This window comes from Leiobunum rupestre, chromosome 11, assembly GCF_980474605.1.
Source record: "Leiobunum rupestre chromosome 11, qqLeiRupe1.1.hap1, whole genome shotgun sequence".
In the NCBI taxonomy this organism is placed as follows: Eukaryota; Metazoa; Arthropoda; class Arachnida; order Opiliones; family Sclerosomatidae; genus Leiobunum; species Leiobunum rupestre.
This window is the reverse complement of record NC_143394.1, coordinates 31,213,920-31,456,390: the sequence shown is the minus strand read 5'-3', so window position 1 is coordinate 31,456,390 and position 242,471 is coordinate 31,213,920. Positions and strand designations below refer to the sequence as shown.

General features: G+C 38.4%; 2 protein-coding genes across 4 annotated transcripts; one reads left to right on the top strand and one right to left on the bottom strand.

Moving 5' to 3' along the window:
• Window positions 1–24,323: 24,323 nt before the first annotated feature.
• On the bottom strand, window positions 24,324–146,016 carry fra (neogenin protein frazzled). 3 transcript variants are annotated; one of them, XM_090164240.1, is made up of 23 exons: window positions 145,455–146,015; window positions 37,209–37,422; window positions 34,579–34,724; window positions 34,228–34,512; window positions 32,771–32,924; window positions 32,290–32,708; window positions 31,680–31,887; window positions 31,458–31,612; window positions 30,508–30,795; window positions 28,934–29,239; window positions 27,998–28,192; window positions 27,826–27,921; window positions 27,428–27,760; window positions 27,254–27,358; window positions 26,990–27,184; window positions 26,536–26,568; window positions 26,298–26,436; window positions 26,024–26,235; window positions 25,669–25,806; window positions 25,380–25,532; window positions 25,054–25,323; window positions 24,744–24,943; window positions 24,324–24,677 (listed from the first exon to the last, which is right to left on the bottom strand). In XM_090164240.1, exons 1-23 carry the CDS (start codon window positions 145,540–145,542, stop codon window positions 24,579–24,581), a joined length of 4,431 nt encoding a protein of 1,476 aa, XP_090020366.1. In that variant the 5' UTR covers window positions 145,543–146,015; the 3' UTR covers window positions 24,324–24,578. The 3 variants fall into 3 exon arrangements, with proteins under 3 accessions (XP_090020366.1, XP_090020367.1, XP_090020368.1); XM_090164241.1 differs by having other exon boundaries at window positions 27,428–27,748; window positions 145,455–146,014; XM_090164242.1 differs by lacking the exon at window positions 25,669–25,806 and having other exon boundaries at window positions 145,455–146,016.
• Window positions 146,017–198,331: 52,315 nt separating this feature from the next.
• Window positions 198,332–198,993, top strand: LOC149922259 (uncharacterized). The gene is made up of 2 exons (XM_090164216.1): window positions 198,332–198,660; window positions 198,724–198,993. The coding sequence occupies exons 1-2, from the start codon at window positions 198,405–198,407 to the stop codon at window positions 198,912–198,914; spliced, it is 447 nt and encodes a 148-aa protein (XP_090020342.1). The 5' UTR covers window positions 198,332–198,404; the 3' UTR covers window positions 198,915–198,993.
• The last annotated feature ends 43,478 nt before the right edge of the window (window positions 198,994–242,471 follow it).

The window sequence follows — 242,471 nt, the reverse complement described above, 5'->3', positions numbered from 1 at the left end:
TAGTTCAATTTAATATAATAGCAAGAGTAACTTACATGATTGAAATCTAATTAATTAGTGACACACTGATACGCAGTGTAAAGGGTTTTTATATTGAGACCCGAGAGGAATAAACTTAAAAAACAAATATAAAAATCTAAAATTAAAAAACACCTCTTCGTAGTTTTTCTTTCCCGCTGTGTTAAAGAACAATCTTCGTCAGTTATCTTCAACAAAACTAAAACTATATAATATTACTTTAAAATCAGTCATCCAACTGATTATAGACTTAATAAGCTTCGAGAGTAGTATAAATTTTGGTCCCAAGTATCGCCGCCTACCGACCGAGTTTTAAATTGAATATATGAAAGCTGTCTGCTCGTTCAAAATTATCTCTGCGCAACAACTAAAAGTTTCAACTGAAAAACATAAAAAATATGAAGTCGTTTGCTATTTTTTCAGATATTTAGTTCATGGTTATTAAGGCAGATGGCGCTATATATCCTAAGCTATAGCCTATAGTAATAATTGAGAAACACAGCGGTCACAAAGTTTTAAAATGTCGAGATTGATATATGGTGAGGAATTTAAAATTTTGTTAACAACTAATAAACTACATCTCTCCTGCCGCAACTCATAAAAATGACGTTTACGCCAACGTCTATCGAAACTGTCTATTGTATTTTCCCGGTAATTAAAAAATATATCAGTTATAAAATTAATTAACATAATACAGGGTTGCCACACGTCAGGGAAATCAGGGAATTTAAAAATGGGCCTAAAAAGTCGGAATTTTAAGAATTGGTAAAAATTCAGGGAAAAGTCAGGGAATTCAATTTTATCTTGGCACTTTTTGAAGGTAATTTAACTCTAGATCTATGACAAATTCCACGATTATCATTTATTTCCTTGAATGTTTGGCCAATTTTTTCAACATTGCAATAACCTTTTTACTGAAATAGAAGTTCATCTAAATTTATTAACTTCTGATAAAAGTAAAATATAAAAGAAAAATTTTGGCCTTAATAAGTCAGGGAAAATCTGTTAAAATGGTCAGGGAAAACAGGGAATCTTAATCTGAAATTTTTGTGACAACCCTGTAATAACAAGAATTGATTCAGGTACCCCACTTTCGCATTCTTTTTAGCGAAGGTTCGTTTACTTTCAATTTTTCGCGGCAAATTTGAACACAGACGATCTAAGGTTAGTTTTGGTGTTTAAAAAGCGGACGAGCTTACGTTATGAAGTATGCGAGGGCGGTACAGAAAACCATGGCCAAGAACCGAAGGAGACTCACTGTTCAGGGCTTAGAGAGCACGCGTCAATACTGGGAAAGCAAAATCACGGATAATGTTAGTTCAAAGTGGACAAACTTGGCGTCGCTGAAGTCGATTTCCGGCGTAGTTTCGTAGAGAACATAGATATAGGAAACGTATATAAAGGTCTAGATAAAATATTTCAAAGGGAGTGAATACGGAGGTGACAGCTAGCAGAAACGCGTAATTTCTGCGGGCTATCTTTATAAGGCGCTATCTATCGGTAAGAAAGCTCGTGCTATCGTCGCGAGAGCCATTGTTTACTGCTTAAAAATTATACTAAAAGTCACCAACAGATGGTGTCTAAAGATTACGGCCTGCGGAAAGGTCAAGTACTTAGTACTAAAATGCTAAGAGAGCTCGCGCTCTTGGTCACGTGCCTTCCTCGGTGTCTGCTAGGTGTCAATTCCGTATTTTATGTTAGGCTTAGACGCCCCGAAATTTATCTAGACCTTTATATATATTTCTTATATCACGGCCAACTTTGATTTCTCGCGCATCTCTCGCGCTACAGCGGCCATCTCATTCGTTGACGTTCCTGTGTTAACCTATGAGCAAAAGATGTGTATGACGTCAGCGCCCCTAGCGGATTATTATTTTTAGTATAGTTTTTACATTGGGGACAATATAACCACCGAGCGTGGCGCTGAACTCCTACACATTATAGTACAGTTTATAGGGGGAAAATCCTTGCTCGCGGAATTTCGACGAATGTGTTGGCCGTAGTAGCGCGAAAAGCGCGTGATCAAAGTTGGCCGTGCTTATATCTATGGTAGAGAAGCTGGAGCGTTCACGTTCAATTTTGACAAAATAGCGCCGTTGCTGTCGGTTTAATGATGAGGCTTAGTAAGTTTTAGACCTTTTAGTTTTGAAATTGGTTCTTTAAAAGTTTAAGTAATGGTAATTAACCATTGTTATAAGCTGAGGTTTAAACAAATTAACTGGAATCCATTTCATTTCTTAACTTTAAAAAATTAATGAACTAACAAGGAGACTACCCGAGGTGTAACACACCGATTTTGTTCAAACTCGGGGGTTAAAGGGAATATAACCTGCATGTTTTTTTTCGGTAAGGAATTTTCCATTTTGTGTTGCCAAAAACATTTTTAGTTGCCATGGCAAAACTAATGCCCGTTGAAACTTTCCCTTTTGGGAATTTTCATGATTCATTAAGGCCTACTTAACCCCCGAGTTTGAACAAAATCGGTGTGTTACACCTTGGGTAGTCTCCTTGTAAGTAACCTAACTTCCATGCACGTACTGTCACCTAAGCCCCGACTTAGCCCATAATTATTATATTGTATTTTTCATAACTGACCTTGGACTAATAGGGTTTCCATTTGCTTGCTCGAGATTCGCTCCGAATCTGTTTCCGATGTCATAGATTACGCCCCAATCGACTAGAGTAAAACCGCAAATTGAACATACCATTAACATATTCTCGCGCTTTGTGGTTTTGTGTCTGCTAGTAATTTGAATTTTCGCGTCTTGGTCTAAAAGAAACGCGCAAAAATTTGCTCCGATCTCGCAGATCCGAGCACGCAAATGGAACACAAAATGTTTATCAGAGCGATCTAGAGCGCTTGAGAGCATTCAAATGGAAAACGCTATAAGCCTTCCGAGCTCCTTCCTTGGGTCTTGGCGAGCTTTGTTAGTATTATGCTCGTTTTCGAATTATTTGCGCTGCTTAATATTTCCATATAGAAGGGCTAGCTCAATTTCACCAGCGCCTAATGAGATAAAAAAAATGCGCGCGCAATCAACTTCAGCCTTTCAAATAAATCCAGGAGTTTTACACCTGATAAAATGAACATAAACAAGTTACTATTTTAATGAGTGACTCGCACATGCGCGTAGGAGAGCAAAGAAAAAGAGAGCGGAATTTAAACTTGATTAAAGTCCGGGTCAGAACCGATTTTTAAATAACCGTTATTAAATACCATTCACAGGGTTTAACCTTAACTTCTTACATTCGCTACCGGTTAGAATCTTCTGAGAATATATAGTACTAGCCGAGAAGCCCGCCCTACGGCCGGGCCCTCAGCATGTTGTGTGTTTCGCGGCACATTAATTAATCATATAAAGCCCCCCTCTCCCTTTTTACCATGCGAGAATGCCCGTGGTACCCTTTACCCCATAGTCGAACCACCCCAGTAAGCCCCCTCCCCAGTTTTCCCATGCGAGAATTTCCGTGGTACCCTTTTCCCCGTAGTCTAACCACAACAGTAAGCCCCTACCCCTTTTTCCCATGCGAGAATTTCCGTGGTACCCGTTTCCCCGTAGTCTAACCACAACAGTAAGCCCCTACCCCTTTTTCCCATGCGAGAATTTCCGTGGTACCCTTTTCCCCGTAGTCTAACCACAACAGTAAGCCCTTACCCCTTTTTCCCATTCGAGAATTTCCGTGGTACCTTTTCCCCACAGTTGAACCACCCCAGTAAGCCCCCTCCCTGTTTTAACCATGCGAGAATGTCCGTGGTACCTTTTACCCCTAGTCAAACCACCCCAGTAAGTCTGGCAATGTGCGTCCATTGCAGCAACCATAGTCTCAACTTAGCAATCCGAGATAGTGTAAGAGCGATTCCTTTAGTTCGAGACTGTATGCAATGGGCTAATGATAATGGGGTAATGGTCAGAAGCTCCCCGAAGTTTCGGGGCCGTTTCGAAAATATTGTTTCGGAATCTCATTTCGGTGGGCGACAGGTGAAGTCTTCGTACGCAATCGATTAATGGGATCATAATCAACTATGAACCGATAGAAGAAAGACTTGAAACTGCGAGTAAAGCTAAAGGACTGACCGTTCAACTTAGCAAGGCTGAAGTATACTTTGTTTTTTTATTGTGCCAAAGAGTTTTAGTACCTTGTGAAGACTTAAGTATTGTAATGCAAAAGTCGACTATGACTGTTGCCGGTGCGTTTGAAGCTATGCAAACCCTTTTGAAATACCTGGAAGACCTAAGATCGAAAGCGTGTTTCGTAGAATTACGGGATTAAATTACCGAAGCTGTTGAGAAGTACAGTTTAGATCCGCCAAAAACAGACCACGTTAGGAAAGTTCCAAATAAATTACAACTCAAAAGAAAACTAGCGTGAATCACCACTTTGATACTCCTAAAGCAAAACACAGAGCTATCTATTTTGAAATGATTGACCAGATCGTTGGTGAACTAAACAGTAGATTTGATCAACCGGGTATCAGAAAGTACAAATATTTAGAAGAAGCGCTCTTTCCGAGCACATTTAATTGGACTAACTACATTGAAGAAACCATAATTGATCGAGTTTCTTAATTCTTTAGGCATACACACGAAAAAAAGCAAAAATTATTGCAATTTGTTTTAAAAGCCTTCTTCTATAGACACTAGGCCGTATGATAAAAGGCAAATTATTATGTAATCAACGTATAATTGGTTAAAATTGTCATTAACCAGTTGGTTATATTGAGTATGGTGCCATGCGTGGAGACAGTTATTTCAGAGTTCTATTTTCTTGTTGAATATGTCGGAGTTAATCGAATTTCCAATTAGTTTTTGCAACGCTTCAAAGACTCTCGAAGAACTCCTGAAAATTGTATTCCATAAGTTGCTACGCGAAAGGGCAGTTCTAGCTCCCAGAAATGACAGCGTTAGCAAAATTAATAATTAATTTTTTTATCTACTACATCCTACAAATCAATTGGCACTGTTACAGAAGAAGACCAGGCAGTTCTTTACCCAAAAGAGTTCCTCAATTCACTAGAACCATTAGGTTTTCCTCACCACAACTTACTCTTAAAAAAGGGAGCGTTAATAATATTGCTGCGAAACATAGACCCATCAAGACTTTGCAATGGAACCAGGCGGTGTGTCAAGAATTTGTATACGCACATCATAGAAGCAACTATTCTAACTGACTCAAGAATGTCATTGATTACCTTAGATTTGGCAATAAACTACAAACGTCTACAATTCCCCATTCGTCTCGCCTTTGCTATGTCTATCAACAAAGCTCAAGGACAGTCATTGGCAGCAGCTGCTATTAATTTAGAAGAACCCTATTTTTATCACGGCCAACTCTACGTAGCCTGCTCGAGAGTTGGCAGTCCGAAAAATCTCTACATTTTCACACCAAATGGGGAAAGCAAAAACATTGTTTACCCCAGTTCTATAAACTAATTTAGTTTGTGTACAATTGTTTCAAGAAATATGTACAAAAAATGTTAAATTGTTATTTAAGTATATAAAAAAACAAATCGTTTAAAAATCATCGCAAAATTTGTTAAAATTTTCATAAGAGATACTACACCTCATATTACAAATAGGCATATTTCCCCGCGAAATACCGGATACCACAACTAGTATATACAGGGTGTTTCAAAAGGTTATGGAAATGTTTTAAGGAGTTGTAGGGGGTGAGTTGACAAGTATGCCTGTTTTTTTTTCCCATTTTCCTACAATGAGTTAAAAGAGCACCAGAGAGCTTCAAAGTGTGGCCTACTAGCTCCTGGAAGTAGGCTGCAACAAGTGCAAAACCAAGCAGCAGGGACTTTAAATACTGTTTAAGTTTACTTTTTTTACACTGGCTACCTCGATTTGTTTACAAAGTTCTTTTCGTAAAAATGCTTGCCGTACTATATGCCTCGTTATTCTACTAGACACGCCCCCTTTTTCGTTATTTAACGATAATGTTTCGTCTTGGTAACGGGCCTTTTAAGTGGTGAATTTAAGCAGGGACCAGAAATGCACTCGAGACACAAGTCACAAAGTGTAGCTTGCTCCATAACTTTACAGTAATCCCTTTCACAAAAGTTTTAACTGCATACAAATGATACAACGCTCGATTCTGATCTGTCCTTTATTTGAAAATTATCCTTTAATTTATTATATAAACAATTGGGAGTAATATGCTTATAGATATATCTGTTTTGTAGAATTTCGCGGTAGCATCGGCATTGGCATTACTAGTTCTATTATTTCGGTCGGGTCGGGTCGGTGCGGGTAAAATTGTTTTCAATTTTTTTCGTGTCTGGTCGGATCTTGCAAAATTTATTTTATTTCTTTTCAAATAAAAAATGCAGAATATAATATTCTGAATTTTTTATTCCAAAACGAAACTGAAACCTAACCTTCACTTTTTGTCGTCTGCTACGTCGTCTTACGAAGTAATGGGGGTTAGATATAAGCAATTGGGATCTTAAAATTCATTTGGCGCGTGAAAATACCCCGCCATGTTAGGGTATAAAAGCGGTAAATAAGCCTGATATACCTCACAATTTAAAGGTACTGCAAAAACGTAATTATTAACTTTTTCAAAATACAGGGTGTTTTAATTTGTTAACCCCAAGCATTTTGCTCATAAACTATATTACCTAGAAATGGGAAATTTTCGGGATGTACACTATCGGAGAAGGTCGTTGTTATTTGTAAATTTCAGCAAAATCGCTACATTTTTCACGGTTTTTGATTTTTCTTTAACGCTAGGTGGTAGACGAAAACTGTCAATGAACAAGTTGTAGAGCATACTAGAAAATCTTTAATGAAATTGGTTTGGTTGGAATAGGTTAATTTGTCACTGATATATTAGATCATGAAAAATAACAAGTTAGTAGTAGGTGGCCTCTTGGATTAACAATAGCAGTGCCTACCTGGATATATCACTTGGAAGAACCTGACAACCAATGACTTTTGCGACAGCAGCGCCGCTTCGGCGAAGTTAACGGAGAATTTCCGAAACTCATGTAACATGTAGCCTTCTACAATGCAGAACCCGTAACAAACACTTAGGAAATGCACGCGGAACGCTAGAGTGATATATCCAAGGTGGCCTTATCCATTTCACAACTAATTTAAAAAGAAACCTATCTAAATTGTAATGTTTGTAATGACTGCTAAAAATGAACATTTTTTAACCCAATGTTTTTATTGGTAATTAATTTTGAAAAAAAAAACATTTCCGAAAGTGTTTCAAAATTTACAAATGTACCATTCTTATACTAAATGAGGTTCAATAATTCCACCATCCGCTGCTATACCCGTTCGTGCGCGATACAGCATATTTTGAAATGAACCACGGATGATAGCTGGAGTTACGAGTCGAAAAGCTGCAATAATTATATCCTTTGCTAGTGTCTGGCATCTTATAAACGTCCTCCTTCCCGAATCCCCACAGGAAAAAGTCCGGCGGTGTCAAATCTGGGGGCCTAGGAGGCCATCGCACTGGACCATTCCTTCCAATCCAACGCCCAGGGAACTCGGTGTTAAGGAATTGTACCACACGCAGTGGCGTAGCTAGCATGGGTGACACCCGGGGCGGATATCATGGTGGGCTACTTACTAGTCTCTATAGTGTGTGTTTTCACGATCGGGTGTCACCCCCTAATAACGCCAAACCGGGTGGCACCCCGGGTGGACCCCCCCCCCCCTAGCGACGCCACTGACCAAACGTCGTTGTTGGCGAGGAAGCGCACCGTCATGCTGGAACCAAAGAAGGGATGTCGATCAAAGGTACATGTTCCATAGCTTCAGCTACTTCATTCTGTAGGAAGGCCAAGAAGTTATCCCCATTAGGCCGATTCGGTAGAAAAAATTGTCCAATAACGTGATCTCCTAGTAGACCAGCCCAAACATTGAAGCGAAATTGGACCTGATTGTGGTGAGGAAATTCCCAGTGCGTATTTTCATCTCTCCACTGTTAAACAGGCAGTTTCTCGAGAATGATCACTCATATATCAAATTAATAAAAAGACTACTATGAGGCTATGAACAACATATATATTGCCAAAAACTGCGAGCGTATGTTTTTCATTAAATGAATTTGGTCAAATGCCATGAAACGTTTTTATCCTCTGTCTAGTGGATGAACAGTTTCGTGGGTCAGTGCACCGTTGTTAAATTTTTTATAAGCGTAGGAATAATTGATACAATTGTTCGCCATCTAAATTTGCCACGAAGATATAAGTTGGTGCTCAGTCCTTGAAAGATGAAACATAGTATTTGTGTCGCTAATTTGTGTTCATTACAACCACTGGCACAAATTGATTTGATCAAAAAATTTATCAAGTTAAGTCCATGCTGGAATTTTTTCGGATGAATCGAGCGGGAAAACTAAAATTTCAAATGCACCAGTCAAGCTCGCAGCGCTCGCGGTGAGATAATTCGGCAAGTTAAATTTCCAAACTGAATAACGGAATATAACATGTCGGCCCAGGCCGTAATATTAGTTCCACATCGGTGTATTCGGGTGGGCAAACCCATACACCCTTAGTAGACACAGGTATGCTAACTAATACAAAAGCTGTTGAGGCTACGTGATTTCTTATCGTTTGATATATAAATTGCCACCCTAAGTTAAAGAGTGGATGCCGCCCACCATCAGGAGACCCGGGTGGGAAAACTGATATAAAAGCTGTTGAGCCCATGTGATTTCCTATTGTTTGATATATAATTTACCAATCTATGTTAAAGAGTGCGCACCGTCCACCCTCAGGATACCCGGGTGGGCAAACCAAATTAACCAATACAAAAGCTGTTGAGGCTATGTGATTTCCTATCGTTAGATAGACGGAAAGTATCAAAGGTGAAATAGGTAAGAAAACACGACGAACATAATTCTTTTAAATTATTGAAATTAGTGGAAATATGATATAAAGAAATTCTTAAACTGGGATTAAAATGGGTTTATTTTAGGAAATTTATATCAAACATTTGGGTAGTTTAGGCACCAAAAGTCATGTAAATTCGCAAATTCATAAAAAAATACCCATGAATTTATTAACTTTTCGATCACTCTCCCTTTAAGGGAGTTGGTCGGAGGGGGCGAAAATTAACGGCACTGCGTGCGCGTCAAAGAGTTCTATCGAATGAAACCAAATCTCTGGACCAACTATACAAACTATACAAGTTCGCCAAGAAGGCGATAATATTATTTTGTGCCACACATAAACAACTTCGATAAGAAAGTGCCACACTTATTACTTCTGACCACACACGGTTTCGATAAGAAAGTGCCACCCTTATTTATTACTTCTGACCATACACGGTTTCGATAAGAAAGTGCCACCCTTATTTATTACTTCTTACCATACACGGTTTCTATAAGAAAGTGCCACCCTTATTTATTACTTCTGACCACACACGGTTTCGATAAGACAAATTGCCAAAATCCAGGCGGCGCCACTGTCGCGATGCGACGCGCTAGAACTAAATTCAACTTTCACCTAAGAAGAATCTATTTCCGTTTGATTAATCCATGATAGATCCTTCTTAGGTGAAAGTTGAACATGGATCTATCACCTGCAGCTTTAGCTAGTGCAAGTTTTTATCATATAACTATTCTTGTTTTTTCTTTGAGTAAACAGAAAACACGTTAAAGAAAATCTTTGCGCCGAGGAACTAGCATTTTGTAAAAATATTTTCGTTTAAAGAAGGCTAGTTGCGGGGCCATTGTTCAATGGTAAAAGTTCAAGCAAAATCTCGTCGAGGACAGCGTGGCTCGGTTGGTATAGGCGTCGGTTTTTAGAGTATACGCGGCCAGCAGCTATTCTGTGTTCGAGGCTCGGCGTCGCCGATAATATAAATTATATAAACATTATTTTTCGCAGCTCCATCTACCGTGTCGTCGCTTTCCACGTCAAACAAACAACAAACACTTAACGACATTCCGTCCATAGCAATAGTGTCACTTCGAATATATATTCGATGTGAAACTAACAAGTTGGCAAGCCAAAATATACCTCTCCTCGGAAGAATTGTCCCTAGTGGTATTAATTTCTCGAGATAACCCTTAAAAATATCTACGCAATTCAGAGTTATTTACTAAAAACGTAATCCCAGTTCAATCCCGCACGGTATATAATTTAATTATAATAAAATAATTGAGACGAAACAACCCAGTTTAATTTATTCAGAATTATAAATTAAGTAGTTACGAACTAGAGCAACGCACAATTGAATTTAACCCTATTTACAGAACAAGTTTATCAGTTAAATGTAATACGAAGCAAATTTTAATGAAAGAAATATCTACAGAGGGTATTTGTATTTTTAAACCACTTCACACGAAAAAATGATAATTAAAAGCTAACAATACCGCCCAAAAGCTCAACACAATCAAAAAATTAAAATACAAAAACCCAATCGACCAAACTTTGGAGCCAAAACGACCAATAGAAAAATATATAATAACAACCCAATCAATCAGACCAGAGCAGATCAAAAATAATTAATAGAAAAATATATAATAACAACCCAATCGATAAGGCTTCAGAGCCAGAATAACAAATGGAAAAATATATAATAACAACCCAATCGATCAGGCTTCAGAGCCAGAATAACAAATAGAAAAATAAATAATAACAACCCAATCGATCAGGCTTCAGAGCCAGAATAACAAATAGAAAAATAAATAATAACAACCCAATCGATCAGGCTTCAGAGCCAGAATAACAAATAGAAAAATAAATAATAACAACCCAATCGATCAGGCTTCAGAGCCAGAATAACAAATAGAAAAGTAAATAATAACAACCCAATCGATCAGGCTTCAGAGCCAGAATAACAAATAGAAAAATAAATAATAACAACCCAATCGATCAGGCTTAGGAGCCAGAATAACAAATAGAAAAATAAATAATAACAACCCAATCGATCAGGCTTCAGAGCCAGAATAACAAATAGAAAAATAAATAATAACAACCCAATCGATCAGGCTTCAGAGCCAGAATAACAAATAGAAAAGTAAATAATAACAACCCAATCGATCAGGCTTCAGAGCCAGAATAACAAATAGAAAAATAAATAATAACAACCCAATCGATCAGGCTTCAGAGCCAGAATAACAAATAGAAAAATTAATAATAACAACCCAATAGATCGGGCTTCAGAGAATCAATCCAAACACCAACACCAATAAAAAAAATTAATAGCAAAAAACTAAACACACACAAATTGGGTAAACTCGGCCAAAATTGGGTAAAACTGTTTAAGTAGGGTAAAATAAACGAAAAGGAAAACTACTGAAATTGGAAATGTTTTGTTCGTTAGAGATTTTGCGTTTCTTGCGAAATATTTCAACAATTTTTATGAATTGGCTTTGTGATGTTGGCTATTTCTGAAAAATAATTTTTGATTAAATCTTTCAAATTTATTCGAAATCACCAAATTGTTTTTTTATAAAATGACTCGAATTCAATTTTGGGGTTTACGCAAAATATTTCAACCATTTTCATGTTTTGGGTATGTGATGTGGCTGTTTTTGAAAATTAATTTTTGATTAAATATTTTAATTTATTCAAAATCACCAAATGGTTTTTTTTCAGTTGTACTTGAGATATACTTGAGATTGAAATTTAATTAGCGAAAGATTATATAATAATTTAAATTAAATTATTTAATTATTAATTTTTATATTTAAATAAAACCGATTCAACGACTATATATAATTATTTATACATAAGATTAAAGTTTATTAATGTTTCGATGAAGTTCAAATTAAATTCTATATGAATTATTATATTATATTTTTTAATAATTTTTTCTTCATTATTGGTTAAATACGTAATTTAAAATGTATTCATAATTCGTTAAAAGCATAATAAAATTTAAGATAAAGTAAATTTTAGTCATATTACACTTTTTAAGCCATTTTAAAGAATAACTAATTTAATACCCTTTTTGAATCATGACCTGATGAAAATTTGATTATCGTGAGCTCCACGTTACCCTAATCTTTACGCAATCGTTTTGATTTTGGATTTTGTTGCCTCGCGAATCACGATGGATGTTAATCCTGTCAATATTGCCCAATGTTTTGAAGAATTAGTAGAATTAGAATTCAAATCATACAGTGCAAGAGCCTCGACTTGTTCTGAAAATGAAAAGCTTTTTGCAAAAGAGCTTTTCAATAAAATGTGTGTTATGCTAACAGAATACGTCTTGCAAGAGGAGGATGAACTTTTAAGTAAGAATTATTGTAAAATTTAGGTAATAAGAAAAATTTCATAGTTATGCCATATTTGTAAGATAATATATTTTTAAGATTGTAATTTTTATATGTTCATTGTTTTGTATTTTCACTACTATGGAGATCAGTGGCGGCATAGATGTAGGGGGCGGCCTGGCAAATTGAAACCAACGCGGCCGGCCGATATTCTGGGTCAGAAAAGTGACATTGGCGGCAGCCGCTGGCAGGCGACTATTGCAGTGTTGTCACAGGCCCTTAAGGGGTCTGAGTGTTCAATAACAGGTGGCTTTACTGAGGAGTCGGGGTCCGGCTCTTGTAACCCATAAGGGCGGTGGCACACCGGGAGATGTTTGCTGAGATCAAATGGTCGGATCTCCGACCTCCGACTTCGGTCAGGTAAGGGCTGGAAACTAAGCTTCAGCTCAAGCTAATGGAGAGGGGCCAGGCATCCTGTCGCCTAGGCGGATTTGGTGGCCTGCTGTGGGGCGGCGGGTCTCCGTATGAGGCGCTGTGACCCGGTTTCCCGGCTTTGTGGAGCCCATTGGGATCTACGGTGCCGATCGTGCCGGGTTACGCTGGACCGCAGTGTGCCCGTTGTCCCCCTTTAGTCCACCTTTTCATAAGGGCTTTGGAACCTCACCTATGTAGTTAAGGTGCTGGATTCCGATGCTAGAGCACCCGCTCATGTAACCCACTGCTGTGTGCGAAGGGGCGAATTGGTCAACCCATTGTTGAACTTTCTGCTGGGAGAGCGGCTTGCGACCTTCAGTAGTAGGGTACTACTACCCATGTTGGTTTTGTCACCTGTTCGGGCTGTGGACGCTGGCGTAGGGCATTATGATGATAGGCCTCCGGTGGTGTGGTTCTCTTGTTACCGGTACACTGGGCTATAATTTCTGATAATAATAATAATAATCAGCTAGGCTAATACCCAAGGCACCACCTTAGGCCTAAGTCATCAAGCGACTTTTGAAGCCATTAATTCAGGTGTCCGGGTTACAATGCGTAGGAGGGTGGTGGCAAGCCCTGCATGCCACGCGTTCGAGCCAACAGCTCCCTACACTAACTATTACCGTTAATCTCGATGCAGGGATGTCACACCGTGCGCTGTGTTTATGAGATTTCTATGCCGTCAACAGAACAGTCTACGAGTCTAGCCGGGCAGCGCGCGGTGTGGCAACACTGCAACAACCGCCAACAGAAAACAGTCGACGAGTCTAACCGGCTCGAACGAAACGTCAGTTATTGTTATTGAGAAGCGCGGTGCAGTTACTATTTAAAATCTACAATGTCGTTCAGATTAACAAATCTGGGTATCGTGGCAATCGAACAAGAGGTACAAATTAATATTGACCATTGCATAAAAGAGTTCGCGTTGCAAAAAACACGCAGAATAAAATTTTAATTTTTTAACGACTTGAATCATTTTGCAATCAACAGAATATCACAGAATTTTTGCCTACTTTTGGGGGGGGGGGGCGGCAAATTTAGGGTTGGCCCCGGGTGGAAGAAATGCACGCTACGCCACTGATGGAGATATTGGTTAAAAAAATAAATTTTGAACTTAAATCAACAAAGTAACCATAAGTCTTGTTTGAGATACAGTAGGACTCATAGAAATCAGTTGTGCTATTTGTTTAGAACATAGTTTTAAATAATAAATCATATTTTGAAAAATGGATTTATTTTTTTAATTTAAAAAAAGCCTTTATTTCCAGAAGACCATTTTTACAGATTTTTATGTATATTATCTATTATATTATATTAGAGTAGATTAGATTTCTATTGTGATCAAAATTTATAATGCTATTAATAATAATATATTTTTTAAATTAAAAATGATTTCATTACAATTTCTTTAAAATAAATTATTTGCAAAAGATATCTTCTTGTCGATTTTAGTATATAGTTCACTTTTTTTAATATAAATACTTTTAAATTAGATTTACAAAATAAATGTAATACAATATAGTTGTTTCTTTAACGTTAAAGTGAATCAGTCACCTAGCTCAGCTACTTGTTCTCAAGTATCAAGCAGTAGCCATGGCTCTTGGTACAGCCAACCTATACTAGTCAGTGACGATGGCGCCGAACTACCAATGGAAATTTCAGATGGTTGTTCCCTAGAAAGAAAACAAGAACACCCAAACTGGAACATTACAACGCTTCAGAAAAAAGGTTGTAAAGAATTGAAATACAATAATTGCAAGAAGAGATGGGAGGATCAAGTCGCTTCCGGTGGGACGAAGTATGAAAAGTATAACTTTATTGATAAAGTTACGTCTGAACGGTTCCAGGAAGCTCGAAAAGAATTCAAACGCGTACGCGATGTACATTTACAGAAATGGGCTATTCAAGCCTCGCGTACATTCAAAGACCCAAATTTCACTTTCCGGGCAAGTCATCATTGGATTTCTAATTTCAAAATTAGTCACGGTATTTCAAGTCGAAAAGTAACGAAACTCGTAAGCAAACGCGAACAAAGAGATATTGTCGCAATTTCTGATTCCGCCAAAGAATTTCAAATGTTGATTAAGAAAATAGCACCAAAATACATTCCCAAGAACGTTATCAATACAGATCAAGCGCAGTTTTTTTACGAACTCACAGCCGGGCGAACACTTTCTCACAAGGGCGAGAAACTTACTTTTGGATTTGCGAAGTCTCCAACAAATCTGGTGACACATTCATACACGGTTGAATATCTCATAAACAATGGCCAGTGATATTGTCGGAGATGTTTATGTTACCTTAACTTGCAGTGTTTCTGGAAAATTAACATCATCCCACGTAGAATATTTTCTAAGCAACGTTCTGTTAAAAAGTGTGAAAGAAGATTTTTTGCTGCTGCTGGATTCTTGGTCCGGACACACAAACAAATCGCTATACGATAAATATTTTGGTGTCAATGGACAACCGAAATGCGAACTAAAAATTATTCCTGAAAAATCAACTTCTATCTGCCAACCACTGGACACAACCTTCAACAGACAGCTTAAATATTATGCTAAAGAAATTTATTCAACCGCGAATTTGGAGTTATCTGACGAAAATCCTTCAGACGAAATCACATCGAGGAATAATATCATTCGAATGCATTCTTTACTTCATAATCAATTTTCGTCGCCTATATTTAAGCCGATGATTAAATATTCTTGATTTTCGTCTGGTCTATGTGAGGAAAAGCCCCTTTTCTACTCGGTCAAGGAAGCCTGTTTTACCTTTTCCGTTACTGACTCGCTTTCTTGTAATAAATCAAATTGTACCAAAAATAGGTTTGTAAAATGTGCACACTGCAGAGAAATTTTGTGTTTTGTATGCTTTTACTACGATTATCATATGCATTTTTAGTTATTTTTTTATTTCATCTTCCTATATTATTTCTTTTAAAATTATACTTTCAATTCATTATCGGTTCGGATTCTGTAAAAATTGTATTTAAATTTGATATTATATAGAGTCACATCGTCAATTTAAATAAAATTATGAAAAGGGTTCCATCTTTGCACGTACACTTCTCATGAAAAAACACCATCCTCAACGAAATCGCGAAATTCATAAATATAACGCGTAGTTTTCCACGGAAAAGCAAAATCTCTAAAGAAAATGCGACAAATAAAAAAATCTTTAAAAAAAACGAAGACGCTAAATATCTTAAGGGGGAAGAATGCAGTAAAAACCTCTTTTACGTTCAAGCTGAACGTTTTTGTTTTAAGAATTACACGATCGAATTTAAACACTTTTTCGCAATTTTGGCCGAGTTTACCCAATTTAAACAGTTTTCACCAATTTTGGCCGAGTTTACCCAATTTAATCAGTTTTACCCAATTTTGGCCGAGTTTACCCAATTTAAACAGTTTTACCCAATTTTGGCTGAGATAACCAAGAGAAACTGTTTTACCCAATTTTGGCCGATTTTACCAAATTCCTACAGTTTTTTTTCGTTTTCACCTTTTTTCGTCATTTTTTAAAATTTTGATCGTTTTACCCAATTTTGATCTTTTACTGAAATTTCAAACATTGCTTTATCCAATTTTTGTTATTTTTTCCAGAATTACCACTTTTATCAAAATACGATTTTTTCCTTAATTAACCCCAACAATTGGTACAATTCAATTTTTTTAAACGTTTCATGAGAAATGAAATTTCCCAAAAGGAGACGTTGCACTACCCATTCGATTTGCCATGGCAACCGAAAATGTTTTTGACCACTTACAACCAAAATAAGATTTTTTCCTTATTTTACCAAAATTTGTTACAAATTTACCCCAAAAATGTTTCAATTTACCCAAACTTGATGAAGCTTACCTAAATGTGATCCAAATTACCCATTTCGTGATTTAAAAAAAATTCAAAATTTTAATTTTTTTTTAATTATCCCTGAGAAACCGAAAAAATCCCATGCTAATTTCCATAGAGATTTTAGATTTTTAAGTTGTCAAAAACATTTTTGGTTGCCATGGAAAAACGGCTGGGTAGTGCAACGTCTTCTTTTGGGAAATCTCATATCTTATATAGGTCTACATATCACCCGACTTTGAACAAAATCGGGAAAAAACACCTCGGGTACTCTCCATGTTAGAAGGTTCCATCAAAAATGATTCTTTCCGAAAACGTAAATGTTCTCAAAACATTAATAGACAAAAAATAAGTGACAAAAAGGTTCCTCCAAAAAAATTAACCATTTCGCGGAAGAAGTAAATAATTTTAAAAGAATAAAAGATAAAAAATATACAACAGCAAAAATAAAACGTCAAATAATAGAAGAAAAAAATCTTTAACTCCATTCATTAAAAAAACACTAAACAAAAGTACCAAATTGAAATTAAGCAACTTATTATATTAAACAAAAAAATTCAAGACTTTATTAACTATTATGCTTACGATGAGTGTCTTATTTGAAGTTTGGAGTTATCGTTGGTTCTGTGGTAGAGCGCTCAACTGCCTCACTGAACGGCCCGGTTTCAAAACCAGGGCGGCGCTTTTGTTTTTAATCAACAGAGAAGACGCTACATTAAAATATCTTCGATGCAAAAATTTAAATCGAACACGAAATTTCGTTCTATATAAATAAATACCGAAATTTAATTCTCTATTAATTAGTAATATACACTTCCGATAAATCTGAAAGTCTAATTTCCGAAGAAGCGTAATAAGTATCGGTGGTTCTGTGGTAGAACGTCCGCCTGGCATATAGGAGGTTTTGGGTTCAAATCCCGCTCGATACGATCGCAAATTGACACTAAGACGAATATCGTGAACAGTTGGTGGAAACCCTGCCATTGGACGTTGAGAGGTTGCCATAACACTCAGCACTCGATCCGTCCCAAATGTCAAGAAGAAGTTGGAGAAAATACACAAACACAACAAACACAACACAAACTCAATATTCCCACTCAACACATAACAAAAAATATCCAATCAAACTGAATTAAAACTCCCGCGACAGTGAACGTTAACGAAAAGCAACAACCAAACCCAACCCAACCGCAAATTTATCCGTTAACGCTCACCGTCACACGGTGGTTTTGCCAATCTTTCGACTTCGTTCCCTAATTCCAAGCAATTGCGAACGCGGCTTTCGAGAAACTGCGTACGCAATGATTAACCTTTGCCCCGAAAATGCGAACGCGTTCGCAGGCCTGACAGACAGACAGACAGACAAACACGGTGGTAAAAATCGGCCTTGATTAACGGAGGAGTGGTTTATGCTATCATTTTTCATGCAAAAATTGTCGTAATTAATTGCTTCTGTGTTGACTTTGGTCTTAAAAAGAAACTTCATGGCAAGGTTATCCAAATCTATTGGCTTGTAGATGTTTGTATCTCCTCTCAGAGCTAAGCAACAACAATAAGGTTCCGCTTTATTTGGGGTGCTATGAGAAGACTGGTGTTTTGGCCAAGAGGGTGGGGGGTTGGCTTAGGCTAGGTTCTCAAGTCCTGGACCTGCCGTTCCTGTCCCCTCTGGCATAGTGCACGGCCTTATCTCAAATTCTATGACTGACCGTCAACTCAAGGTTTGGCTTAATAATAATAACAGGGTTCGTACAAAATTTCCGGAATTAATTTTCCTAACATTTCCAGGTTTTCCCTGACCAAATTGTCAAATTTTCCCTAACCATTTTTGTAGAATAAATGAATGGTTTGAGATAAAAATCTTGAAAAATTTTTTATTTCAAAAATTTATTTGCCTGATTTTTTTGGGGTCATTTTAAAATTCCCTTACTTTTTGGGACCATTTTCAAATTCCTTGACTTTTCCCTGACATTGTGGAATAACTTTCAGATTCTCTGACTTTTCCCTGACCTTTTGGAATAACTTTCAAATTCTCTGACTTTTCCCTGACCTTTTGGTATAACTTTCAAATTCTCTGACTTTTCACTGACCTTTTGGAATAACTTTCAAATTCTCTGACTTTTCCCTGACCTTTTGGAATAACTTTCAAATTCTCTGACTTTTCACTGACCTTTTGGAATAACTTCCAAATTCTCTGACTTTTCCCTGACCTTTTGGAATAACTTTCAAATTCTCTGACTTTTCCCTGACCTTTTGGTATAACTTTCAAATTCTCTGACTTTTCCCTGACCTTTTGAAAACATTTTCAAATTCTCTGACTTTTCCCTGACCTTTTGAAATCATTTTCAAATTCTCTGACGTTTCCCTGACCTTTTGAAAACATTTTCAAATTACGTTACCTTTTGGAAATTTTCTCAAATTCCCTGACTTTTCCAGGTCGTGTACAAACCCTGAATAATAATGGTAAATTTATACGGCTGTTAAAAACCTTATTACATTGAATTCCGGTTGGCCAAATCGGAAAGTCAACTTTTATTTTAGCCAACTTAGATCTCCGCAGTGACATATTCTTAGGTAGGCCTTAATTTTGCCCTATTAGCAGGGCCGGCGCTAGGATTTTGCGGGTCCCAGGTAAGCGTTCTCAGCCCCCCCCCCCTCCAAATTTTTTAACTTCAAAATTAGATTTTTAGAAATTGTCTTTTGCCCCGCTTACCCCCTGCCTCCCCCCCCCTAACGCCGGCCCTCCGATTCTGTGAAGCGAATAGCTATTTTAATAGATAAATTCTGGTTAAGTAGATGATTTCATCAGTTTACTCTCTTTACTCTTGCTTTCGAGGAGCAGTAAAAATTGTAGTTCCAATACTCTGACCATGATGAATAGTTGACGTTATAGGGTAATTATTTCCTCCCGAACAAAAGAATAGTTTAAAGGGGAACGGCGAAGCTTTTCCAAATATGGCCTTATTTCCGTATCAAAAGATTAACAAGACGTGCAATATACTAACACGTACCTTTTTTGAAAAAACAGCTTTTGGCCCAAAAGGTTGAAACGAAATATAACGCCAAGTGTTGAATTTTAGCCGCCATCTTAGGGGCTGCCGCCAGCGCCCCTAACCCCGTATGAGCGATTTGCGAACTATCCTAACTTATAAAATCGTGCAATTTAGGCTTAGGTCTCTTATAACTGGAACGCGCCGCGCGTGCAAAACATATTTTTCGCGTATGCCGTCTTCAGCAGCGCTTTTACGTTGTTTTTCTGTCTCACCGAATTCTCACCAGGTGTCGCGGCGGACGCGCCCTTTTCGATTTCCCGAAATTTCTTTATTTTATTAAAAATTAACCACTCAATATTTTTTGATGCGGTTTTCGCCATATATTTTAGTTTTTTTATGGGCTATATGGCTATCTAACTGGTTAAAGCTTGACCGTTCCCCTTTAATAATTCTTTTTTCATAAATTAACGTGGCCTTCTTGTTTAAATGTAAAAATCCTGGAAATAACTGTGAGAGAAAACCTAGAAAAAATAGTGAAACATCTGTGAGGGAAAGCTTAGAAAATCAATGAAATATCAGTGGGGAAAGCCCTGACAAATCCTGGAAATAACTGTGGGAGAAAACCTAAGAAAATTTGTGAAATATCTGTGGTGGGGAAGCCTATACAAAACATGGAAATATCTGTGGTAGGGAAGCCTATACAAAACATGGAAATATCTGTGGTAGGGAAGCCTATACAAAACATGGAAATATCAGTGGAGGAAAACCATGGAAAAATCATTTTGCCAATAGTTGTCTGAACTCTGGTAGCAAAGTAGTCAAAATCTTGTTCCGACTGGAATAGTTCTTTTTTATAAAGTAACGTGGTTTTCTTGTTTAAATGTGGCTCTTACGTCACAGTCTCTTACTTTGACAAGCCTACGAGCGCGCTCTACACTCGCCAGAGGAATATACGTTTTTCTAGAGCTGGTGAAAAGCACTCGTGCGAAGAATATACTAATAAAGCCGTGTCTTGTGACGTAGGAGCAACATTTTAACAAGTTGGCCAAGACCACTTTTTATTTTATAAAATCAACTATTGTTCCCTTTTTTACGAACCTTGGGCCAAGACCACTATTTGTTCCAGAACAAACCACCTCATGGTGCCACCTAGGAGCAACAAACACAAGGAGAACGCAGCTAGCCTTTAAACACATCAATGCAGTGTTGTGTGCAAATTTCATTGGACGAGCCTTTACGATGAACGTCAGGGGCGGATTAACCCTTTCGGCGCCTTTAGGCACATAATTATTTTCCGCCCCTGGGCATTGTCTAACGGGTTGGTCAGCTAAGTAGGGGCAACCCACGTACTTCTACCGTGGGGCTTTATCACAGTTTTGACGCCCCTAGAAAAATGGCGCCGTAGGCACGTGCCTACTCGGCCTAATGGTTAATACGCCCCTGATGAACGTTTTACGGGCGGGGGAGAAGACAATTTCGGAATTTTCCCCTTCCGACGGCAGCAGGCGTTAAAGCGTCTAACCATGGTCTAACCAATGAAAAATGGACAAAAGAAAATGCACGACTTTTGACTTGCTGCGTTCTCCTTATTTGGGGTGCTGTGTTTGTTGCTCCTAGATGCCTAAATACACCCCCCTCCCTCATTATTACCTCCTTACAAAATATTCTGTCTTCATTCTTTATACACTTATTGGCAAGAGTAAAATAACATTTTTTGGATTATAAGTTTCTTAATCAAAAAATGATATTCTACGGTTAGATGTTTTTCCAAACTCGTCGACCACTAACATAGGGTTTTCCTTGATGCAGTTAGATAAGTCGAGATTAATCGATAGAATGGCCAGATTTGAAAGTCTGTCCTCACCCATTGTTGTCCGTAGACGCGTTTCAATTCTGTTGAGAGTACTAAAACTTCTTTCTGAAATGGTATTTGCCACGGGAATACACAGGACAGTTTTATAGTACTTAACTAAATCTGGAAAGTCATCTTCCAACGTTATTAAATACAGAAAGCCGTCGGTAACGGTGCTCAGGTTTTTTGATTTAATCAAATTTCTGGCTACTCCGATCTGCCCTTTTAAAGCATGTATATCAAAATTGAACCGCTTGTATGTTTTACAATGAGATATAACGTCATTTTCGTCAAGGAAGGATTATTCCTTTGAAAAGGCCAGTGTTTTCAAAAATCTAGATTTCATTTCTGATATAAATTTATCAATTAACTCGTAGTAGGTAGATCTCATCTTATCGATTAATGACACTATGATTTAGCCTCTTGTTAGGAATTATCTTCCGCTTTCGTAAACTTTAAGGTTCGCTGTTGCGATCAGGCATGGCGATAAGGGCGGACTTTGCCATCTTTGAAGCTTCTTCCCAAATGTTTTCAAATCGATCAGTGTTTCTTACATTTTCTAACCCAGCTACTGTAGCTTCACAAATAGCAACCGCTTCAGTGAAAATGACTTTTGAATTTTGCAAATATTCCGAAATAGAGTTGGTAGCACCTAATACTTCCTCTAGAGCCACAATCAAAATCAAGTTGCTAAAGTTTTATAATTGAGAAATATACCCACGACTTGCAGCTGCCTCCTCAGTCCTCAGATTTCCAGTTTTCAACCAAATTCTCTAATGTCAAAACTACCGAATTCAACCTATTTCTAAAATAATGGAGGCCTTTTTTTTCCGCTCCACCACCTTGTGTTGCAGCTTTGTTGCATTTTAAGAACGACGTCATAATCCAGATCTTACTGGGAGTTCTCAAAATACTCACATCTAATAACAGAATTGCTTTGAAAGTTGCTTGAACTAAACCTAGCAATTCCCGAACTGGCAAAAGTCAACCAAAACTAAATTTAAACGGTGAGCGCGACACAATTTTAAATTTTCCAACCGCTTTCCCTTAGAAGACTAATTATGGCCAAACTATTGGTTTCAGAATCAAACTTGCGCAAATCTGTATATCCTAAAAATCTTTCTACGACGCCTTTTTCTTTTCTAGTATACCTTATACCATAAGCCTATCTTCTTGGAATATAATATTGAGAAATATTTTATACAATGGTTATTTTCCAAAAACATTTAAGACCCAGGCTTTAAATAGGCACATTATTAACACATTTTGAGGGCCCTATTGGAAAGTTTTTTTGAAATTTTGGGGCCCCCAAGTAGGCCCAAAATATTTCAACGTAGGCGCGTGTCTACCTGTGCCTATTGTTGGTGACGCTACTGGAAAAGACCCATAATGAATTATGGTTTAAAGCAAGTGAAATTATATCCAAAAGTCGTCTGCTATTTCTTAACACATTTAGTTGACAGGTATTAAAGTAGATGGCGCTATCTTTTCTAAGCTCGAAGGGGGGGGGTCGGAATAATGTAGAAGGGAAGCCTATCAAAGGTAAAAAAAAATCAAAAGGCTTCTAGGTGGCAGCACTTTCCGGGACTTAAAACAAGTTAATGGTGGCTCTATAAAAGAAAAGTAAAAAGGTTTACAAAAATGCTTCTAGGTGGCAGCATCTTCTGGAACTTAAAGCGAAGGGCGAGTTGTCGGCCATCTATTGGCCTCCCGAAACCACATGTTTAATAAGTTAATAATAATAACGCTTTTCCGAAAAGCCAATCAACGCGAGAAGCTCCCAATTTGCCACACCTTTTAAGCTAGATTTTGATGCTTACTCAACTTGTTTTGATTTTTACGCTAACGACATCTAGTGCGAGCGAATGCAACTAGTCAGGAGCCGCCACTTGCTTTAAAGGGGAACGGTCAAGCTTTAACCAGTTAGATAGCCCTATAGCCCATGAAAAACTAAAATTTATGGCGAAAACCGCATCAAAAAATATTGAATGGTTAATTTTTAATAAAATAAATAAATTTCGGAAAATCGAAAAGCGCGTCCGCCGCGACACCTGGTTAGAGGTCGGTGAGACAGAAAAAACAACGTAAAAGCGCGTTATAAGAGACCTAAGCCTAAATTGCGCGATTTTAAAAGTTAGGATAGTTCGCAAATCGCTCATACGGGGTTAGGGGCGCTGGCGGCAGCCCCTAAGATGTCGGCGAAAATTCAAACGCAAACACCTGGCGTTATTTTTCATTTAAACTTTTTAGGCCAAAAGCTATTTTTTCAAGACAAAAAAAGGTACATGTTAGTATATTGAACGTCTTGTTAATCTTTTGATAGGGAAATAAGGCCATATTTGGAAAAACTTGGCCGTTCCCCTTTAAAGGGAATATAACCTCAGGTATTTGGTGTGGAACACCAACGTTTGCAGCTCTGGCCGCTCTTGCCTTTGGCTGTAGAAATGTTTGGCGCCACCTGTACGGGAAATTTGAAAAATTGAAGGGGTCTTCCATAAAGATTGCTTTGCGGGTTATATTCCCTTTAAATAGATTTATATTGGCGTAAGCCTATGTCAAAAAATGATGTAGGTTATGAAAAGACATTTTTCCACATTTTCGATTTTGTTCGTTTCATTTGGCAACTTTATAAGCTGAATGATTTGTACACTTACTCAGCAAAATCAAAATGAATTCACTTTGGCAAACTCAAGAGACACAGTAAAATCAAATACCAGTACTAAAAATAGTTAAAAAACGTGTATTTACAAAATGGCACGATGGAATAAAGTTACTCCTTTCTTATACATGATAAAGTTAAATTAACAAATGACTTAAAAACACATTTTTGAATTTTTAAAAAATTCGATTAGCCTCCCCGCCTCAAAGGATGGTTTCATTAGAAAAATTTCCTAGTTAAGTTAATGAACTCTTTTGAGATTCAATCTGCGTTTAAGTTTTGCAATGTCCTTTTTCTTTCATAAATCAATTGAGTATATTTGAGGTATATTCACAAATGTTTATCATATGCACAAACACTCACGCACATACTGTGGTATCGTAAAAAATAATACTCGAGTCTCTGACCAGAGAACCACGAACAAATTTTCTCATATTGGAAGTTTAAATTATCGTTACGATGATGTCCACGAGTTTTAACCGGCGACATTTGGATTAAAAAATTAGGTATTTACACGGGGGTAGATTGTTCCATTTTTGATAAATCAGCATTCGAACTCTGAAGCAGTTATGGCGTTAAGATCTTTCATTAGTCCTTCTAAATTCGCCATTTCTTGATTTAGTTCTTCTGTGCTATAAGATTGCTGATATTGAAAAATATTATATTAGATACGGTTTCGAATTGCCTTAATAATTCAACAAGAGCATACCGTAAGCTCTTCTTTTCCCAGTAATCTGGATGATTGTGTTTCAGGCAGTGGTCTCGCTGTAATAGCGCCAGTAGCAGCTGGCCTAGACTTGAGCAAGGAACCTGTTGGTTGCGGTTGGGTGACTGATGAAGTTGACCCTGGTAAGGTACTAGATGAGAGTGTTTTTTTCAAGGGACTCATAACAACTTGCGGTCGCACCCCTAAAAACAAAATTTTTACTCAAATATTAAAATACTTCACGTTATCTGAACCAAAACGACACTTTTTCGAAAATAAATAAAGCAGTTTCTAAACATGGTAGAGCCTATACCTATTGGGTGTTTGGGTTGAGGCGTGGTAGCACCACTTTGAGGTGGCGGCGCTGGTACACTGAAACTTTTCAAAGGATGACCAATTTGTCTTTTAGTCATCGTTCCTCCTCCCCCAGTATCTTGACCAGACCCCGGAGTTCCAGCTAAAGCGCTGCTATAAGAAGGAGGAGCTTGCTCAAGCCCACCAGACTGAGCGAGAGCCGTCACTTGCTCGTAAGTTAATGGTCCAATTTGACTATGAGTGCCAGGAGATGGTAGCTCTGTTGAAACTAAGAGGGAACCAGCTTTAATTATAGTTCCATTTGAGGTAAGCCGTGGTAAGTACCTTGATGTGAGGCATCTATGGTGACGTGTGCCCTAGGTATATTATATTGAGTCCGAGGGTAAAGAGGTCTGCCTAGAGTCCCACCGCCATTATCAGCGTGCGGTTGTGGTTGATTTAAAGTTCCGTTGGGGACCGGCGCGACTGAAGACACGGCTGGAAATAATTACAAATAATTGTATCCGCTTAAGATAATTCCCAAATTAAATACGAACACCACCAAATTAATTCAGAAAAAAATTATAAATAACGCATGCTTCCTTTTGTAAAAGTTCTCGGCCGCTAAACTTACACTGTTCATTTCTGTGCACACTGTTTAGAGGTTGAGACTCAATGGGTATCATAATAGGTTTGGCTCTAATGGATCGTCTGACCAAAAGGCCAGCTTCCTCGCCTTTATCTTCAGAGGCTTCGTAAGTGCTGCCTCCTCCTAACCAACAACATTTTCCAAGATAGGGATTGTGTAGAACGAAGAACACGCAGCCAATTAAGCAATTGCGTTTTACGCCAAGAACGTTTATAAAAAATAATTGAAACAAAAGAAAACTAATAAGAAAATAATAATACGCTAGCGAAGCAACGAGCAAAATAAAAATTCATTCAGTGCAATTTTTATCAATGATATTAAATAAAAGCCTTCAATGTACCCATATACGTCGGCTTCTTCTTTTCCATCGTGCTAATGATGGGTTCGTCGCCCAAATCCTGAGAATTTCTAGGTATTGGTGTAACAGTCATGGCAGGATCGCCGCCATTGTGACTCTTGTCCAAAGCTTTCAGCTCCATGTGGTCATGGTGAATCCAGAGATCCGGTGGCTTTAATTCCTTACCGCCAGCTTTACCTTTGTTAGCTCCATAACTGACAACGGAACATTATCAATGAGATACGTTCAAAGAGAACCACCTTCAAGTACCACCTACCCTTTGTTTCTGCTGGGACCCATGTAACCTTGACGTCTTCTGCACACGATGGCGCTAACGGCGATTATAATAATCAACGTTACACCAGACACGCAAGCTATTATGATGTACAACATGTTGTTCGTGATTCCGGCACCATCTGATCAAATATTAATACATTCGTTAATGGCAAAAACAACAAACTAGTCAGAGATATTTTATTTATGGATGATTTTTGTGCAAGTTCACTATATCTTACCCTGAAGTGACGCTCCAGGAGCGACGCCATTGTCTGGATAAGATACGACGATTCATGGCAACAATACAGACAACATAAACCAAAGACAGAAGAGAGAAGAGCAAAAAATACGAGAGAGAGAGAGAAAGAGAAAAAAAAATACATGCATCAAATAAAAAGTAAAATGGGTGAAAAGTCAATGAAACGTAATTGTGCTCGATACCAGAATATGGTACTTTTAAATTAAATGTGTAGTGTGCATAGTTTAAAATATCACTAATGACTGATTTTGGCTTAATCGTCAACCCCTTGGTTGCGCAGCCAACTTAGCATCACAGTAATATTTTGAACTAACGTTTCAGTAATAAGTGATTGGCCATTTTCTTGATTGGAGCAGTAGGTATCGGTGATTTATTGATAAATAAGTGTACGTCAAGCATCGCGTCATAAAATGCAAATGGATTCTTTGACTCACCCGGCCCAGTTTGAAAAGAGATCTCAGATGAGAAGGGTCCGTAGCCTTTATTGTTCCTGGCTTGTATTTTGAAGTAATAAACCGTATCAGCCGTTAAGCCTTTGATCATGGTGGTCATCTTGTCACCGACAACTCCTTCGACGACCCAATCTCGATCCTGACGCGTATTGTCAGTCGTGTAGAATATGACGTACCCTAAATTCGCAAAACCAAATTAAAATAAAAAAAATTACAAACCAAGTCTACCGTTTTACTGGTAAATACCTGTTATTTGACCATTCGGCTGCTTAGGCGGTTGCCAATGCAAGCTTACGATAGTTGGATTATCGTTCATGACTGCAGTTAAGTCACGCGGAGGTGAAGAAGGAGCTGTTGGTACCAAAACGGACTTAATATATCGCTCAGTTCCAAGTTGCAAAAAGGTCAAGTACAACTTACCAGCTTCTTGGGTGGAGTTGAAGGCCGTCATACTGTACGTACTTTCACGGCGTCCTTTGACGACTTTAACGGCAAATTCGTACTGAGTGTTAGGTTTCAGGTCGTCGATCATGCAGTTAAGCTCCGTTGAGTTGAAGTACTTGTACTTCGGGTTGTTCTGGTAATTGAAGCTGGTGTAGCGAACAGTGTAGTAACGGTTGTCGGTCACAATTTGATTTTTGGAAAGAGTCGAATCGGTCCAATACAGCACGACGGTTGATGATGACAAGACGATGGCTTTCAGGCCGACAGGCGGTATCATAGGAGTCAAAGGCTCGGGTGCTGTGGTGATACCCAAAAGTTTATTAAAGGTTATTGATGATTTCTTTTCAAACGCAACCTTTTGTTATTTCGCTTACTAGTTTCCAGTAAAGTCTTAACGGTATTGTATCCAGGTGGTCCGTCTCCCATTTGGTTAAACGCTCTTAGACTAATAACGTACTCCGAAGACGGTTCTATTTGACATTCGATAAGTTTAATAAATGAGCGTAATGTTGAAATAAATCTCAATGATCAGCGAAGAACACTTACGCAGGTTTTCTATCGTGTAGTATCGCTGTTTTCCGTCCAATATTTTGGAATAGACGTCCGGAATACCGATGCCCCAGCCAATGGTATATCCTCGAACCATAATGTTCTGATTCTCAGGCGGCGTCCACGTGACGTAGATCGAATTCGACGTTGGTTTGCCGCGAATATTGTTCGGTTGTTCCGGAACTCTTTTCTCTATTATCATTTTCGATTCAATCATTATTATCATAAGTAACATAATAACAATAAGTATTACAATTAGTATGGCTTTAATCCTAATTTTCTAACCGAACCCTTTTTTCGACACTGATACTCTCTTCAAGCTGTGACTTGGACTCGCTACCGTTTTGGATGACTACTTTTTTGATAAAAATTTAAGCCTAATATCAGAGAGCACGTTCTGGAGTCGCGAGGGGCTTTGGCTTTGTTTTGAAGCCCGCGTGCGAATAAAAAAAACATGAGCTCGTGGCGCCGAGAAAAACCTTTTTAATTTTTATCATTTTAGCCTAATATTGTTATTATGTTACCAAAAGTGACATAATTACCAAAAGTGTGTCAATCGGACCTATTTCTTAATGAATGTTACGAGCGAAATACAAGCGGGGAGGGGAGAAGGGAAAGTATGCCCTGGGGAGGGAAGGAAGTTAAAACCAACAAATAACGCCTCGTAGTGAGGAACGGAGGAATTAAGTAGCACTGGTCAAAGTTGGTTTTATTTTTTTATTTTTCGTCGTTCTGTGGAGATGCTATCGCCATCTACCTACGATATAATACCATAGGCGACAACAAATAGTCCTTTAGGTGGTCGATCTCGAGTCGAGCATTCATTAATCCCTTTAGCATACGAAAGTACAGGGATTGTCACACTTTTGGTAATTATGTCACTTTTGATATTACTTATGTTATTTTTTTATAAAAAAAATGACGTCAACATACCGTTGAGATCGTTTTGGTACGTTTCAACAACGAGCCATTCCGTCGCGGGTCCGGAGCCGTTGACGGTTTGAGCCGAGATCTTAATGCTGTACTGAGCTCCCCGCTCTAAATTTGGCAAAACGAATAACCTTCGATTACCGTCGGTAGTGACGGTATCGCCCCTGCGACTGCCTTTCAACTTGAAACGAATTTTATAACCCGTTATGACGCCATTTTGGGTGTCCTTCGGTGGCGGTTCCCAACGTAGTATGATGGAATGCGAACTCGCCGCTTCCGCCGTGACGTTTTGGGGAGTGTCACTAGGAACTACAACGAAAGTTTTAAAATACGACCGCGAACAATGAGGTAGAATAAATAGAGATCCAAATCCGCCTTCCAGGACTTACCGTTTCGCGGGACCGTATCATTGAGTTGGGAATATTAATCTAGAGGTCCAATCAAAACGTCGGATTTCAGTATTTCCCGAAACAAGTTTTTAAAAAATAAGAATACTGCCGTCTGCTCCCAAATGACGAGAAAACTTTATCATTCTACCCGTGGTGCCGTCTATCTCTCAATGGTTCGTTCAAATAAGACGCGTTTTCCGGCAAAAATATTTTTTTTTCAAAAATAATGGATGGCGCCACGGGTCATATGCAGTGTTGCAAATAAGCTTTTTAAAGGTACTGGTCAATGTGACCACAATACCCCCCTACTTAAAAAACATAATTTACTGGTCATGACCACTCTTTTCTACCACCACTTACATTACTTAAGGAATCTCAAAAATATTTCATCATCTTCTTGCCCTTCGAATAAAAACAGTTTTACTCCTTTTTGACCTTCTTTTTGTTTCTAAAAGCCATAAAAAAATTGCAGGATAGGCATCCATGTCTTCTACGCCTATGTTTCTTAAACATATTCTTAAGAAGAACGTCGAATTGCATTACTGCCAGATGCCAGGAAATACGTTCGGTTTAGGAGTAGAAATAAGTAAAAATCCGCAATTTCATTGGCTGTGATAAGCTGAGAGCGCAACGCTTTTATCATTTTCTCTTTTCGGTATAGAATTATACTTTTAATTAAAAATAAACTGGTCATTATGACCAGTGAAACCCCTAGATTCCATTTAATTTACTGGTCATAGCCCAAAATAAACTGGTCTTTGACCGACGCCACCGCCTTATTTCCAACACTGGTCATATGATAACGTTTTCTCGTCATTTTAGAGGAGACGGCACATTCGTAATTTTCAAAAACTTGTTTCGCGGGGAGCAGATTTGATTGAATCTCTAGATTAATATTCCCAACTCAATGTACCGTATTTGTTGAGTTGGAGAGTTAGGCCTAGTAAATGAACTTAATCAAATCGTGCTGGTGCCATCTATCGTGTTATTGGAAAACTAAACCTTAATATATGTTGCAAAAGTGTCTGCTTATAGAAACAGATGGCGCCAACACGATTGGATAAAGTTGAAACTTAAGCCTAATTCTCCTACTCAAATTAAACGAGTCCCGCGAATCACAGATTTGTTTGGATCTCTATTTATTCTACCTCATTGACCGCGAATAAACGAAACTCGCGCTAGACATACCATCGGAAAACGTTCGAACCACAACTTCTTCGGTACTCAAGCCCGGCCCGTTCTTATTATAAGCCACGACCCAAATGCTGTAGTCGCAAAACTTCTTCAGCCCGCGAAGTAAATAGTTGACTTCGGAAGTGGTGACTTCGTGCTCTTCCGAAGTTCCCATTTCCATGTAATACAATTTGTAATGCAAAATGGGATCCGTCCGTTGATCCGGCGGCTCCCATTGAACTAAGATCGTCGAAGGCGATTGGGGAGCCGCTTTCAAGTTCTTGGGCGATCCAGGAACGTGTACTTTTGAGAGATTTAAAAACGAATAAAGATTTATACGATGGTCAGTCGAATCTGTTCCATTGCGCCGAATCCCATTCGACCGAAAAAGGCGCACTTTGGCGGATTTAGGATTCGGTCTAATGGGATTGTCCCATTCGACCGAAAAAGCCGCACTTTGGCGGATTTAGGATTCGGTTTTATCCGTTGCAGCATCTGTCAGAACAGCATGCAGTGTTACCTAACCTAACCTAACCTTCAAATTTTATAGTATTAATAAAAAACATTTAATTAAAAGAAGACCAAAAAATCGTTTCCAACAGACTTAAAAATATATTAAAACGCTTCCACAAAAAATCAAAAGGAGTAGAAAAAAAACTTTTTTTGCGGTCGCTCAATTGTGAATATTGCGTCGGTCGATTAGAAAAATACAAAACCCGCCTTTGGGCTAATTTCATCTAAAACATTGGCGGAATTCGGTCTAATGGGAATTCGGTCGAATGGGATTCGGCGCAATGGGAAGATACCGGACAGTCGAGGAGCTAACCACTTTCTTAAACTCTGTACATCGATTACAACCAGTACAGCCTTTGGCGATTAAGTCAAAGCTACTGACTCGTACACCGATTACGAATAGTGGTCAGCCCATCATGGACAGTCGGCCGGTTAAAACGCGATCAACTCACCTTCGGGGTGAGTAACGACGGTCACTTCTCGGGAAGTGTCGCCAGGACCGTGTTGGTTGTAGGCGACCACGCGGAAGAAGTACTTGGTGGCCGGTCGAAGGCCTTGTACGCTGACTTCTTCCAAACGAGGTCGAGTGGTATTGATGACTCTTTCCCTGTAGTTTGAAGGTCGTCATTAGGTAACGGTTTCGAGGGGTGGTAAACACCACGAAAATAGCTTACCTGGTAGAGCCTTCCTCTTTGTAATAGACGGAATAGGCAAAAATATTTCCGTTAGTGCGGACGGGAGCTTGCCAGGACAGAGTGGCGAAGCGGGTGGAGACGATGACCGCCGTGACCTCGCGAGGGGCCGACGGCACGTCTTTGCCGCGCGGCTGGTCACCTGAAGACGGGGTGGTGATAGAAACCAAGGTGGTCGGGAGGGGAGAATCTAGTTTGTAGGATTTTCGTATACGCAAACACCAACGGGGTCGGTACGCAATCACAATCGTGCAACAATAGATCGTGCCACATTGATTTTCGTTTACGGAACCCAAATCAGTACGAAAAAGGGAGAAGGTCAAATAAAAACGGAAAAAGAAAAAAATAATAATAATAATAAAAATGGTGTAAACAATAAATTTAAATAAACCGTGTTATCATGCGTGTCATTCCATACTTCCGGGTTCAGAAACTACGAAACCGGCGTTTTGAAATATAAATAACGTAAATCATCGATTAAACCAAGTTAGCGCGTAATAGATCATGCGTTAGGCTTTCACGTAATATACGGTACGGTATAAATATATATGGATACAACGATATTTACGAATGAGGGGATGGTTGGGCGTACCTGGATCCAAAATGAGCAACTGAGCCGAAGACTGGACGTTTCCGGCGGAGTTGGAAGCGACGCACTGATAGACCCCTTCGTCGTCCTTGACTAAACCGAGAATTTTCAGGTTGAAGTTGTTGACGATTTGAAAATATTCGTTTTCGATGACTTTTTCTCCGTTTTTGAACCATTGGACAATGGGTTCCCGTTTGCCGTACACTTCGCATTCGAACTCCAAATCTTCCTTTTCGTACGCGTAACGGTTCTGGGGCTTCTTGATGAAACGAGGGGGCACTTCGACTTCGATATTGGCACTGGAATCGACGGAGTCCTCGTGGTTCTCCGCCCGACACATGTAAGAGCCCTCGTCAATCTCGCGGACATTCTCAATCTGCAGACTACCCACTCCCACTATGCTAAAGCGACTATCCAAATGACTGGAAGAAAGACGAAATGAGTCCAAGAACGTATTCATAACGAAATCAAAGGATGAGCTCACCTCATGTCGATGGTCACTCCGTCCTTCAACCATTGAATTTTCGGCCTAGGATTGCCATTGGCGGCGCAATCAAGGGTGACGTTGGACCCTTCAATCACCAGAGAGTTCCTGGGCGTCGCCAGAAAGGCTGGCGCCGAGATCTTGTTCGCCTCATCTAACGGAACCAAGAACATCAACATTAACTTGGATAACAGGACAAACATCTTTTTGAAGGCCGACTACATAAATATTCGGTTTACTCTGTCTTTCACTGGAAGTAGGCTGACTGCATGGCACAGGTGTATTGCAGTAAGCCTACTTCCAGTAAAAGACAGTAAACCGAAGATTTATGTAGTCGGCCTTTAAGGAGAGGTTAGCGCACGGACCAACTAATTGCAACCCGTTCGTCACAAGCGTAGTCTGCTCCTGAGTGGGAAAAGGGTGCGAATAGAGGGCAAAAATCAGTCTCGTCATGCCATTAGGGCTGTGCGAGTAGTGGTTTTAGACAATCGAGTCGGTTATCGAGTATTCGAGTCGAGTCGAGTAATCGAGTACTTGATTAAGGGGAAACTTTCTCTTATTCGAGTCGAGTAACTAAAAAAACATCGATTAATATTTTTAACGAGTCGGGTTATCGAGTATTTGATTAGGAGCTGGTTTTATTCAAGTAATTATGAAATTAAATGGAGTATGAAGTAACTTTCAACGCTGAAAAATATTCCTTTAATTTAAATCAACCACAGTTTCGACAACTTTGTGGGTACCGTTTATTGTCCCCCAAAAAGTTGTAAAACCCCTCTTTGAACTTTGAAGCAACGAGGATATAGAAAAAACTAATACTCGACGAGTTTAGAGAGCAGCTAATTCGGTATAATCGACGAGTATTCTCCAATTACTTATTCGAGGTTGAGTTCGAGTACTCGACCTCCAAAAAGGCCGAATACTCGATGATGTTCGAGTATTCGCACAGCCCTACATGCCATCTATAATAATAATAATAAGCAGCTAGGCTAATACCCAAGGCACCACCTTAGGCCTAAGTCATCGAGCGACTTTTAAAGCCTTTTAATTCAGGTGGCCGGGTTACAATGCGTAAGAGGGTGGTGGCAAACCATCAAGCCAACAGCTCCCTACACTAACTATTACCGTTAACGAGCGCTAGCTGAATTAATATGATTTTTACCATGAAAAGTATAGTATACTGAATAAAGGCTGTCGACTACGATACCACATCTATTGAATCTTAAGTTTTAATTATGCATAATTTAAGTTTAAAAATCAGAATATTGTTAGAAATAATTAAGAATTCTAAATTATATTGGTACAAAAAAAACAATTCGTTTTATTTAATTTATTATATGAAGTTTCGGTGTTTGGGTACCAGTATAGATGGCGCAAAATAGCACAGTGATATTTTTTCGCCAGACTACTTCTGACGAACGAGTTGCTCAACAAATACGCAAGTACTCTGAACGTACCGGAGTTGAGGCTGACTGAGAGCGTTCCAGACGCGCTGATTCGATGTTTTTCGATGTTGGAGGCGTTACAAACGTAACTGCCCTTGTCCGTCAAAAGGACGTGGTCAATTTCCAAAGCTCCACTCGGCAAGAGCGTCATCCGGGAATTGTCAATTTGCAAGGGTCGTTCGTCCTTCACCCACTGTATCGTGGCCGGCGGGACACCCGAAATGAGGCATGGGAAGAAGGCGGTTTGACCCGGGAAGGTCATCTGATTAGACGGCTGGTCGTCGAACCTCGGCAAAACTACGGATAACGGGACGATCAATTAGAACGCCCTAATTCGCCCCTTTTTTTAAATGAAACGCTTACGGGCAACTTGTAGTTTGGCGGAGCGACTAATGATTGTTCCCAGTCCGGGCACTGTGGCGACGCACTGGTAGATGCCTTCGTCGGGCCGTTCCGTCCTCGTGTGGAAAATACTGCTGAAATACAGCGATCCATTGGGCTTGACAGACCTTTTAACGAGAAATCAATTGGAACTCATTAAATTCGGGGACTACGCTCTCCTTGCTAATTCCATTTCGCCATTGTTCGCGGTTGACACTTGAAATATTATCCCAAACGAAATCGGAATAAATACAGACTTTCACGACCAAAACAAGAACCACATTTTTGGAAATAAGAACCAATAGGGACGAATTTAAATAAAAATGAAATATAACAAAATTGTGTCAAAATCTTATCGGATTCTAACAACTGATTTCTTTTTATTTATCCCAAAAGCAGGGAGCCACGTCCAAAATTTAAATTTCTTATGGGAAAATAGGATTATATATTTTCCACGGACCAAAATGGGATTATATATTTTGCATGGAAAAAATAGGATTATGCCTATATATCTATTTCGCACGGAGAAAAATAGGATTATATATTTTCCATGGACCAAAATAGGATTATATATATTTTCATAGTCAAAACTAGGATATATATTTTCCATGGACCAAAATAGGATTATATATTTTCCATGGACCAAAATAGGATTATATATTTTCCATATACCAAAATAGGATTATATATTTTACATATACCAAAATAGGATTATATATTTTACATATACCAAAATAGCATTATATATTTTCCATATACCAAAATAGCATTATATATTTTCCATGGACCAAAATAGGATATATTTTCCATGGACCAAAATAGGATTATATATTTTCCATGGACCAAAATAGGATTATATATTTTCCATGGACCAAAATAGGATTATATATTTTCCATGGACCAAAATAGGATTATATATTTTCCATGGACAAAAATAGGATTATATATATTCCATGGACAAAAATAGGATTATATATTTTCCATATACCAAAATAGGATTATATATTTTCCATGGACCAAAATAGGATTATATATTTTCCATGGACAAAAATAGGATTATATATTTTCCTTGGACAAAAATAGGATTATATATTTTCCTTGGACAAAAATAGGATTATATATTTTCCTTGGACAAAAATAGGATTATATATTTTCCTTGGACAAAAATAGGATTATATAGGACACTTTTGTTATATAGGATAATATAGGGCTAAAATTTATCATATATTGGATGTTAAAAAAGTCTTCAATTTATTTATTTATTATATTATATTATTATTATATATTATTAATTATTAATAAATAGGCCAGTGTCGTTTTGATTTTCTGTAATTCTTGAAAGCACCTCAAAGATTTTTCAGCCGCGGAGGGATACACGAAGGAAAGGTCTACGCACAGCGCGACTGATAGCGAGTGAAATGAAATCTTGACTCTCAAGAGGAAAAATAAATCTTAAGCAACAAGTTGGACAAATTTAAATAAAGGTACTTTTTACACTATCCCACTGTTACAACTGTTGCCAGATATTCTGACGTGTTTCTGTTAGTTGCGCAGTGACGGTGGCAATTTTGTATAATAGCGGATTTTACGTTACTTTAAACTAATGTTGTAAGTCGGAAAATTTTCCGGAAAATGACCGAGACCTTATTTCCGGATAATATTCGGTATTTTTCCGAAAAAAATAAAAACAGTTTTCATTCTATGATTAGCCTAATATATTGTTTGCAAATTTAAATAAAGCGGCTTTTTCGCCTAATTTTTTCGAATCTGAAAGTAAAACTAAACCTCTGGACTAGTTTAAACTAATTAACAATGTAACATAGGCTAAGTAATGTTTTTTAGTATGTTTACTGATATTAGATTAGACATTTAACATCGATAAAAAGTTAAAAAAATTAAAAACCCTTAAAAGTAATTTGTTTAATTTTTTTATTTTTCCGATTTGCGGAGAATTTTCCGCAATTCGGAAAATTTTCCGGAAATTTTTCCGCATTTTATTTTTCCGGAAAATTAACAACACTACTTTAAACCCGTCTACTATAGAAGTGCTTAATTATCTTACTAGAGCAAAATTTAAAATAATAAAATCGGCGCCGTGTACAACGACTACTACAACGCTAACTATATGACGTGTCAGCTGCATGCGAAACCTAAAAATATTTGAGGGATAAGGATACTAGAGCCTTTCCCGCGAGGAAGACCCGAGCCGGATATCCCAGAGTCTTCTTTGTCGACTCTAGTCGACGAAGGAGATTTTCCAGCAAGTACTTGGATGACACCCGCAAGACGGATGACAATGAGTGAGGGTTGAAGAAGAGGGAGAGACCAGGCTTAGGAAAGACCACCACCCGCTACCAGGTCTCTTTTCTGCCTCTCTCTTCAACTCTGTTTGGGTTTAGAATGTTTTACATCCCTTCCGTTGGAGAGAGAAAAAATCCTAACAACCGTTAAGTCAAAAAGCAAACGGAGGCTTAAGCCTAAATGTCGGCTTCACCCATAGCACCCGCGTATTGCTACTCTAATACTTCTACAGGCGTTAGTAGGTCATAAATAGGCCAAAATAAAAATGTTTTTTTTCGAATTTTTCGGGATTAATATTGGAAGAATATTACCTTCTAGCATCGAGGACAAAATTGAGCACAGCTCCTTCCTTCTTCCACGTTATTTTGGGTTTCGGCAGAGAGGGGTCCGAAGCCACCGAACAGTTTAAAAAAGCGGGCTGGTCCTTCAAAGCCACCGTATCACTGGGTTCCAAACTGAAATAAAAATCCCGAAACGCCCTCGACGCCGACGGAGGAGTTGACGTAGATTTGGAAGTTTCGTCACCTATTAGACGAAAGAAAATAATTCACACATTAAAAACCTGCCAAGTTTTTTACCACATCATTTTAAAGCTAAATTTACCTGAACCGTCAATAAACATTAATTAAATTTCAATCTATAAATGTATATTTATTTTGTTTAATATTTATACCCAACGGCAGTGTCGAGCCCATAAAAACAAGTGGTTTAGCTATGAAGATTGTTTCGAGCCAACTAGTGGCAAACAATTTTCAAATATCATACGTGTTATTTTCTAGATACTCAAGGATGACTTGAAAAAGTACTATTATCATAAATATATAATATCTTAGGGATAAGTATCCATTTGGCTATATAGCAAATGATATTCTCTTGAAACACGCACCTTCGCAAATTCCAACTGTTTTTCCAAAATGCGTTTATTATGGAAAATGCTCTGGGAAACTACGATCAGACGGATTTTCTAAAACTCGACCGGGTTGCCACAGTTTTTTCCCAATCAAATTCCCTGACTTTGCCAGGTTTTCCCTGTCCATCTCCGGAGATTTTACCGGACTTAAGATTTTGTATTTTTTAACCTATAAAAGTTTCCTATTTGCAACCGAAATTAAATTCCCTGACATTTCCCTAATTTTTATACCCATATTCAAAATCCCTGACTTTTCCAAGAATTCCACGTTTTCCAGGTCGATAAAACGTGATTTAAAAATAAGTAAAAATCGGATCCCCAAATTAAATTTTACATTAAAATAAGAGAAGCAATAGACTCGGTAAATTTTGTCGCGGTTAGGCGGCAAATTCTCGCTCCAAATGAAATCCGCGTTGAGCCTGTGAAAGTGCTGGTTTCATTTTTATACCAGATATATTTTACGCTTAATATAATAATAATCAGCTAGGCTAATACCCAAGGCACCACCTTAGACCTAAGTCATCATGCGACTTTTAAATCCATTAATTAAGGTGGCCGGGTTACAATGCGTAGGAGGGTGGCGGCAAGCCCTTCATGCTACGCGAGCCAACAGCTCATTACACTAACTATTACCGTTAACCTCAACAAGTTTTTATGGAAGGGGAAACCGAAGAGCTCGGGGAAAATCCCCTTAAACCATAAGGAGTTCTTCCGAGTTTTCACCCAGTGCCAAAAGCTGGGATCAAACCCGGCTCCTCTTGAGGCGAGGTGAAAGTATTAACCACTAAAATTATTAGGGCTAAAATAAATAGTAACGCCGGCAGTAAAAATATCGTTAACCTAGAAAACTAATAATTAGGCTACCGAGAAAAGTGGCAAAAAGGCCCAATTTGGCCACTCCGAAAAGGAGTCCGCCCCATAAACGAAAGTTGACACGTCTCGTCGCCAATTAACGATGATATTAGCACTTTGAGCAGGGGCGAGAAGAAAGGATTCTCTTCCAGCGTCAAACTACGCCTCGAATCTTCCCTCTCTCTCTTCTCGGCTAACGCGCTTTTAGCGGAAATAAGATTTTCCTATTTTGTGGTTAGAAACAATCTCGCGACGCTGAGAAAAGAATGAGGGGGGATTAAGAAAGGGGGGATCGAGGGTGGCCCACGCGATGTATCCCTCCGCCGAGGGACAATACGGCCTCTTCTCTGCCAGAAAAGGTTTTTGGGGGATCGTATCTCGATAAATCACTTCTTGGTGGAAAAGGAGAAGAGACTAATACGAGACCCCAAAGGGCGAAAGGGTGAAAAACAACGCCATCTAGAGGGAGTTGAAAAACAGTCTTCTCAATGAAAATCATTCGCAACGGACAACAAAGAAAAGACGCGAAAGAGAAATAAGATTGCCGTGTTTCGGATATAATGCTTTGTTTCTCCGGTTGTTCGCTCGCTCTAAATATAAAGACAGTCTTCGTAATTAATAGCGCATTAAGCGACAAAAAGGCTCTAGTTTTTCACGCTTCCTCGCACTCTTCCTTCCTTCGAGAGTAGGGAAAAAAGATTGGAGTGTATTCTTTTTACAAGCCTACTTCTCCGCGGCTCTCACATCCGACCGAAACAAAAGAAAAGATGTATATTTTTTTGTCAAGGATTCTTTCTTGGTTCGGAGCTCTGATTGCATTGTTGACGCCATTCCCACTCTAAATATAACTCGACAAGAGAGAGAGAGCGAGCTGGGATCTTTCAAGGTGCCGTAAAAAGGAATTTCCGCTCCCGAATAGTGTTTAGACAAAACCCCGCGGACGACATTGAGACCAAGTTTAGTCTGCATCTTCCCCTTCGTACAATTAAAGATGCTATAAACTACCAGTGTTGGTATCTAACGTATACTATCCGACGTAAATGGTTCAATGTCTTCCTTCGACCGGGGACTCGCTGTTAGTTCTGTCGTCTGCCTAAGTACCATTGTGTCATACGGAGAGGGTACAGCCAGTTCCAGGACAGGGGGGCCACTTGAATGAAAGGCTTTAAAAAGTCGCTCGATGACTTAGGCCTACGGTGGTGCCTTGGGTATTAGCCTAGCTGATTATTATTATTATTATTATTATTATTATTAAAAATTTGATAATCAAATTCCCCGTTTCCCTGACCATTTTAAGAGATTTTCCCCACTTTTTACAAATTCTTAAAATTCCCAGACCTTTCCCTGACTTTTTAGGCCCATTTTTAAATTGCCTGACTATTCCCTGTTTCCCTGGCCGTTTTAAGTGATTTTCTAAAAATTCCCCGACTTTTATCTGCCTTTTTAGGTCCGTTTTTAAATTCCCTGACTTTTCCCTGACGTATGGCAACCCTGCAGGAAATGTTTAGTTTCTTCTAAGTAAATTTCTATTATTTTTAGTATAAGCTTTTAGGTCGAGTTACAGTTTTGAAGGTCGATTCGCTGAAGTCACCCATTTGAAGGTAGTAGAGCTCTGCGTAACAGATAAATTAACCGACAAAATTTCGATTAATCGTAAATATTTTGGTTAACTGTTTATTTGTGGATATTATCCATGGATAAACAACGATTTAACATGCAAAAAATAATTCATATTTTCGGATAATTGTAAGTTATGGATAAAAATAAAATAAGTGGTTAATTTTTATCCAAACGCCGAGCTCTAGAAGGTAGGATGGTTAGCACTTTCGCCTCGCAGAAAGAGGAGCCGAGTTCGATCCCAGCTTGTGGCGCTGGGTGAATACTCGCAAGTTGTCTCCCTACTGGATTAAGGGGGACTTCACCCGAGATCTTTAGTATAGTGTAGGCAGTTAAATCCGGCTATAGCCACTTGAAAAAATCCAGAATTTTTTGGCTTTTTAAAAAAAAATAACAATATGAATATTTTAGTAAATTAATAGTTTTTATTTAGAAATTTAGTTTATTTTTTGTTTCATATTTAGAAAACGGTTTACTTTTACCAGTTTCTCGGTAGTTTTAAAGTTCCAAAGTCCGCTGCCTCGCTTCTGTCGGTGCGTCATACACAAAAACTAGGGGGAATTTCCCGATGAAATCAAAAGAATTCAGTTATTTTATATAGTTATTTCGCTTTATTTGTTTAGCTCCTTATTTACGACAATAACGGCAGACAATTTCTACTTACATATGTAAAAGGCACTGTTTATATTTTAGCCGGTTATAACCGAAAAAACCGGTTATAGCCAATTAAAACAACTGGTCTGGATTTTTTCAAAAAAAAAAGCCGGCTTTTTTTCAACCCAGAGTGTAGGGAGCTGTTGGTGGTTCGCGTGGCTTGCCACCACCCTCCTACGCATTGTAACCCGGCCGCCCGAATTAATGGCATTAAAAGTCGCTAGATGACTGGGGTTGGTTTCACTTGTACTACGATCCGTCTAACGTTGTAATAACGCCAGACGATAATTTCATCAAATGATCAATTTTCAACCGCCTTGGCCGAATTTCCACCTTCAAAAGGACAGTATAGTGAAAACTATAATTACGGTTTACATCTAAAATTTATCTTAAACGTACATTTCCATTAGACCAAATGGGCCGAGGATTGGGGACTGGTAACTACTGGTAAATCTGGCGCGGTACGCGGTTGAAGTTAATACCATTAAGGTCACGATCGCGTCAAGGAAGGTTACTAGGGGAGAAGAGGGGCCGACGACGGAGTGGGCTTAATCGGGTCCAACTGCGTAGGGTCTCGCGGAGGAATGCTAAGTAGGTTCTCCGTAATTGAGAACATTGGTCGTGGACTGCCAGGCTATTTGGAGGGCGCGCAGCGGGACACTTAGGCCAACGAGAGACCATTACGAACGAGGAGATACGGGACAGAGAACCACGAGGTCCAGCGAGTACGGTTCTCGATTTCTAGACCCGTTGCGAGTCGTGCGTCCAAATGGTTGGATAGCACGCGAAATCGACTCTAAAAAAGGGAATAACAGAACTGCCGCGAAAAAACCCCAAGGCTCGAAATAGAATAACACACCGACCGAGAAACGGGCTCTTACGGGAAGAAATTGATTGCAATATACGCGCTATCCCGAGTATTTGCAGGTCCCGGGACAATAAGCTCGATACTTATTGAATTGCTGTTTTCCAATATCGGATCGCTGCTAAACAGTTCGCGATCAATTGATTCTACACTTCTTCGAGAGTAACGCTTCGTTTAAGGTTTGGTTAAAGGTAATAGTTAGTATAGGGAGCTGTTGGCTCGCTTGGCGTGAAGGGCTGGCCACCACCTTCCTTTCAAAGTCGCTCGATGACTTAGGCCGAAGGTGGTGTCTTGGGTATTAGCCTAGCTGATTATTATTATTAGTGTTGTAAGTCGGAAAATTTCCCGCTCGGAAAATTTTCCGGAAAATGACCGAGGCCTTTTTTCCGGAAACTTTTCCGTATTTTTCCGAAAAAAAAATAAAAAAAGTTTTAATTCCATGATTAGTCTAATATATTGTTTGCAAATTGAAATAAAGCGGTATTTTCGCCTCATTTTTTCGAATCTGAAAGTAAAACTAAACCTCTAGACTAGTTTAAACTGAATAACAATGTAACGCTATTAATGTTTTGTAGTATGTTTACTGATATTAGACATTTTATATCAATAAAAAGTTAAACACATTAAAAACCCTTCAAAGGTAATTTATGTTTCAAATTTTTATTTTTCCGATTTTCGGAAAATTTTCTGGAAAATTTTCCGCATTTTATTTTTCCGGAAAATTAACATCCCTAATTATTATTATTATTATTATTATTATTATTATTATGGCTACCGCTTCGCTCGTCTAAAGTGAAGTCATACGAAAGAGCTTTACAACTAGTGCTCGGCATTCGATTAATTTTTTTCCATGAATAAAATAAGCTCGGCGATATTTAAATAAAATTTATTTAAATAACCAATAGTTGAATAAAAATTTTAAAATGTTTAAATAATCGAAAGTGTATAAGCCTATTATTTAAATAAAACAAACAACGATTTAAATAAATACCACTTTTATTCAAATAAATGCTTGGTTGCGTAAAAACATAATTAAATAAGTTAAAATGATATTATTTTTACCAACGTTTTTTAAATAAATCGGAAAATTTGTGGATAATGAATAAACAATTCCGAGCACTATTTACAACAATGCACTTTGGTAAAAAATAAAAAATAAGCAATGATGTCGGTATGTTTTCTGTAAACGTTTGAATTTAGTATGCCTGATGAAGACTGCTTGGACAGTCGAAAGCTTGCTGTGGCTTTTTAGTAATAAAAAGGATTATTAAATTCCATGAGTTCCTTCTTTTAAATATTTTATTATAAATTCATCTACCAGGGTATTAATAGGTTTTAAAGTTTTACTTTACAACAAGATGTCTCTTAGTCAAAGTATTATTCTATCATCGATCGGTTTTATCAAAATGTTCAAATTTTAATTTATTATTTTCAATTTTAATACATCTGGGTGATTGTGTGTGCTTGAATGTCCGTGACGTCTTGTTTCTTATTATAATTAACGGCCCTATTAGCATTGTTTTACTTTGGTGCGACCAAAGGAAATTTTCTCATTTAAACTCAATTAGCCCAAAAAGCTGACTGATTTTTTAATAATCGGATTACAAATATTTATTTAATTGTTAATTATTATTAAGTGGTTACTACCGTCATAGGTAACATAATAACAATAAGTATGACACTTCCTATTGCTTTAATGCTAATTTTCTAACCGAACCTTTTTTCGGCACTGATACTCTCTTCAAGCTGTGACTTGGACTCGCGACTTACCGTTTTGGATGACTACTTTTTGATACAAATTTAAGCCTAATATCGGAGAGCACGTTCTGGAGTCGCGAGGGGCTTTGGCTTTGTTTAGAAGCCCGCGCGCGAATCACGCGTGATAAAAAACATGAGCTCGTGGCGCCGAGAAAAACTTTGATAATTGACGAATTTTGAAATGACGTTTTAGCGCGCGACACTACAGGTACATGTCTTAGGCACACAGCCTTCTTTGCATGCTTTTTTGACCAAAACATGTAGAGGTATTTTCACGGGCAAAATGAATTTTAATAGCCGTCAATGGTTTTCATTGTAGCCTAATATTCCGCCTTTCTATCGGAAACCAGATATTTCGGCTTAGCGGAAGTCTCGCATATTTTAGACGTTAGAGGGCTCTGTGCCGAGAAAACATCTTGATTACGCAATAACTATGAAAATCAGTTTGGTTGTAAATCTCGTTAATTGTCATACTTATTGTTGTTATGTTACTTATGCTACCGTGTATTGACCATTTAGTAACCTGACCTTGAAAACAGCAGTAGTGGGGCTTTTTATTGAAAATAGGGTATTTTATACACCAAATTTGGATTTTTTGATGGTTTAACTTGTAAGTATAAGGTGAGGTCCAAAATAACGTTAATCAAGTTCACCTTCATATAAGGGTGCTGTTGATCTACGGCCATCGGCGATATTAACGACCCCTTTAAATGAAATGGTTCCTCACAAAGAGTGCGCCAACTGTCATATTCAGAATTTACGCAATTAGCGGGAATCCGCGGACGACACGGGCCCTCGAGCCAAGTCATTATTTCCCAGACTATCGTGTTTCTAAAGACACTTATTATAAGGCTAACAGAATGTTATCGTTGCCTATATATTCACACACACAAACCGGGCATTCTTCCTTTTTTGATATAAAAGGGAACGATTCTAAAACGCTTAATCACTCCGCTCGTCGCTAGAGGCGTTGCTATCGCCGTCTCTTCACCCTCGCCGCCCGCGTGCGCCACCAACTCGGGTCGACGAAAAGTACCTTCTACTCGCCCCCTTTCCATCTTGAAGTTCCGTTTTCAGTGCCTTTCCAAAGAGAAAGTCAACCTTAAAGCAGCCATCAACTACACACTCCGAGCCAAGGATATAGAGCCTAAAAAAGCCTAATACGGAGCTAGCACTCGCATTGGCAGAGTGGGAAAACACGCTGAGAAGTATTGATGATGGGGGAGCGGGAGAAGCTGAGGAACGTCATTCAATTTGGACCTCTCTCTCTCAACGTGAGTCACCAAATCGCCCCCCTCTCTTCTCGACACAATATAAAAGACTAAGAGCCCCTCCCCCCGGTTGCCATGACTACCGGCCACCCCAAAGACAACGGGGGCGCCCTAATCGCCGATTCATAGGCCTCAAATCAGCCCATTTTGCCAAATACGACGTCACTCCACTTTCCGCTCGAGCTTCATCGTCGCAAAATTGGGGAAATACCAGTCGTGACTATTTTAAGAAATCCAAATACTCTATTTTATAATTATTCCTATATTTCGATTATTTTCCTATAATTTGACCATTTTCCTATATATTCCTATTTTTCGATTTTGCGTGCTTAGCGTTTTGATTTCAATACAGTTTTAAAGTTCGATAGAAGGCTTTCAAAAACAGCCAGCCATTTACTAAAACACTACTACGACTGACTGCTGTTTTAAAATGAAAATGTAATATTACTTTAATACATTTATCTAGTCACGAGGTCTGTGATGTTTTCATATTAAATGTAATATTTCTGTTCAACTATAGTTCCTTTAAAAGCATTTGTTTTATCTTTATTAAAATTATTCCTATAATTTCCTATAAATTCAACTGAACCTCACTATAATTTCCAATAAATTCAACTGAACCTCACTATAATTTCCAATAAATTCAACTGAACCTCACTATAATTTCCAATAAATTCAACTGAACCTCACTATAATTTCAAATAATTTCAACTGAACCTCACTATAATTTCAAATAATTTCAACTGAACCTCACTATAATTTCCAATAAATTCAACTGAACCTCACTATAATTTCCTATATATTCAATTACTCCTATTATTTCCTGTAAAATGACTTAATATTTCCTATTTTTTGTATAACAGGGATGCCACAGATTTTTCACAATCAAATTCCCTGACTTGTTTTGTAAATATTAAAAGATTTTGTGCTTTTTACCTATATTTTAGTAAAATTTTCCTAATTTGCAACCGAAATTAAATTCCCTGATTTTTGTACTAATTTTTAAAATTCCCCGACTTTTATACTCCTATTTAAATTCCCCGACTTTTCCAGGAATTCCAGGTTTTCCAGGTACCGTGGCAACTTTGTATAAAAAATTGAGGGTTTCCTGTGGCCCCCCTGCGAGTAACTAGAGTTATTAGCTTTTCGTTTTTATCGACGGATTTGTGGTTCACGGAATGAGATGGAAAGGCTTAAAATAAGCCTTTCCAAGAAACGTTGCTGGAATAATTCACAGCCACTTTAAATAATCCTTAACGAGAGGGTTATAGTTAGTTGGTCTTTGTCTTTAAGTAGGAAGAACATTTCCACCAATAGGATTCTCCACTCAGCCATTAAGAACCATCAAGATTATTATCGTTGATCCTTTCAAAGAAATGAAACTGATGAGAAATCACGAGACGAAAACTAAGCAATTTATATACGTAAGAACGTTATGGCGTAAGGATTGTTTTAACAGTTAATTCGTCACTCTAATTCGACAGAAGCGGACGAAAAAATATCCAACTCGACTCCTTTTCAAAGTTTGAAATAAGGTTGGCTTCCCGACTAATTAAATAATAATTGGCAGTCTAGACTTAGCGAGATTCATTCTCAGTCTGGCTCGGCTCTATTGATTGGCATCTCTTTGGAACCCTTTCAGGAGGAAATAAGAGCACCTCGTGAAATAAATTTCATTTAAAAACAACCTAGGGTGGAGGGGAAGTGGAGGACCCAATTAATTAGGACCGGAACCGGCGCTTTTAAAGCGACTACACATCCTCGTCAACAAACAGTCCACGAGCCAGAGGCCCGAAATGGGATGTTCGAGTACCAACTTGGCGGATAAATTGCCACTTATATTATCGGTAACTAGATGGAAACCGCGTGGTTCATCTCGCTAGTAATTCAATATGACGCCCATTTCAAAATGGAGGCGCAGACAGATTGGTACATATCACTGAACGCTTTACCTACTTATGATAAATTATACGGAATTAAATGTAATTTCCCTTTCCGGGCGGAAAATTCCCTAATTTGCCGAAAAAACTACACGAAGAAACCCGGGGAAAAGCATTTTTCATTGTTTTCAAAATAATTATTCCTTTAGGCCCTAGTATAGAAAATCTATATTCTCAAGAACAAACTCTATACCCCTAATATTGTTTGATTTTTAACGAAGGCTTTAATAAAATACTAGATCTTGTAAATTTTTAATAGCCTCATTTTAAAATCATCCCACACGCCACGAATTTCCCTCGATCTGGTATCACTAGTGTTCAGAATTGTTTATTCATTATCCACAAATTTTCCGATTTATTTAAAAAACGTTGGTAAAAAGAATATCATTTTAACTTATTTAAATATGTTTTTTACGCAACGACGCATTTATTTGAATAAAAGTGGCATTTATTTAAATAATTGTTTGTTTTATTTAAATAATAGGCTTATTAACTTTCGATTATTTAAACATTTTACAATTTTTATTCAACTATTGGTTATTTAAATAAATATTATTTAAATATCGCCGAGCTTATTTTATTCCTGGATAAAAATTAATCGAAATCCGAGCACTAGGTATCACTGACAATTGTGAGTGTGCGACCGAATAATTTAGGAATAACAAAGTCACCTAGCGGCCAGCTCTACAAGTGAATTATATGTTAAGCAGATGATTTGACAAAGTTAACATTGATTTACTGTATTAGCTGATAATATTAATACGAATTATATGAAAATTATTAAATATATAAAAGTAGATAACAGATTTAATACGCAAATACGCAACTAGGCGAGAAATATGGTGCAAAAATATTTTTTTGATAAAAATTGCAGTATTAATTAAATTTTTTAATGACGAATAGAAAATATTTTCCTTAATATATCACAAAATATTTTAACTCTTAATTAAATAATTTAATTTAATTTATAAATATAAATAATAATGGACACTAACTCAATGAGGAAGATTTTTACTCCGACTAAACTGAAGATGGCGCGACACAACAATATGGAGCTGTTATTAACTAGAAGACGGGAAAGCCCCCTAGCGTTGTGTAGCCGCTCTTTACTCTAGAAGGTTGGGTAGAGTGTCTTCGAAGGCCTTAGAACGAACTGCGCAATAATTATCCTAGAGACTATAGTCAGTTGCAGGCTAAGAAAGACAAAATATATAGTACAGTCGGCGCAAGGATACCTCAGACCATTTCCGGCCAGTCGACCGCGCGTAATTTAAATTTGACCACTTTACGGTCAATTTCAAATTTTGTGAGTTTCATCGTTTTTTCGCGCCATCTAGGAACCGAAATAGGAATCTATTTTTTAATTTCATGTTGTCATGAGTTTCATTACTGAATGCAGCTAAAGAAGGTTCGATAATTGAAGCTCCAAATATTTTAAATAGCCCAAGAGGTTTCTATAAAAAGCATGATAAAGGTTTATTGTTAACAGGTAAAGATAAAAATATAATTTTAAACGTCTATAGCTCATTAAGACAACGTTACCCCCAAGAAAGCGTGGTAACTATTTTAAAATTTAAGAATGATAGGAATGCCTTATCTTTTAAATTTGCTCGCCACCACAATTATGAAATTAAAAAATAAAAATTCCAATTTCGGTCTCTAGATGGCGCTAAAAGACGACAAAAAGAGCAAAATTCGAATTTGACCGTAAAATGGCCAAATTCAAATTTCGCGCGGTGGAATGACCGGAAACGATCTGAGGCATCCTTGCGCCGATTGTACTATATATTTTGTCTTTCTTAGCCTGCAACTCACTATAATAACTGTTAGTCATTTCCAGCAAGGGAAGGGAATGCAGCTAGGAGCAACAAACGACGCTAGTATTGGCATCGAAACGGCCGTAGCAGTTTTTAATAAACTTTTATTGTACAATAGTCGTTTTTGTTATTTCTAATGAATTTTAATATGTACAAGATTGTCCTTCGACATGTTTAGTAAAACTGATTTAAAACAAAAAAAAACGGTTTTGGGGTTTTTTATCCAACCCCGACTCCCAAGAGCCGTTTGATTTACTTTTGGCGAAACTGTAACGAGGCGATTGTTCCCAGTAAGCTTTCGCAGCGCCTTGAAAGTATCGGGGAAAGGTCAGGGTGAAAGCGGGCACCCACAATCCGCAGCTGGGTTACGTCGCCGCAAACACATCAATAACACGCAATATTAACTTGGCCAAAATCAGAGAAGCGAAATAATTCGTCGTATACCGCAGCCAGAGGGCGCTCTCCTCGCGAAGGTTTCAACGTGCCTCGAAAGGAAAGAACATCTGGTTTCTCGCCAATGTGTTCTCCGAAAGCGAAAGGGGCCCCTGCGCGCTTGTGCCCGTTACGATGGCAGGAGGGCTCCAGGACATGCGCTGATAAAAGACGTCTCATCCCAGATGCGACAACGCCGCCCACCGCGACCGACGACAATTCACCCACTTTCAAACCGAACTAAATTATCCCGCGAAATTACGGTTTTCCGCCGTCATATTTAGGAAATTAACTAATTAACTATCAGGAACGTATTTAGGTTACTGAGAATGTACGAATGCACATTCCAGACCCGGTAAGAGATACTCTACCTAAAATTTTCCTCCATTTTCCCAATAGAGCGTTCTATAAAATCAGCCCAAAACCGGCCAAACTTTTCATACAGACTATAGAGCTAGTTCAGCAGGACTAACAACTTTTGTTATTCTTTGGTTTAAGAGAATTCGGCTTATGTCCTGTCTTTATCTGAATATTTTAGAGACGTACCTTTTAGGAGTTGTAAGAGGGACCCTAGGTGTTGAAGTATGTTTGGGGATAAGAATATTTTCATGATCTAAGTTTATTTTTAAACCCGTGGATTTGGGACTAGTATTTTCCTTATTTTCCATCATGCATTTATTACAAAAACCATTTAAAATAAGAAAAACGGCGCGGAAAGCCGGAAATTAGTGAAGCCTAGGCTAGCAACCACGCTACTCCTAAAAATCAACTGCTCTCAATTTCTTACGGGTTTGCCAGATAAATATTTTTATCTGACTCGAAAAACCGGCCAAACCTTCACCTCCTCCGAACTCAAAAGGGGGAAAGCACACAACACCGATTTTATAGAACGCTCTACTGAACGTTTACTTTCATTTTTTCGAGAACATGTAAAATTCATTATTCAAACGTTTGATTTACCTCCTCCTATAGGGTTCGTACAAAATTTCCGGAATTAAATTCCCTGAAATTTCAAGGTTTTCCCTGATCATTTTTGTAGAATAAATGAATGGTTTGAGGTAAAATCTTACAATCTATTTAATATGTATTTTTAATACATCTTGACTTTTTGGAATTACGAACTATAGTCTAAATGTTATTAGGGTTAATTTGCCTGATTTTTTGGGGTGGTCAGGGAATTTGAAAATGTTTCCAAAGGGTCAGGGAATTTGAAATTTTTTCCAAAAGACTGATCTTTGGGAAACATTTTGAAATTCCCTGATCTTTTGGAAACATTTTGAAATTCCCTAACCTTTTGGAAAACATTTAAATTCCCTGACCTTTTGGAAAACATTTAAATTCCCTGACCTTTTGGAAAACATTTTGAAATTCCCTGATTTTTTCAGATTTTCCAGGTCTTGTACGAACCCTGTAATACGCTTTTCTATAAGATAAGCTACGCTTGCCGGACTGGTTTATAAAATAGCTCATTCGTCACGAAATACGCAGAAGTTCAGTTTATGTTAAAAACAGGGTGCATCGTTGAATTTACCCTTATGTTCAGGGCTTTTCGTAGTGTAACCTCATCGATATGTGACGCAGAAGCAACATCAAAACCAAAAGGCCAATTTTACTTTATAGAAAGACCTATTTAGTAAACCTGGATTTACCGATTTAATAAGCAAAATTCAATGATAGCAATCGGCTTCAAAATAATTATTAAGATGCTACTTTTCATGATAAAGGGAAGCCTAAACGGACGTTAAAGGTCACTGAGGTTACCCTATTGCATGACGTCAAAATACCATCGTCGTCTGCTTCAGATATGATTGAAAGTCGCTTATTAATTCAATTAATCGTTAAAATAGTTATAACTATTTTAACGATTAATTGAATTATAACTATTTTAACGATTAATTGAATTATAACTATTTTAACGATTATTTGAATTATAATTCAATTAATCGTAAAAAATAGTTATAATATAATTAATCGCAAAAATAGTTATAATATAATTAATCGCAAAAATAGTTATAATATAATTAATCGTAAAAAATAGTTATAATATAATTAATCGTAAAAAATAGTTATAATATAATTAATCGTAAAAATAGTTATAATATAATTAATCGTAAAAATAGTTATATAATTAATCGTAAAAATAGTTCTAATTTATATAATCGTAAAAATAGTTCTAATTTATATAATCGTAAAAATAGTTCTAATTTATATAATCGTAAAAATAGTTCTAATTTAAATAATCGTAAAAATAGTTCTAATTTAAATAATCGTAAAAATAGTTATAATTTAAATAATCGTAAAAAATAGTTACAATTTAAATAATCGTAAAAAATAGTTACAATTTAAATAATCGTAAAAAATAGTTACAATTTAAATAATCGTAAAAAATAGTTACAATTTAAATAATCGTAAAAAATAGTTATAATTGAATTAATCGTAAACAGAAAAAAATTGTTATAATTGAATTAATCGTAATCAGAAAAAATAGTTGTTTGATTCGCGATAATTGGTCAAGAAAAAGACAGATGGCCTTACTAGTTCAGTATCGCTACCATGAACATGCAGGTACGTTCTCAGTACTCTAAACAATTAGGTCTTGTTTTGTACAATATAAATACCGTCAAATATAACTTTTATTTTAGTTTTCACGCGAGAATGTTGCGATAAATCTAAGGATATAATGGAGTCATGTTTGGTAGGAAGATTTTCTCCGCTTACAACCGCGACTTTATTCGGAAGGGCTCTGTCATATTTGAATACTAGATGGAGACCATCAAAGTCCCTGTTTATAGTTTCTGCGATTATGAATAGCAAAGGGAGAGGGCCAAGTCGGGAATAACTCGCTATAATAATCCACGGTTATCCAATTACGTATTTTTAGGGGATTTTTCGCATCCTTGGCGAAAAGGAAGAGGCCCCCGCGAAGCAACGGGGAAAATATTTTGATGCCGAAAGAATTTTTTGCGCCTTTTCTAAAAATGTAAAAAGAAATAAGCTTTTTCGTTCTATTTCTGCCCAACGTAAGCGCTTATATATTTTTCACGTTGCCACGCTTATGTCACAGCTGCGCCAAAATACAGAAATGGCGCGCTTCGGTATTTAAAGGTTGTTCGAAGCGACTTCTAGAGGAGAAAAGGGGCGAAAATTACCTATGATAAATCACTTGATTTAAATTTAGTTAAATCACAATGTATTTCAAAGAAGGAATTAAAAATAATGGGAAAAATAGGCCCTAAAACAACTCGAATACAAAACAAATCTGATTAACTAAAATATTAAATAGTTATTAAATTTCATTTCATTTTAGATTACGTAACGGATAGATGCAAAGGGTCAATCAATTAGACTGGAAAATAACCATTAATTGTTTAAAAATAAAAATAGAATAAAATAAAATGAACTATTTTGATAAATTTGATTTTAATTTAGTTTTTATTAAAACAATTAAGAAGTGCCAACCCTGGATTTTTATTAAAATAATCAAAAAGTGCCAACCCTGAATTTTTATTAAAAATCAAAAAGTGCCAACGTGAAGTTGTTAAGTAAAGACAATTAAGAAGTGCCAACCCTGAATTTTTATTAAAACAATCAAAAAGTGCCAACCCTGAATTTTTATTAAAACAATCAAAAAGTGCCAACCCTGAATTTTTATTAAAACAATCAAAAAGTGCCAACCCTGAATTTTTATTAAAACAATCAAAAAGTGCCAACCCTGAATTTTTATTAAAAATCAAAAAGTGCCAACGTGAAGTTTTTAAGTAAAGACAATCAAAAAGTGCCAACCCTGAATTTTTATTAAAAAAATCAAAAATTGCCAAACCTGAAGTTTTATTAAAACAATCAAAAAGTGCCAACCCTGAATTTTTATTAAAAATCAAAAAGTGCCAACGTGAAGTTTTTAAGTAAAGACAATCAAAAAGTGCCAACCCTGAATTTTTATTAAAACAATCAAAAAGTGCCAACCCTGAATTTTTATTAAAAATCAAAAAGTGCCAACGTGAAGTTGTTAAGTAAAGACAATTAAGAAGTGCCAACCCTGAATTTTTATTAAAACAATCAAAAAGTGCCAACCCTGAATTTTTATTAAAACAATCAAAAAGTGCCAACCCTGAATTTTTATTAAAACAATCAAAAAGTGCCAACCCTGAATTTTTATTAAAAATCAAAAAGTGCCAACGTGAAGTTTTTAAGTAAAGACAATCAAAAAGTGCCAACCCTGAATTTTTATTAAAAAAATCAAAAATTGCCAAACCTGAAGTTTTATTAAAACAATCAAAAAGTGCCAACCCTGAATTTTTATTAAAAATCAAAAAGTGCCAACGTGAAGTTGTTAAGTAAAGACAATTAAGAAGTGCCAACCCTGAATTTTTATTAAAACAATCAAAAAGTGCCAACCCTGAATTTTTATTAAAACAATCAAAAAGTGCCAACCCTGAATTTTTATTAAAAATCAAAAAGTGCCAACGTGAAGTTGTTAAGTAAAGACAATTAAGAAGTGCCAACCCTGAATTTTTATTAAAACAATCAAAAAGTGCCAACCCTGAATTTTTATTAAAACAATCAAAAAGTGCCAACCCTGAATTTTTATTAAAACAATCAAAAAGTGCCAACCCTGAATTTTTATTAAAACAATCAAAAAGTGCCAACCCTGAATTTTTATTAAAACAATCAAAAAGTGCCAACCCTGAATTTTTATTAAAAATCAAAAAGTGCCAACGTGAAGTTTTTAAGTAAAGACAATCAAAAAGTGCCAACCCTGAATTTTTATTAAAAAAATCAAAAATTGCCAAACCTGAAGTTTTATTAAAACAATCAAAAAGTGCCAACCCTGAATTTTTATTAAAAATCAAAAAGTGCCAAAGTGAAGTTTTTAAGTAAAGACAATTAAGAAGTTTCAACCCTGAATTTTTATTAAAAATCAAAAAGTGCCAACGTGAAGTTGTTAAGTAAAGACAATTAAGAAGTGCCAACCCTGAATTTATATTAAAACAATCAAAAAGTGCCAACCCTCAATTTTTATTAAAACAATCAAAAAGTGCCAACCCTGAATTTTTATTAAAACAATCAAAAAGTGCCAACCCTGAATTTTTATTAAAACAATCAAAAAGTGCCAACCCTGAATTTTTATTAAAAATCAAAAAGTGCCAAAGTGAAGTTTTTAAGTAAAGACAATTAAGAAGTTTCAACCCTGAATTTTTATTAAAAATCAAAAAGTGCCAACGTGAAGTTGTTAAGTAAAGACAATTAAGAAGTGCCAACCCTGAATTTATATTAAAACAATCAAAAAGTGCCAACCCTCAATTTTTATTAAAACAATCAAAAAGTGCCAACCCTGAATTTTTATTAAAACAATCAAAAAGTGCCAACCCTGAATTTTTATTAAAACAATCAAAAAGTGCCAACCCTGAATTTTTATTAAAACAATCAAAAAGTGCCAACCCTGAATTTTTATTAAAAATCAAAAAGTGCCAACGTGAAGTTTTTAAGTAAAGACAATCAAAAAGTGCCAACCCTGAATTTTTATTAAAAAAATCAAAAATTGCCAAACCTGAAGTTTTATTAAAACAATCAAAAAGTGCCAACCCTGAATTTTTATTAAAAATCAAAAAGTGCCAAAGTGAAGTTTTTAAGTAAAGACAATTAAGAAGTTTCAACCCTGAATTTTTATTAAAAATCAAAAAGTGCCAACGTGAAGTTGTTAAGTAAAGACAATTAAGAAGTGCCAACCCTGAATTTTTATTAAAACAATCAAAAAGTGCCAACCCTGAATTTTTATTAAAACAATCAAAAAGTGCCAACCCTGAATTTTTATTAAAACAATCAAAAAGTGCCAACCCTGAATTTTTATTAAAACAATCAAAAAGTGCCAACCCTGAATTTTTATTAAAAATCAAAAAGTGCCAACGTGAAGTTTTTAAGTAAAGACAATCAAAAAGTGCCAACCCTGAATTTTTATTAAAAAAATCAAAAATTGCCAAACCTGAAGTTTTATTAAAACAATCAAAAAGTGCCAACCCTGAATTTTTATTAAAAATCAAAAAGTGCCAACGTGAAGTTTTTAAGTAAAGACAATCAAAAAGTGCCAACCCTGAATTTTTATTAAAACAATCAAAAAGTGCCAACCCTGAATTTTTATTAAAAATCAAAAAGTGCCAACGTGAAGTTGTTAAGTAAAGACAATTAAGAAGTGCCAACCCTGAATTTTTATTAAAACAATCAAAAAGTGCCAACCCTGAATTTTTATTAAAACAATCAAAAAGTGCCAACCCTGAATTTTTATTAAAACAATCAAAAAGTGCCAACCCTGAATTTTTATTAAAACAATCAAAAAGTGCCAACCCTGAATTTTTATTAAAAATCAAAAAGTGCCAACGTGAAGTTTTTAAGTAAAGACAATCAAAAAGTGCCAACCCTGAATTTTTATTAAAAAAATCAAAAATTGCCAAACCTGAAGTTTTATTAAAACAATCAAAAAGTGCCAACCCTGAATTTTTATTAAAAATCAAAAAGTGCCAACGTGAAGTTGTTAAGTAAAGACAATTAAGAAGTGCCAACCCTGAATTTTTATTAAAACAATCAAAAAGTGCCAACCCTGAATTTTTATTAAAAAAATCAAAAATTGCCAACCCTGAAGTAATTATGTTAAAACAATCAAAAAGTGCCAACAATATTCTGAAACATTGTCATATCTAGAGTCCCGTAACAGTATCCGAGTAGATTTTGCAATCCCTGAAAATCCAACAACGTAACAACGAGTAGTTGTGAAATGGTAACCGGAAAAGTACATTACACGTAGCCCACCCACCAAGGCCTTTCGCGATTACATCGAATCAAGTTCAGAAGGTGAATCGTTGATACGCTAGAAGACTGCCGCGCTATTAAAAAGAGAGGCGAAAGTGCGCGGGCCAGAAAATAAACTTTGGCCCGAGCGCGCGGGCCGAGTGTAATGGCGCACAAAGCCCTTTTAAACGATTGACTGGGGGGGGGTCCCCTTTTTACCCTGATTACAACCAGGGCACCCATTCCAAAGTGCATTCGCAATCAAGATTAATGATAAACCCCCCACACAACCCCGTCTATTAATGAGCATCCACCCATTTAAGGCTCTCACAAAGACGTACATCGTTCGAACTACGAATGGGGTACAGCTATCGAAAGAAAAAAATAACTTTCTGGCGAAGTTCATCCCGGTTTCGAAGAGCCCCGATACGAGAATTTCCGGTAAGCGGGATTTCGGGAAGATTAATATAGCACGCTAGATTCTTAGAAACGTCTCTCAGGCCAAACTTATTATTTCGGCCCAACGAAGTGAACATTATTCAGTTGGAAATTAAAAATGCGAGCGTGGAGAAAGGATTAAAGTGGGCGAAAAGCGAACGTGGGAAAAAGCGTTTCTTTCCGAATAAATAAAGAGAGAAACTTTGTTCGCTGCTACAGGAGAGGCGCAACGACGAAAGAAGAAAATGTCTGCAGTTTGTTAGGAGGAAAGCAATCAAAGAATGGTACCACAAATTTGACCCGAACACGCGATGAAATTCGGATCTGACAAAAATATTTTCTTTTTCCATCAGGATTCTTTCATTTAGCGCAAAGAATTGGCTCCCACTGAATTAAATTATTGTTGTACCGAGAGAAATGAATAAATGGTAAAGTTAGGTTGCCTTTAAATACCAAAACGGCTGAGGTTCTACAGATGCGGTTGCGTTGGCCTGTTCAGGGTTGACACTATATTTAGATTTTCTAGACGATTTTTAACTAATTTTTATTAGAGGTTAATTTACTCCAACTTATATTTTATATAAAGGGTGCCTCTTAGGTTATGTTTTAGCTAAAAAACATTATTGCAAAGTTAGTATTTTTTAGATCACCTTCGTAAATTTTTTTTCCTGACGTTTTATAACACGGTAAAAAGTAATGGTTTAAACTAGAACTATTAAGGGTTGTTTTCACTTTTGTCAAAAATGCAATCCCTTAACGGTTTATATTAAAACCATTTATAGTCAGTTAGATGTTATTGATTAAACCCTCAATGGTATAAGTTGAAACCTTCAGGGGTATGATAATGGTATAAGTTAAGACCCTTAGTGGGCTTGTAATGGCTTATCGTTCAACCCTCATTGGTATTATTTGAAATCTTAAAGGGCATTATAATGGTTTTACCTTCAACCCTCAATCGTATAAGTTTTAACCTTTAGGGGTATGACAATAGTTTTACCTTCAACCCTCAATGGTATCAGTTTTAACCTCTAGGGAATGATAATGGTTTTCCTTTCAACCCTCAATTTTATAAGTTGAAAACCTTAAGTACAGTACATAATAATGGTTTTACCTTTGACATTCTCAAAATTTAATCTTAATTAAATACCAGTTCAATTTCATAAACTGCATTAGCTTCTAAAAAAATAAACCTCCCAAGTAAGTAAAAATCGTTTATTTTCTGAAAATCATATACTAATTTTTTTTAAATATAACTTTTGAATTATCAAAATATAATTTGGGCAATTATTATCACAATTAAGGTACAAAATCCAAACCGTAAACCGATCAAAACTATGATGGTGTTTATTAAAACCCGTAGTGAAATAGCGAAAAAATATTTTTTTGAAAATTCGATTTTTAAACCATTTGGGGGCTTTTCAAAAACCCTTAAGGGCATTTGAAAATTTTGAAACCATTAAAATACCATTTTGAGACCATCTCTTTTTACAAATTCTTGATATTCCCCTGACCTTTCGGGCATTTTTTCTTACATTCCCCTGACCTTTCGGGCATTTTTTCTTACATTGCCCCGACCTTTCGGGCATTTTTTCTTACATTGCCCCGACCTTTCGGGCATTTTTTCTTACATTGCCCCGACCTTTCGGGCATTTTTTCTTACATTGCCCCGACCTTTCGGGCATTTTTTCTTACATTGCCCCGACCTTTCGGGCATTTTTTCTTACATTGCCCCGACCTTTCGGGCATTTTTTCTTACATTGCCCCGACCTTTCGGGCATTTTTTCTTACATTGCCCCGACCTTTCGGGCATTTTTTCTTACATTGCCCCGACCTTTCGGGCATTTTTTCTTACATTGCCCCGACCTTTCGGGCATTTTTTCTTACATTGCCCCGACCTTTCGGGCATTTTTTCTTACATTGCCCCGACCTTTCGGGCATTTTTTCTTACATTGCCCCGACCTTTCGGGCATTTTTTCTTACATTGCCCCGACCTTTCGGGCATTTTTTCTTACATTGCCCCGACCTTTCGGGCATTTTTTCTTACATTGCCCCGACCTTTCGGGCATTTTTTCTTACATTGCTCCGACCTTTCGGGCATTTTTTCTTACATTGCCCCGACCTTTCGGGCATTTTTTCTTACATTGCCCCGACCTTTCGGGCATTTTTTCTTACATTGCCCCGACCTTTCGGGCATTTTTTCTTACATTGCCCCGACCTTTCGGGCATTTTTTCTTACATTGCCCCGACCTTTCGGGCATTTTTTCTTACATTGCCCCGACCTTTCGGGCATTTTTTCTTACATTGCCCCGACCTTTCGGGCATTTTTTCTTACATTGCCCCGACCTTTCGGGCATTTTTTCTTACATTGCCCCGACCTTTCGGGCATTTTTTCTTACATTGCCCCGACCTTTCGGGCATTTTTTCTTACATTGCCCCGACCTTCCAGGAATATTTCTTGAAATTCCCCCGACCTTCCAGGAATATTTCTTGAAATTCCCCCGACCTTCCAGGAATATTTCTTGAAATTCCCCCGACCTTCCAAGCACATTTTTAAATTCCCCTGAACTTTGGCAACTTGCCCCGACCTTTCGGGCATTTTTTCTTACATTGCCCCGACCTTTCGGGCATTTTGTTTTACATTGCCCCGACCTTTCGGGCATTTTGTTTTACATTGCCCCGACCTTCCAGGAATATTTCTTGAAATTCCCCCGACCTTCCAGGAATATTTCTTGAAATTCCCCCGACCTTCCAGGAATATTTCTTGAAATTCCCCCGACCTTCCAGGAATATTTCTTGAAATTCCCCCGACCTTCCAGGAATATTTCTTGAAATTCCCCCGACCTTCCAGGAATATTTCTTGAAATTCCCCCGACCTTCCAAGCACATTTTTAAATTCCCCTGAACTTTGGCAACTCTGTTCTTGAAAACGTAGTTTACAGAATAACACAAGGCTGGGTTTTCAAAACCTAGCTTTAGCTTGAAATAATTACAAGTCGCGGAAGTGAAAAGTACGACATCTACCGGAAACTATCTGGAAGTACGGGAACCTTATGAGAAAACGTATCAAAGATTTCACAGTTAAACAACAACAGACAGTTTATAGTTTATATAAAGAAGATACAAGATAGCTAGCAAAGCACATTACGTTATAATATAAAATGACTGTAATATATTCCCGTTTCATCCGGTGCGAGACAAACTCGTGGAATTTGGGTAACCTTATAAATGGTCCTTCGAGACTCATTATACGGGAGAGGGGACTTTTTATCGTATTCCGCGCAGGAACGTCGTAAAAAAATATCCCTAAAAATATATATATATATATAAACGGGCGCGAAGGCGCAAGCGCGAACGACGTAGCCCTGTGAATGTCGAAATAAATCAAATCCTACTTAGAAAAGCGTAATATATTTTTTTCCCTGTGCCTCCGCTGGAGGTTGCGAGCCATACTACAGATAAGAATACCGGGAACCGTATAAAAACCGTATTAAATCTTTATTTTGTCACGAGGCCTATTTGCTTGCCAAGAAAAATGGCCAAGGACCACCTCAGGAATCCCAGCCTCCTCTCGGAAAAGACATCTCCAACGGATAAAAGAGACTCGAATTTTCATCCAAAACCGCCACGCGCGCCACCTATACCTATCGGGTCGCGAGAAGGCTAAGAAGAAAAAATAATTCTTTCTTCTAAATATACTCCCCCGCGGGGTTGTCACCCCAATGTTCTAGAGCGCCTAGGCGGAGGAGTTTTTTTGGCTCTTATATAGGATCGGGTCGAGCGGCGCGGCGTAGACGAATAATATGGCTTATTTTCTTTTCGGAGGATTCGCCCGCGGTAAGGAATTTTTTAATCTTTTTCGTTTTTCCACTCTCACTCTCGCGCGGCGAAGGAGGGGTTTTTTCTGGGATATCTTTTTCTCGGTTTAATCTTTTCTTAAGTTAATAAAGAAAGTGAGAAGAATTCGATTAGAAAAATTCGGCGAATGCGACTTGGAGAACACCCTCCCGCCGCGAACCAGCGGACAATTCAATTTGGACGATTGGGTTTTGGCAGCACCGCTTTGAAGAGGGGGCGCAACCGTCAAACTTTCATTTCTTAATTTCCAATTCTTTTTAAAACGGTAAGAGAAGCAGAAATAATTGGCGCATTTCGTGATAAATAATAATACGAAATAAACGTGATTTCAGATTTCTTGATTACATTTCTTTAAGAAATAAAGTTGGAATCTATTTCAGGGCTCCCACTCAAATCTTTAAATTTCTTCTAGGAAAAATAGGATTATTTTTAACAATTACAGGATTTTATAAGACTTTTTTAAAATTATAGGATTTTATAAGACTTTTTTAAAATTATAGGATTTTATAAGACTATACATACCATTTTATTTACTAACTTCATGCATTTAAAAACCAAATCTATATTTAGAGAAATAAATCTTTGGTTTTCTTTTAAAAATAGAAACTATTTAACAATTTTATCACAAAAAATATACTAGTAGCTAACCATGTTAACAATAACAAAAGTATAGGTTAGAATGACTTTGAATAGGAATTTATCCTATGGCTAAACCTAGCAATTTATACGAGTGGCGGGATTTGAAATGGGCAAAATATCTAAATTATTAGATTTTATAGTATTTTTTGGGGATTTCGCTAAAAATATAGGATTGAACATTTTTGAAAATATAGGATTTTATAGGAATTATAGGACCTCTGGAGGCCCTGCTATTTCTGGTGTTAATCGTTGTTGAGCTTAAGTTTTTAGATCTAAACTGATAACAAACGTGAGTGGGGTTTTTATTTCAGACAGAATAAATTCAACAATCGTATGGTAAAATCTAATTGAAATCAAATCTGTAGCTTTGGTTGTATAACTCATTGTATTAAACCATGATTAAGTTTTTAACTTGATTATTAGGATATTCGTTAATAGAGTGATCCGTTTCAACGTACCTCACACGAGCCTTAGGAAAAAGTGGTCTGTTCTGACGAATACCTGTTAATGTGGAGTACACGATAACGAATTAAAATATAAGAACTATAGTAAACGATAAAGAAATACAATTTAAGACTATAGTAAACGTTAACGAAGTACAAGATATGGACTACAGTACACGATATCGAAGAACAATTTAAGACTACAGTACACGATATCGAAGAACAATTTAAGACTAAAGTACACGATATCGTATTACAATATAAGGACTATTGTACACGATAATGAAGAAAAATTTAAGACAAAGTACACGATAACGAAGTATTTAAGGACTATAGTACACGATAATGAAGTACAATTTAAGTACTTTAGTTCACGATAACGAAGTACAATTTAAGTACTTTAGTTCACGATAACGAAGTACAATTTAAGTACTCTAGTACACGATAACGAAGTACAATTTAAGTACTCTAGTACACGATAACGAAGTACAATTTAAGTACTCTAGTACACGATAACGAAGTACAATTTAAGTACTCTAGTACACGATAACGAAGTACAATTTAAGTACTCTAGTACACGATAACGAAGTACAATTTAAGTACTCTAGTACACGATAACGAAGTACAATTTAAGTACTCTAGTACACGATAATGGAGTACAATTAAATTACTCTAGTACACGATAACGAAGTACAATTTAAGCACTATAGTAGACGATAACGAAGTACAATTTAAGCACTATGGTAGACAATAACGAAGTACAATTTAAGCACTATGGTAGACGATAACGAAGTACAATTTAAGCACTATGGTAGACGATAACGAAGTACAATTTAAGAGTAAAGTACACGATAACGAATCCTTCACCAAACATCTGTGCAGCCGAACCAGCTTTATAACAAGTATCTTTGCATCTCGTTTTGATCACAACATGACTGAAATCTGTAAAAAACTAGTCGTAGGGTTTAGATTGTCAAGTGGCCGGTGACTTTTGAAAACTATTTATCGATTGTACCCCAGAGCCACAATATTCCCTGTTTATTCAGTGCTTGAAGAATTCCACTCAACTATCGCGACTCTAATTAGCAAGAAATCGGCTACAGCGACACCATATTTGTAGGATTTGCATATTAGCGCTTGATATTTTGAGCCAATGCCACGAAATTCTTTATCATAAGCCACTTTCACGCAAATACCAGTTGGCGGTCGTAATCCCACTTCATATTTCTGGGAATTTCGGACGGTACTGATCTTGTAAGTAAATCGAAAGGAAAAAAGATGAGAATGGGGCGACTCGAAACGTGTTGACCAGAGAGGAGCGCGAGGTAGCCGGGGGCCTATAAACCCCGCCTACAATGTCAACACGCTAAGGAAGGGAGATGCTAGGGGGGGGGGAGGAAATAACGCTAATAAACCAGTGGTCACCATGGTTACCACTCGTTTAGTCGGGGGTGCGGAAAACGCCTAACTCAATTACGGAACATCTCCGTGGAAGCGAGCCGAGGCAAAAAGACAATGGGATAAATCACTTAGCAGCTTGGCGTTCCGGCCACCAGGGGGAGCGGATGGGAAGTAATCTGCCCCCAACGCAATAAGAAGAGCGGGAATTTATAGGCAAAAGTTATAGCGCAACCCCGAAGATATAAGCGCGCGTCCAAAGCCGACCTTCCTTACGCCCGTAGACTCTTGGGTTCTAAGGGCGGCCAACCGCCTATAAGAATGCAATTTTGATGCCTGCAAAATGGAAAGTCTAGACTTGGCCCTCGCTAGTGTGTGTCTTTTCCTGGTGCTGGTAAAGAAAGGGATAACAATATATATAGCGAGAGAGAGAGAGAGAGATGGCGCTGCCATCGCGAAGAGCGCCACATCAGGAGAGAAAATAATGATTAACGATGTTTGGGCCCCATTTTGATTGAGCTTTGTTATTGTTTTAGCTGGAAGACGAATAATGTCCAATATCAATAAATTCTTATTCAATGATGAAAAAATAACCACGTAGATAGACTGCGGTTAGGTATGAAAAAAGGATAATTCTTTTATAAACTTTGGATTGAAAAATGCGCCCCTGTAGAAATGTTCCAGCCGCATAGCGCCCGTGTACAGGGAAAAGTCGACTACCAGGGTGTATTTTACGGGCGCCGTGTAACCTTTGTTTTGCGCCAAAACATGGGCGCACTATAGTGAGAGTAGTAGGTGACTGTAAATTGAAATTTGTGATCTTGGAAACATTTCGCCACACTCGTACACAACCCTAAATTCAGGGTTGGCACTTTTTTCAGTTTTTTTAATAAAAATCAAATAAATCTATTTTATTTTTATATAATGGCTCTTTTCCTGTATAATTAACGGATATCTTACTTTTACGAGTTAGCTAATCTTGAACTAAATTAAATATTAATTAAATTTATTTACTATTTAATAAGTTTTTATTATTATTTAGTTTGATCAGATTTTCTATGTATTTTAATTTTTTAAGAAACTATTTGTCATTTTTTATTCCTACATAATAATTGTATGATTTAAATCAATGAATTATTTTAAAAAATAGTTTGTTTTAAATCTTGTTTTTAAACATGAATTAAATTGATTAGAAGTAACTTACGGCACTTGTACATACACCAATGAAGATTAAAACTAGCAAGAAACTAGTCGTCCGAATTTTAAAGATTTAAATAAAATTTTAAAGATTTATATTAACTTTTTATTGTACAATTATTTGCAATTTTTAATCTTAAATGAATTAAATTGATTTCAATCAACCAACCAATTCATTCGGTACTTTCCTAATGTAGACTTATTTGCCTAATTGTCTAGTATATGTCTAAGGTAACCTATATGACGGCAATATATTGCAAAATCAATCGATATTTCAAGTACAATATTTACTCTATCCATCAGAATTTGATATTTAATTGGTATACTTTGTTTTGTTTAAAGAAATATTCCGATAAATTTAAGATCTAAGTGGTGAATTAAAAATTGCAGTTTATTATGATTACCGAGATGCGTCAAGATGGTTTAGGTGCAAATTAAGTTTACTACCTACTAAAACCTACCATGACTATATTAAAAATTAACTTTTTAAAAGCTCGTTTCGGATAAGGAATTAGACATATTCCAATTAATCTTATCACAGTATCTTCCCCCGTACAAAGACACCACCAACGCGTATATCGTCTTAAGAAAGCTCTTTCCAAAGAGCTTTAAAACCTTCCAAACATAATATATATATAGAAGTGAAACTCTCCAAAAACTTTTTCATAGAAAGAGCACATTTCAGCCGCAGCCAAGTGCTGTAAAGTGTCAACCCGTGTTTTAATATTTTAGATCGAGAGGATGTATTATATATAATATATAAAATATAACATATATAAAAGATATAGCGGACGTCTTCTAAGCCAAAAAGGGCGGCTAGGTGGCGCTGTAAGACGGGGCGAGTAGAAGAGGAGAAGTTGGGTGAGATTCTATAGTAGACGTAATCCCGAGTTCAATTTGCCTCCCTGGAGTTCAATCGATTTTCGTCTCCTTAATGCCCCCTAGCTAGAACGAACTCGCGACCCTCTTCCAGAAACGATACGGAATAGCGACGAACGCGTAGGGCTTCAACCGACATCCCTTTGCACTATTACCAAAGGTCCAACCTCGGTTATAGCCCTAGTAAGTTGGAATGGCGTACGCTTAAGGGTAATCGCTCGGTGCAAAGGGAGAATCGCGGGTGGCTTATTTAAGAGAGGAAGGGGGCATTTAGTTTCCCTAAAAACAAATACGGGCTTTAAGGAAGTGAAGAGACTGGTTGGGGTTAATTCTCTCGGGATTAAACCCTAATAGATCGCGCCAGGATAAAACTTAGCGGGGCTTCGCTACAGATCCACCGAGCGCCTGTTAGAACACTTCGGCTTACGCATTGAAAAGGTTTGCCTCCCCCGATAAATTCAAATTTGCGCGCACGAAAATGTTGGACTGAGCCAAGAACAGAGAATATAAACCGACGGCTATAGCCTCTGGTTTCTTGATCCAGTGGCGCACCCAGGGGGCATGGACCCCTCCAGGAAGAAGAAAATAAGCGTGACCAATAAGCCTTCTGGCTCCCAGCGATTTTTTTTAATATTATAGGAATTATAGGAAATTTCATAGAAAATATAGGAATTTATAGGAACATTTTTAGCCAAAAAATAGGAATTTATAGGAGCATTTTAGCTAAAAATAAGAATTAATACGAACAATTTTGAAAAAATAAGAATTAATACGAACAATTTTGAAAAAAATAAGAATTAATACGAACAATTTTGAAAAAATAAGAATTAATACGAACAATTTTGAAAAAATAAGAATTAATACGAACAATTTTGAAAAAATAGGAAATTATAGGAGTATATTGAAATTATAGGAATTAATAAGAACTCTGGGAGCCGAACCGTTCTTGTTTTCGGGAACACCGGACCTAAGCCAGAGCTAAGCTCTATTTAGAAGCCAAATTTTTCCCAAACGTTAAGGCTGTTTTCTAATACATTATTTTTAAAGGTATTGCAATTTCTGGATTTAGCTATAGAAAAACTAGAAAACTATGAAAAAATTGGAATTATAGGAGCTCTGGGAGTCCTGGTTTCATACACTACCTAAAAATGTTTTGGGACTCATCACACCCCCCCATACGAAAATCCAGGGTGCACCACGGTCATGAACTCATAATCCCCTCGAAAGGAGCGTGGTTTCTTATTGGAACCACGAGGTGAACCCGCACATTCTCAGTTTACTCAAATACCTTCTTGATGAAATGTATATGAAATCCTATACTAGATTGCCCACACCTTCGCGTACCAGATTAAAGGACCATTGTTTCAATTAAACTAACACCTAGCTTGTAATTAAATTTTTAATGAACTACGCGGTTGAAATACCACCTTAAATTGAAATACCTGCGTGGCAAAATTGTAATTTTAAGAGGTACAAAAATGCATTTATACAAGATGGGGGAAGTCGGCGAAACTATTTCATTATGAAACGCGGTTCTTCAATTAATTTAGTGTTGCGAGTCAGAAAATTTTCCTGAAAATGACCGAGGTCTTTTTTCAGAAAACATTCAGTATTTTTCCGAAAAAAATTGTTTTCATTCCGTGATTAGTCTAATATATTGTTCGAAAATTTAAATAAAGCGGAATGTTCGCCTAATTTTTTCGAATCTAAAAGTAAAACTAAACCTCTAGACTAGTTTAAACTGATTAGAATGTAACACTATTAATGTTTTGTAGTATGTTTACTGTTATTAGACATTTTATATCGATAAATAGTTAAAAACATTAGAAACACTTAAAAAGTAATTTATGTTTCTATTTCTAATTTTTCCGGTTTGCGGACAATTTTTCGCATTTTATCTTTCCAGGAAATTAACAACACTAAATTAATTTAACAATTACCCGAATAAAAATAGATAAAAGTTCATAATATATAAAGAAAATCAACTATTTTTAGAGACTTTTCCCGCAGCCAGATGAAATTTCTCTCAAAGGAAAGTTCTAAGAATTCTGAAAAGGATGAAGTTGGTAGAGTCAAAAATGAAGTCAAGATGAAAAAAGATGGAAAATCAGTTTTTAATCTTGACAGAGACGCGCTCTTCAAGCAGGCCGGCTTCTTGAGCAGAGAGAAAGCGAACCGAAGCAAAGCGGGAGGCGGGACCTGTCATCGCTTCATCTTCTGGCATCTCATATTCTGCACTGCGGGGAGAGATATTGCTTCTCCTTTTCTCTTCCTCGCACGTAGGAACTCCACCCTCGTACCAAGACTGGGTATTTGAGCCAAAGCACGCGATAACTACATCGTCTTGCCAACCCAACCCAGAGGAAAGCGCCACTCGCGAAGATACACTTCATTTTATTAAGGTTAAGTGCAATTCTTTCATCATCCGATAAAAAAAAACACTTTGTTATTGTTGTCTACGTTTTAATAAACAACCAAGTACGCGTTTAAAGAAGCGATAATTACTACCAATTCGCGATCGAAATCTATCGCTACGCCCCCTTTGGTTCGCCTTTGAAACCTAGATAGGTAGCGGTTAAAGAAGACGGTATTAGTTTTTCCTCATCGTTATTTTTACTTTATAAATAATGAGACTTGCATTTTAATATTAATTTGGCATCATTTGCTTACATTTTGATAAGTTTATTCAAGAAAAAACAAAAAAAATACTGTAAAATCCATCAAGTCAGAGGAACCGGATTCTTGTCTTGTGGCAGTGGGTGAAAACTGAGCTATTCTTTCCGCGTTGAATTTGCAAAGGCAGGGTTCGTACCAAATTTCCGGAATTAAATTCCCTGACATTTCCAGGTTTTCCCTGACCATTTTTTTGTAGAATAAATGAATGGTTTGAGGTAAAAATCTTGAAAAATATTTTCTTTAAAAAAAATTCTTCCTGACCTTTCGGAAACATTAAAATTCCCTGACCTTTTGGAAACATTTTTAAATTCCCCGACCTTTTGGACACATTTTCATCCCGACCTTTTGGACACATTTTCAAATTCCCCGACCTTTTGGACACATTTTCAAATTCCCCGACCTTTTGGACACATTTTCAAATTCCCCGACCTTTTGGACACATTTTCAAATTCCCTGACCTTTTGGACACATTTTCAAATTCCCCGACCTTTTGGACACATTTTCAAATTCCCGACCTTTTGGAAACATTTTCAAATTCCCTGACTTTTCCAGGTTTTCCAGGTCGTGTACGAGCCTGGCTGATGATGATAATGATGATGATTATGATTATTATTATTATTATTATTATTATTGATTTAGTTTGTTGGTAGATTCTATTTAAGGTACACGTACTAAATTAATACCACAATTTCACTTTTCCAAAACTAATTAAGGGCGTTCCGTCGAAATACAAATGAAAGCGTTCAATTAAATTGAAAAATAACCAGTTGCGATTGAAGGACGAGTTTCGCTAGTAGACCACGTTAACGTCAACGGTGCTAAATAAGATAATAAAGAGCGTTACGATAATACTAATAAGATATCACGTCCAATCCTAAGCCCCAACGTCCTAGACAAAGCCCCAAATAGAAAAACCTGCTCTAAAGTAATGATTGGCGAAGAAAATCTTTCCAATTTCGCAACAGACTAATCCAAATCTTTTTCTCTATATATCACGTAATTTAGCTTCTGGCGAAAGAAAAAAGTTTTCGAAGTTTCGACCACGGAAGAAGAGACGAAAATGATCCTTTCAAAAACTCATAATCTGCTCTTGATATCTCGGAAAGGGAGAGAGAGGTATTTCCAAGCCATCATTCGCGGCATCAACCGTCATCCAAACCTTATAGCGCGCTATACAAGCTCGCGACGAACGGCGTCCTCCACGTGATAGAGGTCAGAGTTTATACTGAAAAGACGGGATTTTTTCTTCAATCTTCGTCCGAAAGATGGCGGTTAAATCGAGCTTTCCAAAGAGAAGAGGGGGTGTCGCGTCTTCCGGTACGCTGCATGCTAAAGCGGAAATCTGAAACGAGGATAGAATGGCCAAGTCGGCGGGTGTCGAGCCAATTTTCCAAGTTGACTGTAAACGGACAGGTTCGCCATAGTCCAAAGCGATCCAAAATAACTCCTCAACCGCGGGCGGGCCCTAAGGCACCCATTCCTTCGGCTCTCCTCCCACCTGGGGCCCGTCTTCGCCTCTACCTCTCAAGGCGTAAGGTCTTATGTCAGCGTCGTTCGTCAACTATGATTTATAATGGCGCAAGCTCGAGATCGCGCGTCTCAAATTAAAGCCAGAAATCTGTCAACGTTCTTATTTATCGCCATACCACCTCGCACCACCCTGCCCTTCCTCTATTTATTAGGGCTTTAAATTAAGGACCGGAAAAAATAAGGGCTTAGCCCTTAAAATAGCCTCTCGAATCGTCTTCTCTTACGAAATTAAGCTCATTTAGCTTCTTAAAATGCCAAGATTGTAAAGATGGATTAACTAACTGCTCAGTTGGTGGCTACAGGCGGGATACTGGTGAATATCAACTGCGGTTCATTATCGATGTTGAAGTTGTCGAAATTTTGATTGGCAGGTTCGCCCGAAGTTCACGTCATTTTCCAAAATAAATGTTCAGTTATAGCTTTACATACGCGCTCAACACATTGGGAATTTATTCTCTTAATGTTGGAATTTCACGTAGCCATAAGTCAACAATTAAGTTCAATAAGTGAGTGCGAAGTGACTTGGAATTGTCGTCATATCCCAACTGATGAGCCCTGCTAGTGAGAGGAATACTTAACTGAAAGAACACGCAAGTTTTGGACCACACCAAAAACGTGTGGTCAATTCTGACAAATGGCTCCCAGGAAACATTCACACGCCGAAAATAGGAAACTGACACACTTATGTTAGAAATAATTATAAACTTATGATCCTACCAATAGATTACAGTGTATAGTTTAAATAAGGCAATATTTGTACATTTTGCGTACGCGATATTGAATCTCAAAGTTATTTCGGAAATCCGAAACAGATTGAGATTTCATCTTGTTTCGGTTTTTTATCTGATTTCGAGATTTTGAAACGGAATTTCGCCCGAATTTCGCCCGAATTTCAGGATTTTCAATTTTATTTCGAGATTTTGGAACGGAATTTCGCCCGAATTTCAGGATTTTCAATTTGATTTCAAGATTTCTAAAATCATTCTTCTGTAGACTGAAACAGGCGCGTATTTCAGGGGTTCAACTTCTAAATAGAAGAAGGCGGGGGTTGCACACCATTTCTTAAAAGTCTCAAGAAGGGGTGCAATACGCGAGCGACTTTTAGGTCAAAAAGGGGGAGTTCAAACCCCACCCTAAAGAAATCCCGAATACGCGCTCGAGTGTAAATATAGCAAATAATTGAAAAAACCCTCGGATAATGTACTCTTTTTACGGAAGTACGGGAATAATTTCGCCTAATAATATCATCCATACCGCAGGGTTGGCATAGAACCAGCCATACCGGTTATAGCCACCTGGTTAAAACCGGTTATAGCCACTTGAAAAAATAATCCAGATTTTTGTGGCTTTTTTAAAAAAAATTACAATATGAATATTTTAGTAAATTAATAGTTTTTATTTAGAAATTTGGTTTATTTTTTGTTTCATATTTAGAAACCGGTTTACTTTTACCAGTTTTTCTGTAGGTTTAAAGTTCCAAAGTTCGCTGCCTCGCTTCTGTCGGTGCGTCATACCCAAAAACTAGGGGGAATTTCCCGAGGAAATCAAAAGAATTCAGTTATTTTATATAGTAATTTCGCTTTATTTGTTTAGTTTCTTATTTACGACAATAACTGCAGACAATTTCTACTTACATAAGTAAAAGGTACTGTTTATATTTTAGCCGGTTATAACCGAAAAAAACCGGTTATAGCCAATTAAAACCACTGGTCTGGATTTTTTCAATAAAAGCCGGTTTTTTGCCAACCCTGGCCATACCAACTGTCAGGGCCAGACTGGTTATAACCACTTTTTTTATTAAAATAATATTGAGAAATGAATTAGAAATATTGAAAATTTATTTATTTATTGAAATAAAAATTCAGAATATAATACTCTGCATTTTATATTTCAAAACGAAACTAAAATTTGCAGGGTTCGAATTTATAAAACCCACCCAAAAAACCCCACGGGTTATTTTGGGTTGGACCCACCTTAAAAAACCCACAATAAAGCCCACTTAAAAAAACCCACCTTAAATAGTTTCAAAAATGACGAAAAAAGTTTAAATTTATTGTTTAATAATTAAACTATATTAAACTATATTAAAGAATTTAAAAAATTAAACTTTAATTCTTTAAATTCTATAATAATACAAAAATATTGCTTTTTTATAAAACGTATTTACACAAAATACATTACCAGTGTTTTGGTAAACACTAATCTAACAGTAGCAAGTTAACAGTGTTAACTAAACAGTAAGTTTTAAACTTCTGCAACTTTCAATAAATATTTAGCAGAACATGGAGCAGACGATACTTTACGTCTACGAAAGATAAGAATAAGAGCGATAAATAAGTAGTGCTAAATTGAAAATAAAAAATAAAAATGAAGTAAATCATCGATTTAGGGTATCATTTTAGGTAAAAAACTCATAAAAACCCAATAAAACCCAAAAAAGCCCAATGGGCTGGGTGTTTTTATTAAAACCCGGGTTTTTTTAAACCCTGAAAATTTGACCTTCACTTTTTGTCGTCTGCTACGTCGTCTTAAGAAGTAATGGGGGGGATCATAAAATTCATTTTATACTTTATATTGTACGATACTGTGTACGTGTGGTATTAAAGCAGGTAAATAAGCCTGCTATACCTCACAATGTAAAGGTACTGTCACGCGTAAAAACGTAATATAAGCTATTATAAGTTTCATTTAAACCAAGGAATACCTCTTCCTTAAATGAAACTTCAAATTGTATTAATTCCTGCGTAATATAACAAATAAATTATCATTGTAATATAAGAAATTTGAGCATTATTTTAACCGGTTTTTTCCCAACTCTGCCAACTGTACTTGGTAATATATTACGATATATTTAAATTATAACGCATCAACGTATAAAAATGATAATAAACAGGCGTCATTTTCGTGGTCCTTTCAAATATCACGTTTTAATGTATAAACAGCGAAAGATATAACCCTTTCCCGAACATACCTAAAAGGGCCAAATGGAAAACGAGGCTCGAAAGGGTTAACAACGAAAGAAGCCAAGGCCATTACGGCCTTGAACCGGGCTTACTCGCTGGACGCCATAACGGACGTAACCCACCGCGTGGGCGGGCGACAATGACCAGAAGTCTCTAATCGATGAGGAGCTGCGCCTCCTGGCAATCGCGATATTAGTCGAACCGAGCGGCCAGCCTATACCGGTAATGGACATGGTATAATTTACCTTCGGCAGAGGGACGTTTTTCATATTTATTCGCCGGTAGAGATAAGCCAGTCACGTTCCAGTCGGACTTCGACAGCGGGCTCCGGGTTCTAATATAATCGAATTATCGGAACTTCGATTGGCCGGCCAACATTCAAAACCGAGGCTTGCAAAAGAAAGACACCGTTCCAACTTCTCGCTGTTTCCAGATAATAAAATGTCAGCGGGTAATTGAGTCTCTCTTCTGATAAGACTCACCTTAATTTGGCCTAATTAAATATAGGCCTTTTTATATCTATATACAGGGTGTTTCATAGGTTATGCCAAAATTTTAAGGGGTGTACTTTAAGAAAGACTTCTCTAAGGTGTACACGCGAGGCCAATGGCGCAACCCCCAACAGACGCTCGACTTAAGCCTCCAAAAACGAACAGTTTCTTTGAGATTCTTTCTAGATTGACACACGTCCACCCAAGGCTTGCCAATCACGTTTGAGGCCTAGCAACGTACCGAGAATACCATGTAAACAAAGGACTAAACTGACACTTACGCACTATTTATAGGCGTGTTGCAATTATCAAATAATGGACGTAAACATAAATAAATAAATAATAAATAATCAGCTAGGCTAATACCCAAGGCACCACCTTAGGCCTAAGTCATCGAGCGACTTTTGAAGCCATTAATTCAGGTGGCCGGGTTACAATGCGTAGGAGGGTGGTGGCAAGCCCTGCATGCCACGAGATCGAGCCAACAGCTCCCTACACTAACTATTACCGTTAACCTAGACAAGTTTTTATGGAAGGGGAAACCGAAGAACTCGGGGGAAAACCCCTTAAACCAGTGGGGAGAGAACTTGCAAACTCAACGCAGAAGGAGTTGTTCCGAGTTTTCACCCAGTGCCACAAGCTGGGATCGAACCCGGCTCCTCTTGCTGCGAGGCGAAAGTGCTAACCACTCCGCCACCCCACACATACAGGGTGTTTCAAAAGGTTATGCAAAAATTTTAAGGAGTTGTAGGGGGTGAGTTGAGAAGTATGCCTGTTTTTCCCCATTTTCCTACGATGAGTGAAAAGAGCGCCAGAGAGCTTCAAAGTGTGGCCTACTAGCCCCTGGTAGTAATCATTGGTAAAAGTCCGTGAGACGGGGATGCGCCGGTTCGGGCACCTTTCCTGGTAGAGACGTTGAGCAGCCAAAGCATTGCCATCCACTAGTGCATACACGAAATGAATATCCGCCAGTTCTTCCGAAGTGAGCTCCATGTTGCAGTTTGGAAGTGATGAGAAATCGCGGTCCATCACGACATTAAAAACTGTTTACTTTTTTACGCTGGTTACCTCGATTTGTTTAGTACTTTTTCACCTATCACACGAACCCAAAACCTTAATGTTCGCATTTCCCTGCTGCTTGGTTTGGCGCTTGTTGCAGCCTACTTCCAGGGGCTAGTAGGCCACACTTTGAAGCTCTCTGGCGCTCTTTTAACTCATCGTAGGAAAATGGGGAAAAACAGGCATACTTCTCAACTCACCCCCTACAACTCTTTTAAAATTTTTACATAACCTTGGAAACACCCTGTATATTACATAAAATTTCACATTTTTACTGGCAGAATGGACCGCGGATTTTATGGTAAATTTTACAAAACTAAGGCTTAAAAAAATTCGCTTTGAAAATGGTGGAACAGACCAAATTGCACACCTCAATATCATGCCGAAAATTGCCTGTATGCTAATTTTTCTTATAGAAGGGTTCAAAAGTTCAAATATATATCGCTTACTCCGCATTGATTACTTAAAAAAAACCCTTATCGCGCTGAAGCGAAAAAAAAAATTCTCATTAAAAGTTCAGCTTCCGTCTAATTGACTTTTTCTTCTAGCTAAGATTTTTTGAACCGATATTCTAATAGCCTCTATCGGAAGAGGTAGACAAAAAAATAATCATCTCGGTAATGGTTAAGTTTGGATTACTTTGGATAAAAACAATAGTATCTAAAATATTTTATTTTCCTTAGCGGTTCTTAAATTAGGTATACCATAAAACTAAATTTGAAAACCAAATTTATTTAAATTTCAAAAATAGCAATGCGTTTTAAAAATGGCCTTAAAAATTATATATTAAATAAACTGAAACACATTACACACAATAGTAAAAATTAAAACAATTATTGCACCAGTAAAAGTATTTTATTTTGGATAAAATAGGATAAAATACCTAAAACAAATAGTATTTCATCCTAAATAAATACGCAATAATTTAGTTTTTTCTATTTTTATTATATAAGCGATGTTTTTCATATTTTTAGTAAACACGAAGGTTGAAATACTCTTTCGAATATCGCGAAAATAAATCGTTTAATTCAAGTTACCTGGTTTTGTAACTAAGGTGAGAGACCTTTCTATAAATTCTTAGCTAAACAGGCCAAACACTTTCACAAAGACAACATAGCGCTACTTCAGTAGGACTTGCAAACTTATTTATTCTTTGGTTTTAAAAATTTTGCTTATGCTCATTCCTATTTGATTGGTATTTTCCGAAGCGTCACCCATAAAGTCGATTTTCAAAATATAGCTAAGGTAGCCTACGTGAAGATAGTATATTTCAAAATATAGTAAGTCCTTAACTGAACTATTTACAAAATCAATAAGATATAGTTCATTAACTATTTATAATGGTTTGTATAAAACTATAACCGTTAAATGAGTAGTATTTTGATATCAGGTTTGCCAGATAATCCTTTTATGAGCATCCCTGGTTCATATATTGGACCACACCTTCGGCCTCTCTATACACAAAAGTAAATAACCACTTAAGAAGTATTTTATAGAATGGTCAATTAGCGCCAGTACCCCCAAGTTTCTGATCAACCTGGTGGCGGAAATACGAAATTGGTTGATCAAGTAACTTAATACTCGACTTTTAAATGAAGTCGGTCTACTAGATCATCTAAAAATAAACGCTATCAGTAAACATTGGTAAGGAGGAGGCTGGCTAGAATCTACAGCGCGATAAATCCCCGTCTTGACATCCATTTATCGGAAGCGTAACGCGGGTAATTTCTCTGGAGGGCCTCAACCATCATTTACCGCCGCGGAGAGAAAAAACGAAGGTTTTGTCGCAGTTTTGTATCATTATTTTCGCGTCCAATATTTTTTATGTCCACGTAATCAGCGGGCGATTTCTGGTATCCGTTCTCAGCTCCGTCCACTTTTTTATTGATTGGCGTGTCCGAAAACGTGGATGTCCATTTAATTAGAGGCGACGGTCTCTCGAGGGGGAAATTCCAGAAGGTGACCACCGCGAGAGGGCGCTAGAAAGGTACCGCGTGTAGCGGTGGCGGATGAAAGTGGGGTGTGGCTACGTACGAGAGGCCGGACGCATTTTGCTAAAACAGTCACGTAGGGCGCTTCGTCGTAGTCACGTGACGCCTTTTGATGTACACTATACTCGGGGCATTTTATTTGTACCAAAACACCCGTGAATTATGTACCAGGGCGTCTTTATCCTGATTTTATATGGTCGGGTTAACTAATGGGTTTGGCAACACATGTTTAGGAGCCCACGTTTCCGATACTCTTAACTAATTCGAAGTTGTTGAAATACGTTAAATCTAATACTCACTAAACATTAGACTCAGTACTAGTGTTGTGAGTCGGAAAATTTTCCGTATTTTCCCAAAATAAAAAAAGTTTTAATTCCATGATTAGTCTAATATATTGTTTGCGAATTTAAATAAAACGGAATTTTCGCCTCATTTTATCGAATCTAAAAGTAAAACTAAACCTCTAGACTAGTTTAAACTGATTAACAATGTAACACTATTAATGTTTTGCAGAATGTTTACTGTTATTAGACATTTTATATCGATAAAAAGTTAAAAACATTAAAAACACTTAAGAAGTAATTTATGTTTAAATTTTTTATTTTTCCGATTTGTGGAAAATTTCCCGCAATTCGAAAATTTTTCCGCATTTTATTTTTCCGGAAAATGAACAACACTATATACTCAGTACACTAAATACCGTGGTAGTTTATTCCCCGCAATATTACATTTATAGTATTATCATGATATTTTACTATTAAAATTCCCCGACCATTTTTAGATATTTCGCCCAAAATTAACCCATTTTTTTACTTTTATCCCAAGTTAATGCGTGTTTTTCATCTTATATTTTATTATAAAAATGTGACTCTTCAGGTTACGTATCGCATCGTTTACAAACCTTAAGCTTTTTAGATCACCTTCATAAATTTATCAAGATTAATTTAAATTCCCAGTTCTTCCCCTGACTTTTTAGGTTTATTTTAAATTATCCGACTTTTCCCTGACCTATAGCAACCCTGCTGTAAAAGTTTATTCGTGACTAAGATACTAAATTCAGTGATCTAATAATAAATAATAATAATAATAATACAATCAGCTAGGCTAATACCCAAGCTATAGCCGATTTTTTCAGCAATTAATTAAGGAAAAACCAACGTCGGAGTTAGTCGGTAAAACCCGGACAATGTTGAAAAACAAAAGAGGAGCAAATTGAAAAGTGCAACGCGGGTCGATGTCGAGACCGCGAACTAATGGTTTGAAGGGGTTTCCGGGAAAATTCATCCAGGCGCGTACATAAACAAAGTAGCCGAGGGAATCGGGTGTTCGGTTCCAGGAGCGACGGGACCTCGTCGTATAACGGAATCGTCTCGGACCATTAAGCAAACGTACGAAGCCACGCGCGCCCCCGAGATGGATGACCATTTATCCATACCAGTATTACTTCCTGGTGGTATGTCCTCTCGCTCGTTGGAGAGGACGAGAGAAGCTGGTTAAATGAGCAGAAAACATGACTAGTGGGGGCACGGATCGTGGCCTCCCTTAGTGCACCGTCGTCGTTCGCTCATACCAATGACAACTAACATTATTATTAACAGCGTACCAAACCCCTACACGACTATCCCGGCCACGAGTATCTTCGAAAAGAATAACTACGCAACGAACCTTTGGGGTGGCGGAGTAGTTAGCACTTTCGTCTCGCAGCTTGTGGCACTGGGTGAAAACTCGGAACAACTCCTTCCGCGATGAGTTTATAAGTTCTCTCCCCACTGGTTAAAGGGGTTTTCCCCCCAGTTCTTCGGTTTCCCCTTTCCATGAAAACTTGTAGAGGTTAACGGTAATAGTTATAGCAACCCGGCAACCTGTTTAAAGGCATTTAAAGTCGCTACTCGCTAGATGACTTGGGCTTAAGTTGGTGCCAAGGGTATTAGCCTAGCTGATTATTATTTATCGCTTTGTTGGCTAGTTAAGACTTTTAATTAGATAAAAATCAAATGTGATTAAAATTAAAACAGGATAAGCGACCCCCCCTGCGAGCGGGCCCGGGCCCTGGTAAAATATAAATTTCTGGGCCCCAAGAGTGCCATTTTTACTTGAGAGAGATACTTTTTCGGAAATAAAATAACCTCGTAAGTGGTTACAATATGAAATTCTACAACTTTCTATTTATTTCTATAGGAAAAATGTATCATTTTAATTAAAACTAGTCAAATTGCAATAATTGCTTATCAAATAGACCTTAAATTATTACACAAAAGGTTATAAAAGAGCGCGATTTGTGAAGAAAATGGAGCATTTCTATTGGCTCCTTCAGTCACGTGTCCTTGTTCCAATGTGGACGTTGTAATACAAGGGCAGTAAATTGCTAAAATGCTTTTGAATGTTTACGTACGAAAGAATGGTCTGTTTTTGGAACAAGAAAGAAACGAATTAAACACGTGAGGACATTGGTTTACAAGTAGTTTCCCCACGTGTCTCTAATTGGACTGGATGAGAACGGCGCGACCGTTAGAGGGTCTTGTTAGCAGAATTTCTATCTCGTTAAGACGTCTTTAAAAGTTGCGCTCAAAATAAGCTTCGATGGCGTTTAAGAAAGACGTTGCCAATTACCAGCGGATCTCCCTTCGGAGGTTCCCAGAGCCGCCGTTGTCTGTGAAAAAACGGCAATTCTCCAGAGGTGTACTTTAAGAAAGACTTCTCGAAGGTGTACGCGCGAGGCCAATGGCGCAACCCCCGACAGACGCTCGATTTAAGCCTCCAAAAACGAACAGTTTCTTTGTGTTTCTATCTAGATTGACACACGTCCACCCAAGGCTTGCCAATCACGTTTGGGGCCTAGCAACGTACCGAGAATACCATGTAAACAAAGGACTAAACTGACACTTACGTACTATTTTTACGCGTGTTGCAATTATCAAATAATGGACGTAAACATACAGGGTGTTGCAAAAGGTGATGCGAAAATTTTAAGGAGTTGCAGGGGGTTAGTTGAGAAGTATGCCTGTTTTTTCCCCATTTTCCTACGATGAGTTAAAAGAGCGCCAGAGAGCTTCAAAGTGTGGCCTACTAGCCCCTGGAAATGGGCTGCTACAAGCGCAACACCAAGGGAAATGCGAACATTAAGGTTTGGGTTCGTGTGATAGGTGAAAAAGTACTAAACCAATCGAGGTAACCAGCGTAAAAAAGTAAACAGTTTTTAATGTCGTGATGGACCGCGATTTCTCGTCACTTTGAAACTGCAACATGGAGCTCACTTCGGAAGAACTGGCGGATATTCATTTCGTGTATGGACTAGTGGATGGCAATGCTTTGGCTGCTCAACGTCTCTACCAGGAAAGGTGCCCGAACCGGCGCATCCCCGTCTCGCGGACTTTTACCAATGCCTACTTCCATGGGCTAGTAGGCCACACTTTGAAGCTCTCTGGAGCTCTTTTAACTCTTCGTAGGAAAATTGAAAAAAACAGGCATATTTCTCAACTCATCCCCTACAACTCCTTAAAATTTTTGCATCACCTTTTAAAACACCCTGTAGTGTAAGAAAGCTTGAATTCGATTGAACCTAAGCATCTTTGACTTTCAACAAGGATATATTGAGGTTTAACAGATAATATGTAGCCGCAACAATAACATCGGTTTTGAAGATTCCCGGAGGAAAGGTGGAAGGGCGTGGTTTGTTTACATTCTTGCTTACAAATAACTTGCAAACCAACCATACCTAGGCCCGATGGGAGAGATCCGTATAGTCGCGCTTTCTGGCCAGTGTTTCTGAATATCACAGAAACGTACTTTTTGTACTTTTGATATAACAACTAGGGTTCCACCTATTTCCGTATATTTCTACAGGGTTGTCACAATAGTTTCAGATTCAAATTCCCTGACCATTTTAAGCGATTTTCCCCGACTTTTTAAAACAAAAATTCGACAAACTTTAGCTTTATATTTTACTTTTATCAGAAGTTTATAAATTGAAATCAACCTACATTTCAATACAAAAGTATTATTGCAAAGTTAAAAAAAAATTAGCAAAACTTTAAAGGAACTAAATTTTACCTATTTGATGTCCAAATATCAAATTTTCTTCCGTGACATATCAGAGGTTAAAGATTATAACGCGCGGGTCTATGGAAACTTCGGACACCGTGAAAAAATACGCCAATACATAAATTTTCCTAGATCTTACGTTTATATTGATGTTTAATATTAGTCGCAGCTAGAAAAAAACGGTTCCTCCGCCCCTTGACCTAAGGAGTCAATTGGCATCTCCATAAGATAACCAGAGTTTTGGGGAGGGGGTAACTGGCAAACTAATTCGGAAATAAATCAAAAGCAACAAACGGGATTCTGTTTTTTTTAAGGGGGGGGGGGGCGGCGGAAATGTCACTCTGAAATAATTCTGGTTTAGGGGGGGGGGGCTTAACTAAAACCACGAAGAGGTACAGACGTAGATTTGGAACTAGCCGAAAGAGAAGACGCTCCTCTCCGTGATAAGAATTCCCCGGAGTCTTTGTCGGGCCTATCAATTTGAGCCGCTCCCTCTTATAAAAATTATGAGACCCCGACCCTGGACCCCTCTACCCGGCCGCCCTTCTTAAGAAACCGCACCAGCCAGAGAGGAAGAAGAAAAGTACTTTCACCCAAGCCAAGCGCACCATCAGGCGAAGCCAGTCCCTCGGCGCGAAGCGAATAAGTCAAGCGCTCGGCCCAGCCGAATAAAAAGCCACCGAGAATCGTATAATACGAAAGGGGGCCTCTACGCATTAGCTGTCTTACAAGGGTTATTTATTTTATTTCCCGGAGATAGATGGCGTTGGCAGTCAGTCGTATCGTGTTCGAACCTTTTTTTACGACGGAGGGAAATTGAAGCGAAGGTCTTGCCGCCCCCCCCCCTTTAACCTCTCTCTCTCTCTCTCTCTCTGCTCTCGCGATACGAATAAAATGTTCGACGGAAAATTATTGTTATACATACAGGCTGCTTCGATGTGGTTCTTACCCAATAGCTAACCGCAAACGGGCGAAAAAAGCTACGAATGACCAACAGGATCATTTTCGATTTCGCCATAAAGTCGATTTCCACTCTCTATACTTTCAATTGGAAGGGGAAAAGTTCTCTTCATACACTCGCTCGAGTTCACTCCGACGAAAAGATGAAAACTTTATGTAATGTTATTCCGAACACTGACATAGCTATTTATTTCTAGCGCTAGTTTAGAATTTTGGACGTCAGTTATACTTTTTATATATATCTAGATAAAAGAAGGAAATTATGGATGAATAACACTAGGAATGTATAAGGCTCCACTGGGAAAATGGGAGGAGTCGAATGCGAGACGTATGTCACGTAACAAGTATTTTCGAAACTTAATGGACGGTGAAAGTTTGAACCGAATTTTCGAAAACTCGCGCTTTTTTCTTGAAACGTTCCGCTGTTCTAAAGAGTTCTGTGTAAGAATTAGAGATGGATTTTAGAACCATACTGACGTTCTTTGGATATTTACAATGTTATTTTTAAAACAGGCGAAGTTAATTAAGTTTAAATTCACGTATTTGAAGTAAATTAGGCCAGTGAACTTCTATTTGAGCTAAGGTTTAATGTCAAATACGCGCTAGTGGATATTGAGCCCTGTGTCTTGTACAATAAAAAAATAAAATTGAAATAATTATGGGAAACAATCAAATTTGAAAATAACGCATTTAAATTTTAAATAAACAATCAAATTTAAGTATTAAATATTAAAATTAGCCAAGAATGTCTATACTAAAGATCCAAATCTAAATTCTACTACTTTTCATAATTTAAGCTAAATTTTTTACACCGATCAGTCCTACCTTGAGCAAGAAGTTAAATTTTTACACTATCAACTGCAAGTTCTGCAACCCACTCTCGAAAAAACCATCTACACTATGTTCTTTTATGTTTCACGAAAAGCTATAAAAAAACTCAAAAAGAAAGTGATATGGCGGGGTGAATTGAAGTACCTCTCCAATCGACAAGGATGCGTATGGAAAAAAAACATAATGTCGTTACACTTTTCTCTCCAATAGTTCCGTAGGAAGAAACAAAAATAAAAACTTATATTATTTTTGCCCGTTCAACGAATTTGGCAATCCAAAAAAAAATGCGCGTCCCAAAATTACTTACGAATAAGGGTTATTTCGATACTTTAGATATAAAAGAAACTCCGCTTAAAAATGGCCAACGCTGGCGCGATAGTAAAAAAGAATGGTTACCGTATCTTTTTGGTGGTTACACGATATTATTCCAAATGGTAAAGATAAACTACTGGTCTATAGCGCCATGATCTGGGGTCATGCTACGGCGGAATATAACAACGACGTTTTGAAAAGTTGAAGGCAACGGTATCGAAAGGGCGTGAGACGTTTTTCCGTATCAGTCCTCCCATTCATGCAAATGCACACCGCGGAATAAAGAACCGTACTGCCAGGGTGGATAAAAAGAAGGTTCTTCTCTCAGTTTCCGACGTCCCAACTCTCCAGAGAGATTACGGCGAAAGAAGGGATGAAACCCCCAAAGAGACGCAATCTCACTGATAAAAAGAATCAATATCGAGAACACGCCAGAAAACCCTTCAATTTAGAGTAAAGACATTTTCCGAATATTAACAGTCAAATTATTTAACTTTAATATGCGCTTGTTGAATTTTGGTTTCGTAGTAGTTTGTACTTTTAATTGAATACCGTTCAGACTATGTAATTTTATTGGTGCCAAATTAGTTGTTCAAATCAGATATATCCAAAGAATTGTGGGTAGCAATAGCGCAACAATTGATCACACGTAGTAGCTTGTACTTTTAATTGAATAACGTTCAGACTATGCAATTTTATTGGTGCCAAATTAGTTGTTCAAATCAGATATATCCAAACAATTGTGGGTAGCAATAGCGCAACAATTGATCACACGTAGTAGCTTGTACTTTTAATTGAATAACGTTCAGACTATGCAATTTTATTGGTGCCAAATTAGTTGTTCAAATCAGATATATCCAAACAATTGTGGGTAGCAATAGCGCAACAATTGATCACACGTAGTAGCTTGTACTTTTAATTGAATAACGTTCAGACTATGCAATTTTATTGGTGCCAAATTAGTTGTTCAAATCAGATATATCCAAACAATTGTGGGTAGCAATAGCGCAACAATTGATCACACGTAGTAGCTTGTACTTTTAATTGAATAACGTTCAGACTATGCAATTTTATTGATGCCAAATTAGTTGTTCAAATCAGATATATCCAAACATGGCAAACAATTGGATTTTAAAAGCTGTATATTTGTGAAGCTATTATAATTTAACATTACTTCCACCAGAGTTAACGGAAGCTAGGGGTAGATGGCGCTATTCCCGTTAGAATTAGTCCTAGCACTTGCTAAACTATATTATTACGCAGAATAAAGTCCCATTAAAGAATAACCACTTTTTGGAAAAAAATTAAAATTACATTTTTTTTAATTGATTTTAAATTAATTATTTGTTCTTTATCAGTCTAATTGATCGATATTTTCTTGGTATCGATCATATAATCTAAAATAAATTGATATTATAATTACTATTTTATAAATTTGCCCAGATTTTCTTCATATTAGAATTGTTTCAGAATTTATTTTTATTCATGCATTACATTATACGATTTAAATCCATGATTTTAAAAAACTCTGTATTAAAATCAAAAAATGTCTAGAACTACCGTTAGACTGAAGAGAAAAGAATCTTTTTCGCAATTGATTTAAAATCAGCCAACCCTAAGAATAACTAAAAATCACTCGACAAATTCATAAATAGTCAAGTCGCGCTCCTAAAACTTTTCAATTTAATTTGTAAAAAAAAAAAAACGGCGCGACTAGTTCATCGAGGAAAAGCAAACCTTCAGGGAGTTAGGCCTAACATCGAGAATAAAGCGCTGGATATATTCGAAAAATACGCGCGTTATAAAACGTCAGACATAGCCGAAAAGAAGCGAGAGAAGACGGCAATTTGGAATAAAATGGAGAGAGAGAGAGAGAGAGAAGGACAATTTACATATATGGGTATTACTCCGCCGAGAAATGGTGAAAGCTTACAATCCCTACTATACTCTTACCAAGAATATATTCAGGTCTAACAGAGAATACGCGCACAGCAGTCTGTTCGCTGCGTGATTTCCCGGAAGCAGTGATGCCAGGTCGCGAAAATGGAATTTCGCTTTCCGACCCTTGAAATTTCCCTAGTTTTTTAATACACTAAAAATTATGATATTTGCGTAAAACAATTAATTGGGACGTTGTAAAACGAAAATAACAAATGTCCTGGAAAAAATACTTTTATTTTTATAATAAAAAACTATGAACAATTTTACCAGTACAAAAATCATTCGTTGCTGTGGGCCAGTTATTAGCAGACGCTTTTCCAAATAGACCAAAATATTGCAGGGGTGCTAAAGCGAAACCGACAAAATACTTATTAAAGGGGAACGGCCAAGCTTTTCCAAATATGGCCTTATTTCCGTATCAAAAGATTAACAAGACGTTCAATATACTAACACTTACCTTTTTTTGTCTTGAAAAAATAGCTTTTGGCCCAAAAAGTTGAAACGAAAAATAGCGCCAGGTGTTTGGGTTTGAATTTTCGCCGCCATTTTAGGGGCTGCCGCCAGCGCCCCGAACCCCGTATGAGCGATTTGCGAACTATCCTAACTTTTGAAATCGCGCAATTTAACTGGAACGCGCCGCGCGTGCAGAACAAATTTTTCGCGTTTTCAGCAGCGCGCGCTTTTACGTTGTTTTTCTGTCTCACCGACTTCTCACCAGGTGTCGCGGCGGACGCGCGCTTTTCAATTTTCCGAAATTTCTTTATTTTATTAAAAATTAACCACTCAATATTTTTTGATGCGCTTTTCGCCATAAATTTTAGTTTTTAATGGGCTATTGGGCTATTTAACTGGTTAAAGCTTGACCGTTCCCCTTTAAGAAAGAGTCAATTAAAACCATCGTAAGTCAAAGGTTTGCCATTTTTTTCTTCCCCTTGAATTTCCCTAGATTTAGCTAATTTTGGTTCGGATTTCCCTTTTTACCGTTTCTAGGGGTAAACATTTCCCTCAATCTCCCGGTTATGATGAAACAGAGGCGATAGTGGCGGCTATACGTATTCTCCGTTAGTCCCGTATAGATTCTTGCTATAAAATAGAAAGGCAATATAACACAGCCAGGCTACGAAATCTTTTTATGCCTTCTCTTCCGCGATGTCTCTTCGTATAAAATTCGTACGCGGAGGGATAAAGCGTCTTTATCCGCGGAACAGGGCATGAGGGGGTTGCGGGACCCCTCCGCGGCACTCAGCCGAGTTCTACATACCTTGGGCGAAGAAAGGATGACCAGATGAAAAAAATCGCTTTCTTTTTGGCGCAATCTGTCAGAATAACGTAAACTTCAACGGAGAGAGTCGCCCGTAGATGGCGTACGGGAAAGGGGCGGTAAAGAGCGGGGTTAACGCGAACGATTTAAAAGGAAATGACGTTTCACATTCCCTCCCCGCTCGCAAATGGCGTCGTTTAGAATTTGACAATGTTTCTGATATTGCACTCTTCATTTCAAATATACGAGACCATGCGGGTAAGTGAAGCCTGCCAGTCGAACATCACGTTTAGTGACATTTATTTTGAGATAAAGTAGCCAGTCGCTTTTTTGATTTTTAAAAAGTCTTTTTATTTGATTTAAATCGAATTTTTTTATGGATTAATTGACTTTTATTTGAAGTTTTAACATTTTATGAATCTTTCTTGACAAATAGATTAATAATTTGAGCGTAATGTAAATTTAACATTTACTGCTGGTGGGGTGGCGTAGTGGTTCGCCTTCTTGCCTCGCGGTAAAAGGAGCCGGGTTCGATCCCAGCTTGTGGCACTGGTTGTAAATCCTTCCGCGTAGAGATTGCCAGTTCTCTCCCCACTGGTTAAAGGGGCTTTCCCCCGAGATCTTCGGTTTCCCCTTCCATAAAAACTTGCTGAGGTTAACGGTAATAGTGAGTGTTGGGAGCTGTTGGCAAGCTAGCGACCACCCTCCTACGCATTGTAACACGGCCACCTGAATTATTGGTGACTTAGGCTTAAGGTGGTGCCTAATTAATCTAAATGAGACCACCCTGTCCACCAAAACAGCTCTACTAGAGAGCTCAAGTCAACCAGTCTCGATACTTTGGAACGAAAATCGAAATAATAAGTCTTACGTGTTTTTTAGATTTGGAAAAGACCTAATTAATTAATGGGTTTAAAAGTCTCTAGATGGTTTAGGCCTAAGGTGATGCCGTGGGTATAAGCCTAGCTGATTATTATTATTTATTAGTAGGTTTTATGGAAATAGGGGATCAGATATTATTCCTAAATTATATACAAAATTCGGCAGATAAAACTTTATTGAAAATTACATTAAAAATGTGTTAAATTTGATCCAATTATAATTGGATAAAAATTTGGCCATTAAATTAAACAGGCCTGTTTCCGAGTCACTCAGCAAAATTTAGTGATTTAAGTGACTAATAATTTTAATAATAGTGACTAGGTTTTAAAAGTTAAAAAATGTGCTTTGCCGCTCGAAAACTCACAAGCAGTCGAATTCAAATGCTTATAGGCCCCTTTCAAGCGCTGCTACAGCGCCAAAATGAACAAGTTACAGAATAAGTAACTAGCGAGATTTTATTTAAATATATTTAATTTCAGTTGGGTTTTTAAATATTTTAGAAGATATATTTTAAAGACAAATAATATTAAAAACGCAAGAAAATTATAGTGACAAATTTTTGAAAAATTACATTTAGTGACAGAATTGAAATTAAGTGATTTGAAGTGATAAAAGTGATTCAACAAGGGGAATTATGAAAAATCAACCTGAGCCTAGTGCTCGGAATTGTTTATTCATTATCCACAAATTTTCCGATTTATTTAAAAAACGTTGGTAAAAAGAATATCATTTTAACTTATTTAATTATGTTTTTTACGCAACCAAGAATTTATTTGAATAAAAGGGGCATTTATTTAAATAATAGGCTTATTCACTTTCGATTATTTAAATATTTTACCATTTTTATTCAACTATTGGTTATTTAAATAAATATTATTTAAATATCGTCGAGCTTATTTTATTCATGGATAAAAATTAATCGAAATCCGAGCACTACCTGAGCCCGTGAAGGTACAGGTTTCAAGCTAATATCATTAGCAGTATAGAGAAATGGATACTTCTATCGCATTATTTTATGAACTTATGATATTACTTTAGCTTTCTATTCAGTATATTGCCATTATATTATTATTGTTATTATTAACATAAGTCTATAATATTGTTCCATACGTTTTTCCCTTTGGGGAATATATTACTTAAGAGTTAGTAAAGGAGTGACATCATCACAATAAAATATCCCCCTAGCGAAGCACTGTCAAAGGCTACGTGTGACGCGTTAGCAAGCGAACGCAAAACGGCGACGAAACCCGTAATGCAGTCTGTCTTGTGAATAGCTCTCAGTAAAACTTTTGGACGTGAAGAATAGAAAGTGTCCCACTTATGTATCAATATTATACACTTACGTTATTAATTATTCTAATTTTAAAACTCGTTTATCTCCAAAATGAAGTTTTAAAACTAAACTATAGAAAACATATTGACAAAATAACATATAACCGTTGACCGTCAAATGAAAACAACCACACTAACAAAATTTACCGGTTCGTAAAACCAGCTGGCACTCACGGCCGCAATCATAATTAGGAAAAAAAAATGAAAATATTTTGAAATAAACGTTCCCCAATCAAGTTCAAAAGATTTTTGAGCAAAAACCGGTTCTGAAAATAGAAATTATAAAAAGAAAGATACGAAATCATAATTTGAAATATAAGTAAGAAAAATAAGAGACCCGGGGCCTTAAAACAAGCGCGAGAGGGCGAGCCTACGTAGTTAAAAAGAGGCCTGATGTTTAAACCTAGAGAACGTTTCGAGCCATTTCGGGGAAACTCGCATCAACGCCATCTAGAGAGAGTGTTTCTAATCACGTTCCGACGGTAGGTGAGAGGTGAGGGCAATTAAATGGTGGGGGAAAGTCCTACAGACGTGGCCGGAGCTCATGAACTTGAAAAGGCGTCCGCGATGGCAGCCAGCGTGCGAATACCAATTGGCCAACGGGATGAGAAACTATCCGGACTATGTTTCGCCGCTAATTAGTTTTGGGAGACGTTTCCCGATTCGCAATTATCCGCTCCCGTTGCGCGCAGGTGGCGCCGCCGAACGGATCGAAATGGAACCGCGAAATGTAATTTCCAATCACAAATGAAGCTATAATATCGCGAAAGGATATAATTAATTTTCTCTTTGTTTAAATTTATTCCGCTTTTTCCCCGATGGTTTTAATATGCAAAAAGGCTTTTTTCATTTGACGTCCAAACCGGGTATCGCCTTCAAATTAATGATTTCGCTTTTAATTAGCGGGGTGGCATTCGTTGTCAAATTAATAATGATTATGACGGTTCTTTGTTGAAATTTTTCACTTTCTTCAAATTTGAAGCAAGGTCGGATTTTTCGTTAATCGTTTTTCTAACCAAATTAATTCGCATAAAAATAAAATTTTATTGTTAGATTAGCTATACATAAGATAAATTAATATTTATCAGTCAAAGCGTTAGTTTTCCATCACAAATTATGAAGCTAAATAAATATTTCAGAAACATATACTAACAAAACATAAACGACATTTTAAGAAATTAAATAATAATAAAGGTTCCAAAAAAATATAAAGTCATGGTATTTTTAAAAACATTTATTTAAAAATACCATGAAGTATCAGTCGTGATTCAAGACTTTAGTTAATAGATTTTAAACCATGGTAACTAATTTTAATTTATATGATTAAATCCATTTGAAGTTAAAAAGTAAAACCCTAAAATGTCACACTTATAACTTATTATACTACTTATGTTATACTACATAAAAGGAAAACCTTTATTAAGTTGCAATAAAAAAAATTCAAGTTACCATAAAAAAATTTAATTTACCAAAAAACTGTATTATTTACGTGTAATATTGTAAATGGAAACCCAGCGAGCAAGAGCACTAATATAATGACTTTATTATATTCGTCGCTTTGGCAAAACGAAAAAAGGGAGTCTTCGATCGCGTGGCGAGGACGGGAAGACTGCGCGGTACATTAGGCCCGAGGCTTTCCTACTAACATTCTTACAGAAAAATTCCCCAATTCCATTCCGCATGCAGATAGAGAGGAGAGGAGAGAGTCATGCTGTAACATCAGCCCGCATTCACCCCTTCAGACGCACTTCCACACTTTAACAGACGGAACACGAGACAGATAACAGGCTTTAACAGCGCGAGTCGGAGCGAAAAAAATTCACGCGTGTTTGATTCTAGCAGTAGCAACCGCGGCTAGAGGGGAACCCAGAAAAATAATTCAACCGAAAAATTATCTTTTAGTTTAATCCTGGCCCCAAAATTCGACGAAATACGGGAACATAATACGCGCCCCCTACCGTAGAGACCTCATTTCTAAATTCAGGTTCGCTTTCAGAGGGGAGGATCTCCGTTCACCAAAAGGAAGACCCCGAAGAGTTCAAATCAATACAAACCCAGAATCCGCTCTACTGTCATTTTCAAGGATTCAAATATCCGCTGTCCAAAACTGACACGCCGAAATTAACAAATCGATAATACGCCATCGACGCTTTTCTAGTCGGAATTAGACTGACTACTTTTCTACATTGTCAACTTGACCAAAGTTCATACAACTATTGGCAAACCGATTTTCCCCACTGATATTTCCATAATTTTTCCCGGTTGTCCCCACTGATATTTCCATAATTTTTCCCGGTTGTCCCCACTGATATTTCCATAATTTTTCCCGGTTGTCCCCACTGATATTTCCATAATGTTTTCCGTCCCCACTGATATTTCCATAATTTTTTCCAGGTTGTCCCCACTGATATTTCCATAATTTTTTCCAGGTTGTCCCCACTGATATTTCCATAATTTTTTCCAGGTTGTCCCCACTGATATTTCCATATTTTTCCAGGTTGTCCCCACTGATATTTCCATATTTTTCCAGGTTGTCCCCAATGATATTTCAATGATTTTTTCCAGGTTGTCCCCACTGATATTTCACTTATGTTTCTAGGTGAAAACGTGGAATCACTCTTGCGTAGAATTTGCAAGTTCTCTCCCCACTGGTTGAAGGGGTTTTCCCCCCCGAGTTCTTCGGTTTTCCCTTTCCATAAAAACTTGTAGAGGTTAACGGAAAGAGTGTAGAACTAAGGAGCTCTTGGCTCGCGTGGCATGAAGGGCTTACCACCACCCTCCTACGCATTGTAAACCGGCATTAATCGCTAGATGACTTGGGCCTAAGGTGGTGCCTAGGGTATTAGACTAGCTGATTCTTAAAAGTGTTCGACACGCCAGGCGCCCCAATCCTGGCAAAAGTCCCGCGCCAATTATTTATGATTCCATTAGATTCGCTAATAGCTAATTTGTCGCGATTATGAAAACAAACGCGCCTTCCATCCCGAACGACATTCGAGCGAGAAGGGCATTCGCGTCCGACGTGGAGGGCATTCTGGAAACCTAATCCGGGCGCTCGTCATTGAAGGATGCGCGAACTGAGGAAGATAGCCGTCTTTTGTACCCAGGTACAGTACACCCGGATCCGGGGCGGAGTTAAATACGTAGGGGGAGCGCGAAGGGGTTCTATTACCCCTTAAGCCTCTAGAGGATTAAAACGACTAATTCGGAGCCTACCCTACCCTTCCGTATCGTATATCGAGAGCGACTTCGGTGGGCACTAGCGGGTTCTGCCGGCTCAGGGTGACGATACCGATTTGAAGAGGAAGCGGCACCAGCGCTCCTCCAAAAGGGAAAAGCCGACAAAGGAGAAATTAGGATCTATATAAAGATAGGGGGGGTAGGAAGGGGGCGCGCTAAACTAAAAGAGGAAAAGAGAATAGGCCTATCTACGCGGGCCACTTCCTGATTTTAAAAGTGGCTCTGCTCATCGATAATTATTCCACTCTCGCCTATGCGGAATCGGACACAAACACAAAAGACAGGTAGAGAGAGAGGATTTTGGAGGATGGCTTCGAACGTCCATTAAGAGTGTACACGCTTTGAATTGTGGACCCAATCATTAAGTGCTCAATTGAACACTTAAATCGAGTGAATTGGGGCTTGGATTTGGAGATGGGACGGCTGTCGATGATCTTTACTTTTACGTAATTATCCGCGCTAGAATCGATCTTGGAACCCGACAAGATAATAAGCCGGCCAAAGTTCTCCTGTCGTAAAAGGACAAACGAATTTAGAGAGCGGGCCCGGGCCCCGGTAATACCATAATTAGACAGCGGGCCTGGGCCCGGTTAATATCATAATTAGAGAGCGAGGCTGGGCCCCGGTAATAATATAATTAGAGACCTCGAGAAAGCCGTTATTACTGGAGATAACCGTACGTTTTCAGGGAAACTTGAAAACTCGGGCCCTAGTAATTAGGGACCCCGAGATACGTTATTACAGTAGATAAGAGATCAAACCCCGGGCCCCCGAGATACGTTATTACTATACATAAAAGATCAAAACTCGGGCCCCGAGATACGTTATCACTGTAGATAAGATATCAAAACCCGGGGCCCGAGATAAATTATTTCTGTAGATAAGATATCAAAACCCGGGGCCCGAGATAAATTATTACTGTAGATAAGATATCAAAACCCGGGGCCCGAGATAAATTATTACTATAGATAAGAGATTAAAATCCGGGGCCCGAGATACGCTATTACTATAAATAAGATACCTACAGTAATAATTTATCTCGGGCCCCGGGTTTTGATAAGAAATCAAAATCCGGGCCCTAAGAGACGTTATTACTATAGATAAGATATCAAAACCCGTGGCCCGAGATAAATCATTACTGTAGATAAGAGCTCAAAATCCGGGCCCCAAGAGATGTTATTACTGAAGAAGAGTTTAAAAGCCAGGCCCGGTAAAAATTTCGGGCCACCACGAGAGACGTTATTACTGTAGATAAGTTATAAAAATCAGGGGCCCATAGGATACGCGGGCCCCTATAATTTTTACTGACCTACCCGTTTATTACGTCGAACACGGGCAAGGGTACGGTGATGTAAAGTATATAACTACGGAATACAAATTTAGAAATACGCTGAGTAGGTTCCTATCACTTACCAAAGTATGGCCCAGATTCTAGGATAATAATTTAGTCTCACACGAAATACTGCATATTACGGAACCAGGAATCCATGCCAAAGTCGAGCTATATATTCCTAATAGAACCCATTAAAGTTAAATGGCTCAGCTTAAATTTACATTCCTATTAGATTCATCTCATAGAGCGCGCTTAACGGCTTCAAAGACAGTTAATCTACCTCATTAGATTAAATATACCATTATAGTTACAAATAACCAGTGACAAAACAAAATATATAATATTTTAACGTTCAATAATTATAGTCTCAACTATATAACCGAATTACGCTAGCCGTTCTTCGACTCTCTTTAACGTCTCTTTTCATCTTCGACGAACCATTTTCCCCGGAACGATCGAAACGCTTATAGGAAGGAACGTAGACGTTCGGGAGTGCCAATGGACGCCTACTTCGATTTAGGAACGCGGAAGGCCCAGCGTAGATCTCTCTCAGCAATGATTCCAAGTTATTTGTTATGGGCAGAGCGTGCTCAGGTTGTGACTGGGATGGCACTAACTCGTGCCAATCGAGCTTCAAAAAAAAACAAAACGAAAACAGGACAAACGAGTAGCCCCCCCCCCCCCTTGTAGAAATGCCAAAAACGTGAGCTGACGCGGGATTATAAAAAATAATAATAGGTATAAAACAGGAGAGAAAAATGAACGTTTGAAGGTGCCTGGCCGCAGCTTTTTCCAGTCGCGGAAGAAATTTCACGAGATTTCCAAGAATTATTCATTTCGAAACAAAAGCATTTTCTCTTTTTGTTCTCAAAATATGCAAATTCCGGACTGTAAATTAGTATAATAATCAGTGACCATGACCTGACAAATTCTCTATGGTAATTGTTAGGATAAATATTTAATAAAACAAAACGTACAAAGATTGTGATGTACAACATCCGCGCGCTTAAATCTTGTAAGCCGAAAATTCTCATTTTATTGATTAATTGTCATAAGTCACATAATATACGTAAGTATAACACTGATAAGCGAATAAAAAATATAGGAAACTAAATAGGCGAATTTTAAAAAATAGGAAACTATATAAGCGAATTATAGAAAAATATAGGAAACTAAATAGGCGAATTATAGAAAAATATAGTAACCTAAATAGGCGAATTATGGAAAAATGTAGGAAACTAAATAAGCGAATTATAGAAAAATATAGGAAACTAAATGGGAAAAAATAATAATGCAATTATTATTTTTATACACTGCTTTCTTGCATCATTGGATCACTTAGCGGACTTAATAATATTAAATTTGAAATACTTTGGTTAAAAATTATCGCACAACTATCACCGTTGCAACGTGTAGTCACACATTTTACGCAAACGGTACTGCTATCAGGGTTGCCACCAAATTTTCAGATTCAAATTCCCTGACTTTTCCAGGTTTTCCCTGACCATCTTCGGAGATTTTAACTGACTTTTTAAGGCCAAAATATTTATTTTATTTTTTACTTTTATTACAAGATAATAAATTTAAATGGACTTGTATTTTAGTAAAAAGGTTATTGCAATGATGAAAAAATTAGCCAAACTTTCAAGGAAATAAATGATAATCGTAGAATTTGTCATAGATCTAGAAAAAAATACCTTAATAAAGTGTCAAAAGAAAATATAATTCCCCGACTTTTTACAAATTCTTAAAATTCCCCGACATTTTAGGCAATTTTTAAATTCCTTGACATTTCCCTGACTTTAGGGCCATTTTTAAATTCCCTGATATTTCCCTGACTTTTTAAGCAATTTTTAAATTTCTTGACATTTCCCTGACTTTTAAGGCAATTTTTAAATTCCCTGATATTTCCCTGAATTTTAAGGCCATTTTTAACTTCCTTGACATTTCCCCGACTTTTATAGGACCATTTTTAAATTCCCTGATTTCCCTGACGTGTGGCAGCCCTGGCTATTATATACCTAACGAAATTATCAATTTGGCAAACAAATTGCAGGCATGAATACAAATATACCCATTGAGAACGAGTAGAATTCCATTTCACGAACGATAAAACACAATCGTTGTAAACAGTGAATAAAAGAATCGCTTTAATAGAAAAGTGGAATCCCCCCCCCCACCCACCACCACCGCAGCTGCGTTGCTATTATCATTAGAAGAAATGACAAACATTTTTACGTAAGCGGATCGAGATCACGCCACGACTACACACTACTCTCTAGAACTCCAGCTTGTCTACCCCCGTCGCTAGTCACGCTGTCTGCCAACTTCGTACACCAACGAAGGCAGCTACATTAATACGCCTCCCCCCTCCACGCCCGCGTCGACCCCCCCCCATTTTTACCCATACTCACCCCCCTCTGTTCTTAGCATTCACTCCCCCCCTTCGCCGTCTCGTCTAATGATGGGAAAAGAAAACCTTGGTTGCCAGAAGAAAAACATTTTTTCCCCGTTTCGACGTCGAGAGACGTTTCGGACGCAAAAAAACCTCATTGATTTTCCGCCTATTGCTTCGACAAAATATTTACGCTAGAAAAAAAGACGCGTGATTTACTCGTATATACGAAAATGGTATGTAAAGAAGGGAATTATTTTTTGACAAATATTTTCAATGTTATTAAGGGAGATTTATATTTATTCCGGTTTGTTTATAGAAGTAACCAAATTGAACGAAATTGGAATTATTTTAAAATAACGTCAAAAACCTTTTTTTAAGTAATAGACGCTTCATTAAAAAATCTTCAAGAATATATCCAGGTTTTTCCACGGATAATTCCCTGATTTTTGCAGGTTCAAGATAACCTCAAATAAAAACTATGATTTACGGAGTAACTGATTTCATGATTGTCATTTATTAGTTAAATTGGTTCAATATTATAAAAGAAGTATTTTTAAAGTCAAATCTTTAATAAGAAAAACGATGTAAATTTGTATTTATAATGCAAACTTTCTGAACCATCAAATTTCCCCGATTTCTACAAAAAAATATCAGAATTTCCCTGACGTTTCTGTCGACCATCAAATTCCTTGATATTTCCAGGTTTTCAAGGTTTTCCAGGTCTGTATGAACACTGTGATCCCCACGGTTACCGCGGTAAATTGTTTGCACGCAGCGGTGTTTGTGAATTTTTGTAAAAGAGACGATCAGCTTAATCACCGCTCGCACTCGCTAGCCTAATATCCGCTCACACTCACGCATTTTTGAGCCGAAAAATAGGCGCTCCTTTCTTTTAGCTCTTTTTAGAGCGGTAAAATAGGTGCTCCTTTCTTTTAGCTCTTTTTAGAGCGGTAAAATAGGTGCTCCTTTCTTTTAGCTCTTTTTAGAGCGGTAAAATAGGCGCTCCTTTCTTTTAGCTCTTTTTAGAGCGGTAAAATAGGTGCTCCTTTCTTTTAGCTCTTTTTAGAGCGTTAAAATCGGCGCTCCTTTCTTTTAGCTCTTTTTAGAGCGGTAAAATAGGCGCTCCTCTTTTCGCTCTTTATTGAACGCGGAATTTGGCGCTCCTCTCTTTTAGCTATTTTTAGAGCGGTAAAATATGCGCTCCTTTCTTTTAGCTCTTTCAGAGCGGTAAAATAGGCGCTCCTTTTGGCTCTTTTTAGAGCGTTAAAATAGGCGCTCCTTTCTTTTAGCTCTTTTTTTAGAGCGGTAAAATCGGCGCTCCTTTCTTTTAGCTCTTTTTAGAGCGGTAAAATCGGCGCTCCTTTTGGCTCTTTTTAGAGCGTTAAAATAGGCGCTCCTTTCTTTTAGCTCTTTTTAGAGCGTTAAAATCGGCGCTCCTTTCTTTTAGCTCTTTTTAGAGCGTTAAAATCGGCGCTCCTTTCTTTTAGCTCTTTTTAGAGCGGTAAAATAGGCGCTCCTCTTTTCGCTCTTTATTGAACGCGGAATTTGGCGCTCCTCTCTTTTAGCTATTTTTAGAGCGGTAAAATATGCGCTCCTTTTAGCTCTTTTTGAGCGGTAAAATAGGCGCTCCTTTTGGCTCTTTTTAGAGCGTTAAAATCGGCGCTCCTTTCTTTTAGCTCTTTTTTTAGAGCGGTAAAATCGGCGCTCCTTTTGGCTCTTTTTAGAGCGTTAAAATAGGCGCTCCTTTCTTTTGGCTCTTTTTAGAGCGTTAAAATAGGCGCTCCTTTCTTTTAGCTCTTTTTAGAGCGGTAAAATATGCGCTCCTTTTGGCTCTTTTTAGAGCGTTAAAATAGGCGCTCCTTTTGGCTCTTTTTAGAGCGTTAAAATAGGCGCTCCTTTTGGCTCTTTTTAGAGCGTTAAAATAGGCGCTCCTTTCTTTTAGCTCTTTTTTTAGAGCGTTAAAATAGGCGCTCCTTTTGGCTCTTTTTAGAGCGGTAAAATAGGCGCTCCTTTTAGCTCTTTTTAGAGCGGTAAAATAGGTGCTCCTTTCTTTTAGCTCTTTTTAGAGCGGTAAAATAGGCGCTCCTTTCTTTTAGCTCTTTTTAGAGCGGTAAAATCGGCGCTCCTTTTGGCTCTTTTTAGAGCGTTAAAATAGGCGCTCCTTTCTTTTAGCTCTTTTTAGAGCGTTAAAATCGGCGCTCCTTTCTTTTAGCTCTTTTTAGAGCGGTAAAATAGGCGCTCCTCTTTTCGCTCTTTATTGAACGCGGAATTTGGCGCTCCTCTCTTTTAGCTATTTTTAGAGCGGTAAAATATGCGCTCCTTTTAGCTCTTTTTGAGCGGTAAAATAGGCGCTCCTTTTGGCTCTTTTTAGAGCGTTAAAATCGGCGCTCCTTTCTTTTAGCTCTTTTTTTAGAGCGGTAAAATCGGCGCTCCTTTTGGCTCTTTTTAGAGCGTTAAAATAGGCGCTCCTTTCTTTTGGCTCTTTTTAGAGCGTTAAAATAGGCGCTCCTTTCTTTTAGCTCTTTTTAGAGCGGTAAAATAGGCGCTCCTTTTGGCTCTTTTTAGAGCGTTAAAATAGGCGCTCCTTTTGGCTCTTTTTAGAGCGTTAAAATAGGCGCTCCTTTCTTTTAGCTCTTTTTTTAGAGCGTTAAAATAGGCGCTCCTTTTGGCTCTTTTTAGAGCGGTAAAATAGGCGCTCCTTTTGGCTCTTTTTAGAGCGTTAAAATCGGCGCTCCTTTCTTTTAGCTCTTTTTAGAGCGTTAAAATCGGCGCTCCTTTCTTTTAGCTCTTTTTAGAGCGTTAAAATCGGCGCTCCTTTCTTTTAGCTCTTTTTAGAGCGGTAAAATAGGCGCTCCTTTCTTTTAGCTCTTTTTAGAGCGGTAAAATAGGCGCTCCTCTTTTCGCTCTTTATTGAACGCGGAATTTGGCGCTCCTCTCTTTTAGCTATTTTTAGAGCGGTAAAATATGCGCTCCTTTTGGCTCTTTTTAGAGCGTTAAAATCGGCGCTATTTTTAGAGCGGTAAAATAAGCGCTCCTCTTTGCCAATTTCCGCGCTCAAAAAAGAGCGTACTCTTATTTTCGTTTCGCGCTCTCTTAAAAAAAAGATTAGCCGCTCAATTTCGCTCATAATAACAAAAGCGCTCACAATGAGAGGAGCCCCTTTAAGAAAGTATCAATATAATGTTGGCCAGAGAAGCGCAGGGGCCAAAGGGCAGATTGCTCAAATTATGGCGGGGCGAATTTAGCAACCACACCCCTCACTCTCTCCAATTGACATTAAAGTCGTTCATTTACGAGCATCAAACAGGCCGGGGGAGAGAGTCGACAAAATTGGACAGCGCCATTAAGCAATTTTGGCCGAGCTACGGTGTCAGGCGTATCTCTTTAAAAGCCAGGACGCCGCTGCTACTTCGCGTATTCCGATAACGAAAATAACATTCACCCAACTTACGCACATTCTCAAAAAGGGAAAACCACGAATTTCTTTTTTACTAGCTGTCATTTCGCACGAGCCCCAAATGGTTTTGAAAATTTGGGAAGTTTTGTTTATTTTGCCTGAGCTTCGAAAACGCTCTTAACGGAGAACCAGATGGGCACGAAGATTAGATAACGAATTAGCGATACTGAATGGCGTCATACTGCCACTTAGATGTACGGGATTAAATATTTCGTCACTAGTAAAATAATTAAATATTTCGTCACTAGTAAAATAATTAATTATTACGTCAGTTAAAATAATTAAATATTACGTCACAAGTAAAATAATTAAATATTACGTCACAAGTAAAATAGTAAAATATTACGTCACAAGTAAAATAGTAAAATATTACGTCACAAGTAAAATAGTAAAATATTACGTCACAAGTAAAATAGTAAAATATTACGTCACAAGTAAAATAGTAAAATATTACGTCACAAGTAAAATAGTAAAATATTACGTCACAAGTAAAATAGTAAAATATTACGTCACAGTTAAAATAATTAAATATTACGTCACAGTTAAAATAATTAAATATTACGTCACAGTTAAAATAATTAAATATTACGTCACAGTTAAAATAATTAAATATTACGTCACAGTTAAAATAATTAAATATTACGTCACAGTTAAAATAATTAAATATTACGTCACAGTTAAAATAATTAAATATTACGTCACAGTTAAAATAATTAAATATTACGTCACAGTTAAAATAATTAAATATTACGTCACAGTTAAAATAATTAAATATTACGTCACAGTTAAAATAATTAAATATTACGTCACAGTTAAAATAATTAAATATTACGTCACAGTTAAAATAATTAAATATTACGTCACAGTTAAAATAATTAAATATTACGTCACAGTTAAAATAATTAAATATTACGTCACAGTTAAAATAACTAAATATTACGTCACAGTTGAAATAACTAAATATTACGTCACAGTTAAAATAACTAAATATTACGTCACAAGTAAAATAATTAAATATTACGTCACAAGTAAAATAATTAAATATTACGTCACAAGTAAAGTAATTAAATATTACGTCACAAAATAATTAAATATTACGTCACAAGTAAAATAATTAAATATTACTTCACAAGTAAAATAATTAAATTTAAGTATTTCAGAGGGGTTAATTGCTTATTGCATTTGGTTTTGAAAAAAGAACGGCGAAGTTACAAAGAATTCCGCTATTTGTAAACAAATAAATTAGTTGATTTCAAAACGTTGTACAATCAGAATTAGATAATTCTTACTGAGATAAGTATTCAGTTTCCTGATTTGTCTATCTTGTTCGCCTAAAACACGTAATTTATTCTTAAAATTAAAAAAAATTAAATAAAATTTCCGAAAAGATTTCTAAATTTAAAAAACCGAAATTTAAAAAGTAATCGAAAATAATCATAAAAATAAAAATCAGAAAAAAATCCATAAACATAGGGAAATCTTTAATGCATATCTTAAAAATCAGATTATTTCAGAAATCACAATTTTTAAAAATCCGGGAAATCTTTAGTACACAGTATATATCCTGAAAATCATGGAACAAAATCTGGAAATTGTTTATGGAAATCGAAGATTTTTTCAAAATCATAAAAAATCAAAAAGAAATCTTTAGAAATCAATAAAATGTTTGGTAAACAGTAAAAAAACATGAAAATCATAGTTTCGACAAAAAAAATACGGAAATCTTGGCAATCACAAATCAGGTGTAAAAATTTTTACATTTTACATTGTCAGGTGGCAAATATAATAATAATCAGCTCGGCTAATACCCAAGGCACCATCTAAGGCCCAAGTCATCTAGCGACTTTTAAAGCCATTAATTCAGGTGGCCGGGTTATAATGCGTAGGAGGGTGGTGGCAAGCCCTTCATGCCACGCGAGCCAACAGCTCCCTTCACTAACTATTACCGTTAACCTCTACAAGTTTTTATGGAAGGGGAAACCGAAGAACTCGGGGAAAACCCATTTAACCAGTGAGGAGATAACTTGCAAACCCCACGCGGAAGGAGTTTTTCTGAGTTTTGTCCTGCAGTGGCCTATGCTTACGTCGTTCGCCGGAGATATTTTAACCAAGTTACATATTAAATATTAATAGCCCAACTGAATACATACTGTATTATTAACTTCTGGTAAAACGCGGTTAAGAAAGTATAGGGTGGTTAGTCATGATCTGGCATTAGCCCACGTAAAAGCGATATAATATAAGGTAGAAGGGGGAAATTACAAGCGTTGCGTCGCTGTCCAATTACATTCCCCCCAATAATTGCGTACCCCTCACTAAAGGCAGATTGGGGGTGGAAATGGGGGGAAGTAAGACATTAATGACATCAAGCCACCGATTGCCCCCCTTCAGAATCTTCGCGATCATTTTTAATACAGAAGCCAGATTGGAATGAAATTTTTACCCAAAATATAATTTTTTTCTCTCCAGTTCTGCTGTCCCTTTGGCGCGTCAAGGTCGTGGAGAAGAGTGTGCCTGCCAGGCATCAGATCCTCTCCTGGTTTTTTCATATAACATTTCGTTATTTATAAAGGGTGGGGGGTTACTAGCTACCTAAGAAGCTACTTACGGGTAACGAGCCTTAACTGAATTTTTATTCAGATGCGACTCTTTCGTCCTGTAGTGAAAATAGAACTTAATATACCAATCATTTATCGTTCTATTAGTCGCTACTTTAATTCCATAACCAGGTATCTAAAAAAATTAAAAACTTGGGTAAAGCTTTTCAATATTAAAAATAGCAAGGGCGTATTTAAGGGGGGGGGTTGGGGGTTTAACCCCCCCCCCCGAAATGCTGATGACTGGGGGGGGGGGGGGGTGCCTAATAACAATCAGTGAAACTTCCACCAGCAACCCCCCCCCTTGAAATTTTCCGTCGAAACCCCCCCTGAAATAAAATCCTGGACACGCCCTTGACAAATAGTAACCAAGAAATGCATTTCTACTTAGGGATAATGACCATATTCAATGTTGCGACGGCCATCATGTCCAATAGGATGATAAAATTAGCGAATCAGTAGATTATTCCATTAGAAAAGGGATAACAAAGCTAAACCCTAAACAAAATTGAAGAAATTAAAAAAAAACTTACTAATAGCTCGTACCGATAGGTCTGCGAGCAAACAAAAAGACGCGAAAATCGGACCAAATTGATCTTCGAGTGAAAAACTAAATTAAATTAAATTGCCAGAAATTCCAACGGTAGACTGGTTTCGTCCTATTTGGGACTCGTCAGTACCGTGCGGGAAATCTGGCTCGCGACTATAACACCGAAAAGAGAAACTAAGCCTAAACATTAAAAATTTCAAAACGAGTTGCGTAGCAACGGAAAGCCGAATAGGGGGCGAGTGGTGGGGATTCGTATATACGCAATGTTAAGTTAAAAGTAACCACCTATGGAATGCATTGTAAAGGATGATAAAATTAGCGAATAACATTGGCCTTCTTATTTGGATGTTGCTGCTACGTCACGGGTGACGTATCGATGACGTTTTACTACGTAAAGCCCGGACATAAGAGTAAATTCGACGAGGCAATCTGTTTTTAAGCATAAACTGAGCTGAACTTCTACGTATTTCGTGAGGAGTTAGCTACATAAAAACAAGTACAGCAGGCGTAGCTTATTTTATAGGAAGGCCCCTAAAAACGGTAAAAATTCGATACCATGTTTTGCCATAAACGTAGCGTAGCATTTTTTATTTGGACACTAAGATTTTTTTAAATTTAACCCATGCTTTCCTCGATAACGACCCTTGTTTTTAAAATCCATTACGTCACTAATTAAGACTACATTGGTTTCTGCAAATTATTTATTAAAGAGCTTACAATTGACGTAGTTTTTGAAAGAGCTTGAGAAAAACTAAGCGTTTTCAATCCAATTAAAGTCGTTGTTACGTATTTAAAATGTAATTTGGAAATTCTGTTCTTCAATAGCAACGACTCTAAAATCGGATCAACACGATGTCACGGACATTTAAGTACACACAATCCCCTCGATGTATTAACTATATTTCAAATAAACCAAAGACGAATTATGGAAATAAAGTAGCAAAACCGAGGGGCTGATCTCTCCGCGTAATCGGTGTACAGAGCCGTACCTTTGACTGTACTAATGACCTGAGATTACGCGTAATCTTTGAAGTCCCTGCCTTTGGCAGTGCTAATCTAAGCGTAATCCGGTGTACAGACTTTATAAGAGTGGTTAGCCCGTCGAGCAAAACGTGAACACGTCAATTTAAATTAATTTTCAAATCCACCGAATCTCTCGAGTTACCTAGTTTTGGAAATAAGGTAGCGAATCGCTAACGAGTTAGATGAAGCCACTATCAATTGGCACGAAATTCAATTACGACAATAGTGGTTAACGCGGGTTGTGGGGTCCCGCTAATTGGCCAGAAATCTCACTTAAAATTAAAAATTCCTAATGCCACCAAAAATGTAGTTCATAAATAACTAAAAATATAATATTCAACCAAGTCGCTCTTAATTTAATAAAAAGTACGAACATTTCAAGGAGAAAATTGCCAAAAACCACTAAAATGGGCTAATGTCCCACTTCCGGGCTCCCAATCTCACAAATGTTAACAATACCGACGAGGGCATGATATTTCCAATTGATCGACGTATCATGGGGTCATGGTACCTCTAAATCGTGCGAACTAATCCACACAAATCCGCTAGGATTGTGTGTAAAAACGGGTGATTATTCTACGTAAATTAACACGCTGATTTTTGTTCACCAGCTTGAGTTACGAGTCCGTACGTTGACCGATCATTGTTAAACAAACATTCTTCCTAAAAATTATACATCGATTACCAACATACGAAACTATGCACCACCTTTTGTAATGCTAAATATGTAATCACATTACAATAAAAACTGCAGGTTTGTAAATAAATGACTTAAGGGGGAAGACTATAGTAAAAATCTCTTTGTCGTTCAAGCTGAACGTTTTAGTTTTAACAATTACACAATCGAATTATATTTTTATTAATAGGCTGAACCTTCCTCTAGTGCTTGAAATATTTTTGATAATTATAATATTAATAGTTAACGAGATATAAGGCTATAACTAAAGGGTAGTTTGGGCGCTTGCCCAACTTGTTTAACTCCGGGGGTCCGAATTAAAACGTAATAATTAAATTACTTTAAAATTTAAAATTGTCAAAATTATTTTAATCACTAAACAAGAGGCTGTTCTACACATCAATATTAATTTTATAAGTTAAATCGCAAAAATAAAACAGTTCAGCTTGAAATAGCGCGAAACTAGACAATGGCCCTTAAAAGTTGAAAATTAAATATTCTGCTACATACAAACTTCGTCAAATGAATCAAGTTAGGTCATTTTATTAGCCTAGCTGCGGGAAAATAACATTTTTTAACTTTATTTTAATCTTAAAGCTATTTTTAAAACAAATTTTAAATCACGGTGTGAATACGTATATTCCACCTGGACGTTGCGTAATAAAATAAGCATATTTTCCTTCTCCCACCAATACAACAGCGGTTCATTTCACGATCAAAGAGCAGGATTTAATTATTAAAAATCTCCGTTAGACCTATTACAGGGTTGCCACAAAATTTTCAGATTCAAATTCCCTGACTACTCCATTTTCCCTGACCATTTTAACAGATTTTCCCTGACTTATTAAGGCCAAAATTTTTCTTTTATATATTACTTTTATCAGAAGTTAATAAATTTAGATGAACTTATATTTCAGTAAAAAGCTTATTGCAATGTTGAAAAAATTAGTCAAACATTCAAGGAAATAAATGATAATCGAGGAATTTGTCATAGATCTAGAGTTAAATTACCTTCAGAAAGTGCCCAGATAAAATTTAATTCCCTGACTTTTCCCTGAATTTTTACCAATTCTTAAAATTCCCCGACATTTCCCTGAATTTTTACCAATTCTTAAAATTCCCCGACATTTCCCTGAATTTTTACCAATTCTTAAAATTCCCCGACATTTCCCTGAATTTTTACCAATTCTTAAAATTCCCCGACATTTCCCTGAATTTTTACCAATTCTTAAAATTCCCCGACATTTCCCTGAAGGTTTACCAATTCTTAAAATTCCCCGACATTTCCCTGAAGGTTTACCAATTCTTAAAATTCCCCGACATTTCCCTGAAGTTTTACCAATTCTTAAAATTCCCCGACATTTCCCTGAATTTTTACCAATTCTTAAAATTCCCCGACATTTCCCTGAATTTTTACCAATTCTTAAAATTCCGACATTTCCCTGAATTTTTACCAATTCTTAAAATTCCCCGACATTTCCCTGACTTTTTAGGCCCATTTTTAAATTCCCTGACTTTTCCCTGATTTCCCTGTTTTCCCTGACGTGTGGCAACCCTGTATTACAATTTTTGGTCGTCGTCGTCAGAAAATTTACGCTATAGCGCTTTCACCGCACCTGCTACGCGTGTTAAATAAAATTTTAAAAGTGCGAAAAAAAAGTGTACAACATTTTCAAGAGCACTAAATATTTAACGCTCGGAGTCCCAAAAGCCGCGGAGGATTTCCAGCTAATTATCGGATAATTGCGAAAGTTAGTCAGCGCCCGCGTTTTAAGCGGCGAGGGGGGGGGGGGGGGAGAAGTGTTCCATAACTGCCAACTGTTAGGAGTGCTTCGCTATCTCTCTAGGCGAACGAAAAACCAATTTCCACGGTCTCTGGTAATAAAACATTGTCGGGAAGATCAAAGGTTCTGGCCGCCGTCACGCTCGCTATAGATGCACCCATCCGACAGCGAGGGAAACTACAAGGATGAGAGTGCCAAAAAATGACGCATTCGTCACCCCCTCAGCCCTACTTGGCCATTAACAAAAGGAAAATCACAAAAGCTTAAAAACCCCGCGAACCCCTATAAACGTTATTCACGTGACATTCAAATATTTTTTTTAAAAATTAGTAATTTATGGTCCTATACTTGACGTCATTATTTCAATTAAATTGTAAATTTCGAAAAAAAATTCTATAAAATGGTGCAGTTAGAAAAAAATCTTGAATTAAATGAAATCTTCACTAAGTTTATTACTATTTAATATTTTAGTTAGCTCAGTTTTTCTATGTATTTTAATTTTTTAAGAAACTATTTTTTGTCCCATTGAAATACACCGATTTAAATCAACGATTTTTAAAAATAATCAGTTGATTTAATCTTGATTTTAATCACGATCTAAATCCATCTGATTTAAATCAGCCAACCCTGAGGTTCCTTGAAATTTTATATCTTAAATCTAACAAACAATGTCGTTACGTCGTTTTTCTTAAACTTAAAATTTCACAGAAAACTCTCAAAACCTTACGTATTTTCACAATTAAACATTTTAATTTTTTTAAACAATTTTTTCCACGATATCTTCTTAAAAAGGTGGTTCGCCCCGGTCCTAGGAAACGTGTACGGCGAACGTGTATAAATGTACACTAACGCAATTAAACTATCTAAACTCCGACCCCACAGGTTATCTAGCGCGACCTTATACCGTATAATACATACATGACCCGTTAAATTACATTAAATAAATTTGCATATACAGGGTTCGCACGAAAATTTCTGATCTGAAATCCTTGACCAATTTTGGCCAATATTCCTGACCTCTTTGGTTATATTTTTTGGATATTTTTTTTTCTTATTTTAGGTCAAAAATTCTTTGTTAATGTGTGGTTTGGTTGACTAACTAAAATCCCTGACTAATCCCTGACTTTCTACGAAATTATTTATATCCCTGACCTTCCATTTTACATATCCCTGACTTATCCAGGTTTTCCAGGATATCCAGGTTCTGTACGAGCCCTGATATAATAATCAACAGTTTTATTATATTAAAAACGTGTTTTAAGGTGGTAAAATGTTATGATTTTTTTTTATTTAACGAAATAAGTTTTGCCTCAGCGATTTAAAAAAGGAATAAAACTTGGGTAATAACCATAATTCCTGAAAATACATGATTAAAATTATCGGTGACTGTGTATCGACCATTAAACTAATAGGAGGCCAAGCTATTATAAGCGGGAACGCCAAAGGAAGGGTTCACTTTCAATCCTGATATATCCTACGACTATCGCTTGATACAAGAATTGTTGGGGATTTATAGCGTGGCCAAACACTCGTAAAAAGGCGAGCAATTATCTAGATAGATTTTACTATATAGGTCAAAGCCCTGGACCCGACGTCCAGCCGTTACTTCTTCCTCCAACAAGCCTTCCGCCGTCCCAAAACACCATTAAACCAGGACGAAAAAAGAGGGCTATTACGCGGAGTAAAACCGGACATAAATAATATTACCACTATACCCCAAAAAGGGGATTCGTTGCGAAGGGGATAGGCACCCCGTAGAAGCCATCCCATTTACAGTATGGTCCGTCCCAAAAATGGAGGAACGATTCGATTTGATTTGGGCAACGGTTTGGTCTGATAGAGGGTCTGATCATGGGCCATAATGATAAATTTATAATTTATAATTTATTTTATCATTATTTGGCCCATGGTCTGATTTAGACTTATACTTACGGTATTTTATAGTGTTGTAAGTTGGAAAATTTTCCGTTTTTTCCCAAAAACATTCCATTCCATGATTAGTCTAATATATATTTTTTGCAAATTTAAATAAAGCGGCATTTTTGCCTCATTTTTTTTGAATCGAAAAGTAAAACTAAACCTCTAGACTAGCTTTAAACTGATTAACAATGTAACACTATTTTTGTTTTGTAGTACTATTATTAGACATTTTATATCGATAAAGAGATAAATTAAAAACCCTTAAAAAGTAATTTATGTTTCAATTATTTTTCCCCCGGAAAATTAACAACACTAGTATTTTACCGATGCTGATAAAAATTAATAACGTTTAGCTTACCAATATGGGAGATGGCCATGGGGGGGGGGGCTATTTTTTATGGTATCAGGGGTACATCAGCATTCAAAAACAGTGCGTCCGCATTAATAGTTAAGGGGAAAGACGGTGGAATATTGGATAGGAGCGGTTACAGCGAAGACGCGCTTCTGGAATCGATAAAGGGTTGGAATGTACGCTTATCAAGAAAGATTCCATTCCTAACATGTACGAATTATATGTTTTGAAATTCAAGTCAGCCGTCTGTTTTTTTAAAGGAAGAAAAACTTTGATGTCCGAAAACAAGTCGTCCCTGTACGTTGAGGTGGCGTCTTCGCATTGCCTCTTTGCAGTTGAAATTACCAGGCTCGAAATTTTAATCACAAGGAAATAGAGGCTTAGCCTAGGAACTACCATTCGAAGCTAGGTGTAAAAATAAAGTTTAACAGTTGGGTTTATTAAATATTAATTATATTTTAGAGAACGATAAAAGAAGTTACATTACCAGCTTTAATTAAAATATCAGTTAGGTAAATACAGGGTTGGCAAAAACCGTTTTTTCTTGAGAAGTCCACTGGTATGGTTTTTTGCAAGTTAAATCCGGATTTTTTGAGTTTTCAAAAGTCATACATTTGCCTTGTTATTAAATAAAATCGTGTTATTTTCCGTCCTCCACTATGATGCCCACCCGCTTTTGGCATCCAACACCAGCCTTGGATATAAGTTTTTTTTAAACTGGTCCTTATGACCAGTGACCCCCTAGATTATGAATTATAATTACAGCAAATTTGGGATAGTTCATTAGTTCAACTAAACTGTATGTTTCCACCAATAAAAAGCTCTCTTTGGGCTAAGTATAGAAACGTTTCTTAGTGATTTTTTTTAAAACAATGAGTTTTTGAAAAGTCCGTATTTTTTCATGGATTTTTTTACCGTGGATTAAACCGGATTAAACCACGTGGATAAAACCTGACTGGTTACCACCGTGCCAACCCTGGGTAAAGATTGACGAGTTAAGACAAATATACTTTTCAAAAACCATTTGTTTGTTTTAAACCAATAACGCATGTTCAAAAACTGGGTTGGATATTTTTTTAAGTAGTCAGCCTGACTAGTAAGCCTTCTATCTTAATTTATTTTAGTAGTCACTGACTAGTGGGGGTAAAAATGGGGTATACAAACAATAATTACAGCCAACATTTTGCTTTACCCGTCAAAATTAAAATAGGAGTTAATTATCACTTGATTTACATGGCTTTGGCCGATCACAATTTTTTTTTAATAAAATGGGATTGATGAATGATGAATTTATGATACGCCATATTCGCCATTATTTATGAACATTTAGGTTAATTTTTCACTAGTCAAACTGAGCCCCCAGATTTCTACTAATATTAGTAGTCAGAGAATTTATTTTAGTAGTCAAATGCTGTGACTATAGTGCCTTATGTCCAACCTGTTCAAAACTGTATTAAAAATAATTTTTCAAGAATACGTTTTAGCTTTTTCACATCAAATTCTATTTTTAAGCAATGTAAAGGTTTTTATTATAAACCGTAAAACCATGAAATGGTTCGATTATACTTTACAAACGGTTTAATGCTGTTTACAATGTTTAAAACATGTATTAAAATGCTACGTTTAGATCAGTCTCGTGAAATAAATTAAATAATTTCTACTTAGGAATCACTCTCACGCTCGATATCTCATTGATTCACCAACAAAAGTCTTCCAACTCGTTTGAAGCACTCGCCGGTGACGTTTTCCCGTTCCCCACTCGTACCAAGGAAGCTCTTTGTATAAAATACGAGAGGTCACGTGATTACGTTAGATTCATCGTGCAGTTAAAATTAGAGAGCGCGCGCATAATTTTTGTTTTTGTTGAGCTAGCGCGAAAACGCACGAGACCCTCTGCACGGAAATATTAGGAAGCGCGCGCTCCCAAAAAATAACACTTTTTATACATGTATGCGTATATATTATTTTATAGAAAGAGTTGTTGTGGCGTTTCAATAAATATTTTAAACAGTACATTATTATTTATTAACATAAAAAATAGAGCTCTGCGTAACAGATAAATTAACTGACAAAATTTCGATTAATCGTAAATATTTTGGTTAACTGTTTATTTGTGGATATTATCCATGGATAAACAACGATTTAACAAGCAAAAAATAATTTATATTTTCGGATAATTGTAGGTTATGGATAAAAATAAAATAAGTGATTAATTTTTATCCTAACGACGAACTCTAATAAAAAACCACCGATAGAATACAACTCTAAAGACAGACATAAATAAGATTTCTATTAGACCCTACACATAGTTGTAAGAACGAGAAAAGGCTTAAGAGAAAATAATCTGGCGATGAGTTGGCGAAAGGGATAGAGACAAGGATGCTAATACGTTCTTGCAATGCTGGGCTCATTTGGGAGCTACGCACGTGGCCTCCATTTGCGGCGAAACCGAGAGCAAAAAATATAAGGGCCATTCATAATGGCCGCGACGGAGCGGAAGTCCTTCTCTCTCTCTCTCTCTCTCTCTCTCTCTCTCTCTTTCTATATATGTTCTACATGTTAGGTGCATAAACCACACTAGAATATAACATTGACGAAAGAAAACGAATCAACGCGAACGTTGTACGTTTTATCGCCTAATGAAAGAAAAATATCACGAAAAAAAAAGGTCAAATTATATTTTGTCTTTTACCTCGCTTTGGCGCAATTAGAGTTAAACGAGCTACGCTGTTGAATAAAAGATTGCATTCGTCTTGTTTTTATACTCGGGGTTGCCAGAGGTTTTTCACATTCAAATTCACCGACTTTTCCAGATTTTCCCTGACTATCTCCGGAGATTGTATTTTAAATATTTTACAATATTTTCAGATGACAATTCCCTGACCATTTTCAGAGATTTTCCCTGACTTTATAAAACCGAAATTAGACAATTTTTAGCTTTATATTTTGCTTTTATCAGAAGTTTATAAATTGAAATCAACCTACATTTCAGTACAAAAGTATTATTGCACCGTTAAAAAAATTAGCAAAACTTTTAAGGAACTAAATAATAACCATAGAATTTGTCAGATAACTAGACTAAAATTAACTTCAAAAAGTGTCCAGATAAAATGGAATTCCCGGACTTTTCCCTGAATTTTTACAGCTTCTTAAAATTCCCTGACTTTTCCCTGACGTATGGCAACCCTGCCTTGGCACCACCTTAGACCCTAGTCATCTAGCGACTTTTAATGCCTTAAACAGGGGGCCGGGTTGCAATGCGTAGGAGGTTGGTGACAAGCCTTTCATGCCACGCGAGCCAACAGCTCCCTGCATTAACTATTACCGTTAACCTCTACAAGTTTTTATAGTGCCTAGATTTTAGTAACGGTTTCCTATTTGCAACCGAAATTAAATTCCCAGAAATTTCTTTGATTTTTTAGACTGATTTTTAAAATTCCACGACTTTTCCAGGAATTGCAGGTTTTCCAGGTAGCGTGGCTACCCTGTTACCACTAGGTTCCGGTAGAATCGGCCGAATTTCTGAGACTACGCGCCCCCCCAAAGGCAGATTGCGAGAGACGCGTAACTGGTCAGAGTGCAGTTTGACAGTCTGATTGAATATCTGGGTTCCCGATCATGCCTGGGTCCATGAACTTTCTCCGGCGCCGCGGCTCTCAGGGCGAGCCATTTATCCCGACTTCTTGAAGAATGGCTTCTTTTAAATAAACCCGAAAGAAGGAATTGAACGAATTTCAAATTACGTTCAACTACCCCTACGTGGCTTGGCCAAACAATTTAGGCGCTTTTTTTCGACCATTGACATTGTAGAGATATTTCCACGCGCTAAATTAATTTTAACGACACAATGGTGGCGTGACCGAGGCAGAGGTCCTCTAAGCAGAGTACTTGTCAAGACTACCAATTGACTAAATACTCTTTGTCGAGACTACCAATTGACTAAATACTCTTTGTCGAGACTACCAATTGACTAAATACTCTTTGTCGAGACTACCAATTGACTAAATACTCTTTGTCGAGACTACCAACGAAATAAAATATTTTTGTCGAGACTACCAACGAAATGAAATATTTTTGTCAAGACTACCAACGAAATGAAATATTTTTGTCAAGACTACCAACGAAATGAAATATTTTTGTCAAGACTACCAACGAAATGAAATATTTTTGTCAAGACTACCAACGAAATGAAATATTTTTGTCAAGATTACCAACGAAATGAAATATTTTTGTCAAGACTACCAACGAAATGAAATATTTCTGTCAAGATTACCAACGAAATGAAATATTTTTGTCAAGACTACCAACGAAATGAAATATTTCTGTCAAGATTACCAACGAAATGAAATATTTCTGTCAAGACTACCAACGAAATGAAATATTTCTGTCAAGACTACCAACGAAATGAAATATTTCTGTCAAGACTACCAACGAAATGAAATATTTCTGTCAAGACTACCAACGAAATGAAATATTTCTGTCAAGACTACCAACGAAATGAAATATTTCTGTCAAGACTACCAACGAAATGAAATATTTTTGTCAAGACTACCAACGAAATGAAATATTTTTGTCAAGACTACCAACGAAACCATCAGACTCCGGTCGTATTGGAGGTCCTCTAGCCACTAGCGTCTCCTTAGGGTCCCAATTGTGGAAGACCGAAAACATTGAACCCCTTAAAAATGGCTTGGAAAACCATTGGGGAATTTCGTTTGTTAAATTTGAAAATAATTGACAATACACCTGAAAAATTCAGCCAGCAGAAAATATTGGGCAAAATCCTAAAATGTATAGTATGTATGTATATATATTGAAAGGCCAAAAACGCAGGGAGTAAGAGAAATTCCAAAACTTAATTATTACTCATTAAACGGCATTTAAGTGGTATGGGCGCAGAGAAGCGAAATGCCAGTCGAAGTGTCTACTATATAAACTTTCGCTATAATTGCTAGCTGTCAAAATGTGGCCCACCCAAATGAGGTTTCGCCAAAACGGGTTTTAGCAAATTCCGAGAAATCTGTCTCTCAAATTCTCGGAAAAACTTCACTTTCCTCTTTCAACCAAGTGTCTTGAAATAAAAGAAATTTAGATTTTTATTCGACGTTTGCTCGTGGCATCGTAGGCTAAGCATCCCCTTAAACAGCCGCCATGACGTTGTTTTACGTCATCAATAACGAGGCCAATTACACGTCGAATTGTTTCTTGGGTTGAACTTTGGATTATAGCTTTGACATAAAGCAATCGGTTAAAATATACAGGGTGTCCACTAAAATATTGACCAGGGCGAATATCTCCAAAATAATTTTAGATACGATTTTGAAATTTTTAGGTCGCATAGAGTGTGTAGGGGGAAACCACCTTTGAACATTTCGATGACCTTGAACGATGTCTTCAAGGTCATCCAAAAACTATCTCGAGAACCGTAAGTGTTAGAAAGTTGGTTCCAATTAGAAAAGTGTTCCCCGTCACGGTTTAGGTCTGAATAGCGTAGACCCGATCGGGTTCGACCAATAGACAGTCGAGAAAAATTTACCAAAATCACAAAGGTCGTAAATGGGAAAATTGCAAGAAAGCGCTAATAACTCCAAAACAAGTCTTTTAAAATTATTTTATCATATACACTGCTGTTATGATAGATAACTTTGTTAATATCGGCCAATATTACCGCCGATATATCGGCGGTACCCTTATCTGTGCATCCCTAGCAGGGCTTCCACATTTGATGTCTTAAATTTCCCTCTGGCGATAATTTCATTAACAAAAAATCCCTTTTATCCCATTTTTGGATTGGAAATACCCATTTTTATCCCTCGCTATATTTTGGAGCTTTTAGTACTAATTTATATAAATATTCAGTTTAATTCTGAAACGAATTGCAAATATAAGGTTTTATTTTGTACAAAATTACTTAAATTTGAATAATTTTACAAAAATATATCCTCAAAAGTCGCAAATGGATATGTAGATCATGACTTTCATTATTATCTAACGTATTGGAAATTTGTTTTTACACCTGTAACTCATAACATATCCATGGACTAAATATACATATAAAGTACGTCTACAACAGGCTATGTTATCAGAAAAGCTAAAAAATCCCTTTCTTCCCGTGCTAAGAACACTTTTCCTTCATTTCTCCCCCGCAAAATGCCGTTTTCCCTCACTTTTCCCGTATTCCCTCTTAAATTGCATTATTCCCTTTGAGCATTTTGGAAGGTTGAAAAATCCCGGAAAAGGGAAAAAATCCCCGCATATGGAAGCACTGATCCCTAGCGAAATTAGCGCCATCTAGAATAAATAAAAACATTAAAATCCATAACCTCTAATGGCTTCGCTCTAGACGTTTGTTCGACCGTACGCTACCTGCGAATGTCTAGTTTAAGGAATTTAAAAAAATAACAATTCCCAATTTCCCGCCAAATTGCGAAGTAAACTCAACTTAAAATCGCGATTATGATAAAAGCAAACACTGTTACGTAAGTTTCTGTAGTAAACCCAAGTCCACCCCGCTTATCAGGCACTCGTAGAAGTACATGCCATAAAATAAGCTCAACGTTTCAGATAATTATTTACAACTGAGGGAAAGAAACCGGATTATAAACCGTATTGCTAAGGTCAGGCGGTGTTAAGCGGGGTGTGTTGCGAAAGAGGAGTACAAACGGTTTGCCATATGCGGCTTGAATCATTTCAAACTTTTTCCCAGCGTTGAAAAAAAAGGGTAGGTTTAATGGCGTATAACACGTAGGGATATTCCCGTAATTTCAACAGTGATGGGCACCGCTCCTCTCATTGTGAGCGCTTTTGTTATTAAGAGCAAAATTGAGCGGTAAAATTATTTTTTTTTAAAAAGAGCGCGAAACGAAAATGAGAGGGGCGCTAATTTCGGCGCCCAATAAAGAGCGGATAGAGAGGGGCGCTAATTTCGGCGCCCAATAAAGAGCGGAAAGAGAGGGGCGCTAATTTCGGCGCCCAATAAAGAGCGGAAAGAGAGGGGCGCTAATTTCGGCGCCCAATAAAGAGCGGATAGAGGGGCGCTAATTTCGGCGCCCAATAAAGAGCGGATAGAGAGGGGCGCTAATTTCGGCGCCCAATAAAGAGCGGATAGAGAGGGGCGCTAATTTCGGCGCCCAATAAAGAGCGGATAGAGAGGGGCGCTAATTTCGGCGCCCAATAAAGAGCGGATAGAGAGGGGCGCTAATTTCGGCGCCCAATAAAGAGCGGATAGAGAGGGGCGCTAATTTCGGCGCCCAATAAAGAGCGGATAGAGAGGGGCGCTAATTTCGGCGCCCAATAAAGAGCGGATAGAGAGGGGCGCTAATTTCGGCGCCCAATAAAGAGCGGAGAGAGGGGCGCTAATTTCGGCGCCCAATAAAGAGCGGATAGAGAGGGGCGCTAATTTCGGCGCCCAATAAAGAGCGGATAGAGAGGGGCGCTAATTTCGGCGCCCAATAAAGAGCGGATAGAGAGGGGCGCTAATTTCGGCGCCCAATAAAGAGCGGATAGAGAGGGGCGCTAATTTCGGCGCCCAATAAAGAGCGGAAAGAGAGGGGCGCTAATTTCGGCGCCCAATAAAGAGCGGAAAGAGAGGGGCGCTAATTTCGGCGCCCAATAAAGAGCGGAAAGAGAGGGGCGCTAATTTCGGCGCCCAATAAAGAGCGGATAGAGAGGGGCGCTTATTTCGGCGCTCAATAAAGAGCGGGGCGCTTATTTAGGGGCTCAATAAAGAGCGGAAAGAGAGGTGCACTTATTTTACCGCTCAAAAATGCGTGAGCGTGAGCGGATATTATGCTAGCGAGTGCGAGCGGTGAGTGAGCTGAGCGGCTCTTTGACGAAAATGCCCAACACTGAATTTCAGATCTAAATGGGCCGAGCTCTCGTGTCTATAATTATAATTTCGCGTGTGTGGTGGCTTTCAAAAGACTACCCCACGTTTTTCTCTCGCTCACCCTCAGTCAGAAATAGACTTAAGAACGCTGTAATTACCGGATCCTGGAGTGAGAAATAAAACGTAATGGGTACAATAAGAGGTCAGATTTTCGGAATTGGTGGATCGAGTTTGCTTATACCAGCTGGAGCATTTTAAACTTAAATCCGTTATTTAGCGTGATAATATTATCAAAGTTGGGAGGAAAATTATGCTTAATTTTATCAAAATTTCAAATAAGTAAATTTTATTAAAGTTTCAAATATGTTAATTTTATTAAAGGTTCAAATATGTTAATTTTATAATAAAAATAAATAAAATAATAATAATCGGCTAGGCTAATACCCAAGGCACCACCTTAGGCCTAAGTCAGCAAGCGATAATTATTCAAATATGTAACTATATATAACTGTATAGGTGTATTCTCGTGACGTCATCATCGCTGTAGTGGAAGGCTAGTGTCATCCCGATTTCCCCCATGACTATCTACCTTAATGCAATGGCCGCCATCTTCTCTTGAATACCACCTATACCAACACCTTAAAAATGTTTCTACTAATTGTTTTAATAGGTAGGAAATATACCAAATAAATATTTTCCTGGAAATAGTAGAACTTTTAGAAATATAGTTTTGGAAGGTAGGAAACATACCAACATCATAGATATATTCCTACAAATTGTAGAATTTTTAAAACTATAGTTTTAGTAAGTTTCTTAAGAATCAAGGCACGGAATATGCCTATAGCGCAGACGTTTTACTACAAATTGTAGAGACGCTTTAAAACTATAATTTTTGTAGATTTCTTAAGAATCAAGGTAGAAATATGAGAACACCACAGGAATAATTTGACCGATTCTAGGGGCCTTAAAAACTATGTAATTTTAGTTTTCTTAAGAATCAAAGTAGTTTTTCCTACAAATCATAGAACTTAAACTATAGTTTTAGCAGATTTCTACTATTTGTAGTAAACATTTAGATACTAAAAATAACCAGATCTTTCCCAGTGTTATTATTTTATTATAATTTCATTCTCAGCATGAAGCATTTTCACCACTAAGCTTCATTTATTATTATTTGGAATATACCCATATTTAAATTTTAAAAAATGTAGAAATAGGGGAACGATATTTTACCATTTTTTTAAAGCCGCCGACCCAAAAAAAAGTAAAAAATAAAAAAAGTGTTAAAAACAATTTCCATCCCGGGGTTAATCTTGCATAGGCTAAGCGGGTGCAGTCATCCAGAGGGGCTTCCCCGGGCGCAACCAGATTACGTCGTCGCGAGGATCGAAATAAAGGCGAGCCCCGATAGCTTAACTCGTCACTGAAGTTAAACCTACGCCTAAGATAAAGCCCCAAATGGCCGAAACCCACACCCGAAGGAGAGGGAATTTAAGCTTCCCAAAAAGGCTTATAGATGGCGGCGCCTACGTTCAAGTTGAATGTTTAAAAAAATGGCGCGAAAAAGATAGCGCCTTAAGACGCGGTGGCGCCGAAGCTTAAAGCGCGGAGGGATCCATCCATCCAAACGGCGTCCCAAAAGTCGACGCGCTACCTCGGGAACTCCACGCGAGAAGTTTAGACGTCGCGCGTTCCGCCAAAAGCCAGAAAAAATCCCTTTAGAAGAACGAAAAGATAAACCGTGGATCTCGGCGGGTTTTTAAACAACTTGAAAAAGGCCTCATAACGGGTTGAAGATCCTCTCGCGACGAGAAGTAAACAAATTCTTTTTTTGGCCAAGTTGAAGAAAAAAATAGTTCTAAGGCTTCCGCGACGAACTCGCCAATTTCAACATCTCGTAAATTTTATCTACATACGCTATGAATGAGACCTCTTAAGAATTTACACTCTCACCTTGAAGTTAAGATAAAGTTATATACCCAAGATTCCACCCTCGAATGTTTCGTCGAAAAGTTAAGTTCGGAGTTTCCGCGTACTTTTAAGAAATAATTTATTTTAAGATTGAAAACGGAAAAAGTTTTTAAAGAATTTATAATCGTATAATAAGCTAAAGCTAATAATAATCAGCTAGGCTAATATCCAGTGGCGGCGCCAGGGGTAGGCTACGCAGGCTACAGCCTACTTTTATTTCGCTTATAGGGGCCTAAAATCTAGATGAAGGGGCCCCGAACAGCCCCCTAAAATGATTTGCGAAACTAGAAATATCAAAATCCGAATTAAAAACCTGCTGTTTTTAAGTTGCGAACACTGAACAGTGATTTCTAATATTTTTTCGAACGCAGCCTTGATTCGTTGTAGTTGCTAAACTAGCTACTTCTAAAGGTGTTGCATCGTTAGACAGATGATAAATTGCGCGGTTTTCCGACTCTCCGAGTCCCAATTTCCAATATGAAGATAAAATAAAGCGTGGCAACTGGCAAGTGTTTTTGCAACCATTGTAAGTGAAAATGGAGAATGCTGTTGGAGGATGTTGCCCATATGTGCATTGTTACGCTCATCGACTAAAAAAAATAACTTCCGAGTACATTTAAACAGTCATGTACATTTCTTTTGTAAATTATTAAAAATAAACCGGTTTTGTCACAGTTTAGTTTAGTTAGTGTACGTAAAGGGGGGCCCCCAAATTAAAGAATTAAGTAGCCTACCCATAGTAATATCCTGGCGTCGCCACTGCTAATATCCAAGGCTAATAATTTCCATTTAAATTCCCAGGGTACGGAAAGGACTAGAAAATCGAGAAAATCAATTAATAGGAGACGAATTAAATTGGCCGACGATAATTTCCTCCGGGAACTTAAATAATAACCTTTCGAATAGTTCAGCCAAGTTCGAAGTAGACTAACAAGGAGAGTACCCGAGGTATTTATTGCCGATTTTGTTCGAAGTCGGGAGTAATGTAGACCTATATTAGATTTGAAATTTCCCAAAAGGAGACGTTGCACTACCCATTCGATTTGCCATCGAAACCGAAAATGTTTTTGACCACTTAAAACAAAAATAAGATTTTTTTCCTTATTTTACCCCAAAAATGTTCCAATTTACTTAAACTTGATGAAATTTACCTAAATGTAGTCCAAATTAACCATTTCGTTATTTTATTTTTTTTAAATTTTCGTAGGTGAAACCGAGAAAATCCCACCTTTTTTTAAATGGAGATTTTTTGGTTTTAAGTGGTCAAAAACATTTTCGGTTGCCATACCAAAACGAATGGGTAGTACGACGTCTCCTTTTGGGAAATTTCATATCAAATATAGGTCTACATCACGCCCGACTTTGAACAAAATCGGCAATAAACACCTCGGGTACTACTCTCCTTGTAAGAGAAAAATCGATTAGTCTCGAATAAACGTAGAACAAAAACAAGTTATCCGTCTGCCGAGTCGCTTTCCGATAAAAGTTATTCCTTTAGAGTTTAGAAAGAGTCTAGACCAGCGGCACAAAGAATAGAAAATGGCCCGAAATAGCCAATGGACTTTTTCAGTCCTGTACAAACACATACGTCGATTTTCGGGCGAGGGGGACGGTACAAGCCGCAAAATTGCAAAAGCGCCCCTTTTCTGCCAAAAGGGATATTTTCCAAAGCGGGCAAATTTCCTCGGCTGAGACTCGTCTATTACTCAAAACGCGTCGCTAACATCCCAACATTTCTCCTGAGCTGCAGCGAAGACGCTATTGGCGTTCTCCCCCTCTCGCATTCAGCGCGGTCCAACGGACCACATCCGAAGAGCGGAGTCACTAGTATTATATACGTAAACAAACGTCTCGAGGGGATCAAGAGTGCCAGTTCGGAAGAGAGAGCAGAGCGCCCTCTGTAGGCGTGGGCGGAAAGATACGCCATCTAGCGGAGACTGAGAGAACCGTCAGTTTTCGAGGATATTCCGACGCTTGACGATGCGAGAAGTGCCCCTCTACGAGGACTGAAACTGAAGAGCGATTTGGTTACGGAATCCGAAAGGAGAAAAAGCTTTTTCAGGATCCCCCAGAACGTCCTCCTACATTCTCAACCGTCGACTCGATCTAAATCCATCGAGATTCTTTGTATACCTCGAAACGTTGTCAATATGAATAAAAAAAGGGAAACGGTACAGGGCGACCTTGAATAGCTATTTCCTGGATTTTGTTCGATCATCCGACCTTCGGGGTAAGTCTGTTGTTTGCCACCAGGTACGCGTTTTGTTCTACGCGGAAAAACGAGCTCTTTTGGGAATTAGAATGAATAGACAGTCATAAAAAATGAACAAGCTCGCCAGTCCACTTCCCAAAAGGTTTGGTTTGAAAATTGGGAGGAAAATGTGACGTGGACCCGACGCTAGTGCCACCTAGGAGCAACAAACATGAGGAGAACGCAGCTAGCCTTTAACGACGCTAACGCAGTGTTGTGTACAAATTTCATTGGACGAGTCTTTACGCTGAACGTTTTACGGAAAGGGGGAAGACAATTTCCGAATTTCCCCCTTCCGACGGCAGCAGGCGCTGAAACGTTAAACCAATGAAAAATGTACACAATAAAATGCACGACTTTTGACGGGTTGCGTTCTCCTTGTGTGGGGTGTAGTGTTTGTTGCTATTAGGTGCCACCTATGGCCAAAAAATTCTAGGTTTTTCCGTTAAAATTCGATTTTTGAAAGTTCGGCAGCGCAGCGTCTGCTATAACAAATCCAAAGGCTTAGAGCTCTTTTAAACGTTAATTTTGGCTTAGTTTGAAATTAAACCTTCAACGTTAGCCAACATAAAGCTATTTATTTTGGTTGTATACTATTGGACCGAATCCCGTTTGACCGAATCCCATTGAACCGAAAAGTATTTTCGTTTATAGCCCAACATGGCGGGATTCAGTTAAATGGGAAATTTAAATCTGGTTCGTTTTCACTTCGGGTAGGTTAGTTCAGGTTAGGTTAGGTTAGTTCAGGTTAGATATGGTAGGCAACTATTTCACGTCGGGTCTTATCAAGGTTATTTTCCAAAATTAAACCCGGAAAATATCAAATTTCAAGGGAAAAAGGTCTAAGAATACACGTCGGTACGAAATAATAAATATTTAAGACATAGTTTAGTCCATATTAGATATACTATCGTCACGTAACCTACGATATATAAAAATGTATCACTAACGGTATATTGAATGAAATCCGCGCAAAACGCGGTTTTCGGTCGATTGGAATTCGGTTGAATGGTACATTCGGACGAATGGGATTTCGGTCCAATGGTCTACAATCTTTATTTTGATACATGATGATTTTCTGCCTATTTCAGTTTATTGAAAATAATTATCGATAATCCATTGAAGTGTCCAAACAAATATAAGAAATCAAGGACTAAGATTCATTTCGTGAATATGTTTTGAAGGGCAGCCATGTTTAATCAAATAAAAACCAAAATCGTAAATGCGCATGCGTGTACTAGGATCTAAAGTAAACCAATCACGGTGTCCCTTCCCTCTAACCCAGTTTTCGACGGTTACAATATTTGAATGGTTTTTTATTCGTCTATGGGTCAATGAAAACAATATTTGTAAGCTAGTAGACAACGCTGGAAAATAATCTCTATGAGATATTTTTAGTTCCGAGAATGGAGCTCGATAATAGCGTGAAAGGACATCCCGCTGCGAGGCTATTCAGTGACCAAGATAGTGACCAAGATAGATCACCGTCAATGGAGTCCGCCGGCGCAGTCCATCCTCTTTGGATTTCTTATACGAAAATTGCGCAAAAATAGGGCGATTGAGATACAGCGGATTAACACGGCGGAGTATACAAAAGACGGGTTCGTTATTCAATAGCGTTACGATCATTAGCCAACAGCTGCGAGTCATACAAGCGAGCTAACTTACTGGGGCGCGTAATTTAAAGTATCGAGGGGTTAAAGAACGCCGCTGCTAGATAAAAAAGAATTAGAAATAGGCAATTCCGACCCGGTAGCCAATTTTACAAAATTTCGAGCGCTACCCGCGTGCTGAAATAGTTGGAAAAGATCACGCCAGGTGGCGCGAACTTGCATTCAACATGGCGAGCACGTCTTAGCAGTTTCTTCCCTGCCGCCCCATTACACCCCCACGCTTTGCACTTTCCCCATCAACCGGGTTCCATTCCTGTCAGCTTTGCATCGGGCCCAGTTCGGACCAAACCACTCAGGGTTGGAAAAAAAATGCTTTTTTGAAAATTTTAAAATCCAGTATGGTTGAAACCGGTTAAAAATATTTATAAAAAAATTGCTCAAATAGCTTATATCTATAGCCCTCATTACTTCGAAAATGCTCAAATTGCCAGATTTCAAAATTACGCTTTTGCGAGTGACAGTACCTTTACATTTTGAGGTATAGCAGACTTATTTACCCGCTTTTATAATACCCTAACATGGCAGCGTATTTTCACGCGCAAAATGAATTTTAAGATCTCCTAATTGCTTATATATAGCTCTCATTACTTACGACAAAAAGTGAAAGTTAAGTTTTAGTTTTTTCAATATTTCCAATTCATTTCTCAACATTGTTTTAATAAAAAAAGTGGTTTTATCGAGGTGTCGGTCATTTCGCCAAATCCCGTACAAAATTTTAAATAAAATCTACAAATCTCTTAATCCAAGAATTTCGCTCCTATAGACTTTGTATGTATGACAAATCGACAATAAAAAAAAACCTGGATTTTTAAAAAATCCAAAATCCCCTCGGGTTTTATCCATGCAGGGTTCATACAATATTTCCAAAACCATTTTCCCTGATATTTCCAAGTTTTCCAGAGTATTTTGAATATTTTCCAAATGTACTTTTTAAAACAATAGGGTCTCTAAAATGTTAAAAGCATTATTATTACACTTTCTAATATAATATAGTCACAGGGCCCCCACTCAAATCTTCAATTTTTTATAGGAAAAATAGGATTATATTTCTAAAAATATTTGACTTTATAGGTCTCTTTTTCAAAATTATAGGATTTTATAGGACTATATATGCTATTTTATTTACTAACTTTATGCATTTAAAAACAAAATCTATACTTAGTGAAATAAATCTTTGATTTTCATTTAAAAAATAGAAACTATTTAACCATTTTGTCACAAAAATATAATAGTAGCTTACCATGTTAACAATAACAAAAGGATAGACTAGAATGACTTTGTACAGGAATTTATCCTATAGCTAAGACTAGCAATTTCACTGAGTGGCGGGATTTAAAATGGGAAAAATATCAAAATTATAGGATTTTATAGGACTTTTTGGGGATTTTGCTAAAAATATAGGATGTTATAGGACATTTTTGAAAATATAGGATTTTATAGGAATTATAAGACCTCTGGGGGCCCTGTAGTCAAGATTGAACGTATGAATTCAATACTAAGTAATAATTTCAGTAATACGAAAACCAATTGCACATATTTTGGAGTTCTCATAATTATTTTCCCTGATTTCCCTGGTTTTTCAGGAAAATTTATTTTCCCTGACTTTCACTGATATTTCCAGATTGTCACTGATTTCCATGTTTGTATGAACCCTGCCATGGTTTAAGATATGGTGGGGTAAGCCAGTCTGGCTGGTTCTTGCACCTTAAGATCCATTTTCGGAGCGCGGATGCAAACGGGACTTTTTACTTTAAAGTCTATCTCGGGCGAAGGTCTATCCCGCTGGTGGAGGAGGGCAGAGAACTGGGCATCTCTTAGGAAGACGAGCGAGGGGGGGATTTGGAGGGGTCGAATTGGGGAGAACTTCGAAAGCCGGGGTCCTGTCAAAAGATCAAGTTCGCCGATAAGAGGACCCCCGCGGGCTCTCACGAATAGCCCCGGCAAAACACACAATCGGGGCCATACGCTCCATCACCGCGCGCCTTCTGCCCATTCGATACACTCCACGCACTCGCTTTTCGCCAAAAAAATGCTCAAATTCGATAACGCGTGTTTGGGAAATTCTTAAACACATTCGCCTACGGAGTGGTCAATATATTATACGTAGTATTTTACGAACCTCGGGCCGGGATAAGATAATGGTTTCGCTTCCAAAATACGCTCCCCAGAAAAGCAATTTTAGACATTCATTTTTAAAGACGTTGGTATCAATGTGGGTTATTGCAGCCTGTAGTCACAGCTTTTTCACCATCAAATTCTCTGACCATCTCCAGTGATTTTCCCTGACTTATTTTGTGCCGAGATTTTGTATTTTTTAAACTATTTTAGAAAAAGTTTCCTATTTGCAACCGAAATTAAATTTATAGACAATTTTTAAAACTCCCTGGACATTGCCCTGATTTATAGACTAATTTTTAAAATTCCCCGACTTTTCCCTGATTTTTATACCCATATTAAAATTCCCTGACTTTTCACGGAATTCCAGGTACCGTTGCAACCCTGTGCAGGTTCAAGTTTCCGATTTTTGTTGTTCATAGAACTTTCGAAACGTTTAAACCGGGTTATATGATTTACATCCAAATTCCAAAACAATACAAAGAAAATGTGAGAAAACTAAAACATTAAATGCAATAAAGGAGGATTTTTACTGAAATATTAATTAAATTTACATAATATAACCCATCCAAGCAAAATACTGCGCCACTTATTGTTTAAAAATCAATAACTTCAATAAAATAAAAAAATCAATTATTTGTTTTTGAATTTATATGGGGACGAATTTCTTTTCTGGCGTAGTTTCGTGTTTTCGATTTAAAATGGTCTGCATTTCACGAAATAGCAGTTTCTTATTGGTCTTTCATATAAATTCAAATTTTTTTGCGTCCCTTTCACCCCCCTTTTAATATAGGCGTATTGAAGAGCACACCGGTGCCGTAGTCAATAGCGTTTACCCACTTCCTGCCCGAACTCCGAAAAAAAATGGCTCCGTAGTTACCATGGGAACCAACAATAGATAGCGCCCTACAGCAAGATAAATTAACAGCAAAATTTTTGATTGTTCATTAAAATTTCGATTAACTGTTTATTTATGGATATTATTCGCGGTTATAAAACGATTTAATACGCAAAAATGTTTTTTTTTTCGGATTATTTTCGGTTATGGATAAATAACCAATAAATCGGATATTTCTTATCAAAACCCAGAGGTCTAGATGGAGCCCGATTTTACAATCTACGGTACGTGTTTTATACAGGGTGTTTCAAATGGTTATGCAAAAATTTTAAGGAGTTGTGGTGGTCGAGTTGAGAAGTATGCCTGTTTTTATCCCATTTTCCTACGATGAGTTAAAAGAGCGCCAGAGAGCTTCAAAGTGTGGCCTACTAGCCCCTGGAAGTAGGCTGCGCCGGTTCGGGTACCTTTCCTGGTAGAGACGTTAAGCAGCCAAAGCATTGCCATCCACTAGTCCACACACGAAATGAATATCCGCCAGTTCTTCCGAAGTGAGCTCCATGTTGCATTTTCAAAGTGACGAGAAATCGCGGTCCATCACGACATTAAAAACTGTTTACTTTTTGTACGCTGGTTACCTCGATTGGTTTACAAAGTCCTTTTTCACCTATCACACGAACCCAGCAACCCTTAATGTTCGCATTTCCCTGCTGCTTGGTTTGGCGCTTGTCGCAGCCTACTTCCAGGGGTTAGTGGGCCACACTTTGAAGCTCTCTGGCGCTCTTTTAACTCATCGTAGGAAAATAGGGGGAAAACAGGCATACTTCTCAACCCACCCCCTACAGCTCGTTAAAATTTTTTGCATAACCTTTTTAAACACCCTGTATTATCTTTGATGCGAAATTAGTTATTCTTCCCAAGTGGAAATGAATAAATACTTATTATTATTATTATTATTATAATTATATTGATGCATTGAAATAAAAAATATGTACAAAATCGTTTTTCTATTACATCATCCCCTCCACATAAATTTAAAAACTTATGTGTGGAGGGAAACTAATTAAAATTAACAAAACGAAAATATAAGGCCAAAGACAAATATAGTAAAATACATTTAAGTCAAAAACAGCAAAGAACATATAATAAAGTCCTGATAAGAGACAAGAAAAAAACAAGAACCTATAATTATACACTTCTGATTTATAAATTATTGAAAAGGTTATTGAAAAAATTCATCCATCTTAGTATAGCCATAATTAATTAGCCACATGGATATTCGCCTCTTAAAGATATTTACATTATTACTTGGTGGCCTGCTTTTAAAATACTACATTTAACAAGTTTCTAGGGCTTCCACTTTCGAATCGAACGCCGTAAATGCGGGGATTTTTATTCAAAGGGAGGAAATCGGCGGACAACGGACTTAACTCAGGTAGCGCGTCAAAACATCCCAAAGCGAGGAGAAGGGGAAAAATCCGTCAATAGATGGGGGGAGCGCGGCCCAAAGAGCGTGTGAATTATTCAGAAGATGGGAAGGGGAGATTTGGTTTGATATAAAAAGCAGCTTTTTGAAAGCTTTCATTTGGCGATTAATCAGGAGGCGCGAATGACGTTGGCCAGATCCCCTCTATGCAAATTTCGACGGAGCTTTTTCGGGAGTTTCTTGTCGGCGGCGCGCACCTCCGGTTTTAAAAGGAGACCTAGCATCTACAGAAAAAGCGAGAAAATGAAAGGGTGAATTTGGCTTATAATAGTCATTATTGTTCAATTTCCCTTCCCATTTCGCGCCCCCTCCGCCTGCGCCCCTTGTCCTCCTATCGCGATAATAGCGGAGACACCGGCGCGCTCCCTGCCGGGTTGCGTCGGAAACTCTGCCTCTCTTTGGATTACAAATCGAAGAAAGAAAAGTATACCCCGCCGGAGAAGAATGGTTAAAGATCGCGCCGTGTAATCAAAAAATCTTCCCTTTTCACAGATTTTTACTCGTTTTTTCCACTTCTCTTTTTTACAATGAATAGGGAATTACGGGTGTAGTAAGTTTACGAATGCAGATTATTGCTGCAACAAGAAAAAAAGATGGAAAATTTACACTTTTTCTGGATGAAAATTATAAAATTGATAAAGCAAAGAAAAGACGAAATGTTACCAGAAAAAAGGTCTACAAATATTCTGATTAACCTACTCGTTCTCTAGCTTAATCTATTTATTATGCTTTAATAGTTAAGATCATGCTAGAAAACTAATAGGGATAACGTGTAAATTGTAGATGGTTTCCCTAGAGCAGCGGTTCCCATTTGTTTTTGATATGTTGACCACAGGAAGCCCTCCAATTTGTTATAGGAAAAATAGGAAATTTATAGTCATGTTAAAGGAAATATAAGAGTAATATTTAGGTAAATTTAGGAAATTATAGGAACGCTCAAGTGAATTTATAGGAAATTGTAGAAATAATTTTAACGAAGATAAAACAAATACTTTTAAATCAACTTTGGTTTAAAAATAATATTACATTTAATATGAAACCCTCAGACTTTGTGACTAGATAAATGTATTAAAGGAATATTGCATTTTCGTTTTAAAACACCAGCTGCCGTAAGAGCCAATGAAATTAGTGCTTTATGCTGGCTGTTTTTGAGCGCTTTCTATCAAACTTACTATATTGAAAGCAAAGCGTGAAGTACGATAAATATATCGAAAAATTAGGAAAATGTAGGAAAATTGACCAATTATAGGAAGTTATAGGAAGACAATCTAAATATAGGAAGCGTGGTCACCCTGAGGAACCCTAAATTATCCACCTAATTCTGGCAGAACCACAACTCAATTTTTTTACTTATCTTAAAAGATTCTTTGAGGTTTATTTATTTAAGCCGTACCAGAGTACACCCCTTAGAATCAGGGCGCACACAAACAAAGATGGCCGCGCTGAGAATTCTCGGAACCCCTGTGACCCTTCAACGGAACACCTTTTGGGAACCGCTGCCCTAGACGTTTTCCAGCGGCGGCTGAACCCGTATAATAAACAGGTAAAACCACCACGTCGAAAACGTGTAGTGCGAACCGAATAAAGCTACTTTTACACTCCTATAAGTTTCGCCTACACATTTTCGTGGGCTGGCTTAACCTGTCTAATAACTAACGTATGGCATACGTTTCATAATAGCTGTTCCTTATAAGTACTTTACTTTCAAAACGCTAAAATATCCACTCATAACTGCAGCGGGAAAAACCAATATTATCGATTTATAAAGCATTAAAATATTGAAATATAGAATTTTCTGGTGTATATTTAAAGGAGACCTAATACCCTAAAAAAATAACTTAATCTTTGCGCCACTATCAAAATTTTCGAGAACTCCATGTTTACTGAGAACATACCAAAATAAATACACTAATTGTTTTAGCGTTATTCTGTTTAATTTTGCCCATAATTTAAAATATATAGGAATTATAAGAATATTTAAGAATTACAGTAAATTATAGGACCATATCAACCAACTCAGATTCATTTTAAATACATTTCAAAAAACTTTAATACTACGATAAAAATTCAATTATAGTATTTTATAAGACCATTTGAGAATTATAGGAAAATATAGAAACGGCGTGAGTTGGCACTTATGATTTTTTTAATAAATCTCAAATCTATCGATTTTTTTAAAAGTTTTTTAAGCTTATTTATTTCTGTACAATTAATGGCTCTTTTAATGTATATATAATTAACAGATATTTTCCTTTTATCAGTTAGAGATAATCTTGAATTAATTGAAATCTTAATTAAATTTAATTACCATTTAAAAATTTAGTTTGCCTCAGAATTTTTATGTATTTTAATTTTTTAAGAACCTTTTTTTTATTCATCCATCGAAATACATCGTGCGATTGAAATCTTATGATTTTAAAAAAATTACTTGATTTAAATTTGATTTTTATCATGAATTAAATCAGCCCACCCAGAGGAACGCTGTTACGTTTCACAGGGTGGCCACAAAAGTTTCAGATTCAAACAAAGTTTTATTTTATATTTTACTCTTATCAGAAATTAATAAATTTAAATGGACTTATATCTGAATAAAAAGGTTATTGCAATGTTGAAAAAATTAGCCAAACTTTCAAGGAAATAAATGATAATAGAATTTCGTCGCCGTTAAAACAAAACCACGTAACTTGGGATGCGTGGTTTTGTAAAAATTGACATTTAGATTCTACACCCCAATTTACGTATATAACATTAAAAACATTAATAGGTCGCAATTGAATTTCTTTTTTTTAAATCGAGAAAGCATTTAAACGTATCTTTGATATTCACAACGCATTTCGCGCAAAAGCACGTATCTTGCTTATTTTCAGCTCCTATATTTCACTTCATGACGCGAAACCACGTATCTGTAAAAATTCCCCTTTAGCAAAATATTTTTAAATTTAAATCCTCATAAATTCAATATTGAAACGAAATTATTTAAAGGAAAAGTCCAGGTTGGGTAAAACTTGGGTCTATTTGAAAGATCATGTTTAAATATACTCAAAAATATCAGTCGTAAAATTGTATCTTTTTTTAATGACGAGAAATTAATTTTTAAACGAGTGAAATTTACCGCCAAGCGAGCTGCCATTTTCTTTCGCCTTCCCTCCGCAGACCGCACGCGGAGCAAGCGCGCGCGGGGAACAGAGCGCTGTTAAAGCCTGTTATAGCGCGAACAGCGCGTTCCTAAAACGTCACCCCGAAACAAAAAATGGCAGATCGCTTGGCGGTAAATTTGGCTCGTTTAAAAATTAATTTCTCGTCATTAAAAAAAGATACCATTTTACGACTGATATTTTTGAGTATATTTAAACATGATCTTTCAAATAGACCCAAGTTTTACCCAACCTGGACTTTTCCTTTAACTATAAAAATTAACTCGCGTGTAAAAACCTAGCACGCGATTTCACAAGTCCCTGCAAAATTAAAAATCCATTTTTCTCAAAAAGGCCACCGAAAAGATACGTGGTTTTGTTTTAACGGCGACGATTTATCATACATCTAGAGTAAAATAACCTTAAAAAAGTGTGAAGATAAAATTGAATTCCCGGACTTTATACAAATTCTAAAAATTCCCCGACATTTTAGGTCATTTTCAAAATCCGTTTTCCCCGACGTGTGGCAACCCTGTTTCAAAACGCCCAAAAATTAACCTTCGTAACGTTCTCTATTCCCATCAAACGGTTCTCGATACAATCAATAATTCAAAACGAGCAAATAGCGAATAATATATTCTCCTATCGACATAAAAAAGAGTCTCTCCAATCACGGCCGACCAACTGACGAGGGGAGTTCTGTCGTAGGTTGGAATTTTGCTCGTGTCAACAAGGCGCGCAACATGGGTGCTCGCAGTCGTTCCCGCCCCCCTCCAAACCTTATTAAAGGTTCCGCCGGCGAGAGGAGAAGGGGTAATTTCATTAAGCGGGCCTCCCATTATGCAAGGAGGGGGGGCTTAATAACGCTGAGACAGCGAAGCTGCGGAAATTCGATTAGGCAGGGAGCCATCTCACACTGAGCATCAATTCGCCGCGCACCAGAGAGAGAACGGTTCGGAAAACAAGAGAGCCCGAAACTTAAATTCGACCAAACAGGGCGAAAACTTTCATTTGCTAGAAAAATGGCACCCGTGCCTCGACGAAGGTACGTTTATTTACAAAACGCTGCCCCAAGCTGCTATTTTAGTTCCTAGTGTTAAAGCGTGTTAAGTTATTATAATGGCGTTGTTGTTGGCGTTGATGTAACCGGCTTAAAGTTTACTAAATTAAGTAAGACAGGGTTCGTACAAAATTTCCGGAATTAAATTCCCTGATATTTTCAGGTTACCTCGACCAAATTGTGACATTTTCTCTGACCATTTTTGTAGAATAAATGAATGGTTTGAAGTAAAATCTTGAAAAACATTTATTGTGTGTTATTAATACATCTTTCAAAATATATTTTACTGATTTTTTTGGAGTCATTTTAAAATTCCCTTAGTTTTTTGTACCATTATCAAATTCCCTGACTTTTCGTTGACCTTTTGGGATCATTTTCCAATTCCCTGCCTCAACATAATAATAATAATAAGCTAGGAAACATTTTCAAATTCCCTGACTTTTCCAGGTTTTCCAGGTCGTGTACGAACCCTGTAAGAGCAGTACATAATCTGCAGGTTCGTCAGTGATCAATTGGAGCGATTGTTAGCAAAACAACATATATTTTTATGACTATTGACGGCTTTTAAAATTCATTTTGCGCGTGAAAATACCTCTACATGTTATGGTCAAAAAAGCACGCAAAGAAGGCTGTGTGCCCAAGACATGTACCTGTAGTGTCGCGCGCTAAAACGTCATTTCAAAATCGGTCCATTCTTTCAGAAAAATTAAGAAATAATTGTAGACCATTTTTTTGGCAGACTAAAATCCATCCGTTTGCGAGCTTCTCGCGTTGACCGCTACGTGGCTCTATGTAATCTGAAAATGATAATTAAAGTGGTCAAGGCGTGAAACGTAGAACGTAATAGTCTCGCCCAACTTGTCGTTATCTTTCGACGGGGGATGGAATATTACTTAAAAGTGGACATGATAAATTCGAACAAACAGGTACGCTAGATGTTCTAGTTCTCATTCTCCCCGCCAGAGTTCGTCTTGAATAATTTTGCACGGAAAAAAGGGGAAGAAAAACGGTTAGTAAAATAAGAGTGTTCGAAGGATTTTACAAAACAACCGTGCGGTAGATTTTAACTTTTGAGTTATGGACCTGGAGGGAGAGCCTGCAGGTCCTCGTTATCAAGGGAAGTCGAAATTTCAGGTAATTTTGTAACGCCTAAGGTTAAAGATAAGAAGGTTGGATTCCTGGTCGTTCGAATTACGTAAGGTTAATTTCGGTTTGATGTAACTGTTTTCTGTTAGGTCGAAAACTTTAAGCCTGTAACGTTGACTATACTTAAACAAGAATTTATACGGGTTAGCAAAGAATATGTAGCCACGCAAATATAAACTAATTTCATGATTTCAAATAATGGTGTTCTATTTTAAATTTGAGTAACATATTAATATATTCTTTCTGGCGTAAACAATACTCTAAACTAGTGTAAACTACGTAATTAAAATAAAAATTTACAGCGATTAGCGATACACTGTAAAATAAATTATAATAAATAAAATTAAAATATATAATAACACATTTTGTTTTTTAAGTTTACATGAGTTAAAAATTAAAATAATTTATATAATTGTGTGTTATTTTTCAATTAAAAACACGATTTTGGGGCAATTGTAAATTTTATCATGTCTTTAATTAAAAGAATTATTTATTTACGCAAATAGGCCTTTATTATAAGGTGGGTAAAAATGTCGTTTAAACCGAAAACACGAAACTACGCAAAACAGGAAATTTGTTTTCATATAAATTCAAATTTTGCTGGGAGGGTCGACATTTTTACTCATCTTTTAATTAAGGCCTATAATTATTGTTTTTTTAATTTTAATATTCTTTGATAACCTGACTACCTTCTTAACTAAAGTGATTAAGTAACTGATAACAGATTTTCGCATTACCAAAATTATTTAGTTAGTGGATAGCCCCTCGGGTTGAACTTAAACCAAAGGTCAACAAATAAACAGTTAAAAAAAAAGATACAATAATTTACTTAAAGTAAACACCGAGGTAAACATCCCATAAAACCATCAGCCATAGTGATTTCGTTGAGATCAAATTTTGTACAAACAAGTATTATTTTACGGGCAAATTTCTCTCAATACGGCAAGATTGAAGGCATAAATAACGGGTCTAGCCAAACAGAAGTGTAACGTTTCGCCAATTTAAATAGAGTAGAGCGCCCTCTAGCGAAAAATACTAGCGGCCGCTGGGTGTATAATGAGAGAGGAGACCCTAAAACGGGCCAGCGTTCAAACGTGGTTATTTTGTTCTTAAAAGCGCACCCTGGTGGCGGAGGGCAGAGACGGGGAAACAAAATATAAAATGGGAGGCCTCTCTTCGGACCCCGCAATTTGATGGCGTATCCACCAGGGGACGCTGCTCGGGAAAAGGCCCCTCTTTTTCGCTCCATTCGCCGTATACAAAACTCCTCGAGAAGACACGGGGGGTTCGGCCAGTTTGGAGAGGCGGTTGAGAAGAATTTCGAAGTGTATATTTTGACCAAGTAATAATGGTGAATAGACGGAACATTTTTAACAAAACCAGTTTACAAAAAGGACTTCTGAACAAAAAAATCAGAAACGTTATTTCTAGTGGTTGCAACCCTTTTTTTTTGTTATGGATTCAGGGCACATTTACATACGAAACTATTGGCATACGAAACAACAACGTATATTCAGGGTGGCCACAATATTTTCAGATTCCTTGACTTTTTATTTACAACTTGGAGATTTTCGATGACCTTTTAAGTTCAAAATTAGATACTTCACTTTATTTTATTAGAAGCAGGAATCCATACCTCTACTTGGAATGCTTATCGCGGCAGATTTTCGTCTCTATGTGGCTGACGGTTTATTTGACGTCGCTATATTAACTTAACAAACAACAACGTGAGAGGGGAGCGCGCGCAGAGGGGATTTTGTCTCTCGTAGGCGGGGCCAAAGCCGTCAGAGTGATCTTACCATACGCGATATGGCAAGATAACCATTCCAAGTAGAGATATAGATTCCTGTTAGAAGTTATTTCAACTCTTATTTTAATATAGAAATGACTAACTAAAACATTAAAATTACAACCTTTTAAAATCACCAATACATTTAAGGAATTTATAAGAAAATCTCAGAACTAGTAAAACTATATTCATATAATTAGATATAGATTCCTGTTAGAAGTTATTGAATTTATTTCAACTCTTATTTTAATATAGAAATGACTAACTAAAACATTAAAAATACAACCTTTTAAAATCACCAATACGTTTAAGGAATTTATAAGAAAATCTCAGAACTAGTAAAACTATATTCATATAATTAGATATAGATTCCTGTTAGAAGTTATTGAATTTATTTCAACTCTTATTTTAATATAGAAATGACCAACTAAGAATTAAAATTACAACCTTATAAATTCCTTAAACGTATTGGTGATTTTAAAAAAAAATCGCAGAACTATATTCATATAATTTTCAAGTTAATTTAAATTTCACACGAAATACTCCAAAATAAGGTAACACCATGATTAAAAGTTTCATTTTGGTTGTAAAGTTTGTAATCTGTTATTAAATTTAAATTCCCTTACTTTTCCTCGATTTCCCTGACCACCTTTTAATTAAGTTTAAATTTATCTAGCGTACAAATTAGATTTGAAGTTTCCAAAAATTACATTTAGTTTATTCTTCTGAACAATAAAAATAAGATCAGCGTGGTTAGGAGTTTAATTTCGTCGTGGTGTATTTTTAGAAGTTTTCGAACGCGGGGAAACAAAGTTTCGTTATGTTAAAAAGAAAATTCAACGGCGAGTGATAAAGTCGAACACACGTATTGAGTGAGAGGCGTTTCGGGGGCAAAAGCACGTTCTCTTCGGAGGGCAAATTGTTTTCGCCGTTAGCCCGGGAGCACTTTCATTTCCTCTCCGGACCTCGCGCCCAAAAACCCCACCAAACTAGAAAACAAAACGAAAAAGACTTTAAAAATCGAATTTCCGTTTTTAAAAGGCAATTGGTCAAGCCTAGAAGCACGCGTGGACTTTACTTGGGTCGCGACAAAACGAAAAGGGAAAAATTTCCCGAGTAACGAGAACTCAACTTACAAGGAGACTACCCGAGGTGTTACACACCGATTTTGTTCAAACTCGGGGGATTGGTAGACATTCATATAACTTGAAAAATCCTAAAGGGATTTTATTCAATGGGCAACGGGTTTGCCATGGCAACGAAAAATGTTTTTGACAACATAAAATTGAAATTTTCCCATTGAAAATAACATGGGATTTTGACCAATTTCCCTGTGAAAAAAATTAAAAAATTGATCAAAATGCGATCAATTTTGATTTTTTTCGTCAATTTTTATCAATTTTTTTTATAATTTGGGTATTTAATTTTTTTTTTTCAATTTTATTTTCAATGGGAAAATTTCCATTTTATGTTGTCAAAAACATTTTTCGTTGCCATGACAAAACCGTTGCCCATTGAATAAAATCCCTTTAGGATTTTTCAATTTACATGAAGGTCTACCAATCCCCCGAGTTTGAACAAAATCGGTGTGTAACACCTCCTTGTTAGTACACGTTTTCCAATATCACTCGATTTCAAATGAAGTCGAACAATATACGTATATATAGAGAAAACCACCATACACAACAATTTTTGTCTCTCCGAATACCGATATATCGCCTTTCACAAGCGCGATAAGATTTAGATAAGGGTGGATTTGTACGTAATGTCTTAACAAACGCGTGGGTCTCTAAATTAAAAGAAACGGCGAGACGAGTGATAAGGATACACTCGGCATCCGTCAATTTAACTCGACATCGTGACGTTAAAAGCAGGCCGTAATTCGGTCCCGTAAGTTTAGCGAGGCGTAGGGAAGTAGTCAAGGACTGGTCGATCCGTCAGTTAGATTAATGAAGGGAAAGAGGCCCAAAATAAGAAAATCCCAGACTCGTTATAGTTGGAGAAGATAGTCCGGAGTTGCATAGTTGGGCGAACTAAATAAACAAGAGTAGCCTTCACTCGGGAGAGAAATTCGTCAGTCACTTCCGGCGTCTTGGTGGGCCCGAAACTCGCGACTTCCCAAAACTCGATCCCCTAAAAGCGGGATACTTTGATAAACCTAGAATACGCTGCCTTCTGGATGGATCGGGAAACTGCGAGGGGGGGGGGGAGTCGAATGAGTCACGAGGGGCCAAATACGGGACCCCATCCGTGGTCCCCCTGTTTCGGACGTAGATCGATCGCCTTTCGAACTATCCGCGGGGCACGCTGCCGCGAATTGACTTTGTTAGGCCTACGGGCTCTTGTTTGGGTTTGCCGTTGCAGTGGCCAATTCCTCTTCTTGTAGTTTGAAGCTTCTCAACGTACGAAGAAGTATCACCATGTTGAACACGCGGACGATTTTTGCTTTTAGGACTTTTGGCGGAGATGAAACTTATATGGCGAAAATTAGAGCCAAACGCGTCTCGCGGGGTTCGTACCAAATTTCCGGAATTAATTTCCCTGATATTTTCAGGTTTCCCCTGACCAAATTGCCACATTCTCCCGGACCATTTTTGTAGAAAAAATGAATGGTACGAGGTAAAAATCTTGAAAAATATTTATTATGTGTTTTTAATACATCTTTCAAAATATATTTCGCTTATTTTTTTGGAGTCATTTTAAAATTCCCTTGCTTTTTTGTACCATTATCAAATTCCCTGACTTTTCACTGACCTTTTGGGATAATTTTCCAATTCCCTGACTTAACATAATAATAATAATAATAAGCTAGGAAACATTTTCAAATTCCCTGACTTTTCCAGGTCGTGTACGAACCCTGTAAGAGCAGTACATAATCTGCAGGTTCGTCAGTGTTCAATTGAAGAGATTGTAAGCAAAACCAAATCTATTTTTATGACTATTGTTTCAGAAAAATTAAGAAATAACCTTTCCACGTTTTCTCCGACAATTTTTGTATAGAATAAATGAATGGCTGTAAGTAAAATCTTGCAATATATTTAATACGTATTTTTGAAAATAATAACTCAGTTCTAAATGTTATTAGGGCGCTGCCGGTCTACTGTTTAAAATTCTGGGTATTTTGATTAATTCTTAATTATTTTTTGACGGTCTACTGTTGACAATTCTGGGTATTTTGATTAATTCTTAATTATTTTTTGACTAATTCGTAAATGTTGTAGATACTAATTTTTTTTTGGGTTTAGCTTTTTTTCCCTTTTAAATTATGGACTGCCATTTCACGTGTTGTAACAGTTTTTTTTTCATTACAGTCCATAGGTCGTTCTTATTAACTCTAAATGTGTTAAGTGAATTCGGTACTGCTAAATATGTAATCCAGGGCCCCCACTCAAATCTTCAATTTTTTATAGGAAAAATAGGATTATATTTCTAAAAATATAGGACTTTATAGGTTTCTTTTTCAAAATTATAGGATTATATTTCTAAAAATATAGGACTAATAGGTCTCTTTTTCAAAATTATAGGATTTTATAGGACTATATATGCTATTTTATTTACTAACTTTATGCATTTAAAAACAAAATCTATACTTAGTGAAATAAATCTTTGATTTTCATTTAAAAAATAGAAACTATTTAACCATTTTGTCACAAAAATATAATAGTAGCTTACCATGTTAACAATAACAAAAGGATAGACTAGAATGACTTTGTACAGGAATTTATCCTATAGCTAAGACTAGCAATTTCACTGAGTGGCGGGATTTGAAATGGGCAAAATATCAAAATTATAGGATTTCATAGGAATTATAGGACCTCTGGGGGCCCTGGTAATCAATTAAATAATAATTCCAATAGCTAAGGGTTTCTACACTGCTTGATTAATAATAATAATAATAATATTAATAATAATCAGCTAGGCTAATACCCAAGAAAACTAAAGAAAACTAAATTCTGTTAAACTCGGTTATCAAGCTCTAACTAACGCCAATCACAACTAGCTTCTGTTAAAGCCGGTCGCAGAACTGTTAAATTTGTTGATTTACCATAAATATAAATGATATAAAATTGAGACTGCCTAAGAAAGTCAATGTTAATAATAATAATAATAAAAAAAAATAATAATAATAATAATAATCCTTTGGCCTAAGTCATCAAGCGACTTTTAAAGCCATTAATTCAGGTGGCCGGGTTACAATGCGTAAGAGGGTGGTAGCAAGACCCGCATGCCACGCGGGCTAACAGTCATCGAGCAACTTACAATGCCGTTAATCACACGATGTTGTCCACCAAGTAAAAGAAATTAAAGAGAGCTAAATATTCTATCAAAGCCAATTTTTGATAACTGCAAAATGCCATTACGAGCGCGGTACCAGCGATTGAGGGGTTATAAAAAGCGCTTACACATTTTCAGAGCGTTTATGGAAGAAAATGTACCGATAACGGCGTTATCTACAACGATATCGACCGACGACCGGACAAAGAAAACCTTACGGAGCTTGATGAAAAGACTAAAGGGCGCAATCTACCGAGACAATTAAGCATCGAGCCCTTCACGCTTTTAATTAAAAAAGATGAACCGGCCGAGAGAAAGTCGGTAGGTTTTTTTTTTCTATTTCCTGACTAGCTTTTCACACCATCTTGGGGCGAAAGAAAAATAGATTAAACAGCGACAGAAACAGCCCTTGAGCGAGAAAATTAGTACGTCAACATTTAGGGTAATTCCTTCAGGCCAATCCTCTAATAAACCCGAGACAGACTACACTTTTAATTATTTTTTCGCCGAGGAATTGATTGTTATTTCAAATTAGTATATAAAAAAAACTCCAATCTTTCCTTAGATAAATACAAGGGTCTGTTTTTAATTAATCCCGACATTAACGCGCTTTATTTGCAGGGTGGAGTTTTCTTTGTCATAATTAAACTAATTAACGGAACGCAAATTTATTCCTTTTTTCATTTGCCATTTTACGTATTAATTTGCATAATATAGCGAGGTTTCGTAATATATATTAACCGTTATTTATAATTAGCAATTGAACTTTAATTTATAGAGAATACTTTAATCATAAATCAGAGAAGTTTCGAAAATTTGTTGCCAAAATTGCACCATGGTGCGAAACTAAGATAAATTCGTATTTACGTACATTAATTTAGATAGATAAAGTCCAGTAAAGTTGCCCGTTTAAAATCAATTTGATTTAATATATTGCCCATTATAATTGAATGTATTTATGAAAACTTAATGATTATGTAGAAATGTAATTAGTTCGCTAGGAATTGACAAGAATTAAATAAATTAAAAATTTAGTTTATATCACCGCACCACGCTAATTGGTGTTCAATTTGTCAAGAAAGCGGCATAATTTTTTTAATTCAATCAAATCAAATAAAAGAAATTTGATTTACATGAAGTAAATCACTTTGTTCGATTTTATTAAAAAAAAACTCGATATAAAACCCGGTAAATCGATTTGTTCGATTTTATAAAAAAAAAACCCGATATAAAACCCGGTAAATCGATTTGCTCGATCTTAGAAAAAATCTGATTTAAACCCGGTAAATCGATTTGCTCGATCTTAGAAAAAATCCCGATTTAAATTCAGTAAATCGATTTGATCGATCTTAGAAAAAAATACGATTTGAGTCCAGTAAATTGATTTGCTAGATCTTTCCGGAAAACGATATAAGTCAAATGAATCAATTTGCTCGATCTTGCACAATCCGATTTAAGTCAAATTAATCGATTGGCTCGATCTTACCACAATTCGATTTGAGTCAAATTAATCGATTGGCTCGATCTTACCACAATTCGATTTGAGTCAAATTAATCGATTGGCTCGATCTTACCACAATTCGATTTGAGTCAAATTAATCGATTGGCTCGATCTTACCACAATTCGATTTAAGTCAAATTAATCGATTGGCTCGATCTTACCACAATTCGATTTAAGTCAAATTAATCGATTGGCTCGATCTTACCAAAAACCGATTTAAGTCAAATAAATCGATTTGTTCCATCTTACATAAAAAAAACCAACAACTCTGCCCATGGATCGTTCCCAATAAAGGCATTACAAAGGCAAAATATACCCATCATGTTCGCGCACCCCCGAAACTCGAAAATAAAATGGTCCGAGTCTTGGCGCACAAAGGAGCCTTCATCGAAAAATAGACTTCGGGTAGTAAATAGTGGTCGCAGGCCTCATCCAAGCCCAAATATTTGGCACCACCCCTCCGACGTCCCTCTGGCTTCCATTCACGGCGGCTCGCCCATCGAAGAGTATAATAACGAATTGGAACATCGGGTATTTGGCGCTTGGGTCGGGGCTGGCTCCTCTTGGCTGGCCTCGGAGCCGCTTCCTTTGAGATGGCAGCGAAGGGTGTCAGAACCGCTTTCACCAGAGAACGGATAATCTTACAAAAACAAAGAACCAAAGTGTAAAACGATCCACCGAAGTTCCGATCAGATCTTGAGTAAGGATTAAACTGCTTGATTTTTGCACATCTTTTTGAAGACTATCCAGACCCTTTATTAAATCATTACACCGGAAAAAAAACGTCTTTCAAATTTTTTAACCATAAAAATGGGTGTTTAAAATCTTAAAATTCTAAATAAAATAAGCCGCAATCTCTAAATCCCAACTTAAAATCTTAAAAATGAGCAAAATAAATATTTTTGAAGCGAAAATCTAACTTAAAATAACCATTAAGTGTCTCACATAGTGTTGTAAGTCGGAAAATGTTATGTATTTTTCCGAAAAAAATTTCATTCCATGATAAGTCTAATATATTGTTAACAAATTTAAATAAAGCGGCATTTTCGCCTCATTTTTTCGAATCTAAAAGTAAAACTAAACTTCTAGACTAGTTTAAACTGATTAACAATGTAACACTATTAATGTTTTGACCTTTTATATCGATAAAAAGTTAAAAACCTTTAAAACCCTTAAAAAGTAATTTATGTTTAGATTTTTCAATTTTTCCGATTTGCGGAAACTTTTCTAGAAATTTTTACGCATATTATTTTTCCGGAAAATTAACAACACTATAATCTCACATTTTTATGTTTATCGGTTTTCTCAAACACTATTGTCAAATATATTAATTTTCAAAATCTGATATTGGTCCAAAAAACGGCAATAAACTTTCAAAACCTCTGTATAGAAACCACGTAAATAAAACTAATTCTTTAACTTATTACCAAAGTTAAGACAAGGCCATAAAAGAAATAAATCTTTTACAACTTGGCGATATTTGGCAAAACACCAATTTAGTGGCTAGTTCGTGAATGGAATCGTCAACAATTCCCAACCCTCAAAACGAGCGCGCAACTTCTACTTTAAAAAAAGAAAAGAGGTCTGTTTTTTTCGTACAATCATGGTCCGATTTGATCCGGGTCGGGTCAAGCCCCAATCAGTTTCTCATTGCTTTTTAAGCGGGTCCAAGGTTACCCCGTAAAAGAAGGCAATCTAAATTCCGGAAAGGTCACTCCGCGATGGGCCGATTACTCTGGCCCGATTACTCTGGCCGAGAAGATCGAGCGGAAACTTAAACAGGACGGAATGGTTAATTGCCAGCGATGGCGAGCGCGGCCGTCCGACCGTTAAACGGTGTCCGAAACTTTAACGGGTTTCGGGTTCGTTAGCGTGGACAAGATGGGATGCCGACGGATAAACCTTGGATGTAGAGAGAAGTAAACCTCTCCAACGCGTGTCTGTCGCGTCTCTACTCGTGTTTATATAAGACCAATTAACTCGGGGCTACGGCTTTCGACATAGAGAGTTTCATCGCGGGAAAATGAACGAAGGGATTCGCCCAGAAGGAGGGACTGCATGGTGGTTTTATTGGCGGGAAACGTCCAAAACAGCCCGTGGGAAAACCAGCTCTGTTTGTTCGGAAGTAAAAAAAACCTTTCCCGGCTCATACTATCAACCCGGGGAGGGGGCACCACACCCCTATATTACGAAACTAGTTAAAAATTGACCATTTCGACCGCAATTTTATCGATCCGTCTATGGTTGGCGAATGCTACAAAAGTATATGAAGTGGATGTTTCGGAAGGCGCAATGATGGTCAACTTACAAGGAGACTACCCGATTTTGTTCAAACTCGGGGGACTGGTAGACCTTCATTTAACTTGAAAAATCATAAAGGGATTTTATTCAATGGGCAACGGTTTTGCCATGGCAACGGAAAATGTTTTTGACAACATAAAATGGAAATTTTCCCATTGAAAATAACATTGGATTTTGACCAATTTCCCTGTTAAAAAAATTAAAAAATTGATCAAAATGTGATCAATTTTGATTTTTTTCGTCAATTTTTATAAAAATTTTTATAATTTTGGTATTTTAATTTTTTTTCAATTTTGTAAAATGTTTCACAGGGAATCTGACCCTGGGAATCGGTCAGAATCCCATTCAATTTACATGAAGGTCTACCAATCCCCCGAGTTTGAACAAAATCGGTGTGTAACACCTCGGGTAATCTCCTTGTAGGGGGACAGGTAGAAAAGAACCTAGGCCTTTAACAAAGAGTAATAAAATATTCACAAGAAGCATTTGGCGATTGTTTCTGAGTACGAAATTTCAAGCCCCTGCAACAATTTCATAAATCAACGCGAACAGGCTAATTTCAATACGTGCAAACCTAGCATGTTTGCCAGATTTACGTTAATGAAGCCTGAACGTCGCGTTCGCACCGCTTAACTCGTGATGGCGCATTTATACTTCCATTATCTAATAAGTAGAACAGGCGAACTCATTAGACAAGTGTTATGATGTTTTACGTCAGTCAGCTAACTGGACGCACTGTCCGTCTATTTACCCCCCCCCCCGCGATTTCTTCGTCTGCCACTTCATCCGCCCACGCCACTAAATACGGAAAATGCGAGACCAACCACACCCAAAACATTAGCATAAACACGGCTATCCATTATATCCAGTCCATACTCTCTTAATTCCAGAGCAGAGTTTAAAAATCGCCTTTTGAAGAGAACACCCTCACACACATTTTTAATTAAAGGCCCAAAAAAAAAGGAACCATTGAAAATGACGGCCAGCATTTCGGGACGACGTTATTCGATTCAAGGGGTTCCTGCGCCGATATAAGTTAATTAGCCTTTCAAAACCGTGGAAGCGTGTCCAATTCTTCATTAATATGCGATGGAAATTACACCCCTCCTGGCCCTCGAGAAACCACGCGTGGGAAATCGGTCCGATTTACGATTTTGAAAATATAAATGCGCCATTCTAATGGAGATTTCGGATCTAATAGACCGCGCTATTGTGTTTAGAACGTTTAATAGGATGGCGATAATATTCTTGAGCATTAAGAATTAAGGGATGGAAAATTAAATTTTAAAGACTATACAGGTATAGCCAAATCCAATCTAAATTTTTTACAATTTAAAACATTTTGAGCAGGGCCAGATTAACCAATAGGCCGAATTGGCCTGGGCCTAGGGCACCAAGCCTACAAGGGGCACCAAGAGGGTTCGAAAAAAATAAAAGTACAAAACTTTAATCATTTGCTTTTCACAAAATATTTTCCGGAGTTATTTTAGTAAATGCGTCCACCCCTATATGAACCAAAAACGATTGATTGTCACATTCTCTGACGGACTGCCGTCTAGCCCCTGACGTCTGACGACGTACTAAATCTGGCAGCAAAATGAATTTTCCTTCCATTTATAAATTGAGGAAGCGCACCAAAAAAGGGGGCACCAAAATTAACTTGGGCCTAGGGCCCCATAAAGTCTTAATCCGGCCCTGATTTTGAGTGAAGTTTTTATCAGATTATTTTTCTATAACACGTATATTTTCACTAGAAAATTTTCAACGTTAAATTTAGGATTATCTCAATCAGGGTTGCCACAAAATTTTCAGATTCAAATTCCCTGTTTTCCTTGACCATTTTAAGTGATTTTCCCCCCTGACTTTTTAATAAATTTAAATGGACTTATATTGCAGAAAACAGATTATTGCAATGTTTAAAAAACTTGCCAGACTTTCAATGAAATAGATCTAGAAAAAAAATACCTTTAAAAAGTGTCAAAGAAAATCTAATTCCCTGGCCTTTTACAAATTCTTGAAATTCCCTGACTTTTAGGCCAATTTTTAAAATCCCCGACTTTTCCCTGACGTGTGGCAACCCTGTCAGTTATCAAACGATTCTTATCTGATTACTAAACTGGTTTTGCGGTATTTTAAAGACAAACGTATCAGTGTAAACTTACATGAACAAAAATAGATAAAATTTCAATTTCAAACAATACAATCCATAAGAATATGCTTTGCTTAGGTCAACTCGTATAAGGCGTTTTGGTTTCCCAAATAGATGGAAACAGTTACCTAGATATGATTAAGAGCTTCGTAAAAGCTTTCGTGTTCCCACAACGCCATTTATTAGGAAGACAAAACTTCACGGGTCGAAGATAAAGTTCTAACTCCAAAATTTAAATATATTGATTATTCACCGAGATGTATATAGACTCAAATGACGGTAAATCGTCCTGTAGAAAGTTAGTATAACCGAAGTCTTACGGAACTGTTGAATCCTGTCAACTGAAATTAGAGCTAGCCTTTGAAACATTGAACAGTGCAAACACGCGCGCAGTCGAAGATTCGATAATCAATGGCTGCTTTAAACTATCTACGGGCGAGAGCATCTCTGGAAGGGTGAATTAGGCGAATCCAACGCAATGATAAGCTACAGGGTTCATACAACATTTGGAAAATTAATTTCCCTGATATTTCCAGGTTTTTTCCTGGAAATTTCCCTGATATTTCCAGGTGCTAAAACACCGTATGTTTTCGTTTAATCGAAAAAATATATATATCATTATTAGGGCGCTTCCAGACTCAAACGAATTTCCCTGATATATCCAGGTTTTGGTTAAATATTTAAAATTTCCCTGATATTTCCCTGATTTTTTTAAAAGAATGTTTCACTGATATATCCAGGTTTTCCAGATTCTCCAGGTTTGTATGAACCCTGAGCTACATTCAATTATTCCAGATTCATACACAGCACGAAATAGCACGTCAAAGAACTGCAGATTACAGAATCAAACGAATTTATAGGGGGTGAGTTGAGAAGTATGCCTGTTTTTTTTACCATTTTCCTACAATGAGTTAAAAGAGTGCCAGAGAGCTTCAAAGTGTGGCCTACTAGCCCCTGGAAGTAGGCTGCAATAAGCGCAAAACCAAGCAGCAGGGACTTTAAATACTGTTTAAGTTTACTTTTTTACACTGGTTACCTCGATTTGTTTACAAAGTCCTTTTTTCACTATCACACGAACCCAAAACCTTAATGTTCGCGTGTCCCCGCTGCTTGGTTTTGAGCTTGTTGCAGCCTACTTCCAGGGACTAGTAGGCCACACTTTGAAGCTCTCTGAACTCATCGTAGGAAAATGCGAAAAAACAGGCATACTTCTCAACTCACCCCCTACAACTCCTTCAAATTTTTGGATCACCTTTTAAAACACCCTGTATTTAGTGTTAGAGAAAGTTTAGTCTGTCGTGTTGGTGGCAGTTTCGTTTCGGTATATCAGAAGTATATAAAACACATACTAGAGAAGTATCCGACTACATCTAATACTCATGTGAAGCGCTCGAAACATAAGTTCCAGATGCTTTAAATATTTCGGAACCAAAATGTTGATAAAAATTCTTCATTCAATAACTGTTACATCGGAAACATACGGTTTATAAATAAATATATTTAGATCATTTTAACATTTTTCATCGTCAGGTGGATTAATACAAGTCTTATATTTCAAGCTACGATGTGGTGTACACATACGCGGTTTCGTGGTCCAGATATAATAAAAGTTTTTATGGCCTAGCCGGATACTTATCTGGTTCGTTTTCTAATATACTTCTGATTCAACGTATTTCTAAAATATACCTTAATTTGTATACTTCTAAGCCTACGTTTTCCACCTTATAGGTTACTAGGCAAAATTATTTTCGTAAATATTTCTGGCAGAAGTACAACACACGAATTTATAAATACATATTTTGACCGATTTCAAAATTACGTTTTTCCACGCGACACTACCTATACATTATGGAGGCTAGGAGCAACAAACACAACACGCCACACAAGGAGAACGCAACCCGTCAAAAGTCGTGGATTTTCTTGTGTACATTTTTCATTGGTTAGACGTTTTAGCGCCTGCTGCCGTCGGAAGGGAAAAATTAGGAAATTGTCTTCCCCCCCGCCCGCAAAACGTTCAGCGTAAAGGCTCGTGACGCTCGTCCAATGAAATTCGTACACAACCCATCGTTAGCGTGTTTAAAGGCTAGCTGCGTTCTCCTTGTGTTTGTTGCTCCTAGATGGAGGTATCATAGGCTTATTTACCTGCTGTTCTACGCTAACCTCGAATTTTCACGCGCAAAATTAATTTTAAGATCCACCAATAGCTCTTTATATAAAATACGAGAGGTCACGTGATTACGTTAGATTCATCGTGCAGTTAAAGTTAGAGAGCGCGCGCGCATATTTTTGTTTTTGTTGAGCTCGCGCGAAAACGCACGAGATCCTCTACACGGAAATATTAGGAAGCGCGCGCTCCAAAAAATAACACTTTTTATACATGTATGCGTATATATTATTTTGTAGAAAGAGCTATTGAATTGATAATTTCTAAATGGGCTTTAAAGGGGGACAAATACGTAAAAACAAATCTGGATTTGTATCAAAAGAAAAGGTTGGCCTGACGATATAATCAGAATAATGATAACATGCAAATGAGCATCCTCCGAATGAAATCCAATCGATTTAAAAGAGGCTAACATTACCGAAACAATAACCAAAGGAAAAATATACTTTCCAACCGAACGAGTGTCGTCATGACTACCATGACGTCACGAAGGAATAAAAATAGATGAAAACAAGTTATTAAAAAAACTGCTTTTCATAGTTTTTTTTTTCGTCGAAAGGCCCCTCCGGCTAAAACGCAATCGCCGCTCCAAAATAGTTTCGGGGGATGAAATGGGGGGGGGACTGAACTAAAGAAAATGCTGTAAGAACCAAAATGAACTTTTTGTATTCACAGTCAAGGTCGTCCATAACTTGGCTTTTTCGAAACTCAAAGTACGCGAGGGGGATTTAGAAGGGGAAGCAACATTTCATTTTTTAAAACCAAGATTCATTTAGATATTTTTTTCTTTCTATCCGCTTCTAGGATTAAAAAAAACGCGTCGAACGTTTCGTGAGGCAGTTAAATTCATCTGACAGGAAGATTCCAAGAAATTTAACTGATAAAACGAAGATAAGGATATAAACCTTAACGTAAAATAGGAGCTCGTTCTTAGTGGCCCATTCAAAGTGGCTGATAAAGTTACATAAAAATACCTGTATATATTTTGTACGATAACTTGTCCACCACCTTTTTAGGCGTTTTAAAAAATGCTTATATCTCAAAGGTCCTTTTAAACGTAAAATAACATGTAGATTATGTTTTCAGATACACTTTATTTTCGCTTAAGGGATCAATAAACTGAAAATCAATGTCTTTACAACTCTCTCGGATGACATTTTGTCAGAATGTCAATTTAATAACGCGAATTTTTTCCCATCTCCTTGTTGCCCCTAGTAACGACAAATTACAAGCGGGGATACGCAACTAAGGATGTACTTCCGAATCGGTTAAAAATCAGGACAAGTCACTTTTTCCGATACCTCTTTATGGACAGAAATTATGGGTCTGACAAAAAAATGCGAGCTAGATTATGAAGCGCACGATTCCCAAGTTACTAATTGCAAAATTACTTAATTAAAGAAAACACGCGTGGCGAGTCATACCTTCGTATTTTCGTATAACGCGCCAAAATAATTGTTCTAAAATAGGTTGTTCAGAGTTTCTATTAGAGACGCGAAATGAAATCGATATAAAATTGTAAATTTAGGCTTACCGGTTACGAAGACGACCACGAAGAAGATAAAGGAACATCGCAAGTAATTGTTAATCGTCCAAAACTCTTTCCATAAACAGGGAGCCATTGAAGATGGTCAATGTTTTGGTTTGTTGTGGCCTAAATTTAGGCCCGGGCCTCGGCCTGGGTGCGAACGCGAGAAGAGGGGAATACCCACGAGTTCTCCCCGCGATTTCGCCTTTCGGAGCCCCGTCCTTCAACGCGCCGCTTCCACCAACATTCACGATATGAAACTTACGTGTGGAATACTCGATTTCAACAGTCGCGAATTTAGTAACTTGGGCGTCAAGTAAATCCACATTGTCTTCGACTTTGTTTATCTTTAGTTTTCGAGCTTTAAACGACGTAAAATAGAATCGCGAACACACAAAACGGGGCTCGCGGCAACCGTAGTACGGACGCTTCTCGTCGCGACTTTCAACAACATTCCGTTCGACGGAGTAGGAGAGAGATTCGAATCGAGACTCCGGGGCGCAAAAAAAATTCGGGCGACTGAACTCGCTTCCAAATAGATCGACGAACCAATCGCGGCGCGGCGTAACAGCCTCCGGCCAATAGGCGTTGTAGGAGCGAGATCAACACTGCCAATTGCCCATTCTCGTACGAGATTCAGCGAATATTCTTGTTTTATCTTTGATTTTTTTAGGCACTAGCGCCATCTATCGCCGTTGTCTTAAAACAAAGAATCCGGAATATCCTTAGAATGTCGTAACGGCGCTTCGTCATCTTTATTTTTAGTATCGGAGGCTGGCCATATTTTGGAAGCCACGAGAAAGGGGAGGAAATATCCAAATAGCTTGAAAGTCGGCTCTACGGTATAATATTGGGCCTATAAATCTCATTTAAAGATACCGTAAAAAACGCAATCACAAAAAAGATCTTTCCCCCGAAACCGAAAAGATTACCCTTCTCCCGGAAAACGAAAAACCCTTTAATTCTACAGGGAAATAAGAGGAAATGTAAAAAGCGCGGGGGGGGGGGCGAGAAGAGAAAAAAAATGGGAAAGGATGGCATTGATTTCAGTTTCAGTAACCCACAGAAACTGCCCTCGAAATAAAGCGAAATCGGCCAACATTCTCGATCGAAATTGGCCACTACTCTTGTGAAGATGGGTACAGTCTGCGAAGTTCTATGTAAGACAAAGTGATTTAGGTGCTTTTCATCACGGAAATTTTTTGCGTCTTAAAATGTCAACCATATTTATGGGGCATCAACGAATTTCACATCTCTTCCACAAGGTTTAATAGAAGCTAGCGGCAGCGTTGCCAGATTGCCAAAATCAAATTATCGTTCCAAAGACTAAGAATTCTGAATTTTCAGTTCAAATTATAGTACCCAAAACATTTGGCGGGAAATTTAAATTTGAATCCCAAAACCAACGCGTAACCAACATCGCTGAGCGCTGTAATAATATAGTCTGTAAGTCACGTGACCTTATATCAAGTGAAATCGTGTGACGAGATGATGTCGAAGTCTTCGCGTGTTTGCCGAAAATTCTAACGAAGGAATTACGAATGTAAAGAAGTAAATGTGAAAAAATTTAAATAGGCCCTTGGATTAGCACTTTCATCTCGCAGCACGAGGAGCCGGGTTCGATCCCAGATTGTGGCACTGGGTGAAAACTCGGAACAACTCCTTCTGCGTTGAGTTTTCAAGTTCTCTCCCCACTGGTTTAAGGGGTTTTCCCCCGAGCTCTTCGGTTTCCCCTTCCATAAAAACTTGTTGAGGTTAACGGTAATAGTTAGTGTTGGGAGCTGTTGGCTTGAAGGGTTTGCCACCACCCTCCTACGCATTGTAACCCGGCCACCCGGCTTTAAAAGTCGCTCGATGACTTAGGCCTAAGGTGGTGCCTTGGCTATTAGCCTAGCTGATTATTATTTTTATATTATTTTAAATTATCGATTTTATAGTACGCCACTAACGAATTATCGAAAAAAGTACTATATAGTACGCGCTTAAAATTAAAGTATGCCCCAAAAATTCCATCGAAATTATCGAAAAGTCCTATAATTATACGACGTCTGGCAACGCTGGCTAGCTGTGGTTGTCGCTAGTTACGTTAAAAGCATGTAGAATGGCCCGTCGAAATATCAAAAATCTTTCAATGGTCTTTTTATCCTCTGGATGACAGCTTGTTTGAAGGTTGAGAGACAACAGGAAGCTCTAGTTTAAGTCTCTAGGCTCGCGGGGCTCCCAGAAAAAAAAACTACAACCCTGCAATACAGGGAAGACACCCCCTATTGGTACCCCTACCATCGTACAGCCAATTTGACTTCTAAATAAATTAGATATTGGCGAAAGTAGTCGAATGTCAAGAGGGAAGTCGAGATATAGTCTTTATCCCAGACCGAGGCTTAGCGAAATAACGCGCGGGCTGACGATGGAAACTATAATGATGACCCATAAACGCCACAATCAAATATTTAAATTCCAATGGGGCTAGGCTTAAATATCTTTAAAGATAAATGTGTTTTTTTAAAGTTAATGTCGACAGGCTACTGAACAGAAAATGGGGCCTTGGATGGAGATACGTTATATGAGAAATAATAAGTTATGGTAATGGGGGTCCCGCGCATCTATAAGCGAAGAGAGGTCGAGATAACAGCTTGCAGAAGAGCTTAATTAGATTGTTTTAATAGGTTTTTTGTTCTTTTTTTCCAACATCGCCGAGCGCTCTCCAGTTTCAGACTTAATTAGATCTGGCCCACAGTCCGCGCTGTAATATTTTTTCATACATGACAGTTCGATTTAAATACAAGCACGCGTAAATGATGATGTCATTAACGCGCGCATACCAGTACTAAAGGCGACATGATCTATCGGATAAACATTTCCAACGAAAAATAACAGTAACACAGGGTTATTCAACTTATAGGAGGTTTGATTACGGCACTTTACTATAATAAGACAGACTTCCTTGCCTCCCCACCCGGATGAAGGCTGGGGAGTTTGTTTACCAACAGCGTCCTCTATTGCGGATAAAAAGAAGCTCGTTGGAAATAAGAAAACAATGGTGGGGTCGATTAATTGTGAAATTAAAAAATTAATTTACCATCATAACCTAGGAAATAAATAAAGTTTTAAGTAAATATTTATTTGAAATGCAATTAACCAATTTCATAAACAGGTTTACCTAGATGGCGCTCTCGGCAGTAACGATAAAAGTGGCTGAATTTGGGAAAAGGAAATCTGACTTTTGGACGCCATCCGAATGCTTCCGTAATCCAACCTCCTAAGATTGAATAGCCCTGCTAAAAACCAATTTTCATCCGCGCGCCTCTTCGCAATAATGTATTACAATTAAAACCAAAAACCACTTTCACGGGCTCTAGAAAAGCGGATTCGTACAATTAAATTAAAGCGTTATAAGGCTTGAAAAAGTAGTTCCAGTATAAAAAAGCTGACAACGTTGAATTATTTTCGAAGCGTAGGTAATGTTTAATTGTTTCAAAAGTAACAAAACGGTTCAATTTCTATTCAAACAACCGTAGCATTTCGCGAGCTAATCGGGTTCCTGTTAACAGGCAATTTTTCGAACCATCGAATAAAGCAAATCACTTGACTCGGCTAAAAACAGTGGGAGGCGCCGCCCTAAAGGACCATTTCCGTTTACCCTTTTAGTTTTTAAATTGGAAAGTCATTTGAGAAATCTCACAGGCGCAAAGAGAGAATGTATTTTTTCCTCCGAGAAACGACGATGGCTGGTGACCATTCGGCTCGTCGCTCGTTAAACCGGCTGGCTTGTTGATCTTCCTCCATCCGAAAGATGGAGCCCCGTTCGCCGTCCCCCAACACCCTTTCCCACCAACCAGGGCGGAGGAAAGAACTTAAAGTAGGGCGGACGTATTCCCGCGTAAGATTAGACCACGCTCGGTTTCGCACTTTCTTCGAAAAGCGCTTTACACTAATGGTTAAGAAAATGTCCGCGCGAAGAAAGGAAAACCTTTTCCAAGGGTTAAAGAGTTTCAGGCTCGGGTTTCCGGCTTTTCACGTAAACATAGCAGATTTCGCCACTCGCCGTAAGAGGGGGCTAATGTTGCCAGGGGGATTCCGCGCCAGGGGGTAGGGGGGGGGGTCAAAAGGTTCGTTGATTGTTTTTTTTTCTTCTCACTTGGCAGCCATTACACGACCCGAAACAATCTTTTAACCCGGAATTAAGAAAACGGCGAGCCAAAAACGGCTTATCGCCGCGCGAAGAACGATCAAAACTCTAATTTAATCTCGAAGGACGACGCGTTCAAACAACAAAGCTATTAAGGTTATCTACATTTTAAGTCGGCCGAAAATTAAACTTTTTTCGCATCAAAAGAAAATTTTTAAAGGGCATTTTAAGGGGTTTTTAAATTATACGAATAAAATCATAAATAACATAATAAAAATAAGTATAACAATGAGTTATTGCGCTATTAATAGGGCTGTGCGAATACTCGAACATCATCGAGTACTCGGCCTTTTTGGAGGTCGAGTTCGAGTACTTGACCTCTTATAAGTAATTGGAGAATACTCGTCAATTACCTAGTACCCAAAAATTGCATATTCGGGTACCCGATTACTCGAATAAGCTGCTCTCTAAACTCGTCGAGTATTTGTTTTTTCTATATCCTCGTTGCTTCAAAGTTCAAAGAGGGGTTTTACAACTTTTTGGGGGACAATAAACGGTACCTGCAAAGTCGTGGAAACTGTGGTTCTTATAAATTAAAGGAATATTTTTCAGCATTGCTAGTTACTTTATACTCCATTTAAATTTAATTTAATAATTACTTGAATAAAACCAGCTCCTAATCAAGTACTCGATAACCCGACTCGTTAAAAATATTAATCGATGTTTTTTTAGTTACTCGACCCGAATAAGAGAAAGTTTCCCCTTAATCATGTACTCGATTACTCGACTCGACTTCAATATTACTCGACTCGAATACTCGATGAAAAAATATTTGATACTCGATAACCACTACTCGCACTGCCCTAGCTATTAAAGTTCAGCACAAAGACCCTTAGTGTCTAAATATTACCAATACTAACAAGGACTATACTACTATAAGTAACATAATATCAGTAAGTGTGTAAGATCTTTATATAAAATCATCTCCAACTGTCTTGCCCCCCCCCCCCCCCCCGCCGAACACTGCTGCCAGAACTTTGTTGACAGCTTAGGCAGTATAACGAAAAACATGTTGTAAGTCCAGTCACGGTAGCACAAACTCTATATTGGACTTTGATGGGGATTTTATGGAAACGCCTTTTAAGAAACATTATCATCGCACTTATTTTCAAAGCTATTGCGCAATCTAGGTGTAGTTTTCAGCACAGAGCCCTTTAGTGTCTAAATATACCTAAGGCGAAATCTACTACTACCAAGGACGATAACACGGTACTGAGAATGTCAGTGTCGAAGAGTGGTTCGGTCAGGAAATTAGCATTAAAGGGGAACGGTCAAGCTTTAACCAGTTAGATAGCCCTATAGCCCATTAAAAACTAAAATTTATGGCGAAAACCGCATCAAAAAAGATTGAGTGGTTTATTTTTAATAAAATAAAGAAATTTCGGGAAATCAAAAAGCCCGCGTCCGCCGCGACACCTGGTGAGAAGTCGTTGAGACAGAAAAACAACGTAAAAGCGCGCGCTGCTGAAACGCAAAAAATATGTTTTGCACGCGAAGCGTTTCAGTTATAAGAGACTTAAGGCCCATTTTCATGCTCGCTGGCAGCGGATAAAAATCATCAAAATTCGCTTCCGCCACTCGCAAGCGTGAAAATAAAGCTAAAATATCTGTTTGAAATAGATCGACGCGGAAAGTGAACAAGTGTGTAGCGGAAGCGGATTTTGTCGATTTTTAACCGCTACCAGCGAGCATGAAAATGGGGCTTTAAGCCTAAATTGCGCGATTTTAAAAGTTAGGATTATTCGCAAATCGCTCATACGGGGTTAGGGGCGCTGGCGGCAGCCCCTAAGATGGCGGCGAAAATTCAAACCCAAACACCTGGCGTTATTTTTCCTTTTAACTTTTTGGGCCAAAAGCTATTTTTTCAAGACAAAAAAAGGTACGTGTTAGTATATTGAACGTCTTGTTAATCTTTTGATACGGAAATAAGGCCTTATTTGGAAAAGATTGGCCGTTCCCCTTTAAAACAATAGGAAGTGTCATACTTATTTATCAAAATTATATTTAAATGCAAGTATCATTATTTATAAAGTCAAATTTATGAATAACGACGAGGAAAAACTAATAGCGTCTGCTTTAGCCGCTCTACCTATCTAGGTTTCAATGGCGAACCAAAGGGGGGTAGCGATAGTTTTCGGTCGCGAAAAATGTTTCCAATTGATGGTGGATCAATTAATTTCGCATTTATGCCCTTAGGCTTAAAAGAACCTGCTGATAACTGACCCTAGTTACGGTAGCGCGTGTTAAAGGGAATATAACCTCAAGTCTTTTTTAAGGTTTTTTTATGTTTTTTATGTTAACAATTTAGGCGGGAAATCACTAACCAGCGCCAAAAATATCTGAAGCCATAGGAGGGAGCGGGAAATGGTCGAAGTGTTGGTGTTCCACACCAAAAAACCTGAGGTTATATTCCCTTTAACATATGATTTTTCTATTTAGTTCCTACTCCCTTTAATATTTTTATTAGTTCGATACTTTTCGCTTGTTCTAGAACAAAAAAGTTTACACCTTTTACACTAAATTAAACTATTCGGTTATTCTGCTGGAGATAATTAGAGTACACCGTGAACTATTCGTAAAGGTCAGAGTATTAGGGCTACACTTTTTACTCCTCTTCGAAAGCAGGAGTAAAGAGAGTAAACTACTAAAATAGTCTGCTTAAACGGTCACAGGCAGCCATTTTGGAAAAACCAAGAGAAAAACCATGTTACCCGAACTCGAATTATTCGCCTCAGAATCGGAGTAGAATGACGCCTACCACCAAGAATTAATTTAGGTACCTAAGAATATGTCACTGCGGAGATCTAACCCATTTTCGCATACGTTTCGGCACTAATTTGTCTACTATTGAAATTTCGTGGCACTCCTGTACGCTGTTTACTTTTGGCCAATAAAAAGAAATGTACACTAATATAAATTCACTTGTGCCTTTCGACATTGATAAAATTATAATAGATATAATGGCTGTGAGAAATTTGGAGGTCCTAGGTTTAACGGCTCGGACGCCTATAGAGAAACAGACGCAAGACAGACAGACAGACAGAAGACACTTAGGAATATAGTATAGATAGAAGATAGATAGATATACTATCTTCACGTAGGCTACCTTCAAGTACCTTAGCTATATTTTAAAATCGACTTTATGGGTGACGCTTCGGAAAATACCAATCAAATAGGAATGAGCATAAGCAAAATTTTTAAAACCAAAGAATAAATAAGTTTGCAAGTCCTACTGAAGTAGCACTATGTTGTCTTTGTGAATGTGTTTGGCCTGTTTCGCTATGAATTTTTAGAAAGATCTATTAACATAATAATGAACTAATTTTCAAACCTATTGCGAAATCAAAGTTTTGAGCTGGGTGAGAATTTCAGTGTCGAAAAAAGCTTCGCTCAACAAATTAGCATTAAAACAATACAAAGTGTCAAGCCTATTGTTTAAATGTTACTTGTGATAATAAGCAGTTGAATTTAATTATCCATATAGAGATAACAGGTATACTGATAAACAAACTCCAACTGTAAAATTGATATCTTATCCCCAAAAAGGCGCTTAAATAAAACTTCTTTAAGGAAATCGTCAAGAACCATGACCTGCAAGTTACTGTTTATATAGTGCTTGTTGAAATAATGGTATTTTCTCGCTTGTAAACTCAACGTTGTGTTTTTGCCAAGCCTTATTATGTCAAAAAAGCTACCTGGTTAAAAAGGAAACATTTGTGGCATACCGTACAGGTGTAAAGTTTCCAATATTTCAACAAGCACTATATAAACAGTAACTTGCAGGTTTTGATACGCTACTTTTGGTTCGACATAGCAAACCTAGATAGGTAGCGGCTAAAGCAGATGCTGTAAGTTTTTCCTCATCGTTATTCGTAAATTTGACTTTATAAATAACGATACTTGCATTTTAATATAATTTTTGCATCGTTTGCTTATATTTTGATAAGTTTATTTGCGAAAAAACGTTCTTATGACTTTTTAATTTGTGTGTAGCAGACGCTAGCAGACGCTAGATTATAAAAAAAAACCACACACATCTCAGAGAGCAGGTTTTTTTTATGTCTTGACGTCAAACGCGTCGGTGTTTACAGTTTAGCTGGCGGAGGAGTTAAAATTATATAACTAGTTTTAAACCACAATTCTATGGGTTTGGTGAAAGGCTTATCATTTAATTGGAACGCCTCAGCTACTGCAATGGCCGTTTTCACCTTTTAAGAAAAGACTGATGGTTGCAACAATAAAGAATATGGTCGTCAACAATTTCCGTCATTTACCAACTCATTAATTATTGAAAATAATATTTTTCGCTTCCTCTGATTTTCATCTTTAAAAACAGCGTAGACTAGAAATAACACCGTTCAGCAGGAGCGTAGGAACGTTCTAGAAGTTGGAGGGGCAAAGAAAAACGAAAAGGGGTCTAAAGAATGGTTTTGAATTTTTAATGGAGTTTAGCTTCTCCAGGTGCATGTGTACTTTTTACTTCTATGTGAATTGGTAGGAAAAGACTGAAAATTAAACACAGTTGTGGTTCTATAAGCTTTAAATGCGTTTAAAATGAGCATTTGAGCCTTTTGAAGATTTCAACAGACCAAAAAGTTGGAGGGGCAATAACATTAGTTGCCCCTCCCAGCAAAATTCTATGGAGGGGCATTGCCCCACTGCACCCCCTGGTTCCTACGCCCCTGCCGTTCAGTAACTTTCTACGTCACTATGCCGAAAAGCGCTCATCAAGCAAACATCAAGTAAAAACCGATTTTTTCCAGATATGCGTTACTGAACGTATCCTTAAGCCTCGGTCAACAAATTATGTAAATATTTTCTCTATTCTATTGACCAACAATGTTTGGCAAAAGGTTGGTTCGTGTGAATGGGCCTTAAGATTGCAACTAACGTCGTAAGTGTAGCGCATAGATATAGGAAACGTATATAAAGGTCTAGATAAAATATTTCAAAGGGAGTGAATACGGAGGTGACAGCTAGCAGAAACGCGTAATTTCTGCAGGCTATCCTTATAAGACGCTATCTATCGGTAAGAAAGCTCGTGCTATCGTCGCGAGAGCCATCGTCTCCTGTTTAAAAATTATACTAAAAGTCACCAACAGATGGTGTCTAAAGACTAAGGCCTGCGGAAAGGTACTTAGTACTAAAATGCTAAGAGAGCTCTTGGTCACGTGGCTTCCTCGGTGTCTGCTAGGTGTCAATTCCGTATTTTATGTTAGGCTTAGACGCCCCGAAATTTATCTAGACCTTTATATACATTTCTTATAGGGACAAGGCACTTGACGCCATTTTGAGGGAGGGAAACGTCACGACATCGTACCGTTATAGCTAATTTCGCGCGCTTTTCACGTGTAGCGTGTTAAACAACAATCTTTCATAAAACCGGCAGCCCTGCGCTTCGGGAAATTTCTGCTGCAAACATTTCTGCAGGACCTCGTTCGTTTATACGAGCTAGGCTAATAAGGTTCAAAGAGTAGAAAAACGATTAAGCAAGCTCATCTGGCAGAAATTGCAAAAAGGGGGATATTTAATCTGCAAAGACATTAAAGGCTAAAAGGCCATAATTTTTCACGGAGGCAATTTTATTCCGCCAGGGGGAATCTTCTCCATTTAAAAATAACGCATTAAAACTGAAGAGAGAAGATTTCAATAGCATTACGCTAGGCCTAGTCGGGAGGGAAGGAGATGTAATGAAACGCTGTAAGGCAGTTAAGAATTGCATTCCTCTGAGACGCCGAAATTGAGGACCAATAAAAGTCTCCACACTGCTCCCGCCGACCCTTCGACCCATTTCACAAAAGTCTAGTCGCTTTCCGATACAAAAAGCAAACTTTACAATCAAGTATGCCAGATTGTCTTTTGAAACCGCGCATTTGGCTACTTTTATTACCATGTTGATATTACTCAAGCCCTATTCAAACGAGGCAGCAGTCGCAACATAAGTACCCAAATTTGTTGGTGAGCGTAGTTCAGCGTTGCCATACGTACTATAATTATGGTACAAATACCATAATTTTGCATCATATTATAAATTTTACTATTATTTTGAGAGCGTACCAAAATGTACCATATTTCCAACCTATTGTTCTATTTTTATATTTACATTATTTCTACTACTAAAATAATAATAATTTCTTATTAACTATACCATATGTAACATAATTAATCATAAGTGTGCCAGAAAGAAACTTTTCTCAATGATACTTTATTGCAAAGATATGACGTAATTGACGTCACTTCCCAGTCGATGACGGTTTTATGGTCATCAAAACTAGTTCTGGTGGGGAGGGAAGGAAGTTAAAACCAGTTTTACGCGACGTTAGTCCGTATTTTCTTTGGCGGCTGTGAAACAAGGTCTCATTTAAATTTTTAACACAGAGATGTTAAGCAGAGGCACACTTATGAATAATTATGTTACATATGACTATACATAAAATCGACGCCTGAAAGCAAAAACCACGTAACTTTTTACTAATTAAAAGTATAGTTAAAGTTACGTAGTTTTTGCTCTCAGGCGACGAATTATTAAAGGGGAACGGCCAAGCTTTTCCAAATATAGCCTTATTTCCGTATCAAAAGATTAACAAGACGTTCAATATACTAACACGTACCTTTTTTTGTCTTGAAAAAATAGCTTTTGGCCCAAAAAGTTTAAACGAAAAATAACGCCAGGTGTTTGGGTTTGAATTTTCGCCGCCATCTTAGGGGCTGCCGCCAGCGCCCCTAACCCCGTATGAGCGATTTGCGAACTATCCTAACTTTTAAAATCGCGCAATTTAGGCTTAGGTCTCTTATAACTGGAACGCGCCGCCCTTGCGAAACAATTTTTTTGCGTCTTCAGCAGCGCGCGCTTTTACGTTGTTTTTCTGTCTCACCGACTTCTCACCAGGTGTCACGGCGGACGCGCGCTTTTCGATTTCCCGAAATTTCTTTATTTTATTAAACATTAACCACTCAATATTTTTTGATGCGGTTTTCGCCATAAATTTTAGTTTTTAATGAGCTATAGGGCTATCTAACTGGTTAAAGCTTGACCGTTCCCCTTTAAACCCATGTTCAAGTGTTGCCAGATTACTCGATAGTCAATACCATACAAATCGGAATTTCTAACCGTCGCACACGGCAAAATTTAAAAAATCGTTCTAGTTAGTGATTCCGATTTCTATGGTCGATACTGACTACATCCACTCCCCATAAAGAAACGACACACGAGAACAGTTATCGGCATGTTTTATACTGGTACCATAATTTCCATTGTTGTACTATAATTATTAACCCTTTGTACAATAATTCGGTCAGAAAAATCTGGCAACGCTGGCTTAGTTTAAGACTATTCAGTGCTGCAGGATTCTGGGAAATTTCCAATATTTTGGGAATTTTGTGGTCCATTTTGGCTCTGTGGGAAAAAGCTATTTTTTTTTTTTCCAAAACGTCGATTTTGTGGGAATTTGCATGTCTGTGGGTATTTATCCTATGTTTTTTTTTTAATTTGACTATCAATAGAAAGCCCGAAATTATCTAGAGCAGTGTAATTTCGTGATTCTTGGTTTTTATAAATAATATATAAGAGGTGCCTCCTAATATTACGATCGTGCAATGCATAGGCCTAACAACCAAAATGTTTAAACATTGTAATTTCAATAAAAATTAATTTTAAAATGTTAATTTTTAAAAAATTTTAAAATTATGGAATGTTTTCCGTTGGGGGAGGGGCTAATTAGGGGTGTGGGAATTTGTGGAAAATTTACTACCCAGCAATGGGAATTTCAACTTTCAAACATTGGCAACACTGCGACTAATGTTCGCATGCTTCAAGAACCGTTCTCGAGAGTTCGGGAACGAAATTATTAGAAAGGACATCGCACTTCTTCTATGGGATTTGGCTTTCGACAGATGTTTTTCAAATTGAAATATGTTGTTAAGCTTGATCAAAGGAGCAAAATTGTCCATTGCCATTTTTAATAGCTCGTATAGTTTGTCCATTATCAGCGGTCAAAAGTGGACCAAACGTAGTTTAGTATGGGGCGCCAAACCGGAAAAAACTTAATAACATTTCTAGAAATATTTTTACATTTCTAGAAATATTTTTACATTTCTAGAAATATTTTTACATTTCTAGAAATATTTTAAACTTTTCTAGGAAAATTTTTAATCTCTGGGAATATTTTTCGGCAAAACGTGAGAGAGAAAGCAGCGCTCGTAGTTTCCAATTGAACGCGTCGTAGAGTTGAGTGTGAACACTGTAATGGCAAACTCTGATGACACTTGTACCGTTTATGATGGTACTTGTACCGTTGATGATGGTACTTGTACCGTTGATGATAGTACTTGTCCCGTTGATGATATGATCGTACTTGTACCGTTGATGATGGTACTTCTACCGTTGATGATATGATAGTACTTGTACCGTTGATGATGGTACCATCATCAACGGTACAAGTACGATCATATCATCAACGGTAGAAGTACCATCATCAACGGTACAAGTACGATCATATCATCAACGGGACAAGTACTATCATCAACGGTACAAGTACCATCATCAACGGTACAAGTGTCATCAGAGTTTGCCATTACAGTGTTCACACTCAACTCTACGACGCGTTCAATTGGAAACTACGAGCGCTGCTTTCTCTCTCGCGTTTTGCCGAAAAATATTCAATGTCCGTAAAATATTCCTAGATATTAAAAATATTCCTAGAAATGTTAAAATATTCCTAGAAATGTTAAAATATTCCTAGAAATGTTAAAATATTCCTAGAAATGTTAAAATATTCCTAGAAATGTTAAAATAGTCCTAGAAATGTTAAAATAGTCCTAGAAATGTTAAAATATTCCTAGAAATGTTAAAATATTCCTAGAAATGTTAAAATAATAATAATAATAATAATAATAATCAGCTAGGCTAATACCCAAGGCACCACCCTAGGCCTAAGTCATCAAGCGACTTTTGAAGCCTTTTAATTCAGGTGGCCGGGTTACACTGCGTAGGAGGGTGGTGGCAAGCCCTGCATGCCACGTGACCGAGCCAACAGCTCCCTACACTAACTATTACCGTTAACCTCAACAAGTTTTTATGGAAGGGGAAACCGAAGAGCTCGGGGGAAAACCCCTTAAACCAGTGGGGAGAGAACTTGCAAACTCAACGCAGAAGGAGTTGTTCCGAGTTTTCACCCAGTGCCACAAGCTGGGATCGAACCCGGCTCCTCTTGCTGCGAGGCGAAAGTGCTAACCACTCCGCCACCCCACTAGATATTAAAAATATTCCTAGAAATGTTAAAATATTCCTAGAAATGTTAAAATATTCCTAGAAATGTTAAAATATTCCTAGAAATGTTAAAATATTCCTAGAAATGTTAAAATATTCCTAGAAATGTTAAAATATTCCTAGAAATGTTAAAATATTCCTAGAAATGTTAAAATATTCCTAGAAATGTTAAAATATTCCTAGAAATGTTAAAATATTCCTAGAAATGTTAAAATATTCCTAGATATTAAAAATATTCCTAGAAATGTTAAAATATTCCTAGAAATGTTAAAATATTCCTAGATATTAAAAATATTCCTAGAAATGTTAAAATATTCCTAGAAATGTTAAAATATTCCTAGAAATGTTAAAATATTCCTAGAAATGTTAAAATAGTCCTAGAAATGTTAAAATAGTCCTAGAAATGTTAAAATATTCCTAGAAATGTTAAAATATTCCTAGAAATGTTAAAATATTCCTAGAAATGTTAAAATATTCCTAGAAATGTTAAAATATTCCTAGAAATGTTAAAATAGTCCTAGAAATGTTAAAATAGTCCTAGAAATGTTAAAATATTCCTAGAAATGTTAAAATATTCTTAGAAATTTTAAAATATTTCTAGAAATGTTATTTAGTTTTTTCCGGTTTGGCGCCCCATAGTTTAGTCTATTTGTTAAAAGAAATCACGGGCCATCGGTTAGCGTTCTACGTTAGCGCGTCGCTAATCCGGGCTCACTATCAATTGTGTTTTCTTGCCAAGATTGTTACAATTCTACTTCATTATTTCTTTTCTCGCTACTTATTATTCGATGAATTTTCGTACGTGAAAGAAATATAATACTTTATTGTCAGGATAAAGAAAGTGAACTACACTTATTGAACTCCTGAGTACGCACTTATATTACGTACACCAAGCATTCAAACATAGAACAAAATAATACAAAACAAGATTACCAACACAAGACAGAGATATAGATAAAAAAATAAACATGGGGAGCGAGGGTGTGCACGAATAGCTTGGGAGAGCGTTTGGGGGTCACGGAAGGTGGGCCTACCGAAAATAAACTGAATTTAATTGAAAATATAAAGAGGGGTTTACAAAAAATAGAATTAGTTAAAACTTGGTTTAAAAATCGCGGAAGGTCTCGAAAAGGGTTTCTCTCGGAATGAACAAAAGTGACGACTGACCCCAGCTTCGGAGCGGTCCTCGGGTTTTGTACCCTGGGAGTGGAAAATGTTGGTCCGCTGACGCACGGAGAAAAACTTTCCACGATTTCACCACGGAAAGAAACTGGGGACAATATTGGGGCTTTTCAACTATTCTTCGAGAAGCGAAGAATAAAAAAGGGGTCGTTAACAAAATTGTGGGAAAATACACTTAGAAAAAATAGAAATACCTTATAAACTTAAAAATGAATTAACAATGAAATAAACAAACTAAATACAAAAATTACGCAATCTTAGCGAAGATTTAACAGAGGGGTTGATGAGACGGGAAAAAATACGGATAATGAAAAAAACTAAGCGGAACAGTATAAAAAAAATTGAAAGTAAGAAACAGTCACACCACAACAGATCAAACACTTATTTATCGATTTTTGTCACACAGGCGTCTAAAGTCACAGTCACGCGACAGTTGAAACTCAATATTTAGGCTAACTATTTATTTATCGAGTTCGTTCATCGTGCGATCAGAACAAAACCAAATCCAAGGCTCTGTTTTGGAAAAGCACCACGAATCTTGGCAAGAAAACCCTATTGTTAGTGAGCCCGGACTAGCAACGTGCGAATGTAGAACGCTAACCGATGCGCCGTGAATTCTTTTAACAAATAGACTACACTAACAAGGAGACTACCCGAGGTGGTTATCACCGATTTTGTTGAAACTCGGGGGTTAGGTAGACCTTATGGTAGTATGAAAATTCGCAAAGGGAAAAGTTGCAATGGGCTTTAGTTTTCCTATGGCAAACGAAAATGTTTTTTACCTCTCCATTTAAAAAAGCATGGGATTTTTTCTCGGTTACCCAAATTTTGTTAAATTTTAACCAAAATTGATAAATTTTACCCAAAATCCTTGATGAATTTTACCCAAAATAGGTCAAATTCATCTTTTTGGGTAAGTTTTGAAAATTTAATTTTTAAAATTTTTTTAAGTTAGTAAGTACAGTCCTGATCAAAAGTTTCTGGCCGTTTTTGTTTGGCAGTCAATTTGTTTCTATTTTAGGTAGAGCGCCGAGTGAGGGCTTCACGGAAAGAATACCCTCACGAAAATATTATGCTACCACTAGTAGGGCACAACCCATACCGGAAATAGTAAAACCCCTCCGAAATGGCGTCACGAAAAAATTAGTATAATTTGTCGTGTTTACGCTCGTTCGACGCGTTATCCTATTTAAAAACCAAATCTGGGTTCACTTTTCTAATCGGAATTGTGTTTGAAAAGTTATTGAAGAAATAGTGACGACGTAAAACACGAAAATTAACCCTAATTTGGTTTTCAAGTGAAACAAAAGCAAACGTGAAAGTAGTAATATTTGAAATAATATCGCGCGAGACCATTTATTAAAATTTATAATTATAATTTATTAAATAAATGGTCTCGCGCGATATTATTTCACGTTTGCTTTTGTTTCACTTGAAAACCAAATTAGGGTTAATTTTCGTGTTTTACGTGGTCACTATTTCTTCAATAACTTTTCAACCACAATTCCGATTAGAAAAGTGAAGCCCTCACTCGGCTCTCTACCTAAAATAGAAACAAATTGACTGCCAAACAAACACGGCCAGAAACTTTTGATCAGGACTGTACCCTGTGAAACCGCGAAAATCCCATGCTTTTTTAAACGGAGAATTTTTCGTTTAGAGAGGTCAAAATCATTTTCGGTTGCCATGGGAAAACTAAAGCCCATTGCAATTTTTCCCTTTGGCAATTTTCATACTACCATAAGGTCTACCTAACCTCCGAGTTTCAACAAAATCGGTGATAACCACCTCGGGTAGTCTCCTTGTAAGTTTTGTCCACTTTTGACCGCTGATACTGGACAAACCATAGGAGGCTAGGAGCTAGGGAAAAATGGCAATGGACAATTTTGCTCCTTTGATCAAGCTTAAATACATATTTCAATTTGAAAAAAAAGCTGTCGAAAGCCAAATCCCATAGAAAAAGTGCGATGTCCTTTTAAACAAAAAAACAAATTTCCTTCTAAACAAAATGTTAAATTACATTAATAACGGTATATTATAGAGAATATTATAATTATTTTTGCTTAATCGAAAGGATGTGTACAAAAATTATAATGTTTTAACATTTGATGATAAGCCTCGGTCTGAACTCTGAAAAACCAGCCATTCTACAAACTGACCAACAAAAGCGTTTGTGTCGGCAACACCATGGAGGAAGCACGATGAGGAAATGTTTTGATGTTTGCTATAATGCAGTTAAAATACGCGAAATGATAGGAAAAACCATAATAAAAAGGGGGCAAAAAAGCTAAACCTAACAAATTTAAAGTAATGATAAAACTTACGAAATGCACGGACCAATAGGTCTTCGAGGATAAAATTAAAACGTAAAACTCGGACCAAAGAGATCTTAGACTCCAAAACAAAGTGAAATCGAATTAAAATAGCCAGAATTTGCAGCGGTAGACCGGTTTCGCCCTATTTGAAGCTCATCAGTACAGCGCAAGGAATCTGGCTTGCGACTACCTAAACCGAAAACAGAAGCCAAGCCTAAACATTACAAATTTCAAAACGCGTTGCGTAGCAACGGAAAGCCGAATAGGGGGATTTTAGTTTGTTGGTCAGGTTTTGTAGACCAACTAAACTCCAAATATATTTCATTTTGAAAAACTTGATTACATTGTAACATTAAAGGTTGTTATTTTCAATATATGTCCGCTCTGTGCTTATAGAAAAGCTTACTCAGAGGTTTCGGCAGCACTTTAGTTGGCTTATTTCAAGTTTGAGTGAAGCAGAGTACACGACGAGGCAAAACAATTTTTGGACCAAAGTACAGCTATATCATCCATTTAGGGCTTTTGTCTTTGTAATAGACCTATATTATAAGGTGGGTAAAAATGTCAACCCACCCTACGAAATTTTAATTTATATGAAAACGAATTTCCTGTCTTGCGTAGTTTCGTGTTGGTCGGCATTTTTACCCACTTTTTAATATAGGTCTATTGCATTTAGAGTACTATAACACAGACGAATCACTATAGGAATTTCTACGACTTTAAAATAAAATCAGGCGCCACCATTGACGAAGCCTATGTATGGTCTTGGGCTTATTTAGTTATATTAACTTCCGGTAATGTTATGACTTAATCTTCGACTATTTAAATATTTATTAACCGGAAGTACGGTACCCTGTGCAAACCTGTAGCTTCAGAACCTCGAGCTCGAGAGGTCCGCCACTTCAAGGAATCATGTACAAGCCCATTGATTGCCCTATTCCGAATCACAGGAATTTTTCCGGAATCATAGAATCATCTTCGGATCTGGAATCATAACCGAATCATGGAATCTGACAGGGTATCAAATTCGAATAATTGAATCATCTCAGGAATCTGGAATCATACCAGAATAGGGGAATCAAACCAGGGCCGTCTTAAGGCATGGGCTAAATGGGCTTCAGCCCAGGGCCCCCAGAAAGGCCAGCAATACAGCCTCTACTCTAGGGATAAGGGTTTAGTTGGTCAAATATTATTTATGCTCATTTCATATTATGTATCTTTTAGTTACGTCTAAAGTAATTTCACTCATCGCCACATCGCGTATCATACGGTACCTACAATTTCTAAAACCTAACAGCGAGTCACTGTCAGTAAAACTCTTATTTTCAGTAGGCCTATGTTATACTTTTTAAATTAAAAGTTTTGGGTTGATTATTGTGTAGTTGAATTTAGACAACGGACATACAAAGGCTGACCGTTGGAGATTGCAAAGGTCTTAAGAAATAATTTAGCCCAGATCCCCAAAAGGTCTTAAGACGGACCTGAATCAAACTCTAGTGATGGAATTTTTTTTTTGGTAAATCATGGAGGAAATGAATCAGAATGTCGCTCGCTCGATCGCACCACCGAATCTTTGGTTCTTCGTCTATTTTTTCTTTTGTTTGTTACGTAGATTACAAATTCATAACGAGGTCGGTGTGGGGATGAGGCGTAAGATTTCTAAGACTGGTGGGGATGGTGGGGGACGCCTATGTCTTCCGAAAGAGGTGAAGTTTGACCCCATGTTTTATTTTAGGTAGTATCATTTTAAAGGGATGCGCAACCTAATTTGCAGAAAAATGGTAAAAGTTGGGTGTAGTGGGAATTCGCAGTGAACGCTGATGCTGGTGGAGGGATACAAAAAACATCATTATCAGTCCGATAATTTCCAATGCTGCAACGTAGGTTGCGGGTCGCTTGAAATGCAAAATATTGCATTTCCGATTCCCTTTAAATATAAACCAAGAAATAACCTTAATCAGAATCAACTAAGAGTATGAGAGATCAATTAGGAAAAACGGAATTTACGTAAAATTGCAGTGGCGTAGACAAGGAGGAGGTTTCCGGGTCCAGACCCCCCGTTGGGCCTACCTTTGACTGTACTAAATTTCCACTCCCTTCTCGCCCCCTCTTAACATTCACATACTTCGCCCCCCCCCCTTGACGTATTTCTGGCTACGCCACTGTAAAATTGTGATTATTTGGAATCTTAGCAGAATCTTGAAATCAAGCAGAATCAACGGTTTTTTGAAGGAATCCAAGGAATCGAAGGTGAAATCAGAAAAATCAATTTGGGTTAAGATAGAATCAGATTGGAATCAATGAATCAAGGCGGAATCACGGAATCAAATGAAATAAATGATTTTTGGAATCAGCGAGAATCAACTCGAAAAAGATTCCTTGATTCCGAATCTTGTACGCTTTTCTTAAAGGGCAACGCAAGTGACCATGCAAGGGGGTAAATTATCTTATAGATAAAAAGAACGACTGCGCATGCGCTATCTGCCTTAGCCTTTCAATCTGTAAAAAAAGCAGAACCATATTTGCCGAATTTATTTTGTATAAATGCGCCTCTCGCGGTTTTTACGCCAAATCCATGCATTCTTTAGTCGCATAAATGGCCGAGGAAAGTAAAGTCTCCGTGCTTACCGACAAATCGGATCCTAAACTTCTACAAAATAAATGTAATAAAAAAAGATAAATATTCTGTTGGGGTATAATGATAGGGAAATTGTTAAGGGAGACGGGATATAGGAGTGTGTGTGGTGTTGAGTTTTCTTAATCCAATGTGAGGCTAGCGGCAGAGATTTACCGCGTCCAAGGCCTAATGTTTCAACTTCCATTATTAAAAATATTCAATTCACAAATAATTTTATTCCAAAACATTGTTAAATCGAAAATATCAAAGTCCAACTCTCGGAAACTAACCCAGTTCTTTTCTCCATAATAAATAAATTAAGCTAGGCCTAAATTCCTGGGTTCGTTGATTGCGAGCTAACTCAGCGAAGAAAATCGAAAAATTCGCGAATGAGAGCGAAATTGCGCCACGTGGCTACACCAAGGAGAATAAGGCTTTCGCGCTGTATAAAATCATCCTTGGAAAACCTACTTACGGCTTGTTGAAGAAAACACAGTCCCCCCCCCCCCCCTGCATGACCACTTGCGCACTTGCGTTGCCCTTTAGATGGTGGACCCCTCGCTCGAGATACATTGATAAAGTTAAAGTTCCTATTCAGTGATTTCAGTCTCACGTGACACGATGTCATCCATGCTTTTTCGCAAAGATAAAAAACCCGCACATAATGGCTTCCATGGCCAAAGCTACGAAGTGAAATTACTCTATTCATCTTATATACGGTTTTCTAGCTCCTGCGACACGACAATGAAGATGCGACTAATATTAAAAATCAATATTAACGTAAAATCTAGGTAAATTTTGGTATTGGCGTATTTCCATATACCCGCGCGTTATAATCTTTAACCTCTAATATGTCACGGAGGAAAATTTGAAATTTGGATGTCAAATATTTCACCATTTCGGGGGCGTAGGAACCGGAGGGGGGAGCAGGGGTTGCAATGCCTCTCCCTATAATTTTGCTGCCCCCTCCAACTTTTTGCTCAAATTCTCATTTTAAAAGCATATAAAGCTTATAGAACCTCAACTGTGTTTAAATTACCTTTCCCGCCAATTTGCATAGTAGTAAAATGTACACATGCATTCGGAGAAGCTACACTCCATTAAAAATTCAAAATCATTCTTCAGACACCTTTTCGTTTCTATTTGCCCCCTCCAACTCAACTTCTGCGACGCCCCTGCACCATTTGATGCTTCGCTTCGATAATGTTCCACTTTCCATGTCATCCGTTTTCCGATTTGGACTGGCGAGGATCGATAAACTAAAACTAATTGACATGACTGGGCGTCGTTATGGTAAATTGCCAAGCTTTCACAAATATCAGTTTTAAAAATTGAACAAAGCTAATTAAAGAAAATTTTCAAGTAGGCATTTCTCCTTCGTAGTAAGTTTTATAGTAACGAAAAGGCAAACACGATGTACAGAGACACCATGAATTAGCTATTTCAAGAAATATTTTTAAACGTGATAAAACCTGATATATCTTAAAAACTTGAATGTGATTGGTGCTCGGGTTTTTTGTAAATTATCCTACGGGAACGGTTCTACAAGACTGTGATGAAATATTTTGCAACTACTTGCAACTTTTGGATAAAAAGCCTTTAGAAATAGCCGTATTTTGGTCAAAATTGGCCCTTTGATTGCATTTTACAGAAGATCTGTTCAACCGAATTCCAACAAACTTTAAATTTATGCAGAACATAATTCTATACACGCTTTGCAAAAAGAAATTCAGTGGAATTCCATGTACGGAACGTTTGGCCCTCTGATGGCAGGTAGCGAAATATAATTTATATATTCGGCTACAACTTAAAACAACAATTAAAAATATATATACATTTATTATATTGAGTTGATATTTAGTTCTTTCACTAAAAAGTCGATTTCGAAACAATGTGCGTCGGCTCCGCCATTTTGTTTGTTTACATCAACTCCCCTGTTCAACCACGGCCAACGTTGATGAAGCGCTGTTCGCTCTATCCCGTGGTTCAACACAATAAAATTTTACAGCGTTGCCAGATTTTAGGACAAATGAGGAAAAAAGTGTTTACATGGGGTGCGTCAAAATTCTAAAAATTCTTCCCTTGATAGTGAGAATTCTCACTTCTCAAAATTTTGACGGTCCTTCTCGCAGGAGGTGACGTCATCTCTTCTCACAGGAAGTGACGTCATCTCTTCTCGCGAGTTATCTTGAGAAGAGTGAGAATGTCTCCGAGCATTCTCACTTGGTCAAAAAGGGAGAGATATTATAAATAAAAATATCAGCTAATATTCTAATCAGTTTACTTGATGCTGAAGAAAATAAACATTATGATATTTTTGTGGACGAAAAGGAATTTAAGAGAAAACCGAATGTTAAGTTAATTTCCGATGAAATATAATAAATAATAAATAAAATGATTTCTTCCTTCATATATTGTCGTGAAATCGTGTAAAAATAATATTTATTGTCAAAGGCTTAAATTACAACGTTCGAGGCATTCTCGTAAGCCGCCATCTTTAGAAGAATCTTTTACTTTTGACGAATTTTAGTGAGATCTCGCGGGGATAAAAATTATCACGAAGAACTCCTCTCAAGAGAAGAATTAGTTTTTAGAATTTTGACGCGCCCATGGGCGACTCAATGGACGTTATTCCTATACATAGTCTGCACCCATGTACCCCGAGAGGGAAGATCAAGAATTCAATTATTCAAACCATTTCGTGCGTAGCTAGTAAATTGGCAGCAATTTTGTTGGTAATCTCATCGAAGTGACTAAACGTACGAAAATTAAATTAACGCTTTAAAATTTTTAAATTAATATCGCTATTTGCCCTAAAAAAACAGGAAGGATTTTAAACCCGGGTTATTTAAATAAAATAGCAAATGACGACCGGGATATCTACGAAAACAAGTAGACAAAGTTTATCAAATTCGGCCTTGTCGTGATCCCTTTTACAATTACCTTCGGTATCGAATAAAACCATAATTTTCATGCACTAATCGTTCTTTAACATTAAAAGATGCTTGGCATAACTGCTTTTCTATGACTCGGAAACACTGTTGTCTTCAATTGTTTTGGTGTGAAATAAATAAGAGCAAAATATTTATCGGGTCTCTTTTACTTTCATAGTTTTGGTTGAGCAAGGATAGATTAAATCAAATAAATGAACCGCCAAAATTTCGATAATTCATAAAAGTTTCGTTTAACTGTTAATTTATTAATATTATTCGCGGTTATAAAACGATTTGATACGCAAAAAATTTCTTTTAATTCGGATAATTTTGGGTTGTGGATCAACACAAATAAAACGGTTATTTCTTATCCAAAAATTTAAACTAACACTGATTTTCACTAGGCTAAAAGCACTACGACGGCGAGGGTTAACGCAAAAATCCTCGTTAGGCCTAATACATTTTTTTTGTGTCTAAGCACACCATGAAGGCTGTTTACTATAGTAAAAAACCCTACGAGGCTAAAATTCTCCTTAGGCCTAAAACGGTTTTTGTACGTCTAACTTCACCGTGGTGGATATTTACCCAGTGAAAACTACCACGATGTCGAGGGTCAACGCAAAAATCCTAGTTAGACCCAATACATTTTTGTACGTCTAACGTCGCCGTCATGGCTTTTTACCGTAGTGAAAAACACTACGACGGTCAAGGTCGACGCAAAAACCCTAGTTAGGCCTAATACATTTTTGTACGTCTAACCATGGGCCAAATAATGATAAATCCAGGACATGACTCTGGTACCTTCATACGTACTAAATCGGTCGTCCACCAAAAGTAACGGGCGGCCATTTTAGTCGGCGGGGAAAAGGTGCAAATAAAAAAAATTGGGAGCAAAATCAAGCAGAAATTTCCGGTTTCCCGAACGCCATCTTGTGTTGACTAAGTCGAAATTCGGAAATAAGTGGCGGTTGTAATTCGAAAATCCTGCCATATTGGCCCCTCATTTTTAGATTAATGTTAACGATTCTAGGAAAGTATATGTTTAATATTATATAATTATATATATTATACTAATTATGAACCTAGTACGTAAAAAAAGTACTTACATTAATAACCACACTAGATATGATAACTATGAATAAATATTCCAGGATATTTACTACGACGACCACGTGTATTATTTGTATAATTTTTGAAAACTAACCCTAAAAAATTTGCCCCCAAAATGACGTAGGTCTGCGATCGCGCATTTTTCTCAATAGGGGGCAATAGTGGTCGGGTGTTAGCGCTGTTGGACGGGCTTTTCGCATAGAGTCATGTCCTGGATTTATCATTATTTGGCCCATGGTCTAACCTCGCCGTCATGGCTTTTTACCGTAGTGAAAAACAGTACGACGGCCAAAGTCGACGCAAAAACCCTAGTTAGGCCTAATACATTTTTTGTACGTCTAACCTCGCTGTCATGGCTTTTTACCGTAGTGAAAAACAGTACGACGGCCAGGGTCGACGCAAAAACCCTAGTTAGGCCTAATACATTTTTTGTACGTCTAACCTCGCTGTCATGGCTTTTTACCGTAGTGAAAAACAGTACGACGGCCAAAGTCGACGCAAAAACCCTAGTTAGGCCTAATACATTTTTTGTACGTCTAACCTCGCTGTCATGGCTTTTTACCGTAGTGAAAAACAGTACGACGGCCAGGGTCGACGCAAAAACCCTAGTTAGGCCTAATACATTTTTTGTACGTCTAACCTCGCTGTCATGGCTTTTTACCGTAGTGAAAAACAGTACGACGGCCAGGGTCGACGCAAAAACCCTAGTTAGGCCTAATACATTTTTTGTACGTCTAACCTCGCTGTCATGGCTTTTTACCGTAGTGAAAAACAGTACGACGGCCAGGGTCGACGCAAAAACCCTAGTTAGGCCTAATACATTTTTTGTACGTCTAACCTCGCTGTCATGGCTTTTTACCGTAGTGAAAAACAGTACGACGGCCAGGGTCGACGCAAAAACCCTAGTTAGGCCTAATACATTTTTTGTACGTCTAACCTCGCTGTCATGGCTTTTTACCGTAGTGAAAAACAGTACGACGGCCAGGGTCGACGCAAAAACCCTAGTTAGGCCTAATACATTTTTTGTACGTCTAACCACGCTGTCATGGCTTTTTACCGTAGTGAAAAACAGTACGACGGCCAGGGTCGACGCAAAAACCCTAGTTAGGCCTAATACATTTTTTGTACGTCTAACCTCGCTGTCATGGCTTTTTACCGTAGTGAAAAACAGTACGACGGCCAGGGTCGACGCAAAAACCCTAGTTAGGCCTAATACATTTTTTGTACGTCTAACCACGCTGTCATGGCTTTTTACCGTAGTGAAAAACAGTACGACGGCCAAAGTCGACGCAAAAACCCTAGTTAGGCCTAATACATTTTTTGTACGTCTAACCTCGCTGTCATGGCTTTTTACCGTAGTGAAAAACAGTACGACGGCCAGGGTCGACGCAAAAACCCTAGTTAGGCCTAATACATTTTTTGTACGTCTAACCTCGCTGTCATGGCTTTTTACCGTAGTGAAAAACAGTACGACGGCCAGGGTCGACGCAAAAACCCTAGTTAGGCCTAATACATTTTTTGTACGTCTAACCACGCTGTCATGGCTTTTTACCGTAGTGAAAAACAGTACGACGGCCAGGGTCGACGCAAAAACCCTAGTTAGGCCTAATACATTTTTTGTACGTCTAACCTCGCTGTCATGGCTTTTTACCGTAGTGAAAAACAGTACGACGGCCAGGGTCGACGCAAAAACCCTAGTTAGGCCTAATACATTTTTTGTACGTCTAACCACGCTGTCATGGCTTTTTACCGTAGTGAAAAACAGTACGACCGCCAAAGTCGACGCAAAAACCCTAGTTAGGCCTAATACATTTTTTGTACGTCTAACCTCGCTGTCATGGCTTTTTACCGTAGTGAAAAACAGTACGACGGCCAGGGTCGACGCAAAAACCCTAGTTAGGCCTAATACATTTTTTGTACGTCTAACCTCGCCGTCATGGCTTTTTACCGTAGTGAAAAACAGTACGACGGCCAAAGTCGACGCAAAAACCCTAGTTAGGCCTAATACATTTTGTACGTCTAACCTCACCGTGGTGGCTTTTAACCGTAGTGAAAAACAGTACGACGGCCAAAGTCGACGCAAAAACCCTAGTTAGGCCTAATACATTTTTTGTACGTCTAACCTCGCTGTCATGGCTTTTTACCGTAGTGAAAAACAGTACGACGGCCAGGGTCGACGCAAAAACCCTAGTTAGGCCTAATACATTTTTTGTACGTCTAACCTCGCCGTCATGGCTTTTTACCGTAGTGAAAAACAGTACGACGGCCAAAGTCGACGCAAAAACCCTAGTTAGGCCTAATACATTTTTTGTACGTCTAACCTCGCTGTCATGGCTTTTTACCGTAGTGAAAAACAGTACGACGGCCAGGGTCGACGCAAAAACCCTAGTTAGGCCTAATACATTTTTTGTACGTCTAACCTCGCTGTCATGGCTTTTTACCGTAGTGAAAAACAGTACGACGGCCAGGGTCGACGCAAAAACCCTAGTTAGGCCTAATACATTTTTTGTACGTCTAACCTCGCTGTCATGGCTTTTTACCGTAGTGAAAAACAGTACGACGGCCAAAGTCGACGCAAAAACCCTAGTTAGGCCTAATACATTTTTTGTACGTCTAACCTCGCTGTCATGGCTTTTTACCGTAGTGAAAAACAGTACGACGGCCAGGGTCGACGCAAAAACCCTAGTTAGGCCTAATACATTTTTGTACGTCTAACCTCGCCGTCATGGCTTTTTACCGTAGTGAAAAACACTACGACGGCCAGGGTCGACGCAAAAAACCTAGTTAGGCCTAATACATTTTTTGTACGTCTAACCTCGCCGTCATGGCTTTTTACCGTAGTGAGAAACACTACGACGGCCAGGGTCGACGCAAAAACCCTAGTTAGGCCTAATACATTTTTTGTACGTCTAACCTCGCCGTCATGGCTTTTTACCGTAGTGAAAAACAGTACGACGGCCAAAGTCGACGCAAAAACCCTAGTTAGGCCTAATACATTTTTTGTACGTCTAACCTCGCCGTCATGGCTTTTTACCGTAGTGAAAAACACTACGACGGCCAGGGTCGACGCAAAAACCCTAGTTAGGCCTAATACATTTTTGTACGTCTAACCTCGCCGTCATGGCTTTTTACCGTAGTGAAAAACACTACGACGGCCAGGGTCGACGCAAAAACCCTAGTTAGGCCTAATACATTTTTGTACGTCTAACCTCACCGTGGTGGCTTTTTACCGTAGTGAAAAACACTACGACGGCCAGGGTCGACGCAAAAACCCTAGTTAGGCCTAATACATTTTTGTACGTCTAACCTCGCCGTCATGGCTTTTTACCGTAGTGAAAAACACTACGACGGCCAGGGTCGACGCAAAAAACCTAGTTAGGCCTAATACATTTTTTGTACGTCTAACCTCGCCGTCATGGCTTTTTACCGTAGTGAAAAACAGTACGACGGCCAAAGTCGACGCAAAAACCCTAGTTAGGCCTAATACATTTTTGTACGTCTAACCTCACCGTCATGGCTTTTTACCGTAGTGAAAAACAGTACGACGGCCAAAGTCGACGCAAAAACCCTAGTTAGGCCTAATACATTTTTTGTACGTCTAACCTCGCCGTCATGGCTTTTTACCGTAGTGAAAAACAGTACGACGGCCAAAGTCGACGCAAAAACCCTAGTTAGGCCTAATACATTTTTGTACGTCTAACCTCACCGTGGTGGCTTTTTACCGTAGTGAAAAACACTACGACGGCCAGGGTCGACGCAAAAAACCTAGTTAGGCCTAATACATTTTTTGTACGTCTAACCTCGCCGTCATGGCTTTTTACCGTAGTGAAAAACAGTACGACGGCCAAAGTCGACGCAAAAACCCTAGTTAGGCCTAATACATTTTTTGTACGTCTAACCTCGCCGTCATGGCTTTTTACCGTAGTGAAAAACACTACGACGGCCAGGGTCGACGCAAAAACCCTAGTTAGGCCTAATACATTTTTGTACGTCTAACCTCGCCGTCATGGCTTTTTACCGTAGTGAAAAACAGTACGACGGCCAAAGTCGACGCAAAAACCCTAGTTAGGCCTAATACATTTTTTGTACGTCTAACCTCGCCGTCATGGCTTTTTACCGTAGTGAAAAACACTACGACGGCCAGGGTCGACGCAAAAACCCTAGTTAGGCCTAATACATTTTTGTACGTCTAACCTCACCGTGGTGGCTTTTTACCGTAGTGAAAAACACTACGACGGCCAGGGTCGACGCAAAAACCCTAGTTAGGCCTAATACATTTTTGTACGTCTAACCTCGCCGTCATGGCTTTTTACCGTAGTGAAAAACACTACGACGGCCAAAGTCGACGCAAAAACCCTAGTTAGGCCTAATACATTTTTGTACGTCTAACCTCACCGTCATGGCTTTTTACCGTAGTGAAAAACAGTACGACGGCCAAAGTCGACGCAAAAACCCTAGTTAGGCCTAATACATTTTTGTACGTCTAACCTCACCGTCATGGCTTTTTACCGTAGTGAAAAACAGTACGACGGCCAAAGTCGACGCAAAAACCCTAGTTAGGCCTAATACATTTTTTGTACGTCTAATCTCGCCGTCATGGCTTTTTACCGTAGTGAAAAACACTACGACGGCCAGGGTCGACGCAAAAACCCTAGTTAGGCCTAATACATTTTTGTACGTCTAACCTCACCGTGGTGGCTTTTTACCGTAGTGAAAAACACTACGACGGCCAGGGTAGACGCAAAAACCCTAGTTAGGCCTAATACATTTTTGTACGTCTAACCTCACCGTGGTGGCTTTTAACCGTAGTGAAAAACACTACGACGGCCAGGGTCGACGCAAAAACCCTAGTTAGGCCTAATACATTTTTGTACGTCTAACCTCACCGTGGTGGCTTTTTACCGTAGTGAAAAACACTACGACGGCCAGGGTCGACGCAAAAACCCTAGTTAGGCCTAATACATTTTTGTACGTCTAACCTCACCGTGGTGGCTTTTTACCGTAGTGAAAAACACTACGACGGCCAGGGTCGACGCAAAAACCCTAGTTAGGCCTAATACATTTTTGTACGTCTAACCTCGCCGTCATGGCTTTTTACCGTAGTGAAAAACACTACGACGGCCAGGGTCGACGCAAAAAACCTAGTTAGGCCTAATACATTTTTTGTACGTCTAACCTCGCCGTCATGGCTTTTTACCGTAGTGAAAAACACTACGACGGCCAGGGTCGACGCAAAAACCCTAGTTAGGCCTAATACATTTTTGTACGTCTAACCTCACCGTGGTGGCTTTTTACCGTAGTGAAAAACACTACGACGGCCAGGGTCGACGCAAAAACTCTAGTTAGGTCTAATACATTTTTGTACGTCTAACCTCGCCGTGGTGGCTTTTAACCGTAGTGAAAAACACTACGACGGCCAGGGTCGACGCAAAAACCCTAGTTAGGCCTAATACATTTTTGTACGTCTAACCTCACCGTGGTGGCTTTTTACCGTAGTGAAAAACACTACGACGGCCAGGGTCGACGCAAAAACCCTAGTTAGGCCTAATACATTTTTGTACGTCTAACCTCACCGTGGTGGCTTTTTACCGTAGTGAAAAACACTACGACGGCCAGGGTCGACGCAAAAACCCTAGTTAGGCCTAATACATTTTTGTACGTCTAACCTCACCGTGGTGGCTTTTTACCGTAGTGAAAAACATTACGACGGCCAGGGTCGACGCAAAAACCCTAGTTAGGCCTAATACATTTTTGTACGTCTAACCTCACCGTGGTGGCTTTTAACCGTAGTGAAAAACACTACGACGGCCAGGGTCGACGCAAAAACCCTAGTTAGGCCTAATACATTTTTGTACGTCTAACCTCACCGTGGTGGCTTTTAACCGTAGTGAAAAACACTACGACGGCCAGGGTCGACGCAAAAACCCTAGTTAGGCCTAATACATTTTTGTACGTCTAACCTCACCGTGGTGGCTTTTTACCGTAGTGAAAAACACTACGACGGCCAGGGTCGACGCAAAAACCCTAGTTAGGCCTAATACATTTTTGTACGTCTAACCTCACCGTGGTGGCTTTTTACCGTAGTGAAAAACACTACGACGGCCAGGGTCGACGCAAAAACCCTAGTTAGGCCTAATACATTTTTGTACGTCTAACCTCACCGTGGTGGCTTTTTACCGTAGTGAAAAACACTACGACGGCCAGGGTCGACGCAAAAACCCTAGTTAGGCCTAATACATTTTTGTACGTCTAACCTCACCGTGGTGGCTTTTTACCGTAGTGAAAAACACTACGACGGCCAGGGTCGACGCAAAAACCCTAGTTAGGCCTAATACATTTTTGTACGTCTAACCTCGCCGTCATGGCTTTTTACCGTAGTGAAAAACACTACGACGGCCAGGGTCGACGCAAAAACCCTAGTTAGGCCTAATACATTTTGTACGTCTAACCTCACCGTGGTGGCTTTTAACCGTAGTGAAAAACAGTACGACGGCCAGGGTCGACGCAAAAACCCTAGTTAGGCCTAATACATTTTTTGTACGTCTAACCTCGCTGTCATGGCTTTTTACCGTAGTGAAAAACAGTACGACGGCCAGGGTCGACGCAAAAACCCTAGTTAGGCCTAATACATTTTTTGTACGTCTAACCTCACCGTGGTGGCTTTTTACCGTAGTGAAAAACACTACGACGGCCAGGGTCGACGCAAAAAACCTAGTTAGGCCTAATACATTTTTTGTACGTCTAACCTCGCCGTCATGGCTTTTTACCGTAGTGAAAAACACTACGACGGCCAGGGTCGACGCAAAAACCCTAGTTAGGCCTAATACATTTTTTGTACGTCTAACCTCGCCGTCATGGCTTTTTACCGTAGTGAAAAACACTACGACGGCCAGGGTCGACGCAAAAACCCTAGTTAGGCCTAATACATTTTTTGTACGTCTAACCTCACCGTGGTGGCTTTTTACCGTAGTGAAAAACACTACGACGGCCAGGGTCGACGCAAAAAACCTAGTTAGGCCTAATACATTTTTTGTACGTCTAACCTCGCCGTCATGGCTTTTTACCGTAGTGAAAAACACTACGACGGCCAAAGTCGACGCAAAAACCCTAGTTAGGCCTAATACATTTTTTGTACGTCTAACCTCGCCGTCATGGCTTTTTACCGTAGTGAAAAACACTACGACGGCCAGGGTCGACGCAAAAACCCTAGTTAGGCCTAATACATTTTTTGTACGTCTAACCTCGCCGTCATGGCTTTTTACCGTAGTGAAAAACACTACGACGGCCAGGGTCGACGCAAAAACCCTAGTTAGGCCTAATACATTTTTTGTACGTCTAACCTCGCCGTCATGGCTTTTTACCGTAGTGAAAAACACTACGACGGCCAGGGTCGACGCAAAAACCCTAGTTAGGCCTAATACATTTTTTGTACGTCTAACCTCGCCGTCATGGCTTTTTACCGTAGTGAAAAACAGTACGACGGCCAAAGTTGACGCAAAAACCCTAGTTAGGCCTAATACATTTTTTGTACGTCTAACCTCGCCGTCATGGCTTTTTACCGTAGTGAAAAACACTACGACGGCCAGGGTCGACGCAAAAACCCTAGTTAGGCCTAATACATTTTTGTACGTCTAACCTCACCGTGGTGGCTTTTTACCGTAGTGAAAAACACTACGACGGCCAGGGTCGACGCAAAAAACCTAGTTAGGCCTAATACATTTTTTGTACGTCTAACCTCGCCGTCATGGCTTTTTACCGTAGTGAAAAACACTACGACGGCCAAAGTCGACGCAAAAACCCTAGTTAGGCCTAATACATTTTTTGTACGTCTAACCTCGCCGTCATGGCTTTTTACCGTAGTGAAAAACACTACGACGGCCAGGGTCGACGCAAAAACCCTAGTTAGGCCTAATACATTTTTTGTACGTCTAACCTCGCCGTCATGGCTTTTTACCGTAGTGAAAAACACTACGACGGCCAGGGTCGACGCAAAAACCCTAGTTAGGCCTAATACATTTTTTGTACGTCTAACCTCGCCGTCATGGCTTTTTACCGTAGTGAAAAACACTACGACGGCCAGGGTCGACGCAAAAACCCTAGTTAGGCCTAATACATTTTTGTACGTCTAACCTCGCCGTCATGGCTTTTTACCGTAGTGAAAAACAGTACGACGGCCAAAGTCGACGCAAAAACCCTAGTTAGGCCTAATACATTTTTTGTACGTCTAACCTCGCCGTCATGGCTTTTTACCGTAGTGAAAAACACTACGACGGCCAGGGTCGACGCAAAAACCCTAGTTAGGCCTAATACATTTTTTGTACGTCTAACCTCGCCGTCATGGCTTTTTACCGTAGTGAAAAACACTACGACGGCCAGGGTCGACGCAAAAACCCTAGTTAGGCCTAATACATTTTTTGTACGTCTAACCTCGCCGTCATGGCTTTTTACCGTAGTGAAAAACACTACGACGGCCAGGGTCGACGCAAAAACCCTAGTTAGGCCTAATACATTTTTGTACGTCTAACCTCGCCGTCATGGCTTTTTACCGTAGTGAAAAACACTACGACGGCCAGGGTCGACGCAAAAACCCTAGTTAGGCCTAATACATTTTTTGTACGTCTAACCTCGCCGTCATGGCTTTTTACCGTAGTGAAAAACAGTACGACGGCCAAAGTCGACGCAAAAACCCTAGTTAGGCCTAATACATTTTTTGTACGTCTAACCTCACCGTGGTGGCTTTTAACCGTAGTGAAAAACACTACGACGGCCAGGGTCGACGCAAAAACCCTAGTTAGGCCTAATACATTTTTGTACGTCTAACCTCGCCGTCATGGCTTTTTACCGTAGTGAAAAACACTACGACGGCCAGGGTCGACGCAAAAACCCTAGTTAGGCCTAATACATTTTTTGTACGTCTAACCTCGCCGTCATGGCTTTTTACCGTAGTGAAAAACACTACGACGGCCAGGGTCGACGCAAAAACCCTAGTTAGGCCTAATACATTTTTTGTACGTCTAACCTCGCCGTCATGGCTTTTTACCGTAGTGAAAAACACTACGACGGCCAGGGTCGACGCAAAAACCCTAGTTAGGCCTAATACATTTTTTGTACGTCTAACCTCGCCGTCATGGCTTTTTACCGTAGTGAAAAACACTACGACGGCCAGGGTCGACGCAAAAACCCTAGTTAGGCCTAATACATTTTTTGTACGTCTAACCTCGCCGTCATGGCTTTTTACCGTAGTGAAAAACACTACGACGGCCAGGGTCGACGCAAAAACCCTAGTTAGGCCTAATACATTTTTGTACGTCTAACCTCGCCGTCATGGCTTTTTACCGTAGTGAAAAACACTACGACGGCCAGGGTCGACGCAAAAACCCTAGTTAGGCCTAATACATTTTTTGTACGTCTAACCTCGCCGTCATGGCTTTTTACCGTAGTGAAAAACAGTACGACGGCCAAAGTCGACGCAAAAACCCTAGTTAGGCCTAATACATTTTTTGTACGTCTAACCTCACCGTGGTGGCTTTTAACCGTAGTGAAAAACACTACGACGGCCAGGGTCGACGCAAAAACCCTAGTTAGGCCTAATACATTTTTGTACGTCTAACCTCGCCGTCATGGCTTTTTACCGTAGTGAAAAACACTACGACGGCCAGGGTCGACGCAAAAACCCTAGTTAGGCCTAATACATTTTTTGTACGTCTAACCTCGCCGTCATGGCTTTTTACCGTAGTGAAAAACACTACGACGGCCAGGGTCGACGCAAAAACCCTAGTTAGGCCTAATACATTTTTTGTACGTCTAACCTCGCCGTCATGGCTTTTTACCGTAGTGAAAAACACTACGACGGCCAGGGTCGACGCAAAAACCCTAGTTAGGCCTAATACATTTTTGTACGTCTAACCTCGCCGTCATGGCTTTTTACCGTAGTGAAAAACACTACGACGGCCAGGGTCGACGCAAAAACCCTAGTTAGGCCTAATACATTTTTTGTACGTCTAACCTCGCCGTCATGGCTTTTTACCGTAGTGAAAAACAGTACGACGGCCAAAGTCGACGCAAAAACCCTAGTTAGGCCTAATACATTTTTTGTACGTCTAACCTCACCGTGGTGGCTTTTAACCGTAGTGAAAAACACTACGACGGCCAGGGTCGACGCAAAAACCCTAGTTAGGCCTAATACATTTTTGTACGTCTAACCTCGCCGTCATGGCTTTTTACCGTAGTGAAAAACAGTACGACGGCCAAAGTCGACGCAAAAACCCTAGTTAGGCCTAATACATTTTTTGTACGTCTAACCTCGCCGTCATGGCTTTTTACTTTAAGGAAAAACACTACGACGGCGAGCGTCGACGCATAAATTAAAGTTCCGTCGAGAAACCAATTCTTCACTAGCGCAAAACCGTCGTGACGGCGGGCGTGAACGCAAAAATTTTCTATTAGGCCTAACGAGGATTTCAAAAGTTAGCGCCCGCCGTCACGGCGGTTTTGCCTTAGTGTAAACCAGCCTTAACGGAGATTTGTTGGTCGAAACTTGACGCCGATGCGTTTTAACCCTAATGAAAACCCACCCTTAGTCCGACGTGAGTGTGCGGGCTCGTAGTCTTAGTCAAATCGACCAAAGAGCGCTCTACACTGTCGCTGAGAAGTTGGAGAAAATCAAAATTGAAACTGTGAAAGATAAAACGGAATATAGTAACCACATCGAGAGAGATTTCTTCGCGGATTCGACCCCAGTAATGACCCAGTCCATCTATAGAGAAACAGTGCCAGAGTAAAAGCAAATTGAGCCCTGTAAGACTGAGAGAAGTCTTAGCTCTCTCTCAGAGAGTCATTTCCTATTTGTTTTCTCCCGCCGCTCAACAGAGGGCGCTGCTTTCCTTGCCGGGTCACCATGAGAAACGCTTTCAAAAGACGGCGATTCTTTTTAAGAGCGGGGAAGAGCCTTAGCCTGACCATCTTCCCATCATAAACTTCGTGGATAAATAATTGAAGCTACCTCCCCCCCGGCCTCGTTTACGGCCTATCCCCGAAGTTTCCGACTATAACCCGCGTCAATAAAAATGGTCACCGTTGGTTGGTATCCCCACCATACTTTACGACTTGATATTTCCTTAAAAACGAGAACGGAATCTAGTCTATATCGAGTCGGAACTTCCTTCGGTTATTTGTTGGGAGCGATTTGGCGCAAGAGCTCGAAACGAAATAACGCGGACTTGGTTAAATGAAATTTTTCTATAAATTCATTTATTTTCTTAAAAAGTAAACATTCGTATAGAGAGTATTTTCGAGAGATAACCCATAAGCGCGGCTATACCAAAATTCCATTTCCAACGAATGGGAAAGTTTCTTTCGAGGATAAAAAACGATTATCTTCTCCAGGAATACAGTAACTAGCTACTGGCATTCTACTTATCTCCTTTTTCCTACAACGAGTGCCTTCATTTCCTTTCATTCCCGGAATCAAAGAATGTTTTCGCTTTCACGCCCGCATTGACCCCCGCAATACGCAACTCATACAATAGTGGCAACCGTCTTTCGAAGGTTGACTAGCTTCTAGGGCTGTGCAAAATATTTGGTGAAACCAAATAATTCGATCGAATACCAAATCGAATATTCGATTCGTCGAATCGAATAGCACTTGCAAAAGTTCGCGAATATTAGTTTTCTTGATCAAAATAGTCGAGTATTCGAAAATATTTGATATTTGCAAACTGGTTCTGTGTATTAAAACTTTTAAGCAAAAGGCAGAAACTGTTTCAATGTTTATTCTAGCACCTATTGGTTAGATTATTGCACGGTTTTTGTTTTGGAATTTTCTAGAATAAAAAAGTTAAACTAAAACCAAGTTTAAAACCAAGCCGGGAGAAAGTTTTAAAGGCCTAGTATTCCTTCTGCCTGTTTTCCTTTAAGTTTGCTTCCCGCCGCGCAAATATCCTGAATTAAAGGCTTCAAAAGTCGCTTGATGACTTAGGCCTAAGGTGGTGCCATGGGTATTAGCCTAGCTGATTATTATTATTATTATTTAACTAATTTTTTGGTTAAAAAAGTAAATTTTGTGTAACATTTTCAACTTATTTGAATGGTAAGTCAAGAATTTATAAAATTATTGCATAAATATTTTACAAAATATTCTAAAATGTACTACATTGTTGCAGGTTTCGGTTAAGAAGCCCATATTTTTAGCCAAAGGCCCAAATTAAATTATTTTCTTATTTTGCTAATTGCAAGTAAAACGTCCCGTGATTGCAATTTTTTTTTTTAAATATGCAACTATTTGGTTATTTGAAAACCAAATACGTTTAATTATTTGATATTCTAAGTTCTGTTTGGTATTTGATAAGTTATATGTTTAGGTCAAAAATACAGTTTCGACCAAATTATTTGACGTTTTAAATATTCGATTTGGTATTTGACGTGCCTCGAAAAAAATATTTGATTTTCGATTCGATCCTAAAAATGGTATTTGCACACCTCTACTAGCTTCGTTTAAACGTTGCCTACGTTATTACAAAGATTCGCGCTGTTGGCTCGCGTGACACGAAGGGCTGGAAAATAATCCACCACTCTCGTTCGCATTCTAACTATAGATTCTTTTACGGAAAATATTCGTGGGGAAATCCATAGCTTGACTACATGGGGAGGGGACCCATTAGGGGTAAAAAATTCCATAGTGGAGGCAGAGGTAGTACGGCAGTGGCAGCCGCCACATGGGAGATTGTAAAGGGGGGTCGATATGCTCGTAAAAGAGTGTTATGGTTTGGATAAGAAATAACCGTTTTATTGGGTTTTATCAAGAACTAATTTATGTATAAGAACGATCTACTGTAGCTTTGAAGCCTGCTGCACTCATGTACGTTGTAGTTCCACCCCTTTTTTGAATTTTAAGTACAGACCGCCATCTGCTGAGCCACTGTGAAACTATTAAACAATATTTAACATGGAGGGATCCGTAGATCCTTAATTCCGTTAACTCCAGCTTTATCATTTCTTTTTATAAAAGGTGATATATTTAATGTTGAGTTAATTCTTAAAAGTGAAATTCCAAACAGTTTCGCGATAATAATAACAACTCGGTGTCATTTTCACTTCCCTATGGAAATCAGAATATCGTGGGTTCGCGCCCGGCTCCCGACCGAACAGTTTTTAGTTTTATTAATTTATATTTTATAAAACAAATTTAACATTTATTAAACATAATATATTTTAGAGAATTATAATAATGAATTATTTAGAAGAGTTAAATTTCAGTTTTGTAAAATTTAATTTTAACAAGTTGGCAAGCCAAAATATACCTCTCCTCGGAAGTATGGTCCCTAGTGGTATTAATTTCTCGATACGTATTCTCGGTTCAAACCCTGCCCGGTATAAAATTTTAATTTTAATTTAAATAATTGAGACGAAACAATCGAGTTTAATTTATTCAGAATATTATAAATTAAGTAGTTACAACAGCGAGTTAGATTCACTAAAACAATGCACAATTGAATTTAACCCTTTTTACAGTACATGTTTATCAGTTGAATATAATACTAAGCAAATTTTAATGAAAGTAACATCTACAGATGGTATTTGTATTTTTCTCGCTTACGAAATACTTGCCGCATCTTTAACGCTCATTTTATTTCAACTTCCAGTTGACGTTGTGACACATACCGCATGAAAAAGACCAATGCCGTCCAATTTCCAATATCATATAATGACTCGCACACCCAAGAAATCATTGACTGCGTTAGAAATCGTAGATATCCAAATATCCACACCAAATATATTTACAAGAAGCAAAAACCTTACCATCAACAAAGCACAGAGAGCCACTTGACTAACCGCCAGCTCTTAAAGCAATTAACGTTAAATTATCTCCTTTGAATTAACACAACTATATATAGGTCGTTAAATAACAAAAAAAAACTAACAAAGTGGACCACCCACAGGGTCTACCCTTTAACCCTCTAATCTCGGCTGACTGCGCTAAAACAAGATTTAACCTTTAAAAAAAACCAGATTAGGCCTTCATAAATTCATTAATAAAAAAAGACTTTATTACCTATTATGCTTACGATGCCTGTCTTAATTTCAGTGAATCTAAGCAGATATCGGTGGTTCTGTGGTAGAGCGCTCGACTGCCAAGCCGAATGGTCTGGGTTCGAAACCTGAGTGGCGCATTTGTTTTTAATCAATAGAGAAACGCTAAATTAGAATTTCTTCGATGCAATAATTTCAATTTCATTTCTATTTCAATTAAACCAAAATTTCGTACTCTATTAAATACGCTTCCGATAAAGCTGAAGGTCTAATTTTCAATAAGGCGTAACAAGTGTCGGTGGTTCTGTGGTAGAACGTCCGCCTGTCAATCAGGAGGTCTCGGGTTCAAAACCCGCTCGATGCGATCGCAAATTGATACTAAGACGAATACCGTGTACAACTGGTGGAAACCCTGCCATTGGACGTTGAGAGGTAGCATTACACTCAGCACTCGGTCCGTCCCAAAGTCATTAAGAAGAAGTTGGAGAGAAAACGCCCATATAAACACAACAGACTCAACATGCACAACCATCAGAACACAAACACAACAAATTCAACACTCACAACCTACGCATAAACATTACAAAAACGTAATACACCAAACCGTCACGACGGTGAGCGAAAAAACACCATCCAAACCAAACCGCAAATGCATCCGTTAACGCTCACCGTCACACGGTGGTTTTGCCAACCCTTTGAGAAACTGCGTACGCAGTGATTACACTTTGCACCGAAAATGCGAACGCGTTCGCAGGCCTGACAGACCCACAGACCCACAGACCCACAGACAGACACGGTCGTTGTATAAACTCTATAGTGAAAACCGTTCCGTCCGGAGTCGGGCGCGAACTCACGATCTTCAGATTGCCAGAAGCGCGTGCTCAGAAAAGAATGCCTGTGTGGAAGGCGGCCATAATTCCTCAGTAGATGGCGATGTCGAAAGTCCAAATACGAAACTCCGCCCATAAAATAAAAACAAGCAGTACTTGAAGCCGAGAAAATATGGCTTCTAGATCGTTCTTATACATAAATTAGTTCTTGGTTTTATCCATAACCGAAAATTATCCGAATGAAAAGTATTTTTTTTGCGTATTAAATCGTTTTATAACCGCGAATAATATCCATAAATAAACAGTTAAACGAACTTTTTATGAATAATCGAAATTTAGGCGGTTAATTTATCTGTTCCACCGAGGTGTAATTCTAACCCGTCCACCTGATTTTAAGGCCTTAAAAAACGCTAGCTGACTTAGGCCTTAGGTGGTGCCTTGGATGTTAGCCTAGCTGTGTAATTCATGGTCTAGGTAACATGGAAATCGACCAGAATTTAATAATAAAATCAACAGACGGTAAAAAGGTTCAAACAAAACCTTCATAAAACACCGGAATCGATACCTCTATACTTGGATTGCTTATCGCGGCAGATTCTCGTCTCGATGTGGCTGACGGTTTTTTTGACGTCACTATGTTAACTTAACAAACCACAACGTGAGAGGGGAGCGCGCGCAGAGGGGATTTTTTCTCTCGTAGGCGGGGCCAAAGCCGTCAGAGTTATACGGCAGGATAAGCATTCCAAGTAGAGGTAATATGGATTCCTGTAAAACATTACACGGCGAAATGATCAAACTGTCTTTGACCATTTTGTTCGTTAATGTTATTCTATGGTCTCTCTTACGAGTTAAGAAAGGTTTAAATAAAGTCCTACACAACCAGTGAAAAAAATCTTTTACCATGAAACGGAAGATTCGTAGAAGAAGTTAAAAAGGGAACTGGAAAAATCATGAATAAAATATTTTCTTTTTTCTAACGAGAGACGCTGCGGCGAAACTGAAAAAGGGAGATCTTCAAATAAAAAGGGGCCGTTCTATTAATCAAGTTTCGTATTAGAACTTCCCCGTCGGACAACTTATAGACGCCGACAGCGCGGGCTCTTATTATTCGGGAGCCCCGGCGGAATATTGATGGCGAGAGGAGGATGTGCGGAAACCTCTTTTGTCCGAAAAGACAGCGACGATGGCGGCGAAAGTTTGCGAGAAGAGGGGTCGTTAGGGGAAGCCGACATTCGGGAGGAGGACGACGTCGGGTCACGCTCCGGAGATCTTCGAGTCGCCCCTTTAAATATTGCTTCTTCGCAACGCCAGCGTGTCTCGCGGGAGAGGTCGACGGGAAAGTGAAGAGCCCCGCGCTCGCTTTGTACCCGACGGTGTTGGAGGGGGTCAAAGCGGGGGTGCGAACTTAAAGGTCGACGAAAGACACGCTGTTCCATTAAAGAAAGTTGTTACTCGACTCCTCGCCTCTTCATTTTTTGCCGTCTTTTTATATTTCCCGACCAGACCGTGTTCCATTACAAACAAAGGGAGACCCTGTCAACGTATCAATTTAAGATTTACTCGTATGCTAATGCGGCTATTTTGCAACTGCCACTTTGGCGATTTTAAATTCGTATCAAAAAAGGACATAAAATGTGGAGTTATGAAAATATCAAAAATGTCAAAGAGTTCTCGAATTGAAGTTTTTAAAATGAGGTATAACTTGAAAAGTGTCCTCTAATAAAAGCTTCAAAACTTAGGCGATGAGTCAGGACTGTTTACTCTAAAGATGTAGTTATCTGGAAAAGTCTCGCCCAGTCAAAGCTCCAAAGATTTATTTATCTGGCAAAGTCTCGCCCAGTCAAAGCTCCAAAGATTTAGTTATCTGGCAAAGTCTCGCCCAGTCAAAGCTCCAAAGATTTAGTTATCTGTCAAAGTCTCTCGCCCAAACAAAGCTCCAAAGATTTAGTTATCTGGCAAAGTCTCTCGCCCAAACAAAGCTCCAAAGATTTAGTTATCTGGCAAAGTCTCGCCCAGTCAAAGCTCCAAAGATTTAGTTATCTGTCAAAGTCTCGCCCAGTCAAAGCTCCAAAGATTTAGTTATCTGTCAAAGTCTCGCCCAGTCAAAGCTCCAAAGATTTAGTTATCTGTCAAAGTCTCTCACCCAAACAAAGCTCCAAAGATTTAGTTATCTGGCAAAGTCTCGCCCAGTCAAAGCTCCAAAGATTTAGTTATCTGTCAAAGTCTCTCGCCCAAACAAAGCTCTAAAGATTTAGTTATCTGGCAAAGTCTCACCCAGTCAAAGCTCCAAAGATTTAGTTATCTGGCAAAGTCTCGCCCAGTCAAAGCTCCAAAGATTTAGTTATCTGTCAAAGTCTCTCGCCCAAACAAAGCTCCAAAGATTTAGTTATCTGGCAAAGTCTCTCGCCCAAACAAAGCTCCAAAGATTTAGTTATCTGGCAAAGTCTCGCCCAGTCAAAGCTCCAAAGATTTAGTTATCTGGCAAAGTCTCGCCCAGTCAAAGCTCCAAAGATTTAGTTATCTGTCAAAGTCTCTCGCCCAAACAAAGCTCTAAAGATTTAGTTATCTGGCAAAGTCTCGCCCAGTCAAAGCTCCAAAGATTTAGTTATCTGGCAAAGTCTCGCCCAGTCAAAGCTCCAAAGATTTAGTTATCTGTCAAAGTCTCTCACCCAAACAAAGCTCCAAAGATTTAGTTATCTGGCAAAGTCTCGCCCAGTCAAAGCTCCAAAGATTTAGTTATCTGGCAAAGTCTCGCCCAGTCAAAGCTCCAAAGATTTAGTTATCTGTCAAAGTCTCTCGCCCAAACAAAGCTCCAAAGATTTAGTTATCTGGCAAAGTCTCTCGCCCAAACAAAGCTCCAAAGATTTAGTTATCTGGCAAAGTCTCGCCCAGTCAAAGCTCCAAAGATTTAGTTATCTGGCAAAGTCTCGCCCAGTCAAAGCTCCAAAGATTTAGTTATCTGTCAAAGTCTCTCGCCCAAATAAAGCTCCAAAGATGTAGTTATCTGGCAAAGTCGCCCAAACAAAGCTCCAAAGATTTAGTTATCTGGCAAAGTCTCGCCCAGTCAAAGCTCCAAAGATTTAGTTATCTGTCAAAGTCTCTCGCCCAAATAAAGCTCCAAAGATGTAGTTATCTGGCAAAGTCGCCCAAACAAAGCTCCAAAGATTTAGTTATCTGGCAAAGTCTCGCCCAGTCAAAGCTCCAAAGATTTAGTTATCTGTCAAAGTCTCTCGCCCAAACAAAGCTCCAAAGATTTAGTTATCTGGCAAAGTCTCGCCCAGTCAAAGCTCCAAAGATTTAGTTATCTGTCAAAGTCTCGCCCAGTCAAAGCTCCAAAGATTTAGTTATCTGTCAAAGTCTCTCGCCCAAACAAAGCTCCAAAGACTTAGTTATCTGGCAAAGTCTCACCCAGTCAAAGCTCCAAAGATAAGTTATCTGGAAAATGTCACCAATAAAAGTTCCAAAGTTAAGTTACCTGGAAAAAGGCACCAATCAAAGCTTTAAAGATGAGGCATTAATGAGGAAAGAGTTTCCACCAAACCTCTAAAGATAAGTTAGCTGAAAAACAGTTGAAAATTAAATAAATAATCAGCTATAATAACCAAAGCGTAGGCCCAAGTCAACTAGCACCTTTTATACCTTCAATTTAGGTGGGTGGATTATACTACCCCTTCATACCAACCCTTCGTGCCACCAACAAGTTGTAAGAAAAAGATAAAACAGAACCTAAGCTCTAAAGAAGAGTGTAATTCAAAAGAAGGAAGAGTCGTCGGCGATAATCTTCGGTGAAAATTTTATCGAAAGTTGGAAACTTGAGAATTTGAAAAGCTCCTATTTATAGAAACCATATTTATCTCTAACAAAGTTTCAAAGCAAGATGTCGGCAGAAACGTCTTGAAATAATAATTGAGGCAGTAAAGATGAACCTTTCAGCGCGATGATAAAAGGAGGTGTGGGGAAGAGAACTGGGGCCCGGGGCGCGGGTCGGGCCGGGTACGTGGCCCCGGGCTCTGATTACTCGCTCTCTGGCGGCGCGGCAGAAACTTGGAAAAGAGTAAATTTTCCGGGGAATGTTTTCCAGAGTGCAAGACGGTTGACGAAAAGACTCTTCCGTTGGGCAAACATTCAACGCGATCCAAGCACACAGTCTTAACTGCGCCGGGGAAAGAAAGGCGGCCGAGAATCAATCTATTCGCCCTCGAGAGAAGTCGCTTTTCGTCGTTAGAAACGAAAATATTGGAAGAAGCCAAGTCTCAGAATCAACGCCGCGAGCGTTTCTTCATTTTGTTCCTAAAAGATGACCCTCCCCGACAGATAATGCGACGGAATTAATTAATAGATTTCATAGTAGTTCCCGTGGGACGGACAGAGATGCTCCAACTATCGAACGCGAGGGGTCGGTCATTTGGCCAAATCCCGTACAAAATTTAGAAAAAAATCCAAGAATTTTTCTCCCATAGACTTTGTATGACAAATCCACAATAAAAAATCCTGGATTTTTTAAAAATCCAAAATCCCGTACACAAAACAGACAAATGTCCGACCCCTCGATCGAACGTTTCTTCAAAAGTTTGGGTAATGCTCGTAAGAAATCGTTTACTTTTATCATAAGTAAAGTATTAACTATAAGTAACGGACTTCCTATTGTTTTAAAAATTTGACAATTTCGGTCTGAATTTCACCGATTTAATTGATTTAAATAGGATTTTCATTGATTTTAATTAGTTTTGGTAGCCTTGACCATCTTATAGTTAAAATTGAATATAAACAACGTATTTAAGTGCATTATAAAAACTTTAATTTTTAATCCTGATGATGGCAGCGTAAGACGCAACGCCGAAACTGGTTGATTTTTAATTTTTGTTTTTAAAAATTAAAGTTTTTATAGTGCACTTAAATAAGTTGTTTTTATTCAATTTTAACTATACTAATGCACTAGTGAGAGGTATTTCTATAATTGGCCATCTTGTTGAAATGTTGCCTCCCCGCTTCAGCTGTAGATCCGTTTTCTCTCCCACTAAAGAGTTTATGAACTCATTCTTAGGCATTGGCTGAACTATTCCAGGGCAACAATTCAACAAGTTGGGCAAGCGTAAAGGCATTTTATAAAATCAACTATTGCAGAAAAATAAAAATTGAACATAAATTACTTTCTAAGGGTTTTTAATGTTTTTAACTTATCGATATAAAATGTCTAATAACAGTAAACATACTACAAAACATTAATAGTGTTACATTGTTAATCAGTTTAAACTAGTCTAGAGGTTTAGTTTTACTTTCAGATTCGAAAAACTGAGGCGAAAATGCCGCTTTATTTAAATTTGCCAAAAAACGTATTATACAAATTTAAAAGCAATAAAATATTAGACTAATCATGGAATGAAACCTTTTTTTTATTTTTTTTTCGGAAAAATACGGAAAAGTTTCCGGAAAAAGGCCTCGGTCATTTTCTGGAAAATTTTCTGAGTGGGAAATTTTCCGACTTACAACACTAATTTTAATTGTTTCTTATTTTATTGATTTTTAAAGGTTTTATGTCTTTTGTTCTTGACAAACTCCATAATAATTTGAGTGCAGTAATTAAATTTAATAATTAATTAAAATTAAATTTAATTGGGTTTGCTTTAAATTGAGATTTCTGGAGCCTACGTTCGTACATTTTCATAAATACATAATAGTAAAAAAGATGATTTAAATCAATGATTTTTTTAAAATTACTTATTTAAATCTCTGATTTAAGTCAAATTGATTTAAATCAGATTACCTTGTATTAAAGACTCTAGCCTAGGTCCAACTTGTACTTAGCTAATTATTGTTGTCTTTAGTAGTATATTTCGTTTTCAACAAATTTATTCACCAGGTGCTGAATTAAACCTTGACTAAGCAATAGGTGGAAACTATTCGTAAGTCGGCAACCCTTTAATGAGTCCTCGCGCAAATAATTTGCCGAAAACAATTCTCGAAACGAAGGTTCGAATACGAGTCAAAAAATGACCCAACGTGAAACGAACGTTCGAATACAAGTCTAAAAATGACCCAACACGAAACAAACATTCGTTTACGAGTCTAAAAATGACCCAACACGAAATGAACATTCGTTTACGAGTCTAAAAATGACCCAACACGAAACGAACATTCGTTTACGAGTCTAAAAATGAGCGTAAGTAATTCAAGCTAGTAATATCTGCATTGCAGCTGGAATGGTATTTCCCTGGCGAAAAACATTAGTCATCTTTAGTCGCGTATTTCCTCAGGACGCAAAAAGTCAGCGAGACATTTGTAGCGAAAGAGCTAGTCCTAAATCCAAGACGACTGCCGGAGAAGAAGACCCGAGATAAGATAAGAAGCGTTGGGGATATGACAGAGGCCTTTGTTGCCTAATGAAAACAAACAGCTCCGACAGCCCCCACGGAACGACTTAATTGATTTTCGTTAATAATTTTGTTTAATGACTCGTGTTTGGACCGGGAACCCTTAACGTCCAAATTTTCAAAGCGCGGAGTATTCTATCCCTCTCATAAATGAATTACTGAACTCACGACAGAAATTCCGTACACATAGTTCTATCGAAGTAGATGTAATGTGGGAAGGCCCGTGCCTCGAAAAATCTTTATTACTACGTATATTCTATAGCCGAGGCTTAGTATAGAATATTGAAAAGGAAATGTCATTTTTGATTTAAGAAAACTGGCAGTCAAGCAGCACCGCTAATATCAAATAATGGCTCCTGAACTATTGAAAGGCACCGACAAAACTAATAAATAACAAGAGGTAAAAGCGACGGTACTATTTCGAGCGCCCCCTAGTTCCCGATAATTAAACTAGGAGCAATGGCAGGGTAAAAGGAAATATAACAAGTTAAATATTTCTGCGATAAATGTTATAAATTATGCAACGACGAGTAAAAATGTCTACTTAAAAGGGGTGGGGTTACTTTGGATGTAAAAAAAAGAGGTAAATTTGCCCTTACAGGCGTAATAAAAACGTTACTTTTATCCCGCTGGTGTTGCGGAGACGCGAAAAAAATGGGCTAGGCCTCGGGTAGGAGACAGATAAGATTCATTTATTAGTGGCAGCGGGGATTTTAGGCCTTGGCATGGGAGGCGGTTGAAGGGGAGAAATTCTCGGGGGCCTTCATATTTTGCGCCTTCTTCGGACATGTTATGGGAAAAGAGCGAAAAATACCAGCTGCTCTAACCTAATATTATTCGCGAGATGGCGCTGGGGTTGCGGGGGAGGCTATATACGGTACAATCGCGGGTTAAATACGATTGAGGAGGGGTCCCTCCGAGGAGTAATGTTAGGCTAAAAACGAACGTGGGGCCATCTTAAGACAATCTCGGGAATATAAGAAGCGGAAGCGACAGGGCGAGCCATTCAATTTGTCTTTCGGTCTTAATAATAACCTCCGCTTGGCGGCCAAGGCCTACTCCCCGTAGTACCTCTCTCGGCAACGGGGTGGCGCGACGGTCGATGCTGATTGACTGTACGGCAGCGAGAGCGATGACCCGCGCAGACACTAGCGACATCTACGAGAACCTCCGTGACAAACAACTCATCAGACGGCCGACTCCGATATGAAAGGGCCTTTTCGGTCCGACCAATCGCTAATAGGTTCATCTATATCGGGTGACGTTGATTCGAGAATATAAGAGAATCAAAGGGGAATTCGGAGCCCCCCCGACCTTCGAAGAATACAGAACTGAGAAATTGAAGGCGGAAAAATGTAGAATGATGGCCGACGGGGCCTCCTTAATAAGAATTCCACAACTTTAAATTGGTTCTGATGGCCGTGTAATTGAAAATCATTCACCGTCCATCGAAGGCAACGCGTTATGACGCCATCCCCGAATTCCTCCCTTTAAACAAACCTAATAAATTAAATGAGGGACCTAAAATACTTTGATCACGTACCCAAGTCGTACGCTTAACGTACGCAGCTATTTTAAAATGCATAGAATTATTTTCATTTTACGTTGAAACTGTCCCGTTAAATTAAATAAACAAATTAATTATTGAAAATAAATAACATACTAAGGGCAGGGATGGGTTAACAGAAACATTTGTCGCCCCTAGGGCCCTAGGGCATTGTCTAACGGGTTGGTTAGCTAAGTAGGGGCAAGCCAAGTACTTGGACCATGGGACTTTCCAGAGTTTCGGCGCCCCTAAAAAAATGGCGCCCTAGGCACGTGCCTACTCTGCCTAATGGTTAATACGCCCCTGACTAAGGGTCCTTAACAAACCGTCGTTCCAGAGTCCTCTGATCAAGAATAACTGGCAACCTTAAAGACACTTGAGTGTAGATTCATTCTACGAGGTGTCCATAGAGTAAAATGCTCGAATTCTTCCTTGCAGTAGTCGGTGAAAACTATATTATCATTATAATGATAACTTATTCGTTTTTCCGTTTTTATGGCCTAAAAACCTTTTAAAACTGCCCCAATTACTCACTTTCACCTTTCCCCCGTTTAGGTTCATACCCCCTCTGTCAGCAATAAAAATGCTTTCTTTGAAGGTCCGTCTAAACCAATTTTTTTCTTTTTCTAACACTCTCGCTTCTTCCCACTTGATGGCGTGTCCGTCGCCGCCAGAACTCCACATGTGTTCGGCTATCCCGTTCTCCCTATTGCCCTCTTTTACACAATTCTTATGCTCTTTAATCCTTACATTTAAATACCGTTTCGATTCACCTATATATTTTTTTCCGCATTTGCAACCGATCTCATATACAATTCCAGTCATTTCATCAAATTTTTTATCCGGTTTATTTTTAATTAAAAGCGAACCCAATGAACCTTGGTTAGAGCTAACAAGTTTTATTCCTAATGGTTTTAATTGGCGGTTGGTTTTTTCGGTTATTGATTTTACATAAGGTAACACTAATATGTTATCATTTTTCGTTACCGTGTAGTTTTTATAATTTTTTACAAGATTTGTCGCAAAAATGTCTTCTACTAGTTTTTTAGGATAATTACAATTCAATAATTGTGTTTCAATCCGATGTTTTAACGATTTAACTATTCCTACCTTTACACTCCTGGGATGTGACGATTTAAAATTTATAAAAGATTGTGCATGAGTTGGTTTTTGGTACATTCTACTTTTTAGTTTGTCACCTTCCCTAATTATTAAAATATCTAAGAACGGTAACTTCTTAACCTTTTCTGTCTCATAGGTAAATTTAATGTCATCGTCCAAATTATTCATTAGTCCCAAAAGCGTGTCATTATTATAATTTTGGTCCTTGACAATTAATATATCGTCCATAAATCTTTTCCAAAAAAATATTTTTTCGTTAAGTTTAAGCTGCGGATCCGTAAAAATATCTTCCTCTAAATTTTCTAAAAATAAATTGGCTATTACCGGCGATAAGGGACTGCCCATTGCTAACCCATTCAATTGTTTGTAATACTTATTTTCAAACCTGAAGAAAGAATTTTCTAAACATAAGCGACAGACTTCTATGATTGTATCCACACTTAAATTCGTCTGTACTTTAAAATTTTTTTCCTGTTTTAATTTACATTCTAATATTTTTAACGCTTTATTAATCGGGATCCTGGTATATAAATTTATAATATCTAAACTACCTAATTCATAATTATCTTCCACTTTTATTCTTCTTAGTGTTTCGACTAAATCATAAGAATTCTTGATACTGAATTCATTATTCCCAACAAATGGATTAATCACCTTAAGAATTATTTTGGCTACATTGTACAAAACGCTATTTTGAGAGCCCACAATTATCCGTAACGGTTTATTATCTTTATGTAATTTTATCAACCCATAGGCATACGAACATTCCAAACCTTGACTATAATATAAAAACCGCTTTTTCTTATCTATTTCCTTATGATTTACTGCTTGATTAACCAATGATCTTAATTTCCTATCTATACCAGCAGTCGGGTCTCCTTTCAATAAACTATAGTCCGGCCCATTTAGCACCGCAAACATTTTCTCCTTGTATTCTTCATAATCAATCATTACCAATTTTCCACCCTTATCGGCCTTTATAAATTTTAAACCTTTATCCCTTTTTAACTTATTTAAAACAAAAACCTCATTCTTAGACATACACATATTTTTTTCTCCTACTTTAACAAAATTACCTTTAACTAAACTCCTAATGTCTTGTTTTTCTTCTTCCGTAACTTTTAAAAAACGCAACTGGTCCTCCGTCCGTGCACTAATATCACAAAAATCAACATTTTTTACTCCGGGGTTAAAGCTAAAACCTTTTGCCAGAATTTTTAGTTCAGTGTCAGATAATTGGGGGCAGTTTTAAAAGGTTTTTAGGCCATAAAAACGGAAGAGCGCGTTCAACAAAAATAACTGTACGCTGATTTTGCTATCTGTTTGTATTTGGATTTTTCGCCATTTCTATCTGGGTTGAAAAGGAGCGAGTGGGCTCGAAAAGCTTCCCCAATATTCTTTTTAATAAAAGTTTATTTTATACCATGAAGTATCTGTCTCTATAGTATATTACTTACTATTTACTAGTTTAAATTAACCATGGTTAAATTTTGCATTTATGATTATTCGTTTTATTACGCAGGAATTAATACAATTAAAAGTTTCTTTTTAAACCAAGGAATACCTCTGTGTATGGTTCCATATCAGCGTGAGTGTGTGACTGAGAAAAATCATATCACCTAGGGCAGGAATCGAACGATCTACAACCTTTGGGTTACCGTCCCAACGCCACTACTATTGGTTTAAAAATAAACTTCTAAAATATATATTAACAGAAGACTCGCTTCCCCTGCTAAAGGGAAGTCGACGCCACAGACAACGTTTAGATGTTGGGGTAAATTATTCTTAACAATATAAGAAAGGATCTTGATATTTCAAAGTACGGATGTTGTGTTTTATTTCTGGTTTTTATTCTTATTTCGAGATTTTCAAAGTCAAACTAGTTTTCGCCGAAATTTCGAGATTTTCAAGTTGATTTCAAGATTTCTAGCGCAACCCAACCAATCATTTCATAGCCAAATTGTACCCTTAACCCAAGCGTTCCAGCAGCAAATTTGACGTTCATCCATGACCATCTTTTTGAAGTCTTCGGTTGACGTTAAAATATGAAACCTCTATTATTTTTTTTTGGAAGACGTAACTTTTTTTTTTTTAGTAGATGGGACAATACAGTCCACTAACCGCTATGCGATTAATCAGGGTTGAGACATGTGTAAACGGGGGGATATTTGGGGACAGGGGTGGGGACACCCGTGGCGGAAGTATTCCGACCACCCGTTGGGGGATCGGTGGTCGTCCTCAAACGGCCATCCACAAACTCTAGCTCCCGGACGCCTGGGATTACAGAAGTGAGCGATTTCGTCAAAGATTTCGCGATTTCGTCAAAGATTTTTCGCGATTTCGTCGAAGATTTCGCGATTTCGTCGGAGATTTCGCGATTTCAAAATTCTAAACATTTTAATCCAAAAGTCCTCACACATTTCGTTGACCGGTATTAAAGAAAGCAGATGGCGCTATTCTAAGCTCGAAGCCTATGGTATAAATTAACCACGCAGAAGCTTAAAATATTTACTTATTTCATGAGGTTTTCTTTGAAGCGTTTTAAGGTAAAATAAAAACGTTATCCAAGCTTTAGTTTTAACCAAAATATAGTTCAAATCCCGAAAAGAGACAATTTGCGCAGTACTAGAGACGTAGTTACAAATGTCGTCTCCTGTTTTGCTAATTAGGCAAATGTGGTCGCGTGTGAAGTTATAAAATTAATATTAACGAGCTGGGAGGCACAGTGTCGCCTCTCGCTAATAGGTCTGCAGCCGGGTTTCTTAATTAGAACTAACGCGGCTTTGCCTTTAAGGTGTAATGGGTTTCGCGACGAAGCCAAGATACTGTCAAGACCTATTACCGGCTTTCACTAAATTATCTCTCTAAGCTAAAGTCCAGATCCATTGAAATGCTAATGACTCATACGAGAGACTGCGAAAGCCCAAATCCAAATGAGAAACGTCTGTTACATTATTTCTGTCGCGAAATTAAAACGACCAAACCAAATTCGACGCTACGAGAAAATTGCCCATAAAATTGAAGCGCCATCTACCATCTAAGTCGGAAAATATAAATGCGAGAGGTAATATCTTTTACAAAATCTTTCTCGCATAATATTATCATACATTACCACCAAGTGTCACCCTGAATAACGGGTACCTATGTCACCGAAAATACCACCCGTACACTCTTTCATTGACACCGATAGGTGGCGCCAGTTACTTTCTCCCGCAAAATCCTCTCTCTCTCTTTTCGGAGGCTTACTTATTTGCATAATTCGTACATCGCCGACTTTTCGAGATAAGGAATTAAGGGATTTTCGGATGTTAAGAGACGCTCGCGCGGGTCTTATCATTATAAATATCATGTCCCAAATAGTCTCATTCATTAGCCAAGGAAAAGGGGTAGGGGCATTGAAATGGCTTTGCTGTCCAACGACATAGGCCTAACCCCAGCCCTCTTCATTTCCCAGGGGTGTTGCGTCCTCTCATCGGTAACCTCACGGAAGTTCCTTGTTTTCAGGACTTTGCCTGAATAGTTGAAAGTTTTACCTTCAAAGCCTCCGCGCCTTCATCCCCTTTTTTTGGCTGTCAAATTCCCGGCTTCGCTTCATGTAACAGGCAGTGTCCCTTCGCGTTGGAATGTCAGATATTTCGAAAATTAGCACAGTTTCTTCGGGTGGGATTAAAACTAAGACAAGAATACCGAAAACACTACTTTGTTCTTCTTCTTAACGTATACTAGAAAATAAATGTTACCCGCGACCACTACCAAAGGGGGGTTTTATTCGTTATCTATATGAACAAATCGCTCTGAAGTAATATTCAGAGATGGGCAAAAACCAATTTTCAGAGCTCACACTCCTCTCTTTAGAGTCAGATGTTGGAGCTCGCACTCACGCTCTTCTCTTTTTTCAACCGAGAGTGGCGCTCGCGCTCAAAAATAGCTCTCCCACTCTTTTGAGCTGAGAGTGCGCCCATCTCTGGTAATATTAGATTAGATATAGGTTAAATCATATGTAACATAATCACTCATAAGTATGCCATAAAAGTATTTTCGTTAATGAAACCTTGTTCACGGGATATGACGTAAATTACGTCACTTACAACTCCGTGACGAAATACGCGTCATCAACTTTACTGATGCGAAACGGAAGTTAGTGAGAATTCCTCGCGCGTTTCTGGCTTTGCCCATGTCAAGTTTAGCTCGTGCCTCGCGATCACATGATTTCATTTCCATGGTAACCTTTTAATAGCGCCAGGATTATAAGCATTTTTGCATTTTTGGGTCCGATCAATGTATGTTCCACGTGCAACAAGGTCTCATTGAATTTTTTTCAATGGAAATATTATACAAAGGCATACTTATGAGTAATTATGTTACATATGGTTAAATGTATAGTCTAAATAAAAAATGAAATAGAAAATTTAAAAATATAAAACTCTAATTTAAAAAAATTAGAACTTAAAATTCAAAGTTAAAATATCATCCTGACATAACTATCAGCATCGTAATAATATAGGTTTCTACGATAAAAATAACATAACAGCCCTGTTTAAAAAGATTATGTAACCAAAGACTAACGGTGGACAGAATACTTTTGGTTTTTCTATGTAAATTAACACGTTGAAATTCGTTTGCGCGCTTGTGTGCAAAGTCCGTAATTTGAGGGTTCGTTGTTGCTGTGCTCTTACTTAAAAAATAAAACAGTGGCCAGCCGACAAAAAAGCGACAATCGCCAGATTATGAAGTTTTGTTTATTAAAGGAAGAAACTAAAGCCCAGTTCACACTATACAATTAATTGGGCCACTTAATTGTATCCAACTAATTGTACGAAAGAAAATTGTATAGTGTGAACAGAAAAAGTGGGAACAATTGTTCCACTTTGTCTGTTCACACTATACAATTTTCTTGCTTACAATTAGTTGGATACAGTTAAGTGGCCCAAATAATAATATAATGTGAACTGGGCTTAAATCGAAAAGGGTCTGCTACAACTTGTTACAACTTCTTTTTAACGTAACTAGCTGGCCGGGAGTAGTGGCGTACTCCTGTAATCCCAAGCGTCTGGGAGGCAGAGTTTGTGGATGGCCGTTTGAGGAAGACCACCAATCCCCCAAGTCCCTATCCCAAAGTATCCCCCCGTTGGCGTGGCCGTAATACATATCTCGCACCTGATTAATCAGATGGACGAGCGGACTGAATTGTCCCACCCGTCACAATCGCTAATAACGAGCTTCAAAAATAAATAACGTAACTAGCTTCTGTTCTGATTCCCTTTAAAGATGCCGAGCACTTTAATATTCAAGATTACAGGTACCTATAAAAAGAGGTATTGCATCTGGCGTCAAAATGTTGTCCATTACGCGAATCCTGTTTACGTATTCAACAAGTACATTTCAAAGTTCAGTTTTAAAAGCTTCAATCATCTCTGATTGAATCTCTCTCGTAAGCGTGTCAAAATGGGTGATCATTTACTATTTTGCTTTTTAATTTGCCTCGCTTTTAACTACCCCAGTACCTCCATTAATACGAATTTAAATTCGCTACAATTACCGCAGACATGTCCTCAGGACGACTGTTGTTACCAGCTTAGAATGCGGTACATGGTACCGCCTCAGCTAGTGAATTATTGCTTACACGATGCCCACTGTCCCAACGGTTTCAAATGCTGTTTCAGATGCTGTCAGAGGCAATGCATACCGGCAATTAGACCTAGTAAGTTCTTGGTTGACTCAGTTTAGCGTTAGACGGAGTAATTAACTTTAAAAAATACTTTAGATTCTGGTTGGATACCGCCTCGCAAGCCACAAACCGTATGCCAATGTCCGCCTGTCAGATGTCGTTGCCTGCTTAAGTTCAAATTGCCGCCATTTTGCAGCAACGACACCTACTGCGAACACGAGAAAAAGATGTGTTGTTTCAAATGCTGCAGGAAGAAATGCGTAGTGCCAGTTTGTCAAACTTATTAAGAGACTATTGTACACACGTTCTTTTGTAATGGGGTGGAATTTCATCTATCTAAAACGCAAATATGTTTAACATTATAGTTCGATTTCTTAGCCACGTTGAATAACAATTTTTCCGATTCCATATATATTAGACTGTTCAACAATTATTTTGTACCTTTAAATAAGTGGTAATAAAATATGAAGCTAAGGTATTTGTTGTTCGTCTTTTTAGTAATGATACCGGTATCACGGGCTGCTACGCTCAAGAAAGGTATTTACTAATATGTTTAATAGCAGAAGAATATAATATACATTTTACGAGAAGTATTCATATCTTTATACTTCTAATGTTATTTTCTTGAAACATGCGCCTTCGCAAGCTTCCGTTAAGGGGGAAGACTACAGTGCAGTGGCCATTGTCTAGTTCGCGCTATTTCAAGCTGAACTGTTTTATTTTTGCGTTTTAACGTATAAAATTAATATTTACGTGTAGAACAGCCTCTTGTTTAGTGCTTAAAATAATTTTGACAATTTTAAATTTCCAAGTAATTTAATTATTACGTTTTAATTCGGACCCCTGGAGCTAAACAAGTTGGGCAATCGCCCAAACTACCCTTTAGTTATAGCATAAACTTATGGTTATAGCCTTATATCTCGTTAACTATTAATATTAGAATTATCAAAATTATTTTAAGCACTAGAGGAAGGTTTAGCCTATTAATAAAAATATAATTCGATTGTGTAATTGTTAAAACTAAAACGTTAAGCTTGAACGAAAAAGAGGTTTTTACTATAGTCTTCCCCCTTAATGTTAGTAAATTAAAAATTCTAAAACTATTACAAATCGAGAGGGAAAAAATATTTATAACTAAAAAAATACCCCTACGCATACGGGCCCCTAAGCTTAATCTTTAATGCGCTACCTTGACTTTGCTCTATCTTCGTCTGGGGAACCGATACATCTCCAATCCCTTAGCCGTCAAGGTTCTCCTTTGAGCATGGGCTACTACCACCAAGATCTGATTAGCTCATGAAAGTGGGTAAGTTACGGGCCCTTAAGGCCAGTGGACTGATGCGGTGTATTTTGAAAAGTGCCTTGAAGTACGTGGTACCAGTATTGTAAATAGGGCCCCGCAGAGCTTTCAAAGCGCGGCCCTTAAATTCTTTTCGAGCTGTGGGCCTGATACAGTGGCGTAGCGGGGGGGGCACAGGGTCATAAGCCCCCCCCGAAACGTATGGTCGTACGTACAAATATTTTTATTTTTTTACTTTTTTATCAATGGTGTGCCCCCCCCCCCCCGAAACAAAATCCTGGCTACGCCACTGGCCTGATACCGGCTAAAACATTCAAACGTTTCGTGCCGGCGCGAAGATCTTAGCTACTCCACTATGAGAGATAGATACTTATATCGTAAAATATATATTATAAGCTTATGATATTATTGATCAAAATAGAACTATAAATGGTTGATGTCCGATAGCCAATTGTTGCCCAGAGATGATATGCGATAGCTGTTGTTGTTCCTATCTGTTCACTAAACGGAGTGCCCAATTTTGCAAAAAAGACAAAGAATGCCAGAGAGGATACCATTGTTGCGTTGACTGTTGCGGATATAAAATATGTAAGCTGAAGCAATCGATTTGTTAAGCAGCGCCAAAATGTACCTGTGCCAATAAAATATTTTGATTTTCTGAGAAAGCAACCACTGAATTTATTTAGAAATATTTTTAAGCTTTGATATATTTATCTATTTTAGTTTCGTTCGTAGATTTCCACATTATAATCGTGGACTGGTTTGAAATTAACACGAAAAGGTAGCTACAGTTCTAGCGGAGATTTGAAAAATATTTAAAAGTTGTTATATAGCCAAAGGTGTTTCATAAGGACATGTATTGAGAATACCGATCAGTGGTGTAGCACGTGCCCCCCCCCCCCCCTGGCTACGACTCTGATACAAATACTTAAGTCGATTTTCACGATGACCAAAATATGCAGATTTTATTAACACCAATGTTTTTAAAATTGAAATACAAGTTTCAATCAAGTTTACAATAAAATAGGTCCTAGTTGTTTTACAGTATTCGTTTTCAGATTATATAGGCACAATTTATTTAAATGCGTTAAATTTAATAACACTTGAACTAGCTGGTAGCAGTTTGATTATGTAGCCACCCACGGTAGCCCTTAAAGGGAATATAACCTCAAGTCTTTTTTAAGGTTTTATTTTTGTTTTTATGTTAACAATTTAGGCGGGAAATCACTAACCAGCGCCAAAAATATCTGAAGCCATAGGAGGGAGCGGGAAATGGTCGAAGTGTTGGTGTTCCACACCAAAAAACCTGAGGTTATATTCCCTTTAAAGGTTTCTTCCTAAAATTAATTTTTAAATTTAAAAATACAGTAAATGTTAAAACATCTTCCTGATTGTATAAAAACAATTTTATTGGTATATCCTAAATTAATTATCAATAACAGTTATTATTATTAACAATAGTTATTATCGTAGACCTACTGAAAACGTCTTGGAAAGAAAATTGTAAAAAGATTGAATTTTCGTCGACGTCACAGAGAGTTACGTTATAAATCATTATCCAACCATCAGTTGACTGGGAAATGTAATAAAAACGCTGATTAGTACTGTCTAGAATATATGTTTATATTTTAGTATAAATGAAAGATTCATAAGCTTTTCGTACTTCTTAAATCTCTTAGAATATTAAACAGGGTTCGTACAAAATTTCCGGAATAAAATTCCCTGACATTTCCAGGTTTTCGCTGACTAAATTGCCAATTTCCCTGTCCCTTTTTGTAGATTAAATTTACGTTTTGAGGTGAAATCTTGAAAAATGTTAATTATGTATTTTTAATACTTAATACATTTTTCAAAAATTTATTTGGCGGATTTTTTTTGACAATTTTAAAATTCCCTTACTATTTTGGACCATTTTAAATTTCCCTGACAATTCCCTGACCATTGGGAATCATTTTCAAATTCCCTGACTTTTCCCTGACCTTTTGGAAACATTTTCAAATACCCTGACTTTTCCAGGTTTTCCAGATATTCCAGGTCGTGTACGAACCCTGTTAAAGCTTTCTTCGATTGACCACCAGCTGTGCTCGTATCAAGGATAGGTTACTAACCTAATGGTTTTTAATTATTGAAAGGTTGTCCGAGGTTTAGTAACACTGGCTTTTTTTATGTGGGACAATTCAATCCACTCGTCCGACAGATTAATCAGGGGTGAGAGATTTGTCAAGGCCACGCCAATGGGGGGATAATTGGGGATAAGGACGGCGCACCCGTGGCGGAAGTATGACAACCACCCGTTGGGGAATTGGTAGTCGTCATCACAAGGCCCACCATATATTACCCGCCTCCCAGATGCATGGGATTACAGGACTACGTCACTAGCCCACACGAGCTTTTAGACCACCATTTTATTTTTATTGATAAACAAATAGACACGCCCACAATAACGTTAAAGCTAGGAGCAACAAACACAAGGAGAACGCAGCTAACCTTTAAACACGCTAACGCAGTGCTGTGTACAAATTTCATTGGATGAACCTTTACACTGAACGTTTTACGCGCGGGGAAGACAATTTCAGAATTTTTCCCTTCCGACGGCAGCAGGCTCTAAAGCGTCTAACCAATGAAAACTGTACGCAAGAAAATCCACGACTTTCGACGGGTTGCGTTCTCCTTGTGTGGGGTGTTGTGTTTGTTGCTCCTAGGTTAAAGCAAGTAGGGGATCCTGTCTAGTTGCTGCTTTGCATTCGCTCGCTCTAGATGCATTTAGCGTAATTATCAAAACAAGCGGAATAAGCATCAAAATCTAGCCTAAAAGATGTGGCAAATTGGGAGCTTCTCGCGTTGATTGGCTTTTTGGAATCACGTGATTATTAACTTAATAAACACGTGGTTTCGGGAAGCCAATAGATGGCAGACAACTCGCCTTTCGCTTTAAGTCCGGGAAGGTGCTGCCACCTAGAAGGGCTTTTAGGAGCACTTTAGTAAACTTTGCTTTACTTTTTGTGTTAGAGCCGTCACTTGCTTTAAGAGGAAGAGTACCTTGGTGAGTTCCGAATCTTTGACACTAGAAAAACTGTAGTAGCTTATTTAGGATAATTCCTCTAAAATACTGTGTTTGGTATATTCCAAGGATGGTTCAAATGCCAAAATTCAGCTAGTACACTCGTCAAAGGCGTATGGAAAGTATAAAGTCTATTCAAGCGGGTAAAGTTTGAGAATTTCCCCTATAGTGAGTTGCAGGCTAAGAAAGACAAAATATATAGTACAATCGGCGCAAGGATGCATCAGATCGTTTCCGGTCATTCCACCGCGCGAAATTTGAATTTGGCCATTTTATGGTCAAATTCGAATTTTGTTCTTTTTGTCGTCTTTTAGCGCCATCTAGAGACCGAAATTGGAATCTTTATTTTTTAATTTCATAATTGTGGTGGCGAGCAAATTTAAAAGATAAGGCATTCCTATCATTCTTAAATTTAAAATAGTATGTATAATTATTTAATTTTGTAAATTTATTTCTACGTCTTACCAGTTAAATCGGCAGTTTCTTTTAAAATAGTTACCACGCTTTTTTTGGGGGTAACGTTGTCTTAATGAGCTATAGACGTTTAAAATTATATTTTTATCTTTACCTGTTAACAATAAACCTTTATCATGCTTTTTATAGAAACCTCTTGGGCTATTTAAAATATTTGGAGCTTCAATTATCGAACCTTCTTTAGCTGCATTCAGTAATGAAACTCATGACAACATGAAATTAAAAAATAGATTCCTATTTCGGTTCCTAGATGGCGCGAAAAAACGATGAAACTCACAAAATTTGAAATTGACCGTAAAGTGGTCAAATTTAAATTACGCGCGGTCGACTGGCCGGAAATGGTCTGAGGTATCCTTGCGCCGACTGTACTATATATTTTGTCTTTCTTAGCCTGCAACTGACTTATAGCACCTGCATTCTTTTTAAGGTGGTACAGCCCCCTCTCCCCCGTGGTGTATGTGAAGGATTATCTTTTTTTCTGCCATTAGGCACCCCTCTAATTATCGAAGAAGGATGATCGGTCGCCCACCCTTTCAAACTTTTCCTCTTCGGACAATTGACCATTGTATTACTACTGGCCTCGCGTTAAAGTCAGGTTTAAATGACTACATAGTGCAGATTAGATTTCCTAACTCGTGTCACTAGTCACCACTGACAAAACCATTCTTACCGTCGCTTTCGCTACGAGTTGATAGTCGTCCGTAATATAACAAGCCTTTGTACTTTATTTTTACCTATTTCAAAAGTGTATTCGGCTTTACCATAAACGTTTTCTTGACTTACATCTAACCCTATGATCTAAACGTAAATTTGATTGGTTGAAATTGAACACTTTATCTCCCGCGATAACTATATCCCTGACCTGACGAAAATGACTTGATCCAATGTTCAAATTTGGATCCAACTAGATTTTGATCAAATCGGAATAGAGTAGAATTTCATACATTGTAACTGGATCAAATTTAATACATAAAGGATGTTTTTTCGATTCAATTCGAAGTTAAATCTGCTAATTTCGTCAATTTTAATACCTTGTTCTCTCGCGCTCAAAATAGTTTTGACAATTTTAAATTCAATAGTTATTTAGCTATAAAACCCTGTGTGTTGCGTTTTTATATCTACTTAAACAAATAAACAAAAACCTTATTTATTTCTTAAGCGCGTCCGCTCCTGTCAGAGGCGATTACAAAAGACGTGCAGTCGCGTTCCACTATATCTATCGACTCACCCTTGACCCCCGTCGAAAAGCCGGGCCCTCAACTTCTAGAGAAAAACGCTGCATCTTACCAAGAAACCTTCTCATTTTCAACTAAAAAGCATACCCAACGCCATCTCTTGGGTACTTAAAATTTTCGGAAAATTATGTTTCACAGCTCGATTAATTACTTGGTCTACATCAAAAAATATTTTAAGTACTAAAACCTTCGAAGCTCTATCAAATGCAATACCAATGAATTCCCTTCATATATTTGTCTTTAAGTTCTAATGGAACTACGCACACTTTTCTAAATTAATTATACCAAATTAACTAGAAGGTTAAAAATTGCCAAAATTATACTAAGCACTAGGAGACAGTTTGATCTATACAGAAAAATTCATTTTGAAATAATTCCTTTAAATACATAGTTCTAAGTTTGACTCGAATTAGAAAGTCTAATTTTTCGATTGCTCTCAGCTCCATCTGGTGCCACTTTCCTACAAAATTCGTTTCTAATTAACTCTGCCCATGTTATTTTCGCATAAATATCCATCTAAAAATTTTAATAATTCGGTGTATTGTTAAACATTTTCTTGGCTATAAACCATTTTTGATTGAAGCAACTTTGTGAACGTTATTTGAGTTTGCCCTACAACTTTATCATAAAAACGTTTTGTCTACCACATATCGGCAAAAGTGACATAATTACCAAGTGTGACAATCCCTGTACTTTCGGGGTAGGTACATTTGTGCGAATTTCAATCGTCCGAACGGTGGAACAAATGAACCACCGAAATAACAAATGTTTCAGTGTTCGAATTTGACAACTTGTTTGGTTCATTCGTCCGAATCGGTAGCATCAGTTGTCCGAATTCTGTCGCTAAATTAGTATTTCGTATTGCTGTTTTTTTGGTCCGGTTTTTTTTTAGTGCAAGAATTAAAAATAAAAAGCTACATTGTAAATATCGTTGTTTGTTAGTAAGTGGGAATTGCGTTGAATGTTGTGGATATTTTAGGTTAGGTTAGGTTAGGTTAGTCGCCTTTCTGGATCTTTTTTTAGTCAATGGTATGATATCGTAGGCATAGATGGCGATAGCATTTACAAAGAGCGACGAATAATCCAAAAATACACTAACTTTGACCAGTGCTACTTAGTTCCTCCGTTCCTCACTACGAGGCGTTATTTGTTGGTTTTAACTTCCTTCCCTCCCCAAGGCATACTTTCCCTTCTCCCCACCCAACTTGTATTTCGCTCGTAACATTCATTACGAAATAGGTTCGATTGACACACTTTTGGTAATTTTGTCACTTTTGATATCGGTGAATAAATATTTTTTCAAAACCGTGGAAAATAGTTAGTTTTTTCTGAAATTTATAATATAAAGAGAGCATTATTGGTTGTATACACCCGGGAAATTTCAGAACTCCACAGTATATAATTTTTTAGACAAATCCGTGGACATCCAAATTCCGACATTCTGGCAACAACTCGACCGCTTGAGTTGGCAATTTTAATCAAGTGTCTCAGCAGAAAGAACCGATTAAAAAGTTCGAAGTGATAAAACATCAAAGCTGAGCACAAAGTACTATTTTAATATGTTTAAGAGCTTCTTAGAAACTCATTCGCGATGTTGTTGGCTTTGCTCGTGACTGTGGTTTTGATGCACGCCGATGGGATTAGCAAAGGCCAATCATTGGCAGCTCCTGGTAGGTTAATTTCGTCGTTATATAGGTTAAAGCTATCTTTTTCACTAACTACGGTAATTGGTAACAGGACGGAAGTACTCCTGTCCACCAAACCCGTGTTTCTGTCTCGTGGCGGAGTCAAAGCCGATATGCACTAGCGATTCCGACTGCGCCCCTGGATTGACCTGTTGCACCCCTTGTTGCAACGCCAAGTGTTTAAAACGATCGGAATTGGTTCGCGGCGGTTGACCATGCCATAATACCAGAATCATATTGTAACGAATTTTTCCTAATGTAATAAATAAGTTTTCATCATAAGTTTATAATTATTTTTCACGTAAGTGTGTCAGTTCAGTGTTATATGTTTACTGAGAGCCATTTCTAAAAATACCACACATTTTCCGGGAACGTCACATTAAAATCCAACTGGCTCATACGTGATCTCTGCGTATTTTCCCGACTTATCGTTTTGGATATGACACATTTATAGCTATCAGCAAAAGTTAGAGGTCGGGGATGGTTAACTTTTATTCAATAGATAAAGCTTTCAAAATTATTCGTAAAACTTTTTGATCAAGTAATTTATATTTCTGTATTTTACGATTAATTTTTTGATAAATTTGCAAAATTAATCGGAAAAACGACGTTTTTGTCAATAAAAAGCTGAAATTTTACGAATAATACATGTTTTTTAATCATTTTCCGAAATATTAACCGGTAAATTTCTTTGTTTACATTTTTCCCCCGAACAAAATCAATTTAATCATGGATAATGATTAACCGTCACCGACCTCTAGCAAAAGTGACATAATTACCAAAAGTGTGTCAATCGGACTTATTTCTGAATGAATGTTACGAGCGAAATACAAGTTGGGAGGGGAGAAGGGAAAGTATGCCTTGAGGAGGGAAGGTAGTTAAAACCAACAAATAACGCCTCGTTGTGAGGAAAGGAGGAACTAACAAGGAGACATCCCGAAGTGTAACCCACCGATTTTGTTCAAACTCGGGGGATTGGTAGACCTTCATGTATCATGAAAAATCCTAAAGGGAATTTATTCAATGGGCAACCGTTTTGCCATGGCAACGAAAAATATTTTTGACAACAAAAAAATTAAATTTTCCCATTGAAAATAACATGGGATTCAGACCGATTCCTAGAAAAAATATATAAAAATTGACAAAAAAAACATCAAAACTGATCAACATTTGATCAATTTGAGGTCAAAATCCCATGTTATTTGCAATGAGAAAATTTAATATTTTGTGTTGTTAAAAAATATTTGGTTGCCATGGCAAAACGGTTGCCCATTGAATAAATTCCCTTTAGGATTTTTCATGATACATGAAGGTCTACTAATCCCCCGAGTTTGAACAAAATCGGTGGGTTACACTTCGGGATGTCTCCTTGTAAGTAGCACTGGTCAAAGTTAGTGTATTTTTGGATTTTTCGTCGTTCTGTGGAGATGCTAACGCCATCTACGATATAATACCATAGACTAAATAGTCTTTTATGTGGTCGATCTCGAGTCGAGCATTCATTAAACCTTTAGCATACGAAAGTACAGGGATTGTCACACTTTTGGTAATTATGTCACTTTTGCTATTAGTAATGATTTCGATTAAATGACAAACTTGAGGCTAATAGTTACACAGACTTTTTTTTTCTTTGCTCGAAAATAATTTATGCCCGAGATCAAAAAATATCTCTATCATACCAGTAGCGTAGCTAGGATTTTGGTTCGGGGGGTGGGATAAAGAAAACATTTAAAGCAAGTGTCGGCTCCTATTTTAAGGTTAGTATCATTGGTGAGCGAAAGATGTCACTAACGTAGAGTTTAGTGGAAATTGAAACAAGTTGAGCAAGCAAATTATTCCCTCAAAAGTAGGTGCCTCGACGTACCTCTTCCTTTAATTGACTTTGCGTAATCACGTGCGCAGTTAACTTAGCTTGGATTGGCTTTTCTACAACCACGTGTTTCAATCACGTAATCTTCGACTTTCAAATAAATGACAATAAGTTTTTGAAAGTCGATAATAGATGGAAGCACCTTCCCGGCGATCTAAGCAATCATAGCCATCTTCGTTACATAGACCCAATCAAAAATACAGAGGGCAACGATAGAGCCGACACTTGCTTTAAATGAACCATTGTACTTTTCGGGGGCATATACCCCTCTGTTTCCCTCCTGACTACGCCTCTGTATCATACTATAGACAAAAGTGATATAATTACCAATAGTGAGTCAATGTTGTCAGTTTTCAAATGAATGCTACACTCAAAATAAAAGTTGGGGAGGAGGGAGGGTACACATTGGGATGGGAATGAAGCTCAAAAGTAGAAACAGTGTAACCTGGTGATAATTTGGTGAACTAAGGAAGCTCTAGATCGGGCTAGCAGATTTATCGATTTCTTTCCACTGAACGTAAACGCTACCGCCATCTATTTATGTTTTAATACAAAACACCAAAGAACAAACCAGAAAGTGTGTGCATTGTCTAGCCTAGGAAAATTAAACTGGGAGAGTAGAAATCAGGGGCTTACATGCAGGGCGACTTAAAAAGGTCGGGCATAAGAAAAAAAGGCCATCTATCGTAGAGATTTGGTACTTTAATTCAAATTTTCGTCCGCTAGTATTTATATTTTAGTCACCTGTTTCTAGACAAAATGGATATGAATTTGAACACACTTAAAACGTTTTTTAATATTGAAAACGACGGAAAAAGTTAATTTGAAGATTTTATCTCAGAATTAAACCCTCAAGTGTTCCTTGATTTACTTGGCTGTGATATACATTTCCATATTCAACAATATGGGAACATTTTAAAACTTACAAATTACAAATCTAACTATATTTAACTTTATCCTTGAATGTTTTCTCAAAGAGATTGATGAAGGTATTCAAAATTAACACTTCGTTCATTTCATAGACCGCTGGTACCTGAACCATATTCAAGACCACTTTAGACTAAAAGCGTTGTAAAATTGTTACAATAGCCTGAGCAATCAAATGCCTGGAGGAAATTTTACTCCCTTCTTTTGAAAAACCACTTGAAACTCAACCAATTGAATGCCATAAGGGAATAGAGTGCCAGCAGCTTGAAACCCTGCGACGTCACCAATGTTAAACGTCTATTGATAAAAAACGCGAGTTTTCATGAGAACCATTACGGAAGCTACGGCTGTGACGTCACTAACTTTTAAAAACGCATCAACTGCTAGCACTCTATACTACATCCCTCTTCGAAAACATGTGAAAAAGAAACAATCGAATGCCTGCAAATCTAGTTTTACAAGAACACCGCTACAGTGTTTTGTCAAAGCGCATTAACAAAATAATGGTAAATAGGGCATTTTTTATTTTAGATATTAATTAAAATAGTTGTAGTTAGAATTATTTGTATTTATAGGATGTATGCCGAAAAGAAAAAAAACGGCTACAAATGGTTTAAGTCCTTTTTTTTTCAGATCTATAGTTAAATTATTATTCAAAGTACCATCAAAGATATGGAAACGTTGGTGACAAACATGACATTGAATTGTAGCTCAGAATTTAAGGTTTAATTAAAGGGGAACGGCCAAGCTTTTCCAAATATAGCCTTATTTCCGTATCAAAAGATTAACAAGACGTTCAATATACTAACACGTACCTTTTTTTGGTCTTGAAAAAATAGCTTTTGGCCCAAAAAGTTGAAACGAAAAATAACGCCGGGTGTTTGGGTTTGAATTTTCGCCGCCATCTTAGTGGCTGCCGCCAGCGCCCCTAACCCCGTATGAGCGATTTGCGAACTATCCTAAATTTAAAAATCGCGCAATTTAGGCTTAGGTCTCTTATAACAAATTTTTCGCAGCGCGCTGTTACGTTGTTTTTCTGTCTCACCGACTTCTCACCACGTGTCGCAGCGGACGCGCGCTTTTCGATTTCCCGAAATTTCTTTATTTTATTAAAAATTAACCACTCAATATTTTTTGATGCGGTTTTCGCCATAAATTTTAGTTTTTAATGGGCTATAGGGCTATCTAACTGGTTAAAGCTTGACCGTTCCCCTTTAATGTTGATTGACCATATTGGCTTGCCCTCTTTTTAAATGAATCGGCTTGCCAACTTGTTTCTTTCAATAATGAGAAGATCAATTGGGGCCTGGATTATAGAGCGTTGAGGGTAGTATATAAATTGAGCGTATTGTCGTCTACGGTTCTGGCGCGTAGTGGCGCGAGAGTGAGAATTCTGTAATAATTCTAAAGCTCAGGTCAATCCAACGAATTTAGAGTTTGCTGTGCTTATCATACTATCTCTACCGATGCGTTATTGGTAATTTACAACTTAGCCCCGTTAGAATGCATTGTAAGTGAGCAAGCAACCATTTTTAGGTCTTTTTACCAACAGATGGGAGCTAAACACTATGAATGTAATGTCATCGGTGCAATTTTTTACCCGGGTGACCCTTGGGCAAGGCATCTGCATGGCCTCTCGTGTAGACGCACTTCCCACTTTTGTAGGACCTGATACTGCAGTAGGAAACGTTCCAGAAGACGCGGAGGAACAAGTACTTACTATCTTCGAGGATGATCCTACGACAAGTACGAGGCAAGTTCGACGTCAATTTCGAGTCGACTAACTATTTGTCTGGCGTATCCTTCGAGGACATCAGTACCTCCCATTCCATTTACAAAAGGTTTAATCTTTAAATGAGGCCGATTATCAAAGATGAATCGAATTTTGTCGTATAAATTATCGTTCAGGGGCAGTCTAACGACGTCAATTGGTTAAGTACGCACCTAGTTTCTGACAAGGCTAATTTCCCCCCTGACGGAATCTTCAATGGACGCTTCAATAAAAGATACTCGGTTTCTACTCCCCTCTCCAAATTCATCTGGGAAGGAACTATTTCCGGTCGGTTGGTTAAACGGTTAGAATGACTAGCCAAAAAGTCATATTTAAGCCAATTGGAGACGCGTTTTTGCCCTCATGAGAATTTTGCGTCAGATAAGAAACGCGTCGGCTCACGTGTATAAGGAACATACTAATGTTAATTTTCGATAATATATTTTAAGGTAAATTATATAATGTTACTAAAATTAAGTATAAGAAGATAATATTATTATTATTATCATCCTCTTATGGTATAAATAATTAAAATTATACGGAATATTTTTATATTACCGGGCAATTTTAAGGCTTCTCATGGAGGCAGAGTTAATTCATTTCGTATAAAATTATCGTTCGGAAAAAGATGAAAACTAATTCCTTAGAACTAAACGTATAAGTTTTGCAGTACGGTATGAAACAAGTGTTTCCTTTTAACCAGGTAACTTTTTTTGGCATGTTAAGGCTTAGCAAAAAACCGATGTTATTTTCGAGAAAAGTTTCCAGCTTCTAATATTTCAACAAGCACTATATAAAAAGTAACTTATGAGTCCTGGCTGTCGGAAATATTACTTCTTGGCAATTTCTGGGAAGATATTTTATTTAAGCGCCTATTGACCTTATTTTCTACCACCAAGACTAACTGGTGAGTCGTACTTAACCTTTCTACAAGATACTTTACCAGAGCTACTTGAAGACGTACCGCTAGCAGTAAGACAACGAATGTGGTTTGTGCGCGACGGAGCACCCCCTTATTTTAGCCCTCGGGTTCGAGCTCATCTTGATGCCGAGTTTCCTCACAGGTGGATAGGTCGAGGGGAAATTCTTACATGGACAGCCAGAACTCGTGATTTGAACCCGTGTGAATTCTATCTTTGAGGTCATATCAAGGACTTGGTAAACCAGACCAAAGTTGGAGACGTTGAAGACCTACGTTAACACATAATTGACGCCAGAAATCTTTCGTCGTGTTCAAAAATCTTTACGAAGACGCGTCCAAGCTTTCTTACACGCCAATGGGGCCATTTCGAACAACGTTTGTAAATACTTTGTAATGTTGTTAGATAACAGTACATTTTACCTCTGAGAAACCATAAAACAAAGAAATGAATTTTTTTACTGTGTCTCTTGGTAATTTAAATCACATTGTCATTATTTTAAATGGTAACGATAGCATACTTCTAGATGCGAACGCTTAATAAGCTTTCGCTAGTAGAAATTTTGATTCACTATCTCATAAGACGTCTTTACTCCTTGTTACTCAAAGAACACATACCCTACTTTTATTTCTGGGAACATCTTGAAGAATTGGTACACAAGTCCGCAACATTGACGACCTACGACAACGCATTACGGATCACTGTGAAACTATTCGCGACCGAAACGGGTCTAGATGATGCAATGGTGCCGAACCGTATAATGGGTCCAATTACGTCAAGCGTCTGCTTAAGTTTCTTACTTTCTAGCTTCCACAGTGCATTAAATTTGACCTCGGACGAGTAGTTCCACCCGCCGGCGTTAGGGAGCGCAAGCATAGCATTCGGTCACGAATTCGTAACACGCCTCGAATCTTCGAACGGGTTCAAGAATGATTTGCCTGTGCCATAAGTGATCATTTTGTAAAATTTTTGTAATTCGGTTAAATTTGTACTTATGGCATTTAAAGGAAAAAAACGAAATTCAATTAGTAACTTTCTTTCAATGGACGTGGTCACTATGAAACACCTTGTTATTGTAAATTTCTACACGTAGAATTCTTCTTTAGATTAATAACGAACTTTTGATACTAGTGATCGATTTCTTATCTTTTTCGATAAAAATCCAAATGCTTAGTAAAAAGAAAAAATTGGGTCCTAAAAAGTAAGAAAAATAGAAAGTGCACATTTACACGTTTTTCTACGTTTTGGAGGCCGATTTTTGACGGCCAATTACTCGGATACGGTTCAATTTAAAGGCCGAGACCAGAGATTTCATTTTCTCGTGCGCGAATTTAGACCCCCACGAAATTGAGTGACAGCGTCGACAGCTTGACCGACGGCTCTGACTGTTTTTGAATAGAATATATACAATGAGCATCAAAAAAGAGGTAAGCTACAATACATGGAATTGTCCAGATGGTCACTCCAGCTGTCAGAGCTGTCACTTAAGTTGTCAGAAATGTCAAGCAGTTGTCACTCGTCAAAAAATTAAGTTCAGGATAAGAGGGGTGGAAATTCGCTCTGGTCTCGGTCTTTAAGAAAACGTTCCTTCGGACCTTTTTCACTTCTTCCCCTGTAGCAAAAATAGAGTCGTGTTGACGTCGGCAAAAGGTACTAAACACTAAAGTCGGCCGACCTTTGGATTTAGGGTCGAAATGTCCTAGGGGTAAAAGGGTCGGCCGACTACAAAACGTCGACTCTTTACCCCCTTTTAATAGACCTAAGAACCGACTCCGAAACGACGTCATCCCGACTTAGAATGTACTATATCATTACGTCGAGACGACTTACTTTTTGATATTTAAGTGACTGAAAATGACCAAATTAAACCGTAAATATAGCTATATAAATAACTATATACACGTATGTAGTTGGTCAAGTCCCATGGAAGGGAGTGAAACAATGAGTTTATTTCCGTCAATCGGAAAGCTCTTGAATCTAGAGTACAGAGTTGTAGAGTTTCTAAAAGTAACGAAGAAATCTGCATTAATAATATCTTAGCCTAACATATTTAGCTATACGAATGTAACTTACTTGAGCTGAGAGATTTTTAATAAGGAAACATTATCAGATTAAATATATAATCTTTTTCGAAAAAATATAATGCAGAAAGGAAGTTATTTTAAAAATATTTCAATTTGTTTTATTAAATCGCCTAAGTTTCACCGTTTTGAGCGATTTATCGACTCTTTGTGCTACAGGGGTAATAATTAAATGTAAGGTCTATTTTAAGTCGGATAATGGTCGGTATGCCGACCATAAATAGTCCCAAAAAAGGATTTACGGTTTCAGTGTCGAAAAACGTTCGAACGTTTTTAGGTCGGCATTTGGTCGTCGACTATAAAGCGACCTTTCGACCGTACCCCGACCCTTAAACGACTTCATGTGTTACAGGGGTTATTACCCTTAAGTAACACGCTAGTAAACTTTTGCCGGACCTCTCTGAAACACCCTGTATAATATCGCTCCAAAACCCCCGGGATGTATTTACTTACGGTACGGGGGATAGAAATCAACTAGTGAATGTCCCTATCTAATTTTACGATTAGACTGTCGACGAGTAAAGTGATGCAATTTTCTGCTCCCAGATTATGCTTTGAAAATCGAATAAATAGTTATATCTCAGTCGTTCTTTTTTGTACACTGATACAACAAACAACTAGCTACATGTTAGGTGGAAAATCGATGTCCTAACTTTAAGTCGACCCCTCTACAATAAAATTTTCAAGGAAAATCCATTGAAAATAAATAACTTAGGTTTTATCGTAGCTAAGTATTGGTAACCAAAGTAAACGGGAAATATACGAGCTTCGCCGAAGACTATCCAGGGCATTCTCCATTAGTAGCCCGCAGACCATTACTCAATACACGAGCCAATGGAAACATGCCACGTCTTCAACTACTGAAGTCTTCAGTCGTCAAGACAGCCATCACCTTGGACATCGGGAGTCTTCGAGTGGCATTTTTCAACCGCCCACTACTGGAGTTTCCCGTACAACCTATACCTCTCCAATAGCCAAAAGACCTGTACTTCACCCCATTAGAGGACTTTTACATCTTTGTTCCTCCACGACTCCTACTATTCCATCCGGGGGGTTCGAATGGTCTTAATACTAGCTTCCCCCCAGGTTTGAAAGGTTATCTAACTCCGGGTATGTAGCCAGCCAAACCTATTTTCGGGGATTGGAACCTACTAAACATCTCTAGATTACTTAGTATAAGACTAAGGGGGATTAAGGGGGTCTTTTGGAGCTCCCGGCGTTTGCCGTTGATTTTCTACAGAAAAATCTTAAAATCAACCGCTAGATTAACATTAAGTATAGCTAGACGGCTCTCTTAACCATTTACCTCACCCTAATAAGCTCTGCATCGTAACTTTGTGACGTCATAGGGGAAAAACGGTTCCGCTTAGCCAAATTTCGACAAAGGTTTCCCCAACTTAAAGTTTAGTATTAGCCCAACCTTTCGATTGACACCTCTTCCATTCAAATTGAGGAACATTTTAATGACGTCAAATTTTGAAGTGTTTTCATTGGTTACACCTTAAAAACGCTCTATCTTGAGAACGGTTGAAGATAGTCTTATTATGTTTGCATTTTTGACATTAAACTCTCTACAGGGGATAGTATATATAGGAATTTGTTTAAGTCAAAATTGTCGCATTCAGTGACGTAATTTTTATAGATATTTAAAATTGCTTTATTTTATGCTTTGACAAACTTTATTATCCCACTTCATATCTACCTTTAAATTTAGTGTTACTATTCTTTGCTTTTTGTTTCTTCTATATTTCAGGGTTGTCGGTCTTTCTATTTGTTTTCTCGTTTAACTTCAGCGTTGCCTGTTCTCTGTTTTCTATCTTTGTCCTTCCGATTATCTTATGTCTCAAACTGCATTTGAGGAACGATTGGCGAATATCCAACTCTCTGTGACTGATCAAATTTTCTGCACAATTCTTTTACTGTCCTGGCTGACGATGCTGAATCGGATGATGGCGATCATTTTGAGGAGTTTCATGACACCAAACTTAATCCCACAGTTGCCCGTGATACGTGAACTCCGAGACCTCCTGTTTAATGAATCTAAGAGCATAAAAAATGACGCTAGAGAGAAGATCTTCGACCTGGTCGAGAGGCTACCTAGCTGGTATTGTCTCCGATCAACGACTTTCAATTAGCCATATGGAGGGGTCTTGGAGGAACGCAATCGTACAATTGATCGCCTGCAAAAATCTAGAACCCCCAACGCCAAAATCACTCGACATTCAATTGCAATAAATGATAATGTTTTCACATCTCACGGACCTATCTCTTCTAATTTACCTGCTACCAATCAACCAACTGCTCTACTCCTAATTCTACCACTCTGACACGTCCTTCCCAAAATCAAAATCAACGGCGAGATGACAACATTTTTGTTATCTACTCGACGGATCCCACACTTTCACAGGATTCCTTCGCTACTTCTATCAAACAAAAAGTTAATGCTTAGGATCTTCGTATCGGCGTGGAACAAATCCTTCCGTGTCGGAGTGGAACAAATCCTTCCGTGTCGGAGTGGAACAAATCCTTCCGTGTCGGAGTGGAACAAATCCTTCCGTATCGGCGTGGAACAAATCCTTCCGTGTCGGAGTGGAACAAATCCTTCCGTGTCGGAGTGGAACAAATCCTTCCGTGTCGGAGTGGTAAGGGATTGGTCAATCGTTGCTCCAACAAATCTGATATTTGCACTCTCAAAACCCACATTGACCCTTCTCCTAAACGATTTTCACCTCGTATTATCATTTCGGGTGTAGACAAAAATATATCAAAGGAAGCATTGGTCGATGCAATTACCAGCCAAAATCCGCTTCTTGATTCAAACATGACATTATCTGCCTGTTTTCCAATAATTGGGAAAGATAACTACCATAATTGGGTCGTTGAATGTTCACCTTCGGCGTTCAACTACCTGCTTCACACGAAAGGGAGGATTAACAACGGGTGGATGAGTTGTTCAGTCCGTGAATTTATTTATGTCCCACAGTCCTATAAATGGGGCCTTGTTGGGCATCGCCAATCCCGTTGTTCTCCATCCACTCACTCAAAAATTGCACTAACCTCTCTAATCCTTCTTGCCGTAATTGTATTTCCACTAATTCTTCTAAACTAGATAATAATGAAATTCCTACTAATCATTCTAGCTTAAGCTTTACCTGCCCGTCTTATTTCAAATAACTTGAAAATCACCGTTCCCATATTTGCTACGAATAATTCTAATCATGCGATCGGTACTTCTCAACTCAATTTTATTAAACTCAATTTAGGCCGTTCGCATCTTGCGTCGGCTAATCTGTGTCAAATCATTCTTGAGGAACGAATAGATTTGGCTATTATTCAAGAGCCATGTCTCGGTTGATCATTTGTTATTGGGTTTTCCATCTACTTGTCGTATTTTCGTTGCGCTACAATGTTTTTTTGTGATATTAATTCATGCTTCTAGTGATATTGTTTGTATTGAGTTACGTCATTTGGGTTTCTGTTATCGTATTTTTCAGTCCTTTTTGTGATTTTAACATGTTTTTGAATGATCCTAACCATCTCAAATGTGGCGATTTTAATGCTAAACATCTGCTTTGGGGATCCTCATATTCTGAACCTTAGGGAAATGATACTCTGGATTTTATAAATTCGTGTGTCTTGTATGTTTTAAATAATCCTATCGCTGATCCAACTTTCGTGTCCACACAAAGTCAGAGCTAGAGCTGGATAGACCCAACCCTTTGTTCACGTAATGTATATGACTCAATTATTTATTGATCAACCCCAGGAGTTGAATCTTGTCTGATCATCAAATTATTCAATGGACTCTTAATTCTTCCGGTGGAACAAATATACAGGAGAACATTTTTAGTACTCGTGATGTGGATTGGGTGTATTTTGAAGATGAAGCAAACATCATTTTTAATGATTTAAACTCTCCATCACTTTTAAATATCAATGATATTGATCATTTCATTTCTACATTATCGGTTCATGTCACTCCTTTATGTGAAAATTATCTTATTATGGTGGTCTTTGGCTTTTAACATTAAACGTAAAAAAACGTTCCCTTAATCGTCGGTATCAACGATGCCTCGACCCAACGCGCCGTATGGTATCTCATATCACTTATAAAAAATATCCCAATAAAAACATTCTATCAAAGAAGCTAAATGTCGCTCTTGGGAGGAGTTTTGTGGCACGAAAACGATCCATTCTCGCTTCCCTTTAAATTATGTGCTAAAATGTTCCTTTACCTAAAAAATTATCTACTGTTTTAAAACCAAATGGCACTCTAATCTACATCCCTTCCGGAAACTCTTCTCGATTGTACTTATTTACCGGATAATTATTTGATTGATTCGGATTTTCACTGTAGAGTGCGTCCAAATTTAACTTCTCCATTATCAAGTACTGATGATGTTCTCTTTATTGATAACGAAATTTTAGCCGTTCTTATATATTTTACAAGTGGCCGTGCATCTGGTCTGGATGGTATTCCAACTGAAGTTATTTATCATGCTTTTTTAAATCATATACCACTACTTTCTTCCTTAAATAACGCAAGTTTATCATTAGCTTATTTTCCAATTTTTTTTGAAAATCTCCCGCATCAAAATTCTTAATAAGCCGAGATTCTATCGTATTATTTGTATTCCTCCATCTTTCGGTAAAGTTCTAGATAACGCTTATTTCATTTCTAAGAATCTAATTCATTATTAGATCACAAACAATACGGCTTCCACCCGGGTAAATCGATCTCACATGCATTGTCTTCCACCGTTAAGCAAATTTTGTCTAATCGTTCTAATACCAAATATACCAGTTTAATTTCTTTGGATATCCAAGGAGCTTTTGATAACATCTGGATATCTAGCATTCTAAATTATCTACGTCAAAAGAACTGTTTCAAAAATCTATATTATAGAATCCTTCTTTGCTGAACGTATTGTCACCTACAAAACACCAAACTTTGTTATATAGATCGCTCGCGGGGTCCCTCAGGGTTCGTGCATGGGACCGATTCTTTGGAACCTCGTTTGCGTTTCTCTATTTTCAAATTGAATTTCCTATTGGTAGTCACCTGCAATCATATGCTGATGACCTATTGGGTTCTATCTCAGCTACTAAGCGATGTGCTCTTGAGATAAAGGGATATTATTTTCTTTCTTTTATTTCGAAGTGGCTTGAGGAATTTCGTTATCAAAATCTAAAGCTTTGACCTTGGCAAGACTGGCAAAGCTCCATCCCGTCTACCTATTTTAAAAATTGATGAACTGCTATTAAAAATGTCCAAGAATTGGATTATTTGGGGGTCCGCTTGGATGCAAGACTGGGCTACCTCACTTGGAAGCAGAGATCGGCGGGCTCTGGGCTCTAAAGAGTCCGAGAGCTATTTTTGGGCGCGAGCGCGAGCGCGAGCTCCACTCTTCCGGAGAAAAGAGAAGAGCGCGAGCACGAGCTCAGCCGCTAAGAATAAAAGAGAAGAGCGCGAGCACGAGCTCAGCCGCTAAGAATAAAAGAGAAGAGTGCGAGCGCCAAATCAGCCTCTGAAAAAAAAGAGAAGACCACGAGCTTCAGCTTCTAAGATAAAAGAGAAGAGCTCAAGCGCAAGCTTAAGCGCCGCCCTTAGAGAGGAGAGCGAAATTTAAGACAATTGATTCCCGCCTTTCTTCACGAATCACATCACGTGGTGCTTTTTCTGAATGAGAATTTCCCAGAATCTATCGGTCTCTGAGAGAGGGCGATTCTCATTACGAGCAGACCGCGAACTCTAGCTCTTCCTCTTAAAAGAGCGCGAGCGCTGGCTCCCCATTTTGTACTAAATGAGAAGAGCGCGAGGGCGGGCTCCCCATTTTGTACTAAATGAGAAGAGCGCGAGGGCGGGCTCCCCATTTTGTACTAAATGAGAAGAGCGCGAGGGCGGGCTCCCCATTTTGTACTAAATGAGAAGAGCGCGAGGGCGGGCTCCCCATTTTGTACTAAATGAGAAGAGCGCGAGGGCGGGCTCCCCATTTTGTACTAAATGAGAAGAGCGCGAGGGCGGGCTCCCCATTTTGTACTAAAAGAGAAGAGCGCGAGGGCGGGCTCCCCATTTTGTACTAAATGAGAAGAGCGCGAGGGCGGGCTCCCCATTTTGTACTAAATGAGAAGAGCGCGAGGGCGGGCTCCCCATTTTGTACTAAATGAGAAGAGCGCGAGGGCGGGCTCCCCATTTTGTACTAAAAGAGAAGAGCGCGAGGGCGGGCTCCCCATTTTGTACTAAATGAGAAGAGCGCGAGGGCGGGCTCCCCATTTTGTACTAAATGAGAAGAGCGCGAGGGCGGGCTCCCCATTTTGTACTAAAAGAGAAGAGCGCGAGGGCGGGCTCCCCATTTTGTACTAAATGAGAAGAGCGCGAGGGCGGGCTCCCCATTTTGTACTAAATGAGAAGAGCGCGAGGGCGGGCTCCCCATTTTGTACTAAAAGAGAAGAGCGCGAGGGCGGGCTCCCCATTTTGTACTAAATGAGAAGAGCGCGAGGGCGGGCTCCCCATTTTGTACTAAATGAGAAGAGCGCGAGGGCGGGCTCCCCATTTTGTACTAAATGAGAAGAGCGCGAGGGCGGGCTCCCCATTTTGTACTAAAAGAGAAGAGCGCGAGGGCGGGCTCTCCATTTTGTACTAAATGAGAAGAGCGCGAGGGCGGGCTCCCCATTTTGTACTAAATGAGAAGAGCGCGAGGGCGGGCTCCCCATTTTGTACTAAAAGAGAAGAGCGCGAGGGCGGGCTCCCCATTTTGTACTAAAAGAGAAGAGCGCGAGGGCGGGCTCCCCATTTTGTACTAAATGAGAAGAGCGCGAGGGCGGGCTCCCCATTTTGTACTAAATGAGAAGAGCGCGAGGGCGGGCTCCCCATTTTGTACTAAAAGAGAAGAGCGCGAGGGCGGGCTCCCCATTTTGTACTAAAAGAGAAGAGCGCGAGGGCGGGCTCCCCATTTTGTACTAAATGAGAAGAGCGCGAGGGCGGGCTCCCCATTTTGTACTAAAAGAGAAGAGCGCGAGGGCGGGCTCCCCATTTTGTACTAAATGAGAAGAGCGCGAGGGCGGGCTCCCCATTTTGTACTAAAAGAGAAGAGCGCGAGGGCGGGCTCCCCATTTTGTACTAAATGAGAAGAGCGCGAGGGCGGGCTCCCCATTTTGTACTAAATGAGAAGAGCGCGAGGGCGGGCTCCCCATTTTGTACTAAATGAGAAGAGCGCGAGGGCGGGCTCCCCATTTTGTACTAAAAGAGAAGAGCGCGAGGGCGGGCTCCCCATTTTGTACTAAAAGAGAAGAGCGCGAGGGCGGGCTCCCCATTTTGTACTAAATGAGAAGAGCGCGAGGGCGGGCTCCCCATTTTGTACTAAATGAGAAGAGCGCGAGGGCGGGCTCCCCATTTTGTACTAAAAGAGAAGAGCGCGAGGGCGGGCTCCCCATTTTGTACTAAATGAGAAGAGCGCGAGGGCGGGCTCCCCATTTTGTACTAAATGAGAAGAGCGCGAGGGCGGGCTCCCCATTTTGTACTAAAAGAGAAGAGCGCGAGGGCGGGCTCCCCATTTTGTACTAAAAGAGAAGAGCGCGAGGGCGGGCTCCCCATTTTGTACTAAAAGAGAAGAGCGCGAGGGCGGGCTCCCCATTTTGTACTAAATGAGAAGAGCGCGAGGGCGGGCTCCCCATTTTGTACTAAAAGAGAAGAGCGCGAGGGCGGGCTCCCCATTTTGTACTAAAAGAGAAGAGCGCGAGGGCGGGCTCCCCATTTTGTACTAAAAGAGAAGAGCGCGAGGGCGGGCTCCCCATTTTGTACTAAAAGAGAAGAGCGCGAGGGCGGGCTCCCCATTTTGTACTAAATGAGAAGAGCGCGAGGGCGGGCTCCCCATTTTGTACTAAATGAGAAGAGCGCGAGGGCGGGCTCCCCATTTTGTACTAAATGAGAAGAGCGCGAGGGCGGGCTCCCCATTTTGTACTAAAAGAGAAGAGCGCGAGGGCGGGCTCCCCATTTTGTACTAAATGAGAAGAGCGCGAGGGCGGGCTCCCCATTTTGTACTAAATGAGAAGAGCGCGAGGGCGGGCTCCCCATTTTGTACTAAAAGAGAAGAGCGCGAGGGCGGGCTCCCCATTTTGTACTAAATGAGAAGAGCGCGAGGGCGGGCTCCCCATTTTGTACTAAATGAGAAGAGCGCGAGGGCGGGCTCCCCATTTTGTACTAAAAGAGAAGAGCGCGAGGGCGGGCTCCCCATTTTGTACTAAATGAGAAGAGCGCGAGGGCGGGCTCCCCATTTTGTACTAAATGAGAAGAGCGCGAGGGCGGGCTCCCCATTTTGTACTAAATGAGAAGAGCGCGAGGGCGGGCTCCCCATTTTGTACTAAAAGAGAAGAGCGCGAGGGCGGGCTCTCCATTTTGTACTAAATGAGAAGAGCGCGAGGGCGGGCTCCCCATTTTGTACTAAATGAGAAGAGCGCGAGGGCGGGCTCCCCATTTTGTACTAAAAGAGAAGAGCGCGAGGGCGGGCTCCCCATTTTGTACTAAAAGAGAAGAGCGCGAGGGCGGGCTCCCCATTTTGTACTAAATGAGAAGAGCGCGAGGGCGGGCTCCCCATTTTGTACTAAATGAGAAGAGCGCGAGGGCGGGCTCCCCATTTTGTACTAAAAGAGAAGAGCGCGAGGGCGGGCTCCCCATTTTGTACTAAAAGAGAAGAGCGCGAGGGCGGGCTCCCCATTTTGTACTAAATGAGAAGAGCGCGAGGGCGGGCTCCCCATTTTGTACTAAAAGAGAAGAGCGCGAGGGCGGGCTCCCCATTTTGTACTAAATGAGAAGAGCGCGAGGGCGGGCTCCCCATTTTGTACTAAAAGAGAAGAGCGCGAGGGCGGGCTCCCCATTTTGTACTAAATGAGAAGAGCGCGAGGACGGGCTCCCCATTTTGTACTAAAAGAGAAGAGCGCGAGGGCGGGCTCCCCATTTTGTACTAAAAGAGAAGAGCGCGAGGGCGGGCTCCCCATTTTGTACTAAAAGAGAAGAGCGCGAGGGCGGGCTCCCCATTTTGTACTAAAAGAGAAGAGCGCGAGGGCGGGCTCCCCATTTTGTACTAAATGAGAAGAGCGCGAGGGCGGGCTCCCCATTTTGTACTAAATGAGAAGAGCGCGAGGGCGGGCTCCCCATTTTGTACTAAATGAGAAGAGCGCGAGGGCGGGCTCCCCATTTTGTACTAAAAGAGAAGAGCGCGAGGGCGGGCTCCCCATTTTGTACTAAATGAGAAGAGCGCGAGGGCGGGCTCCCCATTTTGTACTAAATGAGAAGAGCGCGAGGGTGGGCTCCCCATTTTGTACTAAAAGAGAAGAGCGCGAGGGCGGGCTCCCCATTTTGTACTAAATGAGAAGAGCGCGAGGGCGGGCTCCCCATTTTATACTAAATGAGAAGAGCGCGAGGGCGGGCTCCCCATTTTGTACTAAAAGAGAAGAGCGCGAGGGTGGGCTCCCCATTTTGTACTAAAAGAGAAGAGCGCGAGGGCGGGCTCCCCATTTTGTACTAAATGAGAAGAGCGCGAGGGCGGGCTCCCCATTTTGTACTAAAAGAGAAGAGCGCGAGGGCGGGCTCCCCATTTTGTACTAAAAGAGAAGAGCGCGAGGGCGGGCTCCCCATTTTGTACTAAATGAGAAGAGCGCGAGGGCGGGCTCCCCATTTTGTACTAAAAGAGAAGAGCGCGAGGGCGGGCTCCCCATTTTGTACTAAATGAGAAGAGCGCGAGGGCGGGCTCCCCATTTTGTACTAAAAGAGAAGAGCGCGAGGGCGGGCTCCCCATTTTGTACTAAATGAGAAGAGCGTGAGGGCGGGCTCCCCATTTTGTACTAAAAGAAAAGAGCGCGAGGGCGGGCTCCCCATTTTGTACTAAATGAGAAGAGCGCGAGGGCGGGCTCCCCATTTTGTACTAAATGAGAAGAGCGCGAGGGCGGGCTCCCCATTTTGTACTAAATGAGAAGAGCGTGAGGGCGGGCTCCCCATTTTGTACTAAAAGAAAAGAGCGCGAGGGCGGGCTCCCCATTTTGTACTAAATGAGAAGAGCGCGAGGGCGGGCTCCCCATTTTGTACTAAATGAGAAGAGCGCGAGGGCGGGCTCCCCATTTTGTACTAAATGAGAAGAGCGCGAGGGCGGGCTCCCCATTTTGTACTAAAAGAGAAGAGCGCGAGGGCGGGCTCTCCATTTTGTACTAAATGAGAAGAGCGCGAGGGCGGGCTCCCCATTTTGTACTAAATGAGAAGAGCGCGAGGGCGGGCTCCCCATTTTGTACTAAAAGAGAAGAGCGCGAGGGCGGGCTCCCCATTTTGTACTAAAAGAGAAGAGCGCGAGGGCGGGCTCCCCATTTTGTACTAAATGAGAAGAGCGCGAGGGCGGGCTCCCCATTTTGTACTAAATGAGAAGAGCGCGAGGGCGGGCTCCCCATTTTGTACTAAAAGAGAAGAGCGCGAGGGCGGGCTCCCCATTTTGTACTAAAAGAGAAGAGCGCGAGGGCGGGCTCCCCATTTTGTACTAAATGAGAAGAGCGCGAGGGCGGGCTCCCCATTTTGTACTAAAAGAGAAGAGCGCGAGGGCGGGCTCCCCATTTTGTACTAAATGAGAAGAGCGCGAGGGCGGGCTCCCCATTTTGTACTAAAAGAGAAGAGCGCGAGGGCGGGCTCCCCATTTTGTACTAAATGAGAAGAGCGCGAGGACGGGCTCCCCATTTTGTACTAAAAGAGAAGAGCGCGAGGGCGGGCTCCCCATTTTGTACTAAAAGAGAAGAGCGCGAGGGCGGGCTCCCCATTTTGTACTAAAAGAGAAGAGCGCGAGGGCGGGCTCCCCATTTTGTACTAAAAGAGAAGAGCGCGAGGGCGGGCTCCCCATTTTGTACTAAATGAGAAGAGCGCGAGGGCGGGCTCCCCATTTTGTACTAAATGAGAAGAGCGCGAGGGCGGGCTCCCCATTTTGTACTAAATGAGAAGAGCGCGAGGGCGGGCTCCCCATTTTGTACTAAAAGAGAAGAGCGCGAGGGCGGGCTCCCCATTTTGTACTAAATGAGAAGAGCGCGAGGGCGGGCTCCCCATTTTGTACTAAATGAGAAGAGCGCGAGGGTGGGCTCCCCATTTTGTACTAAAAGAGAAGAGCGCGAGGGCGGGCTCCCCATTTTGTACTAAATGAGAAGAGCGCGAGGGCGGGCTCCCCATTTTATACTAAATGAGAAGAGCGCGAGGGCGGGCTCCCCATTTTGTACTAAAAGAGAAGAGCGCGAGGGTGGGCTCCCCATTTTGTACTAAAAGAGAAGAGCGCGAGGGCGGGCTCCCCATTTTGTACTAAATGAGAAGAGCGCGAGGGCGGGCTCCCCATTTTGTACTAAAAGAGAAGAGCGCGAGGGCGGGCTCCCCATTTTGTACTAAAAGAGAAGAGCGCGAGGGCGGGCTCCCCATTTTGTACTAAATGAGAAGAGCGCGAGGGCGGGCTCCCCATTTTGTACTAAAAGAGAAGAGCGCGAGGGCGGGCTCCCCATTTTGTACTAAATGAGAAGAGCGCGAGGGCGGGCTCCCCATTTTGTACTAAAAGAGAAGAGCGCGAGGGCGGGCTCCCCATTTTGTACTAAATGAGAAGAGCGTGAGGGCGGGCTCCCCATTTTGTACTAAAAGAAAAGAGCGCGAGGGCGGGCTCCCCATTTTGTACTAAATGAGAAGAGCGCGAGGGCGGGCTCCCCATTTTGTACTAAATGAGAAGAGCGCGAGGGCGGGCTCCCCATTTTGTACTAAATGAGAAGAGCGTGAGGGCGGGCTCCCCATTTTGTACTAAAAGAAAAGAGCGCGAGGGCGGGCTCCCCATTTTGTACTAAATGAGAAGAGCGCGAGGGCGGGCTCCCCATTTTGTACTAAATGAGAAGAGCGCGAGGGCGGGCTCCCCATTTTGTACTAAATGAGAAGAGCGCGAGGGCGGGCTCCCCATTTTGTACTAAATGAGAAGAGCGCGAGGGCGGGCTCCCCATTTTGTACTAAAAGAAAAGAGCGCGAGGGCGGGCTCCCCATTTTGTACTAAATGAGAAGAGCGCGAGGGCGGGCTCCCCATTTTGTACTAAATGAGAAGAGCGCGAGGTCGGGCTCCCCATTTTGTACTAAATGAGAAGAGCGCGAGGGCGGGCTCCCCATTTTGTACTAAATGAGAAGAGCGCGAGGGCGGGCTCCCCATTTTGTACTAAAAGAGAAGAGCGCGACAGCGGGCTCCCCATTTTGTACTAAATGAGAAGAGCGCGAGGGCGGGCTCCCCATTTTGTACTAAATGAGAAGAGCGCGAGGGCGGGCTCCCCATTTTGTACTAAATGAGAAGAGCGCGAGGGCGGGCTCCCCATTTTGTACTAAAAGAGAAGAGCGCGAGGGCGGGCTCCCCATTTTGTACTAAATGAGAAGAGCGCGAGGGCGGGCTCCCCATTTTGTACTAAATGAGAAGAGCGCGAGGGCGGGCTCCCCATTTTGTACTAAAAGAGAAGAGCGCGAGGGCGGGCTCCCCATTTTGTACTAAATGAGAAGAGCGCGAGGGCGGGCTCCCCATTTTGTACTAAATGAGAAGAGCGCGAGGGCGGGCTCCCCATTTTGTACTAAAAGAGAAGAGCGCGAGGGCGGGCTCCCCATTTTGTACTAAATGAGAAGAGCGCGAGGGCGGGCTCCCCATTTTGTACTAAAAGAGAAGAGCGCGAGGGCGGGCTCCCCATTTTGTACTAAATGAGAAGAGCGCGAGGGCGGGCTCCCCATTTTGTACTAAATGAGAAGAGCGCGAGGGCGGGCTCCCCATTTTGTACTAAAAGAGAAGAGCGCGAGGGCGGGCTCCCCATTTTGTACTAAATGAGAAGAGCGCGAGGGCGGGCTCCCCATTTTGTACTAAATTAGAAGAGCGCGAGGGCGGGCTCCCCATTTTGTACTAAAAGAGAAGAGCGCGAGGGCGGGCTCCCCATTTTGTACTAAATGAGAAGAGCGCGAGGGCGGGCTCCCCATTTTGTACTAAAAGAGAAGAGCGCGAGGGCGGGCTCCCCATTTTGTACTAAATGAGAAGAGCGCGAGGGCGGGCTCCCCATTTTGTACTAAAAGAGAAGAGCGCGAGGGCGGGCTCCCCATTTTGTACTAAATGAGAAGAGCGCGAGGGCGGGCTCCCCATTTTGTACTAAATGAGAAGAGCGCGAGGGCGGGCTCCCCATTTTGTACTAAAAGAGAAGAGCGCGAGGGCGGGCTCCCCATTTTGTACTAAATGAGAAGAGCGCGAGGGCGGGCTCCCCATTTTGTACTAAAAGAGAAGAGCGCGAGGGCGGGCTCCCCATTTTGTACTAAATGAGAAGAGCGCGAGGGCGGGCTCCCCATTTTGTACTAAAAGAGAAGAGCGCGAGGGCGGGCTCCCCATTTTGTACTAAAAGAGAAGAGCGCGAGGGCGGGCTCCCCATTTTGTACTAAAAGAGAAGAGCGTCTCTGAGAGAGGGCGATTCTCATTACGAGCAGACCGCGAACTCTAGCTCTTCCTCTTAAAAGAGCGCGAGCGTGGGCTCCCCATTTTGTATTAAAAGAAAAGAGCGTGAGCGCGGGCTCCCCATTTTGTACTAAAAGAGAAGAGCGCGAGGGCGGGCTCCCCATTTTGTACTAAAAGAGAAGAGCGCGAGGGCGGGCTCCCCATTTTGTACTAAAAGAGAAGAGCGTGAGGGCGGGCTCCCCATTTTGTACTAAAAGAGAAGAGCGCGAGGGCGGGCTCCCCATTTTGTACTAAAAGAGAAGAGCGCGAGGGCGGGCTCCCCATTTTGTACTAAAAGAGAAGAGCGCGAGGGCGGGCTCCCCATTTTGTACTAAAAGAGAAGAGCGCGAGGGCGGGCTCCCCATTTTGTACTAAAAGAGAAGAGCGCGAGGGCGGGCTCCCCATTTTGTACTAAATGAGAAGAGCGCGAGGGCGGGCTCCCCATTTTGTACTAAAAGAGAAGAGCGCGAGGGCGGGCTCCCCATTTTGTACTAAAAGAGAAGAGCGCGAGGGCGGGCTCCCCATTTTGTACTAAATGAGAAGAGCGCGAGGGCGGGCTCCCCATTTTGTACTAAAAGAGAAGAGCGCGAGGGCGGGCTCCCCATTTTGTACTAAATGAGAAGAGCGCGAGGGCGGGCTCCCCATTTTGTACTAAAAGAGAAGAGCGCGAGGGCGGGCTCCCCATTTTGTACTAAATGAGAAGAGCGCGAGGGCGGGCTCCCCATTTTGTACTAAAAGAGAAGAGCGCGAGGGCGGGCTCCCCATTTTGTACTAAAAGAGAAGAGCGCGAGGGCGGGCTCCCCATTTTGTACTAAAAGAGAAGAGCGCGAGGGCGGGCTCCCCATTTTGTACTAAAAGAGAAGAGCGCGAGGGCGGGCTCCCCATTTTGTACTAAAAGAGAAGAGCGTCTCTGAGAGAGGGCGATTCTCATTACGAGCAGACCGCGAACTCTAGCTCTTCCTCTTAAAAGAGCGCGAGCGTGGGCTCCCCATATCTTGTATTATAAGAGAAGAGCGCGAGGGCGGGCGCCCCCTCTTGTATTTAAAGAGAAGAGCGCGAGCGTGGGCTCGGCCTCTTGTACTAAAAGAGAAGAGCCCGAGCGCGAGCGCGAACTCATTGTGAAAGAGAAGAGCGCGAGCTCGGAAGTTTAGTTTTTGCCTATCGCTGCTTGGAAGTTTTCAAATCAAACGTCGCAAAAATTACTCAAAACCTGGCGGGGTTTGCTCGTAAACTTTGGGGGATAAAGGGTTTAGCACTGAAACGTAATTATTAACGAGGAATGGAACGAATAATAACTTATGCTTGTGGTGTATGGTGGAAAGAATCCTAAAACTCTACATAAACTCTACTACATTCAGTGAATTTGCTTGTTGAGTATTTCACGATCCTACCGTACGGCCTCCACTCTAGCTCATTGGTACTAACAGGAATTCAACCTATTTACCTAACAATAAGCAAAGAATCATCCATCTTTCGCAGTTTCGAACTGGGCAAAGATAGTATCCATTGTTCTCTACAGGTTTCTGGCAATGGCTATTTAAAGGATAGCCCTATTTACACTATCCATCCGAGTAAACAATCCTTAAAATTTTTACAGATGGATCGAAGACTGACGCTAGGGTGGGGTTTTCATTCGTGGTTTTCTTTAATTGCAATGAATTATTCCATAGGTAATATATACTGCCAATAAAAGCAGATTTATTTAATACTGAAATGCTTGCAATTTTACATACTTTATATTGGTTATGGGAGGAGGAGATAATCGACCAGGTATCAGTTTTTACAGAGAGCTTATTCTCTGATTCTGCGTTGCGTAATCCGGCTAATTGCAATTTTTTTGGAACCCAAATAAAACAAATTCTTTTTAAAATTGCTAATATACATATTTTTTGGATAAAAGCCCATTGCGGTACAAAACTGAATGAATTTGCAAAATCTTCGTCTATACTTCGAACAGCATTATCAATTCCACTATTAAAAACTCGAACATGTTTACGCAATGAACTTCACGCCGGATATTTTGTGGAGTGGCAAGATTTATGAGAGAATGTTATAACTGCAGGTTGTCTAACTCATACCTTTCTTCCAAAAGTATCCGTTGATCCTCCAGGAACTGATTATTATCTGTCTCAATTACTTTCAGGACACGGTAAATTCCCTAATTACCGTAACTCACTTCAACACTTGGATTCACCTTTTTGTGCTGATGCTGAACACTACTTATGGTGGTGCCAACTCACCGAAGGATTTATTGATCGTATTATTATTATTATTGAACTATTATTTTAGTGTTTGGGCCCCTCCTTCAGATGAATTTAGGGAAACTTTTTGTTGTCGTCAATTTTTCAGAGGCTTTCATCAGCCCTCCTTTCAAACCTCATATCGGGTAAGAATAAGATACAATACCTTGACACATACCAATGTGTGAAATTTTCACCCTCTCGTGACGTCACTATGCAATATCCTTCAAAATGCCACAGACGGTTATTATACCGCGACTAATAACTGACCAACTTTCTATTGCCGATAATTATTTTTCGCCACTTGCCAATGAGATTAAAGATAATGATCAGGGTATGACTGGTGATACCTTCTTGGCCCTTAATGGGACAGATGTGCAATAACTGGTGGCTTTACCGGGGAGTCGGGGTCCAGCTCTTGTAACCCATAAGGGCGGTGGCGCACTGGGAGATGTTAGCTCTGATCAAATGGTCCTATCTCCACCTCCGACACATTAGTACCATCTATGAAATCGCTTCCACACAATTCCATTGTAAAGCTTGTGCAATTAGGCAAACCAAAAGCTACAAATGTGATACGTTAAGGTTTAGGACCATATTATGGAGATCAGCTTTTCGAAGACCTGAAATATAAAAGCTATTCACTCCTAATTGACGATACTACAGATGTTGGAGTAATACCATTGTTCACTGAACTTCCAAAACTATTGAAATTTTTCTTGTGTTTGAAAGCCCTGCTTTAACGCAATAACTGAGCGGTTGATTAGTAACCTAAAATGTATTAAAACCGAAAAAAGGAGCCGATTAGGAAATGATTATAAAAAGTACAAGCTAGTTTTGCTTCCACACAATTAGTGAAAATTTGGGGTGCATATCTATTTTGAATTTTGTGATATTATTTGGACTTTCACCTCGTTGTTTCCCTTATCTTATTTTTTTTAAATGTCGCGTGGTCGCTCCGTTATTTGTCTTAAAACGTTGCCCGGTTTGTTTTAGTCTTTTGAGTTCCTTGCGCCCGTCCCGACCTTTAAACTTTTTAACGGGTTAGGGTGAAATTCGTAGAAGGGGAGTTAGTGTGAAAGAAAGGGACTTCGTAGAAGGGGAGTTAGTGTGAAAGAAAGGGACTTCGTAGAAGGGGAGTTAGTGTGAAAGAAAGGGACTTCGTAGAAGGGGAGTTAGTGTGAAAGAAAGGGACTTCGTAGAAGGGGAGTTAGTGTGAAAGAAAGGGACTTCGTAGAAGGGGAGTTAGTGTGAAAGAAAGGGACTTCGTAGAAGGGGAGTTAGTGTGAAAGAAAGGGACTTCGTAGAAGGGGAGTTAGTGTGAAAGAAAGGGACTTCGTACAAGGGGAGTTAGTGTGAAAGAAAGGGACTTCGTAGAAGGGGAGTTAGTGTGAAAGAAAGGGACTTCGTACAAGGGGAGTTAGTGTGAAAGAAAGGGACTTCGTAGAAGGGGAGTTAGTGTGAAAGAGAGGGACTTCGTAGAAGGGGAGTTAGTGTGAAAGAAAGGGACTTCGTACAAGGGGAGTTAGTGTGAAAGAAAGGGACTTCGTAGAAGGGGAGTTAGTGTGAAAGAAAGGGACTTCGTAGAAGGGGAGTTAGTGTGAAAGAAAGGGACTTCGTAGAAGGGGAGTTAGTGTGAAAGAAAGGGACTTCGTAGAAGGGGAGTTAGTGTGAAAGAAAGGGACTTCGTAGAAGGGGAGTTAGTGTGAAAGAAAGGGACTTCGTAGAAGGGGAGTTAGTGTGAAAGAAAGGGACTTCGTAGAAGGGGAGTTAGTGTGAAAGAAAGGGACTTCGTAGAAGGGGAGTTAGTGTGAAAGAAAGGGACTTCGTAGAAGGGGAGTTAATGAGAAAGAAAGGGACTTCGTACAAGGGGAGTTAGTGTGAAAGAAAGGGACTTCGTAGAAGGGGAGTTAGTGTGAAAGAAAGGGACTTCGTAGAAGGGGAGTTAGTGTGAAAGAAAGGGACTTCGTAGAAGGGGAGTTAGTGAAAGAAAGGGACTTCGTAGAAGGGGAGTTAGTGTGAAAGAAAGGGACTTAGTATAGAAGGGGAAGTTTTGTTGAGATTTTTAAGTAGTCCAGGACTTTTTGCTACACGACTACGCGTGTTACGTGTGTTACTTTTTTTGCTACGCGTGTTACGTTTTTTCTACGCATGTTGCGTTTTTGCTACGCATGTTGCGTTTTTTCTACCGTTTTTGCTACGCATGTTGCGTTTTTTCTACCGTTTTTGCTACGCATGTTGCGTTTTTTCTACCGTTTTTGCTACGCATGTTGCGTTTTTTCTACCGTTTTTGCTACGCATGTTGCGTTTTTTCTACCGTTTTTACTACGCATGTTGCGTTTTTTCTACCGTTTTTGCTACGCATGTTGCGTTTTTTCTACCGTTTTTGCTACGCATGTTGCGTTTTTTCTACCGTTTTTGCTACGCATGTTGCGTTTTTTCTACCGTTTTTGCTACGCATGTTGCGTTTTTTCTACCGTTTTTGCTACGCATGTTGCGTTTTTGCTACAGCGTTTACCTTTCTTACGTACAAATCAGATCTAATTCATTAAAACTAAGACCCCGGGCGAAGCCGGGTATTAAAGCTTGTTTGCCCGGGCTAACTCGCTTAACTTCGGGGTTAGCGGCAAATTGAAAATTATTCAGTTGTCTAGGGGAATTTTTAAAAACTTAATTAATGCAAATAAGGAGTAAACCAGATTTTAGAGGGTTACCAAAAGCATTCAAACATTTAATAGAATAACATGGCATAACTGACATTTTAAATTAATTGATTTTAATGAAATGGTTTTCTTTAAACGAATAGGGGACATTAATTTTAACCACATTCAGTGGTGTGTGCACACTTAAACATTGGGGGAAATATATTGATACTTTATGAACATTAACAAATATAAGCACTATGGAAAACAAGATAACGGCCTATGTGGATCAGTTCGAAGGTTACATTCACGGCAACAAGGCCCACCAATTGGAGATTGAGTTTCGTAAGTTTTATAATACTTATATTATCTGTAGTGGGGCGATCAATTCTTCCAACGTTCGGGTTGTGGTTGCTGATGGTGTCCATGCTTGCGGTCGGCGTCCGATTCTTGCTGGTACGGCAATCACTTGGGACCACCGCGGTAATTTCGTTTTTCTTTTTAAGAATTAAACATTGCAACCGAATGACTTTTACGCGATGCTCATTAATCAGGGATGTCTCGCATCTTTTAATCGCGGTTCGACACTGAAAGAGCTTTGAGATATTTTTGCCTTCACCTTCCTCAGGGCCGGTCACTCCGATCTACCGTCCGGAAGATAGCCGTACATGAAAAACGTCATCCCTACGTCATTGGGTTTTCCTTCAAAAATCCCATTCCACCAAATTCGCACACCAAATCACCAATATCCGTTTTACAAAATACAGTTAATTTTGGAAACGTTTTTATATACTAATGTATGGTATAAAAGAGGCTTGGCACCCTCGTTATCACAGACGAGTAAAAATGCTATAGTCAGAAAACTAATGACAGTTACCTGATTTTTAAGAGTTAAAGTAATTTTTTTTTTAATTTTTGGTAGAAACTCGCATACTTTCAGTGCCATTATGGGCACCAAGCCTTCAAAATATTAAGACATTTTAAGGTAACATTATGATTTATTTATTTAATATATTTATTATTTTGTTGAAATATTGCCGTAACAAATTCAGTTTGGGTATAACCATAGGTTTATAGTTGAACAAAATGTACTATAGGTTTCTTAACTCTTTTTTTTTCTAGTTTTCCAGATTTGTCCTGAGTTACGTAGATTTATCAGTTTTAACTTGATTATTAACTATTGCGTAGTAGGCGATATTGTTCTTGACTACTGGGACTTTTGAAAGATATACTTTTTAATATATCCCGTGTATGCATTAGATGCTTGATTAGTGATTTGTGATTGTGGTTTCAAGCATCTCGACGCCTTGATCAATGTTCATCAACTTCCACTATTTTTATGACTGGAATTTTGAAAGGGTATACTGAAATGTTGGATTATTTGAAAGTTTTAGAGCATCATCTTCTGTGTTTGTGCCAATAAGTTTGTCTTGTTGATGGGTTAAAGGGGTTTAGCCTATGGCAGGTTGTCCTAATAGGCCAAATATCTGGCTTTAGAACTTGGTCAACTGCAATTGTTGTGTTTAGCATATGGTATCGGATTTCTTTGTTGGAAAAATTTCTGTCACAATGATATTGTTTTCTTGTAAATAGTTTTTTTTGAATGTTTCCGCATTCATGTTGACTGCAAAGTAGCCCGGGAAGAAATCGTGAGTATCCTGTTCTTAAACTTAATTTTAAGGCAGGTTGTCCTAATAGGCCAATTATCTGGCTTTAGAACTTGGTCAACTGCAATTGTTGTGTTTGGCATATGGTATCGGATTTCTTTGTTGGAAAAATTTCTGCCACAATGATATTCTTTTCTTGTAAATAGTTTTTTTAATGTTTCCGCATTCATGTGGACTGCAAAGTTGTCCGGAAATCATAAGTATCCTGTTCTTAACTTTAATTTTTTTTTAAATCCACGGTATTTATTGTGCACACTATTTAAAATTTTAGAATTGGACTACAGTTTTGGCTTATTTAGGCCATCTTCAGCGGGCAATACAAAGTAATTTATGCACAAGTAGCCACAAATAATTTAGATATCCGGTTCTTGTTGTAAGATTCATTTGGCTGCCTGTTTCAAATTTGCTTTTGGGTTTGATGGGTTCAGGCTGTGAGAGTACTCATTGGAAAACCGGAAGATCTTTGGTTAAAGTATGGGTTCTTGTGTCAAGATTTCTAGCGTGGTCTACTCCCTGGCAGGGCCGGACTTAGAGATCCTGGGCCCATAGGCAGATAAGGAGTCTGGGCCCCCTTTTCACTAGCTGCATTTACTCTTATCCCTGGAACTAGGCTGTGCCTGAATTTCCCTGATTCAGCGTAGAAGTCTGAGCTCTACGGTTATGTTACTTAATAAAAGCTCTTAACAATCGTCAACTAAATATGCGATAATTATGCATCATTGCGATTTAAGGCTGCGTCCGTAAACTGCCAGGCAGAAATTTTGGTAATTTTAAAACAAAATCTTCTACCTACTAATTTCTGTAATATAAATTACGATTGATATTATAGATTTAGGCCTTCGAATACAGTAATTACGGTCACTGGAAGGCCCCTTCCGAGGATGGGCCCCTAGGCCACGGTGAGCGTTAACGGATTAATTCGCGGTTGGGTTTGGTTTGGATGGCGTTTTTTCGTTAACGCTCATCGTCGTGACGGTTGTAACTCAGTTTGATTGGGTGTTTCGTTATTTTAATGTTTATGCGGATGTCGTGAATGTTGAGTTCGTGTTATGACGGTTGCGGGTGTTGAATTCGTGGTACGACGGTTGTGAGTGTTGAGTTTGTGGTATGATGGTTGTGGATGTTTAGTCTGCTGTGTTTGTACGGGCGTTTTCTCTCCAACTTCTTCTTAATGACTTTGGGACGGACCAAGTGCTGAGTGTTATGCAACCTCTCAACGTCCAATGGCCGGGTTTTAACCAATTGTTCACGGTATTCGTCTTAGTATCAATTTGAGATTTATTGGCGCCGGCCGGGAATCGAACCCGGGTCTGCCTCGTGCAAGAGAATTACTTTACCCATCAGCCACCAACGCTTGTCAAGTTACGGTGTTGTTCTAAAAAACAGCTTTGGCGAATGTCCTTTACAAAGTTATAACGTTAGGTACTATAATTTATTCTACAACATTTTAAATATTTATAAATTATATCAATCTTATATTTAATGAAATATTTTTAAATTATATTAGTCTTATATTTAATGAAATATTTTTAAATTATATTAGTCTTATATTTAATGAAATATTTATAAATTATATTAATCTTATATTTAATGAAATATTTATAAATTATATTAATCTTATATTTAATGAAATATTTATAAATTATATTAATCTTATATTTAATGAAATATTTATAAATTATATTAATCTTATATTTAATGAAATATTTATAAATTATATTAATCTTATATTTAATTAAATATTAATAAATTATATTAATCTTATATTTAATTAAATATTAATAAATTATATTAATCTTATATTTAATTAAATATTAATAATTTATATTAATCTTATATTTAATTAAATATTTATAAATTATATTAATCTTATATTTTATTAAATATTAATAAATTATATTAATCTTATATTTAATTAAATATTTATAAATTATATTAATCTTATATTTTATTAAATATTAATAAATTATATTAATCTTATATTTAATTAAATATTTATAAATTATATTAATCTTATATTTTATTAAATAATTAAGTATTTTAATGTAAAAGTTGATCGTGATCAAGAATTGAACTCGGGTCGCATTGTTACCACGCGGATAGTTCACCGCCGAGCCATTGAATTCCTAAGGGAAAATGTTAAAGTAAAGGAACCATTATGATAAGGCGGGTTTTTTTACTAAACGGATTAATACAATATCTGTGGATATTTTTTATTGAACTTTGTTTTTTTATTTTTGTGAACTTGTTTTTATTTCGTCGGGAATTGAACCGGGAGCGCGGTTTTAGGACTTTGATTCGTTGCCTGTTGTGTTTTTGATTCGTTGCCGCTGTGTTATTATTCCCTTTTACGTTGTGTTATAAATCTGTAATATATTATTCAATGACGTTGTTAAACTCTTTAATTGTCAGTAGGTTTATTTTTTCGGATACGCTTTTTTGTTGTGTTTTTTAACTGATCGAGATTACGTTCTTTTTGTCTAATCTTTGGTATTGTTGGTTTTTTCTGTCTTATATTTGTATCTACTATTTTTTAAGTTTATTTCCTTTTTCCCGCAAAATCATCCAGTCTTAGAGGAACCTTTAAGAGCGTAAGTCATGCCCAAAAGCTTATCCGGTTTCATTATAATAACGTGAAAAAACGTATTTGTGAATGGTAAGGTGTTGCGCTTCTTGATATTATATTTTCTATTGCTTGATTTCTAAGTATTTGAACTAATTTATTGCTTGACTGCGTTATAATATTTTTCTATGAATTATTTTGATTCTGAAGTCTGATTGTTTGACTGCGTTATAATATTTTTCTATGAGTTTTGTTTCTGAAGTCTGATTGATTGGGTTGTTATTGTGTATTTTTCTATTCGTAATTTTTATTTTTTGATACTCTAATATTTTAAACTGGATATAGTATAAAGTTACTTCTGCGTATTTCGATTGTGCGTGACGTGGAGGGTATTTTCACGTTTTATTATGATCAGTTTTTTAATTTTAAATATCTTTCGTTTTATTTCTAATTTATTTGGTTTTTTTAGTCGTATATTTTTATCGAGTTGTATACATCGTGCGCTAACACTTATGTTGGTCTGGTTTTTAACTGGGTCGTCATTACTTCGTAATTTATTTTAAACGTTTTCTCGACTGATTAAGATGTGTAATTTGAAATAAAAGATGTGGCAAGTATTTCGTAAGCGAGAAAAAAAAATACAAATACCCTCTGTAGATATTTATTTCATTAAAATTGGCTTCGTATTATATTTAACTGATAAACTTGTACCGTAAATAGGGTTAAATTCAATTGTGCATTGTTTTAGTACGTCTAACTCGCTGTTGTAACTACTTAATTTATAATATTCTGAATAAATTATACTCGGTTGTTTCGTCTCAATTATCTTAATTATAATTAAAATTTTATACCGGGCGGGATTGAACCGGGATTACGTTTTTAGTAAATAACTCTGAATTGCGGAGATATCTTTAAGGGTTTTCTCGAGAATTTAATACCACTAGGGACAATTCTTCCGAGGAGAGGTATATTTTGGCTGGCCAACTTGTTGATCATGAGGGCTTCAATCTGTAACTTCCAGGTGTCGTAGTTTTCTTTCGTCAAGGATTCAATTCTGACGTTGTGACTTAATCCTGCCATTTCGACCGTCTTCGTTCACGACTTGACAAATAACTATGACTACCCTTGCACAGTTGAAAGCTTACTAGTGACCAACACTACACTAATTTAAATACGGATACGCGCAGTGGGAGCGTGCTGGTCCCATAACCTATTGTAAGTTGAACAAGAAGCGAAAGCTACCTAAAACAACTTTATTTGTAGAACGTCAGACGAAAACCGAATAAAGCCAAACGTACGAGTTTGATTTATATATACAGTATAAAAACAATTATTTAAACAAGAAAAAGGTAAATACTAAAAAAAAAAAACAATATATTCTTTAATCTCCAACAATAGGAGATCCATCAAAAAGAATATCCGAAATGTATTCGCTGCTCAGACATTTAGGTTAAAAAAAATGCAATTTATTTTTTGGGGTGGGGAATATATTTGTTTTAATAAAAAATAAACTAAATGTTTCGCGAATATTTTAGAAAATAAAGATCGAGTGCACTTTGAAAATCCCCAGAGTTCAGATAAAGCCGGCGACTCTCCAGCAAATACTGATCAGTGGTGTGTTTGTACGAACTGCAGGGCAATGCCATCTGCAATCGATGACGTTTATTACAGACAACTTCCGTTTAGATTGCATTGTTTAAACGCATTTGCCCTCAGAATGAGTATGAGATTGCGCATGAAGCCGCCACCATAAATGTTGCTGAACCAACAAATAAGAATTTCAGGTAGATAATTTAGTAAAGTAAAGTACACGGTTTTAACTTTAAACCTTTATTAAAACAAAAATACACTTTTTCAGACATCACGCGTACAGAAATTATACGCTAATGGAATTTGATGTTATGGGAGGGGAAGAAAAATTGTGAACCCAGCTTGCTGTGTATTCAAAATTCGTGAGACATATCCGAAACCTGACGGGGAGCAATAGAAAGGTTTCGTCTTGGGAGAACTTCCTCAATAATCTGAGCTGGAATTTTCATTGTATCTTATATGACTACCACAGATATAGGAAATATATAATACTCTAGATACCCGGCGATGGGGCGAGCCAATCGGAAAAGCGGACCAGCAAGAACTATAGCAGTCGACTCAACTTTTGCCTGGGTTTTTTCGTGGTTTTTTCAACACGTTTTTGGGCTGTATCGCCTTCTGTCTGTTGCGACATTTTTTTGCGTTTCGCGTTTAAAGAGACAAAATTGTTAAACATTGTGTAGAACGTTATTGCAAGAACACATCATTGAATTGCAAAAACGCTCCAGTCTGTTGCGACATTTTTTTGCGTTTCGCGTTTAAAGAGACAAAATTGTTAAACATTGTGTAGAACGTTAATGCAAGAACACATCATTGAATTGCAAAAACGCTCCATTTCATAAGTAGGACCAATTATTTGTAATTAGATATAACCTTATTATTGATTTAAGCGGTAACATAATAATACCCGAACTACTTGAGAAATTGATACAATCTATATAAACCGCGAAAATTGGTATCCATCTGAGAATTTTTTCCTTTGTAGCTGTCACGTTAAAGAAAGTGAAAAGGAAGTTGCAAATGGAAAACGGTGCCCTAAAAACACCGCTATTCCTACTCCTACTGACAATTTTACTAAACATTAAACAATTAATTTTGCATTAAAGTAACAATGTTGTATTTTACGCAAAGAAACTAAACGTTCAAACACCGGAAGGAATTGTTTTAAATTTTTATCATGGATCTTTTCACGTATATCTAAGAATGGTGTTATTATTATGAAGAGGAACATTATCTGCTAATGTTTTTAACGGTTTCCCAATACGGGTAGTGAAAGGTTATTCCTATTCATCGTGGTCTAAACAAGTTGGCAAGCCAAAATATACCTCTCCTCGGAAGAATTGTCCCTAGTGGTATTAATTTCTCGAGATAACCCTTAAAGATATATCTCCGCAATTTAGAGTTATTTGTTAAAAATATTAACCCATTTCTATCCCGCCCGGTATAAAATTTTTATTATAATTAAAATAATTGAGACGAAACGACCAATTTTAATTTATTCAGAATATCATAAGTTAAGTAGTTACAACAGTAAGTTAGACGTACTATAACAATGCACAATTGAATTAAACCCTTTTACAGAACAAGTTTATCAGTTAAATATAATACGAAGCAAATTTTAATGAAAGAAATATCTACAGAGGCTTTTTGGAATTACTCGCTTACGAAATACTTGCCGCATCTTTAACGCTCATTTTATTTCAACACTCGCCCTTGATGAAGATACCGTAGATATCTGGTAGTGGACGACTCGTTCACTTCCTGTTGACGTTGTGACGCATACCACATGAAAAAGACCAATGCCGTCCAATTTCCAATATCATATAATGACTCGCACACCCAAGAAATCGTAGATATCCAAATATCCACACCAAATGTATTTACAAGAAGCAAAAACCTTACCATCAACAAAGCACAGAGAGCCACTTGACCAACCGCCAGCTTTTAAAGCAATTAACGTTAAATTATCTCCTTTGAATTAACAGAACTATATATAGGTCGTTAAGAAAGTGGACCACCCACAGGGTCTACCCTTTAACCCTCTAATCTCGGCTGACTGCGCTAAAACAAGATTTAACCTTTAAAAAATACCAGATTAGGCCTTCATAAATTCATTAATAAAAAAAGACTTTATTACCTATTATGCTTACGATGCCTGTCTTAATTTCAGTGAATCTAAGCAGCTATCGGTGGTTCTGTGGTAGAGCGCTCGACTGCCAAGCCGAATGGTCTGGGTTCGAAACCTGGGTGGCGCATTTGTTTTTAATCAATAGAGAAACGCTAAATTAGAATTTCTTCGATGCAATAATTTCAATTTCAATTCTATTTCAATTAAACCAAAATTTCCTACTCTATTAAATACGCTTCCGATAAAGCTGAAGGTCTAATTTTCAATAAGGCGTAACAAGTGTCGGTGGTTCTGTGGTAGAACGTCCGCCTGTCAATCAGGAGGTCTCGGGTTCAAATCCCGCCCGATGCGATCGCAAATTGATACTAAGACGAATACCGTGTACAACTGGTGGAAACCCTGCCATTGGACGTTGAGAGGTAGCATTACACTCAGCACTCGGTCCGTCCCAAAGTCATTAAGAAGAAGTTGGAGAGAAAACGCCCATATAAACACAACAGACTCAACATGCACATCCATCAGAACACAAACACAACAAATTCAACACTCACAACCTACGCATAAACATTACAAAAACCGTAATACACCAAACCGTCACGACGGTGAGCGAAAAAACACCATCCAAACCAAACTGCAAATGCATCCGTTAACGCTCACCGTCACACGGTGGTTTTGCCAACCCTTTGAGAAACTGCGTACGCAGTGATTACACTTTGCACCGAAAATGCGAACGCGTTCGCAGTCCTGACAGACAGACACACCCACAGACCCACCCACAGACCCACCCACAGACAGACACGGTCGTTGTATAACCCCTCCTAGGGGACTTTGTCCCCTCGGAGAGGTAAATAGCAATTTCACCATAATATTTCGACCTTTATTGCAGAAATGTTATGGTACTAGTGATTATTTAGTTAAGGATAATCAAAAAGTTATCGAGGACGTGGTTGTCAAACAACCAAAAAACATAGCTTTTCGCAGTACTGATGACGGATTTCGCGATGCACATAAATCTGCAGATAGTTCGATTTGGGTACATTTGTTCGAATTTCATTCGTCCGAACGGTGTTACAAATGTCCGAATGATCATTTGTCCGAATGCCGGAAAACAGGATCGTATGTCCGAAAACGTATTTCATTTGCCCGAAAAATTTATCACAACTTTTGTTGGTGATTTAGTCGTTCAATTTATGTTAACTTTACTGGCGAATTTCATTTGTTCGAATAATCGTTTGTCCGTTTTTTCGAACATTTGGAATTTTTTTAAAAAATATTGTTAATATAAGAAAATAGTAACATTAACGTGAACCTAACCTAAAATATCCACAACATTCAACGCAATTCCCACTTACTATATCGGCCAAAAAAACAGCAATAAGAAATACTAATTTAGCGACAGAATTCAGACAAGTGATGCTACCGATTCGGACAAATGAAACAAACAAGTTGTCCAATTCGAACAATTGAAACATTTGTTATTTCGGCGGTTCGGACGAATGAAATTCGAACATTTGTTCCACCGTTCGGACGATTGAAATTCGAACAAATGTACCTACCCCGCTAGTTCGAGTGGGCAATCGGTAGATCCGAAAAATAGATACGGGAAGTAAAGAGGTGCAAATCGGAACCAGCCGGGAAAATAGATAACAGAAGCAAAGAGGCGAAAATCCAAAGTCGAGTAAAATAAAAATAAAATTGAATTAGATTAATAACCATGTCAGGTATTTGGACTTAGGCGCGTTTAGTTGGAGATCAGGCCCTAAACATTGAGTTGAGAATTCAAAGCTCTAGAGCTAACCGTTCTCGAGTTTTTACCTTTCCGAGGGGACTTTGTACCCTAGGAGGGGTTATACAACCACCGTGTCTGTCTGTCTGTCTGTCTGTGGGTCTGTCTGTCTGTCTGTCTGTGGGTCTGTCTGTCAGGCCTGCGAACGCGTTCGCATTTTCGGGGCAAAGGGTAATCACTGCGTACCCAGTTTCTTAGAATCAGGGAAAAGGTTTTTCCAAAATCGCCCTCTTTTTGTCATTGGATGTAGTATAATTCTTTAATCGGCCGGGATTCGAACCCGAGCCCTCTTGCACGACAGGTGAGCATTCTACCGCAGAACCACGGATACAGTTACGCTTCCGAGGAGAGGTATATTTTGGCTTGCCAACTGGTTATTTTTATGTCTTTTTGCTAAAAGCAATTAAA

Bases quoted from the DNA above. Each gene is read 5' to 3' on its own strand.
- fra (XM_090164240.1), bottom strand. From the start codon at position 145,542: ATGGCTCCCTGTTTATGGAAAGAGTTTTGGACGATTAACAATTACTTG. The intron at 27,922-27,997 runs GTAAGTGTTCTT...AATGTCAAATAG, and splicing joins CTACACGATAGAAAACCTGC to AACCGTCTTCGGAGTACGTT. The intron at 24,678-24,743 runs GTATGCTCTTGT...TTTCAATATCAG, and splicing joins TGGGAAAAGAAGAGCTTACG to CAATCTTATAGCACAGAAGA.
- LOC149922259 (XM_090164216.1), top strand. From the start codon at position 198,405: ATGGGTGATCATTTACTATTTTGCTTTTTAATTTGCCTCGCTTTTAAC. The intron at 198,661-198,723 runs GTAAGTTCTTGG...AAAATACTTTAG, and splicing joins CATACCGGCAATTAGACCTA to ATTCTGGTTGGATACCGCCT.